This window comes from Python bivittatus, unplaced genomic scaffold (genome assembly GCF_059951505.1).
Source record: "Python bivittatus isolate LINGU-HERP-01145 unplaced genomic scaffold, Pbiv_v1 ctg000220_np1212, whole genome shotgun sequence".
NCBI lineage: Eukaryota > Metazoa > Chordata > Lepidosauria > Squamata > Pythonidae > Python > Python bivittatus.
In genome coordinates this window covers 16,573,301-16,861,658 of record NW_028277048.1, presented here as the reverse complement: position 1 = coordinate 16,861,658, position 288,358 = coordinate 16,573,301, and the positions used below count along the sequence as shown (strand labels likewise).

Sequence of the window (288,358 nt, the reverse complement as noted above, 5' to 3'; positions counted from 1 at the left end):
TTCCTGAGAAGTCTCAGGTAGTATAATCTCTGCTGGGCCCTCTTAACCAAGGCTGCAATATGAGCGCCCCACGTCAGGTCCTCCTTTATGGTAACACCCAGAAACTTAAAACTGGCCACCCGCTCCACTCGGTCTCCATTGATAACCAGGGGCTGGACATCTAATCTATTCTTCCTATAGTCCACTATAAGCTCCTTGGTCTTACTGATATTAAGAGCCAAATTATTGTCTCCGCACCATGAAAGCAACCGTTCCACCTCATCCCGGTAGGCAGACTCATCTCCTTTGGAGATAAGCCCCACCACTGTTGTATCATCTGCAAATTTAATGATAATATTGCTGAAGTGAGTGGAGGTATAGTCATACGTATAAAGAGTGTAAAGTAAGGGACTCAACACGCAGCCCTGTGGTGAACCAGTGTTGAGAGTAAGAGCTGAGGAGATATAATTGCCTAATCTAACCCTCTGGGAGCGGCCAGACAGGAAGTCCAAAATCCAAGAACGGATTGAATGTGGAAGCTCAAGATCCATAAGTTTAGACACCAGTCTATGTGGAAGGATTGTATTGAATGCAGAGCTAAAGTCTACAAAAAGCATCCTCACATAGGTCCCCCGCTGTTCCAGATGAGTCAGAGCAGTGTGGAGAGTGATGGCTATAGCGTCCTCTGTGGATCTATTAGTTCTATATGCAAATTGATGTTTATCAAATGTATGTGGAAGGCAGGAAATGATGGGCCTACAGACCAATTTTTCAAAGCACTTCATGATGATAGGCGTGAGTGCCACTGGTCTGTAGTCGCTGAGGTTGTTAATAGGGAACTTCTTTGGCAGCGGAACAATGATGGAAGCCTTCAGACAGGATGGAATAGTGGACTGGGATAAAGACCGATTAAAGATCTTGGTGAAAACCCCAGCCAACTGGTCAGCACAGTCTACCACAATATGGGGTAGGAGTACAGGAAGGAACCTAAAGAAGATGGATAATGAGACCTGGCATGTCTGCCACTGTCCTGTAATTGGTAGATTATTTTCCTGCTGACAGGTGACATAGAGAAGAGGGAAGAGGACAGCAAAGCTAGGGGATCAGCCAATCACTTTGCTTATTGCACACACAAAAACAGGACAGGGCCAGTCAGCAGTGAACCGGCACAGAGGCACGAGAGCCAGGATAGAGATCAGCAATGAGGGCAGCAACCAACAGTATCCGTGGTAGCCGCAGCAGCACAACAAAAGGCCCGCCCCTTTTTGCAAAGTACAAAAAGAGGTGGGGCTTCAATTGCGATGCTCTCTTGCTTGTTTTGACCCCTGTGGATGGTCTTGGCAGCAACTTCCCTGTTCAGAGACGGGTGGAGAGCATAACAGTCCAGCAGTGGGGAAAGGCTTTCAGTTTTCCTCTGTAAGTTAACAGAATTCCACGGCAGCTGCAAGCCGTGTCAAATCTGTTATGCTTCTTATGGCAGAGATGAAGTCAGGTGACCAGCAGAGGGTGGGCTCAGAGTGGCTCATTAGCCATTTCAGGTACCTGGCTAGCCTCAGTTGTTACATTCTGCTCTTAAACTCCTAAAGAGTGGGAAGGAGCACGTGTTAGTGCATTGCTCAATAGCACTAGACTCCTTAGTGCTTTTACCCTATGGCCTTTCTTGGTCTAGCCCAAGGCTGAAATAACAAAGCAGTGGAAAGATGGGGACCACCCCTGCCCCCAGTTGCCTCCCAAGCAGAGCATGGAGGAATCTGGAAGTCAGGGTTTGCAGTCTAGATAAAGAAAGGGAAGGAATGGGACAGAAGTTCTAAATAAAAGTGACTCAGCTCCCTTCCTGGCTCCAATTTGTTTTTGTTTATATTCAGTTTTATTCAGTTGGTTACATCAAAATGGAGGGTAACAGGAGGGGCAGAGGGAGGATCCTAGAGATGATGGAAGAGTCCTGCAGCTAGATCTGCTCCATTCCAGCTGCAGTGTTTTCCCTGCCGACATGCAAAAGAGGGAAGAGGGCAAAGCCAAAGGAATTAACCAGCTGCTTTGTTTATCACAAGCAATACATTCATTACATACTCATCAAGCTATTCTCTTTCAGCATTATGCAGAGCACAGAAAAAGAGTAAGAAATAATACAGGTAGTCCTCGTTTAGCAACTGCCTCGTTTAGAGACCATTTGTGGTTATCATGGTGATGAAAAAGTAATTTACAACCAATCCATGCATTTACAACCTTTGCACATCTGTAAAACAAAGGAAAACTGAAATAAGATTGTAAGCATGGTTGCAGTTTCACTTAGCAACTGCTTCCTTAACGACTGAGTTGCTGGTCCCAATTATGGTCGCTAAGCGAGGACTACCTATAAGCCAAATACATCATTAAGATTTATTTCTTTGTCGTGTGTATTTATTTCGACATATTCACAATCATAGTATCTCCCCTGCCAGGTAACTATATTTCAACATATTTGAAACTAAGAGTCATTTTCTAAACAGATATTCACCAGTCACCATTCTCATTCATTCTTGAGATTCTGAAAGGCCCAAACCCTTGTTCCACTCCTTCTCATCTCATTCCCACTCATCCGATCATGTGACCTAGTGGAACATTTTTTTCCCTGGGTCACATTGATTGAGAATGCTGCATAATGTTCCCCAGGACTCATCTCTAGCTCTTCCACAATCATCATTTACTGAAATTTCACATGCAGCAATCACCAATTTACGGGTTCTTATTTTCATACACCCCCACGCAACTTTGAAGACACCAATTCATACTTTCCAACGGCTTAGCCCGGACATAATTATACCTTTACTTCTCTACATATATTCATCAGCTGTACTCCACCTTCATTCAGATCTATTACATCCTTCCCCTTTCTCTTAGTTTTACAGACACACACAGCATCTACTCTTTCCCTTTTTAAAATTTCATTAATTAATGCTCTTTACCATTTACTCATCTTACATTCCAAGTCACAATCTTCCATATGCCACGATCATTGCCTTAGAACCAATAGATATTGCCCTAGTGCACTGCACAATCAAAACTTTAGCATCAATCAAAACTTTAGCATAATGCTTGTTAGTATTATAGAGAAGATGTAGATGAGGTTACTAGCCTTAGTAACTCCTGATAAGTTATCAAAAACGTATGCTGGTGTAACAAATGTTTGTTGGAAATGTTTGCAGGGTGAAGGAACCTTTTATCCTCTTTGGTGGACCTGTGAAAAGGCTAAAAAATTCTGGGATCAGATATGTATTGCTATTCAAAAGATTCTTAAAGTGAGCATTCAAAAAAACCCAGAACTGTTTTTATTGGATTTGATGGAGAAAGGATTGGAGAAACAACATGGAACTTTGCTTTTGTATATGATCACAGCTTCAAGACTGTTATATGCACAAAGATGGAAGGATCCACAAATACCTAGAGTGGAAGAATGGATCATTAAATTAATGGAATTGGCTCAAATGGCGAAGTTAACAGCGTTAATAAGAGATAATACTATTTCTAAATTTGTCTCCTTGTGGCAACCCTTCTTAGATGACGTGCTTGTGTGGGAAAAAAATGAGGCTTTGATTGTGGGTTTTAATGATTAGATGGTTTGTGTTGATAGAAATAATGTGAACTTGGATTAATTAGTAGTAAGAGATTTTTTTTTTAAATTTTATCTATATCTGTATTGGAGACAGACGGAAGTCATTTTGTGTTTCAATTTTCTATCTATCTCCACTGTTTTAGTTTCTGTCTTTTTTCTTTTAGCTCTGTCTTCTCTCTTTGCTGTATTTTGTTTTGTATTTTAATTGTATTTTGAAATATGATAAAGTTCTTATTAAAAAAAAAAAGGTTACTAGCCTTAGTTGTACCTGTGCCACATGCAACATTTCCTGCTAATGGTAAGGCCAGTTGTACCCCGAGCACGCTCATCCTGTTCTTTGCAAGCAAGCTAGGATCTTTAATCTAGCAATTACCTGGAAAACTAACATACAGTTGCCCACATCCCACCAACTAGGAGGTATATACAGTGTACTGACCTAGACTCTAGAGGCATTCAATCTATCAGCAGAGCATATGAGATGGTCAGCTCTTTAACGCAAGACAGTTTCTTTGGGGTCAGAGGGAGGTGGAACTCCCCTAACAGATGACTCCACCTTTCTCTTCCAGGCATTATCCCCCTGCCCCAAACTTCTGGTTAGACGGAGCAGCTGGGTTTTGTGGCAAGGAAGGAATGGGAAGACTGTCCTTTTTATGACAGCAGATTATAGCTGCCTGCTGGGTCCACTGCTGTATGCCTTCCAAACAACCATTGCTAATAGGATTACCTGGAAGATCCCAAGGGACACTGCCACCTGCAGAAGCTTCATCTATTTATATTTGGTAGTCAGGGTCATCAGACGGCCCTTGACACAATCAACATTTGATATATGGTGAGAAGGGCTTCATTTCATGGACCTGGCCTGAGGCCTTGGACTCCCTGCTTGCACCAGTGAGGGAATATTAGGGGCAGGGGATAATGATAAGAGAAAGATGAATTAGCCCAACAGCTCAAAGTGTATAAGCTACCCATTAAGGATAGTGAGTTATTATTGACTTGAGCCATTTGTAGCAGAACAGTATCTTCCTCTGAATTTGTGGATGAAGAGGAAGATGGCTTGTAAGAAAGTGTTTTCTCTGGTCGTTTGGAAGGATAGAAATGGAAGGGTAGCATTTCATATAACAGGATGGGAACTGTGGTGGAAAGGATTTTCAGCAAGGGCAAGGGCCTAACCAACCAACCAACTTTACATCATAAGAGGAATAGATTATTTTTTATATCTCAGACTTTTCCAGCCTGGTGTCCTCCAGATGCATTGTAACTTGCTGAATTTTCAGACTGCATGATTTCCATAATGAAGAACACATAGGCCCATTTAATTTTTTGCAACAATACTACTTCAAAAGAATTGATCAGAAATCATTCCTAGTAATTTTATTAAAAATTACAATTAAAAAGATAAAAACTAATACAAACTAAAAAAAGAATAAAAAGAAAAAATAAAAAGTGCAGAAAAGAAAAAAATAGAAAAATAGAAAACATTAATAAAGTATATTCTTTATTATATTAATAAAGTATTCTTAAAAAAAATAAGAATATAGTAAAGAAAAAGAAAAGGAATATGTAAAGAAATGACTTCCCCTTTCATCACAACAAGTATAAACAATTTTAGTAACTTATCACCTTCCCTTAAAATACAACAAATGATCTCTTCTTCCCATATCCCATTTCTTATCTATAAACAAATCCTTAAAACCTCCTCATTTCAGTCCTGATCAGCAAAAGTCCATTAAGGGTTACCAGAGATAACAACATATCTATATTAACCTGGTTCAAATAAACCAACTTTATATTCTTTCCTTTTACTTTTAACAATCTTGATATTTAGTCCCATCAAATAATGTCCTAGAACTTGATTTCCTTTCATTTTTTCTTTGTCCCTTCTTGCAAAATTCTTCAAAGCTTTAACAAGTCTCTTTTGTAAATTCAATATAGGAAAGTTATCCAGGTTACTCTTTCCATTTGTTATTTGTATGTCCTTTTTAATTATTAACACATCAGCTGGTTTCATTTGGATGTTCTAAATGCAGTCTATCTATAGAGGCAGACATGTTTACAATTAACTTCTGGGTCCATTGTTCAAAAATATACTTCAATATATCCATTGTTAAAATATTTTGCTCCATTTTGCATTAGTAAGTCAGATTCTCTTTTAATTGTAATCTTCTTAGTAATCTTAGTTCCTTCTGGTTTCCTCTAGTGTCCAACCTTCAAAGTCTCATCCTATCATTTTTTTTTAAAGAATTCAAAACAAAAGCATTTTCCCATGGGAAGGATTCTTATAACTAATTCCAAAATCTTACTTCAAATCCACCTGGACCCTTAGTTCATTTGTAACTTTTCAAAATCAAAGTTCTAATCACCCTTTTGCTGTTTATTCCAAAAAATTGTTTTTGTTTTTCAGACCTTAAACGTGTATTTAAAACTTCGTTCGCTAAGGATTGAAGGAAACTCACCCAGTGTTTTCAGACTTGTTGATCCAAAGGTTCCTAATAGCTGAAAAGCAGTTAACCAGCAATTTCCAAAAGTGATTAGAAAAGGAAGTATGCAAGTGTCCTTTTAAAGGCACCAACCATGGTTTGAGCAAGATAGCTATTCCCTCATCTCCTGCTGGAGAATGCTGCCTTGCAGTCTCCTGGCAAGAAACAACTATCTGGAGTACTTGTGGATGATCTCAATTCCTCTTCTTGTCCAGAGAGGAATTACAAAGAGCCAGTCTACTCGCTGGCTGTTCACTCCGCCATGGTCATCAGCTCTACTTTTAGTGGCACCGTCTTCAGTTCACCATTTCTTCCCTGGAAGTCCCTCAAATTTTATTTTTTGAAATTTCAAATATATTTACATTGTACTTATGGAAATTTATTTTCAGGGATCCTTAAAATGCCATTTTAACTCATACTGATTCATTGCTAATTGTGTTAGCAATGATCATGATGATCTCCATAATATATACCTTCTCCAATCTTAAGAATCCATCTATTAAGTTTATAAGGACCAAAAACTTGTTTCTTCTACTTAATTTTAAGCACAGAGAAGTGGTGCTTATAAATGTGAAAACATAAAAACACATAGAGAAGCTGAAATTATGGGAATGCTGACTTCTTTGCCCAATGTAATTATAGGTTATTATCACAGAACTCACCAGAACCTTGTCTTAGTTTAACCAGTGTCAGCCCTTCAAGGTAGACCAGGTCAGGAAACTGATACCACATGAACTACTGGAACTCCATTTTATTATTGTAGGGTGTAATAACAGTATCTTAAAAGCCTGAGAAGACCCAATTTGGTGTAGTGATGAAGGCACCAGGCTAGAAAGCAGGAGGCTGTGAGTTCCAGTCCCGCCTGAGGCACGAAGCCAGCTGGAGGACCTTGGGCCAGTCCCTCTCTCTCAGCCCTAGGAAGGAGGCAAGGGCAAGCCACTTCTGAAAAACCTTGCCAAGAAAACTGCAGGGACTTGTGCAGGCAGTCGTCAGGAGTCAAGGCTGACTCGACAAAAAGAAAAAAGAAAAAAAGAAGCCTGATGGAGATTATCTCTCTCCCCTGTTATACTAAAGAGAATCAAGGTGGTGCACTCTTGAGTTTTTTTCCTCACCCTTTCCCGTCTATCTGAGGTAGGTTGATTTTTACATAATAGTGGCTGAATTCCTTCTTCAAGGCCATCTTCATGGTCCTCTACAACCAGCAATAATGTTGATTGATTTGCAATCCCATGGTAAATGCTCACTGCAAGTCCCGAATGGGACATCTTACTTTCTTGCTTTGGGCTGTTCCATATGAACCCATAATGAGAGTATCAGGTAAATGAGTCCTGATTGCAAGAGACTTAAGGGGGCTTTGGGGCAGTTTATCAAAACTGCAGATGGATGAGGTTGACCGGATAGTGTCTGTTTAGTCCTACAAAGAAGAAACGAGAGTGTTCTTCTATCCTCCCCAAAAAAGTTGGAGTGAGATGCAAGTATAATGTCTCCCTTGAAGGTCAATCCCAGGGAAAACCTTACAGTCTTTTGCAGTGACCTGACCAGCTGCTCCAGGCTTTAAAAGTTGGCTTAAACCAAATAACACTTTCTACTTCCCCAGCCCAGCCCCATTCTTGATGTGTGATGGTGTGAGGATTTATATGTTAATCCATCATACAGAGCATAGAAGCCAAGAGTAGATTGTCCCCTATGTAATCTCTCTGCTGGGAGCCTGCCTTTATCGCTTGTTGGGCCGATATTGGACTATAGATCTTCATCAGGCCGACAGGCCTTTCCACCCTGTGGGCCGTGGGCCTAGCTAATGAAATCATGAGCTGGCCCAGTGGCTTCAAATGTGCCTGAAATAAATTCAATTTGGAAGAATGAAGCTAGTCTGAAGTGAGCTGTTTATAGAATGGGACTGAGCAAAATAGGTTGGCTTCTGGGAAGGATCTAATCCAGTTAGGGTTGTGAGGGTGGCTTTGATGTGTTGAAGAGGAGAATGGACTTCTTGGCAGCCAGCCACATCTGGGAGGTTGATGGTCAGGTAAATTCAGCCCATGGGCACAGACCTCGTTTCAGAATTATTACTGGCTTTTCTGCTTGGTCTAAAATTGGGCTGCCCCACAGTTCCTTCAAGACTGTCAACAGCAACTGTCTAATAATTGGGACTGAGCTAACATTGTTTTTCAAACATGGAAGATTGGAGCAACAAACAGTGCTAAAATCCCCAAATGTCATTTATAAACCAAGAGCACAGGAGGGATGGGGGAGCTGCAATTCTCTGGCACTTTGGCCTGTTCCCAGAATACTGGTTACCCAGGGCCATGAAGATCACAGCATTTCTTGAAATGTAATGCTGGATAGAATTTGCATGATGTGATAGCTAAATGCTACTTGGTTAGCAGTACAATCTAGGGCAGAGGACAGGTTCTAGAGATGGCCAAGTCCTTTTTGGCCTCTCTATGCATCTGTTTCTTTAGTAAGGGTTTCCCATGGCAGCCAAATATAAGCATCCTCAGTGCAGAGAAGAGGTGTTGCTTTAGTGGCCCTTGTTTGCTTTGAATATGTAGAGAGAATGAGAGAGAGAGATCTAGTGTGAAGGAATGCCTCCTCCTGGATCTGAAAAAGAAGCTTCAAAATTCTTACACGCTTGGGAGTGAAATCTGAAATGGATAATAGTAGAATTACCCCTCTCCCATGTTACTGATTTACATAATTTGTATTCCACTCAATTTCACAAACTCTGGGTAGGTCACATGAAATACTACTTTTCTGCTTCCAAGTCCATTGCTTGGACTCCAAGTGACTCTGGCTTAACAAAAGAGGTTATCAGGTTAACCTTATGTACAGTGTGCGTTTGGTATAGAATTCTTTGGGTCTCAGTCAAAGATAAAAACTGTTCCAGTGTTATTAGATAATTACTTCAGTTCATTGTTCTTTCTGAAGACATTCTTTTAAATACCCTCCCAAGCAACAGCACAACTCCTTTGTGCTCTAAGGTGAAAACAGAGGCACATCCAGAAGGCTGAAACCTCCAGTTTTTGAGTCTGCAGGAAAGGATGCTCCCATAAATTGTGCTGCCCTGACAACTGAACCTATTCTGCTTCAGGAAGAAGACCAGCCAGAAGGGGCTGTCCTTACAGGCTTAATGTGGAACAAGTTAAGGACAGTGATGGGTGGACTGCTCTGGCTTAGCCTCCCCTCCACTGAATGTAATGTGCTGGGGGGGGAAACCAACCATCCCTCACCCTCCTTAATGCACAGTGGGGTGGGGTGGGGTGGGGTGAGTGTATGTGGGTGTCTGGGACAGAGAAGTTAACCACCTTTCAAGTTGCCCAAGTAATTAGTCAATCCTGTGACTGATCAGTTGGGCTGTTCCTTAACACAAATCTAGTGCTAACCCTGTGTCCAAAAATAGCCTGGCGCAGAAGAAGGCTTGTGGGGAGGATTAGAGGCCCTCCCCTGCTTATGAAAAGGAGGAAAGAATTGATAATGAGCAAACCCTGTCCTTAACAGAGTGCTGCAAGGGAATGGCATGCCCAGTGCAAGTGGTTGTGTAAGTCAGCTCACGCAGGAAACAGAATGCTGCAAGAGTTAAAATGGCCCCACGCTCCCCTCCCAATAATTAAAATCGCAATAAGTATGTGAGCACAAAACTCCTTGTTGGAAGAATGAGGAAAAAACCAATAATGCCCTCATTGCTGAAGGAACAACACGCCCTTGGGGGGAGGGATATACACCTCATTTTAAATCAACCTTCTATGCAGCACAGAAGAGAGTGCTTTTGACACACGCCAAGCACTCTTTCAAAACACTGTTAACTCTGGGTATATGAGGAACCCACGTATGACCTGACACAGGCAGTTCAGAAAGCCCCAGTCAATATTATGTGGAAACCCAGTGTCTGGTTTCTCCTGCACCCAAGCCATAAGGTTCACGGTCAGCAGGGGCCAGCAATTGGACCTCCTGCAGCAGCCTACAGTGGCCAATAGAAGCTAGCAGATCCCAGTCCCTCATCACATCACCCACACCATCAGTGAAGCATCCTAGATCATGTCCATGGCAAAAATGGCCTCAGGAGAAGGGGACACCCTATTTTAAACCAGAAACAGCTAAAGACAATTTTCAGCTTCCTTCACTGTGGACTAGGGCTAACCCTGTGAGTTTATGCCATTTAAAACTGGTTAGCGTGGCATGTTTGTGCTGTGGTTAGAAATATATAAAGATGAGCCCTAAGGTATCATGAAAATGTGGATACATGACCTGGGAGCTAACAACACAGTAATAAAAACGTTTTTTCCCCAATAATTCTTTTTTTACAATGTGGAAGTAGTATTCAAAAACAGTTCTTTACTGATTGTATTCACAGAGACTCAAAGAAACTCAAGTGGTAAAGCAGATGAAAGGCTCTAGCACATGACTTTTTGGGATATGCATATCAGCCTCAAGATGTGTAGACTGAATTATCAAAAAATATAAGCTGGGATGAGAGATCTCATGTGGCAGCAAGAATGATGTGAACAGGAGGTTTTATGCATTATCCAGTGATATGTTTTGTTTCAGATTTTGTCTCCCGCTATTTCAAGAGGGCTAAAGTGTTGCACAAATTACATCATAGGCCTTGACCTTCCACTTGAGCCCCCAAGTTCACTGAAGAATAGATTTGCCTCTGAATCAACTGTATATAATCTCACTTAACTGTGTAGAAGTGTCTCTGCAATGAATTCCAGTTCCTTGCAGCCTAAATAGCATACCTTTTGTTTAAAACTTACTGCCCCCTCTCTCCCAGTTCAGCAAGTACTACACTCCAAAATCATAGATATAGGCATTGGAGACCTATTTGCAAAAGTTTCACAACTTTTAAAGGGATTTTCAGCACAGGAGGAATGATGGCTTGGTAGCCAGGCAACTTCATCCCAGTACAAATATTCAGATATTTTTTGCAAATGACCAGACGAACACACATAATGTGAATGGTAGTAGGATGGGAATGGGGTGGGGGTGGAGGTGCTAGCAATTTATTTCATTTTTTTCTGTGGAATGGAAAAGGGGAAGTTTGTTGCTCCAAGACAGGCAGTAGTCTGGGTGCAGCTTTAATTGAAAAATGTTTTCTACCAGCTTCTGTTGAAAGAAGGCAATATCATTGCCAAGAAAGCAACATGGATATATCAGTGTAGTCACCAGGAGTTGAACTTACTTTGAGGGAGGTTTTGCTAATTTGGGGCCATCACCTGAAGGGAGAGCTTCAACTGTGGTGTCAGCATGTTTTCAGTGTTCCAAGGATGGCAGGAGTGAAGACAGTAGACAGATCTTCAGGCAGCTTTGAAAGTAAAAAGACTGATTGGAAAATGGAAAGAAGGCTTTGTAGAAATGGCCAAACTGTCCTCAAGGACAGTTCTGCCTAAGATCATCCCTCAGGAAATATTTCTGATCAATTTTGGACTTCTGGGGAAGAAATGGTGAACTGAAGACAGCTCCACCGATGACCATGGCAGAATGAACAGCCGGTGAGTAGACTGGCTCTTCATAATTCCTCTCTGGACAAGAAGAGAACTTGGGGTCACCCACAAGTGCTCCAGACAGTTGCTCATCACACAAGGAGGCCACAGGACAGTGGTCTCCAGCAGGTTTAGAGCTGATAAGGGAATAGCCATCTTTTTGCTCAAACCATGGCTGATGCCTTGAGAAGGACACTGGGTTCACACAGTTCCTTTTCTAATCACTTTTGGAAATTGCTTGTTAACTGCTTTTCAGCTATTAGGAACTTTTGGGTCTACAGATTTTACAGCACCAGGTGAGATTCCTTAAATTCTTAGCAAAAGACGTTTTATATACAATTTTAAGGACCTAAAAAAATTTCTTCTGGAATAAACAGCAAAAGGGTGCTTAGAAGTTACAAATCGACTAAGGGTCCAGGTGGATTTGAAGTAAGATTTTGGAATTAATTATAAGAATCCTTCCCATGGGAAAATGCTTTTATTTTGAATTCTCTCTTTTTTTAAAAAAACATGATAGGATGATGCTTTGAAGGTTGGACACTAGAGGGAACTAGAAGGAACTAAAGATTACAATAAAGGAGAAGAACACTTAAATTTGACTTACTAATACAGAATGGAGAAAAGTATTTTAACATTGGACATATTGAAAGATATTTTTGAACAATGGACCCAGAAGTTAACTGTAAGCATGTCTGCCTCTATAGATAGACTGTGTTTAAAAGATGTTATAGAAGAGGAACTAGTTTTACCAGACAAGACCGAGACTGATCTGAAAGTGGATTTAAAAATGACAGGCTACAAGAATGATATGGAAAAAGATGCTACACTGAATATACAAATGAAACCAGCTGATGTCTTAATAATTAAAAGGGATATACAAATAACAAACAAAAAGAGTGACCTGGATAACTTTCCTACACTGAATTTACAAAAGAGACCTGTTAAAGCTTTGAAGAATTTTGTGAGAAAGGACAAAGAAAAAATTAATAGAAATCAAGTTCTAGGACATTATTTGAAGGGACTAAATATCAAGATTGTTACATGTAAAAAGTTTATATAAAGTTGGTTTATTTGATCAAGGTTAAAATAGATATGTTGTTATCTCTGGTATCCCTTAATGGACTTTTGCTGATCAGGACTGAAATGAGGAGGTTTTAAGGATTTGGTAATAGATAAGAGATGGGATATGGGAAGAAGAGATCATTTGTTGTATTTTAAGGGAAGGTGATAAGTTACTAAAATTGTTTATACTTGTTGTGATGAAGGGGGAAGTCATTTCTTTACATATTTCTTTTCTTTTTCTTTACTATAGCCTTATTTTTTCTTTCTTTTCAGTTTTTTCCCTTTCTGCACCTATTTTTTCTTTTTATCCTTTTATTTTTTATAGTTTGTATTAGTTTTTTATCATTGTAACTGTAACTTTTAATAAAATTACTATTAAAAAAGGAAATTTGAAAAATAAAATTTGAAATCTGACATTTGGCCAGATTTTAAATTTTCACAGGTTTGCTCTTTTGGAAGTTGAGCTGGTGCCATTCATGCAGCTCTGCTCTCTCTGTTGTCAGAAAAGAAGCTTTGTGGCCATATAAAGTGTTGGGGACATTCTTTTTAACGTTACCTTCCTACATGTGGATGCATTACATATGCTAGTGCAGGCAATTAAATTTAGTTTCACAACCCAATAATCCAACTAATATAAGAGTTGTAGCCCTCTGGCCCCACTACAGGACTTGCTCCCCCTAGTTTCCTATTAGCCTACATTGTCTACAAAGCGGAAAGGGAAGGTCAGTGCAGCAGACAAACCAGCCTGCAGAAATGGCCTTGTTTCACCCATCATGATAAGCCATGGCTTCTGTTAATCATGGTTTTTATTAAGCCATAGTTGGCCAGATTCACATTAACATGCTAAACCATGAACCACAGTTTTCAAATCACAATGACATCATGTGTTAAACCAAAATCAAAGAAACTGGTCATAATCTGGTGTAATAGTAAGCCATAAATTAAGGTTTATGAACCATAATTGCTAGATCACATATTTGCTCTGAACCACAACAAATGAAGAACATTTTAGCTTGTTGTGAGAAATGATTCTGCTTGATTCTAGCATTTAATGTTCTTACTTTTCAGAAGATTATTTTCTATGTTCCTAGTTCAGTACTGAAACAAAATCAGGAACTTAAGATACTCTTAATCATATATTCTGAAAATGCTTCTGAAGCTCTCTAATTGAATTTATGCTCAAATCTGAACAGTGGTAACATAGTATGATGTGTAGGGAAAAAAAATCAAATGCTTATTCTGTGTAAGTTAGACATTCAAATGATAGGCATGCCAAGTGTGGCTTGTGGAAACAGCTTTAAATACATTTGGCCTGGTGACAGGAACTGGTTTTAATCAAGCTGAAAGTGATTTGAAAGTTGTTTTACTTCTGACAGTGTGCACCCATTCATTTCTGTTTCTCTCTTTATTAGCAAACAGATTGGACAAAAGACATTTGAAACAAAACCCTGCCAAAGCTGGCTATTAGAGTTGAGAGTGTGCACGTAGTTTAAGCTAATGGCCTTCCCTCTCACAAACCCTTTTTTACACTTCTTGGAGAGAAGGGCAGGGAAAATTAACTATTGGTCTCTGATTCTGAGACTGAATTAAGAGAATCATGCTTTAACCTCTCCCTACCCAATGTTGTGAATGTAGCCTGCAGACTAGAAACTTTGATTCCACATCCTGATGAGGGAGAAGTGACTCGTCATATAAACCAAGCAGCTATTCTCTCTGCTGGACAAAGGTTTTATCTTTTTGAAACAGAGAGAGAAGTCCATGGAAGGAGGATGGGTAAGGAACAAGGTTTCCATCTCCCCAACAGCCTCTGATGAACAACAGAAGAACTTGGAGAGGCCCAGGAACCTTGAAGCAGAGGACCATTTGCTTCAGGACTGTAGAAATGGGTAAAACGTACAGCCAGGAATTTGTGCTAGGTGTTTATTTTCTGTATTGTGCTAAGTCTCAGATTCTTTATCACTCTGTACATGTTCTGGGACTGGGTCTTTCTTCATATTTCAGGCTGATTCCACAAAGCTATTTTTTTCTCTTTAGCATCTTTCTGTGACCTGTAATCATTTGAACATTCTCTGTAATATTTTGGGCAGAAAATTCTTCATTTGTAGCAGATTAGCACTATCTTGTAGTTTTCCAAAATATTATATTTTCTTTGGGATTCTTAAAACTAATTTGCAAGCTGCTGTGCTATCATCATCTGAGCATCTCTATCTCCTTTCACACTGAATGTCTGTATTTTAATACTGAATTTTAAATGGGGGCAGGTTACTTTTTTAATCATAACATTTGTTTTTGTTTATCTCCTGTGAGATTGATTCCTCTCTCAAGGAAGAAAGTATGAATCCTCTGGTCACCATTTCTCAATACTCCCTGGCCAAGAGGTAGCACTACTGAAATGTTTTCAACTTTTGCATTTTGATACTTTAATTGTCAGAAAGGCAACACAGGTTGCAAGAATCCTCTCTCTCATATACGGAAGTTAGGAAGTAGACAATAGATGAGGTGCCCCCTGGAAGATAGATGCTGGCGACAGTAACTACTAAAGCAGGGGGTGAGACCAGGGGGTGAAGATCCAGAGGGCTTGCAGGACCTCCAATCTTCCACTATGCAGGTCTCAGTGATTGTTACACCCAGTTTGGATACCTTCTGCATATCTGTGCTGCCAGAAATCAAACCACATGTGACAAGTGCTTAAGTATTAGAAAACAGAAAAGACATGAACTTGCTTATGTCAATCCAACTTAATCAGCTAGGCACTGAACACTGAAATCATAAGCCACTTTTCTCGCAACAGTCTAATTTTTTTTTAATGTTCTGGGTTCATCCACACATCAGGGAAGAAGGGTATAAGGAAGAAAAACCCGGCTCCAACTCACTATTTTACCATTCCTCTTTCAGCTTCAAACTTGCCAGTATGACTGGGAGGGACAATGGCTATGTCTGCAAATCTGTTTTCTCTTTGTTCACTAAACCACGCAATGGATCAAATTTATGCAGGGAGTAGGAATTACTCTTCCCAAATTCACAACTTACAACTGCAAAGTTATTTCATTTGGGATGGTTATGTACAAAAGCACACCCCACATCTTTCATGTTGCCTTCAGTTTTGTTTTCTGGAAAAGTAGTCCGGTCTTTCTAGGCTTTCCCCCCCCCCTCAGCAGTTTTGATAACTATGCATATCCATCCATATTTTCTTATTTATATTCATTCACACAGCCGTCCAAGGCTAGTTTTGCTTTGAACGTGACAACGTTGCAGAGAGATGAAAAAGAGCGGGCATCTTGTACTTCCTGCCCTGCAAATCTGTTTTGCTTGAAATAAAACCTGCTTCATTTCCCACCAAAGGAGGATAGATAGATAGATAGATAGATAGATAGATAGATAGATAGATAGATAGATAGATAGATAGATATAGATACACACACACATGCCCTATAAATGATTATAAATAATATCTATAAACTGCCTTTCCACAAGCATCACCAAAGCAGTGTATAATAAATTAGGTTCAAAAGAAACAGTAAAAACTATCCTTTTGTCATCCTTCTATTCCAGTGAATAATCTCAAGTCTATTTTTGAAAAGTAAGGAGGTAAGAATAATTTAAAATGTAAAGATACACACAGATAAATGCTATAACAATGGAAGCTTTAATCCTTATGCAATGGGAGGCTTCATTCATTAGTCAGGACTGGGAGAGGTATAAGTTTTTCCTGGGTCCCCAATGCAATTCCACTACTGCTGAGTTATCCTGCAGCTGCTATTCGCATTTCAAAATGCTGCATGTTAAGGTCATTTGTACGTTCGACATGTCTGGCTTGGTTTTTCAATGAGGCAGGTTATAAATTTATATATTCTAAATTATTCAGAAAAAAAAAATTTCATAAATTACATGACCACAGCACCTCCCTCTGCTACTTATTAAAGAAGCCCAACTTTTTTCAGGCTTCGCATGAGTCTAGGAAAAAAAAAAGATGGGGCTGCCTTAAGGAATCCACTCATTAAAGTTGAGACAACTTTTAAAGAAGCAACACCTTGACTTCAGGCTCACACAAAAGGCTGAGGGGAAAAAAGTCAGACCGTTTTAATACATAGCAAGGAGGTGCCAGAACTAATACCACAGTCTTTAAAAAAGCATCAGGCGCTCAACCACAACCCTGCTCCCTCCTCTCAACTCGCTGCTGACTTACCAATATTGCAGCTCCTGATTTCACAAAGGGCCCTGTTCCTGAAAGGCCTCCGGCTGGAGATGGCAGAGCAAGGCCTTGGGAGAAACAAGCCTTTTGGGGGGGGGGGGGGCAGAGCTAGCTTCCTCCACCAAGGCTTAATGACTACAGTAGTCAGAAGTGAACACTTGGGGATGTATCTGAAAGAACTCCAGATCAAATACAGATATCTAGGCCAGGATGAAAAGTAGCTTAGAAACAGAGAAAGCCCTGCTAAGTAGCCAAGCATGAAGCTGTCCTTCCTTTTTTCTATCTGGGCCTTTTCCCACTACTAAGTTCAAGCACTCTCCACCCCTCCTTGAGACAGAAGAAAAGTAACCCTGCAAACAATTTTCCTGTCCCCATTACCAAGCCCAATTGAGTCTGCTCTGGCTTGCGGCAAGGCGTTGGCATGTGGATTTCGCCTGTCTTGGACATACTAAGTCAGTGTTGTCCAAACTTGGCCACTTTAAGATGAGTGGACTTCAACTCCCAGAATTCCCCAGCCAGCCAATTCTGGGAGTTGAAGTCCACTCATCTTAAAGTGGCCAAGTTTGGACAACACTGTACTAAGTAAAGCGTTTGGTGGATTCCCCCAATATTGCTCTCCTTCTCACCTGGAGGGAAATCATCAACCAATCACAGCAGGGCTGCAGGAATGGAGGCGGGGGGGGGGGGAGTTTGAGGCCTGAGGACTCCAATTGGGAAGATTGCCTAAGCTCACAAAGCTTAAGGTCACCTGAGCAGACAAACTGTCGTGGATGCTGTTCCATGAAGGTTCAAAAGACAAATGGAATACAGGTAGTCCTTGTTTAGTGCCCACAATTGGGACCAGCAACTCAATGAAGCAGTCGCTAAGTGAAACTATGCCTGTGCTTATGATCATATTTCAGCTTTCCTTTGCTTTACAGACCTGCAAAGGTCATAAATGTGAGGATTGGACACAAAGTTGCTTTTTCATCACTGTCATAACTGCAAACAGTTGTTGTACAAGGCAGTCACTAAATGAGAACTACCTGTAGTTCTCTTTGGTTCCATGGCTATTTGCACGTTGTTGCAGCACTCTTGCACAATAGCTGTTTTGTGCAAACCCAGTTTTGCAGGCTGTACTTGTTTATCACTGGTGTAGCCCTAGGCTATAATCTACCACATAGCCAATCAGAGGCCGTTCTGGCCTTTTCTACCTTCCAAGTGGCTGGGTGATTGAGAGACTGGTATCCCCTACATGCTTCCTGCTTTTGTAATATTGCAGAGAGTATTCCAGGAAATTCCTGAGAGCATATCCTTTGTATGTTATGCCAACCTCCCTAGAAACAATGCCTGCGCCCCTGGGTGTTGCTTCTAGCATGGTTTATATAGCTAATGAGCCAAGAGCTCAGCCCCAGCTGAGGTCTCAAAGGATTTGGGGAGATGACCACGGTAGTTTTACTGGGTGCAGGCAAAGTTGCATTATCAAGCATAACCAAAAACTGGTGATATGTTTACCAAGCAGGTTATGGTAATATAAATAGAAGATAAGATGGCCCGGCAGTGCATAGCTTGGTTCATTTCCATAATTTATTTTAAGTAGTTGCTCGGTCATACAGCTATAATGGTATGTGAGAATGACCTTGTGAGAGAGGATAAAGAGCTGCTGACTAGGCAATGGTCAGATAAGTGGCAGCTGAGCCCACCGAAAGAATGGAAGTGTGACAAACATCTCAGAAGGGGCCCTCCCTAGTTTATTGGGTTGCAAAGGTGACGGGGGAGAAATGTAGTTTCAGACTTGTAATGTAACCTTACGATAAAGTATATTTAGTTCATCTGGGTGTGCTTCCTCCTGGACTGACAGTGTCTGTTTTGCTTATAGCAAGTGATTTGCTAAGAGATACAGAGGATGGGAAGTTCTAAGCTTTCAATTCAGACCACAGTGACTTCTAAGCTGACCCCTCTAACCACCTCATGGACTCAGATCTCAGTGTTCTCATCTGACCAATTGTGACTTATTCAGCTTACTGCAATCTGTAAACCCATCCCTTCTGTGATCCTACACCTATTTTAAGCCTTGCTGCTTGAGTTCAGCCTAAGTTCTCATGATTGGTTTGGCTCTGGCTTAGTGTAGCATAGAAGAACCCAGAAATTATGGTTTGTAAATCATGGTTTATGGTTTAGCACAAAGTAGGAACCCGTCCAGTTAGACACAGTGGTTAAAGCACAAGTAGCTTAGTGTGGTATGTGAATCCAATCACTTAGCTCACTCCAAATAAAGTGAGTATAGGCATGCTGCCTTAACAGATTACCAGCAGCAGCCCATCATCGAAGCTAGTTAACTTTAGTGGTGAAACCCAGTTGCTGAATCCACTTGTATTCTTATCTTTAGACACAGAATGCTGCCTTGTGCCATGTATGTTTATACTAACTGATAGACTTACCAGCTTCTTCCAGCTCTTGGATTTTGCACCTTATGTCTTGCAATGAGAAAAAAGTATTAATGCACACCCAGAATGGAGGTCACATAGGAACTTTTCACTTATTTATCCCATCCTTTTTCCAAGTGTTCAAGGGTTTGGGCTGGGGTCAGCACTTTGAGCAGACAGGTGTGATGTGTGTTTGATGGTGATTTCAAGGGGATCCTAATAAAACATCAAAAATATCCATGAAAATATATGCCTAGGGTCAGCGATTGCTAATACGTCACTCTGTGCAGAAAGATGTGAGTTGCAATGTTATGGTGATTTCAGATGGATCCTATATCAAACTCAGAAGGAACCATGTAGAGCTGGCTTTTATTCAGGTGTTCCCTTTGGAAGGATCTAGGAAAACAGGCTCCTCGTAGAAGGCTTTACTTTAGGCACAGGGCTGTTCTATCCTTCCCTACAGTGTGCAGTGAGGCCTAGAAGAGGGGAGAGAAGGTAAGCTCTGGTAACCGGATCACAAATCAGGGAAACTTTTCTCCCTCTCGTCTCCAACAGCCTCCAAAACTCTCAACAGTTCTGGCCTTGTCCAGACCTCTTGGCTACGTCTCAAGTCAAATAAAGTAGATGGCTGGTTACCGCAAGCTGAGGTGAGGCTGGGGGCTGCAGGACCAAGCTAGGCAGCCGAGGAACAAGGAGCCTATTGAGGGAAGAGGCTTCACATCCTCAGCTGGGCAAACATACAGCTTGTGTCTGGCCAGATTGGACTCCTGGGGTTTGATGGGCAATGAGTGTATGCAGAAATAGGAACCCAGGGCATACCTTGGAGGGTGTACTGTAGTAACAGAAGGAAGAACTTTTTCTTTTTCCTTTTAACTTGAAAAGGCATGGCACACTTTCCAGTATTTAGCCCTCCCTTTGCAAGGGTTCAAGGCAACCTGTCCCAACTTCATACGTTTTCATCTATTGCACATCACCCCAGTAATATGTCCAGTGAGGTTGGGAATTCTAGGCCAAAACATCTAAAAGAACAAAAGCAAAGCTAGTCCTAAGACAAAAGCAGATTAGGGATGGTGTAATGGCACCCACTAAATAAAGTGCTAGTCCTGTGCTGCTGCACAGAAAGTCAATTTAAACCAGGAAAGAAAACCGAGTTCTGTGTGTTTCTGGTCCTGTCCTAAACCTGAATTGCAGATTCTCTGCTGATTTTGCGTGGCTGTATTTTTTCCTTGTTCTTATTATTTTAGAGGGGACAGTACTGTTTGGCTACTCCACCACCATTTGGCTCCATGGGCCATTTCCAGAGGCTACCAGACACAGTCACTTGCTCCCTTATAGTCTTTCTTAATTTCTGATGTGTGGGAGTTGGAATGAAATGGATAAGGGCTTTGTCTGATTCTCCTTGTAGTTCAAGTGATAGTTCATAGGCACAGCAAAGAAACATAGGGTGAAGCAGGAGGATGAAGACTTGCTGCTCCTCATACCCCTCTACTGCCCAGTGACCTATCTCTTGGACTACTTCTTGAACCCACATATATGAAGAGCCCACATTTTTTTCTGGTCAGGCATGATGCAGGAGGCAGATGTCTGGGGAGGCAGATAATCCAACCTCTCCAGCAACCCAAGCCAAAATGGCCATGTAGGGCAGTGCCCAGTAATTGAAGGGGGTGCCCTTAGTACTTTGGCACCATCAGTAGTTGCTGGTGGATTCCAGCCTAACTTTGTCTTCACTAATCTCAGTGAGATATTGTAGAATATGTGCCTGGCAAAACTTGTGCTGGGAGAAGAGGGAAGATGTTGCTTTAAAACTGAACAGCTAAAGACAAATGTAAGTTGCCCGTGTTTGAGGCTGGGGATGAGATGAAATGGTCAGCAGAGCAACTTCATACTACAGTTGGTGGGACGTGAGGATGAGCCTTCAGTGTGTCATGAGAACACGTGCAGCAGGAGCAGAGGCACAGAGATAGCTAGCAATCAGCCAACAATAGGCAAGCCCCTGGTATCCACTGAAGTAGTTGTGAATTTATTCTGTGTGTGTACAGTATTTGCAAAAACCCTAAAAAAGAGAAAGTAATACTCTATTACTGTGGCCTTCACTGGTCTCTAGTGGTGAACATGGGCCACTACCATTGCAAAAAGGTGACTTCCAACCATAAAATATAAATTCCACTTCCATAAAATAAATGCAATATAAATCCCGCTTTGGGACATTTTTAGAAATGAAAAAGCAGGATTACAAAATGTAATAAATACACTATTTATATTATCTCAAAGAAATATGGGCAGATCTTCAGAGAAGCATAGAGAGATCAATGTTAATACTTCCATGTTAGGCAGTTACTTCTTTTTAACTCAGGAACACAGCAGGTATTGTGTGTTTAGAATGGCCAGGAATATTTATAACGCAAATCTTCTCAATATGTGATACAAATACATGTTCCAGAATGCTGGACAAAGGAACTGCTTTTCCTAAGAAAGACAAGTACTGGGTCTCAATCATTCCTTTTCCTTCATGCATCAGAACTTGTTTTCCTCTTATTGGGGTGGGGGGATTGATAGTAGCATCCAGGGACGCTTCAAAATCAGCAAGCTGGTGGTTTGAGTATTGCAAACTAAGGGCCTTTTGTACGTAGAAAAGGGGTGGGACTTGAATCACAGTGCCACACCCACTCTCTTGCAGAGTTAGATCCCCTCTACCCATGTACACTGCTGGGAATTAGTGTATGTGTTTGGGGGGGGGGTACAGGCCTACGCTTGTGTATCATTTGTCACCTTACCTCCTAACCGTTTTCAAACAGTTGCAAAACTGCTTCTAGAATTAGTATATATTGATAATATCACAGACACCAGACAGTACTCATTGTGCCTGCCTTTATTCATTTCAAACTGAAGACACACTAGAAAGTGGGCTGGGGGAGGAATCTTCTAAATATTTATTCAAAATATGGTCCCTGGGCAGAAAATTTTACCTAAAGAAATGCTACAAGTTCTAGCAAATTTACTATTTCTCTCCTAAAAACACCACACTTACTATCACTGGGTTGTTTTTTTAATCTTTTTCATTGAGAATTAGAGTTAGAAAAGAGTATCTACTTATACTTGAAAAAGCACGCATCCATGTGTCAGACTTTCACAACTGTTATCAGAATAGGGCCAATTCCAGCTCTCTCCAATTGTTTTTACACATTTGAAAAAGAATTTAATTTGGACCAGTTAATAACCAAAGGCCATGTGAGATCCTTAACCTAATTGAAAGCCTATCAGTTCAGACCACTGTCACTTCATCACCACCCTCCTTCTTGTTAAAAGTTGTCAAGAAAAATAAGCCCTGCTCTCTTTTTCCTTCAGCCCTCAACAGTTCATTTTGAGGGAATGCAACGCTTGACCCAGTGTAAGGGTGCTCTCGCACTCGGTCTAGAAAGAATTAACTCTTAAATGCATAAGCCAAAAATGGACAGGGCCAGAAGGAAAACACACCCTCAAACCTCAGGTCTGTGTAACCATTGTTGGTTCTAGATCAGATGGCACTGCTCTGGGGCTATTTAGATCATGGACCCCTGAAAAAATGATACTTTTTAAAAAAGACTGGAAACCTTGTATGGACTTTTTGTTGAAAGAAGACTAAATTGATTATTTATGATTTGGGGATTAAAAGGAGTTAAAGAGGGAGGAGAAAGAGATGCCAACTACATGATAGAAGGGCAGAAGTCATAATTCTAAATTTTCTTTTTTATATACTTTTATTGTATTCAGAAAAATAGATCATGGACCCTGGAATCAATCTGAAATTTTCCACTTTAGTGGCCCACATCTAGTATGTATAAAAGGAAATTAAAAAATTGATGGTGTCTTATCATGGATACAAGATGAAGCTTTATAGCGAGTTGGACCATGCCCCCCCCCAGTATTTTGACAGGCAGATGTTCATTAGATGAGACACAATCCTGGAAGACACACTTCTACTAATCATGAGGGCTGAATGCCAGAGATGGACAAGTCAGGTCAGCCAACACACATCTGGAAGATCTGCAGTAGTTCAGCAAGGATATCTAATTCTGAGTTAGTTTAATATTAGTAGCAACCAACCTCATGGGATGAATTATTTTGCTGACATCAGGAGTGTGTTCCTTTTATCCGTTCTAACGCTAAACCAGTATCTGGGCCCCAAATGTTTAAAGTCCAAGTGTTTCTCTTTTGAAATAAGCTCTGCTTGGCGGAGCTCAATGTTCTAGCATAAAACCAGATCTGTCCACCCTGCATTATGAAGCCTCCAGATGGAGTCAGTCTGTTTCCAAGTACCAGTTGTTGGGGAATAAGACAGAGGGTTACTGCTGTCCTGAATTGCTTGCATGATTCCCAAGAATCATCTGGTTGGCTGCTCTAGGTTTGGTACTTGGGCTGATCTTGAAACCGTGAACCTCGGAACCATTTTTGACATGGTCCTCACTCCTGACAACAAGACGGACAGAAGCGTGCTCTGTTAGCAAATATTTATTTTATTTCTCTTTTAATGTATTTATTGCACTTCAATTTTAGACAAAAAATAAATTCTCTCTCTCTCTGCCTTGTCAGCATCTTTTATGAGTCTTTTGGACTCCCAGCAGTAGTAGCAGCAGCAGCAGCAGCAGCAGCAAATAAACCCCTCTCCATTTTCCCATTGCAGCAAATATACTTCAATTTAGGGAGGGGACTCTTTGTTCCTACATACATTTCTAACAAAAGTGCAACGTTTGGTTTCACTTCAAAGCAGTGTTGAACAGCAGCAGCAAGTGTCCCTCCCACCCTGCAAAGAACACCAAATATTCCCCACATCATGCAACAGGAGGGTGACCCAAACATGCTATGAGAACTCCTGTAAATGGGATGGAAAACCTGTCATATATCAATGTAGAGAACCAGGCAGGGCTGACCACAACCAGACAGGGACACTGGGAGATCCTACTGGAGAGAAGAGGGAGCCCAGGATCCCCTTTCAGTCCTCTCCAAATCTTTAAAAAATATCCCAATGGATTGGCTTCTTTTTAATCTATAGTCTGATAAGGAGGAAAAATAGTTCCTAGGTTCTCAATATCTAGAGTGCTCAACTGTCTTAAATCCATGTGTCTGCAGTTCCATCTCATTTTGAGTATAGAATTTGGTATGTTACAAAAGTTAGCATTCTGCACATCTCAGCTTTCATTTTGTTTCTATTCGTAATAGAAAAATAGATTTTCTAATATTTCAAGGTTGGGCTTCAGCAAAATCCAAGCCCCAAATACACTTCAGAGCCATTTCGCCAATGCTGTGTCACAATCAGACAAAAACAAAAAAACAGAGTGCAATTTAATGTACACACCCATGTGACCCTTTGGTGCTCCAAACCATATACATATTGCTTGAGACATTGATGTGCCATTGTGATATACAGTCTCAGAAAACCAGAAAAACCACAACAGAATTTCTAGAGATCAGAAGGTGGAACTTCAGTATTCAGCATAACTTCCAGTGCCTCCTGCACCATCACTGTCCATGACTAGTGGAAGCAGAATAAATTATGCAAAATAAACAAATATGGCATCTGTTTAATTTGAATAATTTACTCAGGTCATAATTTACACATTTCTTGGCACAGAATCTGGTTGCTTAATATATATATATATATATAAAGTGCAGAGAACACATCACTCCCCAAGGAAGGCAGTCTACTGATTATTAGATCAATTAACCAAAATATTCTGGGAATATATGGGAAATCTGTAACAAAAGATGGGGCTGAATAAAATAATAAAGGCAGCCTGGAGACTGTTTGGGATTCTTGGCCCCATCCTTAAAAAGGAATGGGATTTGGAGGTCAGAGGGGTTAGAACTTTCTAGGATAAAATACCCCAAACTTCACCCTTTGGGGGGAATGGATAGAAAAGCACCAAAGCACAGAAATAATCAGAAAAACTGAGCAGAAAGATCTTCGGGGTGTTTGCTTTGCTTAGCCCTTTCTTCCTAATGGCTGAACCTTACCAGGGATGGAAGGAACACCGGCTAATCCCAATCTCCTTTCTCACTTCCGACAGCTCTCTCGAATCATCCAACTGCAATCAAGTTCCTTTCCTCTGACTTGCTGAGAAACTAGACTTCTGATCAATCGACAGCATCTCCACAGCTTTCCTCCACCTACGGCCTCTTTAGTTTGCTGCGGCCGCATCCGAGAATGGAGTGCAGCTCTGTCACGAATTGGTGGAAGCGCCTTTTATTTTTGAGATGTTTATGAAATATGTATTACCTAGACACCCACACCTGACAAGATGAAAGAGAATTGGGATTTCACTTAATCAGTTGCCAAGATGAGATGGGTGGAGGTGGAGGTGGAGGTGGAAAACTTGAGTAGTCCTATTTTCTATCTGATGATACCAGCTACTCAGTAAAATCTGAAAGAGGTTTTACTGAATAGCTGGTATCATCTGGTATGCACATGTGTGTGTGTATACATACAGACACACTTTTTAAGAACAGCAGCAAGGGAACAAAGGCTAACAAAGGAAAAGAAAAAAGCCTGAGAGTTGGGGCTCAGTAGCATGCAGATTAAGGAAACTAGATCTGGAGTAACTGCCTTACCAGGTGTCCTACATTTGCCCATCCTCAAGAGCTACCAATGATTACTGTTATGTACAATATACTTGGTGCTTTTATATACAGGGTAGAGCCTCAAAACAACATCATATGGAAATATATGTGTGAATATATGCATGCGTGTGTATACACACCCACACCCATTTAGAAACAACACATGTGTCCAGTTCATTTGCCTGATCTCTCTTGGCACATAAATGATCTTCAGTCTGCATTGTGCTGTGGAGAGCGCTATCTGGGAAATGCATCTTTCCTCCTGTATCCAATCTCCTCACTGGGGAGAGATCTACTCCAACAGATCCAAGCTGCAAGGGGCCGTGGGCTTCCTGCCTTCGTCGTATCCTTTCTACGCCTCTTCTTTCATCATTATGTTCATTTCCCAAAGAGCAACATTTAGTCCGCTGCAGTAAATTTACTTGATGGTGGATTTTTATTTCCTAAAGTCTTAGAGCTTATGAGATTGATGTGCTGGAATTAAGGGTTGATCCGGAAGGCAAGAAGTTTCTCTGAATGCTGGTTGTTGAGAGTTCTCAAGTCGGGAAGACGGAGAAGCAGCTTGGGGAAGAGTGTAGAGTCATCAGGATGCTTCTTGGTTACTAGAGTTCTCAAGGCCCGTATTAAAGTCTCCTGAAGAATTTCAACAGCATCCACGTCGGAGATCCCAGAGCGATCTGAAGACCAAAGCAAAGGTGTTAAAAATTAAGACAAATAAAGAAGACATGGTAAATGGGGTGGGTTTATCTGTCTTGGAAAAAAAAAATACAACATATTAGGGAGAATTAAAGCACCTACTGTTTCACTTTGTCAGTATCAAATGCAGTTACTGGAGACATCCTGCTATTATCAAACATATGAAGCACAAGTGGTCTGTATTCTACACCCAGACAATGTGCAATGCGAACTATATGCATGCATGGAAATTAACAAGAATTGCACAATTTATCTAATTTTGCATGGTTTAGTATATTGTTTTTGACTCTCCATAATCTGTTTCTTCTAGATGCGCAAAGAGGACAGAATAGACTCCTCTGAAAATCTTAGCACTTGCTGGGCTTCTGAAATTCCAATAGGTATTTCTCACACACTTTCTTGCACACTGGACAGAAGCATTTTTAGTGGCATTCTAAGAAATTTAATCTTGCACCCAATACCACAGCCTTAGCATAATCACAATTGCATCTACATTCGTAAATGGAGAATCCATTAGAACCTGTCTACAAGCTCCTATGCTGAGAAAACTTTTTTCCCCACTGAACTATTTACTTAAATGTCTCCCTTTTCATCCGAAAATGACAAAAAAGCTGCACAGCTGCCTGTCCCATAGGAATGCGCTGGGGGATTTCTTTTTTTCTCCATAGACTCCAGCTGGATCCATTTCCTAACTCACCCTTCCTTTTGCTGGCTTCTTCCACCATACCAAACTGGGTCCCATTCTGTTTTGGTTTCAGAGAACAAACTGTCTACTGGCAGACAGACTCCATCTATGAGATCCTCCACAAAAACTTCAAATGTTCAAGATTTGATTCCAAATTGCAATTTGCACAGAACCGGCGGTTTCTGTTCTTTGAATTTACAGAGAAGGAAGGCCTTGAACAAAAGCTACAAAAGCTCCCGCAGCAAGTCTGCCTCACTCCCCAAAGCCTTCGACTGGTCATCTCACTATGACAAAGCTCACACCCACCTGCTGAGACAAGGACCACAGCCATGAAGAGGGCCATCTCCTGTGCATCTAAGCCCAAGGAATTGAGCTTCTCACTGAACTCAAACATGGCATCCAGCAGAGAGCCCATGCCCATAGAACGCAGACTGCAGAGTGAATATGTCTCCCCACTCAGAAATGTCACTTTCTTCTCCTTGGGACTGAAGAGGGTGGAGAATCGCACCATCAGCACCTATGGAGGGAGGAATGGTGAGGCAGTGCCACTTTAAACAAAGACACATCTTTTTGACAAACACTCCACTGTATGAAGAAACAGCTAACAACTCATAGCTTTCCAGTGCATGCTTGTTATCATCTGCAGATGCTGGAGAACCACAAAGAAATTTTTGAAAGGGATGCATAGTCTGAGAAAGTGAGGCAGCTTCTGCATTCTCTTTACATCTTGGGAGCAAACCCATACAAGGGCTTAACCAGGGATCCAGTTCAAGCGTAAAAACGATAAGATTTGCAGGTACAACTCTCTTGTTCTTACTTGAATTTTCCACAGCTGGCCAACTGCTGGGACACAAGAATGCTCCTTGGAAAGAGTTTCAAATTCTGAGAAGAGAGTGTCTCAACTATAAGAAAAATTCCCTATTCCTATACTAAAAGTAATCAGACTGCAGTCTGCACAAAAGTTTCAGCTCCAGTGAAACCTTGCCAACAAGATTTATGCTCTCCAGATGATAGCAAAAATATTTGACAATTAAAAAGCAATTCCATAACCCTTGCGACTGTGCAAAACAAACCCACCCCAAACAGCCATATTTCTGCACTTCCTCATTCTTGCTATGTGCCATCATAGCTTCTCTCCAAGACTAAAGACCTTTTGGACAAAAAAAAAAAAAAAAAAAAAGAACCATGCTAAACACTGTTGCAATGCAGAAAAGAATATGAGGCTAATTCAATTTGCATCAATTATTCTTTGCACAGATTTGGGGCTGTCCACAAAAAGAATGCACCCAGTGCTGACCTGGAAAGTCCCTGCTTTGAGAAGCATGACTTGATCCTGCTGGCAGAGCGACTGGAAGCCTGGGATGTTCTTTGCAAACTCGACCACCTCCTTGACAGCTGGTGTGAAGCACTGTGAGAACTCTTCCCACACTTGCTGACTGCTCTTGCCATTACCACAATAGGGGGTGGCATTCAGAGGACAAGCCTGCATGCAACAGAGATTGAAAGAAAGAGGTACGTTTGGTCAAGCAAAGCTCTATGCAAAAGACCTATTTTGACACTCAAACAGTATTATTTAATACTTTAAAAAGATGCTTGTTCTCACAACACATAAACAAGGTGGCTTTGTTACCAGAATACATAGTAAAACTAGTTTAACACAAAGGCGCATCCAGATGTAATAAAAAGAGAGAATTGGTAAAGGGGCAGGGGGAGAGGGAGAGAGGAATGATAAAAGGATAATTTCCCCCACTGGCCATTCTTTTGAAGAAAAAAAAAAAGTACCCGTTTTTTTTCTTCCAGTCGAGATTATTTCCAAAACTGCCCCCCAGGGGGAGAAAAATAGTTTTTAAAAAGTATTTTGGATTACTGGAAAGCATTGCTGGAGGGTAAGAGGGATCAACCTGCCATTCTTCACTTGAAAGTCCCTCCATATCCCACCATTTCAAATAAAATTAGCAGTAGACTCAGTGGTTGGACAACATGGGTCTGCCATCACAACTAACTGTAATTTTTAATCTGTAACTGAGAAGTGGCCAAAACGATTTTACTAAAACAATGGATTGGTTCAAAGCAACGTTCAAACAAGAAAACATTAGAAATGTTCATGAACCAGTACATATCGTTTAAGAGAAAACTCCAGACCCGTGATTTTACTTTTCACTTTCCTTGGTAAAACTAAGTTGTTCAGTCATTAAGTCATGTCCGACTCTTCGTGACCCATGAACCATATCGTGCCAGGTAAAACTAAGAGCCACAAACAGTTGCTTGAAGTCATCAGGAGCTATTTTATCTTTGTGGTGGCGGCTGCCTTTATCTGCTTGTGGTGCACAAGGCTTTACCTTGTATCGTTTGATCTGTGCATAGTGTGTGGAGAGATGATGGTTCTACCTTAGTCTTTCCCAGTCTGGTGTCTTCTGGACAAGCTGAAATGGGATGGTGGCTACCAGCCCATTCCATTTGGAGGACACCACTTTTACTGTTTAGTCCTGTGGCTCATGGTTTTAAACATTATAGCAAGAGCCATTCCTCACTTAAAACAGGGGCACGACAGGGACTGGCAATGGGAACCACAAACTCCATGCCAGTATAATGTTCTGCCAATCCAAGGAATATATGGAGAGCAGTAAAGAAAGTCTGGTTTGCTTTCTTATTTTCGCTGCACTACCAACAATTTACAGCAGGGGGGTATCAAGGATTTGGAAATCAGTTTTCTACTGGCAATGCTGATGTTTTCATCAGAGATCCAAGGAAGCAGACCCAATTCTGTGACCTGCAGGCCTTGGCCTTCCTCAACTGTAACATCTAATATTTTAAACTTCCAGAAAGAGACACAATGGGGCTCAAGTGTAACCAGCAGTGATATCAGAGCTTCTTACTGCTAGAACTGCCTGTTGTCCTCTGCTATTTCCCCCAAATATTTGTAGGAAATAGTCCCAAAGGGTCCCTGCAGAGCGATAATACCAAAAAAGCTGCCTGTATGCTGGTGGTGATCTCCAGACCCCCAGCCACCACTCCCCAATATAAGACTAGCCTACTCACAATGCCCCTTCTGGTGGTTCCCCGCCACGGACAGCTCCTCTGGGCGTTTCCCTCAGGATAACCAAAATCAAAGGGTGGGTAGCATCCAGCATTTTGCAGATAGCTGGCCTGCTGGGCCTGGAAGATCTCATTGCCAAAGCACCGTGGACTGTTGTCAACGTAACTGGGAGGCTCTTGAGGGCTGTAGCTGGAGAGGCGAAGAGTGGCCGATTCGTATTGCCCATAACCCAAGGAATGAGTCAGCTGCTGCTGTTCATTGTAGTTGGTCAAAGGGGCAGCCTCGGCCCCTGGGGAGCTGCTACGCCTGCCCAGACGGTCCTGCCCGCTGACAAAGATGTCATGGTAAGCTCTGGAGATGGCGCTTATTGCCTCCTCTTCCTGGGTATTAGGGCTGGGTGGAGCATCCACCTCAGAGCTCAGGCCCACATCCATGGGGACCTCGTTCAGGCTGTTCATGTAGCTTTGCATCTCATCCAGCAGGCGCTGCTTCTCTCGCTTAGGGATGCGCCCAAAACGCACAGCTGTGGAAGGGAGGAAAGAGCACGGAAATCTGAGCATCGAGATGAAGTTAAGCTGTTACAAGCAGCAGTGGAGTAACTCGGTGCTTCCCAAACTTGGGTAAATTACCCAAAATTGGGTAAAAGTGATTCTTCTTTGGGTAAGGACACACAAACCCGTTACCCATCACAACAGGGACATTTAAATTGACTTAAGTAAAAAGGACTTTCTGATAAGCAGTTTGGGGTGAATGAAGGAAAAGGTTTGGGAAGCACTCGAGTAACTGAACAGACACAACTTTCTTCTCTGCCCTAACCCTACAGGAAGAGAAGCTACACCCATCAAGATTCCCCCTAACACGACTGCACTGAAGCTGGCCTGTCTTGCTGGGAAAATGAGGGAAACTGCACAATTCTTCAAAGTCATCTTAAAATTCACTTAATACGAACACAATGATGCTTAGAAAAGCCCATACAAACATATATTCTCAGACACACAAACCTACAATGCTGGCTTCTTTCTCCAACTTAGGAGGTCGTGGCAAGCAATTTATTTTTGTTCATTCTTCCCCAGCAAAGGGAGGGAGGGCCAGATCCAAACCCTTCCCAAACCAGCAGAGCCACTGCAAAGCCAGAATCGCAAGCAGATTCTCAGGCCTCTGGGTCATGTACTTGGGAGAGCCTCTGTGCCATTAATCAAAGGATGCTGTTTGCTCTCTGGATGCAAGTGGCTCTTCCCACATCCTTCCCTCCTGCTCTGCAAATTCTGACACAAAAGCATCAATCAGCCTAGGGTTTCATTTATCAACCAAGCATTTGCTGACACCATACCCTTGTGAGAGAGTGACTGCAGGGGCAGCACTGCTGGCCAACTGGTTGGGACTGAGGTTTTATCCTTCTGAATACATTAACATTGAAGCATGCCTTGGTAACAGACCAGCCTGTGCCCGGTTCCCCACACCCCTCTGCCATTTCCCAGTCATTTTAGCAATGGCAACCAGAGTTATCGTTCCTTAAAACAAGGGGGAACAAGCTTCCTAGAGCTGGGGACTGCTACTCATTCCCCCGACCAGCTGGGGTTTATAACACTGGGGAAAGGGAGGAGGAAGTATCTGGGAGGCAAACTTCTCATTTGCATCATTGAAAAGCTTCAAAACAAATCGTTCTGCCAAAATTCAGTAGCTAAATTTGGGCAGTGCAATTTGGGGACATGGGAGGGGGCTGAGTGTTTTTTCAAGGATGGAAATGGGAGCACATTGCCTTCCAGCGGCCTTCCTGCTTTATGTCTTCTGCCTTGGAGCTTTTCAGGAGAACAGAATCCACCTAAATGGCTTTCGGGGTTACCCAGTTAATTCTAATGTGTTTGAAAAAAAGCTAAAAGCCTGATCACGAATGCCTGTAGACTGTCATTCAAATTAATTCATCATAGTTTCCCTCAAGCCTTTAATCCCCCCAAAAAGAGGGACCAGCGCTACCCAGATGCTCACCATCCCTTGACATCCCTACTGCCAGGCACTTCTTGAAGCGGCAATGCTGGCAGCGGTTGCGATTCATGCGCATGATCATGCAGTTTTCATTCTTCACGCACATCTTGTAGCTGATGTTCTGCTGGATGCTCCGGCGAAAAAAACCCTGATGGCACCAGGAGAGAGGAGTCAGTGGCGGGCGGGGGGGTGTGTGTGAACCAACAAATGGACACGTAAAATGAGTCTACTGGCTTTCAACTTTCTACTCTGTGGGGTGTCAGCTTTGGAATATCATTCATGCCTTTTTTCTGAATGCTGGCTGAAGGTATCAGGAAAGACAAAAGCTAGCTTATTCTTCCTTGGATTCTGGGGAGCCAGCTGAACAACCAGCAAGTTGGTAGGCTCTAGCTACTTGGAAGACAATCATGGCTGAAGCATTCCTTGTTTTGCCAACTGAACTGCTGGAGGACTGGAGAATGCTGGACAGCACTACTGCTCAGGGTTAATACTGTAGTTCGTATTTTGGAGAAATCAAACAGTTAATGGAGAACCCAACTAAACTAGAATGATTTCTCTTTAGCTCAGGATCAAAACCAAAATTCAATTTTGAGTCAAGAGTTGCATGTGCCACCAACAGGCCCAGCAATGTAGGATTTGATATTAGGTATCCTAAACATTTTGGACTTTGAAAAAACAGGATAGACAGAGTATTGACCCTCCTGAACACTGGTGTTGGAAAGGCTCCTGAGAATACTACAGATAGCTAAGAAAACAAACCAACGGACAAATCAACCCAGAGTTTTCATTTGAGGCAGAAATGACCAGATTCAAATTATCATACTTTGGAAACTTTTATGCTGGGAAAGGTGGCAGGAAAGACAAGAAGAGGACGAGCAGCATCAAGGTGGATGGACTCAATTTTAGTGGTGATGGGTGCACCACTGGAAGACCTGAAGGACCAGGTCGGGGAGAGATCATCCTGGAGAAAATCCATCTATGTGGCCACTAAGAATTGACACCAACTTGGGGGCACATAACCAACTAATCAATCTTGAGCATTTCAACCTGAACTATTTTTAAACAAATATGTTTTTAAGTCTTCTACAGTCTTGACATAACAGAAATAAACAAAAGAGGAAGGAAGCAAGAGGATGAACCTACCTTGCATCCTTCACAAGCATGAACCCCATAGTGGAAGCCTGAAGCAATGTCACCACAAACCTTGCAAAGCAACACCATCCCACCAGTCTCTGCAAAGGAAGAGAGGAACAAATCTTAATTCTCTACCAGGCCCAGTCGTCTGATCCAGTCTCTCTCTCCCCTGTCTTCAGCCCATGGCAGTAACTTTCCCCAATTTGCTACCCTCCAAACCCAATAAACTTCACTTCCTATAATCCCAGCCAGCATGCCCTTACTACTGTGGGATTATTGGAATGGAAGTTCAGCACACTTGGAGGACAGCAATTGGGGAACACAATCCCAGAGTAGCTCCATCAGAATGGAATCCATCTCCTCTTTGCTTTAAATGGGAATAACACTGAGGGTCATACGCATACACATACAGAAAGCTTTTGCACGCTGGACTAAAACATATTTAAACATTTAGTGTTTTACTGACTGACTCACAACTAGCTAAGTTCACCTCTCACACTAAGCAGAAACCAAAATTCAAAAGCCACAATGCACTATTTTAACTGCCATCAGGGACCAAACCAAAATAAAACAAATCACAATATGGCTTAGTACCGCAAGGGAACCCTGTCAATATACCTGCAAAAAGCTACTGTGAGTGAAACAATACTACACCTTGGAATAAGGAGGGTTTCAAAATGCCAAGGGACCGGGCAGATCTATGCCCTCTTTAATGGCCCACGTTTTTGTCTGAAACTAAGCCCAAGATGTTGAGCAACGGGTGATTTTCAACATTTGATTAGGTAAGCAGATGGATACACCCAAAGATGCAGTAACAAGGGCAGGGTGGTTACCTTCAAGGAGAATAACAGTATGTTGGTTTTTCTATCAGTATCCCATGTCCGTGCAGACACAACAGGACAATTATTAAATATCTTGGATAGTAGTCTTCACAGAAACACACTCCATCCATACAAATGCTTTTCTAAGACAACTCCCTGTTATTATCCCCTTACTGCAGAAGGGACAGGGTTGGAGCAGAGGCAAAAGAATCTGTGGTTTCCTTAAGACCACCTAGCAAGTACATCCTGGCTCGTAGCTCACATCTTTAGCCCCAGCTCATAGTCATCACTTTCAGGATCACCTTGTAGCACAAAGTTTTCCTTTCTTCGCTCTTAAAGCAGAGAATGCAGGGAATTAAGAATGTGAGCTTCTGGCTTCCATCGGACACTTCTTCCATCTCCTCCCCCACACCACCCCTACTAAACTGAGAAGAGGAGGTGTAAGTGGAAGAGTCACTTACTTGTGAAAGTGCTGGTGGCTCCATTCTGCTTGGCAGCAGGCACCTTACTCGGTGTTGGGGGCAACTGGCCCTTGCTGGGGTAGCAGATCCCTTCAGGAAACTGGAAGGCTACCTTGGGTGAAGAGGGGGAACTGGCCTGCTGCGGCTTGATGGCTCCAATCTCAGTAAGGGTCAGCTCTTCCAACGAGGATGGCAGTGAGTGTTGGGGTGAAGACACCAGGTATCCACTGGGAGGGCTGCCTGGAGTGGGGCTGGAGCCAGCTGTTGAACCCACATACAGGATCACGCCACCTGGTGCACAAGAAGGGAGGGGAAAGTTGAACCCAGTGTAGACAGTAAGAAAGATGACCTTGATGGGAATATGTAGGAACCGTTACCTAGGCAAAAGGGGCTGAAACATTTTTAAAGTTCAGAACGAGGTAATATTTGGAAGTGGCTTGGGCAGAGGCCTCCCTAATTCACTGACGTATAAGAAGGGGGAGAAGGCACAGCACAATCAGACTTGCAAGCTTCTGTAATTATAGCCAATCTCCATCCTGTGGAGTTGATTCCCTGGTCTGGTCTAGGCTGACAACCAGGAACTATAGATGGCTCTGCAGAGGAAGTTAGAAGAATCTGCAAAAAATGGCTGCATTCCAATTCAGTCTTCTGGCTGGAATCTCTGCTAGGACACACATTTGGAGAAGCTAAAGAAGCAACGAATCCATATCCCGTCCGACGATGATGCTATCCATACCCCACAGATTAACTCACACAATTCCGACCATGACTGACCTCATGCATGCCACATAGTTCAAACAAAATAAAGGCAGTCTCTTTACAGAAAGACACCACCACCACCACCAATCTGATCATTCCACTGGGTGATGCCTGCACAATTTATGTCTGACTAAAGCAAATGCCCGTGAGGCACATACCCCAGCTGGCCTGCCAGATGCCTCACTGCCTTCATCACAATTCCAAGCAGGCAGGCAAGTTGTTTCTGAAACAAGACTGGTAGGTTGCATTTGGCCTGATGGGTTACAAGCTATGCAAGCTTCCAGCAGACTGCTGAAAGAAATATTACATGCATTTCTAGGTCACCCATTCAAGAAACACAAGATCCTACATATCATATGAAAGAGTAAAGGACATTTCCAAGCACCAACAAACAAACTACACCTGAGGAGTGTAGTTAACCTTCGTTTCCTAGCTTTGCATACTGCACATTCTTCTTCTCGGTAGCCACAGAAGAGGCAGGATCTGTGCACTCAGAAGCTCTCATTGTCTGTGGGTGAGCAGAGACAGAGGAAGGAAGCAGTTTCTACAAATGCAGGGTTGCATTTCCACAGGCCTCAATAGCCTGCCTACACCAATGACATTGCTAGTTGAAGCACCCAGAGGTCAAGAATCTGTATTCACATCCTCAGGGAGTGCTTCCAGACAAGGCCTTGACTGTGCAATTCCTGTGTGCTGCTCACAGCTCTTTGCCCGGGGGGAGTGGGGATGTAGCAGCCAAGCCACATCTTTTCACTTGTAACCTTCTTGCATCTCCCACCACTTTATTCTTCATTTAAAAAAAATAAGGACAAATGCAATAATAGCTGCATGAGACAGCCACAAAGCAAACAGATCTTTCTTATTTCCTCAGCTGCCATTTAGAAGTGGCAAACAAACAACCCCCACCTCAAGCCTGGCACTGCCACAGAGACAGGGAAATGCCGATGACTCCATTTCTCCCATTGCAGCTTGGAAAGGCCTCTACAAAGACTGCAGGCCACCAACAGAGCCCAGCCTTTATGCTGCTGACCTGCCACTCAATCCTAACAGGAACAAAAAGAGGGTTTTTTCTTTTTACCCAGATGGCAAGTTTTTCTGCCCAAGAGGGACCCTGACAAACACTGCCAGCAGTAGTAAAGGCTTTACATGCAGCTAAATTGCAGTGCAAACATTTATTCAATGCACATGATTTAAAGTTCTTGTTCTTGCCCCTGGTAGATGCAGTAAACAAGTGTCTCATTTTTCCAGTCGTCTTTGTGCCAATAGTTTGACCTGCCAAACTATATATGGGATGTCAGAGAGGAGGAAGTTGGGAAACTGGCCTTGAACTAGGTCACTGCCACCCAAAATCATCATTCTCCCCACCGCACCTTACCCTGAAAAACATCTCTTTGGCCACAGCTCTGATCTGCCCTAGGGTTGCCAACTGCGTCTGAAGGTGCAAAGCCAATGACCAGCTGAACGCACGTAGCCTCCATGTGACTCCTGGATGAGGCCAGAGAAACAGCAGGAAGTATGGCCCAAGAGGCCCGGCTGTAGAAAACTAGGGCAAACGAATGGCACACGCAGGCAGGCAACCAAACCCCAGGACTCTGCAGAAAGTCATTCCAGAAAGCAATCTCAAACCAGCATTGCCTCTGGCTCAGGGCAGAGCCTTTCACCCTTGTTCCCAGGGTATGTTTAAAAAACAGCAGGATTATTATTCGTTACTTTAGGTACCAATCTAAGGCTGTTAGATATCAAAGCAACAGCTGGTCCTCAAGTTGTAAACAGGACGATCAAGATGGAGATCCAGCTTTCACACACATCCAGCCAAAGCAAAGGATTAACTACAGAAGGCCAACTCACAACAAAAATGGGCCAGGCCAGGTGATCATCCGTGATGGTTATTAGGTTATTAGGTTAGATTTGCTGGCTAACCTGTGCTCCTAAGGCCTCTTCCTCATTTCCACCTAACTGTGGCATGAACGTGCTCCAGGAACCACTTCTGGGGACATATCCTCATGAGGTCGCTTTTATCTTCCCCCCCAGTCCATAGATGGAAGCACCTTAATCACCCTTAGCCGTTCGAGTTTTAAAGTAGCATCTTCCCTCTTCTCCCAACACAATGTTTTGGTTCACTGTTGATGTAGTTGTTGACATTGAAGGTAGGATCTGCCCGGCTTCAACTGGCCCCTCGAGGCTGCTGCAGGTCTGTCCTTTCCCCTCTGATCACTGGATATAGCTTGGGCTGCAAGAGAGACCTACCACCTGCCTTCTACCTGGGTAATGCTTGCCCAGTACTTTCCCTAGCACTTGTCAGATCTTCTGTGAATTCCTTGTAACTGCAGAATTTAGTCCTCTTCTGAGAGCGCGCTGGACTTGTGTTTAAAAAACAAAACTAATGCTCTCTTCAGGCCTAGCCCTGTGATGTACAGAAGCTCAATTTAAACCAGGAAAGAGACTTGGTTTCTGCTGTGTTGTCTGTTTTGTCAACACTGGATGTATTACAAGTTTTCCACTACTTTTGCCAATAGGCTTTGACGGTCATATTTTTAAAGGTTTTTGCTATTTTTGTTACTTCTGAGATGTTCACACAAGCACCAGAACTGTTGCGTTTAAGTTGTCCTAGGTGGGTAGGGGGAAGGCACTATTTTGCCTACTCCATTCTGGCTTGGCAGTGCTCAGTGCCATGGTGATGACTGTTATTTCATGGGGCCTTTCACAATCACATGTTCCACCAGTTCCTTCCAGACACTGCCAGCAATGAGGTCAGAATTGGCCTCCTTGGTCACTCACTGCCAGTGCTACCATTCCCTGGAAGAACAAGCCAAGGAGTCAGTTCATTTGTTGATTGTTCCCTCCCACTTCAGCTCCAACATGCCTCAGATCTATCAGCTAGACTATTTTTAAACATGAATTTAGCTCTCTCTGAGGTGTGCAGGAGGTGCTGCACCAAGCAGAAGTCCCAGGAGAGCATCCACCTGCCTCAGCCTGCACCTGCCACCTGCTTTTTGGGCAACGTGACAGGTGGTTAAACCTACCATTCCAAGTATCTGGCTACGTTGTCCTACCTGCCTACTCAAAGGAGTGGTTAACAGCATGTTAAAGCAAGTCTCTTGAAAAGCCCTAAGTTTTCAATCTGGTTGAATAGGAACAAATCCAACCATTTCTCCATCCAGCCCAATACTGCCTGCTCTAGGCATTTCTTCAGGGTCTGAGCCTGGTACAGTCTTCCATATCATCTGCAACTTGATCTTCCTTAACTAGGAAGATGCCAGGGAAGCAAAGCGTATGCCCTTTCCAACAAGGTCTGACCCTTCCCAACAGACTGCTCTTCTCCCAATTCAGGTCTCCCCTTTGCTTCTTGGACGCCCTCCCCTCAGCCCTCACATTATAATTTGCCATATTCTTTTGCTACCTCCAATTTTTCTCATCCCCCATGCGAGTACTTTGTAAAGTGGGCCGCAGAAGTTTAGCAGAAGCCACAGTCTCCTTCCTTGTATCTGTGCCCAAACTTATTTAACGCATCCAGAAGCAACCCACAGCAAAATGGGAAATGTACTTTCCATATGAACCTCTCCACACTCATGTTCCCTCCGTCTTTTGATGACAGAATGAGTTTAAGCTGCCTCCAGAACCAATCACCACCAGTCAACTCTGTCCGGCACAACCCCTGGCTTGAAAAACATGTGCCCAAAATAAACGGCCTTTCTTTTACATTTTCGCAGGCGTTGTGGAGCTTAAAAGGGCAGCAGCCGTTTGCTCAGGCCTCAAGCGCTGCCAACTTTAAAACCATTTGGGCCTCGGGAAAGGCTTTGTATCCAAGCAGAGCGTGCTCAGAGGGCTCTCTAGCTGTGAGGCGTCAGAGGAGTGCGTCTGCTTTGACCTCAAACTTAGATGAACTCCGCCTCCCTGAACCAGAAAAATGGCCCCAACCATCTTCAAATGCATAACAATAAACTCAAATAATAACAAAGCTCAGCAATAACAAAGTTCAAATACAGCTCTTGGCCTCAACTTTAATGAGGTATCCCTTGATTTTATTGTCAGGGCTGCAATGATCAAGGAAGCAAACTGTCCTCATCCCAGGAATGCCTAAGGACCACTTTGGATGTGCCAAAGATGCTGATGCAGGAGCAGAGATGTAACATTTTCATTAATTTTGAACCCATGGGGAGAAAACAAGGTTGGGGGCTTTTTTCCCCACCTGAAAAAAACCAGACATGGAACGTTTGGGGGAAAATGGAAATGTTCATTTTTATGCTACTCTTTACCGATTTGAATTCACTTTACTGTTTTAAGGACTGCAATACATATAATATTGCATATTTTCTCATGCAATTATGTTTGGTATATTTATTAAATACAAACATTTAATTTAACCAGACAGTAATTAGTATTTGAATTTACTTTAAAATGTTTTAATTTTTGTCTTAAATGAAACTGTAAATTGCGGAACTCTAGGAAACCTCAGATTTCTTAATTTTGTCAGTCTGACAAACCAGAAAACAGTAATAACGAAGACAGAAAAAACTACCTACGTGATCATAAAACAAAGTTATGTCCTCTGAGGCCTAATCAAGAGCAGATCCATCAACCTCCAAAATAAAACATCAGCAGCAGACAATCCCATAAGCAAACCGGGAACTGAATCCTCCGGGGGAGGGGGGGAGTGAAACGCATATCATGCTTCAGCCTGAGAATTGAACTGCCCTGCTTGTCTTCTGTGTACAGAAAATATAGCACTCTGGTATTTGAGATAAAAGTTTTCTTATTACAAATTAATAGAAAACATGTTGAGGGAACAAAGGATAGCAATCCATGAGCACCTTGTTGTACTGCATTCATTATTCCAAAAGATATTTCATTGGTGGCTATTTACTCTTTCCATCATTTTTTATTTTTCCTGAAAAATTTAAAAAAGGCCTGAGAAATTCCCTTTTCTCAGTTTTTTCCAGTTTTCTTCCACGTCTTTGCATCTCTATACTACAGAAGAAGCCCAAGGAAATTATTTCCCCTTCCCTGCTCTTCTGGGCATCCTACCATGTGTTTACCCCTTGAACTAGTGAAGCACACTGGTATTGCCCAGAGATGACCTCAACCCCCTTACTAAAATAACCTTTGAGAGGGTGTGGGCACGCAATTGGCATCTACTGCCTAGGATGTTGCATTCCAATGCAGAACAGCATTATGGGATCTGCTCCCTATAGTAAGGGGATACCGTAATGCCCTTCTGTGACGGAGTGCAACATTCTAGCCAACTGCATACCCACAGCCTCTCAAAGACGTGTGATCCCCTAAAGAAATCAAGGATAGGGTACCAAGTTTACAAAATATTGGAAACACTTCGTGGACCTTTTGCTGAAAATGGATAGAACTGAGTTAATGACTTTTGGATTTGCCAATTGAAAAGGGTTGGATATGGAAAGAAGTGATCTATGCAATGTAATTTCAAGGGGGAAGAGTGAGATTAAGTCTGTAACTGCTGCAGAGAAGATCAGAAGTCACTTCTTTAAATATATATTTCTCCTTTTTTTCTTTCTCCTTTTACTTTCTGCACTTTGTTTTTCCTTTATATTCTTTTCTCTTTTCCTTTTAATCTCATTTTGTATTATCTTTTATTATTGTTTAAAAAAATCAATAAAAATTACTTTAAAAAAAGATAGGGTACCAAAAAACCCACATAAAATCTAGCAAAGGTTGAACCCTTTTGAAGTTCCATCCATTCTAGTGGGGAAATGAAGCACATACTTAAGTCCTTACTATGGAATTAATGACACTTAACCTTCATCCTGCAGAGGAAATAATACTGCATGAAAAAAGCATTTTAAATCAAAGGAAAGCATACAAAATACAAAAAAAAAAAAATTGTGGAGAGAAGGGACAGATTAACACTGAGCTCAGAGAAATTGTGCATTTATTTGTGTGTGAGAGAGACAGAAAGAAGAATATTCCTTCAAACTGAGCTCTACTCCTGCTGACTATATATCCATGTAGCTTTCTTGGCAGCGTGACCAAGTGGTTTGACCCTGTCTTCTTTTGAGAAATTCTTTCCCCAACTTCCTAGTCTAGTCTACAGCTCTTCCCCATCAAAGGACTAACCCAGGCTGACAGTTTCTGAGAGCAGCCAAGGTCAGCTAAGTGTGGCCATCTGCTGAGGTGATGATTTGTAAAGGCTACCTCAAAGCAAAACCAGGCAACCTACAATGAGGAAATTCTAATTCTGCTTGCTCCTTTCATGCTAACTTTCTGCTTGCAGGGAGTTCTGTTTTAGATGTAAAGGTATTACATCTCACATCTCCAAAAGCAAAAAAGGCAGTTCATTATACCTTTGCAGATATCTGCTAGTTCATTCTGCTGTAGCAATCCAAACCTACTATTTAATGGAATTTACTTTGAAGCAGACATGCATAAGAGCCTTTGAGACCCAGCTTGGTGTAGTGGTGAAGGCACCAGGCCAGAAGCTGGGAGTTCTAGTCCCGCCTGAGGCACGAAGCCAGCTGGGTGACCTTGGGCCAGTTGCTCTCTCTCAGCGCTGGGAAGGAGGCAAGGGCAAGCCACTTCTAAAGAACCTTGCCAAAACTGCAGGGACTAATCCAGGCAGTTGCCAGGAATCAACACAGCCTTGAAGGCATTAAAAATAAAAATAAAACCATGCATAAGATTTGGTGACAAATTGAGTTAGGCACTGAACAAAACCATGCCACCTTGGGTTTCCAACCCCCAATTCCTAACTTGATGGTATCTCCCAGACAAATTTACACACAATTGCTATCTGTTTCCAAATCTTGCCAGCTACCCATGGTTTAATGAACTCTAATTACAGTAAACCAGTTACTTAGTACCTGCACAGTAGAGCACTAGCAAATATTAGGACTGGAGGAGAAGCTGAAAAAGCCCCAGAAGGCAAGGATGGAAAACTACTATGGCAAAGATGGCATCTTTATGTTCTTGAAAATGGAGGCTTCATCCAGGGCAACTAAAGAGTTTACCTGGGAATTCCAGGAGATGCTGTGCTCCCACATGCCTTTTGGAGTCCACCAAGTTGGGAAAATTACCTTAATGGTTTGCAGGCAGTTTTTTCTTTGGAGCAGGTTTTATCTGCAGCAACAGCTGCTTCAAAAGCATCTTGGTAGGGGAAATTCCTCTGATTTCTCTTTGTAACATCAACTGCCCAGGGCTCCTCAAAGGGGGATACACGTAAATGTGACTCATTTTCTATCTTCCAAACAGCACATATGGATTCCCCTATCTTCCCTGGGAGGGAAGGTTAATCTAAAGGCTGTGATGACCCAGCTGGGAATTTAGCAATTTAACTTGCGCCTCCCCAATTCAACTTAACCCCTAGCCTAGTGATTCTCTGCAATCAGAGTTGAAAAAAATCTTGTAAACAGATCCCACCCAGCATTTGCTGCTCTGATTTTCACCTCTTCAACAATTCTGACCTACCAAAAGCAGGTTTCCCCCAGCCGCTCTCCCCCCCTCCCCAAAACGCCTAGTGACCCGCTCCTACGCAACCGGGCCGGGGCGTGGGGTTACTCAAGGCTAACGGCACTCAAACTGTCCCGGTGTTTGCGGTGAGTCACTGCCAAGGGAGAAGCTTAAGTGCCGGTTATTTTTAGCGCCCGCCAATAGCTGGAGAAAAGTTTGGACTGCGGGCGAGGGAGCGGGTTGCGAAAAAAAGGAAAAAGAGCTCCGGTTCCCAGCAACTCCGAATTCGGGTCAGCGCCTCACGTGTCCGCCGCTCGCTCTCGTCGAACGAGTGTCAGAACAGGCAACGTGCTGGAGTCGAGCCAAAGCGGGGCGAGGAGACACCTGACTCGCGATTCACGTGGCTCGGAGGCGCAGGCCATTCCGACAGCAGGCGGAGGCTTTTTCGCCCGAACCGCCGGGGATGCGAAGCGCGGGGCGGGGACGGAGGAGGGGGAAACAGCCCCGGCGCGCCTTTGAGAGTTAAGCGTTCAGTTTCGGCTCGAAAGGAACCCAAAATGTCACGGGGGGTAAAATGCAATCCCAAAATGAAGGGGGGGGGTTATTCAGCAAAGGAGAGGCCCCTCTGCATTTACTGACAGCTTGATTACATCTTACGTAATCAATTCACTCGGCTGAAATAGGGTTGGCTCGTTTGTGGTTCAGCGTGTTGTGCAAACCCGGCCGCTTCTGCAGCTGCGGAGAACAACTGCACGATCACAAGAAAAGCAGCGGCTGCTTAACCACGCTGCAGACAGATGCAACGGTCCGCACACAAGCTATGAATCGCTGTTCTCTTGGCACCTTCACTGTTTCACAAAATGGGCTCCTTTAAAGCAGCAGGGCTTTCCCCGAAGCTGTCAGAGAAGCCTGAAGGAAGTTGGCCTGTTTTGACGACCAGCGGAGAGGCGGTGTGGTCGTGCCATGTCCAAAGCGAAGTAAATAGCCCCAGCAGACGTTAGAGATGTGTAACTTTTAAACTTTTGCTATCACCTCCCATTTACCCCACTGCTACTTTGCAATTCAGCAAAACTACCAGTAAGAAGCCAAAATAGTAGGTTGAGTTCACCTATCACACTAAGCTATGTGTTGTAGTATATTGTCTTTGAGGTTCAGAATGTTGTGAGCTAACTTTACAAACCATGGTTTAACATATGTAAATGAAGTGATTTGTTACTTGTATGGACAGTAAGTGGTAATTTCTAGCCAAGCCTACCTGATCCTTACTGAAAGTTAAATGGGATCAGTCCTACTTATAGGATACCACTAGGAAATTCCTGACTATAGACTACACTGGGAAGTTAGAAAAAAATATCCCAGAAGAATGTTTGAAAAGTAGAAAAGTCAACAGACCCAGTTCAATCAGGAAGGACATTTTAACTCAACAACCCTCAAAAAAACTTTAAGCCTTTTGTGTGGCGGCATGTGTATGAGTGAACCCCAATTATAAAATGGCCTGGCTTCATACAAACAAACATACCAACTGAGCTTATATGTTATACCAAGCCAGAACTAAATAAAACACATTATGGTTTAATGTGAGGTGTAAATCCCCTTTTCTTCTAACAGATGTATACTAACAGTTCAATACAAAGCAGGGCCTTTTCTGTCCTGTTAAACTACAGTATAGTAATAGAACACACTAGTGCAGTGTTTCTCAATCTTGGGAACTAAGATGTATGGACCAACTCCCAGAATTCCCCAGCTGGCTGGGGAATTCTGGGAGTTGAAGGCCACACATCTTAAAGTTCCCAAGGTTGAGAAACACTGCACTAATGGTATCCCTGGCTGGTAGTGTTGCCAGGGAAGGACCTGGACACAAAGCTCACCTTGAAGTTGAATTACCTCCTAATGAGAGCTCTCCATAAGACCATTATGTTCAGAGACTGAGAGTATGGAATTGGATGGCTGTTTGCAACTTATCCAAGTGAATTGCTATACACAAGGTCAGTACATCTGGTCAGTGTATCTTCACCACTGTCAGCAATTCTAATCTCCACTCTGACTCTTGCTAGGCTTTAAAATCTGACATTTTAAAAAATTTTTATAGCAGCTCTTTGTAGCAAATGGCCCCCTCTGCAGAAGCAATCCCCTTGCTGCATTGCCCTTCTCTCAGTGGCATGATTTTCAACGGTGTGGCATCTCCCTCATCCATCACCCCCATTACAGGATCTGTGCTGCTGACACTGCAGTTTGCTCGTCTGCAGCAGTGTGGCAGAAGGAAGCAGTGGCAGCCAACACGGATGATCTCTGAACCTCCAGCAAGGAAAGAACAGGTACGGCACCTTACATGTTTCAGCGACAAAAGGGACTGCTGTTGCAGGATACACACAGAGATCAATCCACAGCTTCCTCCAGAACTGTCATGCCAAAGACAGCTGCTGTGCTGCTTGTTCCTGGTGACCTGAATTTACCTGACAAAGGAGCTCTTGGGCATTGATAGGCACTGCCTTTAAAGCTAACGGCAGCTGGGGGAGTCCTGCTCTGTGTCAGAATGTAGGCCAAGAAGCTGCTTTTTCCCTCCACCCACCTTTATTTCTGAACAGCAAATCTGATTTTCCTCCTCTCTCTGCAGATATGAGCGATGGCCCTATTTTGAGCTCGCTTATATCAGAATCACTTTGAAGCTGACCTTCGCATATGTTATTTCCTTGCTCTAAAGACTGCGGTTCAACGGGAAAGAAAAATTACTCAAACTTTGCTTACTTCGCTGATTGATAGAAAAAGCAACCCCAGCCAATTTTTAATAGAGAAATTCCTGGTCCAAATTTGGAAGCCAAAGTGGAGGCTAACTTCCACCCAAAATAACAACAACAACAAAGATTAATTGAATGAATTGGATGCTTTTCGAGACTCAATACTCCTAGGAATGAAATGGTCATATATCATATCTCATAACAACTTCACCACAGGATTGTTCTGGTGGCAGACGAAATTAAAGAAAATCAAAAGGACCTGATATTAAGATGAGATTGAATGCTTACTAGAAGGTGGAGAAGATCCTCCTCCTTGTAACCTCTCAGAAAGCCTTTTCTAACTCTTGAGGCTAGCTAAAAAAGAATTGACATTGTTGTCACCCTAGTACCAAAGGTAAATGCATTCTTTTTCATCTTCCCTTAGTTTGGATGCTGGGATAAGAACCCCCCTAGAAAAAGAATAATTTCATTTTTTCTCCTAGTATATTCCATATTTCTTCCTATGCAGCAAAGAGCCTTTACCACAGATAGCTTTATCCTTCCCCATCCATCTCCTCTCATATGTGTTCAACCCAGTACCACGTGTTTTCTCTACACAAGAGAAATGCCTTGGCATCTAAAGAAGCATCACAAATCCTGCCTCTTATAGCAAAGACTACATGGGTGCTATCCACCCATGAAAAGTCCCATGTAAAGCAATGAATCAAGAATATTGGCTCTTCCACATAATTTAAGCAAGTAACAAGGAGTCTTGCCCTTATGAGAGAAAACTCTCCCAAGCATGCATCCAGGACTTTGCCATATGGAAGGCAAAACATCAGGGGAGAAATCAGCACATCAAGATTTGTCATCGATCAGTGGTAACCAACCGCCTGGAACTAAGTCAGCCAAGAAAAATTGGTATTTATCTGGCCCTGAGTCTTTCCCGTCCATCCCATCCCCCCGCCTTGGATCATACAGAAGGATGTGACAATTAGGGAGAAGGTGGCAATGTTCCCCCTTGTAAGATGGGACCAAGACTACACAGCAATGGTGCATGAGCCTAGAAATGTCTCAGCTGAAGTCTGCTAGGAGACATTAGCGATTCATACAGACTTTAAACGTCTGCACGCTCCTTCATCAGTGGAATAGAGATGGGAGGGAGCAGGAGCTCAGCTTTTTTGGCTTTAAGTAGGTTAAATAAATCAAAGTACATCCATGAGCTTGCTAAATCTTTAGCAACACTCCCAGAATGCCTGGGAAATAAGGATACCAAATGTGATCTTAAAGATACTTGTTTTCCTAATAGGGCCAGATACCCTTCCAGTGACATATTTTAGAAGAACCTAGGTTTCCAAGGATCCAGTATTTGCAGTATTGTTTGTGTATTTTACTCTAAAGGTCAGATTAAAGTTCCAAAAAAAAGAGCGAGAGAGCGCTATCCTTGTATCCAACCTATTCTACACAGTGCTGAGAAGTTGGAACACTTTAGAAATATGAGTTTTGTGGGAATTTATTCTATACTATGTTTGACCATCTAGCCTAGTTTGTACTGGCAGCCCTGACTAGCCATGGCTCTCCAGAATTGCAAGCATAAGGCTTTCCCAGGCCTACCTACAGATGCCAGAAGTTCCCAGAGTCTTATGCATGTGTAATGTGTGTGACCTGCTGCCACAATATGACATCGTGGGAAAATCCATTCTCTAGCTTACATATATTTGAGCTTGTTTTAAATCCGAAGACAGCAGAATCCAGCTTGCTCCCAGCACAAGCAGAGAGGTTCTTCAAGTTCACTGGTATAACTCAGCTAGGGAAAATCATCTAGGCAACAGGTTCACTGCAAGCACCTTTGAATCAGGTTTTTTTATTTGTTTTATTGCATTATAGAATACAAATAATCAAGTTGACTTTTGATGGTTAGCTTCCAAAATAGCTCAAAGGTGGGATCTGAGACCAGGGACATTGTGGCCGAAATCTCATCCTTGGACAAGACCCAGCATATTCTAATAGCGAACACTTTATTACCTATGATTATGCATAAATTGGTGTAACAAAATCCTGACAGATTATTCTAAGCCAGAAAGTAGGTTTTGTTGAACTACAAACCCCCAGCACTCTTAGCCAACCTGGCCCTTAGACAAAGATGCAGGCGATGGGTCAGCAACATCTGTAAAAGTACACATTCCCCACTGCTGTTCTAAGTGAAACAATCTTGTATCTGTAAATTAAATTTAGCCTTGCATTTCTAGTCCCTGCTGCTGCACTTCACAGACCTCACTGCTTCTACATTAAGTTTTGAAGGTCTCTCCTTTTCATACAACAGTGTTAATCATCTGTCAAATGCTGTGTTTTGCTCAAGAGTCCAAGCCAGAAAGAACAAAACAGCAAGAGTCTGCTTATCCTCTCCTTTCATCACCTCCCTTCAGCTGCTCTCACACTCCAGCAAAGCTTTTCTCTGATGCCTGAATACCACCAAAGCCCAAAACATTTCTTGCAAAGGTAAGTGACAAGCTACTCCACTGAATCAAAGAAGCTCAAAATGGGGTAGGCCTGTGCCCAGTCCAAGCTGGCTTGTGCTCCTAGGTTGGCATATCTTGCCTGCTGCAACACATTTTAGCTTTGATCTCAGTCTCTCTGGCACCTGTGAAAGTGCTGTTGACACCTGCAGTCAGAAAAGTAGGTCAAAGTCACCCACAACAAGAGAAAGGGCAGGATGAGGTGGCACGGCTCTACGCTGGGGAGGGAGGAGTATTTTTTATGCAAAACCAGCTATCTGTAAGAATCTGGTGAGGGGTCATCTCTTCCCTTCCAAACTTCCAATGGGAATAAGAAACTAAAGCAGGCTTATACATCGTTGTTCACTTGGGACAAGTAAACATTGAGCCCAAGCTGACAAGGCTGTGAAAGTTTTGTAAACCAAAAAATATTGTCTGATAAACAACTCTTCCAGTTTATAAAACTTTTTTTTTTTTGCCCAGAATTGATGCTAACTCACTCTAAGTGTATAACAAATCACAAGCCTGCCTTGGATTCATATTTATATTTAAGGCAGAGGTTCCTACCTTTCCCTCAAGGTTTCTCTTCCTCCCTTCTTCAGGCTCTCACCATGCCTCAAATATATAAACTTTGTGCAACAGGACTTTGCCAACTTACTCATAAAACTGAACTCAGCATGTTCCCCAGGTGATGCTATTAATCACAAGCAACCTGTATTTTGGGGGTGCCATTCTTGTGTAAGCACTGACCTCATTTTATATTTTGGGAAAATGTCAATCTGCTGATATGCCCATAGTATATTAAAATCCTCATTTCAATCCAGTGGAGCTGGGACAAAAGACTAGAGACCAACTTAACAGAATGAACAAGAGGATCTTCAAATGCAGTTAGGTTGGTTTCTCACATGTAAAAAAAGGGGCATGAATGTACACTGCCATCGAAAGAGGCATGACAATGCTGAGTGATCCATACAAGTTGATAGCACAGAAGTGCAAACCAAGTTGTTATAACCTTAACATCAACTAATTCCTGACCCATAAATGGCATGCCTGTTGCCATTACCTATTTCACCCATCACCCAACTTCTCATTATCTCTTGCGCTCTCCCCCTGATCAATTTGAGAGGGCATTTTTTGCATCCTTACAAGAAAATAGGCTGTGGGCTAATCAACATAGCACCCAGATATGTAATCAGCCCTGTGGTTTTCAAATTATTGGACAAATACTATGAAGCTTTAGCTTGCTCAGAGCACAAGGAAGTGTATAACTAAATTCTGGGGTCCCATGCTCTTTGTCTAAGGCCGAAAAGGTTCTTCCCAATGCTGTGGCACAATACAGCATTGGGTGAACAACTGGACCCCAATCCCAACCTAAGTGTCTGGAAAGCAATTGCCTTTTCAGCCCCTCTACTGCTATCCCTGTCCCGATCCCCACTCCCCAAGATCCTAAGGGCCAGGACTAGCCTTGAAAGGCAAGGGAGATGCTTAAGTAGGGAGATTTTTGCTCTCTGATAAGTATCTCGCTTAAAAGAGCCCAAGTCACCATCAACAAGGCAATGGCCTTGCTTAAGGAAGGCAAAAAGAAAAGGAGGAATTCTTCCTGGGAATGAGCCCTTTGTGTAGATTATAGGAAACATACAAAGCCCAGAATTGACTACCCTTATTTTCCAACATTTCCTTTTGAGTAAGAATCTGTTCGTACCCTACTACTAAGAGGAAGCTGGAGCTGCAATCGATAGTTTGCCTGGGAATAACAGAATATGTGTGTGTGTGTGTGTGCCTCATGTAGAAGGAATGAAGTGGCTTACAGCTATCAAGATTCCCTCTTCCATACAACTGTTAAATATGCTGGTACTCCATCTATTACTCCCTACCAACTGCAGTACCAGCTTCAGCTGTAAAATTAATTGCTAAGAAAAATTAACAGATGATTATTTTCATATGAAACCTGGAAAATAAGAGAGATCCATGCCCTTGACTGCCCAAACCCTGTAATTTACACAGAAGTCTAATAGTACATGCAAACAGAAGGAGAAAAAAAAAAATGGTATTTGTGGAAATATGTGTTGTGATGTGATTTGTGGAACCACGAACTGAATGCTTAGTGCATTTACTGCATTTTACTAGCTGAGACTATAGCTCTGAGAGAGCATGTTGTTTTGAGCATGCAGAGAGGTCAAGGATCTATGGGGAAAGGACAAAACACTAGCTAATTTCCTCCATAAGAGGAAAGCTGTCTATGAAAACCACTGATTATTAGAAACTGAATGGATTGTGGAAAGACAGCAGAAGATTCCTCGTTGTATACCCAAAATAAAAAAGCCTATGGAAGAAAACTTCAAACAATACCAAATGCAGAAAACAATGTTTTGAACACACGTAGGTTCTATGTACGGTTCCTACTGAAAACACAGAGAACTCTTTGAAATGAATGGGAATATCTTGGCACAATAGGGAGTTCTGTGCCAAAGCTTTGGTGCAAAAGATACTGGGGCCAGAAAGCTAGAAATATTTCTCTGGCACCTGGGAACAGTAATAATAGCATATGAATAATACAGTTTCTGTAATGTACAATTCAAATTGATCATTCTTTTTAAACAAAACGTCCTTGTTAAAAGGAAAAGACTACAGATAACAGTCTGGCAGTAGTGGTGGGTGGAAGGAATGGTTTAATGAAACATGTGTTTCCTTTAATAGTTGCAGTGCCTTCTGGTCAGCAAAGGGCAACATTTCACCATTAAATGGCTGAATATTGTTGGGAGCTATTATATTCTCCAGACTGTAGCCTGGAACCAAAAGCATATTTTGAAGCACAATTCAGATACCACCCTTCTCCAAATATTCACAGCCCAAGCTCCATCCACTGGGATGTTGTATCTAATACCCATGAAAGGATTAACATTAATGTTTTAAGAATCTATTTACACGATAGACCCTATATAAGACACTGTTCTGTATCTTAAATACCTGTTATTACAACAGAGTAGGGTCAGGATGAGGAACAGAAAAATGCTTTTAATTCCAGAATTTCCAGATTTTTATCAACCCGTGATAGGCAACTGCCAGCCCAGAGGAAGAAGCTGGTCCTAGATCTGACCATTACTGTGTGTGCAGTGCAAACAGACACATATAGGGATTCAAGAGGGAGGCAAAAATCCTAGAATACACAGGCAGATTCATTTCCATTTTCTGTTCCCGCTGTCTCTCCTTCCACGAAAAGCAGAATCAAGCTTTGAAAGTTTCATCTTCAGCGAGGAGCAAATGAGAAACAGAAGGGGAGAGAAAGATTTGCTTCTGTGCCTTTGAAATCCAACTTATATCAGTTTGCAGACCCATCTATTTGCTAACCACTGCCATCACAGTGTTTTTCTGTCTCTCACCCCCAGGTCTGTTTAACCTCTTAAGCACGAATTAATTTTCAGTACTTTTTCACAGGACAGGCCATTTTCCAGTGGTACTTATATACAGGATGTTACACTAAGCACAGCATCCCTTGACACTTTTGGCAGCTTTGAAAGCTCAGCTTTTGTCCACTCATATGGGAGAAAAAGCAGCCACAATTCCTTTTACAGTCCTGTCATACATTCTCCTCCTTCACTTGATGCATCAGGCAACTCTCCAGATTTGCCATATAGGTGCAGGAGGTAGGGGCAAACAAATAATCATTTACACAATGTTTCTAAAGACAAGTCTAAGCCTGACTCCTGCAGTTCAGATGGAGGTGCTGTACTGAGCAAAAGCCACCACAGCAAGAGATGACGCTTGAAGCCAAACTACCTGCCAGTCCCACCCAAAAGCCATTCCTAGTGCACTGAAAACAGCCTGCCTTCCTACACTTCTTCCTCCCCAACTGCAGAGGACAAACAGCTGCCAGAGTTCACCACCCCCAGTTAGTGAGGGTCAAGCACAAGCTGGGGCAGGGAGCCTGGCAGGCCATCAGTTTCTCCAACAAGAAAACAAAGCAAAGGAGAAGCCTGCTAGAACCCACATTCTACCTGATGGGGAGGCACATGAGAGAGTGAAAAGAATCGCTTCCCAAAGCTGCATTCAACCAGAGTTTTTTGTTCCCAGCAGTACCAGTGGTGCTTTGGAGCCAGGACTATGCCTGGGGCCTGTCTGATATCAAAGGTGGGGGGAAATTCTTGTACAGATGTATGTTTTTGTCCTTCAGTCAATTTGTGTGATTGTTCTTGTTCTACTTGAAGAAGTAAGTTGTACAGGCCCATGGTATCCAGAAATTAATAGGCAATGCCCATTTTCCAAATTGAATACGCAAGAGTTTTGCTTGCTGTTTCCTGTCTGTTATGTAGATTTTAAAGGCATGAACAGTTTCACTGTCAAAAATAAAGATGGAAGACTTATCTAAGTCTTATCCAAGACTTATCCAAGCTTGAAATTTTACCCAATTCAAAGTGTGTACCCAGTTCCCATTTCCAGCCAATTCTTAGCCTACAATAACAAACACTGCTGTCTTTGCTTGAATGTTTATCCCCACATTAACCTGATTTTCTGGGTTCACATATCATACTGAATTATAAATTATCCACATAGTGATTGCACTATCTAGTAGGCTAGCACATCGTTGGGTAGTTTGGATTCAGTGTGCTCTACCAACACAGCCACCATAAATGCCACAGGAACTACTATGTGTGAATAAGCTTCATTTGCCAAGCTGCCTGTGAAGGTTGGGCTCGTCCTAGGATCACTTGCTCCCAGCTGGAATCTCCACTGCAGATTCTTCTCTCACTACTTTCCAGATCCTCCCCCAGAATTCCATTAGCAACGATGGCTAGGAATTTCAGTCCCCACACAAGGTATCTGACAAAGGAATCCAGCCACCGGGGTCGGAATTCTTTATTTTACAGAATACAAGGAATTAGCTGCCATATCCCAATTCCAACTCTTTGCTAATTTAGCCTAAATCTGTCTCTGGGAACCGTACTCCTGGACGACCTGCAGAGAACTGCAGCCCTTCTACATGGTATATGGCCTAGCACTGAACTGTGGTCATTCCCCAGAATGGTCTGGAATGGAGGCAAAGTGGGAGTTCTGTTGACTGTATCCTTCCAAGAGTTCTATCTGACCATGAAGTATCTCCTACAACTTTCTTTTTTGGCTTAGCAGAAAGCTGTCTCATACCTAGGCCAGCCAGGGAGGAAAGGAATTCAAGGAGCAAACTCTGAACTTCCCCTGAGCTGCAGATGGATGTGGCTGCCTTGAATAACCTTAGTCCTTATAAATAGAATCCACCGAAGACTGTTTTGGTAGGACATTCCTGACCTGTTCTGCCAGCCTTCAAAAGACTACTCCTGGCCCCTGCAGGCAGATTTAACTATGTTTGGCCTCCTCCTTCTCAGTGAGTCACTTTGTGATTAACTGGAAGAATTTTTAGGCACGTGCAGATGCCAGGGTTGTAGTGTTGTCAGAGGATTCCACTCAGGATTAGTTGGTATAGAAACATACGTTTTCAGCCCCCAGCCATGCCCTGAAGAAGAAAATCCTTCAAATACAAAAGCTGACCCCCTCAAGGAGAGTCTGGCACCCATTCAATTTCTAGCGATGATCACTGCTCTTGCATAATTCCTATTTGGAGAGAACAGGGACATCCCCAAAGGAATCAATATTGAACAACAGCCCTCCAACAAAGAGCACACTAACACAGATCTACAAATGTGACCTGTCTGAGATGTCACTTACTATTGTAGGACTTGAGTGCCATGTCAATGTGTCACCAGAAATTATCACCAGTGAACCCCCTAGGATGACAAAGAGCTTAAAGAGGCATGATGTAGTAGCAGGGCAGAGCAGGCAATTGGAAAATCACAATTTCTGGATCATAGAAACAAATTATTGTGTCCCATTATTTACTGGGTTCAGACATCATGCCAAGCCATGGTTTGCTTAACCATGGTACTTAATCACCAAGTGGCTAGGTTCACACACTTAAGTCAAAACTAAATAAACCAAAATATGGCTTAGTGCAGTGTATGAACTGGGTCACTGAGTGAAATCACTCACAATATTGTCAGCTCAGTGCACAACTACTGTAGCAGGGAACTCCAAGACTTCAGACAACAGGGGTTTTTTTCCCAATCCTCCCTGGAGGTGGAAAGATTGACCCCTAAAACTTCCTCAGGTAAAACTGGTGCTCGACCAGCAAGCCCATGAACATCTCCATGAACACAGTTTTGTCCTTTGTAGTAGATCAGCTAAGATATAGGATAGAAGGCTGCAGATATCAAACCTCCTCTCAGAAGCACTCTGAGCCCTCACACTGGCAATTCCTGTTGCAAGCATCTGTCTCCCAGGAGTACCTCACCTTACATGTGAGAGAAACAAGGTTATCCCAATCAGTACCTTAACCAATATACACAATCAGGGTTGGGGAGGGAGGAGATGGGGGCACCAGGAAGTTGTTGCACTCTAGTGTTTTAAAGATCTCCCCACATGGCACTGTAAAAGCTCCTGAGGGATCATGTACCAGGAGAGAGAACATAAGGATTTGCATTGTACTCTGAAAAGACAGCAGAGCTGAGGACTTCTACCCCAGTTCTTCTTCACGTTTCCAAACTTTGCAGCAAATTTAAGAAACCCAGCAAGGAAGACACCCTTGCATGGAAGTTAATGCAGCCAATCCAGGTTTGCATGTAATCTATACTAAACAGACACACAAATGAGTAACAACATTGTGAAAGTAAAATAATATTTTATTCTTTGGAATAAATCTCCAGCAACAAAAGATAAATGTCACCTGTATGAAGCATGCAGGTATACTGAATCTGCATCTACCAACTTTTCTATCTGTTCTGCTTCTGGAAAGTTAGCAGCCAAGTAGCTTTGCAGATTAACGAAGCTATGGCTCCTTAGAGACTTGCTCAGACCACCCTCTTGCTGCAGAAATTTCATCAAAACCTATCTTCAATGCAGTAAAGACCAGAAACGTGCCTTTTTAAAACAGCAGAATGCTCAATTCTGCCCAGACACTCATTCCTCCCCTTCCATCTCTCCACTCAGAGGAATATAGCACTCGGGCAGTAACAGAATAGTAAGGCTTTCCATATAGGAAGTTGCACATTCTGTCCTTATTATCTCCCAGTTAAAAAAGAAAGAAAAGAAACAGGATTTCACCTGTGATTCTGTAAACAAGGGAAAGCAATCTAGTGTCCTCTGGATGGTTTGGACTACAATTCTCATGATCTCTGAGCTCAGCTTAGGGGAGTTACAATCCACACCTCCTGCAGAGCGTCGGATCATTTACCCCGATATATCAAAAGGTGTTTTTTTTCTGGACTGGCCCAGCAACCTAGTTTATGTGAAAACAGGGGCTTTCCTCGCCTCAACGCCGCCCCGTTTTTGACTATTAACTGCGAACTCTTCTCCTACATTCCGCAACAGCCCAATCTCACTGACCCCACCTAACCTCTCACGCACAATTACACAAGCCAGCTGTATACCAAACAGCGGGCTGCACGGAGCATTTTCTCCATTCTTCTAGCCGAGGATAACGCAAAAACGAGGAGCGGCTTTCCAGAACCATCCATCAAACATCGCTTGTGCACTGAGGGGTACAAACGCAGCGGCACCCCTGTGACCCCGTTTCATTGTACACAAGTTGAAGCAATTTTGAACAGCGACACCCCCCCCCCCCGGTCCCTCGCCCAGTCCCAGTGGCGAAAGATCCGCAGTCTCCAATAATTTGCATTGCACCAGTAAGTAGTCCCCTCTTTCTTTGTATCGATTGCACAAATCTCCAACTGGCTGTTTGTAGCTCCTTCGCCTCTTCAACAATCATTTCAGTATCAACAGAAACTGCTTTTCCGGCTCCTCTCCCTCCGCTTGCTGAGGTAGTGATGGGGGGGGGGGGTAATCAATAGCAAAAGCTCTTTTTTGAACCCATTTGCAAAGACGTTTACGATCGAAGAAAGGCGAACAATCTCATGCAAAAGAATGCATTTCTCGGCGGTTGCTTTTTTTTAAAGGAAAATGAATTAAACCCGAGACTTAAGCGCGCCTTCCGGTGTAGTGATCTACAGCATAGCTGAGGCGAAGATAGTGGGCAAGCCGAGCAAGAGGTGGAAAACGTGAAAAACGCCTGTGATGGCACGTAAATACAAAACACCCTTCAACATCGCAGCAAGCCTCTTGGCTAGCGCATTTCCTCTCTCGCCCTCCCTCTGGTCGTGCCCAGCAACCCACTTCCGAAGAACTGAGGAATCTCGTGAAGATAAATCCGGGGAGGGGGGAAACGTTTGCAGCAGATAAATCGGAGGCTTACCGGAATTGTTATCCATGCTGGCTCTCGCGCTCTCTCTCGCTTTTCGCCGTTCTCCCGTTGTTAGTGCAAACCTGGCTCTCGGGTTGCCCCCCCCACAAAAAAAGGGGGGAAAATCGCCTTGGGGAGGGCAACGAAGAGTTGCGCGCTGGGTTCGCTTGTTTGTTTTCGTGGGTAGGTCGGGGCTCTCCCAAACGAGCAAAAATAACTAGAAAGGGGGCGATCGGTAGCAAGCCGGCTGTGCGCAGTGAGGGAATCCTCTGCGCCGTTCCCCCTCTTCTCCCGCCGGGTGTGTGTGTGTGTGTGTGAGAGAGAGAGAACGCGAGAGCGAAAGAGAGACGGAGTGTGAGCGCGCGCGCGCGCTTGCCGATTCCTCAGCCACCGCGCTCTACAAAATGGATTGTGCTTCCCGGGGGCAGCGCTATGCTATCGACAGCGACTTCCACGTGCTTTTCGAAGCAAGGCTAGGTAAAAGGCTGAGGCCGAGGCCCCCCGACCCACTTCCCTTAATTCGAGGCTATGCGGGAGAGCGTTCCTGCTGCGGTGGGTTTTTTGCTGGTTCAACTCCAGGATTAGCTGCTCGCTCCTGTTTTCTAGCCAGGAAGGAGCGGGGGAGTTAGGATCTGGCGTACCTCAGCGGCTGGCTCATGTGTAGCCTGCATGTGACAGAATCAAAGGCTTGCCCCACTGACACACATTCCGGCAGCCCAAGCGATGACATCAGCTCCACGGCTGCACATGGGCAGGAGGCGGGGCGGGAGGAGGGACAGAAGCAGAAAGCGGAGCTCGCTGCGCGCCCCTGCCTGGGGTAGGGAAGGGATGGGGAAGAAGAAGGAGAAGAAGAAGGAGACGCGCGCACACACACACACACATACCGCGGCCTGGCACTGTCCCAGCTGGGACATCGTGGAGCAGCAGTGCCCCGGCTTTTGTCGACACAGAAAAGGGAATCGGGGGTTTCGCTGCCAAGCAGGCGCTCCAGCGAGGACAAGAAAACGGGCCAAGCGGAGGCGCACCAGATTGGGACTTCTGCTAAGTGTGGGTAGGGGCGCTGCAAAAAAAAGCAGAGATGCGCCTGTTTTATTATCTCCTGGCGGTTTTAGGTTTGCCCCTTTCTCCAGCCCCTTCGGGGGTGGGGGGAGGGGGCATAGCTTTCTGCAGCAACTTGTTGTGAGCCGCCCAGAGTCTTTGACAATTGGGCAGCATACAGGTTTAATCAATTATTATTATTAATGTGAAAGAAAGCTACACATGTTGAATTTGTCAAAATACAGCTGTCTGGTGTGCCTCTGTGCATATGTTAGGAAAAGAAGGATAACATCCTTCTTTATTCTGGAAGTCTTGCCCTAGGGGCATGATTCAGCAAAGTTAAGGACAAGAGATGTATGTGTCACCATCGCCAGTGTATGCAGCTGTGCCTTTCTCTGCTAAACATGACTTGTGATTATCTTCCAGAGAGGAGTTTAACTAGGCTATAATCTTATAAACACTTACGTGAGAGTAAGCTTCACTGCACCTAATTAGACTCACTTTTGAGAAGACACATGAAGAATTGTAATCTTAAGTATTGTCCCCTGTGCTGAGAATTCTGGGATGAAGAGAATTTCTCTAGTTTCTCTGGGATGAAGGATGGATATCAACAGCTTAACCATCACAGGAACATCTGTTAAAGGTGAACTAATGCACAAGAGAAATTAAAGTCACTCTACACATGCTCATTGCAGCCTGAGATGTTATTGAAAGGCCTCTGTGTGCCCTAGCTTTGTTAACACAAGGATGGGAAATCTGGAGCCCTCGTCTTAATTTCTAAATCCTGGACCACAAATCCCTGCAGTCTCTGGTAAAAAATCTGCCTACAATCTTTCCCTTCACGTTTGGAAAAAGAAAAGGGAAGTAAAAAAAAAAGGTTTATTTTTATCTCTGATCCCACTACAGTATTTCTTTGCTTCTCTTCTACCCACCATTCAGCTGTATAGTAATACATTACACTTGAGGAAAGGTGGCCTTCAACAACAACAAAAAATAAGTTCTTTCCTGTTCCAATGAAAGAGAGGCTGAAAATTGGGCCATTTTAAGTTATTCTGTTTAGAGCCCATTCCAAAGGAACTTGAGTAAGCATTTGCCCACATAATCACTAGGAATAGAATCTAACTAGCTTCCTGTTAGTGAAATAAAATTGCTTGATATAAAAAACAGCAGAAAAGACTTATAAATATATAAATAATAGGACAGACTAAATGTATTCCTCAGGAGTAGACAGATTACAGAAGGTTGGCTAGCTCCATTTTTTAGTCCCCCGAGCTCACCAAGATCATGCTGCTGAGGTTCAGGGGCCAATTACTGGTTTATTTTTTATATACATAATTTTTATTGAAGGCTTCAACAGCAATAATAAGAACTAATACAAACTAAGATAGAACGTAGAAAACAGAAATAAAAGAAAAAGCTAAAAGTGCAATAAGAAAAAAAAGTAGAAAGTAAAAAAAGAAGAGAGAGAAAGATACAAAGATATAAAGAAGTGGCTTCCAATATTCTTCACAGCAGTTTTAAGTACAAATATATTTTAACCTCTCTCTTATATCTTATCATGACTCTCTTCTTTCTATAAACGAACCTGTCTAATCATCAAAACCATAAATCACACGTTCATTTTTTTCATTTTTACACAAAACGTCCATAAGGGGTTTCCAGTCACCAATAAATGTAGATCTTGTCCTTTCTCTAATCAAAGAAGTCAGTTTGTCCATCTCAGCAAGTTCTGTCAATTTCACCAACCATTCCTCCATGGTGGTAATGCCAGATCTTTCCATCTTTTTGCACATAGTAATCTCGCTGCAGTAATCATATATTGAAATAATTTTCCATGGCTTTTTTCTAACTGTTTATCCATCAATCCTAAAAGGAAAAGTTCTGGCTTCAACTGAATATTAATATTTAAAATCCTCTGTATCAATGTATATATTTGAATCCAAAATGTTTTAGCTTTTTTACATGTCTACCAAACATGATAAAATGTCTCTTCATGTTGTTCACATTTCCAGCATATATTTGAAATGCCTTTATACATTCTAGATAATTTCTCTGGCATCATGTACCAACGATACATCATTTTATAAACATTCTGTTTAAGATGATAACATAATGCAAATTTCAACCCTTTTAGCCACATATTTTCCCATTGCTCCATCTGTATATTATAACTAAAATTCTTAGCCCACTTTATCATACATTCTTTAACCTGTTCTTCCTCTGTTTCAAATATCAACAAAAGTTTATACATTTTAGCAATTACATGTTCATCATCAGTTCACAATTGTACTTCAAATTCTGTCTTTCTTTGCTCTATACCATAAGTCTTTTTATCCATTTTGAATCTTTCTGATAACTGTGAATGGGAAAACCATTGACAACTGTATCCTTCTGCCATCAGTTGCTCTCTTGATTTAATTTTATATTCCCCTTGGTGATTTTCCAATAATTCCTGGTATGTTAACCATTTGTCTTTGCCTGCTGTTTCTCTTCTATGGAATGCTTCTTGTGCTGAGAGCCAGAGAGATGTTTTCAGGCACAGCCTGGGTTTATATCTATTCCATATTCTCAATATGGCACGTCTAATAAAATGATTTTTAAAATCCACATTAACTTTAACGTTATCGTACCATACATATCCATGCCATCTAAACCTTAGGTCATGGCATTCTAACTCTAAGAGTTTCTTGTTTCTCAGTAACACCCTTTCTTTCATCCAGACCAAACAACAGGCTGAAAAATGCAATTTCAAATCCAGTAAACCCAATCCTCCTCTTCTCTTTGCATCTTGTAACACTTTATATTTAACTCGTGGTTTTTTCCCTTGCCATACAAATTTAGATACATCTTTTTGCCATTGCTTGAATCAATTGTCAAAACAGGTATTGTCTGAAACAATAATATCATTCTAAGCAAAACATTCATTTTTATCACAGAAATTCTCCCTAACAGTGTCAATTTCTCCCATCTTAACATGTCCTTAATTTCATTCCATGTCTTAATATAGTTATTTGAAATAACATACAATTCATATTCATCATAATACCCAAGTATTTTACTTTTTTCTCAATCTTAAAACCAGTTTTCTCCATCAGTTCTATTTGATCTCCTAATTTCATATTTTTTAACATTTTCGCCTTCTGATTGTTAATCTTAAAACCTGCTAGCATACCAAAGTCCTTTAATTTTCCCATTAATGTTTCTACTCCCTCTAAAGGATCTTCCAAAACTAACACCAGATCATCCACAAATGCCCTTAATTTATAAGTTTCTTTTTTAATCTTAACTCCCACAATTCTCTCATCTTGTCTTATGTCTCTATTCAGTACCTCAAGAACTAAAATGAACAAGAGTGGAGACAGCGGGCATCCTTGTCCTGTCCCTTTTTGAATCTCACAAGGTTTTGTTAGTTCTCTATTAACAATTATTTGTGCTTTCTGTGAAGTATAAATCGTTCTTACTCATTTAACAAAATTATCTCCAAGATTCCTATGTTCCAGAACTCTAACAAGAAAATCCAATTCAAATTGACAAAGGCCTTCTCTGCATCTAAGAAGATCGGTGTAACTTGTTTTTCATTGTGTTGCTCCAAATACTCCAGAATATCCAAAACATTTCTAATATTATCTTGTAATTGTCTTTTAGGTAAAAATCCACATTGATCTCCATGAATAAAGTCCTGTAAAATTATCTTCAACCTTTCCGCCAGAATTGTGGTAAACAATTTATAATCATTGTTCAATAAAGATATTGGTTGATAATTTCTTGTTAAAGTCAGGTCTTGGGCCTCTTTAAGTATTAATGCTATATTTATTTATTTTATTTATTTATTAAACAAATTTATATAGCCACCCAACTCACACAGAGTGACTCTGGGCAGCTTACAAAATCAGACCCCAAATACAAAACCCACTACACCCCCCACCCCCCTGGCAACAACAACACATTCAAACTAGCCATTTGATGGGCTCCTTATCAACCTGGGATCCCCAGGCCCACTGGCAAAACCATGTCTTCAGGGCCTTTCAGAAGAGTATCAAGCTGGAGGCCAGTCTTATCTCCAGGGGTATGATGTTTCATAGGGAGGGAGCCATCACGGAGAAGGCCCTTTTTCTCAGTCCCACCAGATGAACCTCCTTAATGGGGGGAATCTGGTGGGTCGGGTAGATGTAACTGGGAAAAGGCGGTCCTTCAAATAACCTGGCCCCAAGCCATATAGGGGTTTAAAGGTGATAGCCAGCACCTTGAATTGAACCCAGAAGCAAATTGGCAACCAGTGCAGCTCCTACAAGAGAGGTGACACATGTGCAAATCTAGACTTGTGCAAAATCATGGGGGCCGCCGCATGTTGAACCAACTGAAACTTCCGGATACTCTTCAGGGGCAACCCATTTAGAGCGCATTACAGTAGTCAAGCCAGGAGGTGACTAGGGCATGGGTGACTATGAGCAGGGCCTGTATATTATATCAGCCTATATTAGCCTCTTTCCAGCTATCAGGAACCTTTCCATTCTGTAAAATATTCATTGATTGTTGTAAAGGTTGTAAAAGTTCATCCTCAAAACATTTAGTGTAAGAGGCCGGCAGCCCATCTGGACCAGGTACCTTTCCTGTTCTAGTCTTTTTAATAGCTTCACTCAGCTCCCTTATTGTTACAGCTCCATTCAAAATTTGATTCTCTTTGATCTTTGGTCAATTCTGTTTATGTAAATATTCATCCACTTTTTCTGAGGAAATTTCTTGATCTTTATACAGGTAGTCCCCAGTTTAAGAACGAGTTCCGTTCCCAAGGTCTGTCCTTAAGTTGAATTTGTATGTGAGCCGAACAGTATTATTGTATAATACTGTATAAGTAGTGTTGTGTAATGAACTCAAACCATTGTGTACTTAACTCAAATCACTGTGTATTTAACTTGAATTTTGCTATAATAGGCTCTGTTCTTAACTATGAGTCGTCCTTAAACCAGGTGTTCTTAACCCGGGGACTCCCTGCATAAAGTAGAATAATATTGATGAAACACTTTTTGCAATACTGTAATAACATTATTTGTTATTACAGTATTTCCTTCTTGGAACTTCAGTATTACTTCCTTTTTCTTTTCGCAACTTGTATGCCAACCATTTCCCCGGTTTATTTGCAAATTCAAACTTCCTTTGTTTTGCATAATTCATCTTTATTTCCATCTCTCTCGCTGTTAACATAGATAGTTGCCTCTGCAGAAGCTTAATTTGGTGGGTAATAGTTGTTGTCTCGGGGGATTTGGCTGATTACTGATTTTCAGCACCACAATTTTTCTTTTAACTAAATAAGGCCTTAGATGGGTTTGTAAAGCCTTTGTGAAGTTTAACACACTTATTTGGCCTCACTCTCCTCCCCAAAGGCTGAAAATGTCAGTCCGTTCACTCCAAGGACATTGTCACAACCTCCTGCGATCCTTGGGAGTCCTCCCCCCCATTTTTTTTTTTTTTAAAGGTGGCCTTGGACACAAGATTACTCATTCTATCTAGTCCAGTGTTTCTCAACTTTGGCAACTTTAAGATGGGTGGCAGGCTGGGGAATTCTGGGAGCTGAAGTCGACCCATCTTAAAGTTGCCAAGGTTGAGAAACGCTGACCTAGTCCAATGGGCTGTTCTACCAGTAAGCATCCAAATACTTATGGGAAACCCATGAATCAGGCACTAAACCAAGAGCAGCAGAAATTGAGCAGCACAAGCCAGCCTTCTAATCAGACATTTGTTTGTTTATCTATCTATTTATGTATTTATGCATACAATTTATATGGCCACCACTCTCACAGCAGTGAGTCCGGGCGACGAACAAAGGACTAAAACCAAGCAAAACAAAATAACATGATTAATAAAAATAAGCAGCTCAAAGCAATTAACAAGACACATGCCTGAGGTTAAAAAATAATCATTCTACAAGCAATAAAAAGCCAATAGAGCTTGTTTAGCATCCCAGTCCAAGTGCCTGAAAGAACAACCAGGTCTTTAACACTGCACAAAAGTACAACAGGATTGGGGCTGTCCAAATTCAGGGGGTTACTGTTCCAATGGGGCAGGTGTTGTGACAGACATGACTCCTGGGTCCTGCATCCTGCTTAACTGAAGGGATGTGGAGCATGTCCACCCTATTGGCTCTGGCGGGGCAAGCAGAAACAGTTGGAGACTAGTGGTTCCACAAATAACTTGACCCTGTGCCATGTAGGGCTTGACAACCAGCATCTCAAATTGCACCTGGAAGATCACTAGAAGCCAGTATGGCTTGTGGAGTAGTGGTGTGATATAAGTGTATCATGAAATGCCCCAAACTACTTACAATGCGGCATTCTGGATAAATTACAGCTTCTGAATGTTCTTCAAGGGCACCCTATGTAGAGTATATATTATGGTAATCCAAACAGGAGGTCAGAAATGTGAGTTACTGTGAGCAGGGCATCCTGTTCCAGAAATGGACACAACTGGTGCACAACATGAACCTGTGCAAAGGCTCTCCTAGCCACGGCTGCCACCTGCTCTTTGAATAGGAGCTGTGAATCCAAGGCACTACACTTCATCAGATCCTACAACCACTGACCACTGCAGCTTATTAAAAGATAAGGCCACCAAATTCCGTAGCTACACGGGGCATGTACAACAATAAAATTGTTACCAAAAATACAAATAAAACCCCAGGCATCTGGAGAAAGACTATTCATTCTATAAACAATGCAGCCCACAGCACCAACCACCCAGTTTAACCCAAACACTGGGGGAAGATCCAGATTTAAGGGCTCTTTTAATCATAGAATGGGGGGCAGATCAATCTCAGGAGGGAAGTTGTTCCAGAGAGCAAGCACTGCCACCAGAGAGAAAGCATATTTTCTAGGTTTCACCAGATGACACTGCTTAATGGATGGGACTTGAAGCACGCTGACTCTACCCAATCATTCAGGATGAGCAGAAACTATGGAAGATGGACCGTTTCTTAGATAACCAGTCCAATGCCATAAAGGCCTTTTTAGGTTATAACCAGCACCTTGAATTACACCTGGAAGCCTACTGGTAATCAGAGCAATTCATGAAGCAAATCTGTTACATGGACATCATGTGGCATGCACATAATTGCATGTGTCACTGTATTCTGCACCAGCTGCAGCTTCCAAGTGGTTTTCAGGGGCAACCCCATGTAGAATATATTGCAGTAGTCCATGCATGAGGTGGGCAAAGCATGAGTGACTGTCTGAAGGGCTCCTTGGTCCAGGTAGGAACACAACTGGCACACAAGATGGATTTTGCAAGGGCTCTCTTAGCCTCAGCTGCTACCTGCTCCTCAAGCAGAAGCAGTAAATCCAAAAAGACACCCACACTGTGCACCCACCCTGAAGAGGAATGCACAAACCCATCCGTGATTAAAATGGAAAGTCACCAGTCTCAGGGGTGCAAAAGCTCACAGTTACTCAGGGTTGACTTTGACTCTGTTCTTCCCTGTCCAGGCTCCCACAGCTCCGGATACTGAATAAGACCTTGGCATCATCACCTGGTCAGCCTGGGGTTGAGATGTACAATTTGGTATCATCATCATAACTGACCCCAAATTGATGGATGACCTCATCCAGTGGTTTCATGTAGAAGTTAGAAAGAGAGACTATAGAGCCCTGAAGCAACCCACTCATTAGGCGCCTCAGACTTGATTGCTTCCTGTCAATACCAACTGGACCCAACCACAAAGAAAGGAGGAGAACCATTGCAACACCATGCTGTCCTAATCCCCTCAGGCAGGTTAGAAGGACACCATTGTGGATGGTGTTGAAGGCCACTGAGAGATCACATAGAATCAGAGGTCATAACAAACTCAACCAATGTTGTCTCAGTACCATGTCTTGGCCTAAAACCTGACTGAAAGAGATCTAACTAATTTCCTCCAAAGGTCTGTTTCTGCAGCCCAACCACCTTCTCAATCACCTTCCATAAAATGGGAAGGCTGAAGACCTGAAAATTGTCCAATACAGTTGAGTCCAGTGAAGGCTTCTGGAAGAGGGATGTGCCTTCAAGACAATGGGGAACACCACCTCCCTCAACAAAGGTATTACCCTACTACATGTCACCTCCCAAGCAACCTTCACCAACCAGGAAGGACAAGGACCTAAAAAACAGGTAGCTGGCTTAGCAGACCTGAGGATCTTGTCCACCTTCTCAGGAGTTACTGTAACAATTATCCCCAAGCTGTTCCTTCTGAATTCCTCAGGGAATTCCCTTATGTTCAAGGGATAAGCATTGAATATCACTTGGTTGTTCCTGAAGTCTCAGAAACAAAATCATTTTTGGGTGTTTCCAGACAAGGTTAACAATTTTTGTGAATTTTCCCAAGAATTCCAGTCTTATTAAACAAAAGCCACTATGGAGAGAAAGAAAAATAGCTCTATGATATATTTTGATGGATAGTGCTTTTTGATAGATAGCCTTAGTCTAGAAGACCTCTGTTCTCCCCCAGCCACTATTAATGTTCTAGTATACCTAGAGGACCTGTTAGCTTTTCTAGGGGTAGAACTGTGTGAGCCAGGAGTAATATATATCTAGGGCATAGAGAAAGTCCTTGCTAAATATGAAACTAGGACAACAGCTATTAATAGGACTCCATTTCTACTTTGAAAAACTGGGACAGTGCAGTGCACTATTGACACATTGCCAGAACAAAAGATTACAGAGTAAGGCAATATGCATATCCAAATTTAGTGATTTGGAAGGTGACTTCTTGTCCCCAGCTAGGTGGCTGGACCTAGTTGACCTTAACTGATCTTGAAAAGCAAAATAGAGCCAGACCTGGCTAGTACTTGGGTGGGAAATCACCAGGAAAACCCAGGGCTATAGGCTAGATTGGAAAGGTTAAAAAAATCATGGACAGAATCAATGACAATCTACTTTCTTGATATTGTTGCAAAGAAAACAATACGGACATGTCCATGAAGTCACCAAGATTCAAGCTTGAAAGGTTTACTAATTCTTCTATGCTATTTGTTTTGGACTAGAAATCTTTGGATCAAAAGCTGCACCATAGAAGCACCAATAATTTGCATAGCTGAACAAGTGCTATTGGAAATATCTGTACCTTTCCCCAAAAAACACCATGAAGTCTGTCATAACTGCCACAGGAACAGCATAAGGCAGCTGTCTTAGCAAAAGCTTTTTCCATTCTGTGTACCCTTCAGATATGTGGACCAACTCCCAGAATTTCCCAGCCAGCATGGCTATTGTTGAGAATTCTGGGAAGTAAAGTCAACTCTACACCTATGTTGGAGACAGCTGTAGCAGACTGAGCGAAACAGATCTGACTTGGGTGCAGTTTCCTGGAAGCTTTTCAACACAAGCTGTATTGAAATGAGTAAAATCTGTACAGCAAAGAAACTCCCATTTGTTTCAAAAATTGGGGCCACAAGCTGCAGTAAAGGTTGCTAGTTTGATGGCTTTTAAAGGAGATTTGGCAAATTAATGAAGGATACATCTTATCTCTGCCAACTAGTCATGCAAGCCATGTGCCAAATTTCCAAAGAAATATAGATCCCTAAAGGAAACAGCCATCACCTTCCTTCCCTGCACGCAAGTTTCTTCCGGTGGCATCTGTCTGCTCACAGGGAAAACAAGTTGCTGAACAACTTGGACCTTTTAGTCTGATTTGGCAGGGCTTCTCTTACGTCCTAGCCTGTCTTCTACTGGATGTGATAGGAGCATTCAATTGCTTCTAATGCAATAATAGAATTACTCATCCCCAGAGAAGACTATTAGTTGTGCCTCTGCATAAGTCTCTCCTCTGGGTATACCTCCTTCCCATCAATAGCCATGGCTGCAGCAAAGAGGAAATGGGCTTGACCACCAAAAACCAGTTCAGTATTATCTTCAGAATTGGCAGTGACTCTCCATGGGCTCATGCTATTCAGTTCCAAAACAGTGACTCAGAAACATGAAGTCTGGATTCCTCTGACTGCAAGGACCTATCAGGTTCTGATAAACACCTGAACATATGTCTGATTTTAATTCTGGCTTGGAAAACATTATTCTAAACCAGCAGTTTCCCGTCTTTTCTGTTATGTGAACTACTACATTATAATTAAAGCTTGGGGGACTATCACATAAGCTTGGCCCAAGCAGTGGGGCACTTCTAGTATATGGGACACACCCAGATAATGTCTGCAGTCATAGAACAGAACTACTGTATTATTATTATTATTTTTTTTACAGAATTAATAGAAGTCTCACTCAAATCAAACTTGACTTCTGGTGAGTTCATGGACATAATTATGTAGTTTTTTTGACCATACAGAAGTGATTTGTCATTCATTGCCTCCTTCTGGATTTTTTTCACTGACCAAACTCTAATGCAGTACTGAATCTAATTAAATGATGTCCCCACCTGAAATCTTGCAAGAGTTCTAACATCTTGTGAGATTTGGAATGCTAACCCAAAATTCTTTCCAGATTTAGTGTCTGTGTTTAAGTGACTTCTGCATCAGGAATCACCTCCCATACTTTCACACATCCTAGTTCCAGACCATGGGATGGGAACCTTTGCTGTCTAGGAACTTGTATTACTTAAGGCCTTTTCAAAAAGCATTCTACATCGTCTTTCTTTGGCTTTGTGTGTGGCATTTGAAGCACCTCCCCACATGCTTTCCTAACATTCCCTACTGCAGCCAACATGCTCATTCATTCAGGAAGGAATTCTGCTTTCTGGAAAGAAACCTCAACACCACGAAAGGTCTCAGAGGAAAGAGGAAGAGGAGGGTCTGAAATGCTGCTAATGGCAATCCCTGAGTGAGCCCAGCCCGTGTTGGATGTTTGTGGCAGTTTGCAGAAACTGCACTCTACCCAAACATGGTCCAGAAATGCTGCCTTCCCACCCTCTTCAGGTGACCCAGATTCCAGCAGCGAAACTCTTCATTTTGTACTGAATAAAAGGAAGGCGGAGTTTTTCAGATATAAACAAAAGAGACTGTTAGGCAGCGAGAAGAGACTCTTCCTCGATGTTTCAACTGAACCCGTCGCCAGGACAAAAGACCCACTTGTCTTAGAGATGCCAAGAACATAATGACAAGGGGGAAGATCATTCAGGCCCTATTCCTCTTGCAGAGAGGGCACAGCTAGCTTCCCCAGCCTTTCCAGAAAGAACGCTCTGCTCCAGTTCCTGCTTTCCTCACTCCCTTCCCTTCATTTTTCCCTTTGCATGCTATCCAGTTCTAAGCCTGGACATGGGCTTTATGATTATTTATAAAGATATAGGCAATAGATATAGCACTCCCTCCTCCAATTTTTCCCACAACTCTCTGAGGTAGGTTGGTCTAAAAGAGTGAGTAGCCCAAAGTCACCCAGGGATCTTCCATGGGCTACTTCTAGGTACTGACGTTCCCATACAACACTGGTCAAGAACCAACCTCAGTAGTTATCAGTTGCTCCCTCCCACTTCACCCCACATCATTCCTCCATGCCTGCAATCTGTCAGCTGGACTATCTGTGGACACAGGTTTACTGCTCTAGTGTGAGCACTAGACCCACATGCAGAAATAGCCTGACAGAGAAGTCATAGATGCTGATCATGTCCGCATCTGCAACCTGTTGGTTGGGCAATTTGGCAAGTGACTAATTAGGCCACTCCAAGCATCCACCCACACTTGCCCAACCCTTCTCCACCCCACATTAGGGAAAGTGATTGCTGGTGGTTTTCTTGCCACAAGGCAAACTTCATGGGAGGGAAAACAAAGCTGGGGGAGTCCACCAATCATTTCCCTTAACTTGTTGCTGCATTAAAACAGTAACACAGCACCAGTCACCAGTTTCATTATGGTGGGAGAACAGGCTTCGGCAATCAGGGCAACAGATATTATGCCAGCATACTGTTCTTATGAGTCAAGGACCAGGGGACAGTATTTTAATGCAGCCCTTTGGCTGCGCCCTCAGTCTCCAAACTCCACCCTGAGAGCCAGAATACCTGGCTTAATTTCTGAACTTTCTGTTTCCCATAGTCCCTGTTTTTTGAGGTTTCCTCACCTGATGCACAGTTGTAGAGAACTAAACATTGCACATCCTTCTGTGGCATTTTGATGGGTCCTAATAAGATTTTGTTCAACTGTCTATTGTGTATTTTCATTTCGCAGGTCAACTTTTTAATAAAAATATATATTAGATATATTCAAAGTGCTAAATAATAATTGTCATGCTTTCATGCCAAAGTGGGCACATTTGAGAGTAAATGGCACTGAATACAGTGGGACTTGTTTCAAAGTACAGTGGTACCTCTAGTTACGAACTTAATCCGTTCCATGACTCTGGTTGCAACTTGAGTTGGTCTCAAGTCAAGGTAAAGTTTCCCATAAGGTTCAATGTAAATACGGTTAATCCATTCCGCCCTCCGAATTTGGTTGCACCACGAGGCAAATTTCCCCATAAGATTCAATGTAAATATGGCTAATCCGCCCTCCGAATTTGGTCGCACCCCGAGGTAAATTTCCCCCATAAGGTTCAATGTAAATATAGCTAAACAGTTCTGAAACATATGCATTTTATTTTTAAACCTCAAAAACCTTCCAAACGCTACAAAAACCTTCCAAACACCACAAAAAACACCACAAGCCTCACCGAACGTCTCCTTGCTACCGCGATCTCGCCCACAGGAAGCCGCAACCGCGTGGCAGCAGGGAAAATGGCCGCGGATCCGGTTCGTAAGTAGAGGTGGAGTTCGCAAGTAGAGGTAAATTTTTGGGGCCGGAGCTGGTCGTATCTTGAAAAATTCGTAAGGAGGGGTGTTCGTAACTAGAGGTACCACTGTATAGTTTCTACTTGGGAATAAAGCTAGTGGAAATCAATAAAGATGAAAGAGCTGGACTGCAAAAGCATTGTCTGTAGTTTCCCTCTAATGAAGATGCATGGCATATGGAAAACCATTGCTTTGTAAAGCAAGTAGTCTGTTTCCTAACTCATATTACATTCACATTCACATGATTCAAATGAGTGGTGAAAGAGAAACTGCCTCTGGGATCTCCTAAATGCAACAGGGTGGATCCTTAACAACAGCAGTTTTATAGGTATTCTTGGAAGTAGATAAGTCTTGTGCCATAGATCCAGCAGAAGAGCACAGCCTTCCCTTTTTAACAAAATGTATAGTTCCTCCTTCCATCCATCACTCCTTTGGAGTGAAGACAGGACTTATTTAGATGCAGATCTTGCCAGCAAGGCTCCATCAGAAAACTCATTTTCAAGGGCAGGCTGAAATCATGGAATCTAGTTCCCCACATCTACACTGAAGACTTCCCACCCAAATAGGAACAGTGGTGGTGTATTTTGCAGGGACTTAGGTTTGTGTGTGTTTGTTGCTCAGCTTCTGAATGCAGGAAAAACTACCATCAGCAGATATTTACCAGGCTCTGTTGTCAAGTCCACGCATGTTGATGGCTTGGTAAACTAGCCATCTATGGTTTCTAGTCAAGTGGGAAGAATTTTCTACACAACCAGGTGGAGATGGTCACCTGTATGTCTCCACTGTCTTAGCAGCTATGCTCACTCCTCAGAACGGGTAGGAGGATCCCACTGCTGATCTGCCAAGTGATGGGCCGTCAGCACGTAATCAAAATTGCTTCTGAGCATGTAGTGAGCCAAGTTCTCCTCCCTACTGAGTAACTATGAGCCAAACCAGTCTGTGCTCTGTAGGGGCATGTTATGATCAATACAATACCATCAACGCACACAGGAATAACATAGGGCTATATTAAGATATTTAAATTTATTTCATTAAATTTATTATAGTTGCTCACTCCAACAAATCCTGGATGGCTTGCAAAATCTAATATAAGTTAAAACAACTAAAAACAAAGAGAGTAGTCTAGTACTGTAGTAAATAAAGGATTCTAGAGTTTCTGAGCAAAACTGGGCCCATGTCATTAAGTTTTCAACCTACAGTATATGGAACAAGCCAGCTTTAGGATTTTCAACAGGCCAGGGGTCTAGTGTTCAGCAGGTTTAAAGCACAACATCCTTCTTTCTCTATTCCTTTCCTTTCCTCTCCTCTCCTCTCTCCCTCTCCCTCGGTTTCACATAACCTCTCCAAAGCCAGTGTTGAAGATAAAGATTCAGCCTTGCAAACGTGGGTTTGGGTGCTTTTAACTTCGGCCCGACGACCTCAAGGATGGAAGGGAGCAATTAACCAGAGAGATTTGATTACACTCAGGTCAATGTCTCCCCCCACCACCACCTTCTTCTTCTGATCCCATAAGCAAGAGACGCGGCCTCCCAAACCGGAATGAGCCCAGCGGCTGCGACCGCACATGCGGCAGCGCAAAGACCCCTATCCCTGACAGTCCGGGTCTAGTTCCTGCCTACCCAATGCAGGAAGGATGGACCGGCCAGGCAGGCCTAACTGTTGCAGCTGTTCCGGCCTTCTGGACCCACTTCAGGCAGAGCAGGGCGATTATGCTAATTCCCCGAGAAGCTGCTGGCCCCGATCCGCTGGGGCGCCGCAGGATTAACGAGCCGAGGCCATGTGCCGAAAGGGAAGGGGCGCGGCGTGACTTCTTTGCCGCACGTGGACAGAGGAGGGGGAAGGCCGCAAGTGGCACCCTGGATTTGAATGGCACACGTTTTTTCATTAAAGAGTTGTACGTTATGAAGGGGTGGTAGCATGGTGACCTAAATGTGCTTTTTGTCTCAGTGTGGTATACAAACAATCCTAAAGGCCGCTTCCTTATCCACACTAAGGTAAAGAAATATTTCAACTTTTCTGCCCCCCCCACCCCAACAAAAGAGGCATTACTGCAGTGCTGCTGATGTGCCAACAAGTCAGTCTCAACTCTTAGCAACCACACAGATAGACCATCTCCAGGAGGATCTGTCCCCAGCCTGGTCCTTCAGGTCTTCCACTGGCGCTCTCACCCCTCCTGTAATTGAGTCCCTCCATCTTGCTGCTGGTCATCCTCTTCAGTGCATATACATACAATATCTAGAGGTCCCCTACAAAATCTTTTCCCCCAGGCCACTGGCTAAATTGATCAGCTGACCTCTTGTCTTAGTTCACACATCACACTAAATCACTCTTTGTTTAACCACGGCTTACTGGATAAATCACATTTCAGTGTACATAACATGAAAACTAGGTTTTACAAACCACAGTGGCTGTATTCATACCACGTGCTGTACCAACACCAAACTAGCAGGGGTGCGATCTAAATAAGGCGACAACTGATTTCTGAGGATGTAAGGTGTGAGGAAAGGTGAGCGATGGGAAGCAAGCCTAGCAGGATTCATCTGTTCAGAGAGAGCTTTCCAAGGGGGGGGGGGTATTGTTCATCCTCCCTCTTGGCACTCCGGGTAACAAGTGGCAGTATTTTGCCTTGTGCTTAATTGCTGGACTTTTAGCTTCACTCTTCTAAAATCTAATGGCTGCCACATCCCAGAGTGGGGTCCTCTCCATGAGAGCCTGAAGGGAAGGGGCTGATTTTGGCTCACAGGCTATGAAAGATGTTTGACTGCAGCTGTCTTTTGCTTAGAACTTAGGGGAAAAAAAAATCAGTTTGTAGCAACCAGTCTGAATTGGCTATTTAAAACTCCTGGCTGCTGGGTTTACTCATTATGCTAAGCTATACTGTTGTGAGGTTTATTTGATTTTGGATTAGCATGTGATATAAATCCAGCCATTGTCATGAAACACATTAACAAAATCATTGTAGAGTATGATGCATGAAGGTAAGCCTTTACTAACTTCCACCACTCTTTATTTTATATTATTCAATAGAGTTATAAACAGCTTTTCCCCCAGGAGCCCAGGGGGTGTATATAATTTAATTTTTTTTTTAATTTACAGCCAAAAGGCTCAAAAGCAAGTTACAAATATAACCTAGAGTTGACATTAGATAGAACAGTTTAACAGATAAAATATTTAATAAATATTACACAATACACTTCAAAGCCCAACTCATTGATTTGTTGTTATAGCATTCCCTCCTCCAATTCTTTTTTCCCCCACAGCAGGATAGCAATTGTGATTGGCCAAAAGTCACCCTGTGGGCTTCTGCTTGCATCACTCTTCCACTCTTTGTTCTGGTATAAGTACAGCAGAATAGCATAGACCACTTTGTTGCCATCCAGATGTGTTGGCTATAACTCCCATCATGCCTCAGAAAGTCTAGAATCCCATTGGATTTAGGTAGCATATACATTTCATAAAGGTAGGAAGCCAGCTGGCTGGCTAGGCTGAGAATTAAACTCAGCCCATCAAGTTTCAAATGCTCCAAATATTTCATAAATAATCAGAGCAATTGATAATAATTAAAACGGTCTTCAAGGCAGGTCAGTGTTTTCATCTCCCTGAGTTGAAATGGAAGACTAAAAAAAGCGTAGCCTGCCTCAGGGCATTGAAAGAGAAAATGTGGAAGAAAGGATTTCCTGGCTTATATTTATTTCAAATATGTGCACATGGAGTATTAAATATTATAGTTTTACAATATAAACAAAATAAAACTAGTTTCCAAAGTACAGTATAAGCTTATCCTTCTCAGTTCCTAACACTAGAGTGAGAAACTGTTTCACCCAAAGGCATCTTACTATCCCCAGAGCTTTTCCAACTGAAAATAGATGATACCGTTTCTCAATACTTTCAGGAAGGAAACCTGTGAATCTTTCATATTTTTAGTGTAAACCATTGGTTCTCAACGGGGGCGGTACCGCCCCCCGGGGGGCGGTGGGAGGATGCTGAGGGGCGGTGAACTTGTTTTGGATGGTAGGGGGGCGGTGGGCATGTTTTGGGCGGTAGAGGGGCGATGAGGATGTTTTGGCATTCGAACTTAATTTTAAAATTCCCCCCAAAAATTATTAAATCGATTATCTGGTTTACACCATTTGTACCAGCAATAAAACCAACTTACACGACGGCTGCCCTCACGCACTTCTAAGAATGGTGAGACGAATTTGTATTCTAGGTAGGATGACCTTGAAGAACTCGACACTACGATTCTTCTCCGATCCCAACCAGCACAGCGCATGCGTCAGCTGTTTTCCCGCGCGATTAATCGCAGCGCGTGCGTCAGCTGTCTTCCCGCGCGATTAATCGCGGTGCGTGCGTTGAGTGTCCTTTGAGCGTGTGTTGCATTAGTCATTTTAATTTTAATAAAAGGAATGCAATTACCTTCCAGGGCAAAAGTATCGAGTTAAATCGAACAAATTTGGTGTGTAAATCTACTGAAAAAAATTACTTAAAATTTTTGCCTTTTATAATTCAGTAACACCCCCCCCCCCATACCCTAAATTACAGGATTTTTACAAAGGGTGGCGTTGAAAAATTTTCCGCTCCTTAGGGGGGCGGCAGCTTCAAAAAGGTTGAGAATCACTGGTGTAAACCCTAAAATATGTTAAACAAAACCCAATCTCCCATCTCAACTTCACTCACGTGTGTTACGTGGTCCCCATCTCTACTGTCACAACACCTTACCCAAGAAACACTGTGTGTCTCCCCAACCTTCAAAGCTTTGCCCACTCCTGCACTTCTGAAAGATCTATTTGGGGAGCCAACAGTAGATTCCCATGAATTATTTTATGGGAAGTTGAAAGTTGACATTCCTATGGCAAAACCAAACTGGAGATCAATATTAATATCAGTAACCCTATACCTGTATTGTTACATCTCCTTGGTTGTCTTGTAAAAGGTTGATTTGGCTGCAAATGCAGAACCCTTGGGAGATGCAAACATCCTATCTTAAGGGAGAGAGCTCTGGGGTTCTGGGATTAAGGACAAAATCCCTGGCTGCAGAGATGCATCCAATAGGATGTACATTTAAAAAGAAAAGAGCAGCTGCAGTTTTACAGTAGGAAACAATAGTGATTCTGCTGCTTTACGATTTGTTTTTTTAGACATTTTTCTGTCCCAACCTTGTGAGAAGTACACTCATATTACCTGGGCTATTTTGTAATTATAGCTCTTGCCCTGCCTTTAGCCATCCTCATGCTGTTCACAAACCATGCTTATCTCTGTTGTGCTAGTTTGCTCAAACTTTTTTGCTTCGGGCAAATCTCCTTTCCTGGACTTTGAATCTCACCCATAGATGCCATTTTGCAGATACTGCTTGAGGATTCAATAGGCTTCCTTACCGATCTGAATTCTTATATTTTTAAATGTATGTCTATGTCTATATATCTGGATCAACCTCTCTGAGTTTTGTTTTTTAATTGGAAAGCTGGTGTGTGGCAAAACACAGCACCACCCTCCAGTGTCCTGTTTATTTGTAGCAATGCTTTTGGGCCAGAAATGAACCCCAAAAGATTTCTTAGACAATAAAATGCACCCCGGTGCTTTGTGTGGAAGTGTGCCAATCTGCCCAGAAAAAGAACAGAGATAACCTGGCATTGTAGGAAGTGCCCTACCAGAGATCAAGGCTACAGTGAATAGCAAGAAGCATTTCAAAAAATCAGGGCTTTGTTTATGCTCCCAATGACAGTCATTTTATGAACAAACAAGCCTCCTTCCCTCAGAATGCTCAAAAAAGGGTTTTCAATATTTAAAATGTGCTTGCCGGCTCCCCAAAATTAAGGATCCCTGCTGTCCACAAAGCTTATCCCCCTGAAGCTTCCCATCTATGCCTGTGCAGTTGCCTGCCTCCCTACTGATAAAAATTGCCTAAGCAACAATTGTGTTCAGCCCTGCAACTCTATTTCTCAGCTCCCTCCAACTCACTGCCCTTTCTTGAGAGAGTGTTCTTCCAAAACAATCCATGTACTTGTGTGTAGGAGTCTCTGCTGGGCATTGTGGTTGGAAAGCTCACAGCCCTGTGCTCCAGATCTGTCAGTTAAAGAGTGCTCCCACTGAGCTGCAAAGGATTTGCAAATGGTGTTCTTCCTCCTCGTCCTCTGGAAATTAACTGGCGGGGGGGAGGGAATTGTTTTGTTTGATCGTACAAGGGCCGAGGTCCAGCAATGCTGGTTCTGCTCTTCATCTCAGGGTCATTGGAGCTACAGCAGGAGAGCTGGCCCTCTTAGCCCCTTTCTCCATAAACAAAAGCAATCTTTCCTCATCACGTCCTTCATGGCTGCCCTTCCCCTTCAAAACGCAGCAAAGGTAAAGGGAGTCCCCTCAGAGGGAGGGAAATGAGATTTGGGTTTAGGATCCACTTCTCACAGGGCAGAATAGTGTTGAGGGAATTGCTGAGAAAGGCTCTTACCATCTGGAGCTGAAGACTTAGGAGGGGTGGATAGAGACGGGTTTGCTAGCTATTTCTCACACACCACACTATAGATTCTACACTGCGATCTCCTACACAATTGTATCTCCACTCCAGTAGAGATCTTAGGGGATTATTGTTTGGTACGATAATTGTAAGGGTGATCTGGAAGAAGCAGAAACACCAGAACCAGACCTTCCCTCCACTCCCAAGTCCATCACCAGGCATTGGGAGCAACCAACCTGAACCCTTCAGAATTTGCTCCCTCGGCCTGATTACTATTACTGCATGCAGATTGTCTAAGTAGGCTGCCCTCCAAGCCAGCAGATTGGTGTCGCCTCCCCCCTCCAAAAAGGTTGGGTGGTACCTTGTGTGACTCTAAGCCAGCATGGCAGGTGGGTGGAAATGATGGGAGGTAGGGCCCAACATTTGGAAGGCAGCACCAGGAGTGAGTAGGTCACTAGACAGAGACAATGGGTACTTACTGGAGCGTGTGTGGTGTGTGGTAGCTGAGCTGCTTCTGTCACCCGGCCTGGGGGTCTCTTCCACATCAGAGGGAGAGCGGCATCCAGGGCAGCCGAACAGCTCATCTGGACCTGAAGCGGGTCCCTGACCTCCAACAGGCTGGGCAAGCAGGGGCGTAAGAGCGAGAGGGCAGGCAGCAGCCTGGACAGGGTAGAGGAGGGCAACAGCTGAAGCTGCCCCAGGATGGGCAAGGGTAGCAGCAAGGGACAGGAGGGCAGTAAGCGCTGGGGCAACAATTTGAGTGGCAACAGGCAGACGGGCAGTAGCAGCAGCAAGAAAGGCAGCAGCAGATGGGGCTGCAAGGACATGGGGAACAAGCAGGGCAGGAGAGCCAGAAGTAGCCCTGGCAGCACCTGGGGCAGGAGGAGGGACAGCAGCCAATGCTACACATGAGTGAGGCTGGCCTGGGAGGAGAGGTCCTCCAGATGCTGGTTACCTTAGCAGGGGAAGGAGTAGTTTGCAAGATCTTTGCTACTGGAACAACATAAATGCATCCAGCCAGGGAGCCTTGTGGCTCCTGAGAGCCTCCCTTCACTTCCAGAGCATTTGGGGCCATGCACAGGGCCAGCAGGTCCACAGTGTGCAGCTGCCTCGAGTGTATTTATAGCTCCCTAAGGCCAAGAGTGTTAACTTCTAAAGCCGGCTGAGCCAGCACATGGCCAAAGCTCACCAGGCTGCTTCACATGAGCAGTGGGAGGCAGAGAAAAATTCCTGCCTCTTTCTTCTTTTTCGAAGGATGGCTCATGCCGGAGGAGGAGGAGGAGGAGGAGGAGGAGGAAAGCTCCACACCTCAGAGACAGATGTTCCTAATTTCTACTTGCACTGGGATTGCAACTCCCGGAATTCCCGACCAGGATGAAGTTAGCTGACAAATTGGGATCTTGTAACATCAACACATTTTGAAGCCATCAGATTAGGGAAGGCTGATCAAAAATCCACATGAGAGGAATCCCCTAGTGGACTTTTCCCAGCATTGAGGTATAGTGAAAAGCCTCATGTCTTGGTTTCTCTCTATTATATACCTTTTATTGGCAGGTCAGATTGATGTACAGAGATGCCTCCAAGGTTGAGATCATTCCATCAAGCCTTCCTTATAAGGGTTCTATTTCTTGTGGCTCCTGAAATGTTTGTGACAGTTAATCTCAGATATGTTGTTCTTCACACCTGAGATCTGAAGACAGGCTTCAGATTTAAATGCTTTTGTTTCTGAGCAAAAAAAACAAAAAAAAAGTAGTAGGTTATTATTATTTCGTACCTCTGCAAAGGTTTCTGGTGATCAGCAAACAGATCCCCTTCAGCAGAACAGAATAACAATTATTCTTTGCAATGTCTGCCATATTTTTCCAACTTAATCTGAGCATATTTATACCCCAATTCCTAATTGCATTACTTTTTTGTTGTAGAGAATAAAATAACTGTCCATCACTGGATGTGGCAGATGTTATTCTAATGTTGTTCAAAAAGATATTAGAAAGGAAGATATAATGGCAGGAAGAACACTTCATCCAGTCATAGGACAGAGTACAATAATTTCTTTTAAAAAAGAAGAAAAAGGATACAAATATTTGGAACTGGAATATCCTATATTACATATAATATAATATAATGCCACCTGGCCTGGGGTGGGGTGGGAATACCTCAAGCATGGGGATGGCTAGCCCCATAGAGGCCTTCTGCCTTCAGCCTCAGATTTTTCATCCTCTTGGTCTCTCCTTCTTCTTTTTAGTAATGTTTTTAATTAAGGTTTTATGTATTTATATATTTTATGTTTTTAATGTTTGTTGTGAATCGCCCAGAGTTCCCCCATTGGGGGGAGATGGGCAGTTGAAAAATTTAATAAATAAATATAAATAAATAAAGGTGTCAAGTTTTAAGAAATGCTTCTTATGTTTTAAACACTCAGTTAGTAAAAGAATAATCTTTTTCAGATATTTTGGACTCCTCAATGGATATTTTTAAAAGGTGGTCTGTCAATTTGAAGAAACATTAGTACATATGCTTTGGGCATATCCACTGGTTGTTCCTTATTCATTAGTGTTTATTACTGTAGTGAACCAAGTTGTAGGAAGGAAGCTAAAATTTAAAGATACGAATGAGTTCTTACATTCTGTTCCTCAATTTGTATGAACATGTTTATGTATGAATAGCTCTGAATATATTGTGCCTGGACAGTAACAAAAAAGGTGATTTTGTATTCTTGGAAAAATAAGTGCATTAATAGATGGTTCAATGAAATTGCCAGCTCTCAACTTTTAAAAAGGCTTTGTATTGACAGAGAGGCAAGACTGGACAATATGTTTCTGTGTGGCCTACATTTAATTAATTATTTGTTAAAAATTGAGTAGTATAACCGTATTGTTAGAAAAGTATTATTAGAAAAGTATTTTTTTCTGCTTAGTTCTTTTCTTTTAGTTTTCATTGTTTAGTTTATCTAATTTTTTTTATAGCTTTGTGATACTGGTTTAAATGAAATGTAGTTGTTTTCTTTGCAATTTTATTATTTCTATTATATTTATTACCATTTGTATTGATTTAAAAATCCATACAATTATATTTAAAATATTCCTTTTCTTCAGTTTGGGGTGGGTTTTTTTTTTTGAAGGAACACTATGAAAAATCTGTGTATGATGGGAAGAGCAATTTTTTTTGTTTCTATGCTGCTGTTCCTGTTTTAGGCCTGAAGTTGTTTTCAGAGAGACATATGAATGCACAGATGACCATACAAGGAACCTTACTACACAAACCCAGCCTGTTTTTTTTTTTTCTTTTCCATTTTGGTCTGTGCATCACATGTGTGGTTGAGCAACAAGCAATGTTTATTGGTAGTCGAGTAAGAAGATCAGTCAAGCACTGATGACAGCCCAGCTTGTCCCAAAAGAACTTAAGATCTAGCCTGTGTATTTGTATGAGAGTGATGGATGAAAGCTGACACCGAGACCAGAAAGCAATGTGCTAAACACTAAGCAGCGAAATACCTTGGAGAGCTGCCACTGAAATGGTTGACGTCCTCCTTGAGAGGGTCTGTATCACTTATAATGGAGGAAGCACATTTCAAAAGCAGGTAAGCAAATATGGTGCTAGGCACCCAGCATACTGCTGTGTGAGAAAAGCATATTAGCAAAAGCTGCATCACTGAGGTGGCTGCATCCTGTTTAAATAAAAGGTTGCAGCGTGGTGGACATCCAAGAGTACCTAACGCAGCTGGTGGCACTGTATAATTGGTAACCAATTATCTTGGTTCAAATGGAAATAAACCTTGTTACAGAGAAACTGACATTAGGACAAAAAGAATACCTTCTTAGCGTGGAAAACTGTTTATGATCTGTTGGCTCATAGACCTGCCACTTCACCAGTTTAGGGAGCTAAACATCACCAAGAGAAAAGAAGAATTGTACAGCATCTTACTGGAGCATGGAAAGCCATGACAGCCAAACAACAGACTTTTAGGTATACAAATATCAGACTTCTAGAACATGAAATAAAAAGATGAAAAATCAACCCACTAAAAACAATGGAACAAGCCAGTTTAATGCAAAGGCAGGAATACTGCACAACTGCTGTTGCCACCACCATGCAGTCAAGCAAACTCAGGAGCCCTGAACAAATGGCAAAACCATCTAAATGATTTAGTGTCAGGCTCTTCCACAGCAAGCACAAACTTGGCTGAAGTCTCCTAGAGATGCAGCACAATGCAACATACCTAGGGGTTAATTTTTATTGTAGCTCAAGGAGATAGGTGTTACTAATTGTAGACAGTCACTAAACCATTTGATGGTGATTCCTGAGCTTATATCTTCTTTGAGTACAAATCCAGTGCCTTCTCTTCTCTTGTTTCCATCCTCTGCATTCCTGCTGTGGGAATCTCTTATCTACTAATGTAACACCAAGGATTCAAGGATGGTAACCCTGGTCTCCCATCTTTCAGAATCATAAAATAACAGGAATAGAAGCATTCATAACATCACCCACCCACAGCTGAAGTGACGCAAGTCTATCTTCGTTGTTGTTTTAGTGCAAGAGGGTTGGATGTCTAGAACTCGCTAGCAAGAAATTACCTTGGGGTTGCACAGGCATTCAGTCAAAAATGCCTTCTGCCCTAGTCTATACATCTGCTGTAATTCAATGAGGAATGTAGTTGCTCAGAAGGAAAATGGGAGAACCAAAATAAGGCTGATGCAGACATTGATTCTGCTGTTGCTCTCTGCTGAAATGGATGTGAGAGCTGTCAGTTTTGATGAAAAGGAATCTCATCTCTAAGGCTGGAATTTCAAATACTGTAGGCTGGGCATGACAGACCAAGGTTGATGTGATGAGCTATATTCCACAGCTTGTGGATATGATCCATAACAACATCCATCCTTATTGAGAACAGGCCATCCCTGTGAAAGGCAGCTCATTTGGAGGTGAAGCAGGTCCATGAGCTCCGCACAAGAGGGGGCATAATAGCGAGTAGGCAGGTGATGAACCTTCTTTATTAATCCTGAGGAATGAGGCAGGCATGACAGCATAAGGCCACAAACCCTGCCCTGATCCAAGAAGCACACTGCATGATGCTTCATAGTGTTAATTTGCTGGCACGCTAAAAGGGCAGCCTCCTCCTGCTCCAGAACTGGAACAAAGGGATGGAAAGAACAAAATTTCCAAAGCCCTTTTCATTGCTGGTGTTCATAATAGTTATTTTAAAATCATGTGGGTTCTTTTTTCTCTCCTTCAAGTCCTTAGATATTTTGATCGGGTTGATCCCATCCTGGTACCCCCTCCAAATAGGTAAGCGTGTAACTTGCATCAGCTCTAGTCAATCTCGGCATAGGCTATGCTGCTAGAAAGTGATGGGAATTGTAGTCCAACACATCTGCAGGTTAGGAAATGCTGAGAGACTATAAGCCTCTTGTAATATGAATTTCACAGAAAGGCAACACAACACTGAGTCTTATCATCTTAAAAAAATGAATTAAAAGTAAGGGTCCTGGGGCACCAGCTAAAACCCTTGGATTTCTCCAAGAATCACTCCTCACCCCACCCTGGTTTTAATCTGTATCCAAGCTATATAGGAATTTGTATCCATTGGCCATTGATGGAGGCATACAACCAGCACTCCTTGCTTTTCTGTTGCCTCTTTAGGACTGAGCAAACTCTGGCATTCAAAACAACACCTGGCTTTCATCAAACATTGAGTGGTAGAACTGCCATAGAAATTTAAAAAGCTGCTGAGTAGTGAGAGTCAGATCACTGGCCTATCCTAACTGCCCCTTTCCAGGGTTTCAGAGACAGAGATTTTCCCAGCCCTACCTGGAAATACAGTGGGGCAAAAAAGTATTTAGTCAGCCACCAATTGTGCAAGTTCTCCCACTTAAAAAGATGAGAGAGGCCTGTAATTTTCATCATAGGTATACCTCAACTATGAGAGACAAAATGGGGAAAAAAATCCAGAAAATCACATTGTCTGATTTTTAAAGAATTTATTTGCAAATCATGGTGGAAAATAAGTATTTGGTCAATATCAAAAGTTCATCTCAATACTTTGTTATATATCCTTTGTTGGCAATGACAGAGGTCAAATGTTTTCTGTAAGTCTTCACAAGGTTTTCACACACTGTTGCTGGTATTTTGGCCCATTTCTCCATGCAGATCTCCTCTAGAGCAGTGATGTTTTGGGGCTGTCGCTAGGCAACACGGACTTTCAACTCCCTCCAAAGATTTTCCATGGGGTTGAGATCTGGAGACTGGCTAGGCCACTCCAGGACCTTGAAATGCTTCTTACGAAGCCACTCCTTCATTGCCCGGGGTGTGTGTTTGGGATCATTGTCATGCTGAAAGACCCAGCCACGTTTCATCTTCAATGCCCTTGCTGATGGAAGGAGGTGTTCACTCAAAATCTCACAATACATGGCCCCATTCATTCTTTCCTTTACACGGATCAGTCGTCCTGGTCCCTTTGCAGAAAAACAGCCCCAAAGCATGATGTTTCCACCCCCATGCTTCACAGTAGGTATGGTGTTCTTTGGGTGCAACTCAGCATTCTCTCTCCTCCAAACACGACGAGTTGAGTTTAGACCAAAACATTCTACTTTGGTTTCATCTGACCATATGACATTCTCCCAATCCTCTTCTGGATCATCCAAATGCTCTCTAGCAAACTTCAGACAGGCCCGGACATGTACTGGCTTAAGCAGGGGGACACGTCTGGCACTACAGGATTTGAGTCCCTGGCGGCGTAGTGTGTTACTGATGGTAGCCTTTGTTACTTTGGTCCCAGCTCTCTGCAGGTCATTCACTAGGTCCCCCATGTGGTTCTGGGATTTTTGCTCACCGTTCTTGTGATCATTTTGACCCCACAGGGTGAGATCTTGCGTGGAGCCCCAGATCGAGGGAGATTATCAGTGGTCTTGTATGTCTTCCATTTTCTAATTATTGCTCCCACAGTTGATTTCTTCACACCAAGCTGCTTGCCTATTGCAGATTCAGTCTTCCCAGCCTGGTGCAGGTCTACAATTTTGTTTCTGGTGTCCTTCGACAGCTCTTTGGTCTTGGCCATAGTGGAGTTTGGAGTGTGACTGTTTGAGGTTGTGGACAGGTGTCTTTTATACTGATAAGAAGGTCAAACAGGTGCCATTACTACAGGTAACGAGTGGAGGACAGAGGAGCCTCTTAAAGAAGTAGTTACAGGTCTGTGAGAGCCAGACATCTTGCTTGTTTGTAGGTGACCAAATACTTATTTTCCACCATGATTTGCAAATAAATTCTTTAAAAATCAGACAATGTGATTTTCTGGATTTTTCCCCCCATTTTGTCTCTCATAGTTGAGGTATACCTATGATGAAAATTACAGGCCTCTCTCATCTTTTTAAGTGGGAGAACTTGCACAATTGGTGGCTGACTAAATACTTTTTTGCCCCACTGTATCCAGGAGTGATTTTGTCATGTAAAGCATGTGCCCTGCTCCTGAGCTAGGCTCTCTTCTTATCCCCACAGTTCCCTTGGACTTTTTTTTTTTTTATGCTGATGACAAATTTCCTTTGGAGTACAACAGAAAGCTGTGTTAGTGCTGCTGTAGTGACTGCATAACCCTCCTTCAAGTGTGAAACTGGTGTTAAAAAGGGGGTGGGGGATCATGGACACCACAGAATCCATGTTTGGGGGCCTGCTTGTCTTGTTGCACTCTACAGGAGGATTCTAAATATATCTGGCTGACAGTGAAAAAACTGGGTCAGACATGAATGCTAGAGGCTGCTGCTGTACAACCTTACCTAACCCTTCCTCCCTTTGCTCCAGTGGCTTTTATACAACCGTATGCACATTGTGGCGAGGGTTTCTGCAGCTTCCTCAACCTTCCCTGTTGCTTCTTTACGATTTATTCCTTTCCAGACAATATGGGATACATGGAATGGTGCAAGGAGACAGCCTCTGTTTAGGAGGTGCTATACCGGCAGTCTCCGGGTTAAGAATGAGATCCGTTCCTAGGTCTGTCTTTAACTTGAATTTGTGTGTAGGTCGGAACTTGTCCTTACGAATGGGCTGCCTATTACTAAAAATGGCAGACGGTGTTCTCCTTCCTCGAGCCGACGAACTGCTGAAGCCAAGCAATGTTTTCATGAACTGCTGAAAACAGGCTGTATATTAAAAACATGCGGCTTCAGCGGTTCGTGAAAACATTGTGCAGCTTCAGCAGTTCATCAGCTCAAGGAAGGAGAACACCATCCGCCATTTTTAGTAATAGGTGGCCCGTTCGTAAGTACAAATTGTCTGTAAGTCAGATGTTCTTAACCCAGGGACTGCCTGTACATTTGAGAGAGAGGAGGCATATGAATGGGGAGCAAAGCCTGAGTTCCCAAGAGAGTCGCAAGGAAAATGAAGGTGATGCTAAAAAAAAAAAGCACAAAGATGAATCATAACATTGTTACTAGAACTAAAGTTACCAGAACTAAACAGCCTCTACTGCTATTCCCCCCCAACCCCCACACGTTTGGGGAACTGCACTTAGTTTGTATCAATCAGTTCAACAGATGCAGTTTCTCTGTGTATGGGAACCAGAACATCCCTGTTGGACCAATTTCTGCAGTCTGTAAAAGACACAAGGTACTGATTGGGGAAAAAAGGATTATTAATTCTTTATGGGTCATAAAACATCAGAAGAAGTCTGGTAGCACCTTTTCTGACTTACCAATTTTATTAAAAGGCATAAGCTTTTGTGAGCTACAGCTCACCATCAGCTGCATACAGTAGAATAGCCAGACTGATGTAGGATTTAAATTGGGATGAGGTGGGTATCTTCATCCTAACTGATGGAACAAGAACTGAACTATTGGTCACGACTGTGCAGGATACATTTGAAGAATAAAGGGTAAAGCATTTGGAAAAAAACAAACACTCTGCAAAGTGTTAAGCAGGGGGCCAGTCCAATTATACTTTCAGGTTGTGTGGCAGGTTGTATGGCAGGAAATATTGTGCAGGGAAAAGGAAGAGTAAGTTCAAGTAATATCAACCTATTTTAGAAGCTAAAGTCCCACAGTCAGTGAAGAAACTGAAACTGAACAGAGGCTGAATATTTCAGCAAAACAACAGTCTACAACATGGCTTAAAATCAACCATGAATTACTTACAGGAAAGAAAAATAAAGGTTTTGGAATGGCCTCCACAGTCCCCTGACTTGAATAATTATTGAACATTTGTGCAGAAAACTCAGATACACAGTGCAGGCAAGCAATCCAATAAAATATTTCTGAGCTAGAAAAGTTCTGTAAGGAAGAATGGGAAAAAAACTCCATAAGCATGAATAGACTCTTAGCTGGCTGCATGTTTAGAAATGTCTGGAAACTTTTCTACTGACTGACAGGATGCCCAAACTTCTGTACCTGCCATATTTACTGTTTTCTTATTTTGAATCTCAACTACATATAAATTATTAGTGTTATGTAGTCAGTGTTCAGAAAATATATTATGATTAACTTTGTACCATGTAGAAGCTATGTCAGCTTCCATTCACTTAAGGATTTAGGGGTGCCTAAAGTTTTGCATGCAACTGTATAGAATAATCAAGATATCTAATTCACATGGTTTTTCTTAATATGGGTATTTTAGTGCAATTAAAAGGTGGGGAAATTAGATCAACACTATTCACACAAGTAATGAATTCCCAGATGGATTCATGAGAGACAGTACAAATTACGTATGTGCTGAAAGCACATCCAATCAGTATCAGTTCCCAAGTTTAGCATATATAATTATAGACAAGATAGCATAAATACTTTTTATCTCATCAGATCATCAAAACACATTGCAATCTCTCCAAATTAACCTAATCTTTTTGACCAGGTATTTTCTGCCACCTAGTGGGCAAGAGTAGAATGTAATCTGAAACCATGTTTAATTTAATTGACGTGAAAACCCAATTTGCAAATCATGCTGATAAACCAGGGTGGTTTATGTGGGGTCACCACTGAATGTTTGCAAACCTAGTCATTGCACTTGGATGCTATGATTTGTGAGGCTCCTATTTTCCCCACAACAACCACTCTGGGACCTGGGCTGGACTGAGAGAAACTGGCCCAAAGTCACCCAGCCGCCTTTCAAGGAAGGCCTAGAACTCACAGTGTCCTGGTTTCTAGGCTAGCACTTTAACCACTACACCAAACTACACCAAACTGGCTCTGATTATGTTGTATGTGTACAAACATCTGGGTTATCTGGTAACATCGGCCCAAGTAGATGCTGTTGACAAGGTTGCACTCCTCCTAAAGGAACTAGTCTGTGACTTCTGGGTTTTCCTAGACTCATGGCTCTTGTTCAAACAACAAGTGCGCCAGCTTCATCTGGTGTGCCAGTTGAGTCCTTTCTGAGATCAACTGAGGGGGGCCTTCAGACAGTCACTCACACCATGGTCTACATGAGGCCAGTTTGCTTCTGGGTGCGATTCAAGGTGCCAGTCACTATCTATAAAATCTTACATAGCACAGGGCCTTGTTACTTGAGGGACTGCCCATCTCCCATAGTACCTGCCCAGCTGATTCGATCTTGCAGAGTGCATGGCACACTCTGGGCTTCATCAATTAAACAATGCCATCTGTCTGGACCCCAGAATTGCATCTTCTCTGTAGCAGTGCCTGCCCTCTGGAATCAGGTTCCTGCTGTAATTCAAATGGCTCCCACCCTAATGGCATTTTGAAGGGCCCTAAAGACCTGGCTCTTCAGCCAGGCCTTTGGAGAGGATGACTGACGCCCCTTTCTTCCTTTCTGTCCCTTCCTGTGTTTTTTGTATTATTCTTTGTTTTAAAATGTTTTTGAAAACTGAAAAGGGATGACACAAGATGGATGAAAATACCAATGAGCTTGTGGGGGGAAATGTGATGAAAAGGAAGATTGCTTCAAGATTTATACATATTTTCAGGGAACTGTCAATGGGCTCACCCACAAACCGTACATGTCCCAGCTCCAGCTCTGAGGTGGTCCATGTGCTATTTGTTGGTCCATGTGCTATTTGTACCAGCCTCTATCACATTAGCAGCCCATGGCTGAGCCAGGCAGGGAAGTGGGAGTTTCCATGGGAAAATTCCATAACAAACTTCTATGCTAACATTCTGGTGTACCTGGTGAAGGTGAAGGAGGAGGTCGGCTACAGGACCATCTCTTCCCCTCCCATGGGGAAGCTCCACCTGGGGGAGCTATTGCAACTTAGATTACATTGCCCTTGGGGGTTGTTGCTGTATTTTTATCTGTTTGGTTATGTTTTGTTGTAGTGTTTATATTCACTGAGGGACCTCTGGGGTGGTTTGGTAATAATGGGGAGGCTCAAGAGGTGGGAATAGGAAGGCAGGGATGCTTGCCCTGAGACTAGAAGCGAGAACCCCAGCCCCAGGCAATCCACATGCTTCACAGCTAGCTGCTTGCTTGAGGGCCTGGGCTGAATCAACCTCCCCACTTTAAAACATACTTTCTAAATGTACTGTATACGAAACAGAAGGTATTCTGAGGGTGGTGAGGGAAACGTTCAGAAGAGAAAGAACATAGCCAAAGAACATAAAGAACATAAACATAAAGAACATAGCCAAAGAACTTACAAAAAAGCTTGGACATCTCACAGAGGGGAGCGAATATTCTATCAACTCCCCACTACAGTGCCTCCAGAAAATTAAAGACCTAAAAATAGAAGATGAAATTATGGTTTCATTTGATGTCACAGCACTATTTATGTCCATAGATCCAGAACTAGTGAAAAAATCCATGGCAGCAGTACTATACAACACACCCGACCCAACCAAATACACTAAGATCGAAGTACATGGAATCATGAACCTCATCAACCTCTGCCTCATTGCCTACTTTCAGTCTGATGGACAAATAACCAACAAATCAGAGGAAAACCCATGGGATCACTACTCTCAGGACTCATAGCAGAGACTGTAAAGCAGCATCTAGAAACTATTGAGGGCCTGATGTTGGAATTCTTTATTGGAAGTAGCCTATTTGCAGATGTTCCAGCTTTTACTTAGTTCATAGGTATAGCGCTTTAGGAAGCTGTTAGCCAAGAACTGTTATCAGATGTACGTATCTGTCTTGCTTCCTTCATCAGGAAATAAAGGACACTGTGGTTAAACTCTTTCTGTCTGGCACAAGAATTAAGTGGAAGATAGTTTCCCATCTGGCCCATCTAGTGTTTTTGCTTGCATATGTAGGCCAAGGACCCGTACGTAGGTTACAAAGAGCACCAAAGTTCATCATTAACATAGTAAAAAGCACACACAAAGGTGGGATGCATAGTTAATTAAGTGCACCTCCCAAGATGGAGAATAAGGAAGTTAGGTAGTTCAACATGACAACTGCAAGAGAGCCCACCTAGAAGGTGTGATATGATTATGTTTGCCAATGAGATTGTATGTAATGTTGTAGAGAATGCTATAAAATGTAGCCCACTGAACTGGTGTGTGTGTGCTTTTTGCGGGCATAGCCCCTTGTGCACCTCTCTTTGCCTCTGTATAGAAATAAAGAAATTGTCTTTCCCTTGACTCTGTGTGGACATTGGCTCTCTTACACCATGTGAACAAACTTAGCCAGCCTTCTGGCCAACATTATAGCACTCCCACGCATACAACCAAAAGTATGGATCTGGTATATAGACAACACCTTCATCACAATAAAAAAAGAACAACTAGAGAAGACACACGAAACAATCAACATCTTCAAGGAATAAAATTCACAAGGGAAGAAGAAAACAACAACACATTACCCTTCCTGGATATCCTAATCAGCAGAGGAAACAACAGTAAATTAGAAATGCAAGTCTATCAAAAAAGAGCCCACACTAACCAAGTGCTCCATTACCAAAGTAACAATCCAATATCTCACAAGCGGAGCTGTGTAAGAACATTATTCAGATGAATACAAATGCACTGCAGCAACCCAGAACACCAGAAAAAGGAAACAGACCGCCTACACAACATCTTCCAACAAAATGGATACCCACACAACTTTATCAAAAAGTGCCTGACCACTCAACCCACTATAGCACAACCAGTCCAAGCTATGAAAAGGATACACTGCCATACATCAAAAACATCTCAGAAACAACCAACAGACTGTTACAACCATACAACATCACCGTAGCACACAAACCAACTAAAGCCCTCCAAGACATCTTAAGCAAACCAGAAGACCCAATAGCCCAAGAAGAAAAAACAGGAGTCATCTACAAGATACGGTATAAGGACTGTAACAGCCACTATGTAGGACAGACAGGCAGAAGGCTAGCAGAGCGCATCCATGAACACCAACTAGCAGCCAGAAGACACGATGAAAACTCCTTAATCTCATAACACATGGACAGACTCAATCATAGTTTCAACTGGGAAACTCAGCATCCTAGACCAAGCTAAATCCAAAAATACTAGGGAATTCCGGGAAGCTCGACATTCAGACAAATCAGCCATCAATAGACACATAGAAATAAACCACATTTACACACCGTTCAAAAGAGGCAACAAAAAAGCTAAGAAGGAAACAAAAAGACCAGAACACACCCTCTCCAGCAACCTACATCCAGATAATCAGGGATTAACATCAGACAATCAAGCAGAAAATGATAACCTATTCAAGGAACTACCAAGGAGAAAACCATACCCCTACCAACGCTGGCAGAGCAAGCTATTGTACAGTATATAAACAGGGAGCAAACCCCACATTCACTAGCACTGATGAGGTTACCTAGTCGAGTAATGAAACTTCTGCAAGCAAACAACCAAGCTCAGAGAGCACCAAGGGCTCCACAAGAGAATACACGTAGCTCAGGGTTGAACTGTGGAGTCCCAGTTACCTAGTTGGGTAATGAAATGTCTGCAAGCAAACAACCAAGCTCAGAGAATATAAACATTAGTATTAGTCTGATGATGGGACATCCAAAGGAAAGAATATGATAATATCTGGGGATGAAGGGTGGGGAACAAACTAAATAGAAATTACAAAATAGCAGATTTGGGGCACAATAGAGCTCTTCTTTGGATAGATTTTTAAAAGAAAAGGCGGCCAGAGGAGGGAATAAATAGGTATTCTTATGCATATTTTAAAAAACAAATCTGTATTTTGTAAAGTCAAATGAAAGAATAGTTATGCAGACTAATTCTGTGATTTTATACCACATTCTTTAGAAATCAGTCCCATAGTTTTCAAAGGAATGTGGGTCAGTCTACTGTTTATGCAATAATGAATCATATTAGAGCTAGACAAGACTGCTGGAGGCAAAAGTTCTGCTGTTATGAATAGATATCTGGTTGCAAAAAGAATTGCATCAGTCTTTGTGCAAGCAGAGGACTGCCCAGCTGAAATGTGTGAGTTGCATTGTACAGCCAATTATTGTGAAATCTCACTGTTTCAAAAATATTGTGTAGCTTTAATATAACTACAGTAAAATATTAAGTTACATTATGCCAAATTTAAGTGTTCTCCCATTAGGTCTGATATACATGAAATGTAAATTAGAATAATAGATCTTGAGATATCACATTACCTATAATTATTGCACATAATTCAACTTTAATTTGAACATCATATCTAGTGTATGGTTGTATCACTACATGCATGCTTCTGATTCATACTGAAATGCAGTACCTGAATAACTCTGAAAATACAAAGCCAGTCCAGTAGAGAAAGACCAGCTCTGCAAATGATAGGAGTTGGTATCCTTATCCTGTACTTTAGTGGTAAAGACCATGTTTGACCACCTCTTTCTCATACAAAGAGAAATTCAGCTACTTGTGGCTAAAATTTATCTTGGTTTGTACAACACTCTGAACCACTAACTAGCCAACCACATTCTGGCCTAATGTATCATGTGAATCCAACCAGTGTGCTTAGTTCATGGTTCAGTTTGCTGTTCAAATCTGGAAACATGGGTTAATTTCATAAGCCACTGTTGAGTTAACCATGGGTGCAGATTATCAAAGACAGCCACCATTATTAGAGATTCAGAAACAAGGTTCTTTTTTTGTTAAGATAGCCACTCAGTTTCCTATACATGTACTGAGATCAGTTGTTCATGGTTTACACACTTTACTGTGCTCAGCACCATTCACTGAGGATGTAAACGGTGAATATTGCCTTGGGCTCCCAGAGCAGTGTTTTTCAAACTTGGCAGCTTTAAAGATGGGTGGACTTCAACACCCAGAATTCCCCAGCCTGCATGCTGGGGAGTTGAAGTCCACCCATCTTTAAAGCTGCCAAGTTTGAAAAACAGTGTCATAGAGAAACAAGCGAACACTTAAGTACTGTACAAGATAATTAAAGTACAATTCATCCTACCCCAAGAAGCGCTGAGGGATAATTCAAATCACCTCAGGATCAGCGGGATAACGGAACTCTGTGAAACATTATCTGGAGGGGGTTTCCCCCTTCAAGTTTTTCTTTCGAAAAGCGCATGCAACAAACGCATCAATGGGCGCTGCTCTTACCCCGCCGCAAACACCACCCCACCTCCCTAACGCACGAGCAGCGTCGACTGGCGGGCTTCTGTCACGTGACCCGTCAGGACGGCGGTTCCCGGCGTGGTTTTGTTGTACAGCCAACCACAGGCGGAACCGGAAGTGCAGCGTGCGCTCGGCTGGGCTGGGAAGACGGCGCTGAGCGGTGGGCGAAAGTCGGGCAGGTGGGTTTCGGGGGAAGGTGCGTGTTTTTAAGGCAGCGTGTCGAATGCAGGAAGAAGCTGCTGTGGAAGGTTCCGGGATGGTCCAGAGGGCCAGGGAAGAGGGGCGGGATGGTGGAAACTGAGCAGGGAGGTGAAGAGGCGCATTCGTTTGGGGCAGGACTAAGTAACTTAATGCTCTTCAGATGCATCGGGCTGCGGGTTTCCTAATTCCTGACTATTGGCCGTGCTGCCTGGGCCTCAGGAAAGTTGTAGTCCAAACATACCTGGAAGACCCCTGATTTGGAGCAGCGGGTGTGGGAAACTGAGAAGGCTTATAGTACAAGTAAGATGTAGAAATGAAAGGAACATGTCGATTTCTCACGATCTGTATTGGAAAGAATAGTGGTTTAAGTGGCGAGGATATTCCTCTTCTGGGGGATAGATTTAATGACAGAACAGTTGGGGAAGGTCCTTCCCTTCCTTCCTAACTATATGATCCCTTTGCAGATTCTGTATATATAGAAAGTATAAGAGACTTTGGGCGTAAGTGTATCAAATATTCCTTTTTTAAACCAGGTAAGCCTGCTATTTTGCTGTCCTTGTTAGGCAGTGCATATTTAACCCCTTCTTTCAAAATAGCTTGTATCCAGATTTTAGATTGTGATGTTGGAACTGTATGTTCTTTTGTTCCTCAACAGTGAGGATTTCTGTAAGCAATAATTTTCCTCTTTTTTAATACTAGAAAATTATTTTCCAGAAAGTAAAAACATTAAGCTATGAGATTGTAACTAGCCCCTCTTTTTAAAAACTCACTGTAAAACCTAAGGATGCCCTTCCAGGTGTTATTTAAGCCTAAACTGTTCTCTTGAGTTTAAATGACCATTTTTATTATTGATATTTGCATACGGTAAGGATATTGTTTGGAGTTTAGCATGACAGCTGAAAATGAACTCTGGTGTTAGAACAAGATTGATGCAGAAATTTTGTTTCAAGATTGCTGCAATAATGTTTCTTTGCTAGCCTAAGATTTTAACGGCTTCTCCCTCTACTTTAGTTATTGGAGGCATCCTAATCGTAGCATCAGTAAAGTTCTTAGGAGCCAGTATTTCAATGCAATAAAACACTTGTTACCTTCCCAAACTGGTGGGGGAAGAGAGGTGGCTTGTTCAGCTGGTAGATCTTGTTTTTCACTGCTCACGTAGGAAGCACTGAAACATGAGGAGTGTTTAGTTCTAACATCGGCTAGTAACCTCAATGTCATACAGCCTTCCTTTCCCATTGTAACTCTTGGCAGATGTGTGATGATTTCTCCACACTAGTTTTGTCATTATTTTTCTGCCCACCCAAACCTCCTTTTGGGGCTAATCTTTTGTCTGCCATAGTCATCTTCCTTTACATAGTAACTAAAATTCTCTATCAAGCTAAGAACGGGCTTGTACGTTGAGTTGTTGGAGGGATTTCCTTCCATTGCATAAAAGAAGGTAATTAGGGATCAGGCAAGAGTATTTTAGCAGGACTTGCTTTGTATATTGGTGATTGTATTGATCCAGAATGGTGTAGATTCTTTCAGTCATTCTTTGGAATGTATTCTGTAGAATGAAACCAGACAACTTGAAAAATAATCTTACTTTTTTTTTTTTTTTTGAGATTAGAATTGTAGCCATCATGGTTGTAGGCAGGAGCTAATATTCATAGAATTCAGCAGAGCAACATTTTGGTTAACTTGAATATCCTCCTGGCCCCCTTTTTGTTGCTTATCTCTAATGTTTATATGCTTCCATCTGTGTTTCACCTGCTTTTTAGCCCATGTTGGTACATTCAATTTCTTCTTGAAGCTTTTAAAAAATTAAAGATAACATTATACATGCCTTTCAAATAATATCATAGAAATTACTTAATTGAAAGTAGTAGGTTTTTATGACCAAAGTATGTGCCAGCTGCAGATGCCCATTACTTGTGAACCTAAAGATCAAATGACCATCTAATCTAGCAGCCTCTTTCCAAGAGCGACCATCCAATTCCTTTCCTTTCTAGAAGTTGCTTCTGGAAAGATGGTGACTACAATTATATATCCCCATTACAACTACTCTGCTCCGAACTCAAACTTCCATTTAGTTATAGCTATATTATAGTCCTTCTAGCCCTTCCCCCTGGGTGGAACATCAGTGGCATGCAAGAAAAAAGTAAGTTAGACTATTAGAAGTTTGTAGACAATTCCTATAATAGTTTCCAGGAGCTAGTTCTTGCTTGATGCAAGTGACCAGAAAAGAAAATATATATGAGTCTGTATAAACCACTTACTTGATATGCAGAACATTTAAAATGTGGATATCCTAAAAAAGCTAAGCAAAGGCTTGATTAGTAAGGAATCCTAGAGATGAAGACTATGCTGGGAAATGTTTTTTTTTTTTCATGTAATCCATGTAGTCATCGGAAGTGAACATTTGACTATAGTCTTTACATTTTATTTAGCTGATCTATGTATTTCTCTCCCATGGCTGGCCATTTGAACATAACTGTTACAAGTCACCAGGAGCTGAGTTTGACTCAAGGGAGATTTTACTTTTAAAAGTATACATACATAAATGTGTGCTCTAAATATGCAAACATTTGGAGGACAAACTTTTTAAAAACAGGAGTGGACCACAAGTCTCCTTCAAGAGTTCAGGAAAAGCTTCCTTTTCACCAAATCATGCAAGGTATAGAGAAAATGAACAGAAACAAAAAACTTTCCCCTCTCTCAAAATACTGAGATAAGGAGTCATCCAATGAAGCTGCCTGGAAGGAGATCTAGAATAAAATAAAGCACTTGGAATTAATTATCACAAGATGTGGTGACGGCCACTAATGTGGGTGACTTTAAAGGGGATTGGATAGCTTCATGGAAGATGGGTCTATCAAGGGCCATTAGTCTTGAAGTTTAAATATTATCTCTAGGTTAGGGGTAGCATGCTTCTAAATACTAGTTTCAGGGAAGGAATGCCGGGAGAAGAGTAAGTCTCTATCTCCAGCTTGTGAGTTTTGCAGAGGCATCTGGTTGACCATTGTGAAAAATAAAATGCTGGACTAAAATGGGCCTTGGCTTTATCCAGCAGGACAGTTTTTAATATTTACCTGTTTTAAGTGTCCTTTGAATATCTCTTTTTCTTTTTCTCTTTCAGCTGGGTTGGGAATCGATCTTCAGAGATGCACAGGATGATTTGAAGCACCATGCTGATTGCTGCCTATGTCGCTTTTGCTTTTCTCCTCCTGATATGTTTGGGCTTGGAGTTCTCTGCCTGCCGCTCCAGGCTCACCAGCAGGTCTTACTCCAACCCAGCCTTCTTGCGGTTCCAGCTAGATTATTATCAAGTCTACTTCCTGGCTCTCACAGCTGACTGGTTGCAAGGACCTTATCTTTACAAACTCTACCAGCACTATAACTTCTTGGAGGCCCAGATCACCATCATTTATGTTTGTGGCTTTGCCTCAAGTGTATTATTTGGATTGGTCTCCAATTCCTTGGTTGACCGCTTGGGCCGAAAAAAGTCTTGCATCCTTTTTTCTTTGACTTACTCTATCTGCTGCTTCACAAAGCTCTCCTGGGATTATTTTGTGCTAATTGTCGGAAGGATATTAGGTGGGCTCTCCACTGCTCTGCTGTTCTCTGCCTTTGAGGCATGGTATGTGCATGAGCATGTGGAACGCCATGATTTCCCAGCAGAGTGGATTCCTGCCACCTTCTCTAGGGCTGCCTTCTGGAATAGTATCATTGCTATTGGAGCTGGCGTAGTAGCCAATATCTTTGCTGAATGGCTGGGATTTGGCCCAGTAGCTCCCTTCATGGTTTCTATTCCCTTTCTTGTGCTGGCTGGTACCTTGGTTATGAAGAACTGGGATGAGAATTATGGAAAGAAGAGGGCACTGTCCAGGACTTGCACCGATGGCTTGAAATGCCTTCTCTCTGACCGTCGTGTCCTGCTTTTGGGGACCATTCAGGCCTTATTTGAAAGTGTCATCTACATCTTCATCTTCCTCTGGACTCCAGTCCTGGACCCCTACAACCCACCTCTAGGCATTGTCTTCTCCAGTTTCATGGCTGCCAGCATGGTTGGCTCCTCACTATACCGTGTGGCAACCTCCAAGAAATATCACCTCCAGCCCATGCACATCCTTTCCCTTTCAGTCCTAATGGTGTTTTTTTCACTCTTCATGCTGACTTTCTCAACCAATCCTGGGCAAGAGAACCCGTCGGAATCCTTCTTGGCCTTCCTGCTCATTGAACTATCCTGTGGGCTCTACTTCCCTTCCATGGGTTTTCTCAGGCAAAAAGTGATTCCTGAGAAGGATCAGGCAGGCGTGATGCATTGGTTCCGTGTTCCACTGAACCTGCTGGCTTGCCTCGGGCTGCTTATCCTCCATGATAGTGATTATAAGACAGGCACCAGGAATATGTTCACTATCTGCTCTGTGATGATGATAATGGCCCTTTTGGCTGTTGTAAGCCTCTTTACTGTTGTCCGAAACAATGCAGAGCTCAGGCTGCCCAGTTCATCTAGTCAGGCTGAGATATCTTCTCCTGAGCTCTGATCTAGCGCATGGTGAGGTGTTTGTAGGGAAGATGCTTTGGAACTAGCCAATTGTCCATAATGTATCACAGAGCCAGTATTGTATATACACAAGGAGTCTGCAAAGAGAACACTGACCCTCTGCCAAGTCCTTTGTGGACCTCTTCCACATACTGGAGGAATAAAGTGGATACATGTCTCATTTTCTTCTTTTCAACAAAGATGGGCCACATTACAAGCTTGGTTACATCTATGACAAGCATATCTCCCCCCCCCTTCTCTTTTTTTTCCCACTTGGAATTCTTAATTCCAGTGGCTTCTTGGCTTCTGCTAGCCAAATATGGAGGTTGCTGTCTGCTACTTCATACTGAATTGATGGTGGCAGATAATGGCTTACAAGGACAAAGCAGTTTTTTTAAAAAAAAGTCAGCAGTGAGGTTGATAGACTGATTGCCCAATATCAGTATTGAACTTGGTAGCAGGATCAGCCATATTCTATAATCAGCAGTATCAGCCATATTCTATGATCTTCTGCTTTTTAAAAAATAATAAACTTAAACATAAAGCTTATCTCGAGTCAGTTTTAATTTTGAAAGTATATAGCCAGGCTTGGACAAATATTTCAAAATGAAGAAGGTAGAATATTTTGAAATCCTAGGTGTCAGTATCACATACTCAAGGTTTTTATTGGGTTTATATTGGTTTCACGATTTCCAGTATGGCAGTGATAAAGGATTTTTCTTCCAGTTTCCTATTTTCCCCATTTTTTTTAGCTTCTAGTTCTGTTATGGTGAAGACTGTACAAATTAAGGATCTGCTCAGTATTGGGTTCATACTTGTGAATAGTAGAATTAAAAAAAAATACTGAGACTAAAAAAAATTGAGGAAGAGTGATGGTCTTAGCAACACTTTGCTTTGTAGCACATCTGGTTTTGTTTAATTGTCTATCTCAGCACTCCGCAACCAAAGATTTTGCTCCTGTTAGTCTCAGCTAGCATGATTCTTGGCAAAGGTCTGTGGGAATTGTAGTCATGTCTGGAGAAATTACCCAGAATTCATTCCACCAATAAATAGCAGCCATGAAAACATACACTTTATAATATTTGGATAATATCAACCATTTTCCTACATTACAATGCATCTAGTTTGTAGATTAGTAGCCAATTGGTTTTTAAATCCCTTTGGGTAATTATTATTTTTACCAAAAACCATAGGCCGCCTGAGAAAAGGCATTGCCCCTTTTCCACATCCCATAGAGAAAGCCTCTTCTGACAGCTGCATCTACAAGTGAAGCAAATGTGTTTGCTTTTCTCAGGATCATTACTTCTAATGCATATGCTAATATGAAAGTATGTGCTTATTTAACAGACTCTTGTACAATTAATTTCAATGGATGACAGCTGAGCCAGTTAATTATCATTCTTTTTTTTCTCTACTAAACTGCTATTAAAGGAGCTATAGTTTTGCCTAAGGTGATAAGCCTTTATCTTTTCAGCTTTGGTTTTTGCCCAGCGCACAATTAACAGTGCATTCAAGTGAAGAACAGAAGGCAAAAGAAAATATGTTTTTACTGTGATCTTGTCTAAATTTTAGGTCTCAGTCCTTCTCTTTTCTCTCTTTTCTATAGGTTGTCTCTCTTTTCCCGTTTTTTTTTTTTAACTTTATTTCAGGATAGCTTTTAAAACAACTGTTTATTTTGTAGCCAGGTGATGTGGTACATTTCTCAGCAGCCTCCTGTTCTTTTTTTAAAAAACACTTCCAGTGTTCCCTCAGTTTTTTTAGGACTTCTAATGATACAAGAAATGTTGCCACTTTTAATGTATATTTGTTGTTGCACACTAACTCTTCAAGTGTGTTTGCATTACATGCTTAGCCACATCTGATGCTAACACCAAGTAAGCTTTTTGCCCATTAGTCTGGCACCAGACAACAATAGCAATGTATCAATCATTCAAAATTTATTTATGGTCCAAGACCAAACACAGTAAAAGACCAGGACAGGTAGTCCTCGGGTTACAATGGCAAGTGGGACCGGACTTTCCATTGTAAAGCAATGTGGTTGTAAACGCAATGTCCTGCAACTGCATCGTTTAGCAATGGCAATCCCAGTGGCCCCAGTTGCCATTGTAACCCCAAGACTGCTGGTCATTAAGTGGGAATAAGTGGAAGTCCCAGGCAAGGAGCATGGAGGGGTGCTGTGGAGGGGGGGGGGTTGCCATGGGCAGGCACTACAGAGTGCAGGCAGGCTGGTGGGGGCTGCAGGCAGGCAGCCAGTGGGTGTTGCAGGCAGGTGCTACGGAGTTCAGGTTGGCTGGGGGCACTATGGGATACGAGATCCCTGGGATCTCATACTCTGTAGCAGGGCTGCTCAGGAGCAAAAGTGGTGGAAGTGATTTACGGGAGCAGCTTCCAACCTTCCCTGCCAGCTTCCCCATTGACTTTGCTTGTGGGAAGCTGGCAGGGAAGGTCACAGATGGTGATCACATGACCATGGCTCGCTGTGATGTAATCGCAAGTGTAACTGCAGAGATGCTACAATAGCTGCAACTCCGCAGACTGGTCCTAAGTCCCCCTCGTTCTGCACTGTCATAATTTTAAACGGTCACTGAACTCAAGGACTACCTGTAAACAATACAATAACTATAAAATGAAATTTTAAAATTGTGAGAAAACCTTAAAGCAGTTAGCAGCTAACAGTGAATAACATGAAGGTAGCTATTTATAAGAATTTTGCAAACGTAGAGGTTTCTGAGGAGTGGTCACCCAGGAATAGGGCAACAGCCTCCTGGTCACCATGGCAATTAGAATTATTAACAGTTGGAAGTATTAAACCTGATTGCCGTTGGTTGTACAATGGACATTTTAATAACACATTTGAGACAGACACTGCCTCTGAGTTTGAACAGAAACAAGTTCGGCTTTCACATGGATGCTTATATATCTGCTGGTTGTTGCCCAATTCAGGCCAAAGTAAATAATCTCCTACGTGGAGCATATATGATGTTATAGACATATCTAGGGGCAGACCAGGGAGGAGGAGCGATTGTGCTATAAAAGGGATGGGAGATTTTGGCTCTGTCATTTTGGATATCTAGATCCCAAATCCTCTGCTTTAGTCCAGCCAAGGTTTTATCAAGTCCCAAAGCAGATAATGCTGACAAGGCCAAATTGTCATTAATTTGCCTTCTTAGATTGGAAGAGAACCTATCCAGCAAGATGAGATGAACTAAGGAAGTTCCCCAGTAGACTTGCTTCAGCCAGAATCTAAGATGACAAAGACTTAATCAGGGCCCCAAGGGAAATGCAGCCTAATTCTAGTTGTGTTAGGGCATTGGAAGTTGAATAAGGAACTAGTAAGATTTTCAAGAATTTTGACTGATTGTGCCTAAACAAGGAGACTCCTTATAAATACACAGCTGAACATCATATAGCATCAAACCCAGAACTTTAGCTTTAAATAGTTTAATAGCTGCTGGGGCATAATTGTTACCAAAATGACCTGCAAATTTAGTAATTGCATGGGATGCTTTTACTAGAAGCTGTCTTGTTTGAGTAGACCAGCAGGTAGAAGATTGAAAATAGAGACCTAGATATTTAAAGAATTTTACCTGCTCAATGAATTTCCATTAATTGTCCATTTAACTGGGGTCTTAAAGCATTTCCTAGAAAATACCAGTACTTCGTTTTGGAGTAATTTATTTTGAGATGTTCACTAGAGCAATAAAGTGATAGAGCTTTAAGGTATCTTTGGAGGTCTACTTGGGTTACAGACAGTATGGCTGCATCAGCATAAAGGGGAATAGAGATGGGGTGGTGGGCAAGGGAGGGAGGGTGGAATTCTGGCTTAGCAAACATCTCAACAATATTGTTAATGTAAAAGTTAATGGTAGTGAGGTGAGGATACAGCCTTGCTTTATACCTTTGCTAGTAAAAATGGGTTCAGTTAAATCACCAAGGATAATACCTTTACTTGAGTGGTTGTGCCTTGGTTTTAATAGCATTATTAGCCTAAGAAGAAGGCAGTGTATCATTGCAGTGGCTAATTTTGCTCCAGAGTTGTTCTCACGGAATAGAAACAAAGGCTGCCTTGAAGCCTATAAAAGCTACATAGAGAGCTTCTTTGGGCTGACTAATATTTCTCAGCTAAGTGATGAAGTATGGTACATTGATGGCTGAATATGTTCAGACCCAAAGTCGGCTTGCTCTGGGGCCAAAATGTTTTCAGAATATATCCAGTCCAGAAGTTTATAATATAGAAATCTAATATATAATTTACTGATTATAAATCAAAGGCTAATTAGTTGATAATTTGCAGGATCATATTACCTTTCTTATAAATTGGAAGCCAATCTTTAGGGAGACATAAGGAATTGTTTATGGCTGTAAAGAGGGGAGCAAGCACAGATGCCCACCATGGAGGGTTTAATTTTAAGAATCAGAATCACAATTAAATATTTACCAGGAGCTTTACTGTTTTCCAATTGAGAAATTAGTTTTTGAACCTGTAGGGGTGAAACTGGGGGCCATTCAAGGAGAGGTTCATCAACTAGCTGGGTAGGAAGTCCACTGCTCTCCGTTGCAGTGTATAAATTATGGAAATATCCAGTCCTAGACTCAAGGAGAATTAGATTGTTGTTGCTATCAGCATTTATTTTGGGTGAAAATCGAGAGACAAGTCAGCAGAACAGGCAATTGTCTTTATTCATTACTTTGCTGGACTCTGGTTCAATTCTCAAGAGTGTACCTATGCTTTTAAAAGTTTCTTATAGTCTTTTTTTTAGGCAGTAAAAGTTTTCATATGAGGGGGAGTCATTATGGATACAGGCATTTCCTGTAAGCAAGAATTACCTGAACTTTGGCTGTGTTACACTCTGTCAAACCAGGGTTTGGGCCAGCGGTTAGATCAATGTAATGAAAGAGGCTGAGTGGACTGTGTGTGCTTTTGAGCAAGGGCATCACTGGTTGTACTTAAATCAACAGTCAAAGGGGCAACAAAAAATGAGATGAGTTCATAGCCGGTCTGTTCGTTCAGACAGGTCTAAAGTACCTGTCAGTAGGGGGTAAATAATAAGTGGTAATGAACAACTTGGACCATCTGAGTCAAAAACAAATGACCCTGCTATTGGTAGGCACTCACCCTCTGGATGAAAGTTCACACTAAAATCTTGGCAATGGAAAGCAAGGTTTGTAAGGTTGTACAAAGTTGATACCCCTCTAGGACCCCAAAAGATGAGTTCACCCTGGATTCCCCTGGCATAGATCCATTAAGAATCTTCAAGTCAAATTTTGTTGCCAGTAAGAAAAGCTCCCAACCCCCTGTGTTAATGCAGGAATCCTTAGATTTTCAGGAAGCCACCTCAACTGAGGAAGAACATGGGATATTGTGATGCTGCAAAACAGCCTTATTGTTATTCCTCAGTCTGGCATTGAAATTACCAGCTATTATTACTGTAGAATTTGTAAACTGAGAGGCTAAATTCAAGGACCAAGATCCAAAACTGTTGGAAAATACACACTTATGAGAAGCAAATTGGTTTGACCAACTTTTAGGGGAATAGTTATAGCAAGTTGTTCACAATACTGTAGAAAACAGGTAAAGCATAGGCATGGAGCATATTGGAAATAAGAATGCTGACTCCCCCTAATGGACCGCCGATCTTCTGGTTAAGTCTAGCCAAAAGGGAGTAAGAGATGTAACCTTTTAAATGTAAAGGATCTGTATCCCAGGTCTGTATCTCTTGTAGAAATAAAACTTCAAACTGTTTTCAATAATCTGTAAATTCTGGGCTTTGTCATTTGGAGCATGATGTTCCAGGACAGGAATTTTATGGTGGAAGAGGAAGATGATTGTCAATTAGAGGAAATGGTCCAAGTGGCAAGACCAGAGGTGTTTGCAGGTATTGAGGCTGGAGAGATGGAGTCTGAGCAGACAGGAGAGTGGAGCACATGTGATGGCTTTTGTCCTTAAACTTCCATTGCATTTTGGGGTGTGCTCCCAGAGAGGAATAAGCCTTGTCTTGTAAAATGTAGTATGAGTCTGAACAGGAGCATTCACAGGTTGGCCCACTATAGCAGACACTGAGGATATTGATAATGATTATTCTGTATGGGTGACTCTTTTCTTAGATAGGCAAGATGAAGTACTTACGTGCCCACTGGGAAGAGGTGTGTTGTGTCTGATAGGTCATTGACGGGAGTAGTGCAATTATCATCATAGTTGCTGCTTGTTTCAATTGCCTTTTCATATTTGCCTGAAGGTAGGCTTGAGTCTGCAGTCACAGTAGCCGTTCTCTCATTGGACAGCAGACTGGCAAGCCTTCTAATCTCTGAAGAACACAGCCTTGTTTGTTCCTAGGTAGCAGGACAAAAGAGTTTCTGATTTCTGTTTCTACCGCCTGGGTAGGACAGCATGGAGTTAATTCATCCAAGCTTGAAGCGTGGTTTTGCCTTCCCAAGGTCGGCGTCTCTGGGACAGAAGCCAGCTTAATGGTATCTTCACCACCAAGGCTATGCCTGGCACAGGCCCAGATTCAGAACACAGCAGCAGAGGCTGAATTGTCATATCTCCAAAATCTTGGTTAAGAGAGATCTGAAAGGTGGCCAAGTAGTTCCTCCTCTTAATCAGCACTGATGGAATTATGCAAGCGTTAAATGTAAGCAAGATCCTACTGGCACCCCTATCACTTGGAATGTGTTCCACTGACTCCAAGTCCACTTAGGAAATTGGGATAGGAAGCAGCAAACTCAGAGAGTGGTATTTTCTTAAAGGAATCCCATTTATGAGTATTCATGATGTTATTGCGAATGGCAAGCATAATCTGAATTTATTGTATAATGTGATGTTCTTGAGGTTGTTTCAACGTGAGTATGTCAAGACAAAGTTCTTTGGTCTGGTAGAGAACCTTTTAAGGAATATCTTAATATACATAGGTGGGAGTCCAATTTTTCAATAATGTTGTTTAATTTGAATATATCAGAGAAAGAGTACCTGCAATAATTAAACACTGATTTGCCATAAAATCAGTCTGAGAGGAGCCAGTTGGCACGGGAGAGGTTGCATTGTTACTTTTCAGTCTTTCTGTTTGCTGTTCTGACAAAGGAGATTCCAGTAGTAGGCAGGACACTGATATGTCTCCATTACTCACAACATCTGCCTCTGCCTCTGGAACTGTCTCAGCTCCTAAGACAGCCAAAGGATTGGACTGATTACTTATAATAAATAAATCAGTAACTCTTGCTGGCATGCAGTTGGGTTCAGGGACCAGATGATCATTTCTTAGCTGTTTCAAGGATTTTCTTGGGCTTATATGCCCAGAAATTGAGTGAGTCCCCTTCTTCTTCCTACCCATTATGATTAAAAAAAAGTACTTAGATAAAAGAAAACCAAACAAAGCCAGACACACACCAGTCAACAAGATAAAAGTTGGGAGTCAAAAAATGAAAGTTAAAGAAATGAGTTAAAAGTTAGAAAAGATTTTTTAAAAAGTATTTAAAAATGTTGGAGTCAGATATGAGAAGACTCGTGGCTGTGTCACACCATCTTGAGAAAAAACAAGAGCAAAAATGGTCAACCCAAGTTTGCTGGTTAGCACTGATTTTGCCCAGTAGCCCAGCCAATTCTACAGTAGGGTTTTTTTTTTTACAGTAAATCAAAACTACATCAGATGAGATAGAAAGGGGTAAACTGCCTCTCTCCCCTATATTGCATTTCAGCCCTTCCATGCATACATTAAAGTTGGGAAAAAAGGTAGTAAAGATACTGCAACTAATGCGGCTCTATTTTGTGGCTGTTTCAGGTTTTTGTGTCTGTCTAGAGATCAGAAGAGAGTGGTAATCCCAGATTAATTATCCATCTGGATCCAGACAATATGAATAGCTAAAGTTAAGATGAGGTTAGGAAACCAGTGACAATGCTTGGGTTGGTTAAAGTGCTCCTCAATCAGGTTCAGACACACTAAGCTTGTCAAAAAGTTAGCCCTTGGAATTATGCCAGGATGATGAGTATATGTATGAGGATATTACAACCCTATGAGGAACATCTGGAAGGCTTTGGTTCTTTTGTATGCATCCCAGCAATTAACAAGGCTCTAGAACATGTCTTTCAGGAAGTTACTGCTAGAATAGAAGCCATTCATCCAATGCTTTGTAAGGATTTGTGGATGGGGTAATCTTGTCAAGAGCTAGACAAAAGTTAATATACTATTGTTAGTTATCTGTGGCATATTGATAGCCAGAAAACATAGCAGTGACTACCTACCTGTCTGGTAGATAGTTTCCTATCCAGTTGCCTGGGGACAATTTTTAAGCATCGGCAAACAATCAGTAGTAGTTTATAAGCCTCAGACATAGTAATTATTATGCTATTAATGATGTAAAGAAGTTACTGAACAATCTTTGTAAAGCCACACGGAAGCTGGGTTTGCACAAAGTTTGATGAACTGTAACCTAGGTTAGGGTTTTTTTGAGGCTTAGCATATTGTATGAACCTAAACAATGGGCTTAGTTTTTGGCTGAGTGTGTCATATGAATAGAACATATGGGTAACTAAACCATGACTAAGTTAATCATGGATAAGAAGATTGCACAAACACTGCAATAGGAAAGCTGCTTTGATAAGAACCAGTGAGTGTGCTATAGCTACCACATGATTCTAGATTGACCCTTTGCTCCAGTTGTAGCTTGAGAAGGTCCTATAGTATATGGAGTTGGCCTCAACAGAATCTTAATAACTTACATTGTCTATCTTTCTAATATTCTAATAATTAGCATATCTGTATGTCAGTCAAGTTAGCATGAATATATGTATGAAGTTGGGAGAGAAATAATACATGATAAACCAGTCGGGCCACTCTCAGCCAAGAATTATCACTTGTGGTATTTGTTTTGCATGAGTATTAACACCCACAGATCACCAACCCATGTTAGAAATAGTGCTGGGCTTGCCCCAGTGCAGCATAATATAAGAGCTCCACATGTTAAGGCATGATGATACAATAGTGTGGGTTTAGAGTGTACAGTATATCAAAGTTGTCTGTGCACCTGCAGTTCTGTCATTTTATCAAAGTGTTCCAAGTGCTTTCATGAAGCAATATCCTCATGTTCTGGAAGGGCTCCTACTGTTACTTATTTATGACTGGTATTTCTATACTGCCGTACTCCAAAATGGCTCTGAGACTTATTTATTTATTCAATTTGTATAGCCGCCCATCTGAAGCAAGTGACTCTGGGTGGTGAACAATCATAAAATCAATTAAACCAATTAAAAACACAATACAAAAAGAAAAATTAAATACATATTCAAGTAGTCCTTGCTTAACGACTGTTCAGTTAACAACGGTTTGAAATTATGAAGGCCTCAGAAAGGTGCTTTACATCCTGTAAAGCACTTCTGGCCGTTATAAAATGTCGCGCTGCCCCCCCTGCGGTCACGTGGCTGCATTTCAGGCGCTTGGCAACCAGCTTGCATTTATTACCGGTTGCTAAGCACCCTGCAATCATGCGATTGCCATTTGCAATTTTCTCTGCTGGCTTCCCCATTGGAAGCCAGCAGGGAAGATTGCAAATGGAGGGGACGCGGTGGTATGAAGGAATGAAGATTTGAGGTCTGCAACTGCCCAGCACTGAAGGGGGAGGGGAAGTAGGTAGGCTCTAATTGCAGCTCTAGCTTGTGTTTGATCGTCTTCACTCTTCGTTGTTCGCCAGCAACACTCTAGGCATCTCTTAGCCCTCTTCAACTCCCTTAGCTTCTCCGTATACCATGGAGAGTTCTGGGATCCATGGACACGGAGAAGCCGCTCAGGCGCGATCCAGTCCAAAGCCACAGCCGCTCTCCTATTCCAGGCAGCCACCAGGGCTTCAGCCAGACTGTGTAGCAGACCTTCCAGAACAACCCCAAGCTCCCTCCGGAATCCAGTCAGGTCCATCAGTCATCTGGGACGGGCTGATCTAATAGACCCAGCCTCCATGCAGAGTGGGGTGGTGCCAGAGAACTGGAGGCTCACCAGGGAGTGATCTGACTATGATGGGAGAAACCAATATCTCCCCCAAATTCAGAACACCCTGCCACTGCTCTGACCGAAAAACCAAGTCAGGTGTATGACCACTATTATGTGTTGGGCCCTAGATGACTTGGGACAGGCCCATGGCTGTCATGGTGGCCATGAACTCTGCCCCCACCCCAGAGAAGGCAAGCTGAAGTCTCCCAAGACCATAATCCTGGGGAGCTCCACTGCCAACTTCGCCACGGAATCAAGAAGCTCAGGCAGGGAGATTGCTATGCAACAGGGAAGCTGGTACAATAGCAACAGTCCCAACTGATTCCTCTTAGAGCCCAACTTAACAAATAGGATCTCGCACCTGGCAATCTGAGGAGAAGCGCCCCTGGATGCCTCCCATGAATCTTGGATGACTACTACCCCACTGCCCCTACCCTGGGGTCTTGGCTGATGCCACACCTGGAACCCAGCTGGGCATATCTTGGAGAGAGGAACTCCCCTCTCCTCACCCAGCCAGGTCTTGGTATTACATGCCAGGTCAGCCTTTTCATTAACAATCAAGTCATGAATGAGGGTGGCCTTATTGCAGACTGACCTAGTGTTCAGCAGAAGCAGCAGCAGCTGACAACCCAGGGCCTTGAAGGTCTGCCATCCAGGCCTGGGAATGAGCTTGAGGGGCTGGAACATGCCACAGGAACAATATATTTCTGGCATGGTCCCCGTGAGCAGTCCCCCCCCCCGGTCTCCTGGTATATCTCCCCATACCTGTCACTATTGGGATGTTATAGCCTGCCCTCACCCCTCTAGAGCCTTCCCCCCTCCCCTATCCATAATGGTCCATGCCTAAGCCTATAGCTCCCCCCATACATATACAACCAGTCACAACCTCCTCCAGGACAGTCAACCCAGGGTGCTTCTGCATAGCACTCAGCACCTTCAGAAAAATGGCCCTACTCTACCCTATAATCTCATTCCCTGCCCCCCCCCCATCCATTCTCACTTAGACTGGCAGGGAGCTCATACAACCAACACCAGATAACCCTGAGAGTGAATCAATCAATCCCCTCCCCACCGCTGGCTCTCACCGATAGGAAGGGAAATAACTCCTAGTCAGGGGGAGAAACACTCTTTCCCATCACAAGCCTATTTCATCCGTCAATGGGGTCCATGAATTTGCAGAGTCCCTCTGTTCAGTCAGTTCTCCCACCTGGGAAGAAAGCAAAATGGCTGCACAGTTAATGTGGGGAGGGGAGCTACAGCCACAAGAACCAAGCCGGAAGCAACACCTTTCACATCTTTCTTAATATAACTCTGGAGAATCAGAAAACATGTACCAAGTGGAGCATTCTTCTTCTCCGAAGGATCTCTAATTCTCTCTCTCTCTCTCTCTCTCTCTCTCTCTCAGAAGGAAAGTTTTTGGATTGGGTTGTCTTTCAAATACAAAATGCCTCAAGCCCACCATTCTTGTTGCTGATTACTTAATTCCTTGCTCTTTACAGAAGCAACTGCTCTATTCAGCACTACTAAAGATATCCTCCCCAATCTTAGTCCTATTGGAAGTTAGACTACAACTTCCGAAAGGAACAGTTAGTATTTGAAGCCCAACATCACAGTTTCAAAATGTATGTACATGGGTGGACTTAAAAACACCTGTCCAAAAGTGAAAAAAAATGTAGGTAAGAATATCTGTCCTGGATGACTTGTAGCAGATAATTCCTTTGAACCCTTGTTTCCATTTTAAAATACTGAAATAACTTCTCTCTCCTTAGAACAGAAAACTCATTCAATTGAGAAAATCTACTCACATTATCACTGAATGACATCTGGATTTCTCATGCCATAAAACTACTATCATAAGAATACCTGAATCTCAAAGATCTTTAAAATGGTCATATATTAAAGAATGACAATATTGTTCTTAGAACATAGACATATATGAACAAGTTGGGATTTTAAAAATACCATAATGCTTTGATGTTATTAACTTGATTTTAATAAAATATTTATCTAAAGTTTTCTTTTAGTGAAGAACTTAAATGTTTACACATGCACTGACAGCATGGAACTTAGTAAATTAAAATACCTGCCTAAATTCTGTGTTCCTTACACATAAATACTTTCTATAGTTTTGAATCCTTTGCTTCTGTTCCATTTAATGCCTGTACTTACACTTGCTCTTGTTCTTTCTACCTTAATCTTCTTTCTCTGCAGGTTGTCAGTTTAGGTTACTATGGACAATCTAATTCTGAAGTCTCCAAAGTGGTCCCCAATGAGGCTACTGACATCTTCCTTTGCTTCTGTTGGGGGTCTATGTCCTACCTGGTTTTTAAAATGGATGGATCCTTTATTTTTTATTTTGTTTTAATGGTAGCTGCTATGCTGGAAAGTATCAGGATCACCTATATTTCAAAGAATATGTCTTGATTTCACAGGGTTTGCAGGCATTCCTAGAAAATTAAAATAGCTCAGAATTATGGATGGAATTGGGTTCACTACCCCAGAAAAAAAAAGGCAAAAGCAAGCTGGGGTGGCAGGAAGCATCTTCACCAGTTTGCCTTTTGGTAAACTGGTAGTATAGTGAGATAATGAATTTTAGACTCTCTAGCTCTCACTCTACCCCTTCTCTTTGATACCTGACTCTTAGGCTTTGTCTCAGCCAGGTAGCAATGAAAAATATTCAGCAGTGTATTTCTGGTACAGCAGTTGGTGGGTTCCCAACACTTGTTTTAGTAAGGTGAATAGTTTCCCTCCTGGGTAAAACAGGAAAATCCTATATGGCTTTACCCTTACATTTGGGATTATGATGGAAAAATTGATGGGCAGACCATGCATGAGACACAAGACTGAACCACAAATAATTTGGGGGGAAAATGACAATACAAATATCTAAACAGAAAAACTGAACATTCTAAACAATAGAACGAAAATAGCCTACTGCATCACTTCCTATGCTGTATCTGCCCTCTTCCACACTTTCCCCCATTTACCACCATTGTTCCAACAACCTTGAAGTTTCTCCCCTTCCCTCCCTGTAAAGATAAGAATTTTCACTCAGTAGCAATGGTCAGATTAATACATTACACTGCTCACCCTATTTTGTCACCCAGCTATTTTGTCAGTGAAGAAGACCTTTCAGTGGAGCAATTTTGCAATAGTGGCCATTTATTCCCAAAAATGTTCACTGGCCTACGTGCACTGATTCCTTTGTTACTTACTTTATATTACAGAATGTGGCATAGATCAGAAGGTTTCAGAAGTATGTAAGTCCAGCTGGATCAGGCCATAAGCTGGTATAGTCCAGCATTTGTATCACACAGAGGCCAACTCATTAGGTTTGGGAAGACCACAAACATATGCTGGAAGGTAATAGTCCACTATTGCATACTGTTGCGTGTTGGCAGCTGTTGGCATGAAGCCTCCTATGAATCAACCTTGATTCTTCATAACTTCATGGATGTATCCATGTAGCTTTCTTGGTGACTATGGAAATAGTTTCCCACTGTCTTTTTCTGAGATGTTTTCTCCACTTCCTTGTCTAGCCTACAGCCCTATTTCCAAAGGCTCTCCCACCTAAGTATGAAGCAGATACAACTTAGGGTTAAACCCATACTCAGCATGGAAGTTCACTAGGTAACTTTAGGCTAGTTATTATCTTTTAATACAACCAATTCACAAAGTTATTATAGAGATAAAACTGCAGTAGAGTGTATTGATTACAGTGCCCTGAACTTCTAGAAAACAGAATGTAAATAAAACATAAAATTAAAAAGAAGAATGTTAATAAATGGAAGATATAGACAGGAATACAAAGTGGGAGAGAGCAAGCAAGAGAGATGTGACATACAAGTCAGCAAAACAATGGCAAAAAACTGCACTTATGTGTATATATTCAGAGGCTGGTCTTGGTAATACTGTAGATTGGCTTTTTTACAACCACAATGCCTATGTTCAAAGAACAAGCCAAAATAAACAAAGGATGCACAAACTTACTCTTGCAGCTTAATAAATGTTCCATAGGAGATTAATTATTCAAATTACTATTTTAGAATGGTAACAGTGTAGCCTGGTTCACCTAAGACATTGTCACATTTTAATCTTATTGAATAAAACAAACTGCATTTTTCCCTAATATGCTGCATGAATGCAGCCAATGGGTTTGATTTTATTCTGGCGTATTGCTAACCTCAATTAGTCCCCCCCCCCCAATAAGCAGTAATATAAATCCTACATTGTTTAGGATTAAAGAATAGAAGGGAAAAATAACATTGCTGAAGCTATAAATTAGGTTATTTCTATGTAAGTTTGTATCAGTTCAGAAAGACTTTAGAAAGCACTAAACTTATTGCTCTCCACATGAGATGACCCTGATTAATACTTTAGATCATATTTAAAAAAAAAAAAACTAAATTGTAATGGAACATATGAGAAACTGAGTATGCCTGCATGATATACTAAATTACTTTGGTTGACTGATATATGCACCATAATTGTAATTTTTAATCATAACTAATTATTGCCCTGTGATTGTGTCACCCAAACATGGAGCATATTCCAATTCATTTCCACAAAGTGTTGGTTTGAAATTTCAGTTTGTTCTAACCAAAACTAGTTGAGATGGCACATGTAATTTTGTTATACTGTTTTTATTTTAAACAGTTAGCCACCTAGAAGTGTGTATTTGAAATGAGCAACTGTATAAATTCAATAAATAAATAAATAATTTTTCAACATTTAATTGGAAAGTAGATAGCAGGTTGTGTATATTCTCATTAATTAATCTACTTGGTTTAGCATGTTGCCTTAAGTTGGCTATTATGTGATTGTTTGAGGTTAACAACACGACCTGATTCACACATTGTTAGGTCATTATTTATTGAATAAACTACAACTAGCTAGGCTCACACAACATGCTGCTTTATAGTTTACAAACCCTATTGACTGGGTTCACACATGCTAACTAACATTATGGGTTAGAATAATGTGGTTTAATTTTGGCTTAGGGTACTGTGTAAATCCAGACAACTGTGACTTAATCAATACACTAGTTAACAAGTTATGGCTAATCATATTGGAATCAAATTAATGCGAGCAGTAAGTGAATGAACTGCATCTTGTTTGGGGAAAGAGGCATCAGTTGGAGACAAAATTTCAGCATTCCCCAGCTAGGAATCTGGTACCTTGCAGATGTTAAGACTTTAATTTCCATCATACACAGCCCGAGTAGCCAATGGCCATGCTAACCGGGAATTCTGGGAGTTGCAGTGGCACCTCTTTTTTGCTAATAAAATAGAGAATGCTACATTGAGTTGCATGCAAGGACCCTAAAAATTTGCTTATCTTGTATGGAGAACTGCTGAATAGTTACATGTGCTCCCATGCAAGGCATCAGTTTATCCCTTGGCAGGATACCTGTTAGCAAGTAGAATAGGCGTAACAAATACTGTACAGTACAGCTCATCTTTTTCCACCCAGCACTGGTGGATTTCAATAAGTGGATTAACCAGGAACAGAGCATGGTCTTATAGTACCACTTAGAAATCTTTGGAATGCTTTTAATACTGGAAGAACGTCCTCCGATCGGAAAACCTAAATCCGTAAGATCAACAGAGAGCGAGTGTCAATCGTACTTCGGCAAGCCAAATATTTCTGGCTTGAAATCATTCATGGATGGCAGGACGCGGGTGGCTTCTTTCGTCAGCTCTTTCGGCAGGCTGCCGTCGGGGACCATGACGACTTGCATGCCGGCCGCCAGGGCCGCTTTGACCCCGTTCGGCGCGTCTTCAAACACGAGGCACTTTGCCGGAGGTACCGGCGGCTCGAACCTCTTTGCAGCAACTAAATATATATCGGGCTGCGGCTTGCCCTCTTTTACTTCAGGGTCGTCTCCCATCACAATATGATGGAACAAACCGAAAAGGGGCCTCAGGTGGCCCGTTTTCATCTCGTACGCCTCGCGGATGGAGCTGGTGGCGATGGCGATGGGGATCTTGTGCCGGTGCAGGTGGCGCACCAGCTTGTCCACCCCCGGCATCAAGGCCGCGGTGGGGTACTGCTGCAGTTTCTTTTGTTTGGTTTCGCGCAGGATTTCCTCAGAGGTCAAGGGCAGATCGAGGAGCTTTCGGAGGATCTCCAGGGCTTCCACTTCTCTCCTGCCCATTATCTGGGACTGTTCCTTCCAAGTGTACGTCTTCCCGTAGCGGCCACAGAGTTCTTTGATGATGGCGGTAAAGATGTCCTCGGTATTCACGAGAGTGCCGTCCATGTCAAAGATGACATGCGTGACGGGCTGCAGGGGTTTGCCGCCACCGGAGGAAGCGGCCATCGCGCTCCCTGCCTCGGCGGCCCACTCCAGTGCTAAGCAACTGCCGAGGAAAACCGCGGGAAACGAGCCGCCCCGCGCAATGCCGTTCCCCCGCCCCCGCACGGCGTCCGTGATTTCAATGGACGCCTCAGACGCCCTGGCCGAGCGCTCGGGAAATGGAGGTTCCGCCGCCCGCCCGCCCGCGCCTTTGCGAGGACTGTTGCCGGACGAGCGCAGCGCCCGCCGCTTCCCCTCCTGCGAAGCCGTCGCAGGGAAGAAGCCTCAAGAGCCCGCTGTAGTGTCAAACAACTCCCGCAGTCCCAGAATTTGGTTAAAATGAAGGAGACGGGCATTCATCAGTTTACTGAGGATGGCAACTGTAAAACCTGTTATAGTCCGCAATGGAGAGCGGATGGAGCCACGGCTCTTTCCCAGCTCGTCGGAATGGATCCAGGGCTACACCTCAGGCTTCCCCAATGTGCTGCAGCAGAAACGGCAATTCCTGTGCTTGCTCGGGAGGTGGGATGTGGAGTCCAACATTTATTCAAAATGGAGGCCCCCGTATATGGAAGAATACCCATGTTACGGGATACAGATTTCCTTCTGCAGTGTAGGCTGGGCTTTTGGTAGTTACATGCAGGGCTGTGGAGTCAGCACATAAACCTCCGACTCCAACTCCTTTAATTATATATTGATATAGGAAATAAATTATAAATATACTAATTATGTATTTCCTATATCGACTGCATGCACGCACTGTACAAGGCATTTCATCACTGCCAACGTGAATCGAGGCAACTTTTTAGAACTCTAACCTGTTAAAGTTTGGGTCTAAAGACTATAGCTAAGACATTTTGGTTTTTAAAATTGTATTTCTTAAAGAAATTACAGACATTCAGTAACCTTACAGTTTAAACAAAGGATAAAAGCTAAAAAATAAACAATGAGGTTATATTTTTATCAAAATATATTTTTTGAAATTTGCAGAGAACTTGAAATTAAAATATATCCTGAAAAAAATAGGTTAATTAAATTGTTATCTATGAAATAGGAAATTTTAACATATTATATTATTTATATTATATACAATTCAAATTTATTAGGAGTTGGAGTCGGTCCATTTTTACTGACTCCAGCTCCAACTCCAGTAACCCAAGAATTGCTTCTGATTCTGACTCTACAGCCCTGGTTACATGACCACACTTACCAAGGAGGATGACTCACTAAAATTGCTGGTTTATCTGACAATATACAACAGCCCTAGAGCAAAGGCCAAAATCAATTAACCCTACTGCGCACCCACATTTCCAGTTAAATGTATTTTATGGTCATTTTAAATCACAAAAAATATATTGAGCTCTAGCTTGAAGTGTCTTGTGACACCCTGAAGGTTCATGGAATGAGACCCTGTTTCAGCAACTGAGAAAACAGCTTCAGTTTATCGGACAAAACTGAGTATATGCTGCTCTAGTTCAAGATACAGTAAGTGGTATACCACACCCAATGTCCCGTTGCATTTAGTGGGACGTCTCAAGAAAGTGTGTGTGTGTATATTTATTAAATCAGTGCTTTTCAACCTTGGCAACTTGAAGATATGTGGCTGGGGAATTCTGGGAGTTGAAGTCCACATATCTTGCCAAGGTTGAGAAGCACTGTATTAAATATTAGGGTAAGTTTGAAATAGCTTGTACTAAACATATTTGGAATAAAATTATTAGCTATTTGCCAGGGAAACTCAAATAAGTTAAAACCATGACAGACTACAGGTGTATTGCGGGCGTATTTAAAAGTTGCAATCAGACCTAAGACCTGCTAGCATTCAAATATACCGTCCCACGGACCGAAGTCAATTGAAGGACTGACGCGGCGACTACCGTGCGAATTCCCAGCAGGCAATGGGCGGGGAAAAAAGGTGGAGCTACGCTGCCGCTTTCGTGATTGGTCACCGTCGTCGATTTGAACGGGGCGCGGGGCTGAGTCCGTGTTTCAGCTGTCGTGGCTGCGTTAGAGAGCGTGCGGCGGGCTGCGAGGGAAGACCTGGTGGCGGGTAGGCTGAGTTTGGGGGAAAGTAGAGAGGGCCGGTTGGAAATCGTGCGGGAGATCCCTGGAACAGCGACCGCGTACTGTATGCATCGTTCAGGTTTTCCAAATGGGAGAGCTTCCACCCGTCTTGGACCACAACTCCCATACTTCCTATCCGGCGCTTGGTTGCGGAGTGCTAACGTTGAACTATGCCCACTCTTCTAAAGGAAACTCCAGACCAGTAGTTCGAGATAGCGCGGCAGATATTTCTATGTCCCGACGCCTTTTTGGTAGAGGGGTGGGAGGGACTCCCACATAAGGCTTCGGCCGCGTATGGGTTTGCTACACGCTCTAAATGCAAACTGCAACGCGCTGGAGTTGGTGAAGTCTATTTAGTCTAGCAGGGGGGGTTTAAAGGAGCCAACGGATGCCTTTAAACTGTTCTTTAGAGAGTGGGTTGGGATAGATTCATTGGGTTTGGGACAAGTTTTGTATATAGAGAGAAAAGGTTGCCTTTAAGCAAACTTTCTGAGGGTGTGTTAATAAAAAGGGGTGTTCTACAGATTAAATCTTTCACACTTGTGGTGTTGGTTCCCGCTGGATGTGTTAGGCTACATGTGTTGTCTGTTCCCCATTCATCATGTGTAATGGCCGTATTGGCAGGAGGTATGCAGAGTATGGAAGATGACCTTGATGGAGATATGCAGGCTTCTTTGTCAAGACAAAGAGGCTGAAGCATTTTTTAAATCCACCACAAGATAACACTTGGAAGTGGAGTGGGGAGACACCTCCCTAATTCACTGAATTAGGATGAGGAGGAGGAAGTACAGCATAATCAGATTTGCAAAGAACCTGTTGTTATATCCAGTCTCAATAAAAGTAGTTCTAGCCTTCCTGTGAATTGATTTTCTGGTCTGGTCTACCTAGTAGGGCTAACAGGAGAGGGTGGCCCACTTGTACATTTGGAGATAGCTGATTGCGTGATGTTTCACTAAAATGCCTCACATGGCTTGCAATCTAGAAAAAAGCCCAGGGTGACAATGGAAGAAAATCCAATATTGACAGATTCCATATGGAATGAGACAAGTCTGAATCACTTTGTGAGTTCTACTGAATGCAGCTGTTTTTAGTCACAGAATATTGAATGAAATGGGACAAAACAAAATGTATCTTCAGTGTGAGATGAGCTTAAACTCTGATAAGTTTGCAGCTGTTTACAGAAGCATGGCATGACAATTGAATGTGACAAGGATAGTTTTACTACATCTCCATAATTTAACATTTTCCAGAGTGTTCAAATTGTATAATGCTTGCACTTTAAACTGTCCCTCTTTCCAGGTCATCTCCTGCAGGCTCAGGTGAGAAAGCTGGTTATTTGTGTTGAGAATAAGAGGTGAGAATCAGTAGGAAATCTACTGGAAAGCAGACCAGATATGGCAGTGTGTCAGATTTTTTATTCTTTTGACTTGCATAAGTTTTCAGACTTATGAATTTACTACCATTCTACTTTTTTTCTGGGAGATGAAAGTGGAATACATGAGGGGGAGATCCTTTCTTTTTGTACTCCCTCCTCAATATCCCAGACAGGTAGGTTGGGCTGAAAAAGATTGACGGGCCTAAAGTCACCCAGTGAATTCCATGGTAAAATAGAAAGCTCAACCTGAACTTTTAATACAGTTGTGAGTATTAAAGTTGATTGTAAAGATTGCTGCTGTAGCCTGATGAGAAGAGATGTAACACAGTGGCTCTAGCCACTCTAAATTGTGGTAAGATACAGATGCTTTAAAAAAAAAAGGGATACTTTAGTAATCAGTGACATGCTGAGGTAGCTCACTAGCATAATTTAGATGTCCATTAATTAACCTGGTAGGACTACCACATTTACTTTTAATATTTATATCTATTTCTAGTATAAATGAATAATTCAGCTAATTTGGAAAATATAAACAGCATGTACTTGATCATGTACGAAAAAGAAAAGCGCTGAGCAGGCCCAACAAGGGTGGTTGTATCTATAAGCTAAATGTATATATGTATTTTCTTCCTTTCTCAGGCATGCAAAATGAAGTTCCTTAAAAATGTGGATTTTGTGGCACAGACTAGTACTCTGGAAGAAACTCTGACTTTGTCGTCACTGCTGAAGGTAAGAAATCTGCATGGGTGTTGATAGCCAGTGACTTGAAAAGGAAATTAAATAAATTCAAGGAGGGCAGGTCTATAATGCCTATTGGTAATAATAGCTAAATATGTTGTATTGGATCCAGATTTAATTATGCTTAGAATACACTTAACACATTTTAGATCTAAATGTTCCCTGTGAACCCAAAGATACTGTCTCCTGGCCTCTGGAATTGACTGTTCCTTCAATTACAACTGGAGATTGCTTGAAATTTTAGAAGGCCTTAAAATGCTTATTTCCTAAAGGTCTTTTGAAAATAACATTATTTGTCCTTTATATAGATTTCTATTATGGTATTATGTTTTATATTGATTACTATATTTTATTGCTTTATTAGCATTGTACTGTATTTTATTGCTTCCCTGTAATAAAAATTGTTACTACTATCTCTGAGTACCAGTTACTACTTTTCTTGCAGGCTTCTTAGAAACTTCTTGCTCAACACTGCTGGAAATAGACTTCTGAGTAAATTTTGTAGGGCAGGAGTAAGAAATTGTACTGTGGGATGTTCAACTTTCCTTCAACAAGGGTGTATGGTTGTTGGCATTTCCCAGAGTTTCCAGTCAGCATAAGCATTGTATGGGAATGGTGGTGGTATAACTGGAGTTCGGTAGGCTCACCATTCCTACCTCACAGGCTATGGGTTTTGCTGTCTAATAGGTGTAGTTCAGGACATCTGGAGGGCACCAAGGTAGGAAAGATTGCTTTTTTTTTTTTTTAAAAGAAGGCTGCCTTGTTGAATATAAAGTATTTTAATTACAGGAATACCTCATATGTGGAGCTAAAAATGCAGACTGTCCAAATGAAGCTTCCAAGCAAACCACAGCATGTGATCGGATCCTTCGGGCTTGCATCTACAGGTTTGGAGAAGGCTTGGACTGCCCTGCTCACTTAAAAAGCCTCCAGGCCCTAGCCGATATGGCTTATCATGGCTACGTGTCTGCAAGACTTCAATACGTTCCTCTCTATTTGGAAAGGCTACTCTACCACTTGCTGCGGGGAGTGGCTGCTAAAGGCCGATCTGATATCTGCCTGAGGTTTGCTGACCTCCTCTATGCTGATCTGTCGAAACACCAGCCTCCCCAGGTGCCTGCTGATGACTATACCTCTATCGCTAAAAGTGCGTTTAGTGTGCTGTGGAAGAGCACAGATGCCATTGCCAAAATGGAAAAAACGCCTGCTGAATTTAAGCTTGCACTCTCCACCCAGCTACAAGCAGCGCGGTTTTTAGTGCTCCTGGAGCATAATGCCCCTATCCTCTTGCTCCACGAGCCTCCATTCTTTACCTCCTTAGTGGCCCGGCATGCTTCGGCTGCTGCTGTTTCTTTTGAGGCCCAGTGCAGCCCTCTGAGTAAGGAAGAAGCCTGTTTTCTCAGTGAGCAGCTTTTTAACCACTTGGTAGCAGCCGTTTTGGAAAAGAATGGTGTACCTTTGCCCTTCCAGGACTGCCTCTGCATCTTTGAGCTTATGGTGGTAAGGGTGCGCTACCTCTGCAAAACTGGCTGCTTCAGACAGAGTAAAGAAGTTCTTCAGCAGTCTAAGGGCTTCTTGAGAAAGTCCACCAATGAGTCCCATGGCTTAAGACTCACTTTAGACATTCTCTCTGCTAGTGTTGAAGTGAATAAAGTACTGTTAGTTGCCGAGAGTCCTGTAGGTCCTTTCTTCAACCAAGCAGCAGAAGCTCTAAACTCTTATGCAGGAGCTCAAGAACCCCTCCTTAAAGTGTTAGCTGAAAGTGGTCAGTTGCTTGTAACCCCTTTGTATGAGCATGCAAGGAAGGATAAACAGAAGTTCTTTGATTTGGAAGATATTCTGGAGGTTTCTACGTTCATGGAAAGCTATTTCAGACTGCTCTGCAAGCTGCTGGATATGGTAAGTAAAGCTGTTTTCTATTCTTTTGGCTGAAATTCATGCTGCATCTCTCTGCAAATCCAAATCCTGATAACAGCAAGTGTGACTCAGATTTTAAAAAAGCCAGCTTTTCAAAATGGCCTTGTTCTGGAATGGATGGATCTGGAATGCTAGTAGGCCACAGATGTAGTGATGATGGAGAGGAGGAAGAGTTGATGCCTTATTACTCTCCTGCTAGAAAGTTAGTTTTAAAAACAGAGCCTATCAGAGTTCGTGCATACATCTGAGATTTACTCATAACTGCACTCTGCACATTTAAGCTGTTTACCACAAAGACATATTTTCCCAATTGTCATCTAAATGTCATACTATGCAAAAATAGGGAAGAACAGGAGATAAATCAGTAAACAATTCTCTTTCTGGATTAAAAGGTCAGGAAGTCCAGTAATTAGAGTACCAATTCTATTTCATATAATATTTCTAGATGGGGATTCTGCTAATTAAAATGTGAATTGTGAGCCCTTTTCATTTCCTTTTACTTCCACAGGTTCCATCAGACAACGTGAAACAGCAACAAGTTCTGATGAAGCTACTATATCATTACTTCCAGTTATACACAACTGTGGTATATGATTCTTTTCAGATGCTGCCGGTAAGGGAAATTCAGGAGTTGCCTCCGTCTAGTGAAATCTTCGACAACAAATTTCTAGCCTGGGAAAGCAAGACTGGATTTTTCATCTTTGAGCAAAATGCCTTTTAAATCTTGCTTTGTTGTTCAAAATTAGCTGAGCATTCTGTATTCATAACTGGCAAGACTCAGTCTCTGTAAACTCTTGTCAAAGGATTAAATTAAATGGATTACATTAAATGGATCCAAGTTTAATGAAAGGTTGTAGCACCCTATTATTCACCTGGTTCCTTTATAGGCCAGTATTTATTAGGTTATATCCCATCTTAATTTTGTATAACTCATAGTGATGTATGTAATGATTCCTCCTCCTAATTCCCCCCTCCCCAGCAGGAGCAGTGTGAGCTGAGAGAGAGTGAGTAGTTCAAAGTCCTCCAGCTGGCTTTCATGCCCAAGGAAGAACTAAAACTCATGGTCTCCCAGTTTCTAGTCTAGCACCTTAACCTCTGTATCAAGTTAGCTCTCAATCTTCCCTAATACACATAAAAACATTTGGAAGGGGTCATAAGTTCCATCAACTCTAGTTAGTAAGGTTAATGGTTGGCATTAGTATAGGACACCCAGTGATTTCTGTTGGGAGAAGTTGCCTAGGCAAGATCTCCATTTAATGTTGCACAATGCCTTCTTGGTTGAAAGTTTAAGAACACAGATTTGTCTATACCCAGTTATTCAGGTTTTGGCATGCTGTTATCAAGTGTTGACAAAATATCTATAGTTTAAAAAGTGGGAACAAATGATTTGGATTTGAGTTGTGAAGAATAGCAGTAGTTTCCTTCATACATGGTTTTGGATATCACATGTTTATTTTTAAAAACCTCACAGTGTATCATACTATGTAAAATTTAGTATGCACAGAAAAAATAGAGGCATGAGTCTACAAAGCCACCAAGTGAGTTAATATAGTGCAAAAAACCAGTGTGTGTTTACTTCTTTTCATGCAAGCTCAGAGTAGAGACAAAGGTAGCACCTGTCTTGCCTTTTTTATCCTCTACCTTTGTCTGATTGGGTGGCAAAGTTTTCTGCTGTGATCACAGCAGATCCTGGGAAAACATGATTTTTGATTGCAAATAGAATATAAGTGTATCCTAATTAACACTTGTTGAGATATTCTTCAGATTTTTTTGCACATTACACCAAAGTTGTGGATTTGAAAGAACATCTAGTATAGGGATAGGTTTGCTGGCAGGATCCTGCTCTTTGTACAGTAGTGTTCACTTAACAGTATGTGTTCTTGGGTTATATCTTCGGTTCCTGTTTTTGATGTGACAAATACAGTTCTGTGTTTCCAAGTTAAAATTAATGACAACTGTGTAAATATTGCAACCATTGGTTCCCCCTTTTAAAAATGGTTTTCTTGCTATCCTGATATGCCTTATCCAGCTCTTTTCAAATGGTATTGTTATATTATCAAGGTTCTGAAAAGAACAGTTTCTCTACCTATTTACTTACTTTATCACAATTGTTGATTACATTCTCCTTGGTGAGAAGCTAGAAATCATAATCATTAATATATCCATGTTTATATTTGAGCGAATCTAACATCACAACATCCTGTTGCAGTTTTGCTTATGGTCTGTTTGGAATGAGAATAAATCAGTTTTAAATAGGGCTAGCTCAATCACAGAATAAAAACAGAATGGAATTGGCCTAAGAGTGGAAGAAGGCAAGTCTGAATCTACTATATACTCATAGTTCCCTAATCATAGTATATGTAAGAAGTTGCAGGGTGTTCTAATGTGTAATTTTGTTTTTCTTCCCTTTTCCTCCCCTTTTCCCTTTCTATTTTCTAATAATAGTAGAGTCCAGGTTAAAACTTACATTTGATTCTATGCTAACTGGCCTTGGGTTGGTGGTGTTCAGTCATTAAGTCATGTCTGACTCTTTGTGACCCATGAACCATATTGTGCCAGGCCTTCCTGTCCTTCACTGCCTCCCAGAGTTTGCTCGGCTTCATGTTCGTTGCTTCGGTGATGCTATCTAACCATCTCATCCTCTGCCGTCCCCTTCTCCTTTTACCTTCAATCTTTCCCAGCTTCAGGGTCTTTTCCAAAGAGTCCTCACTTCGCATTAGGTGGCCAAAGTATCTGAGCTTGAGCTTCAGTATCAATCCTTCCAATGAGCAATTAGGGTTGATTTCCTTTAGGATTGACTGGTTTGACCTTCTGGCAGTTCAAGGGACTCCTAAGGGTCTTCTCCGGCACCACAATTCAAAGGCATCAATTCTTCAGAGCTCAGCCTTCCTTATGGTCCAGCTCTTATAGCCATACATACGGCCTTGGGTTACTGATTGCAAAGATGATTGAGAGGGCAGTCCATGATCTGTCATAAATGTTCTATTGCGTTAGTTTTGGACGTTCTCACTCCTGTTTTAATTCCTAAAACTTCTAATTTTCCTCACAGGGGTTGGATTTTTGTGGGCTGCCACAATTACTGGCATCTTTTCAAAGGATTGTTACCTGGATGCTGGAAATGCTGGAAGATCTCCCTAAGAATGAACAGGCTGAATATCTGGATCTCTCAGGTTGGTATTCAGGGTAGGTAGCTTATATTCCCAGTTGTTGTCATCAGTAAACAGACAGACAAGTGGGGCACTGTACTGATCTTTTGGGAGCCATAATGAAGAAAAAAAAATTAAGTGTTCTCAATTAGGTTTTCCTCTTCAATCAGATGATGCCTTGATTATTGCATCACTTGGAAGAAATAGATGTTGTTCCTAATAATTACAAGAATTATTACAAGAAGTACAAGTTAGGTAACTAGGAAACATTTAGTTCTTATTCTCTCCCCCTACCTTACAATATTTTATGCCTTATAAGATACAAGCCCTTAACTCCCTACCAACTAACCTATCTTGGTACCTTAATTTTATGCCCTTGTTCCCTTGCAGGCAAATAATAGTAAGCAATCTAGATCCTTAGAGAACTGTATAAATTACTGTTGAAGATGAACAGCATCTTGAGTTGGTCAGTCAGTGACTTAGTTCATGCACAGGCTATGATTTAACAGTTAAAGGATAACCATATTCATTATACAAACAAACTGTTGTGAGAGCCAGTTCTTTGATAGTTGCAAGTAACAGTTTAATACCAGTTCAGTCTATTATCAAAACAAATGACACTTGAAAATCATCCTTCCCACCAAAAGAAAATGGCTTCGAGCCTGGTATGTCATGTGGGGGGGGTGGGGGGGAAAGAAGCACAATAATTTGAATTTGAGTTTTACTATATATAGGTCTTGGATTTAATACACAACTGTCACATCCATGATGGTTTCTTTAGCTTTTCTGCAATAAAAATACATTTTAGAAGTTCTTGTATCCCTGAATGTTTATCTGTTTCCAGTCCAGCTTGTTGGGAGAAGTCTGGTAGTGATTTATTTGTCTAGAAACTCTTTGAAAACATCTAGCTATGGCTTAGCATGATGTATGAACCTAGCCAGAAAGAACAAATGTTGTTGGTTTTCTTGCCTTGCTTCAATCAATATATTGCTTTCATGCAAACTTTATTTTCACCCAGGGATTTGGAAACAACTTCTTGTTTACTTAAAGGAGGCTTATTACAACATGCAAGTAGTTTTCTTGAGGAAATAGTTTAGCAGATCTCTAGCAAAAGTAGATTTAATATTCCTTATGGATGGCTTAAGAATGCTTTTGTTCTTCTTACAGCATATTGCGTATCCCGGTTGGCCTACAGATTTTACTCTCATAAGATGTATGTAGAATCTAACTCCATAATGGGGCAATTCTGTGGATGGCTAGTCAAAAAGGCCAAATGTACAGACTTGCCCACAGAAAAGGTAACTAAGTTTCATTAAAGCGTAATAAAGAGGCATGAAATGAGAGTGGTGGGTGGGGCACAGGAGCTGTTAAATAGGAAGACTAACTGTGTTTGAGGTAATTTTAATATGACAAAGGTCTAATTTTGTATGACAAAGGTCTCAAGCCTACTGCTTTACTAATGGAACCAGGCCCAGGTTTTTAACTTAGTGAAGGGCTTTGACAAATCACTCTTTTCTACAAAGAACCTGTAGATGTTTACTTAAAATGTAAATCACCCTCCCCACCCCCATATTCCGAACAACGTCAAATTTATTTATTTATTTATTTAGAGAATGTATGTGGCCGCCCATCTTAAATATATAACTCTGGGTGGCTAACAATTTACAAAAAATGATACAGAAAGAGCCCCATAACCATACAAAGTCAAAATAATCCACTGCAAAGGAGCAATCCGAGGCACCATATAATAAATTCACAAAGAGACGTGCACATGTTGGGCTCCCCTAACATCCCAGCCCTAATGCTTGGGGGAAAACCCAGGTTTTTACAACTTTCTGAAAGGCCAAAAGGGTTAGGGCCTTCCAAATCTCAAGGGGGAGGCTGTTTGGGAGGGCATTCACTGAATTTGTATCGTATAGACTTGTATTTGTAGTCTAAAGGTAATTCTGGGAATTTGTATTGCATCCTCTCTCTGGGGTGCTGAGATAAAATGCTTCGAGGAGGCCTCCCGATTATTTGCCAGTCATAATCAGTTTGGTTAACCATAAGCCTCTTCAATATGCTGTCAATTGCTTTCCTGGGGAATTTCTTGATCTCATTTCTCTGGACCATGCAATTTTACAAAACGACTTTCAGGGGTCTGCCATTACCTGTACCTCCCTTCACTCTTATATTTGGATTCCTCTGCCTGCCTGGATTTCAGTAATTTTACTAATGGTATCCAAAGGTCTTTTGGTCATGACCTGAATTCTCTGACATGGTTGCTTAAAGTTTAATCACTGTAAAGAGCCTGAAGCTCCTTAGGGTTCCTTAATTTTTTTTTATAGTTTTTATTGTTTTTAAATTATTTTTGTTACAATTTTGGTTATTTTATTGTATTGCTTTTGTGTTTTTAACTTTGTACGCTGCTCAGAATCATGTATGTGAGATGGGCGGCTATATAAATTGACCAAATAAATAAATAAAAATTGGGGTAACTACCTCTGCCTGACATCCCATGATTTTCATTGAGGTTTGACCCCCTAGAAGAGTTTAGTAATTTAACCAAGGCTATAATTCACAGTTGTTTGACATGTATTGCTGTATTGAAAACTGGAAGGAGCTTCTAATCTTCTGGGGGTTGAATGAGTCTCTCTTTGCCACCCTGAATGCTTATCTTTCCCTTTCCAGCTACACAACTGTTTTAAGCTGCAAGTAGAAAACTACAGGAAGCTCGGCTTACTAGAGGAGGGTCTTCAGACTGTAGTCCTCTGGCTGGCTTCTCATCACAGCAAGATCCCAGAACAGATGGTGGAGCCTGTCTGCTCCTGGGTCAAAGTCAAGATGGATGCCAATAAAAATGGGGCTGATGATTTGAGATTGAAGTAAGAAAGGAACTAAAGATTGGGTCTGCAGCTCAAAACGGGCAATACTGGAATAGTTTCTGTATTTTATTAGGAATTATTTATTTTTTGCTGTATTATTCTGTATTTGTATTAGGAATTATTTATTTTTTGCTTCCTGCCATCCTACTACTGAGGAAACTAGAGTTCATGAGGCTGGTGTTCCCCTTTCTTGCCATTTAAAGTTTTCTACTGCAGGAAGAGTCTGGGTTTTTTTAGATTGTTTATCCTGCCTTTATTATTATTATTATTATTATTATTATTTATTATTATTATTATTATTATTTTTACAAATAACTCAAGGTGGAAAACATAGCTAATATTCCTTCCTCTTCCTATTTTTCCCACAACAACAACCTTGTGAGGTGAGTTGGGCTGAGAGAGAGGGACTGGCCTAAAGTCACCCAGCCAGCTTTCATGCCTAAGGCAGGGCTAGAACTCACAGTCTGCTGCTTTCTAGCCTGGTGCCTTAACCACTAGACCACACTGGCTCAAAAAAATACTTTGTTCCAATTATGGAAGTTGAATATCAGTCTCCCCAGAACAAAGGCAGCCTTTCTTAATTATTATCCATAAAGAACGAGAGAGTGCTCAGTCTGCTATTTTTATTCTTAGTGGTTTTCTGAACTAAATGATTCCACTGACTGCCTGGAATCCTTCAAACTTGTTTTTTTCTTGCTATTCAGCCTTATGAGTATCAAGGGTTATCACTGTCCCCTTTCTCTACTTTCAGGTACTACTTTATCTAGCTGCCAATTATTGGCAACAAATGTAGGTCTGATATGCGGAGGTTACCTTTCAAAATTGGAATGCATTGGCCATGAGCTGTGCGCAAAATGGAAAATATGTTTTCTTTTCAAATCCAGAATAAACTACAGTACTGTGTTCTGAAAGTTCAGCAGACCATTTCAGGTCGGTCAGGTTTTGGCAAAATAAACAGGAATGTTTGGTAGTTCTAGATTTCAGCCTTAAGAAAATTTAGAAGGATCCTGGAGTGATTTTACAGGTCAAGTAGGGCAAGGCTGATATGTGTTGCCCTTTCTCCCTTCAGCAGCTCCCAGTTTCCACTGGCTCAACTGCCTCCTAACCTTCCCAGCACCTTCCCTCCCTTGTTTCTCCCTCAGCTGCTGATGTTCCAGCATGGCATACCCCAGCCTTCCCAGCCCCCGGTCTTCCCAGTATCTATTCTTCCCTCCTCCCCTTTAGCTCATGCTGCCACTCTCAATGTCCCAGCACAGCATGGCCGACTGGCCTGTCCCCACAACTTTCTCAGTGCCTCCCCTGCCTCCCTTCAACTGAAAATGAAATCCCCTCCCCTTTTTTCCCACCCCAAAAGTACTTCTGCCATGAATTACAGCTTTTTGGTTCAGACTGGCAACAAAACATCCTTGTTTTGTTCTGTGTATGAACTCAAAGCATTCAATATACACATGCACAGACCACATGAAACCAATGTTCCATGTATGGAATGTTTTGTACTTGCAGAATGGGTCATCCTCCCATTTAGTCTCAGCATATCCAGTAGTATCCAGAGAATAAGAAGCCTTCTATTCATGGAAATGCTATAGGAGTGAGGAACTGGTAGCTGTGACACTTGGAGGGTCCCAGATTCCAATGTCCTTCAGTATTGGCCATGTCAGTTGAAGCAAATGTGAGCTGGCAAGATAATTTGGAAAAAATGCTATTTGCTGCCTCATCTAGCCAGATAGTTTGTTAGTGGATTGCTCTTTGATAAGGCTTTTCAAAAGTGGGCTATTCTTTCTACTTGCTGTGGGTAGAGAGCCATGGAAATGAATTCATGATTGGTCTATTTGGTGGGAGAAGAGTCCCTCCCTCTATTTTTTAGCAATAGAACATATAGAACTGATAGCCTTTTGCATCAAGAGTGCAAGGAATGGAAACATGGGCACATGTGGTCTGATACAGTGTCATATGCCTCCCTGTCACTAGATCCCCTTATTTTTCCCCCACTTTACCCATTGTTGTATTTCCAACTGAATGCTTCCTAAGATTTTCACCACTGTTTTCTTGCCTTCCCATTTCCTTTCCAGACCCTTCTTTCTTGCCGCTTTCTCCTATTGCATTCACATCCTCTCTATTTCCTTCCTTCTCCAACACTTTCCCCAAATCATCTCTATCCATTTACTTCCTTAACTTCTCTCATCTAGTCTTCCCATGTTTTCTTCTTCCTATGATTTCTTATAAGTACTGTTTTTCTTTGTATCTATAGCCACCCAGAATCATGAATGAGTCAGGCAGCCTCAACATTGGATAAATAAATGTTGCCTTTCCAATCCACACATGCTTAATCACCTGGTCATAGGCTGAAGCTTTTTTTTCTCTTCAAAAATGAATATAAGAAAGATTTGCACCATTAATAGCAGAAAGAGGTGTGACATTAGGATTATTTTCCATGTCATACCTTCTTTTGTGTCTGAATCTGTCCTTTTGAGTTTGAGTCAAACTCAATCTCTGGTGACTTCATGGACCTCTTGGCAACAGTTTAAGAGTGGTTTACAATTGTGTTCTTCAACATTTTTTCAACTTTCCAGTCTAGCCTATAACCCTATGTTTTTCTGATGGTCTCCCATCCAAATACTAATCAGGTCCAACTGTGGCTTTTCTAAGGTCCACCAAGGTTGGCTAGACACTGTCATCTGCTGTGACTATAGGGTCATTAATTTGGGGGGGAACCCTAAACCTCAAAGGTTTTATCAGTAGAAAAAGCTGATACTGAAAAGTATCAGTATTAAAGCACTCTCTTGATGAAGAAAAGTTGCATCTTAAAAATAGTCATTAAAAAAAACATCAAACAAATCAAACAAAAATAGTTTTAGAGTAAAAAGAGTGTCCCTGCCCATCTATGAAGTGAGCTCCTTAAAATGCTGCACAAAGCACAGTGTGGCTGTCTAGTTGACAGAAGCTGCATGTCTTTGCTTTACATCTTTCCTAATTTCTATTCCTGTTTGGCTTCTATATTCATTATAGGACTCTGAAAGAAGGTCTTGAAGAGTATAACTTAGAGGAGAAGGTCCTTGTGAAAGTGCTGTTGGAGGAACTGAAGGCATACAAAGCTGTGCGAGTTGACACTGGCCAAGAGCGCTTCAATGTGATCTGTGACCTCCTAGACATATGTTCAGAAGGCAGCCATTGGGTCCATGAAAGAGCTTTTATCCTGGTGGAATTGGCGCAGGTGCTATGTTATCATGATTATAGCGAGCAGACAGAATGGTGAGTGGATAATATGATTTGATGCCAGCTTTATGGTTTTCCTCAAGCATCCTACTTTGAATACCTCTCTATTGAAATGATGCCAAGTTTTAAAAAATGAACTTGAACTGGAAACTGCCAGAGCCCCATTATCCTAATTCTAGTATCCTGTTCTTGTTGTCTTCCATATCTGGTTTTGTCTTTTCACTAGTTTGAGTGTGGACTTCTAAGTGTAGAACTGGAGATGAGTTGGGAGAGTTTCAGCCTTGCTTGATAACAAGGCTCACTGGCTGATGCTACAAAACTGATGCATGTAAGGATCAGTTGCCTCTTCAAAAATGCTGATGCTAGTGCTAATAGGGTGCTGGATGCTTGCATATTTTGTTTAAGTGCTGCTGTTGCTATACTTTTTCTGACCAAAGTATTTGTTTCTCTTGTGCAAAAAAGAGAAGGATCTCGTGGATTGTTTAAACAAGGACTGGATGCACTTAGATGTAATAAACCAGAACTGATGAGCATTCTGGTTAAGCTAACTAGAAACTAACAAGCAATCTTCTGACTACATCAGTTATGAGTATATGAGAATCCAGTGCAAAAAATATTCTCAGCAATTGTGGCTAATCATGTCTGAAATTATTGTTAGTTAAATTTAAGTCTTCTCTCTTGTAGTTCTGCTCTGGACTCTATAAACGAAGCCCTGCAGTTGTTAGAATATGTGCCAAAGACTCCACAGAATGAGGAACAGCTACAGGATGATAAGGCCCAGGCTTTACTCTGGCTTTATATCTGCACAGTTGAGGACAAAATGCATGAGGTATATGACTCAAAGCAAAATAGCACAGAACTCAATCAGCTAAATTCTGGTTTGTGTGTATTCGATACTCCAGAGAGCAAGGGGACTAAAAAGCTACAGATGTCCACTGGAAGGAACGTAATCGGTCTTTTCTCAGCTTATTTTAATTAAAAATGAGAAAAGAATGCAGAAATATTTACTTTGCTATATCGCTAGTATTAAATGACAGTATAATTTAAGGTTATCCAAAAAATGTACAAATCCAGTATACAATATATAAAAGGAAACAAGGGAGAATCTTCTGGAAAATAAGTAATTATAAGAAATTATAAAGCAAACAGTTCAGTGAGATTAAACCAGATCACTTCAAAACCTGGTAACTTGGGTTGGCTGACTAGCTTTCAGACTAGTACAGTTCTCCAAGGACTTCAGCAAAGGTGTTTTACATCCATTGCTTAACCTTTCCTGACTGGAAATGCTGATTGCTATAACAAGTACATTCTGCATGCAAGGGCTATACACTGTCCCAGAGTTATTTTCCATCTCCTTTAAACACTGAACTGTTCCTATGGACTGATCAATGTAAGGACTTGTTTCCATGGCAACGGAGTCACATACAATTGTTATCTATGTGTTTGTTATAGGATGAGACGAAGCAGTTTGGTGTAGTGGTTCAGGTGCTGGCCTAGAAACCAGGAGACTGAGTTCTAGTCCTGCCTTAGGCATGATAGCTGGCTGGGTGACTTTGGGCCAGTTGCGCCCTCTCAGTCCAGCCCACCTCACACAGTTGTTGTGGGGAAAATAGGAGGCAGGACTATTAGGTATGTTTGCTGCCTTGAGTTGACCAGATATAAAGGCTGGATAAAAATATAATAATGATAACAATCACCATCACCACCAAAGGGAGACTAACTGCCGTATTGTTATTTTGTACGAATTGAAAATAGGAATTGATATACCTCAAGAGCTCATTCACAGATGGTGGAGTTTAAAACAAGATCCTTTTAGCACATAATGTAATATATCTTGCAGAATGGGCTCAGTGAAATCTCTCTCTGGTAGCTCTGAAGTTCCCTTATCCTAGTTGCTGCACAAGGGACATAGACAAATGGAGCAAAGAGACAGCAAGAACACTGTCTGGCTTATATACTAAGTATGTTATTTGACAGTAGTTGGTGGGTTTAACATTAGCTCTCCTCTTTCAAACAGAGTATCAAGCAAGAGCAGAGGACCAGAAACACCCAAGGACAAAAAGACGCAGAAGTTCTTGAGGGCTTTGAAACCAATGATCTCAGTTATGAGGATAAATCCCATGATGACAAGTTCCTGTATCTTGGCATCGCATTTAATCTATCTGCAGATTCTGGTGAGGAACTGTATGTTGCTATTGGACTGTGGACAACTGCTAAATTCAAATGATGAGATTAAAGCAAAAAGAGTAGCTAATAATTATCAAGACTGGTAGGGTTCTTCTAATTCTGTTTCCTGCTAGGAATAAGCAGTAGACATGGGTCTTATTAGTGGTGTTTTGCAGAAATAGGAGACGGACATCTTTAGAAGTTGTTATGTGCTGATAGAAATGAGGATATTCCTTTATTGCTGTTTTTAAGACATTCTTTTAAGACATTGTGTTATATTGAACTGTTTCAACATTTTAATTAGTTTAAGCTTCAACGTACAGTTTTTCATTTTAGTCTGAAAACAATCTCATAAAGGACTTAAAAACTTTGCAGTGTTTGACTTCTGGGGGAGGTATGGCAAACTGAAGATGGCTCTGCGAAAGCCAATCAGATGTTGATCTAAGGAAGTTATAAGCAGATTAAGGGTCAAGATAAATTTGGAATATTGACTTTTACTATAAGATTTTGGAATTAACTATAAAAATAAACAACTTCTCGTGGGAAACAGAGTTATTTTGGTTATCCTGGCAACTGCAATCATAACAAAAGATAAGCGATGATTTTAGAAACTAGACACAAGAGGGGACTAAAGATATTAAGCAGAAGAAAAAAAAATACAAAGCCTAATGTTGTTTAATACTGGGTCTTACAAAATGATATACAACGTTATAACATCGGAAATATTAAAGATCTTTGAAGAATGGAGCCAGAAGTTAGTAACTACAATATCAACACTGTCGGTAATGATGTCAGCTTTTATGGATAGAGTATGCCTAAAAGATGTTAAGGAAGGAATGATAGATGTGGAACAAATTTTATCTGATAAGGTAAATTATAGAATGTGGAACTACAAATGATAGGCCAAGATAATGAGTAGGAAAAGAATGCTTTACTGGATATATAAAAGAAACTAGCTGAAGTTTTAAAAATTAAAAGGAAAATACAAATGATAAACCAAGAGAATGACCTGGAAAATATTTTCTAAATGGATCTACAAAAGAGGCATGTTGAAGCCTTGAAGAAATCTGTGTGATGGGACAAAGAAGAATTGAAGAGAAATCAAATCTATTGTCGAAGGCTTTCACGGCCGGCATACGATGGCTGGTGTGGGTCTTCCGGGCTGTGTGGCCGTGTTCTGGAGGTTTTGTTTCCTAACGTTTCGCCAGCATCTGTGACCGACATCTTCAGAGTGGATGACACCTTCGCAATTTGGAGTCAGGATGAAGAAGACCTAGAGAAGTTCCTGAACCACCTAAACAGCATCCACCCCAATATACAATCACCATGGAAAAAGAAGTGGACGGCCAACTTCCATTTCTAGACACGTTGGTCATACGCAAACCAGACCTCAAATTAGGACACAAAGTCTACAGAAAACCCACCCACACAGACCGGTACCTACACAAAAACTCCAACCACCACCCACGTCAGAAAAGAGGCATTATCAAAACCCTCATGGATCGTGCCAGTCAGATCTGTGAAACCCAATTCCTAAACTCTGAACTTAACCACCTTAATTGGGTCCTACAAGCGAATGGCTACTCCAAGAATAAAATAAAAAAAAGCCATCAAACCAAGAAAACAACAAGCGACAAGAAGAAAAACAGCCACCCACCAACAAAGTATTTCTGCCCTACATCAAAGGGGTCACAGACCGCATGGGAAAACTGATGGAAAAACACAATTTCCAAACAATCTTCACACCCACCAGAAAATTACAAGAAGTGCTAAAATCAGCAAAAGACAAAAGGGATCCCCTCACCGCTGCAGGAGTATACTGTATACCATGCAGTTGCGGGCAAGTATACATCGGGACCACAAAACGCAGCATCCATACCAGGATAAAAGAACACGAAAGGCACTGCAGACTACAACAACCAGAAAAATCTGCAGTAGCTGAACATGCCCTCAAGCACACTGGACACAAAATCCTATTTGAAAACACAGATACTGGACAACACCAACAGCCACTATACCAGGCTATACCAGGAAGCCATTGAGATTCACAAACACCAGCACAGTTTCAGTAAAAAAGAAGAGAGTCTAAAAATCAACAAAACCTGGCTACCAATCCTAAAAATACAGCCTGCAAAAGGTCAACAAACTCAGCTCAACCACCAGGACGTGTGAACAGTTCACACAATTTGCTAATCACCCCCAGCAGCCCCTCGTTAACAATTCAATGGAAGAAAAAACCCTGCCTAATCCCCAGGAAGATACACACAGATGCTGACACCAAAACAAGCAGCCACTCAGTAACCCCCCCCCCTCAGATCTCTATAAATACCCACAAAAGGGTCACATCACCCTGGGCACAGAGAGAACTGCTCCTGTCTGTTCTCCTGCACTCTGAAGATGCCGGTCACAGATGCTGGCGAAATGTTAGGAAACAAAACCTCCAGAACACGGCCACACAGCCTGGAAGACCCACACCAGCCACAGAAATCAAATCCTACAACAACATTTTAATTAAGTATTAAGACTGTTAGAAGTAAAAGGAAGGAATATAAAGTTTATTTGATCAAGGTTAAAATAAGACTTTTTTTGCAATGTTCTGGCGAACCCTTTATGGACTTTTTGCTGACACCATAATTGAAAACTTGATGTTTTATGGATTTGCTTATAGATAAGGGATGGGATACAGGATGAAGAGATATCTATTTAGTCTTATAGGGGGTGAAGAGTTATTAAATGTGTTTATACTTAATGTGATGAAGGTTAGATATCACTTCTTTATATTTTTTTTCTTTATTCTTTTTTCTTTTTTTTTCTTTTTTTCTTTTCTTATACTTTTTATTCTTTTTTTCCATTCTCTTTTAGTTGGTATTAGTTTTTACTATTGTAATTAAAATTCTTAATAAAAGTTAAATTAAAAAAAAAAACTTTGCAGTGTTCTTCCATATCCAGTCAGGGTTGAAATCAATGATGCTTTTTAGATCAGCTCAATCTAATATCATTTTCAACCTGTATAGTCTAAGCAAAATAGGTTAATCTTGCTTGGGAAATTTCTACTGGAAACACTTGAATGAAAAACAGGAAGCATAAATCTAGGCTCCATAACCGAGTTCTACCAGTTTACACAATATTTCAAATATTTCATTTCTTAATTTCAATTTTTTCTCTTTATAGGTGTTCTTTTGTTGGAAAGAATTAAACAAATGAGAAACATGCAAATAATAGTAACAACAAGAAACACAGCTGTTAACAACAGTTTTGTTTTTTTTTAAGTTGCCTGATACTGCAGTTTCATAGTGTTTGCTAAGGAAAAGAATTCCATGCCATAATTAACAAGCACATTGCTTCAGGTGTCAACCATGTTGCCTTAGGCAAGGGTAGTGAAGGAGAGTTTGTGGCTGCCCCAGTGTCCACATTGCATTTGGAAGGTGCCAGGCTGGAGAAAGCTGAAGAAATTGAATTTCAAACCAGATTTGATTCAGCTACTGAACGTATATATTGTTTGCCTGTGACTTGCAGCTGAGAACATCAGACAAACATCTTCAGCAGCTCTGTGCTGCTTAGCGAATGATCTTACCTGTTCTCACTCAGGTAGCTTAGGATGCAGCAGATGAACTCCCCAGGAGAGACGAAATAGGGTTGGGTTTGACTACTAGTAGAATGCACGCATTCTGGTTCTTTATTCAGTATTGCTTGATTAGTAAAAAGCAAATGTAGTTTTATAATTGTTCCAAGCAATCTCTCTTCTGCTCAGATAGGGCCACATCTTACTAATAGCAATAGCATGACACTGTCTGATGGCGGGCTGGGTCCTGGGTATTTCAGCTGTAGCTGCTGAAGGCAGAATTGAGCTAAGATAATCCCATTAAAGCTGCAATCTGTCTTTGCCTGACACTTTGCCTTTCTTCCAGTGCAATCCAGATGTTTGGATGATGCCTTTGCCTTGTGGAAACAGCTCCTGTCAAAAGGCAGGATCCCGGCTCTGCGGAGCATAGAGCAGACAGCAGCTTCCCTGCATATCATGGCAGCTTTATACAGAATGATGGGAAAGGTATTAAGTGCTGGGCATTCTGTCAGGGCATTTTGTATAGCTTGGCTTGGCCCCTTCAGCTTCCTTGAGGCTCACTCTGATCCTCTGAAAGATGGATCATCTCTTGTCTGTTGTGTGTTGTTCACAAGCATGCAGTTTAAATTGCACACTTTGTATTGCTAGGCTAGTGAAGGAAGGAGTGGAGAATCTTTGGCCTTCCAGCATGGCCAGTGAGGAGGGAGGCTGGGAATTATAGCACAAGAGCTGTTGCAGCTCTGCAGGTTTCCCAGACGGGGTGGAAATGTTAATGCTGGTTGCAAGAACTAAGTCAAAATGTACAAAGGAGTTGAGGGAGGTATATTAGCCATAGAGCAATCTTGAAGTACAGGTAATCCTCATTTAGCAACCCCAACTGGTTCCAGTGAAATGGTCACTAAGCAAGCCACATGACAGAGAGGGCTGCAAAGATCGCTGGTTGCTGCTGTTGCATTTAGATAAAGTTCTCTCATGCAGCAACACCAGTGTTACTCTCACTCCTACGTGTGGTGTTGTCAGGCACAGAAATTTGGGCGCAAGTGCGGGCATTGGTTGGAAAATTTATTATTTTACTACCGTTTATTACTGTTGTATTTGCAAACAGTTGCTATCCAAGGCAGTTGCTAAATGAGGACTACCTATAGTTCCATCTGTAGCATTAATCTATACTTGTTCACCCACTGGCTATAATAAAAGGATGTGGCACATAATATAATCATGTGGCATCTCTAGATAGCTCCTCTTGACCTCCAGATTTTTTTAAATAAAAATATCTAGAATCTCTGTAGCATTCCATGACATTTTGTGAGTTTGTAGCTTTCCACAATATTCATGCTTTTAAAATACTTTGATGCCACAACATCACGCAGTGGGAACACCAGTCAAAAAGGTTTTAAAGCCTTATCAAAGGAGGTGGCCGATGCTTAGAATTGCTATCTTGGAAATTACTGGCTTTCCAGTTTCTTGCTGTTGTCCCTTTTCCTTGCACTTCTTTAATTTTCAGTGTAGGAACAGTATCAAAAGTGGGTGGCGCAGCTTTCCCAAAGCAAGTACATGCAAGCTTTCCAAAATGTTGAGTCAGCTTTTTGAATGAATTCTTGCAGGGGAGTGAAATGTGATATATGTATGCTAATTCTCTTCTGGTTTCTGTTCTGTCCAGATTTATGTCTGAAATCAGTGTAAAAGTTTTTTCCCCATCACAAAGGAAGCAGAGTAGATGGCTAGCCGGTGACCAATGGCTATGGCAGCTTTATTGGGAAGATAATGGCCATAAAATTGTTAATAAGGTGCTAACAGCACACTCTTTGTTCAGTTTCAGTGAAAGGAGAAAGGGTTTCCCTCAGTACGCTGTATACATTTGCTTGCTTTGTAAGCTTATGCACTGGCTGGATGATCAGACTTGCAACTTCAGTTTGTTTCTTGTCCAGGGAGAATTGGGAAGAATAGATTATTCAGCTCCAATAATAATTTCCAAACTGCATATCATTTGAGCTTATGCACTTTGAATCTAGGACGATCTTTCTGTTTAAGCCAGTGTTGTCCAAACGTGGCCACTTTAAGATGAGTGGACTTCAACTCCCAGAATTCCCCAGCCAGCCATGGGAGAGTTGAAGTCCACTCTGGACTTCTGGGAGTTGAAGTCCACTCATCTTAAAGTGGCCACGTTTGGACAACACTGGTTTAAGCAATGGCAACTTTTACTATAATACCTGAGTTCCGCAGGAACAAGTCTGGGCCACCAGATTTTCCAGAATGTTATAGCTGATCATCTCTTTTCCACTGTATTGTATTACCATCCTCTACATCTCCTACTACACCCCCCTCCCCGAAAATTATGTATCTAAATATTTTATTCTCTTTTTGTTCTGCAGCCGCTAAAGGCTATAGAGAGCTTCTTCCTAATCACAGCTCTTTCTGGTGCACTTAAAGATTCTCTTGGGAAAACCAGTGCCTTGTGCCAAATTGCTAAGCTCCTTCTCCAGCTGGAGTGTCCCAGTTATGCTGAGGTGAGTCTGAAGAATTTTATTTTTAGATGTTTTATCCACCCTTTATTATTTTTATAAATAACTCAAGGCGGCGAACATACCTAACACTTCTTCCTCCTCCTATTTTCCCCACAACAACCGCCCTGTGAGGTGAGTTGGGCTGAGATAGAGTGATTGGCCCAAAGTCACCCAGCCGGCTTTCATGCCTAAGGCAGGACTAGAACTCACTGTCTCCTGCTTTCTAGCCTGTAGCGTTCACCACTAGACCAAACTGGCTCTAAAGAATAGTGTGCTAACAGCACAAATATTCCAACAGACCACTCATCATATGCCCACATCTTTGTTTATAGCTGATTGTTATGCTGTGGGTCCATTTAGCCCAGCACAGTTTGCCTGGCAACCACTGTTGAAGATCTCTCTTTCTCTCTCTGCCCACGCCTACAACTAAAATTCTGCAGCTGGATATGTCTGGAATTGGATCTTGAACTTTATGCACTCAAAATACATAGTTTGCTAAAATGGGCCCCAGAAAGTTGTAAGAAAGTTGGAATTTAGTGGATTTCTCCTGATTGTTATCAAATGTTGATTTACTATCTTTAAATTTCTTTAAAATACTGTAAAAATAACATTGAAAATGGAAAAAAAATCATAGTACAGCAAAAATCCAGATTCAGATGTCACAAAGGAATATCTCCTGTCTATCACGAAGGGAGGAATAAGAGGGAAGAAAGTAGACTATACATAAATATTTTGTTTGTTCATAGTAAACTAGGATGACCCATGGAAGCAGGCTTGTCATTATGTGCAAATAATAATAATATAATTTATTAAACTTGTATGCTCCCTGACTCCCAATGACTCTGGGTAGCACACAACAATTAATAAAGAAATTAAAATAAAATCAATAAAACATAAAAGATAAAGATAAAAGATGGCAAGCGCAACAGACCAGATGGAATGAAGCAAAGGGTCTCATTCTCCCTTGCCAAACACCTGGGTAAAGAGCCAGGTCTTCACGGCTCTTTTAAATAACAGCAGAGTGGGGGCTATCTGGATTTCACAGGGAACCTCATTCCAGAGGGCAGGCGCTGCTACAGAGAAGGTGCACGTCCTGGTCCTGAGAGATGACATTGTTTAATTGAAGGAACCTAGAGTGCACTAACCCTGCCAGATTGGATCAGCTGGGCAAATGTTATGGGAAACAGGTGGTCCTTAAGTAACCAGGCCCTATGCCATATAGGGGTTTATAGGTGACACTTTTAATCACACCCAGAAGCAAACTGGTAACTAATGCAGCTTGCGAAGCAGAGGTGTTACATGGGCATACCAAGGCATGCCCATTACTGCTCATGCCATTGCATTCTGGACCTGTTGAAGCTTCTCGGTGGTATTCAAGGGCAGCCCATGTAGAGTGTATTGCACTATTACCAGGCTTCTATTATATAAGTTGCTCAAGAGGGGAAGTTCTATCCCACATTCTAGAGGGGGAGGTGTATGGGGGACAACCTCCTCCTTGAAGGATTTCTTACAACTTAGAGTCTTTAGGCTGCTGAGATGAATTGCTGGTGGTCAAATATTAGCTAAATTCTCTCATTAAATGCTAATGGGCTACCCATTCTGAAAATGTCCTTTTTTCCCTTTTCTTTTAGACTGTTTTAAGGGAAGCTGAATTATGCCTGAAAAATGTGGATGAAAATAATAGCTCCTACTTGCTGATGAATCAAACATTGGCTGTGCTCCATAGCAAGCTATATTTAGCAAATTGCAAGGTATTTGTGGTAGAATGCCTTCATGTATGCATTGCAGAACACCAAGACTGGCAAGCTGATATGCTGAAAAATCTGTAGTTAAACTATATTAGCCTTCATCCAATCTAGTGCCCTCTAGATTGTCCGGGTTAAGTTCTATTCACCTGTGAGCCAGGATGTCTATTGATTCTAGTGGTATCTAGTATGACAGACTAGAAAGCAACATGGTTATCATGCTTCTCTAGAGTCACAAAGGGAGGCTGTCATTGTTGTAGTTAATATTTGGTTCTGCTATTGAAAGTTAGTTAACCTTCTTGTCTAGATACTACTTCTTATGCTGTGCTTATTTGTTGACCTGGCAAGGAGGCTCATTGTGGCTAGACCACCATCTTGTTGTCTTCAAGATATGCAATTGGGTACCTTTTTGAATTATAGCTAGAGGCCAACATCATTACAATAAATAGCAGTGGCATCCTTCCACCCCTAGATTGGCCATAAATCTAGAGCAAATGGTGTACCCTATCCCTCAAAATGCTGCTGAACTACCTTCCAACAGCTCAACCAATGGTTAGGGATGCTTGGAGTTCTAATTCAGCAACAACTGGAGGTTATCAAAAAAAATTTTAATTGTTATTGAGGACTTGTAATCATTGCCACCTGTATTAGTAAATTTTATCTTTTGATCATTCCTGGTAAATCTTGTTATAGCATTTTCACTATCACATTTCTCTATATTTTAACATTTTTTTTCTTAAGAAACATTGTTGGCATACTTTTGTGAAAAGATTATTAAATGTATTTTCAAGTAGAAAATTATTTATAAAGTCTTCCTCCTGAATAACAAGAACTATAGCTGATAGAAGTAGTGCAGCAGAGATCCATATGGCTTAGTAGAAAAATAAGGAACCAAGATTTCTGGCACCATTGGCTTGGCACTTCAAAGTCCCCGAGTGATTCTGGGAAGCAAACTACTGCAGAAAGCAAGAAATTGACCCAGCCACCCTTTCTTAGTTTATTCAATCTACAAAGAAACAAAGAAATACAAGGTATTTCTATATCTTATAGAAACAAAGAAATATAGGGTATAATCTACAGCTACTTTGTAATTCTCAAGAAATATCTCTGGAGTTGTCAAATTATTAAAACATGCATCAAAAGTTGGCTGGCTGACTTTGCAGAATGGAGAACGGTCTTCTTAGCAATTGATCTTTCTTCCCCTTTTCTCTTTATGAAAAGACTGAAGAAGGCCTCAACCTGTTGGTAGAAATCCTTCAAAATCCAGCTCTGCAAAGGTCCTCTAAGGTCTGGTATCTGCTGCGAGCCAGTGCTCTCCAGCTAACTGCTGCTTATCTTGTCCTGCCTTCCTCCACTCTCCCACTGGCACTCAGGCAAAAGCTCTCTGCTCGAGGTGAGTGTGAAAATCTGTGTTCCCCTCTTCCTTTCAAGTGTAATATGTTTCATACTTTTAAGCATCTGTCCATGTATAGGTAGAGAGCTTGGAGCACTTTGTGTAAAATGGCAGTGCAATCCATTCTGAAAGGAGATTTCACCCTACAGTTTTTAAGATCCCCAACTGGTCCTGAAGCTGGCTTTCAAACCTAGAGCACTAAGCAGTATGGAGCAAAAAGCAGAAAAGGAAATGACTGCTCTACATTCTCAGGGCAGCTGTATTGGTGGTGGTTGTAGCTATTTGGAAATTCCATCCATCTTGCAGGGGAGGATGGATGGTTAAAAGTGGGAATTAGTGTTTGCCTCCTAGAAGCTCTCAGTTCCAATTCTCATCCATAAAATGTCAAAAATGGGCCATTTGGGAAGGTGTTTACAAATCATTCCATTCTTACCCTTAAAATTCCAAAAAATATGCCATGCTTCTGGAATACTTCACCATTTCATTGAATGGTCTCTTTGGCCCTTAGAAGGTTGGGAAACTAGGTAGTGGTAGATTTGCCACGAAGAAAACCAGCTTATCACTTAGATGTGCAATCTTAGGAAAGTATTCTAGGCTGCATTCTTGTGGCTAAGGTCCAGTGTGTGGATTTTCTATGTGCCTGCTAACAGTGTTGTGTGGACCACTACTTTGTCATCTAAAGGCAGCTACTAGTCCCCCAACTAAAATATAAATTAAATTAATTTTAAAAAAGAAAAACAGTCTTGTGGGATTTTTCTTATTTAAGTTATGTTCTTAGTTTTGGTATATGCAGAAATTAAGGACCATCTGCAGCTATGGTCCCAGGCCACAGGTTGGGAGGAATGGTTCTCAATAATACCTATAACACTCCCCAGAAATATCAACAACAGAGAGATCCCATTGCATGGATTTCTTGGAGAAATAATTTCTCAAAGCCAAGCTGTTTGAAGAATATAATGTTTTTCTCTTTCACTATGCAGGATGGAAGACACCTGAAATGGCTCTAAGTGATGCACACCGATTGTACCGTAGCATCCTCTTGAACTTCTCACTCATTTCCAGTGATGCATCGACAAAAGAGTCTCTTGAGAATCAATTTATAGATCATGGTAAATGATTACTGCTTTTTTATGTGTGTAAGAGCTCTCGCTGTGTCTAAAAGCCTGTGATCTTGAAGCTGTCAGCTCTCTATGTCTTTTCAATTAAATTTACATAATATAAAGACTGAAAATATCTTTTTGTACACTATCTGAAAGCTTGGCAACCCCTTAACGTTGGAATTCCTTTTTCTAAGAATTTAGAGAAAAGGCCAACTATCACATTGTTTGCTTCTTTGTTCTCTTGGTCCATTTACTAAGTTTGCATATTTAAAAGAGTGGGCTTAAGAACATGTGGGTCGTGCTCACCTAATTTTTAGAAATGTGAAAAGCCTGAAGAAAACTTTCAGGATATATACTGGCAGCAGTTCTCCATGAACATAGATGGTTAGGGTCTGCTACCTGATACTGTCTTAATTGGAGACCCAAGAGATTTGAACCTAAGGTTGCTAAGCATCTACTCTATCATGGAGCTATTAACCTAAAGTACTTACTGTGCCAAGACATAATATAGTTTGTTGGATTTAATGTGGGTTTTTTTTCAATTCAGCCATTATGACCATTATGTGTGATAAGTGAATCCAGCCAGTTGTGTTAGATCCAATAAAACCTGAGTTAATGTAATATTTGTGTCTAGTCATGGGCTTTCCCTTTCAGCAGAGCTCTGCACTGCCCTTGGTTTTTATTTGCTCTTCCTTACCCCCAAAACACACATTTCAGTTTGGACACGGATCACCCATGCAGAACTTTACCATGCAGAGAACGTTTTGCACATTTTTTCTAAGAGGTTAAAAAGAAAAGTAAGGAACTTTTACTTCCTAGACAATGCATCAGTGGATCTGCATTGCGTATCATGTTAGGCCACATGACCACATCAACATGCATTCCTCCTGGCTTTACGTTAGCAGAAAAGTACACAGACATAAATTACTCTGTAATTACTCTGAGGCTAGAGAGTGCTGCTGTCCTTGCTGTTTTAATGCAGGTAAGTTCAGGAAAGTGATTGATGGAGTGCCCTGGCTTCCCTCCCACCAATATCATCTGCTGGTGGGAAAAAACACCACTAACTGCTTTCCTTAAAATGTGTTGGGGAGTTCTTGAGTGAATATAGATGGCTGCCTAGGAAGGAAGACTTTCACAAATGAAAGAACAGCAGACATGTCCAAAAATGTGACTGATAGTGAAGAGGAGCACTTGCAAGGAGAATCAGGGATGCTCCCTTCAGCTTCACCCAGTGCCCATCTGCCATTTTGTAGCCTGTCAGCTGGGCTATGTCTATTGCCTGCCAAGAATTTGTACAAGTGCTTGAACTTCTCTACATATAGTTTGCTGCAAGTGAGTGACCAAGGAGTCCAGTTCTGAACTTATGGCCAACAGCTCTTAGGGGTAACCCATAGAGTCTATAAAATGGCATAAGAGGAAAAGGAAAATGGGGCACCCCATAACAAAAACAATTAGAAGCCTGATCTTTAAACCTTCATTTGAAACAGAACCAACAAAATATGCCTAGCTAAATCCTGCTCTCTTTCCTAATGTAAATCAATCTATGCAGCACAGGACTATCACCAGTCCTTTTTAACACAGGACTGATGCTCTTTCAAAAAAGTATATAAGAATACTATGTGATGGCTGACCTGACCAACATTTTCTAAAAATCTAGACAGATATCACATGGGCATTTGCTTCTGTGAAAGCCAGGTGTCCACTTTGTCTTGGAACACAAGCCAAAATTGTCACAGAGGGCAGTGCCCAGCTCCTGGAAAGGAGAATGTGCCCACAGCAGGGTGAGGTGGACAGTAGGAGCTGGACAGACCTCAACCCCTGTCCCCTACCAGTAACCAGGTCATCCATTAAGGAAGCTGGATCATATGCATGGGCTAAACTGTCAGGAGAAGGGGGGAAATGCTACTTTAAAACTGGAATAGTTAAAAACAACTTTAAGCTGCCTTCACTTAGTTTGGAAGTTGAGAGGAAGGCAACACTGAGAGCAAGTGCAATTTAAAAACAATTTGTCGGGAAACTTTGTATCCTGGTTAGAAGAACATGAGGATGAGCCCATTGCCTCCCAGTCATTGTGAAAAATCCAGGTACCGCTACATTCCAGAGGGAGCCTGCCTTGTTCTCCATTTAGTTATGATTACTTTACATTCAGTGATTGCCTTGTATGTCTCTGTTTTGGTTAAACCAATAATTTAACAATTTTTGGGTAAACTTAACATTTGGGGAAAACAAGTGTCAGAGTAAGTGTGGCGATGATGCAAATGGGAAAGACTGCACATACCCAGCCAACTATTTTCTCTCTCTTTTTTTCCTAGGCTTTGGGGAAAGTTTTAGGGGTTTTGGTGTTTCATTATCTATATTAACCCAATTGTAAAGTATGTACTATAATATATGTTTGGCTTCCAAATGTCATGAAGAGCATTGATTTTTGATGGTGATAATGATGGTGATGATAATAACGATTGGAAGAGACTTTAGGGAATCTCAAAATGGGTATTATGGGGGCCAACTGTGATCTAAGTGGAATTTTGCTCATGTTCCACCATGCTTTATATTTTTCACTGTCAGAACCACTTAGTACCTCAGCTTATGTTCATCTTTCCCACCTCCGCATAAAGTTTTCCCTTTCCCTTTTCTCTTTTTTCCTTCTCTTCCTTATCAGGTGACAACCTGGTGCAGAAGTGGCAGGTGCTGGCTGACATGTTTGTTTGTTCGGAGCATTTTGTGTCACTCCTTAGCAAGATTGAGACTGTAAGTGAAGCCAAAGCTTTCTGCCTGGAAACGCTCAAAATTTCCATGAAGGTGCAATCAATTCGATGGTAAGAAATATAAATAAAACAAAAGGAGCAGAATTATGGGAGATTACAGACTTTGAATTAAACTGAATTTCTAACCCTTCACAAAAACATAGACTATTTCTGGGTTCCCAGTTTGCCTTGATATAGAGCTAATCATTTGAAATACATGGGGATTAATAAAATATTATAGTTATTGTTGCTGTTTCTATTATTACTGGAGGTTATCTAGCAAGAGTAATGATAACAATAGGACTACAGATGGTTTAAAAAGAATTGCGGGTAATGTATATAAGGTTGGGGGCATCTGTTAGTGAATGCCAGCTGCAAATCAAACATGTGAAATGTTGACTAACAGGACAGCTGAGCCTACCAAAACAATGAAGGCTGCCATCTTGTTCCAGAGGCTAACGTGTAGCTTCTGGCCTTTCTCCTCAGGTGTGCTCGCTTTCTGGTTCTGAAGAGTGAACTGGAGCTACAGCGCAGCAATCTGGATCTGTATGGCTCAGATCTTGAACAGGTTCTCTTTCTTCTTGAATCAGGCACAGGTGAGGAATCTAAGCAGGGTTGAATGGCAAAGCTCATAGCTTTTTGTTGCAAGAAGTAGTATGTTAGCCTGAGTGGGTTGATCAACCATTCTATTAAAAATCAAAAAAAACAACTAGAGTTCCAGGTTGATAGACTGTGTTTCATTTCAGGCTGCATTTATTTAAGCTGTGTTTCAGGAGTAACAGAGGGTAAAAAAAAGAGGAATTGTTTCAGGGGAAAAAGACTGCTCTACATAAAAATAGAGCACCAACCTGTTGCCCTCCTGATGACTAGTGCCATCTCTCACCACCACATATTGTACAATGAAGCCATAATTTGCAGAGGATTCATTCTCAAATTATGAAACAATAATTTGAGTACAGATTTGTACTCAGATTCAAGTAAACTTCACAATAGAGGTAGATATCGGGAAGCAAGACATCAGAGGATGCTGTCCTGGGGGCTTCAACATAATGCCCCTGGCAAAACAGAGCTGTTTGATCAAAATGACATATTTTTTTTCTTCATTTATATTAGGGATAAAGAAATATACTTTAAAATCTTGCTTCCACTGGCCCAAAATAATAAACTTAAAGAGTTCTTATATTGAGGTTATCTCCTTTTATTGTAATACAAGTGCAATATCTTAAACTTGGGTTGATGGGTATTATGTTCTGTATCATCAACTCAGGACCAGTTGATTATGAACCATTAGAAATGTATTTAACAATATTATAGTTTGTAGGTTTTTCATTTGGCTAAGTTCATTGCAAGGGGAAGAAATTGCCAAATGAGCCTCTCTCTCTTGTTGCTAGTGTTTGAAACCAAAGAAGGAAAAGGAGAAGTGAGAATCAAGCCCAAGAAAGGAGGCCCTAAGGGCAAGAAGTCCCAAAGCCTGTGCTTGGAGCCTTCTGAGGAAGAGCAGTCTTTCTTGAGAGAAGCCTGCCTTGAATTCATTGACACAGTCCCTGGACAGAAGACTCTAACTACTTCACCAGTACTGAGGCCAAAGTTGAAGAAACAGCCCAGCTTCTTGAGCCACTCAGATATGTGCTGCTGTTTGCTGTGTTCTGATGTGGTCCTCTCCACCATCTGCCTCCGCTGGCTGGTCATCTCTGCAGATGGAGAGCTGACATTTGGGAACAGAGTGGAAGGGTTGCATCTCCTTGAGGCCATTCTGCAACGGTGCACCACTGTGGCTCAGCGCATCTCCCACATGGTAGCATGTGTATCTCAGTGGGAAAACAAGAAAGTTATTGCTCCATGTCAGTCAACAGTTGGGCTCCTTGATGGCCTGATGGCCCATATCTACGTGCTTCTGACAAAACAAAGCATGAATAGCAGTAGGCCAGGAAAGAAACTCTGGCAGCTTCTGGAGAAGGGTTTGACCTTTCTTTCCTCCAAGGGGCCTCAACTGCTTGAACTTGAATACCGCAGGGCCCAGCTACTACTTGCCAGAGCTGTGGCTGTGATTTCTGTTCTCACCTCCAGACAAGACAATTGCACAGAAAATATGCTGTCTAGTACCTGGTCCTGGAAATCCCCATTGCCTCTCATTGGAGACCAAGAAATCAAGCCAGGAACAACAGTAGAAGAGACCTTCAATACAGTTCATGCACTGTCCCTGACAAGCAAAACAAAGAAGCAGCCAGGACCTGCCTCAAAACTGAAGTCTAAGAGACTAAGGACCAAACCACACCCTGCAATCAACCCAAATGACCCCTTTGCCCTGGCTGACTCAGATTCGGACACTCCTCCCATTGTTCTTAGGCCCCCTGTTGAATCCTTCTGTACCCCAGCACAAAAATCCCTTCCAGTCTCCAAGACAAGCCTGTTCTTAACTGCCAAGTCCACCATCACCCACAAGGCTCCATTTGTGGTTTTTGAGGAATCCTCTCCGAAACTGAACACTGAACTTCCAAAGGCTCCCAAAGTAACCAGGAGAATGAAATCCCGGATTAAGGTAACTTGATTAACTTAAGGGGTGGGGTACCATGCAATTAAAAAAGGTTTGACATTGCAAATGAATAAACAGGTAGTTCTAATAAAACGAAGGATATTTTGCTTAGATGCTGCATATATATGTATTGATTGAAGCTTGTTTTAGAAGCATTTTTTCCCATATGAAGATGAAAAAGGAATTTCTACCTCATGCAAGTACAGATCATATAAGTTCCTCTTGCAGGTTGGCTTCATGAAATATATTTACTAATTGCAAATGCATTAGATCTGTAATCAATATGTTCCTTGTGAGTTACCTATGGCCATTGATATATTGGTGGTCTCAAGCCCCCCAAGAGTCTTAGCCAATGGTTGGGCAGGATGAGAGTTACATTATTATTATTAGATTTTTATCCCAACATTCATTTATTTATTTATTTTTATTTTTTATGTATGTATGTATGTCAACTCAAGGCTGCAAACATACTGTCTAATACTCCTGCCTCCTGTTTTCCCAACAACCATCACCCTATAAGGTGGTTTGGATTGAGAGAGAGTGACTGGACCAAAGTCCCTCAGCCGGCTTTCATGCTTAAGGTAGGCCTAGAACTCACAGTCTTGTAGTTTCTAGGCCGGCACCTAAACCATTATGCAAAACTGGTTCTCTATTCCAAAACAAAAACTAAAACAGGTTCCCTTACCTGGATTAGGAAACATGATTATTATATGGTAGATCTATAGCCTCAAAAAAAAAAAAGCCCACAATTGAAGAAGTTTACATCAGCATTCTTTACTTCTGCATGTTCGTTGTAATTGGTTACTTCCACCATTTGATGGTATATAACTTGAAATGCGTACAAACCTTTCTTTACTTGGTTTCTAAACTTTTAAAATACAGGTAGCCTTGCTTAATCCTAAGTGAGACCAGAATTTCCATTGCTAAGCGATGCGGTCATTTGGTGAAACATCATGTGACCACACTGCTTAGTGATGGCAGTTTTGGTAGTTCTGGTTGCAGTTGTTAGGCCACATGCTTCTGCCCTGCAGTGCTCATCTCCGCTTCAACTGCCCCCAGCTGACCTTCGCCGTCTTCTTCCACCTGCTGCTGGCGAGGCATACCTGGCCTGGCCTGGCCCTTCACAAAGCCTTCCCAAAGCCTTGCCTCAAGAAGGGCACGCACAGCTTTGGGAAGGCCTCATGCCACCAGCAGCTGCCTCATGAAGGGCCAGGCCAGGCACACCTTGCCAGCAGTAGGCGGAAGAAGACGGCAAAGGTCAGCTGGGGGTGGCAGCAGAGTGTAGGGCAGCCCAAAGGGGAGAGATGGTGGGGAGATAGGTGGGGGTGAGTTGAAGCACATGCTGCGGTCATAAATGCAGGTGGGCTGCCAAGGGCCCAAATTTTGATCACGTGATCATGGGGGGGCTGCAACAGCTGTAACTTTGAGGACCAGTCATAAATACCTTTCATTCAGTGCTACTGTAACTTCGAACAGTCCCTGAATGAATGGTCATTAAGCAAAGACTACCTGTATTGCCTTACAGAGGATGCCTTTTTAGTTTGATGAAAAACCATTTTTTTATATATAAATGCACGTGTGCACACACACATACTACATTCATAACACTTCCATGAATAAATACTGCAGTCCAGGTATTTAGTGAATGTAACAATTGCTTTACTTAATGAGACTATATTCTGTTTATCATCTGGCTTCTTGCCCTCAGTAGCAGTCATTCTCTTGCCTTTTCAAGTTGACAAGGAAGGTTACAGCTGGCTTTTGAGCAGGTGATAGTGAGACTACTGCTTCTGCACATGGGGGTTTCATTGAGATGTCATAGCTAAAAGCTTTTTAAAAAGGAAAAGAGGCTTAAGCACACATTCATAGAAAGATCCATGACTATTTTTCTGTTAATGTGCTGTACTCCAGCTTACATGAGATAATTATGTATTGTGTAGGTACTTTTTTCTTGAATTTACTGTACTGAGAATTAATTTCCATAGGGTCATGATCTGAATACCAGTATTATAAGGGAAATTAATGTATCTGTTCTTCCAACACTTTTTAATACCATTGTTTGCAATTTTTCTCCAGATTGGTGACATGGACTGACCATGTTACTTTGGGGTAATAGTTGTAGTCTGACACATCTGGAGGAAATAAAATAAGGCATTTCCCCCCCAACTTCTTTAATTATCCCTTATCAAAACTAAAATAACCACAAGATTTTATAGTGAAGATAACACAACACCTTAGATACATCAATTTTCATCTTTTAACTCTATGATAGTATAGCTTTTTTCCTGCTTGAGCAGTATCAACCATGCTGATATAATAATCTAAGAGCAGCCTTATTGGATTAGAACCATGGCCTAGCCCAGCGTGGTAACAGGGTTTTTCAAAGTAGTCAGTCAGACATCTCTAAGAAGCAGACACAGAACTTGAAAGCAAGACCTTTCTCCTGGTTGGATATTCTGCCTATTGTTACTCTGAACTACATTGCCTTTAGATTTGAAGGCAATTTAATAATGTTGTAGCTTGATCCTCAATTGTCTGGCCTCCTTACAAATGTCCAGTCTCCCAACACCAGTTCTTGTGTTAGCCAGTTCTCTTCCCAAAAGACTATTGTAAAGGATGAAGTGAGGAGAAATCCCATGTCTTTGTCATCCCCAGATTCCCTTCAGCGATGACAGTGACATTGAAGGACTTCCAGAAACAATGCCAGAATCCCAGTTCTGTGTTGATAAAGAACCAATGACTGCTACTCGCAGGACAGGGCAGAGGACAGCAACTAGTAAAAAACCATCTAAGCTGAGCCTTGCTAAAATGGAGAGGTGCAGTGCTAGCTCTTCACAGGAGTGCTCCAAAATGGCAAAGCCCCAGCTTGGGAGGCCAAGCACTAGGAGAGGCGCTAGACAAGGAAAACAAGACATCCAGAAAGTTTCTAACAAGAAGAGAATTCAGAGAGCCCAAGAAGATCAAGGAGAAGGAGAAGAAGAGAAAGAGATTCTAAGGACAAACGAGAGTTCAGAAGACAATATTGAAGTCTTGAGAGGTTCTGATGAGGAAAAAGCTATTAAAGGTAGGCTTGGTCACTTGGAGAGCAATGTTGTGAAAATAGCAAGCAAAAACTAAGGGCTGAGCAGACTGACTTTTGCTATTCATATTAGCGAAAGTGCAAAATGTTGAGGCAGAAATGCAGCTAGCTGAGAAATGGAGCTGAGATTGTGGGTACATAAATAAGCACCGTTTGAACTGAGGAACTGGAGGATACAAGGTTTCTGTCAGTCTCTTCTTCTCCCCATCTGCTTTGTTCCTTCCTTCCTTCCCTCCCTTTCTTTGTCCCATGCTTTGAAGCACAGCACACCCTGGACTCCAATGGATGTGGAGGTCTGTTAAATGCAAACTCTTAAGGTACTTGGAAAAACTTCAGGGCAAAGAGGAAGGAAAGGAGTCAATAGAAAAATCTGTTGAAGTGGAATTATAATGTACATCCAAAATTTATCTTTGGAAGGCTGATTTCTGATCCCAACTCCCTGCTTACCTCAGATAAACCTCTTGCCTTCCCGGTACAACAGTTATGGTAGCCAAGTGAGAAAGGAAATATTCAGGCCTTGCTTCTCTAAAGCTTTATATTTCTACCTGGCATTTTTAAAACTGATATTTTATGAGGCTCGGCATTGTCATCTCTGTCTACTGGGATTACATCATGAGGGTAGCTGAATATTTCAACTTACCTGAACAGAAGCCTCCTTACTTTCAAGTATATGACTGGATTTGCAGCTGTAACAAGTCAGTTTTAGTCCACATAGATGATACACAGTAAATTGCTAAATCAACCTTTTCTAGATGGTTGCTGTCCAGATATGCTAGACTTCAGCATCCCTGCCTTAATACTTGAAGGCATCAAAAGGTTGAGTTTTCAGGTTTTGTGGAATTGCAGCTAAGGCACAGATTATCATCATAGCCCTCAAAGGCAATATTTGACATCTGGCTTAGACAAGCTGGAGGTGTTTTGCTGTTTTGTTTCTTTATTCTCTGCAGGAAGTCGAAGGCAACCGAGCACAGAAGAAGATCAAGAGGTCCTCCGGAGAGATGTTAGCACTGTCTTACAAGGAGCATTTTCAGCTACAGAGAAGAAAGCTTTGGAGGATCCCTTCAACCTGCATGCACTTGCCTCCTCACTGGATGCACCTGCTGGTAAAGAGCCATTCAAATCTGTTTTCTCTCAACTCTTCCTTTAAAAATTATAGGATTGTTGGAAAGGTTTACTTAAACCAAGGCTTCCACAATATAGTATGACAACCTTTTCAGCTCTTCTTTTAGCAGAGAAGTTTGAATTCTGATATATTTGTGGATCATTTATTTTTAAATTTCGATCCTGGCTTTCACTGCTACAGTTGATCAAATTTAGTCTATTGCCTGTGTTTCTTTTCTAGTCTAGTGCCCTTACATGTACTCTTCTGATGACCCCCTAACCATTGGTTGTTCTGGTTATGGCTGATAAGATGAGGAACTGAGAGCATCATTGGAGGGCACTGGGCTGGGGAAGGCTGAGTTAGAGTATCAGCAATACTGTGTGCAATTCTCCCACCGTTACTTGCTTCACCCAGAAGTTTCCCCAAGCATTAATCCACAGATTTCACCCTATGCTTGCAAAGCTAATGACTCAGAATTCTTAGATTACTAACAAATTATCTGACTTCTTGGTACTAGTAATATTGAGTCATAATAAGCATTTTTATAGTATTTTCTGGGTGTCAAAAGTATTTATCTATAGTTTATAGGTCTGTAAGATTTCAGTATTGTTCCTTACATTATAGATAGGAGAATTGAAGCAAAAAGAGATGACTTATTTAAGTCTACCCAGTTCAGCCTTACATTTAACAACTTGCCTGGTTAGCAAAGGGCATTAGAAATTTAATGAAAGCCACATGGCTAGGGAAGTTCCCATGATAGCAGTAGGCAAACCAGCTGAGGAGTGATTAATCATTCCACATGGTTTTCATGCTAGCGGGAGAAAAAGTAAAATTTGTTTCCCCGTGACAAACACAGGAATCAGGTAGGCTACTTGAAAGAAAGTAGGTGTTTAAAATTTGCTGAAAAGCTAGTTGCTTGGCTGCAGAGAAAGTGCTTTGTGAATTTAAAACTGGGAGATGAAAAATCATATCAATACTGTCTTGAGCGTCTAGAAGGATGCGTAGACATGAGTGTAGACATAACATGAAACTTTGTGTAATAAGAACTTATTTCTGAATACATTCTGGTTGGTGTAGTCCAGATGTGTTGGCCTTCAGCTCCTACCATGCTAACATCGAATTATGACAGTTGAATTCCCATACATTTGGAGAGGGAACCATGTTACAGAAGTTGGGTAAATAGAATAGTACTGCAAATTCAAAAGGGGAATTAACTAACACTGTTAGGATATAAAATAAACTGACTAATCTGAACATAACTGCATTCTGCTTTTCACTGAATTTCAAGGTTTTTTTTCTTCCGTAATTTGCAACGTTACAGACATCTTGTCCATGGACTCAGTCTATGACTCCCTGCAAGCTGCTTTCCAGTCAATTGCCCATTATCCTCTGGGTGCCCTCTACAGCCATCTCTGTCAACTCATGGCACTGTGTATTGGGAACCGGGACCCCATTGCTACTGCCTATCTGGTTTCTGAGTCAGTCTCTATCACTCTTCGTCATCAGAAGATGACCATGATTCACAAGAAACTCAAGTAAGCTCATAGTGGTGAAGGGGAAAATGGGGACATGCTATCTATCAATTTGACGAGTATGGCAAGTGCAAGAATGTAAAAAACAACACCAAACAACCTTGTCCTTATGCACTGGCATGGTGAATATGGATCTGAACAAGGCTCCTGATTGGAAGGAGATAGTCCCAGAGTAGGAGCTCACGAAGATGCTTATCAGACAGCCTCTTTCAAAGGCAGGATTTTGCTATGATTTTACACCAAATGGAAAAGTGATTGCATCAGATGCAGCAGAACTGCCTATTCCTGTGAAGCTCATGAAAAGTAGGCCAGGTCAGATCTGTAAATCATGCAGAGATACAGTTGGCAGCCTTTCTTTGGGTATATACTTGAAGCTCCTATGAAGCTTGAATACCACTTGTTTCGCATCTCTGCTTTAGATGAACATTTAATGAACTGGCAGCTTGCAAAATTTCATGGTCTACTATTCAGAACAAAACTTCCACAGTTGAAACTGTGGACGAAATATTTAATACCTCATTAAATAAGCCCATTGGAGCTGGATGGTTAATAAATTCAAATAAATAAAAAAAATACCAACCAGGTTCATCAAAGTATACTTATTTTTAGGACTAACATGAAATCTTAGAACTGACTTTAAGATTTTTGTCTTTATCAGTAGGTCAGATCTACAGAAGGGAGTACATCTAAAAGCATATTCCTGCAATTAAAGCAGACGTGTATTTTAAGAATGTCTTAATAACCTTACTGTTATACTTCCTCCTTAGCAAAATGAAAAAAACATCAGTGGCCAGTACTTCCAAGCAATTGGAGGCACTTACCCTGCAAGAAGGAAAAACAGATTCTCGGCTTCAGCACCTCTTTGAACTTCAGAACCTCTTTGAATTCAGTTGCCCCAACTCAACAGGGTTGGAAACTAAGACATTCAGAGAAGCACTGCAACAAATCCCCCCTGGTATGTGATTGATTCTGATATGTAAGATGGAGTCATATTTTGATTGTAGTTGGCAAGTATCACCATTCTGAAAAGGAAAACAGTTCTCAGACATTAAAGAAGGCTTCTCAGGGATGTGCACTAGTATTGTGTGCGTGTGCGTGTGCACGCGTGCCTTCCAGTCAGCCTTGACTCGTGGCAACTGCCTGGTCAGGTCCCTGCAGTTTTCTTGGCAAGGTTTTTCAGAAGTGGCTTGCCCTTGCCTCCTCCCTAGGGCTGAGAGAGGGACTGGCCCAAGGTCACCTAACTGGCTTCCATCCCTAAGGCAGAATTAGAACTCACGGCCCCCCAGTTTCTAGCCTGGTGCCTTCATCACTACACCAAACTGGCTTTTGTGCATTAGTACTACCATGGCACAACAAATGTTCAGTTTTGTTGGTGTGGTACAGGGATGGGACGCTGAGATATTGCATATATTGTCTAAAGACACCTCTCATTATCTGTCATCGTTGGCAGTGCTGATTGGAGCTACTGAGATTTGCAGTTCAGCAACAACGACTGCACCACTTGTTAGGAATTGGAAAAGGACTAGGTGATATAGAGTTAGGTGAGCCAAGTTCTGTCCTGCCCATTTTTTCTCAACCGTTTATGGACATTTTCTTATTGCTCTAGCTTTTTGGGACTAAAAAATACAGGGTTTAAGGAGGAGAGTGATGAGCGGAGATGATGGCTAGAAGGCCTAGTTCAAGATATTGGGCTACAGTTTTGCCTGTGTTATGCTTTGGCAAAGAAAGACTTGTTTTAACCATAATATGGTTTCCTCATTACATTTTCTCCCTTAAATAAGTAAACTGGAATCTTTTGCTGTCTCCTTCCTAGGGGTCACAGTGTGCATAATGACTCTGGTGAGCATCCAGCCAGGGGCTGTTGGAGACATCCTCTTGTTGACAAGGTTAGAGAAAGGCGCCACCCCTGTGAACATCCAGATACAGACCCTGCATGCCAAAGTAAGAACAGTGAGAAGGAGGACTTCAAATGGTAACTTTCTGGACATGGGACATGTTCTGCCTCATAATGCCCGTTTTTTTCAGGTATCCTTAAGTGCAGTTCTAAGTGAACTCGAAGCCATCCTGCAAAAACAAAAAGAGATCTCAAATTTCACAGAGAAGGAAGACTGGTGGACTGGTCGGATTGCACTGGACAAAAGAATGATGGTGAGGTCTGCTATCCCGCAGCACGTAGTTCTTTTTAGACGAAGGGCCTTTAAGTGTTGCACTGGAGGCCATGCTACAAAAGTAGGCTAAAACAGAAGCTACATTTGATTTAAGGTCTATTTAACTAAAATTAATTCAATTTAGTATACTTGTTCTGCATATACTAAACTATTTTCCTCCTTCAGTCAAATTAAAATTTGCTGTTCGGTGTCATATTGGTGGCTTCATCTCTGCTCTGTAGTTTGCAAGGAATATAATGCTAACCTTTATGTTCGTGATCCTCTGGACATAGGTTGTGCTGACTGGTGATGATGAGATTGATAATCTAAGCACATGTAAAGGGAGCTACATTGGACATAGTTGGGCTACTTACAAGCTTCAACCTTTCTGAGTTGGCATCAACAATAAGTATGAGAAGAGGAGGTCAGGAGTGTCAGGATTTCTTGCTGTCTTGACTGTGCGATCACATCTGATTCCTTCATGCTGTGTTCTTCCCTGTTCTTCCCCCTCCCCTATGCTACCTATACACATGTAGTGCACCCCTACAGCTTTCTGCCTTTGGGGGGAGTCAGAATCAGGTCAAAGGGCAGCTCTTCCAAATTATACTGCTGTTGTGCTGCTTGCCCTCCCATGTTGGAAGGACTCTTCTGCTTCACTCCACAGGCTTTGGTGGATTCTCTGGAGACACATGTGCTGAGCTGCTGGAAGAGCGCACTACTACCAGCCTGTGTGAATGACAGCTTGGTGGAGGAAGCCTCCCATCTTCTAATACATCTCAGGGAATGTGGTTGTGAAGAGGTAGATCTAGCATTGCTCAAGGTGAGGAGTTGGGCAGACTTTGGCCATGGAAGGTGTAGCTAGCCAGGTACATACTGGCTTCATGGGGTGATCCCTTTTTTCAAATATGTACCAATAAAATGATTTTACAAATGAATATGAGTGTGTGTGTGTGTGTGTATTCTGTCTGCACACCTTCAGAATTTTAATAAGCCTGCAGTATTTTCTGTCTCAACTGAGAAATCAGCAGTGTTTTTAATTCCAATTGCCTTTTTGTTTTCTACTGCTGTTTTCTGTTCATCATATCAGACAGCCCTGGACATGGGAATTTCTTTTTTTTTTTTTTTTTCAGGTCATACTGACTGGATCCCATCTATTAACTCCACAACATGTGGAGCACTTGGTACGGGGGCTTCATCCAGCAAAACCTGAGAGAGCCCTGAGCCTTCTACAGGAGACAGTGGACAAACTGAAATCATATACTGCCCAGGCATCAAGTGGCCACCTGGTCCTTGTGCTGGATAAAGTGAGTAGAAGATGGTGCCATACTATTTTACAGCAGGGATGAGCAAAGGGCAACCTCAGGGCTGCATCCTTGTATTGTGCAAGAGGCTGCTACCTGGATAGTCTTCCCATGGAAACATGTAAAAAGGTTCATCATGAAATATTCTGATCTCCTAAGTGTGCCAGGACTGGCCCAACAACATACCATATTGTTGACTTGCTTCATCCAAGGGATGGATGGATGGATGGATGGATGGATGGATGGATGGATGGATGGATGAATGATTAAATTTGTATGCTGCCCATCTCCCCCAGTGGGAGGAGATGTTTCATGGAGGGGGAACTGAACTCTTGATCCTTCTTTGCAGCACCTCCAGAAGCTTCCCTGGGAAAACATACCATGCTTAAGAAATCAGTCAGTAACCCGGTTACCATCTCTGCACTTTCTGCTTAGCTACTCACTTACAAAAAAGGTGAGGTATCTGTACCTTTCTAGGAGGAAAGAGAGCTTGATTCAGACGTTCTTTTGCATCACCCTTTCTTGATGCACTTAATAGTGACTTTAAACTGTAATAACTAAATAACAGTTCTTTTGCATCTCTGATTTCTGCCTTGTTATTGAAGTCCAGAAGGAAAAGGAGTGCTTAACAAATGCTAGGATACACTATTTCACAAGACTCTGTGGACCTTTTTAGGAGATAGTATTCATTTCCTTGCTTCCTCTGTGGCATGAAGATTGACTCACTTAAACTGGACAGTGCGATTAGCATCAAAGCCTCCGTCTCTGATTTGTATGGATTAGGGATTAGTTCCGATGGATGAACAAAAATTGATTGAGAGTCACCTAGTTCTGATTCTGTCTTGAGCTAAGAGAGCTAGCATAATTTCTGCAACTCAATTTGTTGACTTGAGTAAGTCAGTTTGCAGACTGAAATGGATTAATGTAGGCTGCTGTTAGTCACAAAAAGGAACAATAAACTTTCCATGAAAGTGATATATTGCTAACAAGAAGCCACAAGTTTTTTTTAAAGAATTTATATGCAACGTTTCCCCAAAACAGTTACAATAACAATTAAACAGACTTTTAAAAGACTGAACAATATTAAGGGAAACTAAGGAAGACCAAGTAAAGTTATCTAAAATATAGCAGTATTAGGCTTGGTGTACGGCAGATAAGAGGTCATTCCAAAGCAGAGGTATACTTTGGGGAAGACCTGCCTCCATGTCATCACCAAGAAGCAATTTGCTAGCCAGAGTATGAAGAACACAGTGGCCTTCCCTGAAGTTCATTAGTGCTTTTAGGGCTGATAATAGAAGACACACACAAAGTCACACACTTGCTTCTCAAGGACCTTGGATACATCGAGAGAGAGTCCTCACATGCTAAAATCAGTGTCTGATTTCATGGTGCTTTCTCCCCCATCTAATGAAGCAACTATTCTGATCTCCCTCAAACAGTATCAGGAAGAGACTATCCTCAACCATGGTGTCAATAACAGCAGCACCTTCTATGTTCTGAACCCACACAAAAACCTTCCTGGCACAGAGAAGATGTTCAAAGAATGGTTTCAAAGGTAGGTATCTGTACTTGTGTACATCACACAGATTTTGGATCCTTCAGGGAAGGCAGAGCATCACATAATCTGTCACCAGGCTTCCCTTTGAATAAAGGGGGCTTGCCAGGTTGACACAACTAAACTCACTCCAACTGATACTTTCTTTTTTCTCTGCTTACTACTTGATAGTGAGCCTGGATGGACAGGAGTGGTGGGACAGGTTCCCAGTACAGACCAAGTACCATTGGCCCTTGAAGAACGTGATCTCTATATGTGAGTACATGACTGAGCTTCATATTCTACATAGTGCTAGCAAAAAGTTTGAATGCTTGGATGAATTGCAAATAGACAACTTGCATACTGGAAGCTATTGAAGCAGAAAGGAAGTGGATTCTGAGTCTGACTTATCAGCTGCTCTGGGAGAATATATTTTTCTTGGTTATGCTCTTAATTGCAGATGTTCTTGATTTTAAAAAAATAGATACAGTACATCTCAGTAGCTACAGAGGATCATTAGAGAAGCACTAGTCATAGTCTGAAGTATGTGACCAGAGGAACAGAGAAAGCAGAAAAACAGAAAAGTAAAAAGCGCTCAGGAATAAAACATTTTTCTCTGAATGTATTAAACACTGTTTTCTGTTCCTTAAGTCTTGACATATTTAAAATCCAGAAAATAATTATGCAAAATCAAAATATCCCAAAGAAGTAGTAACTTCAGCCTTATGGGGAAGGAAAAGAGCTCCCCTGCCATAACTATATTTTGGGCTACTTACAGTGCTGGAAATTCCTTGATTTCCTCCCCCCACACTTCCCTCCACCATTCTGGAAAGCCAAGAACATTTATTAGTGTCTTTTATGCCCCTGTGTTAAATAACAAGATAACCCACAAGCTTATCCTGAAGCGTATAGTCCAAACCTAGCCTTTCACAAAAATCACACTACCTGGGAGTCTAGATTAATCTTCAAGGAAAAGGGAACTGTGGGCACAGGCAGAGAATAGCAGGTCAGTTCCTCCTGCAAGAACACATTTAAGTGATGTGTTCAATTCAGCTGGGAGGTTTAGGCTTATTGTAGCCAATTTCTGAATGAAGGGAGAAGTTCTCTTAGCAGACCTAGTTCTTTTGCCAGTGGCAAGGCGAGAATGCCAGAGGGAAAGAGGAGTCTCCTTGGGTGGTTAGCGAAGCAGGTGGTAACCCTGCTGCTTCTTTAAAGCACACACACACACATACACACACACACTCTCTCACCCTTAGTGAAATATAACCACCAGAAGATATGAAGTACCGTCAAAAATATAACAGTGCTAATAAAATCAGAAGAGAATATACAGAGTAGTGATTAAATGCGTGACATGTGAAGAAATTAAAAATATATCCATGAAATGCTAATACTGTATAGAAGTAGCTCAAACATTTAACCTATTACTAAATCTAGTCATATAGACCATCTATTGTTCATCTTCCCAGTTTTGATACAATATCTTATTTCAGTGCAAATATATTTATATAATATACTTAGATTCTTAGTATTCTATTATTTAGGTACCTAGAGTATTGACTATAGATAAGAGAAAGAAAAAGTCGATATTCTATCAGTATTAATTACAGTTTTGAATATTAATATTACAAGCGTGATTATTTGACTTTTTCTTCAGAATTAAATATAGCATTGGAAATGAAATGAGAAAATGAAGAAAGAACACACATCAAAGTATTTATTTTATAATAGAGGTTTCGGTCTTAAGCTAAATTACTTGATATCAGAGTTTCCATGTGTAGAGTATGAGTGTATATATGTGTGTTTATACATATTAATAAAGGAAAATGAATGAACCAACCCCGCTGTTTTGATTTGCTGGAACCTAGCCTCTTGCTCCCTTTTGCCATGGTCAACTTGAGCAAAAGAGGGAATACAGGTAGTCCCCGGGTTAAGAATGCCTGGTTTACAGATGACCCATAATTAAGAACGGAGCCTATTGTAGCAAAATTTGAGTTAAATACACAATGATTCGAGTTAATTACACAACCTTACTTATACAGTATTATACAATAACACTGTCCCAGCTTACATACAAATTCAACTTAAGGACAAACCTTGGGAACGGAACTCATTCTTAAACTGGGGACTGCCTGTACAGCCTTCTGATGATGTGATTGAGTGGGCCAGCATTTTAGAGGACTTCCTGTTTTCAGTTTCTAGTAAAGGTGCATTATTTAGCGTTCAGATCTGCAACTGAATAGGAAACGGAGGCTGTTGAGAAGTTGCCTAATGGGAATCTGCCTTCGTTTTTGAGGTGTCTATTTTTTCTTCTTTTAGCTATGCTGGTCACGGTGCAGGTGCACGCTTTGTGGATTCCATCTTAAAAATGGATTGCAAGGCTGTGGCTCTTCTTTTTGGCTGCAGCAGTGCTGCTCTAGCAGTACAGGGCAACCTGGAGGGAACTGGTGCTATCCTCAAGTTCATCATGGCAGGATGGTAAGTTGCTAAAACCTTTGCTAGCTCAGCTTGGTATTTGGCCTGAATCATAGGCCCTAAATCCTGAGATACTGGCTTCCAAACTATGATGGGGAGAAAACAGAGTATATACATGAAGCCACTACTTGGGAAATCTTTGTTATCCCAAGGCTGCAGGAGCAAGGAGACATCATTCAACATTGTTCACCAGGGCCAAAACATATTGCAATTATGATTGTGAGTGAGGATCTGGTAAAGATCTCCCACTTATTTTTCACTCTAGATGACAAATACATGGGCATCCCCACAGCAGAATTCTCTCCCTGGATCCTGTGGTACCTCAAAGGAGGAGATGGGAGGTGCAGAGCTATGCTGAGACTATCCTTTGCCTTCTTCCCCAAATAGCTGCCTGAGTTTGAATATAATTCCAAATTTAACCCTGAAAATTTTCACACCATTGGCAAAGGATATTTTGGGTTTGTTTGTTCCTGGAATGCCTTATTTTATTCCTTATCTGTGGCTGAACAGGAATTTCTCTTAGTCAAATGAGCATCGCAATCCCTGAAAGTATGCCTGTAGGTATGTGTGTAAGAAAGACTCGGTGTCTGGTGCAAACGTTCTTGTGGTTTCTCCAGCAAGCATTTTTTGCAAGGCAAATAGTGTTTATACTGTCATTCTGTATGCACAATTGGACTCTTGCATGGATTGTACCTTTTCAAAAAAAAAAAGCATAAGCTTGAGGGTCTTTTGATACCATTTGGGTCTATATTCTTTTTCTTCAATCTTTGCAACTCCCAAAGTACAGGGTTTTTATCCCTATTATTAGAAACAAATCCACAAATAGGATTTGAGGACAGTATAACATATTTTAAAAATCCCAGTGCCATGATGAGACAAGTTAGGGTTCAGTTGCTGCAAATGAGAACAGTGTCATCAAATGACAGCTTATGAAATGCTTGATGCAGGCCTAGGTATTACTCAAGCAAACATTTTGCTCTGTTTTGCCTACCAGTTGACATATCCAGGATTCTGTTATAAACATGACTTGTGGTCACCTGCTTCTTTCCCCTCCCTTGTTTTCCAGTCCCCTAGTGCTGGGTAATCTCTGGGATGTGACAGATCGAGATATTGATCGCTACATGCAGGCGCTTCTGAACAACTGGCTCAAGGCAGGGTCTGGAGCCCCTTTGCTGCAGTATGTCATTGAATCCCGTCAGGCTCCCAGGCTCAGATACATGATTGGAGCTGCTCCCATTGCATATGGCTTACCAGTATTCCTGAAGTAGAAAACTTAACAAAAGCATGGGATCTGGCTTACCACGGGAAAAAATTGAAGGGGGTTGAATGAATGTATTCTTAAGTTTTGAACTGCCTTAAGTATAAACTGCCTTTAACTGCATTTAAGGGGAAAGGATAAACATTTGACCTATGCATGTATGTTTGGTCACCGTCTGCCATGCCTTTTTATTGTAGAAGGCCTACATCGCCCTTATAGAGGAATCTACGTAAGCTGCTATCTTTTGGGATATGTATCACATTTGTACAGAGTAAATTTACAACAATTATTGTAAGTTATTCTTAAATCTATTTGTATTTTAATGTTTCAAAACCTCAATAAAGGTTAAAAGCAAATAAATTCTGTATATGGATGCAGCCAATCCTGAACATGGGATATGGGGTATGTTCTAGTCTTGACTGAGGAGCTGACTTGACTAGGCTTAGGTGACTGAGCTCTGAAGTTAGTGTGGGAATAGGTAACAGTCCTGCCAGACTTTGTATTACAACTCTCAGCAGCCCCAGCCAGTATAGCCATTCATTAGGGATGCTTGGGAAGCCATGTAATTTATTTGTATTCTACTAGACAGCTTATACACCCTTCCTTGGAGTTTTATTTATAGTTCTACCCTTTATTATAGCCTTTTTTACATTATCAGTTATATCAGATAAGAGTTTGGGGGGGCATATACTTGAAAGTGGCTGCTAATAAATGAGTTGGTAAAAAGGTGCACAGCTGCATTAATATGTACAGATTCTATGTTTTCTTTTGGTATTTCTTTTGGCACAGAAATTTCCTTTTTAAGTGCTGACTAAGCAAGGTCTTGAGTGTATGAGCAGCAGACCAGAGCTGGAGAAATTATTTCGTGTAATATGGGAAATTAACTCCTACCTGTTTGTTCTCCAGATCCCTGACTCCATGTCAGAGCCTCTGAAGTAAGTTTCCAGAGGCTCTGACATGGAGTATGGTTTATTTCAAGTTTCATAATTTGCTTAAAAATTGAGCAACCTTGATCGGTATGAAGTCCTCAGTTTTTGCACTGGGATCCTCTTGCTTTTGATCTTATGTAACCTTCATGTCCAGGGATGTCAGTAGATGTAATCTCTGTGCATAGGCAGGTAGAGAGAGACAAGCCCTCCCAACCATCAGAAGTTCAAATCCAAATAAATTGCTTTCCTGAATGATTATTTCTTCTACAGCTCCTCAGATCTAAGAAGGGGATATTCAGTCAGGATGTCAGATGGCGCTGCATTCATTTTTAGTAAAAAACTAAATATTTTGTTGATCAGTACTTGAAAGGCACAGGTTACTTTCTGAAGCAATCTTGACCTTTATTACCCGGTCTGGTGTGCCCCAGTAAGCTACACTGGATCAGATAAGTTACTTGGTTGACCAGGAGAACAGGAGTTGCCAGTACAGCACATCTGGAGGAGACTACAGGGGACAGCTATATTACAAGCACCTGCTTTACAGACTTCAGTTACCAAACTTGACTATTCACAGCCTTTTGCATGCAATCTGCTACACAACATTACAAAAGATATGCAAATTGTTTTAGTACAATTTCAAAGCTGACTTTTAACACTTGAAGAACCACCTAAGTCACTCTGTTAGAGAAAAAGTAGAAGTGGGTCAATTAATAAAAAGTTTGTTTTCCCCCTTTGGTTTATGGTTGAATTTTAATACATATCATGCACATGTTCACAGAATAGGACACTATAAAACGTTCTTCACAACTTTTATCGCTAAATGAACATGGCATTATTTCCAAAACCCGTGTGGAATGCCAACTTCTTAGCCGCCTGCTTTCTCTCTCATCGGTCTGGTAGCACATTTTTCAACTAACGAATGCTATTAAAATGCTTTTTGATAAATAAATGCATTTTAATAACATTTGAGTCAAAACAGGCTGGCAGGCTCCTCTCCATTGGTTGCCGCTAGAGTCCAACACGGCTGTCCTATAGTGTGCTGTAGTCAGTTCCCGGGAGCCCGAAGACACTGGGCACAAGAGGCTCTAAGCAGTAAACGAGCGAGCAGACTGAGGCTGCGGTTAGACGCTGCAATGCAACGAAGACCTCAGCTGCCCTCCAGATGCGTTGGGCCGCCCCTCGCACCACCCCCAACCAATGGAGATGGTGTCTGAGAACTTGTGGGAGCTGCGAGAGCCTCGGGAAGTGGCGGCAGCGGGCTCATCTTTCCTAATGGGGGACGTTCAGAGATACAAGCGAAATTGGGAGGCCGAAGAAACCGGACTCAAATCGTTTTCATAGCCCGTCCAAAGAAACTAAACGGAGCTCCGATTTTTATTTATACGCTCCGACACAGCCCCCAGCTGAATGCACGTTGAGCGCTTTTTTCATACCTCGAGAACAGCGCTTCCACCCTCTAAGGAGAATGGGGGCGTGGCGTTCTGAGCCGTAAGGGTCTTTCTATTGGCTGGGCAGGGCGGGCCTTTCGGTCGGCCGTGAGTCACAATGGGAGCCTTGATCATAGACTCCGGCAGCTAGAGCGAACGTCACTGCCCGCCCGAGGTGGCGCGCGGAGGAATCTCGCCGCCTCCTAAGATGGCGCAGCAGGTGAACATCTCGGAGCTCTCCCTGCCGCAGCTGGAAGTGTTGAAAAACCAGCTGGATCAGGTGAGGAAGCGGGGGGTGGGTGTAGTGTAGCTCGTCAGGACAGCTGCCTGGACAGGAGGAGACTCTTGATCAGCTCCGTGTGAAATAATGTGGCCTTTTCGAGACGTAGAACGGAGGTCCCCCACTTGGCGGCCTCCAGAAGCTCCCATCTCCCCCAGGGATCGGGGAAGAAGGTGAGAGTTGGGAGCCAGAGGGCCTAGAGGGCTCCCGGTTGGGGTAGATGTTCAGGGCTGGGCCCGCTTGTTCGAAAGAAAGACCCATTGGACTTAGTATTATCCCCAGGCGAGTTTGGGTAAGACTGCAGCCGTCACGACCTTCTCTGAATCTCCAGTGAAGAACAGAGAGGGAGAAGGAAGGGAAGAAGAATGGGGAGGCGACCTTTTAGCCGGGTAAGAGGTTTTTCTCTGTGTCCATCACGGGCCGTCGTCTGGCCCCAGCGGTCTTTGTCTTCTAACGTTCACTGTTAAGTTCTGCGCGATGGCACAACCTCCTGTGGCCGCCTGGAACCTCTGAGCCTCCAGGCTCTGCCCGTTGTATCTTGAGGTCTGAACCTCAGGAGCTGGGCAACTCATAACTTCGCCTCAAATCTGGATGGTTTCTGCGTGGAATTGTGTATGAGTATATAGGAGTGTACATGAGAAGGGGACTTACATGCTCTCCAGCTTTGGGTTTTACATAGCATGCTATGTAGCACCTCACTCCATCACTCCTTTGAAAAGTCAGCATTTTCCCTTGGAAATACCTTGCTTAATTCAGCTGTTTGGAGCCACTATGCTTTTCCTTCCCCTCTTTCCCCAAAAAACATACATGAAACTGGTTTTTGGGGGGGAGGGGTTGTCACTTAATTTCAGATGTGGTAGGAAGATCAGGTAGAAATCATCATGTCCCACTTCTTCTCAAATTGAAGACACTGAATAATTTCCCCCCTCCATAAATAATAATTTTATATAATACTTCTTTAATCTTCAGAGTGCTTCACATATATTTTCTCCATCATTCCTACAACATTCTGGTGGGGGTGTGGCGATTGTCATCTGGGAGTCTTTTACGGCTTTCAGGGGTGCCGCACCACAGGTCACCAGTTGTGAGACCCTGTTCATTAAGTTGGGCTTAGTTATATATCTCTGTCCCTGGTGAATTAAACGATGCTGTGAACGTTTTATCCCGGTGCCTGGAGGCTGTGAGGGTCTGGATTGGGAACAACAGGCTTCAGCTGAACAAGACAAGACTGAGTGGCTCTGGGTTTTGGGGCCAACTGGTTCCAGGACTATATCATCTTTAGTACTGGATGCGGTAGCACTGCCCCAGACAGACCGAGTGCGCAATCTGGGGGTCCACCTAGACTCTTGACTCCTCAAAGAGCAGGTGGCAGTCATGGCTAGGAGGGCCTTTGCACAGCTTCGTGTTGTGTGCCAGTTGCACCCATTCCTGGATTGGCAGGCTCTGCTCACAATCACTCATGCCCTAGTCACCTCCAGATTGGACTACTGTAATGCACTGTACATGGGACTGCCCTTCAAGACTATCTGGAAGGTTCAGCTGGTACAGAATGCAGCAGCGCAGGCAGTTATGTGTGCTCCTAGAACAACACATGTTACACCTCTGCTCTGTGAGCTGCATTGGTTGCCAGTCTGCTTCCAGGTCCAATTTAAGATTTAACCTTTAACAGTTTTAACCTTTAAAGCCCTTCATGGCATGGGACCGGGTTATCTGAGGGACCGCCTCTCCCCAATTACATCAGCCCACCCAATTAGATCTGGCAGAGAGGACATGCTATGGATACCATTGGCCAAAGACTTACATTTAGTGGGTCCCCAGTGGCGGGCTTTCTCTGCCTCGGCATCCACCTTATTTATTATTAATCAAATTTATATGGCTGCCCATCTCACAAAAAGTGTCTCTGGGCAGGATACAACAAGCCAATAAAACAAATATATAAAACATACATTGCCTAAAACATTATATCATAATTATTAAAAAGCATTAAAAACTGTAAAAGCGGAACTAAAACAGAAAAAAAAAAATAGAGGGATGTTAATAATACAGGAATGCTGAATTCCTGATTTGCTGAAATATATTTATAAGGAATTCTATTCTATTCTAATGGAGTTCCAGTGAGTTCAAAGCCCAAATAATCTTCCCAGAGTTTTTTAAAAATTAGGTATTTTTTCTTCCATGAACAGAAGGAATCCTCCATGTGGCAAGAATTACCTACATTAAGAAATTCTTCCCCAAAGCCCATATGATATCCCTTTTCTGAGGAGACCAAACAAGTGCGTAAAGCAACCTGAACATTTTTACATGATAATGTTTAAAGCAGTTTTCTATGCACAATTCTTTCATTCATTAATTTGCCCGAGCTGACTTCACGAACTTATTAAAGTTTTCATTGAACGTAACAGTTTCTTTCATTGATATAAAGTAGAGGAATGCCAATATAATGATGGGTGATCTTTTTGCATTGTTATAAAACAGGAAAATACTGCAAAACTGCACTAAATATTTATACATAAATACTTATGGAACATTCTCCACTCTCCCCGCCCCAACATTAGGTTAGCTCCATCCTGCCTGACATTCTGAAAGCCCCTCAAGACCTGGCTACGTCACCAGGTCTGGGGGTCCTAGGGAAACAGAGATATATTTAGATGGCTCCACTATTGAGGTGGACATACTCATTTTCTCTCTGCCCAGGGTTTGTATATTTTATTCTTAATAATATTTAACTTTTAAATACTGATTTTACATTTTATATGATTGTTTATATATGCATGGTTTTTTATCTGATTGTTGTAAACTGCCCAGAGTCGTTTTTTGTGAGATGGGCAGCCATATAACATTGATAGATAGATAGATAGATAGATAGATAGATAGATAGATAGATAGATAGATAGATAGATAAGATTATCTCCTCCTGTTACTGTATAGATTGAGAGAGGAAGGCCAGTGTTTAGAATTACAGAAGCTGTGAGATTGCTTTGTTAGTAGCTTTTTAACTGAAGGTAGATCTGAATTCAGGAGGTTAGGAAATAGATGTAATTCCTAAACAGTCTCCTGTTTGACTGTCCACCCTTGCCTTTTGAATCCATTTGTCACATTAACATTTTTAACTTTGAGCCTGAAGGCAGGGATGGTGTATTATTTGTGACTGCCACTGACTTTAATGACGGAGCATATACGATGGGAAACTGGAAGTCTCACACCTCCTCTCTCAGAAGACTTCTTGTTTTTTATATCCTGATTCTGTCTTCTTTCGGTGAACAGTTTGACAGTTTCTGTCACCTTCATTCTTTTCAAGGGGGAGAGGGAAGTGGCTCGCTTAGTATCCTTCCTTCAACCCTTTGTTTGTGTGAGAGAGAAAGGGGGGAGGGGTTCTGTGCTGCCTTTCTGACTATTAAAAGGTTAAAAAAATTAAGGGGAATTAAGTTTTATAATCCAGTATTCAGGGTATGTAGCTTAGAGGCTTATGACTAGAGTTTCGGCACTACCTCCCATCCTTGGGGGATAGACCAATCTCATGAGACAGACCAATCTCACCAAAATAAAACTTTATTAAAGAGGAAAGGGAAGGGCAAAGGGAATGGGGAGACTATCATAATTCTTTTTAACTTGAGATACTATATTAAAATGCAAACCTTCCCTACTGAAGGGGTAAGTATGGAGTTCCCTTGATCAGGATCAGCAACTAAACAGAAAATCCACAAGCTAAACAAAATGAAGAAGCTCTAGGCAGACCACAGGATGGTGCTGGCCTACTACAAATGGAGAGAAAAAAAGACCTCTTTAAAAGAGATTGGAGTGAAATTCAACATTACTTCAGACTTCGTTTTATAGTAATATAACTTCATGGATACAGAATTCCAGACCATATACTAGAGTAACAAAAGACTAGCACAGCATACTAAAACAGAGATTTAACTTAACACAGTATTCCTAGCTAAAAGTTTATACCTGTCAGTCAGTTTATGTAAAACAGTCTACAGTCTATAACAAAATATAGTATGTTTCAGGGTGCAATTCAAGGTGCTGGTTGTCACCTTTAAAGCCCTTCATGGCTTGGGACTGGATTACCTTAGGGACCGTCTTTTCCCAGTTGTTTCTACCCATCCAGTCCAGTCTGGCAGGATGGGCATGCTCTGGGTCCCATCAGCCAAGGAATGTTGGCTGGCAGGGACCAGGAGACATGCCTTTTCCACTGTAGCACCTGCCCTCTGGAGCATCCTCCCTCCTGAGATTAGGGTGGCCCTGACCCTTTTGGCTTTTTAGAAGGCCTTGAAGACCTGGCTTTATGCCCAGGCCTGGGGCCCCAAGCATGCAAAGGGCCCTGTTTCATGGTTGTGCTGATACCAACGGTTTTTTAAGATCTCTTGGCTGTATTTATATTTTTTTGTACTGTTTTAAGTGTTGACTGTTTTTATTGTTGTTAGCCACCCAGAGCCACTGGTCTGAGATGGGCGGCTATATAAATTGAATGAATGAATGAATGAATGAATGAATGAATGAATGAATGAATGAATAAAAAGATTATTTTGAAGTACCCAACATTATATAAACTTCCTTAATCATAACCCTCAATATCTCTATATTACTTAAAATCAAATTGCTTCCTTATCCTAATAACCCTAGTTAAAAACTTTGCCACAGCAATTAAGAATTTGATCACAAAGAAGTTATTTAATATAAAATTAATTAGAATGTCCAGGAAAGGATCTTAAAATGGGACTAACCAAATCATTGCACAAGATAACACAAAAGCTACAATAGAGGACTATGTTCCATTAACTCTATGTTATGGTTATTTCAGATAGTCCTCAAGTTATGACGGCAATTGGGCCCAGAATTTTTCTGACGGTCGTAAAATGCGACATCATGTGACCTCATTGCTTAGCAACAGGAATCCTTGCAGTCCCCGTTGCTGTTGTTAAGTAAGGATCGTGGAGAAAAAAGCCACAGGAGCAAGAGCGACTTGTGACCTTACCTGCCGGCTTCCCCATTGACTTTGCTTGTGGGAAGCCAACAGGGAAGGGCGCAAATGGTGAGCATGTGACCACAGGACACTGCAACTGTCATAAGTGCAAGCTGGTTGCCAAGCGCCCAAATCCCGATGACGTGACTGCAGGGGTACTGCGACAGCCGAAACTTTGAGGACCGGCCGTAAGTACCACTCATTCAGCACCATTGTAACTTTGAACAGTCGCTGAATGAGTGGTCATTAACCAAGGACTGTCTGTAGACCAGACCAAAAAATCAGCTGCGCAGGAAGGCTAAAACTACTTTGATTGAGACTGGCTGTAATAACAGAATCTTGCAAGACTGATTGTGCTGTCCCTCCTCCTCCTCCTTGTACTTCAATTAGGGAAGTGTCTGTCTGAGCTGCTTCTGAATGTTACCTCATTGTTCTGGACCTAAAATAAGTTTCAGATCCTTTTGCCTAGGTAACAGTTCCTGCATATTTCTGTCAAGGTCATGTTCCTAACTCTTTACACAATGTCCCTGTCTGGCAGGTATACTAACCTACTATGAATGTCACCTGTTGCTTTCATTCACAATGGGCACCTTTCAATATTAGGTATTTGGGGAGGTGGTTGGGGGGAGGATATTGTTATTCCTTAACTTAAAGCCAACTATGTGGAATATGGAGTAGGGCAGGGAAGAGAAATCCATGCCAAGATTAAAGTGAGTGAGGCTTTTAGTAGAGTTATTATGTTGTTAGGCCATTCTAAGTACATTCAAACCCATACATTGCAGATCTAGCTGAAAGTTATATTTTAAGTGAACATGTTAATATTTGTGAATAAATTAAGTTAATTCTTGTGATTAAGACTCCTGTTCTAACTTTTCTTCTCTAAGAACCCCAGGACTGTAGTTTTGATGTTTAAAGTCTATGTTCTCGTGCTTTAAGAAATAATACTTGCTTTATGTGATAATCTTACGTAGTTTATTGATCACCTATATAGTTTATTGTCCACTAGACTAGTTCTAGAAGATTATATGACAAGGATATCAAGCAATTAGAATTTGAGCCAACTCTTGTCACTCATTCCCTATGCATCCTGTTATTCTTTAAATTACAGGTTTCAGTTCACTAATGGAGTCCTTAAGGAACCAGATGCTCTGATTTCCATGGCTTGATGTTGAGACAAGCTTAGGATAAACATAAGATGTTCTTGTATGCCCTTTCAGATGTTGCTGAACATCTGAACACAACATTCTTCAACATAAACAATGTGGTTGGAAATTTCAGCAACTTCACAAAAGCCACAGATTTTCCACCCTGAGTTTAGATACTATGCTGCCACATGTGGAAATGCTTGTAGTCCAGTTCTTCCCACATGCTTGTCTGTTGAAAAAGCCAAAATACATGATTGATAAGAAGAGGAAATTGTGGCTAATGGCCATATTTGTGAACTATGTAGCCACAATATCTCCATCATTTTCTTGCTGTGTATCTGATGTGTGGTGTGTCTCTGTCATAAAAAGCATGAGAAAACTTTTTGATGAGAACAGAACAGACATGTTTAAATAAAATAATTAGCACATCTCTCAAACCACTAAATAGCAGAGTGACAAAATTTTCTGATGTTGTTTTAGACTGTCTCATCTAACAAATGTTTGAAAGCTGAAAGTATGGTCTTCACTGCTGAGCTCTGAGTTTTGTATGTTTTTCTCCAGGAAGTGGAATTCCTTTCTACATCCATTGCTCAACTTAAGGTGGTACAGACAAAATACGTGGAAGCAAAGGACTGTCTGAATGTATTAAATAAAAGCAATGAAGGCAAGTAGCAACTCCTTTTTAATCTCTCCTCTTGTAGCCCCAGCTCAGCCTTGAAAATGTGCCAGATATTTCAATGGGAAACCTCTGGTTTTGCTGAACTGTACCTCCTAGCACCCCTCATCATTGGCTACACTAGCTAATGCTGGGGCGAATTCTACAACTGCTGGGCCAGGGGTTTCCCATCTGTCTTACGACCGAATGAGATTTTAAACCTGAAAGAGGATAAACTTACAATGCAGCCCTACATATCTCTTCTTCTGAGAAGGTGTACTCACTTGAGTTTTTGGATAAGTGGGTGTAGGATTGCACCCTTGTGAGTCTGGGAATAGAAGTAGTACTGGTCCTCAGCTGCTCTTGTCTAGAAGATTCTTCTCTGTTTTAATTAAAATAAGTCTTTATTACTGTGGTTGGCTGCAGTTTCATTGGTACATTTTAGTGGCCTGCTGAAATCATCAAGATTTTATGGGCTGTTACGCTTATTCTGGTCATCCAGTGTGAGATTATTCATCTCTGGTTTAAAGAACTGAGGACTGGAAAAATGTTATCAAACCTTCTGAATTTGATCCCTGCTACTGACCTATATATCAACTTTAGACCAAGTATTTTCACTCCTTAATTTTGCTCCATGAAGAGCAAAGAAGAGAGAACACAGGGAATTGGAGACTGGTATGCTTGACACCCTAAAGCAGGGTTTCTTAAACTTTTTTCTCTCAGGACCCCTTCCCACTTTTCAAAATTATGAAGGACCCCAAAAGAGCTTTTCTTTGTATTGAAAAGAAATACAGTATTGACCATATTAAAAGTTAAAATTGACGCATTTGCTGCCACTACCGCTTTTCATAATTGTTGGATGGGATTTTAATATTGTATTATTTTTCAGCATAGGCTGGGAAATCATTTTGATTTCGTGGACCCCTGAGAGCAGGGTTCCTCAACCTTGGCAACTTTAAGACGGGTGGACTTCAACTCCCAGAATTCCCCAGCCATTGCTTGCTGGCTGGGAAATTCTGGGAGTTGAAGTCCACCCGTCTTAAAGTTGTCAAGATTGAGGAACCCTGCCTGAGAGGGACTTGGGGGACCCCAGGGGTCCTAGGACCACACCTTAGGAAACACTGCTCAGAAGGAACTCAGCAATAGTTCCTGTGTGTCAGATTCATTGACTAAAAATTGCCCTGAATTGAACTCTGTTTCTGAATTACTATTAAATATCAGTTCTGCTGAGTGGGAGAATAGTTCTGGGCATTTGCCCCCTTATTATTTATTTTGTTTTGGTTCTATATTATAGTTTCACAGTGCAATTTCTAAAATAGCAGGTGCAATGTAAAACAAACAACATGAATAAAGGGGAGGATCTGCATTTAACACAGCCCAAGGATTCTCCCAGATATTCAGATATGTGTCAAAATGACACTAACATCAGTGTCAGCTAAACTTCTGAGGGCATTCTTTATGCAGGGGGCCATAGCTGAGATGGCATTCCCGTGCATCTTCACAGGATGGACAGCTGCCAATGGTCTCAGCAACAGAAGCTGAGGGAAAGCCCCCTTAGCAGACCTTAATATCTATATTAATAAATCCTGGAACCTATTTTTCCCCCTTTGCTTAGGTAAAGAGCTACTGGTTCCACTCTCCAGCTCTGTATCCTTTCTGCAAAGTAATAGGATTGTGGAAGATCTTCAACTTGCCCTTTTTAACTTTTCTTCTTCATAAGTCCTTTTCTTTTCTAGTAATTTGGCAGTGGGGTTAATCTACAATCAGTTTACCGAGTTACTGTTATTTTGGTGAGCCCAAATTCATTTTGCCACTTCTAAAGGAGAAAGGTTTAAATGATGTTTGCACAGGCCAACTATTCTGCTGCCATCTTTTCTGAAGGGAACAAATCCAGAGCCATGTTACCTTGCAAGCTATAGATTTCTGTATGTTGGGTTCAGTAAATAAGAGGCTTTGTGAGGGCTTGCAAAGAATCTAGAAAAGAAGGAAGAAAAATCTAATCAAAGTTAACTAAGAAATCAGAGTCACCTTCAGGATAATGCTATACATTTCAGCAGAAAGCAATTGGCATGTTTGTATGACACATTGATTGCAGTTTAGGATGAAGCATAATGTGTGAACCAGCGCTGGATGGCTCTGTAGTGTACTTTCTGTTGTGACTTCCACCAGTTGCTCATCTGAGAAACAGAAAAGGTGCTACCCATGGCAGGTGAAGTGTAGCCAGATGACACACTAATCACACTTTCAGGAAAGTCTCAGAACCTTGTTAGTTCCATTTTAAGTATTTGTAAAGTGTGTTTTTGTACAAGAAATTGCAGCACTTTAAAGCAATCATATGTTAACAGTTAATAAAAAGCTGTACCAAGAAAAGAGCAGGAGAAGGATAAGCATCTTTGGGGTGCACTGTTTGTAGTTCAGTCTCTAATTCCTGCATTAGATCAAGCTTTCTACTGAGAAAATAAAAAATTGCTGAGAACTCTCTCTTATTTCTGTGTTTCTAATTCAAGCTCTCTGAGAGAAAGGTCATTTGTTAAAGGGGGAGGGGTATCTTTTCATTTAGCTCATTTTGTATTTGTGTATATGCATTTCTTCCTGTAGCCTTCTGTCAAATGAAATTTTTCCAGGTAAGTGCTGTCTCTATGGTTAGATGGGACTTCTGTAATTTACCTTGATTGTAGCATTTGGGATTTTTAAGATACTAGAAAAGGCAAAAGAAAACTTATAAGTTAATATGGAGCCACATTGATTAATCAAATATTAATGCTCAAGAATCTCCTGTTTTCTAATGGAGACTACTAGTGTCCTTTACTTAGGGAGCTATAAAGATGTGCTTTGTTTTAGGTTTTCTCAGTGCATAGCACATGTGGGAAAATGTGTTTGGTTGTATGTTTTTAGATACAGGTGGCAACCTCTGGCTCACTTAAAAAAAAAAACCAAGTGAGCTTAGATCTGCTGAGTATTTGGATGGGAGACCACCAGGAAATCCCAGGCTAGTCTAAAGTGGTCTCAAGGAATCATTAATGTAAATCAGCCAAACTTAGAGCTATTTTTATGGCACAATATGGCTTGGCTATTTTGTAAAGCTGGGCAGAGGCTGAGAGTCAGTTTCCAAAAGGTGTTTTAGAGCACAATGGTTGTACCTTCTGTGACTCTTTGGACTGCCTTAAGGTGCTATACTTCATCCCACAAGCTCCAAACAATTCCAAAAGCACTCATAGCTCTACTATTTTGCAATTTTTATTTATTTATTGAAGAGCTACTGATGCTGTGTTTTATAATGCTACCTCAGTTATAACTATTCTAATATTGTTTCTTCATCAGCATAAGGGTTATGACCCAGCAATGCATGGGACTTTTTTACTTTCTCCAATGGGGGATTTTCCTTTTGGACTAGAAATTTAATTATTTTTTCCTCTTGATTGTGCTAGATTCTCCCCAGCTCTTGTGTTTTTCCTTAACCTCTTTTTACAGATGTATGTTCCTGGGAAGCTTTCCGATGTGAGCCATGTATTGTTAGATGTAGGGACAGGTTACTATGTAGAAAAGGTAAGTCATTTATGTGAGGCTGAGGTTAAAGTAGCTGCACAATTGTAAGGAAGCAGCAATATACAATCTATCATTATAAAAAATGCAGAGGTCTGGTCCTCTGCCATACAGGCACAGTTGTATTTCTGAAGACACTCAGCCTGGAGAAAAATCTTGTGGACTCTTTTGTAGCTTATTTTATCTGCCAGATTGAGCAGATTTTAGCATTAATTATTCTGAGTAAAAGGAGGTTATGATTCAGGCATTCCTAATCTGATGTCTGATAAGACAGATAATTAAGAACAAGCACCACCACATCTACTCTTAGGTCAGTCTTCCACAGCTTGACACCTTCCAGAGGGAGGAGATTGCAGTGAGGACCATCTCTAACCCACACTGGCCCTGAATTGATTTGTAGTTGAACTTATCTGGAGGAGAGTGCTGTTTTCTGTCCTTTTTGTAAATTGTACTGTGCTGATTACTCTGTGGTAAAGATCACCTCATGAATCTCCTCTGATCTGCTTTTATGTGGAAGTATGAGTTTGACCTCGCCCCCCCCCCCCCCCCAGGGCTTGCCATTGTAAGGAATTAAAGCCAGAGACTTTAAAAGCATGGGCTCCTACTTCTGTGGGCCCATGAACAAGAGGCTCTTTGGGGGACTTCCTGGTCTGATTTTTATGCCAGGTTGGGGGGGGGGGAGACACATTTCTTGAGAATGTATAAAGTACTGTATCTTACCATTATGCAACCATGGCCATCTTCAAAAGATGTAAAATTAGAGAAATCTAATCTTGGCAAAGATAACCAAATTGAAATAACTCTTTTATTTCATTCATTTTTATATGCCTTTATATGGCACTAAAGTGTCCTGCTGCTGCTCTCCCAGCTGATCACAGCCCACTCCCATCATATACAGGGCAGATGGTAAAAGGGGTCAAAGATGGGCCGTTTAGCATTCTCTGAACCTTCCAGCCAACACCCACAGTTCTGCCTTGATTGAAAAATGTAAGCCAAAATTGGATTGGGAAAACCATCCAAATTAATTTAGGCAATTTGGATTTGCCATGTTTGCAGCTGCAAGGTGGTAGCTGGGCATCTTTTGTTGATAAAGCCAGTTTGATTGTACACAGTAGAGTAACAGTGCCTTTGATCTTGGCAGTCGGTGGATGATGCCAGAGATTTCTTCAAGAGGAAGATTGATTTCCTGACAAAGCAAATGGAGAAAATCCAGCCAGCACTGCAGGAGAAGCATGCAATGAAGCAAGGTAGGCCTTTGCAGCAGGCAAAGACTGAGAAATGGAGATGCTACTCCATCTGATTCTGATTATACCAATTACTGCTAAAATATTTTCCTGACTTGGTTTGGTTTCTTTTCACAGCTGTAATAGAGATGATGAGCCAAAAGATTCAGCAACTGACAGCAGCAGGTGCATCACAAGCGGTGCCAACAAAGGCCTAGCAAAGATGACTCCCTTGCCCACCTTTTGGGTTTATTATTTCGTGATGGTCAAAACATCTGGAGGGAAGCAGCATTCCCGCTGCCATGCAGCTGAAGAGGGAGGGTGGGAGGGTAAGGGGATGATCATTTTCGGTTCTGTTTAAATGAATGTGGGAGTTTAATGTTTTTGGGAACGATAACATCTTGAGGATCACATCTGCTCAACCTGTTGAGCTTTCAGATATGTGGTGAAGAAGATTGGATTGCTAGCTATTGCACCTGGGGTTTGTCTTTCATATGATGCCCCAGTGAAAATGCAGTGGCTTGTAAATGGAATTGTACAAAATAAATGGGTAGGACGACAAAACAAGTAACAATTGCATATTGACAAATGCATTGCTGCCCATAAAACAGATGTGCCCGTGGACAACCTCCCTGCTGCCCAGCAGGCTCCAAGCCCCACCTGATTTTGTTGTGTTAAGGTTCTTTTGATTTAAAAAAGGGAAGTAATCAATTTGAGTTACATTTAGTTTGAAGAATACTTCTGGGCCTTGTATGTACCCTGAAGGTACTCTTGGAAAAATAAAAATTAGAGAAAGCTGCAGACCACTCCATTGTTTAGAAGCATTCCACCTGCCAAGAAAAAAGGGAAAGGTAGGCTGTCATGGTAGAAGGCTAGATGTCTGTGGAGGGCAAGGCTGACCAGCCACCCACTCTCATTTCTCCTAAAATCTCAAAGGTGTCTTACTGGCCCAGAAAGCCTGAGGATCCCATGGTTAAGGCAGCTGGATAAGAACAAGGAATGCAATGAACTGGACAGCTGTTAGCCTCTTTCAGTTGAACAGAGGGAACATTTTGAAAGTGTTCTCTCTGCATGTACAAACACAAACAAAGAAACTTCATTTTACCGTTATTCAGGAATATTGTTTGAATCAGAGGAGGACATCACAGGGCCTTAGGCCATCTGTATCCCTTTGCATGATGGTATCATGATACAAATCACATTGTATGCATAATGGACTCATTATGCAAATAGCATATATTGATATAAAGGATATCATTTGTATGCATAGTGTAAATCACAGCAGAAATTTAGACCATATTATGTTTAGATGCCTGTTGCACCAAGAGCTAGTAAAATGAGATTTTGCTGTATTTACACGTGCACACATACTTGAAATATGAAGGAGCCTAGATCTAGGTGCCAGGGCTGAGTAGTCCTTAACACTAGGATGCCCAGCAGGATTGAACTGGCCCAGTATGGTGGAATCACTTAAGCATACTTTAAGTGAACCATAATGTGCGAACTCTGTATCTCTGTGTATTGCTTCCCCTTTATTTTCACATGCAGATAAAAGGTATAGTGCCTCCTAATGGTCAGTAGTGATAACTACTATATGATGAAGATCTATTGAGCAATGGTACCTCCCTTCTGTGTGTGACTCCCTTGAGGCTGCAATTAATGCAGGCAGTGGGCATGATCACATGATACTAAGCCAGGCCATCTCAAGTCCTAGAATGTCAGTCAAACCCAGATTTGGGGATAAAATGTAGCTAAGGCAGCACATCTTAATCCTACTGTGGCCTGTTTCATCTAAATCAAAAGAGGAGGGTTACTTTGAGTTAACAATCTCTTCCAAACTCTGGCTACGGAAATGGAAGGAAAGAGCAGTTCCCAGGGGCAACTTCATCTAGTCCTGTTTTTCTTTTTTTTGCACCCTGTGGGATGCAGGAGGAGGCGGAACAGGACCATAACCTACAATGACTCTGCTCTGACTGCAGGTCCTCCCAACCCCACCCCAAACTGTTTTTAGAAAGGCAGGAGATTATGGCTGCAAAGTACAACTGGAGAAACCTTTCGTTTGAGTTTCTGGTGCCAAATCACTGAATAACGACTTGGCCCATAGGGATGTCATGCAGCACTAAAGGAATCTGAAACGGTCCCTTTGTTGAAGTATTATCATAAGGTGATTCCTAAAGTGTTTTAAATTTTTGTAATGACACTCTAATGTCATTTTGCAAATACTTAAGAGTATCTTAAAACCAGAGAGCAAGTATTTGCAATTTTACAAATACGCATTTTTAGTTTCTTCTGGAGACAAAACATTACTATCTGACTGTCTGTCTGTCTGTCTGTCTCAAGCGTCTGTGACTCTTTCACAGGCTTGTTAATTCTGCTGCCTAAAGAAGATACTCTTGCCTTTCCTTCTTTCAAATATAGGTCAATTTTAGTGCTGTCCTTGGGCTATTAAGAGTTAATTTCTCACAACAAACATGGATCTTCTGTTTCTGGCTGAGGTAGGTAATTGCCACTGGTAGACCAAGCCAGTCTGGTTCTTTTTTTAGAATTATAATTCCATACTCAAAGACAGAATGGCTCAAACTAGCAGATGCCTGTCAAAAATGGGACACCATGTCATACTTACAAGCTTTCTTGGAATCTCTCGATTGGCCACTGTTACAGTGCATTCGGAAAGTATTCAGATCCCCTTCACTTTTTTCAATTTTACGTTGCAGCCTGATACTACAATCATTCAAATTCATTTTTTTCTCATTAATCTACACTCAGTACCCCATAATGACAAGGTAAAAACAGAATTTTAAAAATGTCTGTACATTTATTAAAAAGGAAAAACTGAATGATCACATTGGCATAAGTATTCAGACCCTTTGCAACAACACGTGAAATTTAGCTCAGGTGCCTCTTGATCATTGCTGAGCTGCTTGACTACACCTTGACTGGAGTCCACCTGTGGTAAATTAAATTGATTGGACATGATTTGGAAAGGCTCACACCTCTCTATAGTTTTTCCTTTTTAATAAATTTACAGACATTTCTAAAATTCTGTTTTCACTTTGTCATTATGGGGTATTGAGTGTAGATTAATGAGAAAAAAAGTGAATTTGAACAATTGTAGTATCAGGCTGCAACATAACAAAATTGAAAAAAGTGAAGGGGGTCTGAATACTTTCCGAATGCACTGTAAAACTGGAGTTAAAGCCAGATACAGTTTTGATCCCTAAGAGGCCAATCCAGTCCAACTTTCTATTCCACAGAGGTCTGGTGGATGTTTACAAAAACCCCACAAGCAGAAAATGAATGCAACATCAACTCCATGAGCGGACTGTGGACCTGGCTGTTATTTACAGTCTAGCTCACATGAGTTCTTGCTAATAATTCCCCAGTCCTTTTCACGTTCATGTTTTTTTCAACACATTTCCCCCACTTTCTCTCTGGCTCTATTTTCAAGACAAATGAAAACAGGCAACAGTGCTCTGCCACATACTTACCCAAGCCTGTATGAGGTGAGCCAATCTGCTGAAAGTATTTCCTTCCTCAGAATTAAGCTGGAGTTCATTCTCTGGTTATCTTCTGCCTTACTACCAGACTATTTCACCCTGCCTTTTTTTTTTTTTTTTAAACATTCCACTTTTGTCCAGAATACTACTGTCTGAGGCACTTCACTGCCTCTCAAATCCTGACATGGGTTTCACTAAAGGTATGCAAAACGTTTAGAACACAAAGAGTTTGAGCTCAAAATGGGTTTTTTTCACTTTGGTGGAAGCATTCCAAGCAGGAACATGGGGTTTGAATACCAAATTTTGGACATTCCGTTTTAAGGAACACCGGTTTTGATATTCCATCATGTCAAAAAAGGAAATCATAGCTCAATTTGACAATTTGTAATGGATTTCAGCAACATGGGTTCTAAAGTTTCCAAGATTGCAAAAATTTGTTTCAGGGATGACAAGCAGGGAACGGGTTGTTGTTTCTTTAGAACATCCATTCTAAACTTTTTTTTTTTTTTAATCTGCGCTCAGTCGTTACCGACTCTGCAGTGACTGCTTGGACGAGTCCTTGCAGTTTTCAAGGCAAGGTGTTTTGGAAGTGGTTTGCCAGAGCCTCCTTCCTAGAGCAGAGCCCAGCTGGCGAGTGCGGGAGGTGGAGTTTCCGTTGCTTTGCGCCCTTTTTGGGTGAGCGCGGTTTCGTGCTTACCGGCAACTGCTCCTGACTCCTTTTGCAAGGTGCCGCCAGCATTTTTCCTCCCACCGGAGTGAGAGTCCCCATTTATCTACTCATGTGAGTTTTCGAACTGTTGGGTTGACAGGAACTGGGGAGGAAACAGGAGCTCACCCTGCTAACGTGAAGGCTGGACTCGAACCGCTGAAGCGTCGACCATTTCTGGCCGGCAACTTTCAGCGTCATTAAGCCGCTACTCTCTCTTAACTTCATAAACTCACATCTAGTTGAGCACCTTTGATTTAATATCTTAATGCTGACAATTTCCACCAAAGCTTAAATATATATATTATTGCAATTGCCCAGATTATCTGGTTATAGTTTCCTCTCACTAAATTTTGACATTTAGATTGGATCTTTGCCTGTATTACTTTGTAAGGAAAGCAACTTGCAATGCACATGTGGCCGCTGTGCTCCTTTTGGGCAGCCCCACCACTCATACCATCAAAGCTCAGTAGCAAACTGCCAAACTCTAGAGACATGATTTCCTGTGGGAAACAAAAACACAAAGGTATATTAAGCTTTAAGTTGGTTTAAGTCACTTAAAACTGGGAAAGTAGTGGGGGGGGGGGAAAAGAAAGCCCAGCACCACCTAATTACAGTACATCAAAATATCCCCCTCCTTGCCTATAACACCACCACCACCACACCATTACTGGTCACTAGAAAGCTACTCTCCCTAAAATAACATCCCAAATATTTTGTAGTCCATGTCTGCTTAATATAGTAGCTTCCACAATCATAAATTACTCATTTATGTGGGGCAGGGACCTTTTCATCAATACAGATCTATTGTCTATTCATTGTTTGATCCATATTCCATTTCTGACACAGTTTGCCCTGTTTTCTACTGAAAAGACAATCACAAACAGGAAACAAAGTAAGAGTGAAAGCAACTGATATTAGGGGATACAAAACACTTTATTGCACAAAATGGGTTTCAATCCTCTGATTCCTCCACTCTTCACTGTCCTCACTTTTTTGCCACTTCACATCCATACCTTTCCAGAGTAAAATAACTCAAAGGTACTTCCTTATCCATTTTTTCTCCTTTGAAGTCCCAACAAACCTTATTTTGACTGAAGACCTGATCTCTTCTTCCACCTCTTCCTCAAAAATTCCTATGGCTTCTAACTAAAAAAATACCCCCACTTTATTTACAGTAGCAGAGCTTGCTAGTTCTCAGATGGTCAGTGAGAACTATTTTCTGATCCTGCCTCACAAGGCAGATCAAGATCTGGGCACTAAGCAGTTTTTCTTCCAACAAATGACCAGAGTCCCAAGCTCTGAGCTGAATTTCCTGCCTCCTCACCTTCTCACTGCTCCTTCCTGGCTCACTCAGGGCCTTTAGTCTGGCCAAGCGATATCCAGGTTGCAGAGTCACGGTGGACCCCAAACTACCATCAGTCTCCAGGCTGCTAACCTGGACATCATTTAGAATTCACATCCCACCAGGGGGAGAAACCCTCAACGCACAAATATTGGCTTGTGCACTCGCTTGTGGCGAATAAGGGTGGTGCTCTTGGTGAAACATTCTCCACATTCCACGCAGATGAAGGGCTCTGATGGGGTGACCCCATGATGGGCAATGCGGTGGCGTTCCACCTCTGAAGGAGCACGGAAGCGTTGTCCACATTCTGGACACGGGTGGCCGATGGGGGAATCCGTATCATGGCGCAAACGCTGGTGCTTGATCAGGCCAGCACTATGTGCAAAGCCTCGGCCGCATTCGGGGCAACGGAACGGTCGGGCCCCTGTATGTGTCCGCCGGTGCTTGGCCAGGTTCTTGCTTTGTGTGAAACTGCGACCACAGTCCCCACACGTGTAAGGGCGCTCACCAGTGTGGATGCGCTGGTGCTGGATCAGGTTGGAACTCCAGCTGAAGCTCTTGCCACAGTCACGGCAGACATAAGGCTTCTCGCCGGTGTGGGTGCGCCGGTGCTGCACTAGGTGTGAGTTCTGCGAGAAGCTCTTGCCACAGTCAGTGCAAGTGCTGGGACGTTCGCCGGTGTGCGTGCGCTGATGCCGTAGCAGTTTCGACCAGTGGCTGAAACTCTTGCCACACTCGTTACAAATAAAGGGGCGCTGCTTGCTGGAGCGGGAGATAACATTGGTCGCTACAGCCATGTCACCCTCACCATAATTGCCTGGGGCTAACAGATTCCCTTGCCGTTCTATGGTAGAGCCTTCCTGCTGTGAACTTGCCTTCCAGGCGGGTTGTCTGTGCTGGATAGTGGGCTGGATGGCCTCATGCTTCAGATCATCTTCACTCTTGTGCACCACACCTCTGTTGGCTATTAGAGAAGAGAAGCACTTTGTTCAGCACAAAGGATCAAGAACCCAAGGTTCAGATTTAAATGCCAGAAAAATGTACATCTGGGGCTTATCAAAAGAACAACCTATTGCAGTGTTGTCCAAACTTGGCCACTTTAAGATGAGTGGACTTCAACTCCCAGAATTCCCCAGCCAGCATGGCTGGCTGGGGAATTCTGGGAGTTAAAGTCCACTCATCTTAAAGTGGCCAAGTTTGGACAACACTGACCTATTGCCTCTTGTGCACAGAGTTGGGTATTAGGAGTAGGGAATCTCTGGCCCTTCACATACTGTTGGACAATCACTTCTATCATTTCTAGCCATTGTCCACACTGCCTGGGCTTGACTGAAATTAAAGAGCAACAACTGGAAAACTGAAGGATCCCTATCTCTGCTATACACACCATCTTAAAAGTCTTAAAAAGATCACCTTAAAAAGGTCAGGACAAAAACTCATTATATAACTGAAATTTTCATTTAACTGAATTTAAAGGTCATTCATTAAGGTCATATGATTATTCCCTATACATGTAGTAATTTCCTCCTCTCAGTATTACAGTTAACAGACTTCTGTCAATGGCAGCTTTTGGAAGGACTCTGTGCTGCTGCTGAGAGGCGAGACGCAGATTGCACCCTCTACCCCCATCTAAAAATTTAAACTAGGATTAGTGAACTCTGGATTCAAGTCTTTATTCAAGTCATGGAACTTGCTCTATTACCACACCCCCTTCATGATCTCTTATTTATCTTTTAGGGTTGCTCTTAAAGGAAAAATAGAGGAGAACTCTGTATGCCACCTAGAAACTTCTTGGAAGAAGAGTAGAATAAAGTATTTACAATTCAACAAGGCTATACGCCTGTCAGACCCACTAGGTAGACCTGAAATCAACTCCACAGGAAGGCTAAGACTGACTATTTTTATTGAGATTGGCTGTAATAACAGAATCTTGCAAGACTGATTGTGCTGTCCCTCCTCCTCCTTATAGTTCAGTGAATTAGGGGGCGTCTGCCTGAGCTGTTTCTGAATATTATCTGGATGTTCTGGACTTAAAAAATGCTTTAGCCCCCTTGCTGCCTTGGCAATGCATATCTCTGTTAAGGTCATCTACTTTATTCTCTACAATGCCCCAGTTTCTCACCTATGTAGACTCTCCTTATGGTCCCACCATTATCTGAGTCATGGATCTCCGCAATGCCGGGATCTTCATGCTCCATCTCAAAATGAGGATTTTCAAGCCAGAATGTATCTGTTATGAGAAAGAGAGAGCTAAAGTCAGAGAAGCCACCCTGTGTTTGTGGGTAAAGTAAACATTTGACTCTTGGTGGCTTCGTGGACATGTCCAGTATGTTTTCTCAGCGGCAGCATGGAAGTGGTTGACCACTGCCTTCTTCCAAGATGATTTTTTCAATTCTCAGTCTAAACCTACAATCCTGGGATTTTCTAATAATCTGCCATCCAAGTACTAACCAGGTCTGACCTTGCTTTGCATTCTGAGATCATCCAAGGTCACCTAGGTGTTGCTGGTCTTGGTACTAAATTATACAAACAAGCAATGTTAGTTTAAAGAAAAGGAAACATGATTAGCCACTGTCTGGAGTAAACACTTTTTTTTTTTTACTATTTCTCCTCTGATGGGCTTCATGCTAACCCACAAAGACCTCCCTAGCTCTTTGCTATTCCCTAATCACCTGTTCTGAAGGCTTCTCTCTCTCTCTCTCTCTCTCCCTCTCCCTCTCCCTCTCTCTCTCTCTCTACCCCTGCAAAACTGCCAAGGCTTACATTTACTTGGGAACCATCTCCTTCACTCTTGAGAATATTCCCTTTAATGCAATTTGTGTAAAATCTACTCAGTATTGATCAAATTCATTCTGTACATGAAGGAATCCTCTTTTGTGCTACCTCCTTTCTGGGGTTCAGATCCAAACTGGCAACATAGTCCTGAGAAAATCCAAGCCAAAGTACATCCTTGACACTCTGCAGAGAATAGCCATTCTAGCTTCTAGCATTTTAAAACGGGTCTTCTTGATGGCAAATGAGGTTCTTCCTATATCATATGATGGGCCAGTGAATCAACCAGCCAGCTCCTGCCTTACTGGGATGCTATAAAATTGGCTAAATTTTAATAGTTTGCTTGTCCCTTTTTTCGCCTTAGAAAATTGTGGGAGCCAATTTAGCTTAATGTTATATGCATACCAGGCATTGATTTGAAAATCCTGGCAAGGTATCATGAGCGGATTCAGAACTTATTTACCAATATGCTGGACTCTAAAGCAAGTACAGGCTCTCTCCAGCATCCTGCCTTTAGCTGCCAGTTACTGGTGCCCCAAGGACCAGGGACATCAGAAGAATCAGGACCCCAGTAGCGATCTTTTCTCCAACTCAAGGGTACTTGGTCATATGGAGCCACCTTGGCCCACTGCCCAGAGCAGTAAGGAATTAGTTATCATATCAAATGCCTTGTCAGAAGCTAGGCTTGAGCAATGCAAGAATCTCAAAAGTATCACAGAAACAACTAGGTCCACTTACCTCCTAGGATGGAGACCTATATATCTGCACCAGGAGATAATGTTGCATGTTCTCCAGCAGCAACTATACTGGTGCTTTCAGCAGCATTTCAACGTATAGACATTAGGAGATGCTGACCTGGTTCACATATGTTAATAAGTTGTAATTGTTTCATTAGTATTTTTAGTATGCTTTGTGAGCTACAGTGATGTGTAAATCATAGTCTGAATGTATTTTACAAATCAAGCCAATTCTGGCTTATTTAATAAACTATGACTAAATAAGCTCTAATTTAGAGTAAGGAAAAATAATTTTTGCGACCTGTCCCTTTTTTAGTTATTTTTTTCAATCTCCAAATCAGGATAACACTGGTGGCAGTTGAATTTTTGCCCTTCTTTTCTCTGCTTTCCACCATTTTTTTTCCAGTTAAAAAAGGTATGTTAGGTTTTCCACTGGCTTAACCTACTTTACTGCTTATTTCAGGAGTGAAAAAACAAACATTTATAGTGTTATTCAACAGTGCAATTTTGGATCGTTCCAAGGGTCACCAAAAGCACTTGAATTCACGTATCAACCCTTTCACTTGTCACAATATCTCAAGTATCCTTGTACATCAGAAGTACAAAGTATTCTGAGTCTCAATACTATAATGAGATTACAAAGCTGAGTCTTGGTACTAAAAAAAAAAAAATTCTGCCTCTTTTTATGACCTAACCCACAGAGACTGTAGGTCGCAAATCAGTAAGACTGAGGAGTGTTCTCATTTCAACTTCCATGTATGTGTAGACAGGCTTTCATTGTAAAACTATCTCAGCTTCTCAACATACAACTGATCATGTGCAACCACCACCAGGCATTAATAGCAACTTTCAGCATGCCAACAAGGGACTTGACCAAAGTCTAATAATGGCCCAATCTTATATTTATTGCCCAAAAGACTGATTTCCCCATCCCACAACAACTTAGCTGTTTATATTATTAAAAATAACAAGTCAAACCCTAACCTGGCAAACAGTCTGGCTCCCATCTTCTACAGTATCTCTGAACTAGGAAAACATTTATTTCCAATTTATTTTTTAAACATGCAGAAGCTGTGCTAGAAAAGGATGAGAGGGGAGACAAGACAATCTGGATTTTGCCGGAAATCCTTTTCTTTCTAAAGTGCAAGAACGCTTGGCCTGGTTCATGAGTTGCAATAAGCCTGGGTTTGCTTAATTATTATTCATAACTAAGCCACCGTTAGCTGGGTTTACACAGTGTTATGTCATAAACCTTAATTTTGCAACCACAATGGCTGTGTTCACACAAGACATTAAACCAAATGAAATTAATTTCATTATAGCTCAGGATATTACACAAGCCGAGTCTCTTTTTCTCTTGAGTTTTACCTACTTACCTACCTACCTACCCCCACTACCAAGTTTCCTCCACTGCTCAAGGACTGCCCTGGAGAATAATCATTCATTCTAGTCTTTGTTCCTCTACCTTAGAAACCCCTAACTTGGTGGACGCGGGCTGTGGGCCCTCCTCAACTGCAACTTTTAAATGACAGCTTTCTCTGTAGCTTGGGGTGGCCATCTTGCGAGCAAGCCATGTCGTTCGGGGCAGCGAGCAAAACGCCCGCAGGTAGTGCAAGGGGAGCGACCGGAGCGGTGCCGGGACCGAGTGCGAAGGATGGCTTCATCGCTGGAAAATAACCAGTAAGAGTTTTTACCGAGGTCGAGAGAGAGCAGGGGGGGGGGGGAGGAAACTCTTCTTCCAGGCTAGCCGGCAGAACCACCCGATCCCAACCAAGAATGCGGTCTTTTGCTACGCGACGGGCTCCTGCGCTTGATCGGGCAAAGCCACGTTGCGGACTTGTCCGGAGCAGAGGAGGACGTCATTTCAGAACGTGCAGCCCTGCTCCAAAGGCTTCCTACGGACTGCGCTTCCACCCCCGCGTTTATCGGCCCCCTCGGTTAAAACTCACTTGCCCGGGATGAGGGAGCCCGAGTCGCGTCCCCGGGGCGCCGAGGCACCGCGGGAGGATCCGGCCACCGCAGCGATTCCACCGCAGCTCAACCCTCAGCTCAGGGGGCTGCTGGGAACAGGAAGGTCCCCGATTAATTTAACCCCCTATTCCTCCTCCTCCTCCTCCTCCCTGCTGTATTTCCTGGTGATCGCTAGGAACAGAGAGGAACTAGGAGCTCTATGGTTCAGGGTAGGGGTGTTGGTTGCGCGCTCTTGGAGACGAGGGTGGAAATGAGGCGGTGGTCCGTCTCCCGGAGCTGGACTTAAAGGCTCAGGCCGACCGGGAGGGGTTGGGTGAGTTCCCGCTCCCCTCAGGCCGGCTGCAAACTGCGGGGCTCTCTGTGCATCCAGATTAGATTTAGGAGTATCTCAGACTCCCGGGTTGTCAGTAGCAGGTTTGGGGCGTTGGTAGCAAACGGTATCGATTGCAGTGGGACTTTCTGCAGAGGGGAAAACGGAGGGGCGTGCTGCGTTAATTGGTCCGGGAGGATTCATACGTATAAAGTTGCTCTGGGCATCGCTGGGATGAGCGGTGGTGAATGCAAGGAGAGGCAGGCAGCTAGAAATCATGCACAGTGGATCTCCCTTCTCTGCATGCAACAGTCGCATAGGTAAGTAGAAGGCAGAGAGAAAGGCCAAATAAAAAGTAGCCTGTCGTACCTGCGTTTTGTCTGGGTGTTGCTCGGGTATGGCTAACTGGATTTATCGTTTCATAGAACTTCCTGCAAATCAGCCCTGGATTAACCATTAAGCAAAAGAAGCCTGTGTTTAGGGCACCAAGGGAAGGGGGGCAGACACAGCTTTTTCCCCTAGCTGTCATGCCCTTAACTCTTTCACCACCACGCTTGACTTTAGTTTTCCATACATTTTTGTATTTGCATTTTTCCCCTTATAACAATGTTATTAAAAATGCATTAAAAGTTGAAAACTTGCGTTTTTTCTGTTCTCCTAGTTATAAGTAAATAATTAGCTTTAATCGCTTGCTGCTATTTAATGTTAAATGAATTTTTTTTTAAAAAAAAGTTTATATTTAATATAGTTCTGGGGTCCAGCTTGGGGAATGGTCTGGAAGAATACTGAATTTTTAATTTCACCTTCAGCACTTATTGAGACTTAATGTTTTGTCAGTTAAGCTGTGGAAGGGCAAGGGGCCCTGTTGTTGGACTGTGCTTCAGGCATCAGTTGACCTTAATCTGGCCCTGCCCCAGATGAGTAGAATTCAGTTCCTGCAATTGCCCAGCTAGCCTGGCCATGGGAGTAGAAGTGTGACACAATTTTCCAAGGCAATGGAAAATTTGAACCTTCAAAGTTTTGCATACATCATGATCCTTTTATGCTTAATTGGCAGATTGGCAGATTTGTAGTTTATTTGTTGTTGGGGGGTTTTTTGTTTTGTTTTTTTACAAGAATTCTGTGACCAACCAACCCAAACCTGATTTAAAAACAAGCAAACATATCTACAGTACTTTCTGCCTCCCCATGTTCTAGTTGATTAATAATGTAGCTGACCAATTAGATCTGGCCCTTGATTTTGCAGTTGCTACCCTCCCTCCCTAATGTATTACATTTGTAATATAAATACATTTCCTGAATGGGGTACAGGTAGTCCTCAAGTTCCGACTGCAGTTGGGACCAGGACTGCTGTCACTAAGCAATGCAGTCATAAAGCATGACATCACATGACCACATTGCTTAGCAATGGCAATCCAGGCAGTCCCAGTTGTTGTAGTAACCCAAGATGAGCGGGTTGTTAATTAGGAAGTGGAGGGAGTCCAGGTAAGGAACGTGGGGTGCCACAGCAGGGTGGGGGAGGCCTGGTGCAGACCATGCACAAGTTGGGGGAGGGATGCTCCGGCGCAAGCTCAGAAAGGCTGGGGAATGAGGGCATGGGGTGCATGCAATCACAGGGAGGCTGGGGAAAGAGGGCACAGGGTATGTGCATGTGTGTGTGCACAATCGCAGGGAGGCTGTGGAAAAAGGGAGTGGGGCACATGTGTGTGAGCGCAGGGAGGCTTGGGAAAGGGTGTGGGATGCATGCACACGTGTGTGCAAGTGCAGGGAGGCTAGGGAAAGAGGGTGCAGGGTGTGTGCGAGGAAATGATAATACTCTTCCCTCAGAGGTGAGACAGGCCCCAACTCTCTTGTCCTTCCGGAAAGCAATCAAGACCTGGCTCTGCCAACTGGCATGGGCGAAAAAAGGGGCAACCAACTCTGGGGGTGGCTACCACCTTAAAGATGCTCCCATATGTTAACATCTTACTGGAAGGTATTATTATTTGCGTATGTGTTTGGTTTTATTCTATTTTTACTGAATATTGTTTTATTGTATTTTAATTAATATTTATTGTTGTTTTATTGTGAATCGCCCAGAGTCACTTTTTTGTGAGATGGGCGGTATCTAAATTTGAAATATAAAATAAATAAATAAATAAAAGGGGGAAGGAGGGCACGATGCATGTGAGTTAAGAAAGGCCGGAGGGGGGAGACTTACCCCAGTGAGTTGTGACCTTCCTTGCTGGCTTCCCATTGACTTTGCATGGGGAAAGCTGGCAGGGAAGGGCGCAAATGGTGATCATGTGACTCCGGGACACTGCAACTGGTCGTAAGTGCAAGTTGGTTGCCAGGCGCTTGAATTTGTTCACATGACCACAAGGGCACTGTAACAGCCAGAACTTTGAGGACCGGTCATAAGTCCCTTCATTCAGCACCATTGTAACTTCAGTCACTGAACAAATGGTTGTAACTCGAGGATTACCTGTACCTGTAATCCCATTAAGGCAATTGCTGAGTGGATCATACCAGGACTGTAACTGCAGTCCTAGTTTCCATTAGATCAGTTTTAAGCCACATTGGCTATGCTCATTAGGGATGATAGGTGTTGTAGTCTAACACCTGGAGGATACTTTCATAAGATTAGGGGAGGCTGCTTCAGTCAGATATAAATAATGTGTAAGCTGCTGTTCTGACTTGCAGATTTGGAGGATGTAATGTTTCTGTCTCATAGTGGTTTATTTGGTTTGAACTGCTCTCTCCTACTTGCCATCCCATTCTTCCATTTTATTTGTTTTAATTAATTCTCATGAAGACTAAGCTGCTAGTGTTCTTATGACATAAACATTGCTTGCAGGTTAGAGTTCTAAGGCACTGATGATGTTGGGTAACAAAATGCCTGCAAGCAAACAACCAAGCTCAGACAGCACCAAGGACTCCACAGTTCTAAAAGTTGCTAACTGTTGAAAGAGGAATGAAAAGATGGCATTTCTTGCTCCCCAAGGGTTGGTTATCTGAATGCAAATGCATGGCATCAGAAGTTAAAAAGAAAAAAGCAACTGAGGTAGTCCTCTTTTAATCCATTGTAAAATTCTGATCTACAGGAATCAGCAACTCTTTATGGAGCATCAATAAATCTTGCCACTTTCTGATCTCTCCTTTTCTGTTTCCTGTTACCACACATACACACAAACTTTCTCTAGACAACTCTCTCTACGTCTAATGAAATGGGCTGAAGTTCATGAAATCTAACATTATAATAAATTGGCCAGTTTTTAAGATGCCTCAGGACTTTTTCAACCTATGAAGATGGATGAATCACACTGCCTGTAAGTAAAAGGAAAAAACAAAGTTGACAGCACTATTCCTTCCCCCATTAATCTTATATGGCAGTTTTATCTTGCTTTAAGATTTTCCATCAATTTTTCATTTTGCATCTGTTCTATCAGATATGAACTGAAAGAAGGGAAGTAGAGCAATTATACAATGCTAAGCTAGGATTTTTTTTTCACAATAGTTTATTGAGCAAGCCAGAGTGGCATAGTTTACATAAAGACTAAACCTTTAGTTCCCACTCTTTCTTTATGGTGACCATTACATCATCACTGAATACCTTGTGTGAACCAAGAAAGTTTGGGGGCCTCTGCATTTCACTAATTCTTAGGTTCCCCCCAAAAGTAACAGTGCATAGGTGTAGTTGATAGAACACATCCGTGCCCTCAATCTAGAGCGCTACTGTCCCTATGGATATTTTTCTTGGTGGGTGCCAGGATCTCCATCTCCCTTGATTTTTGGTGTTGAAAAGAATAGTAAATTAAGAAACTGGCACTTTGCAAAACAGCTAGAATCCAGTATTGTCTTGATTTTGAAGAATACTGAAATAAGCCCCATAACATTTATCGAATAAAATGGGGCATATCTGAAGTCAAGTGGTTTAGTACAGAGTATCCACCTTCCCCTCTCAAAACAGTTGTAAGATGGGGGAATATGGGTGACCTGTTGGAGGGATGTAAGCGATGGTGGCAGGCTCCATTCTGATGAACCAGGCATGTCACAATGGCAACTATTTCCGAATGGGTAACCTCTACCTTAGTTGTTTTGTGAGACTGCCCACATGTTCTCAAAATCCCAGTATCTCCACCCATACAAACAGTTGGGGGCTCTGCTCTAAAATATGGTGTTTCACTACTGCTTATTGAAGAATCATGGAGTTGGAAGGATATTAGAGGTCATCTTAACAATTGGCTAAAAGTTGCAACTTGGCCGAGTTCACTACTTGCTACGCCATAAATTATAGTTTACAAACTGAATGGCTGGGTTAACACAATTCTCCTTAAACTAAAAAAAACGGGCTGCTTGGTTTAAGCTTAGCAAGTTCTGTGAGTCGGGCCTTAATTTGCTTGCTCAGCTTATTAACCTGACTGAAAAAGCTAAGCCAGAAGTCAGTCCCACTGAATCCAATGCCGCTTTCTTCTAAGCCAGTGTTTCTTAAAGTGTGGTCCTAGGACCTCTGAGGGGTCCTTGATATCAAAATTATTTGCCAGCCTGTACTGAAAAATAATGCAATATTAAAATCCCATCAAACAATTGTGAGAAGCAGTAGCGGCAGCGAATGCATCCATTTTAATTTTTAATACGGTAAATATCAATGAATACACTGTAACCCATACAAACAAAAGCCCTTTTGGGGTCCTCCATGATTTTTAAAAGTGGGAAGAGAAAAAAGTTTTAAGAAATCCTGTTCCAGGCAAACCGCCTCACACTCCAGCGTTGGGTCAGCCGCAAGAGCGGCGAAAACCCTCTCGAGGTTCTCCTCGAACCTCTTAAGAAGCTTCGCCGTAGAACTTCCTAAGGATTGGAAGGCAGAGGGGTGAGGGGCGGGACTTAATTACCATTCGCTGAGGTCATTGGAGGGTATTTGTGGAAAGGGCCGGCTTTAAGGGAGATGACGGGAGGGGGGAAAGGAGGGAATTGATCGGCGCGACAACTTGTTGGCGGGTGTCGGGGTTCCGGGAAGTCGGTTGCTCTAGCTGTCATTGTCCGTGGTTTCCGGTCGCTGAGGGTCGAACTTCCGAGCAGCGGAGGGCGCGCGGTCAAGTCGGCGCCAAGTCGGTGAGTGCGGAGGGGAGTGACGCCGCGCCCAGGCTCTTGTTGCGCCCTCCGGGCCCTTTGCTCGACGGAAGGCAGCCTCCCGGGCGATAGGTGAGGCGGCCCCGCCGAGGGGCGAAGGGAGAGCGGGATCCGTCCCTTCGCGGCGACCTCGGCTTGCGGGGCAACTCCCGGCGGCGCTCCTGAGGCAGCCGCCCTCCCCGCATCAGGCGCCCTCCGCATGTGCTGGATTACAGTTCTTATCATCTCCAGCCAGTCTGGCAGGGAGTAATGGAAGACGTCGCGTCTGCGCCTGGAGGGCGTCGGGTTGGGAGGATCCCTGTGGATCAGGATTTTTCCCGACGCGTATCTTGTTTCTTGTCGAAGCGTTGATCCAAATGCGGGCATAAAAACATACGTTCCTACAGTTACAGTAGCTGTTCTTGGATGCCTATCGTCTGTGTCAGTCAGCCTTCAGAAATACACGATTAGGTGGCTGGCAGCTGTTCGAGTGGCAGGAGAGAGTCCTGTCCTCGTGCAGAACGACCCCTGTTCCCGATAAGTGTTGTGTGTGCAAGGGAGGAGTTAATTCCCTCTGGAAAACGTAAAGGCTGCGATCTGTTGTTTTCTTTGGCAATAATGCTGTAGGCGGAGAGCCCTGTTAGTCTATGGTAGCCAAAAATCAGGAGTCTGATAGCACCTTTTCAGACTAATGCATTTTGTTAGTCCAAAAAGATGCTGTGGTGGTACCAGGCTCCTGATCTTTGGCTACCATAGACTAACACCACTCTCCTGCAGTGTCTACAATGAGAAGCACCAATTTGGAAGTGGAAATCCATAAAACTTAGCAAGGAATTAACATAGAAAGAAACAGACATCCTTTTTCTAACCAAATGCCAACACCATGACATTCTTAAAAGACTGAAAGTGAAGAACCCTCTACTCTACAGCCTACATACCACACAGACTACAGCCAAAGATTATGCTATATCCTCTCCAAGAAATTCCTAAACCATCTTATCAGCATTCTTTAGACAAGCAAAAGTTAATCACCACTACTTTAAAATTGTTAGTCTGAAAAGGTGCTCCCAGACTTCTGATTGGTTTGCTATTGTTGCCTTCTGGGATATTTTTTTTCACTTTTTAATTTAGCCTATAGCCCTGAGATTTCCTCTTGGTCTCCCATCCAAGTAATAACCAGGTCTGACCCTGTGTATTTGCTAGGTGCTGCTAGCTTGCTTCATTTTCATACTAGACTCTCTGGAAAGAACTGCCATCCCACCTCTTCTATCAATTTGTTTGTAACCCAGGGCTACTAAGGTAGTGCTTAAATACTGCTTAAATGAGTATGTGTTATAAAACAAAATGATGGTGTTAAAGCAAACTGCTTCTGGAAAATTAAGTAACGCTTGGAGGTAAGATAAAACATGTTCCTAAGCTTCTGCAGAAAAGCTTAAGTTGGAAGTTAACTCAAATTCTTGCTCGCTGGCCATGTGGCTGGGGTTGTCAGTTGTATTCAACACGCTGAAGGCTACCATCTTGTAGAAAGTTGTTCTTGGCTTTTAAAAATTTCTCTGCTTTAATTTTTTTTGGAGGGGATTGGATTCTGATGGACCAACAGAACCACTAATCATCTTTGTCAGGTTGTAGTAAGGTTACTCAGCTAATATTAAAACTGCAAAACGCTAGCAGTTTAAGTACAGCACTTTTAGTAGAGGTGCAGCTTGTTATGTAACAGCTTGTGATTGGCATGGCTGCGTGACAGAAAAGAGAAGCCTTGTATATCGAGACTGAAGAGTTACTTTCCCTTAGAATACGTTGGAGCCATTTTGTTGATGCATGTAGGAACTCTCAGCTATCTTGGAGACGGTCCAGATTGCTGCTTGTTTATTAATTTCTCATGGCTTGCTAATGGTTGTCTTGCAGCATAGCAAGTTCTGTTTCAGCTCATTTCTAATTGGAGGCGATGGCAATCTCTCGACAATATTTTTACAAGGCATATGCATTCTCTTTCCCTCCTCCTATCTCATTTATCATATTGTACAATCTTTGTTGTACTGTTCTTTGTATGGTTTGGTGCAACATAAAAAATAAATGTTCCTTTCAGACACTATTGTAATGACCTGGGTTGCAGCATCAATCTGAATTTAAGACTTGTCTGGTACTACCGAATGTTTCACCTTGCTTGCAGCATAAAAAAAAAATGAGGTGATGGCTGCACTACAATTATAATTATAATTTCATAGCCTCAAGGATTGTTTATAAACTGTCAACTTGTGAACATAATTTGTTGCTCAAGTCTCCAAATAGAAGAATTAAACTTGTTCAATTGCATGTTCTTTAATAAGGAGTTTTTCTTTAGAATTTTGAACTTAAAAAGAATGGAATCAGAAGCACAACACGCTTAAAAATTTGATGGTCAGAATAATAACTCTGCAACTAGGGGCACACTTGCATTTTAAGTGATGTGCTTGAGTCAAAAGAAATTTGAAATGTAAATGTTCATGAAACCAATGTTAATTATAGAATATAAATACTTTCTAGCCAAGTATCATTGGGGGAACAAATAAAGTCTAAATCACCCTTTTCCAACCTAGTATCTTCCAGATGTGTTGATCATGCTGGCTAGAAATTCTAGACTTTCTAATCCAATACATTTATTGTAACATTTTGTTTAAAAAAGCTAAAGGTACCAATCGATTCCTGGTGATTGTATGAACACAACCATGCAGTATTTTTGGCACAGTATAGTCATGATTTGTCAGTGCTTCCTTCTGGAATGTTTTGCAACCTCCCTGGCTAGTTTACAACCCTGATATTCTATAATGGTCTCCCATCCTACTACCCTTCAAAGCAGAGTTCTTCCAGAGAGATTTACAACAGTAAAAAAAAAAAAATTACATTTTAACCTAAAGTAGTAATTAAAATGCAATATATAAGCAATAAAAGCATAGACAGTAAACATGCATTTAAAATATTGCAGTACATAATAAACAATAAACTATATCAAAAGGCTTGGGGAAGTATGATGGTTTTGCCTGGTGCAAGGAAGATTCTAAAGTAAGAACCAGGCATGCTTCACTGTGATATGGAAGGTATTCCTACTATTGAGAACATCAGACAAACAGGTGTCGCATTTTAGCCTAAGAAGGCGATTGGAGCAGGGCCTTCGAAAACGACTGTTAGGAATATATGTGAAAAGGTTCAGATTGTGGTCCCAAACTTGGGAAGACCTTTATAGGTTAATTTGAGGACCTTGAATTGAGACTGGAAATGAACTGGCAGCCTGTGAAGTTCATGCCAAACTGGTGTAGTACAAACAGTTATACTCCCGTGGCTGTATTTTGTACTAATTGATGTTTCAGAACTGTCTCCAAGGACAATCCCAATTCAGTAATCTAAGCAAGTCTCCCTTGAGTTGAGCTGATCTCCTGGTGACTTTATAGAGACCTCACTGTAACTTTCTTAGCAACATTTTGGAAGTAGTTTGCCATTGTCATCTACTGGGATTTATTTATTTTCCCAATCTATATCTGTGAGGTTCCTTGGCAGTCTTCTATCAAAGTAGTAACTAAGTCTGATCCTACTTAGCTTTCTCCAGTTCAGCTAGGTAGGTTTCTAAAGTGAGGGCATCATCATCTACTTAAGAGTTAAAGCTGTCATACCAATCTAAGCTGGTAAGAGGAGCACTTGTATGTTTGATGGTAGAGACATAGAAGCACCCTCAAGCTGCAGACTGGATCCATTGTGGGAATGCCCCAGCAAAAGATACTGGAAATGTGGTTGGAGATCATTGTTTTCCTGGTATCCTAGAAAAATTATTGATAATAAAAATAACATTGGGTTACTCAGACTAAAGATCTTATTTTCATAAGATTTCAGATTTTATTCTTAAGATAAATATTTTACATCACTTTGCTGTCTTTATTTCTTGATTTTAATACAGTCAAATCAATTTTGCATGAAGTTTAGAGCATGTTTACCATCTCTTAATCTCCAATTAATGTCTACCAATACCAGCTGACTATGTGAATGAATTCATTTAAAAGATATTATGTCTTGGATAATAGTTGTACATGTAGTGTACAGCCAAGTGTGAGCCACCTCTTAAACCTCAGATTATTCTCGTTGACTAATTTCTCATCATTCCATGTCAATGAACATAACAATTTGACAATATTTTATTATTTATTGCTATTGCTGTATAGCTTGCTGGGATTTCTAAATATTTGTTTTTAAAGAAACTGTATTTTAAAAAAAGTTCTTCTTTTATGTGTGCTTCTTCAGGCAACTTGGAGCATGTAAAGTAACCAAGGAAACTGAATTCCAGTATGTGGTATATTATGCAGAGCATCCAGAGTAAATATTCTTTGTCGGAGCGCTTGATCCGGACTATAGCAGCCATCCGATCCTTCCCGCATGACAATGTTGAAGACCTAATAAGGAGGGTATGTGAAAAAAGCTGAGATAAGTTTTTAGGGTTTTTTTTCTGGGAATGTTTATAAAGTCTAGGAGACTGAATCTGACTTTACTTGTGTCTGTTGCAGTCTTAAGCAATGATTCCTTTGAGCCCCTGTTCCTTCCTCCTAAATTAACTCTGCAAGATTTGACAGGAAGAGGGAATGGAGACCACTCTTCTTCAAGTGCAGTTATGGCCCACTTTCTTGTGTGTCTTCAAGTAGGAGAGGGAGAACCCTGTTTCTTGGGCTCTTCGGTATTGCATCTCTTGTCCTCTGTACGTACTTCTCTTTCGCCCATGGGAAGGAATTAGTGCCATTTACTTACTTACTTGGGCAAACGAAAGGGATGCAATTGGACATAAGTAGGATGCACTCGGAACTGCTTACTGTGAGTCCAGCTGTTAATACTGAAGCCTGTCACCCATCCTGGATTCTTTCTGTTGATCATATTTGAACAGGAAAGAATGATGGAAACCATATTCTGTGTTTCAGAGATTGCCCGTACAGATATTTTTTTCCATATAGTGTTAGCTGAATACCTAGGGTCAGATAATTTCTATTGAGACTGAGATCATAATAACATGACTCTTTTAGCATTATTTAACTCATATCCCTGAATTGTTTTCCCCTTCTTAAAATCTTAGGAACTTTGGGAAAGTTAAGGAGTAAGAAAAAATTCTTAAACTTATGTGGCATTCGTAACAATCAGCTATTATAAGTCTTACACTGTCCTTCTCCATATTGGTATTTTCTAATGGTATTAGATTTCTGGAAGACACTAAGCTGAGATCAGCTGATTTTTCAACAGCAGTAGATTTCAGGACAGTGTGAGAAGAATACTTTAAATAGCCTTCATCAACCTGGTCACATCAAATAGTCATGCTGATGGGAATTTCTGGGAATTGTGCTCCCAGTACCTGGAAGACATCAAGTTGTGGAAATCCAGGTTAAGCAAATGATGGCCTTGGCCCTCTTGTGAGAAAAAGATGTAACACTGGATGTGAAGAATGGCATTCTAGGGAAGAAGTGTGAATAAACTGAGAAATGAGAAATGAGAGTCACAGCAGCAGATGTGACAATGTAATGACCCTAACATTTAATAGCTAGTGTCTAATAGCATGCCTTAAGTTTGCTAGATCTTTAAGAAGTTGCTGGGTTTTTAGCACTGTCATATGCCCCAGAAAAGTCAGGAAATGGTAGGAAAACAATGTAAAAATAATACCACTTTTATATAAATAGTTTTATGAATAGTTTTGCATGGTGCCTAATGTGTAAGCTTTGGATTTTAACATTCACCTGGGGGAAAAACTTGAAGATTGTGTAGTTTCTGTGAACAGAATTGGCATGGAAACAGCTTCCCTCTGTATCATGATCCCAGCTCTGCTCTTATTTCCTACTGTTGTCACTGCAGAATAATACAACTCAGCAGTAGGAAATAGTCCTCATTACTCTTCCTTCCTCTGCTCCTATGGAAGAGGAAAGAGGAGATCTTGCCTCACAAAAGGCAGCAGTTATGTAACTGAAACATTACATGATATTTTTCAAGCAGGTAGAAATGTGATCTTCTGAGTATATAAAGATTTTTGAAAAGAAGGTACATTTAGACATTTTTACCATGCTATGATCTGTACAACACATACAAATCCCAGAACTATATATTTTTTAGGGTTTTTTTTATTCTGTATGTATTGACAGATGTTCCAAGAATTGTTCCAATTGTGGAGATCAAATTGGCTGTTTTTGTTTCTGCTGGTCTACATCTATTGCTTTTTAGTCATAAATTCAGCTGTAATAGTATTTCTAAGCTACCTTTCAACCTACCCCCAAAAGGAACTACAATTTAATTCAACAATATGAAAAAAGAAAAAGGCAATGCAAAGCATGCTTTAAAATTATCCAGAATGAAATTAAAATTTTGTCAGAAGCCTGGCAAAACTGTGTGTTTCTAGTCACTCACCTAAAATGCATTGATGAACTTACTCAGAAATTTTGCATTTGAAGAGCTACCACAGAAAAGGTACAGTTTTGTATTCTCACTAATGTTCTATAGTTGAGTTCTTCCAGAACAGCCTCCACTAATTTGCTGTCTTCCATCTACAAAAGGACTGTTCCCTGTCTGCATTGCCTTTCCAAGTTGCAGTCCTCACATGCTTGGAGGGCATCAAGTTGGGGAAGGATGCTTTTTCAGTGAAGAATGAGCAAGTTGAGGAGGGTTTTTAAAGAAAGTCCATGCTACTTCTTGCCATAAATCTGTGGCTTTGGCTCTATAAAACAGGGAGTTCAAGGAAGGTGACTTATTCCAGTTACAAAACAGACAGCTTGTAGTTTTTTAACCAGTGTTTCTTAAACTAGTTTAAGCCTGATATTTTTTTTTTCTTCAGAAGGTTTGAATACTCCTCAGTGTCAAATTGCAATAGACAAGCAGTTTCCAATTATTCAGCTCTTGGAGAGGCTGAGATGCATATTGAGCTTGATTGATGCTGTCAGCTGCTTTGCCATATAAGTTGTTTAGGAGCTAGTCTGCAGTCAGGAAGTCTCCAGGAGTCAAGACTGACTCAAAGGTACCAAAAAAGAAAAGACAAGATCTTTCCTGTCCTGGTGCTATCTAAAATTACTAGACTACTGTAATTTCCAGAAAATGTGCTGGTTAGCTTGGGAATCACTGTGCTCATTGCCCAGTTCATCTAGAGAAAAATTGGAAAAGGCTGGTTTAATAAGTTAGAGCAATTTTCCCCAATTTGCATGCCCTCCAGACATATGGATGTCAGCTTTTAGAATTCTTAGCAGTGGCAGAGGAATCTGGAAGTTAGAAGTCTGCACATCTGTAGAAACAATCAGTTTGGGAGAAGGCTGTTTACAAAAATCAAGGGAAGGAAAAGCATTAGAGGAGGAAGGTCAACTTCATAGTACCTGAGAGAAGTGAACTTTTCCCTAAAAAGTAGTAGTAAGTTCTGGCCAAAGGCTGTAGTCAAATAGCTTCAGTTTTCCAAAATATGTAAATATAGATAAAGCTCTTAAGACTTAAAGCAGATATTGATGTTATTATTTTATTGAGATGGCACCATGAATAATCTGAGATTTGAACATCAGAAAATCATGATCTTGCTCTAAGAACTACATTGCTGTGTATTTCTCTACTAGTTCCTGTTTCTTTTACATGTAGAATAAAAATAAAAACTTTAGTTTTACAATTCCTGCAGACCTATATACAAAACTTTCTGCATTTTCCTAAAAAGTTTAATGTTCTTGAAAATTCTGCCTCTGCCCTGTCTTGCACCATATTCTTCTCACTGAATGGAAGATGGCAACAGCAGTAATCTGAATTTCTTTTGCTTCTCTTACTCCATTTGGTACCTGCCTTCCTCATTCTCTTTGGGTATCCACTTCTGTGGATTCCTTATTCCACTCTTAAACCCACAGTCTGACTTCTCCCTTGCTCAACACTAGAAAGAGATAAATAGTTTTCTACCAACTCTCTTCTTTTTCCCAGGGACTGATCTAACACTTGCAGAGAGCTGCTTAAGAAAGGCAACATGTGGAATACATTTCATCAGGAAGGAAAACATTTTGGTCATGTGTGCAGTCTTTTATGAATAGAAAGTCTTTTTAAAGCCAACCCAGAGAAAAGAGAATATTTAGCTTCAGGGACCTGCTGAATTGGAATTAGAAAAAGTAGGATTAGATTGGTAGGAGAGGGAGTTTATGGTTCTCTAATTCTCTAGAGATGAATAGTCTCAGATTTATGGGGGATAAGGTATATATGAATTGGTATCTTTTTAATTTGTGGGGGGATCATGCAACACTTTCTGATGGAAGAGCTAGACTTAAGTTTGACTTTTTTCTATATTGTTGTATAGTAGAAATAAGTTATAATTACCAAGCTAAGATGCAACTTTTAAACCATGTCCACATCTATTGATAGTGTGCCCTGTAAGAATTTAAAGACAATTCCCAAGGCTGTTTTTTTTTTTACTTTCCTAGCTTTCTTAAACAGAAGGACCAGGCCTTGCTGAATATGTCATAGTTACCACTACTGTTTTTAAAATGTTAAGGCAATAAATAATTAGCAATAAATATGAGGAGCCTGATGATAAACTAGCTTTTTAATTTCAGTCTGGGTATTTCAGTTTATGAATTAAAGATGCCCTGATCTCTCTTGCTTTTAAATGGCAAGTTCATCATGTAAAGGTTATATAATGGTTATGCTGATGGAAATAGATGTACATGATGAGTGTCCTTCACTTTTTCTCCTCTGTTCTTCCAGGGAGCAGATGTCAACTGTATGCATGGTACCCTGAAACCATTGCACTGTGCTTGCATGGTTGCTGATGCAGATTGCATTGAGCTGCTGTTGGAGAAAGGAGCTCAGGTAAGAAGAACACAAGCCTCTTGAAAAACAAATCCAGAAAACCAATCGAGTGGATTATAACCAGATTTATCAAACACTTTAATGAGATGCAAGGGCAGTGTAAGGTTGGATAGTATTGTATTGTATTGTATTGTGCTGTTGCAGGTTCTGAGGTTGAAAAATATGACATTCCAAATGCTGTTGAGTGAGTTCATAGAAGACATGAGATCTAAACTATGGTAGTTTACCAACACAATGGTGGTAGCTCTTTGGCTAAGCCTAAAACCTCTTGCATTGTGAAGGGTTTAAAAACGTTTTTAGTTCTCAGGTTATCTAGTTTACTTGTACAGTGATACCTCGGGATACGAACTTAATGCATTCCGTGACTCTGGGCGTATCCCGAGTTGGTCGTAACCCGATGCAAATTTCCCCATAGGGTTCAATGTAAATCCAGTTAATCTGTTCCACCGTCCGAATTTGGTCGCAGGTTCAATGTAATTACCGTTAATCCGTTCTGGTGTCCGCGGACCACGCGTCGGGGCGGGAGAACGGCCGGGCGCCGCGCGGCGGGAGAACGGCCGGGCGCCGCGCGGCGGGAGAACGGCCGGGCGCCGCGCGGCGGGAGAACGGCCGGGCGCCGCGCGGCGGGAGAACGGCCGGGCGCCGCGCGGCGGGAGAACGGCCAAGTGCCGCGTTGCGGGAGAATGGCCAGGCACCGCGCGGCGCAGCAGGAGAACGGCCGCAGACAACATGTCAGGGGCGGAAAAATGGCCGCGGACCACGTGTCAGGGCGGAAAAATGACCATACCCCGAGGCGGAGTTCGCACATTGAGGTAAATTTTTGCGGCCGGAGCTGGTCGTAACCCGAAAAGTTCGTTAGTAGAGGCGTTTGTATCCCGAGGTACCACTGTATAAGTGTATCAGAGTTACTGTGTGATAAGTATCAAGCATCTTGTGTTTTATATGTCTTTTCCTTCTCTGCTGGAACAAGTTTATCTGGGTTGGTGGAAATGAGAACTCACAAGATAGGAAAGTCATTGAAATCAAAGCTTCTGACTCCAAACACAATGTCACATGATCTTAGGCACAGTTCTGTATAAGAACAAGAATCTAAGTTACCATTTGGATGTGCCAAAAACTTTGTTACTTCCCAGAGAGGAAGGAATTGTTAGGCATTAGACCTCATTTTGGATTAAAATAAAATGCTTCTATATCATAAAGAATATGTACAGCTGAAGAAAGAAGTCTGATTGCAAATTTCCTTCTCCTACTCATACTGAATAGCAAAATTTACTGCTCACTACTAATCGCCATTTGCAAGGAAAGAGAAATGAAATAAAAACATCAGAAATAAGGCAGATGAGACTAGATGTGTCCATGGCAACTTGATCATTTCTTTTGGGGGCAGCAGCCCTTATATAAGTGTTTAAAAATAATAAATGAATAGCTTTAAAGTTTCTTGCATAACAAACTTAAATTGAACAAAACTAGAATTTATAATCAGCCTAATACCCAACGAGTCCTACAGTAATACGTATCATCATATTATAAACTGCATTATATATTCTCAAAGACAGAAAAAACCAGGAGAAAAGTGTTCTAATGTGAAAAATCCTTCTGAATAATAAAAATAGTTTGCCCTGTTGTACCTAGGGAGGAGGTATGATATTCCAGGAGTCTCAAATTCTCTTAAGATTTGTATTGTTTGTACTGTATCCCAGCCATTTTATTATTTTTTTTCCTATCGCTTGATTCTGCATTGTTGACAGAGTTTGGTTGTTAGTTTTATATATGAATTATAATGATTTTTCTTTCATAAATAAAGAACAAGAAAAAGCTTAATTCAGCATTGGTTATTAGATCTAGAAAATCCCTTCATAGAAAGGGAAAACATATACATACATACACCAATTTGAATGTGCAAAAAAATCAAGGTTGGTTTCAAAAATATGTTATAAAAATCCCATAATGAGGCATCTCATACCTTCTAGCCTCTTAAGGGATTTATCATGTCACACAAATCACCACCGCCTGTGGAGACAGGGGCAGAGAATTTAAGAACTGCCTACGATGGATTAAGGCAAGGATTAATCCACCCTAGCATTAATAGCTAGTCAGGTGCCCCCCGGTAGAGCAATAGAGAGAGACCACCATTCTCCATTATTTGCCCCTATCAGAAAGATCCGATTTCTAAACATGTAGACAGGATAGCACAGAAATTTCTTTGAAGATTGTTGAGGTTTGATCCAGATTAAATTGTCAAACAAGAAGGTCTGTATTTTGAGAAGGAGGATTGCTATACTCTACCAAGTGCTTTGCCTGATGGAGTGCTCAGTTCTCATGGAGGCTTGGACTGAGTGAAGGATTCCTCTGTCCCGTCCTGTAAGCTTATAGGTCATTTTTTCTGTGGCTAATTCTCTTAATTACACCAAAAGCACCTCCCCCCCCTTCTGTTTTTCCAGGTTAATGCCCTTGATGGCTATAATCGAACAGCCCTTCATTATGCAGCTGAGAAGGATGAGACCTGTGTGGAGATCCTTTTGGAATATGGGGCAAACCCCAATGCACTGGATGGCAATAAGGACACCCCGCTGCACTGGGCTGCCTTTAAAAACAATGCTGAATGTGTCCGAACGCTTTTGGAAAGTGGTGCCTTTGTCAATGCTCTGGATTACAACGACGACACCCCTCTGAGCTGGGCAGCAATGAAGGGCAACCTGGAGAGCGTCAGCATCCTCCTGGAGTATGGGGCTGAGGTCCGGATAGTCAATATGAAGGGGCAGACCCCAATTTCAAGGTTGGTTGCCCTGCTGGTCAGAGGACTTGGCACTGAGAGGGAAGATTCCTGCTTTGATCTCCTTCACAGAGCCGTTGGACACTTTGAATTGCGGAAGGATGGTGCTATGCCACGTGAGGTCATGCGAGATCAGCAGCTTTGTGAAAAGCTTACCACATTATGCTCTGTCCCAGGCACATTAAAGACGCTGTCGCGCTATGCTGTGCGCCACAGCTTGGGTATGCAGTTCCTACCAGAGGCGGTGAAGGAACTACCTCTGCCAGAATCTCTGAAAGAATATGTCTTGCTTAAATGATGGCTTTCCCTTTTTTTTGTAGGATTGTGTTAACTGGGCATATTGGTGGGCCACCGTGGCGTTTCTCTCCTGGCATTTCATCCTTACAGTAGCAGCAGCAGCAGCACAGAATAGGGTTCACAGATGGGCCAATCTATAGCCGCAGGAGTCGGCTGGCGACGTCTGTGGTTTTGTCCAGTCCTTTCCCTTAGCTTCTCTATTTGCTGTAGTAACCTTCTGACCTTTTTTCAGTGGAGGCTAGGAAATTACTTCTCTGGCCTTTTATGGCTAGGAGGCCAAGTGAAGCAGGCCTGTGTTCCAGCTCCTGAAGAAGACCTCTTCCTAAATCCAGGATTTGACTTCTGTTCTCTGTGAAACAATCACAGAGCCAGTTGTCTCCTGGTACTGCAAAACAAGCTGGGGTGGATGAAGAATGGCAACGTTTGCTTTATTTAAACTCATTACATGCATCAAAGCATTTGAGTAATCCAGTCTTCCTCTTCATTTTGCTCTCTTAAGTCAGCCTGTCCATACATTTCATTTTTTGTCTATTGGTAAATGATTACCTTTCAGGAATGTAACGGCTTAATGAATTTGAATAAAGAAATCTGGTGAGCTGATCAGCTCCTGTAGAGAGATTAAGGGCTGTTCTCTTTTACATTAGCTCCTTTGAATCTCTCACATCCAGCTGCAGAGGTGCTCAGCAAGTGGAAAGGGAAGAGTTCTCTTAGAAGACCAAGAACAGAGAATTGCAGCAATTTGGGAACTGAAGCCAAAAAGGTTCTTCAGAGTGGGTGTGGGCATGCAGTTGGCCTTTTTGCGTCTCCTTAAAATAGCCACGTGATTCCAGAAAATACCTTTTTGCATTAAGGAGATGCCTGTCAGGTGCTTTGGTTTAAGTGCACAGTTGGTGCCTCCTTCACTCAGATGCGTAATTCTTACAGTTGTTTGGATCACTTGGCTGCTGTGAGCCCAGGAAAAGACACTGCTTCTTTAAGGAGGCACTACCAGGAGTGATGTGCATGCCCACCCCTGCTCCAGGGCATCATTTTGGTTTAGGATCTCGAGTGCTGCACTTTGTTAATCTGGGTCATCTTTTGCTGTTGCTCTGGACCAGCTCTGTGTATCACAGAACAAAGTGACAGAAATCTGAGGAGGAGACGATGGAGTGTGTTGCCTCAGCCTGGGTGAGGCATCTGTGGCAGATGAGGTGGGGCTGGGGAGGAAGGAACAAGTTCCCTAACTCAGTCTTTCTTTGCAGTGCTAGTTTGTATGTAGAACCATAGAAAGTAACATTCAGGAGCAGGCTGTCAGAAACCTGTAGCCTGACTGGCTCGCCATACTCTCACCCCATCAAGACCATTTGTAGAGATTGTTGTTCCCTGAGTGACTGAAAGAAGCAAGTCAGCAGTGCTTGTTCTGAAGGCATACTAATGACAATGGCGGCTTTATATCTTGCATCATGATAAGGAAATTTTTCCTGCCCACAGTGTATGCGTTTACATATTTTATTCACAGCTTTAAAACTTTCCAGAATAATATTTCGCTTACTTTGCAGCTCCAGACAATGCTGCTAGGCTCATATTGAGCCTAGCAACAATGGAACTATCTAGTATAGTCAATTTCTGGCTTGCCTGTAGATTCTTTATGATTGTACAGTTCTAGTTTGCACAAGTGAAGAAATGGCAAATAAGTATTCATTTTTGAAGAAATTAAGGCTTCCAACTGTTTGAAGGTGTCCCCCTATCTGGCACAAATCCCACAGTATTTTAAAATACATTTCTTTTCTTGCCATACAATTATGATTGTAATTCTCTATTTTGTGGCAGGCTTCTGTTGCTTCCATGCCTTGATCTGTCTTAATCAAAGTGGAAAATTGGGGATGGCAAGGCTAATTTATTAAGTCCTGTATCTGTAATTTCTTAAAATGTTGATCACTGTAAAGTTGTAGATGTGTAAAATTGTAGACGTGTTTCTTTCAAAAATAATTCTCTTTGCCCAGACAAATGAAGCAGCATCCTTATGAATGCAGGGGCTTTAAGTGCCAAGAGCCCCACTGAGCAAGTCATTGGCCAGAGTTTGCGGGCATCATAGTTACAACCACTGTTTTACCTGCTATTTGGCTTGGAAATGGAATTTCCAATTACAATTACAATTTCAGAAGTGGAATTGTAATTTCTGAAAATAAGCCTGTTTCTTGGATATTCCCTCAAGATTGTAGTACTGGCTGTCACATTGATTCCTGGAGTGTCTCCTCCCCTGCTTAGGATAATATCCTTGCTTCTATTTAGAAGAAGGGGAGATGAGAATTAGAAACCCAAACACCTGTCTTGAAAATTAGGCAATGTGAGAATAACTGTATCAACTGGTGAAATAATCAGTGTTGTATGCTATGACTCTGGACTTTGGAATCTACTTAATGTGAACAGAGCCATCATTCTGTTCAGATGTATTTCCTTTCTTACTGCTCAGGCAAACTGACAATAGAATGGCACAGTCTACACCTTTCATGCAGGATAGGGATATGAAAAAGCAGTCTGTACATAAAACATCTGCATTTGGATAATCGGTCACCACAGCTGAAGCATGCATTTTTAGTGTTTAGGTCCATATACAGAACAAAATGGGTCTGTTCTGTTCAATATAGGAGTTGGCTCACAGCCATTTGGAGGAGGAGGGGAGAGAGAAAGCAAAGTGTAGCTACCTTGCCGCCTTTGCCCCAGGAAATCACTCTAGGATTCAGATTTTGTTTTAGCCAAAACCCAACAACCACAACTTTGCAGATTTTATTTCTGCTGAACTGCAGCTGAACCAAGATGATTGGGAAAATTTTCAAAATACATTTTTTTCCTGTTTCATGCATACCCCGCCCCAAGGAATAATTAAGTATGATACGGTCCTCTTTCCCTCTGCTATCTCTTCTGTTCTGTAGAGCTGGATTTGCTTACAAAAAAAAATCATGCTGTAAGCTCAAAGTACTCTTTTTGAAGTGCTTGGTTGTGGAGGAAAGTTTGTTTAGTGAGGAGATGACTTGGATATTAAAAGCTTGTTGATTAAATTTACATTGTACTGGATGGTATTTATATTGTTTATGTCTTCATTAAGAATGCTTCATATGGCTGTTCTTCCTCCTCTTGACTATCTGCAGCAGAAAGTTGGCTGATTTCTTCCTGCTTAAGTCCTTATTTTTATATTCGTAAGATAGATTAAGTAGATCAGCTCACATTCTCCAGATGTGTGGGTACATAGATTTCTCAGTAATGGTCATTCTGGTTATGGAATTTTTAGAATTGAAGTCTCTGGTTCTGGAGGGGCACCAGGTTGGGGATAGATGAACTAGAAGAACTAATGGTGATGATTATGTGGATTTCACCAAAGCAAAAACATTGTATGAGTGGGCCATTGTGGGTGGAGCAGCTTTAGTGAAAGGGGTTGAATTCATAAAGTAATGGTAGGGAAAACAGAAAGAGTACTAACTAACAGCTAGATTATGTTTGTAAATTTATTTATCCTTAAAGTACTTTGTGGGCATGCATTCGGTATTAACAAAATTAAGTAGATGACCCACCTGGAGAAGTCCACAAAGACTTTCAATTTAGTCATAAGGGCAAACACTAAATTCCCTTCTTACAGCTATTCCTTTCCATTCATTTTGATTACACACTAAAGCCTATATACTGATAGTTCTCCTTTGTTTCCAGCCACTGTTCAGATGTTGGCTTTCTGTCCTGTTTCCTCCCTTGAGCCTGCCTCCAGGGTTAACCAGCCCAGGTTCCTGCTCTGCTCTAGGTTTTCAAAGTGTTCTTCCATATTGGTAGTTCTGTGAACACCATGGAAGTTGTGAACATTGAACTTAGCCATGCTAAAATGGTCTGGCCCTTCCTAAATTTCTTATAGATACTAGGATGTCAGGAAACATCACAAATGGATTGGTTTGTGCAACTGTGAATGGACCAGGAAAATTAACAGTGGATTAAATGCAGAGAAGAATATCCATCCAACACAACCTAGCCATCCAAGGAGGTTATTCTCTTATGATAAAAAAATTAGGCTTGGAGGTCCTCCTGCCCATCCTTCCACTTGACAAGTCATGATTTCAGAAAGGGCTTTTCCTAAGGAGGTTTCCCCATCACTACATTGGATCTTTTGAACTTTTTAACTGAGCCTTTATTTTTAAATGCACTTGTTATTTTTAGATCATGATGATATTGATTATTCTGTTTACACTTTAATTTTATGGTAGTTGCTTTGGTAGGTCGCTGCTGCCTAGAGAACAGTGAAAATTTTCTAAAGCTAGCCAATTTACTCACTAGCCTAATGAGCATCCACAGAAATTTTATTCCTACTTCCATGTACAAAAAAGAGCAAGTGTGCCATTCTGCTAGTATTTTGAAGGCTGTTTCTAAAACTACAAGTTTACTAGTCACCAATTCACAAGAGCTGCCCTATGTAGACTTCATCAATTTAATGTCTATATAAGCATGTACCCAAAGAGCAAAACATACACCTCTGTATGCATCAAAGTAGCTGCTGCTTCTACATGGATATGCTTCCCTGTCATATGTAAAAAATGCTGAGGGTGATTTTATACAGCCTGTGCAGTCTTCCCTTTAAGTCAATCTGAGTGGAACTTACTCTGGATAAAGAAAGAAAATGTGATTGGGAATGGGAGAGACCCAGCAATGACTAGATATTCCACAGGCTTAGTGGAACAATTTGTATCCAGTCTATTCAATGCAGGCATCTATGATTTTTTATTTTTGTAATATACTTGCAGCACAGAGGTTGGTGACACAATTAAAGAAAATGAAATAGGGAGCAAAGATATTACAACCTCTAGTCAAATAGTTCCTGTTTTTTTTATTTTGAGCACTTGAATGAGTTGAATCTATTTTGGGGTTGTTACCATTCAGATGAAAAACGTCCTAATAACAGTCATTCTGTCCAGTTCAAATTATAACAGGATGAAGAAAATTCTATGAAAGTACATTCCTGGGTGTAGCAAACAGCCTTGGCTAGTCTTTCCCAAACTGGCTAGGAAAATCTGGCAGCAGTAGTCCATTCCACTCTGGAGAAAAATGGCCTAGAAGCATATGGTTATATAATACTGATAAACCTAAGAGAATAATCTCTCTTAATATTTCTTATTATTAAGGCTTAATATCTGGATGGAAAGACTAGCAGGGAGCCTATTTAAGTTGCCTTGAGCTTTCCAAGAGAATTAACAACAATAGAAGGTTTTGCCAAGTGTTAGGTATGGTGTGATGTAATGGTATGCCATTTACGATAGTCATGTGCCCCCAATTACAGTACATAACACTAGATGGAAAGCTGCATGCTAAACCAGGGAAGGAGCTGATAAATTGTGATTTATTTAGAGGTCTCCTTACATGCCATGATTGAAAGGGGAGGGGTAGCTGCACCTGGCTTGCTAACTGTTCACAGAGCACCTTCGCCAGATACTCTCTTGCGAGTGATATGCTCCAAGTGGGCTTTCTCTGAGATGTCAAGCTCAATCTTGTACTTGGCTAGAATCTTCAAGATGGGACGAAGCTTCAGCCACCACTGCGATTTGGGGATGCGATGTCTGTCAAAGAAGGATAAAGATAAGGTAAGGGTCTCCATGGCAGGGTTATCCGTTCCATTGCAATGTATTTTGGTTGCTACAGCTCCTGTGTCTTTGAGAGAGATTTACCTGAGCCTTGGGAAGCTTGCAGCAAGCTATATGTTAAACCATATACCCGTGTTTTGCATATACAAGCAGAAATGAGCCCATGCAAAGCATGAGGCTCAAGCACTTTCTACCACATGACCAAAGAAAGTACAAAGAATTCCACTTCACTCCAGGAGATGTCTGGTTTGTTACACGTGAACTAGAAATTATTTAACACTTGAGTAGTTTTTAAAAACACAAACATTCCTAAAACACTGGACTCTTTGTGCTTGCTTAACAAATTAGAATTTTATTTTAAACCACAATTCATAACAAGCCAGGAATCTGCTAAACTGAAACTAAGTTCTGAAGGTTTAGTCTTTCTCGCAGAATTTGGGAGGAGAGAACCCTGTCCAAAAGTTCTGCTTTGGTATATAACTGTAATGTATGGCTTGGCGTTACATGTGAAATGAGTCAAGTTCAATGAATTACCAACAAGTTATTTAAGTCATTCAGCTATAAGCTTAACTGATTATTATTAGACTTATACCCTGACTTTTCTCAAGGAATTCAAGGCAGATCTTCCCCACAATACCAGCTCTGGAAGTATGTTGGGCTGAAGATATGTTTGAAGTTGGATTAGAACCTGGATTTTCCTAGTCCTACTCTACCATCTTATCCACTACAGTGCCTCACTGCAGATTAAGTCTGCAATATTTGTTCCATTGTCAGAAAAATCTCCAATTTTAGGCTTCCTGCCCTCTGCCATTTTTTAGACTTTTGAACTTTTGAACCACAAAAAGACCAGATGATTAGCTGACACAGTAAATACTATGGCAGTAGCATGTAAGTCATGTTTTAGTCAAAGTATTTTGTTCTAACAATAAGGGATAGAAACTATTTTTAAAAGATTGTTTGGCTCCCAACTAACATTGTGGATTAACTTAACCTTTCATGGTACACTTTCTTTGTTCTGATTATTCCTACAGAGAAGATAAGACAGACTTACTCAAAATCTGTTTCTTCTTTGAGTTCCGTGAGGGGCTGGAATACCAGGGCCCGTCTGCGCATACCCAGCAGACAAGCCGAATCAGCAGTGTTGGCAAAGATACGACCTGCAAAAAAAGCACTATAAAATGTTTCAAGTTTTTATGAAAACGTTGAGTTTTTATTCTTCTATTGAAAGCTCCCTTGGAAAACATTTATGTTGAAACACTAGGTACAAAGTAATAAATCATAGTTTAGCAGAAAAGTCTTCCGTTAAAAAAAATCTGGAATTAAGTATCAGGCTTTGAATATAATGAAAAGATCTTAAGGAACAATCCAAGATCAGTTTAATGGTTTCCATTCTCAGACTGACTTTGAACTGTAGCCCCAAGATTCAAGACCATCATAGACAGTATCAAACCTCTGGTGTAGAGATTCTTTTGCCTACTGTAACTAATTTCTCTTCTACCCAGTTTATTCCCAACAGAGGTGTGGTTGCCCCCCAGTCCAAGAGGCAATCCAAAAGAAAACTCCTACATACCATGTCTGGAACACTCTTTGATCTTGCCAGACATCCACGCCACTGCTTTGGCACCCATTTTTGTTCCAAAGTTTCGGTCAAATGGAGTTGGTGACCCACCCTGTGAGGGTAGAAGGAGAGTCGTGTTGAATTATGTATTAAGCCACGTAGTTATGGAAAGGTGATAAGGAAGGTAGCTTGAAGCTTGAAGATCTCTGGGGTGGAGAGAACTACAGTGATGCTGTTGAGACTGATAAGGAAACAGGATTTAGTGGACTAATGGGAGTTTACTGCCCCATTACACTAATTAAAATAGGTGGGTTCTCACATAGTACCAAGTCATGTTTTATTTTAACAGTGGTTCGTTGAACAAATTTCACATACCGTACTGTTAGGGTTGGCAACACAGAGCTCATGACATGCTAGATAACACCCCCTGATCCATGAAACAGAATAATATTTAGAAAGATTAAACATGGTCAAAATCTCATGAGATAGTTAAATATTGGAAGAGCTCTATTTTCACATTTGTTGATATTTTCGCTATTTTCATTATCTAATTTAAAATGAAATTGAATGAAACTCTGATGGTACTCACTACCTGAAAACATTGTTGAACCCTGCACTAAGCCAAACCAAACAAACCCTTTTATGGCTGAATGTGACACATAAACCCCAGGATAATGTTATAGTCTTCTCAACCAGTTCTACTGAAGAAGAATTTATCCTCAGGATAAGCACAGACAAAGATGCTTTATTTTTCTAAAGGCACCCTATTAAGACAATCCTCGGTTATTTACATCTCTTATATAGAAAAGCTTTATATATTGCACCAATATGAAAATTATCTAGAAGAAAAACATAAGGATCTTTGAAGCCCATGTTACTGCGGCTTTTCTGAGAACAAGCAGGTTTACTTCTGGGTAGGAAACAGCCTGAGAATTCCACACAATCTTTAAAATAATAGTGTATAAAGTAATGCCGTTATTTTGCACATAACAGGCTGACACTGAAAAATGGAAGTTGCCTACGTTGGTAGAGGAGAGAACAAACAGACCTGAAAGCCCTGTTTGATACTGGTCCATTGTCACTAGTCATGGTGTTTCAAATTTGGCTATCTCCTTCCGTATGTACCTACCTGGACCTTAAGATCTTCCAATGATGCTCTCCTCCAGGTCCTCCCTTAAAGCTTCTTCCATGGTGGCACCCCATTTATGGAATTCCCTCCCCAGCAAGGCACCCACTTTAACATAATTTCCATGCCAGACAAAGATCTGTTTTTCCCATTTTTTAAATTGGCTTTTAATTCTATTTTAATCCATATTGTTTTAGGTTTTGAATGACTGCCTTGCTACTGCCTAGTCTGTATGGTGCATTTTGCATTTCATTTGATTTTATTGTATATGCTTTTATTCAAATTGTATTTTTTTAATGTGCTTTATTGTAAATCACCCAGAGAGTTTTGGCTATTGGGCAATTTACATGTTTTAATAAATAAATAAATGAGGAAACCAAACCATCTCCCTCTTTTTGGGGGGGGCTAGTGGGGGGGAAGGGAAAAGTAAACTTCAAAACAGAAAATCAGAGCTTCCTCTTGAATGACAGTCACCTAGTTGCTCAATCAATGAAGTATCAACAATACTCAGGGCAGTATATGACCTACTGGAAATCTATAGAAGGGGAATCAATCTACCTATCTGTGTGTTTTCTGTCATAGTTCCATTCCTTCCATCCCTTCCTTGTTCGTGAAATTATTAACATTTGATTAGCGGTCTTTTGGTCCCAGCAAGGTAACGAAACTCTCAGGTTTCAGACATACCTGCTGCATGTGTCCCAAAACGTTCTTTCTGGTATCAAAGATACCTTTTCCTTCCTCCGAATACAAATTATATATGAAATCTGTGGTATAATTTTCATTGCATTTTTCATTCCTGGAAAGGGGAAAAAGAGGCATATAAAATTGACTAAATAAATAGCTCCTAAATGAAAAATGTTTTGCTATAATTCTGTAAAACGGGCATTTTATTTCAAAATGTTATTGACAACTCTTGCACATACTTTGACTTCCTATCTGTAGTTTGACCCAGTCTTCTTGCTTTGCTGATTAAAATCTTGTTCTTGTTCTATAGCCTATAATTTGTAGTAATTAATGCTGGGGGTAGATGATGCGTCCTGACATTCAACCCACCTGGAAGGCACCTTGTTCAGGAAGGTGGGTTTCAAAGAGCAGCCACAAGCAGTTCTTCAACCTTTGAGAAGAATCTGGCTCTTTTGAGCATCCAAAACTTATCTTCATCAAATGCAAACTCGGCCTCCAACCCTTCACACAGAAATCAGGTGAACTGAAAAGCTGCTGCACTTAATTTAATGTGTGCCTCAAAGTGGGGGAAAAAGTGTGTGTGCATATGTGCATACAGGTATTAAAACGCTTGTGCTGTCTTCCATGTGATACCTCCATTGAATGGGAAACTTGTGACCTTCCTGAGCTACATTTTCTACAGCCCCAGCTAGTTGTGAAGGATGTTGAGACCTGTAGATCCGTAACTTCTAGAGATATGCCTGTGTGATAGTCTTTAAGTAACAACATCTGCCCAGGAGAGCCAACACTTTTTTCTGTTTCATTTCTCATGGTGCCTTTTGGCTAGAGAAAGTGAAAAAGCGAGTTACCATGTAGGATGCCTGTTTCTCAATTGGTACATGAGATTGTGGTGAGGAAAGGACCTCATTTCTCTAATGGGAGGTGGGGTGGGCTGCCTGAAACACCTTGAGGTTCATTTTATTTTGCTGATTTTGCTAGTTGGAGATGGGCACAATACTCATTCCCTATTTACCAATATAAACAGTTGAATGGACTGCTAAGTAGTGAACGGGCACTTCTGGCTATATGCTGGTTTGAAAGTACTTCTATGTCTCCTAATCCCACAGTATCAGCAGTGTTGGACAGCTGAACAGGGTTTTTTTTTTCCTTACCACAGCTAAACTGTAGTCAAAACTGTGACAAAACTAGCATTTTCTAGGGCACTGCACACTTAAAAAAACAACTCATACAAGTAAGCATCTTTCTACAATTCATAGATGCCTGAAAAAAAGTATAGCTGCTTTAAGAGACATACTAGCTTTAAGATTAGATTCCTCATAGGAGCAGCATTTTTTTTTTCAGGCTTATAAAGAAACACTGCACTTGCACTTAATTTGAAGCATTTCTGAATTATTTTCAAAGCATGCACCACCCTAGTAATTTCTTTTGCAGTGCTCTGAATTGCCATGACTTTATGGAGCTCATGGGCAGTCCATTTCCTGCTTCCCCTAACCTCCTGGAGCTCAGCCTTTCTAGCAGGTCCTTTAAAGAGAATGGTGGCTTTACAGCTTCGTAGCTCAATAATAATAATAATAATTATTATTATTATTATGAGATCAAACACACACTGACAGGCATGCAAAATGAAGCAAGTGTGTGTGCAACTTATTTTATTTCCTCTCTAGTGGAGTGAGCATTTTTTCCACTCCAAGATTTGGTCCAGCTGGGTGGAATTTGTTTGATGTTCTTTGGAAGAAACCCTTCTTCCTAGTGTTTCAAGATTGGCAGCATTGAAGACAACTACAAGTTGGTTTCTTGAGGGTGTAGGAAGTAAACAATGGCAAGTGGAATGGACCAACCTTAGATGGTAATGAATTATAGTGAAGTTATTAAATTGTTCTATGAAGTGCTTCCAAGCCCAAGTTATTTTGGGAAAATATTGATAAAGATGCACACTACAATTATGGCAACATATGCTTAAAAATACCCTTGCTTCTGCCTTTCTTGCAAAGTGTCAGCAATTCAAAGTAATCCAGACCCAGAAACCAAAATCATGAATACTAATGCTACCTTTATTGTAAGGTTACAGTAACAGAATCTTGCCAGTCTGAAAGCACTTCCCCCCTCCCTTGCCTTTACGTTCCAGAGAACTAGGGAGGGTCCCTTCTGAGACATTTTCTCAAATTACATTCCTGCTTTGGACTCAGATTTCTCTTATCAGACTATTGTCTAGGCTGCAGCTCTTCCTCCCATCTCTCTGTTATCCTCACAGCTCATTACACAAAGGAATATCTTTTATCACCTTACAGAGAACTGAATTACTTCTAAACGTTTAATCGCCTCTAATAAGTTTAGTCCGGTACCTCAATATTAGGCCTCTTTTCACTGTGGTTTTCATTTTTTCAGTCAGATGTTCCACGTTCATCTGTAAACCAAAGAAAGAATGGCACCATTTGTTCTTAACCCTCAAATTGTGTATTAACACATTTCAAATACAGTACTGTAGATTTTGTTACATCGGTCAAGCCAGTAGCTTTACCACATTCTTATGACAGAATCAAAATGCACTACCCATGTGGGAACACTTCTCCACATCAAGTTTATTAGGTGGTGGGTTGTATGTATTAAAGCCAATGATACTGTGTTTGGATTTGTGGATATGAGCACACTAAATTATTCTCTCTGTAAAAACCAAACTGCATTATGTCCACATCTATTTGCATTAGTGAGGACAGAGCCAGGACCCACAGGGACAAATGTCCTAAAGTTCTGAATTGGTTTTGTTCTCCCTTCCCAGATGTCTGATGGCTTCTGACCAAAGACAAACCCAGAAAAATAAGTAATGAAGAGATGTAACCGGCATTCTCTTTTGGAGGGAGGCAGGGGATTATATTGCACCTTTCTGAATGAAAGGCAAGCCAAATAAGCAGTTATAATTTTATTCTACCTTTCTCTTAGGAGCAATCAATACCACAATTGCACCCAGTGCAGAGATTAAGCAATGTTGGCTGGTTGGCTGGAAGAACAAATCACATAGTGAAGCAGCTGATAACTTCTTCCGTCCCATTCATTTCTCTGATAAAAAAGTGGTGTTGCCCCAGCTTAATTACAGTTAGAGATTTAATATCCAAACCAAAATCTGTTGATAAGCATATGTGAGTGTTGGCGGGGAGGGGGATTGAGAAAATGGAAAAGCATCTTATAGTACATCAAAACAGAACTGGAGAGGTGGTTGAGGTTCTGTTTTGATGCCCTGGAGACTGTGAGGGGTGGGATAGGAAAGAACAGGCTGAGACCACTCCCAACTTGACTAAATGGCTTTGGATGCAAAAGCCCTCCAATTCCAGAGATACTCTATTTTGGCTCTGGACAGGGCTGTGCTTCCCCATGCTGAGCTGGTTTGTAATCTGGGGGTTCTCGTGGACTGCTTCAAGAGCAGCGGTAGCTGGAACTAGGAGGACCTTTGTATAGATCCCATTGGTGTACCCTTCCTGGATCAATCACTTGCACAATGGTCACCTCCCGTCTGGATTACTGCAATCTACTCTACAAGACCTGTACATGGGGCTGCCTTTGAAGATCAATCAGAAACTGCAACAGAATGCCAACAGCTGTAGGTACAAAGTGATTTGCTCGTGTAACACCGCCACTCCAAGAGCAGCACTTGGTTACCAGTTTGTTTCCAGGTGCAAGTCAAGGTGCTGGTTATCACCTTTAAAGCCCTTCATGGTTCAAGACTTGGATACCTGTTGACCACTACGGTCTCTGCCCATCCTTTAAGAATTTGGAACAGAAGGCTCCCTCCAGATCTGACCTGAAGGGTCTTCAGAGACCGTTGGGTCCAGCCTTCTCAATCATTGCCCCCCGCCCCCCTGCAACAGCATTCACCTGATATCAGATGAGCCCCAGCCCTGTTACCTTTTCATAAAACTATTAAGATCTGACTGTCTCAGCATGCCTTAAGGTTCATGCCTCTCCTGGGGGGTGACTGTATATGAGCATGGTTGTTTATTTGCAGTAGGAAATTACTGCCATGTTTAGTTTTTAATCCTATCACTGTTCTGAAAGTGTGTAAGCCACTTAGAGTCAGACATGACTGGAGTGCCATATAAACTTAGTAAAATAATCATAGTGACAAAAAAGAAATAAATAATCAATCCTTCTCATGCAATAGTGTGTTTCTGATAGCATGGATTCCCTCTAGCTTCTAACGGGTATTTTCCCCTGCTCTACCAAGAGATTCAGGGCTCTTCTAAGACACAACAGAGCACAGTTGTTCAGATCCTGAGCCCAACTCTTCCCCTGTTCGTGGTATGACCCCCCTAGATTGACACACACTGTTCTCCTCAGGCCAGGTATGCGGTTATAGAGCAAACATTTGCCTCTGCAAAAGATGTTCACCTCCAAGTCATGGATGGTGAAAGGGTCTTCATAAATGTAGGCTGCATCTGCTCCAGCTGCTAAGCCTGCCATAGTAGCCAGGTAGCCGCAATAGCCTCCCATGGTTTCAATGATGAAGACCCGCCGCTTGGTGCCGGCTGCAGACTGTTTGATGCGGTCACAAGTCTAGGAAGGAAACAAATCAGGCAAAGAAGAAAAGCTTTGAATGGGAGCTGGGAAAGGTCCTTTTGGAACCATTTGGGGTGTCTTAGCTTTGATTTCTTAAGACATATTCATTTAAATGTGCAATGATCAACCAAATATAGGAGGGAGGGAATATAAAAAGAGAGTGGTTTATCTAGACCAGTGCGAGGTAGAAATATATAACATACAAATTTTTTCTTATATTGAGACAGACACCAAGGCCTGCATTCTCTTCTCTGACTGGGAGCAACTTTCCAAGTGACCCAAGTGGGGTTCTGCACGCAAAGCTAGCACTTTGCCACTGAGCAACCCCCCCTTTCATTACTTTCAAAAGCACAAAATTGCCTAAGACAAATTGTTCATTGGCCATTTAGCTTAGCCTAGGGTTAGTACTCAGGATTTAGGAACAGCCTTCTTTCAAAAGTATTTTCAAAATAGACAGGCCCTGTGGGGACAATGGTGGCTTAGTCATCTCTGCGAGAGGGGAGATGGCACTGCAGCTGGACCGGTGGCTGACAGCGAGTGCTGGCCACCCAACTTGCTCCAGATTAAGGGGGAAGCAAGAAATCAACCCATTTGGTTTCCGGGATGGCCATTCCTTGTAAACTGATCGCAGAAACAGAAGCTTCTGCAAACAGCTTGCTAGCGAGCAGCTGGGAGGCTGGGAATCCATCTTTGTTCACAGCTGTGGTGCAGCCTAAATATGGTCACTAGAGCCGGCTGAACCCCATTTCTAAATCACTTTGGAATATAATTATTTTTTAACTTAAGAGAGACCTTCCTTTGCAACAGATGAGAAAACACCAAGAGAATTACTTATTATTTCTGGGACTATAACTTTAAAAGAATTAGAATTTTATTGTAATTTGATTAATTTGCAAAAAGCTGGAAGATAAGGAGAATACAAAAAAGATATAAAATTACTTATGGTGAAAGGGGAAGATTTATTCATTAAAAGTTCAATTTTATGAAACTCCATCTGTATTAATTGGACTTGATTTTTTTATGGGATTATACAATACCTACGGTTGCTTGATTTGGGGGGAAGGAAAAAAAATGGCTAGAAGAGGCCCCTTGGAGCAGCCGTTAGAAAATAAAACAACTTCTTTAAGTTTACTCCAATGTTTGATGAACTAGAGCTAAATTCAAGTCCCTTGAAAAAAAAAATAGAGGAAAGATGGGATAAGATGGTTAATTTTGAAATGGAGGTGGAGACTGACTTGAAAGTGGATCTGAGCTTAAAAAAATACTGGTTTATGAAGGTGGTATGAACAAAGATGCTGTGGATTTGAAAATGGATTTTAAAATGCCTAAGGAGAAGAGTGATATGGAAAAGGATGCCAGAATGGATCTACAAGTGAAACCAACTGATGTCATAATGATCAAAGGGACATAAAAATAATGGAAAAGAAGAGTGACTTGGAAAGACTCTTTATCTTGGATTTGCAAAAGGAATGTGTTAAATCGGTGAGGCTGTTTCTGGGAAGAGACAAAGAGAAATTAATGGGGCTGTTTCTGGGAGAAGACAATGCAAATGTAAGCACTGGTGAGATTCTGGCCTTGATTAATTTTCTTGAACTGAAACTGGGATGCTAGCAAGGCACTTACCGCTGTTATGGTATTGAGGGCCGTGTCTGCACCAATGCTGAAGTCGGAGCCTGGCACATTGTTAGACACAGTAGCAGGAATCACACAGATCGGGATGCAGAGCTCTTCATATTTGCACCGGCCTTCAATCATCTCCAGGCTGCCAGTGAAAGCCTACCAAAAGGGGAAAAAATAAGGGGGATTCCACTTCCATAATCTGACCAGGAAGGGTAACATCAACTTCCCAAACTGGTTCAGATGCTGCACCCAAACTTCAGGGATTACATGACATGACATGACATGACATGACATGACATGACATGACATGACATGACATTTTGGATTTATCTCCACCCATCTCCCCCAATGGGGAACTCTGGGGGGCTCATAAAGTACATCTTAACCATTACAATTACAATTACACCTACTCTAATACAACTACAGTGCAACCCTATTCTATTGTGGCCAGCAGCAGTTGCAAGGGAGTCAACTCATCCAGATGATCTTGCAACCCTCCGTCTCCTGCAGCTTCCAGCTCCTCCCTTTCCCTCTCTACTGATAACACAGATGCTTCATTCCCATTATCATTTTTCCCTAGAATCAGACTTGCACCAGAATCAACTATGAACACATTTTCCTTTGTTCAGTTGGCTTAAGATGCAGATGTCAGACAGACAGACAGACAGACAGGCATTTTTTTTTTAACCATCAGTGAATCACATTTTGCCTGGGGAAAGAGATCTGTGGAATACGAATAGTTCCACACGTAGATATGTCTTCCTATTGATCCTATACAGGGAGTGCCCGGGTTAAGAATGCCCCATTTACAGATGACCCATAGTTAAGAACAGAGCCTATTGTAACAAAATTTGAGTTACTTGAGTTAAATACACAATGGTTTGAGTTCATTACACAATACTACTTATACAGTATTATACAATAATACTGTTCCGGCTTATATACAAATTCGATTTAAGGACAGACCTTGGAAATGGAACTTGTTCTTAATCTGGGGACACCCTGTATCCATGATGAGTGGATCTAATAGCCTAGGGTCTCCACAGACCTACCTCAAAACCACCAATGATAATCAGCCCATGGATATTAAAACTGGCAATGTTGTTGCTGATTTCCTCAAAGTATTTCTTGGGTAGAATCCTACGATCAAACAGGCAGAAGCAATAAAAAATACCAATGATCCTCCTATACATCGTCCCTTTAATTTACTCACAGAAAGTACCAGGGTCTCCATTATCCCCAAAGCTCCCAGTTCTTAGTCACCCTCAGCTGGGAACTGAACAATGTGACTCAGCACAGGACGTGTTTGGAGCATTTCAGTTATTTCCAGTGCTGAAATTACATAGCCTCAACGGAGTCTACATGATGTCTCTGCATGAATTATTGCCCTAGGCAGTGTTTCTCGATCTCAGCAGCTTTAAGATGGGTGTACTTCAACTTCCAGAATCCTGGGAGTTGAAGTCCACACATCTTAAAGTTGCTGAGGTTGAGAAACACTGCTCCAGGGTTCTTTTAATTAGCCTCCACTGGGGGAAAAATAACACTGCTGTACCTCTACAGTGGATATGGGTGACCTCCAGTCACTCCTGATATAAAGAGACAGAACTTCCTGCCCTTGGAGGAGGCTGTTGGATGCTTATCTGCATAAGCCACAGGTTTTGACTTTAAATGTGAACCTTTTAGCAATGTGTGTTTCAATTTATATCAGAAGAAAGCTATTTCAAAGCGTTAATTTATTTTTAACCACGGCAATTTATTCTGAAGCCTCTCCCCCTTCATAATACCTTTTGGTTCCAAGGTTTGATCCACCTTTTCCCGTCCAACCACCAACTCCTGACCACCCTATTTCTTCAATCTGAAAAGAGAAAGCAGGACGGGGAAGAATTTCTTAGTTCAGCAAGCTTTTTAGCACGGCAACACAATTATGATGATGTTCTGCTCAATAATCACACAGTGGGATATAGAAGAAGGAATGCTTTAAGATGCATGATGGACTTGTGAAAAAAACAAAAAGATACTGAACATAAATACACATGGTGATGCAGAGTTTTTAAAAATTAATATTCAGATGACACTGGAATTTTTCTTATTAGGACTTATGGACAGTCAACTAGAAAAGGCTCATGGACGATTGGTTTTATACATGGCAACTGCAGCGAGGCTATTATATATACAAAGATGGAAAAATACAGAAATACCCATAATGGCAGAATGGATTGTGAAGATGGCTGAGCTTGCAGAAATGGCGAAATTGACTTGTTTGATTAAGGAGGGAACAACAATTTACAAAAGACTGGAAACCCTTTAAAGACTTTTTGGCGAAAATGGACAAAAACGAATTGGTGATTTCGGAATTTATTGATTAAAAAGGTTAGTTTATGGGAAAAAGGGAACCATGATATGTAATTTGGGAAGGTGGAAATGGTAATTACTATGTTTGTAATTGCTGCAAAGAAGATCAGGAGTCGCTTCTTTAGGTATCTTTCTCTCTTTTTTTTGGTTATCTTCCACTTTTTCTTATATCCTTTCATATTCCTTTCTTTTTTCTACTTTTCCTTTTATGTTTCTATAGTTTTTTAATCTTGTGTAAATTTTTTTTAAATAAAAATTATATTCTAAAACAAGGAATGCTTTAAGAAAGGAACAAACTTCCTTGGCTTTTTGGTGGAAAGTGTTTTTTATCTGATTTTTAGCTTATTTGAGTCTAAGGGGAAATGTCCCATTTTTGTCCCTTTGGAAGGGGCTGGGGCATTTTAGGAGTGTAAATATGTGTTTTTCTACTCTTATTTTTGAGAAAAATAATTAAAAACGGCGCTGCTGAAAATTGGCCATTCTGCTACAGACTTCAGAATACCCATCAGGTGCTGGTTTAGGCTGCAAAGTGAAGGCCTAAGGACCACACCTGGCTCAGAGGTTGTCCACCCTGTTGTAAGAGAAATGGATGGACAGATTAAATTAATTACCCTCCCTTCAGCAAGGCCCTCAAACCCATCATGCACAGCCAGCATCTTATGTCCATGGATCAAGCCAATCCTGACGGTGGATCTCACAGCTGCGTTCATGCCTGCGGCTGGTGCACCTACATTCATCACCGCCAAATTGTAGCCACTCTGGAAGAAAGAAAAGGATCAGGCTAAAGTCAGAAATGGCTTCAAGTATATATGGTACACACACTTCCCCCCTTCAAAGTACTGTTTGTTTTGGGATCCTGAATTCCTCTGGAGGAACCAACCCCCAGGTACATAAACTGAGCAGGCTGCTCAGTTTAGGATCAAGTTTTAGTATCATCGGTTTGGAATGGCTGCAGTTCTCCAGGCTCTCAGATTGAGCTATCCACTAAGAGAGCAGGAGACACCTCTGTTTCCTCCTAGATGAAGAAAAGACTAGCATGATACACCACTCCGCTTGTCAAACTGGAAGAATACTTAGTAGAGCGAATGGAGGGGGTGGAGGGGGAGAGGGGGTCTATCCCTCCATTTCTACCCTCCTCCATCCAAAGCACCATGTAAATGGGCATGTATTCAGACATTCAAAGTTCTAAAGAGGACACTTCATCCTTCAACAGGAAATATGGAAAATCTTGTCTTAGAACCATAGTTTTATTCTAGATCATATTATTTGTCTCTCTCACTAGGAGCAGTTCTCCAAGGTTCTCAGACAGAGAAAGGACATCCATCATCCTTCTAGCTGGCATTTCTGGCATGCCAATTTTGGGTTCTGCCATTGACTGATAGGTTTCTCCCTGCTACACGTTCTCCTCCCATCCCAACCATTACCTTGGCTGAGGGTGGACGCACGTGGGCCAAAACCTTGTATACATTCCAGTTATTCAAAAAACTCCTGTGGGCAACAAGATAATTATGATGGATGTTTTCTCAGCCACAAGCTTTGCAGCTGAAAGAAGAATTCTGAATATTTGAAAGCATGATAAAAAACACTTATTGTTGTTTCCCATTTTCAATCCCCTTGCATAGCTGTGCCTAACTTCAAGAGAGTAGCAGCAAATATTGAAGAAAGGATTGAAAACAGTATGTAGCCCAACTTAGCTGATCTCAAAAAGCAAAGCAGGGTGGTCCTGCATCAGTCCTGGTCAGGGGACCCCCAAGATTGTAGGGCTAGACTGAAAGGTTGAAAAATTTCCCTGAAAAGGCAACAGCAAATCCTGGTGTCTGCACAGACACAAATGAAACTACAGGGACATGTCCACGTAGCCACTAGGAACTGAGTGGGGGTTGAGACTTTACAGTTAATCTGAAATTCAAATATAGCCCTGTGCATAAAGAAAGTGCTTCAGATATCTTATGATGGTACCATTGTCTTAGGACAGTCTTTCTGACATCATGTGCTGAGGAAGGGCAGGACCAAAGCTAAAGTAAATTGAGCCACCTCTCCTCTTTCTTCCACCTTGCTGTCCCCTTTCTCTTTACCATCTTTTGGTCTCTCCTCCTTCCTTCCTTTCTGTTCAAGCTAAGCCTCACCTTCCTCTGAGTTTGAGAGCATCATCGAACCGTCCTTCACCCATTGCCGTTGTGACATCTTTGGTCTGTTGAAAGAAGTGGAAATGGTTATTACCCGATTCTTACACTATTCCATCATTCACTAAAACAGTGGGGGGGATAGCAGAATATTTTTCTTTATATTTTTAGAGGAAGACGAGCCTCTTAACGATGGTAATGGGGCCAGAATTTCCATCACTAAGCAATATGGTCATAAAGCACATCACGGGACTGCATCATGAGGAAGGAAGGAAGGAAGGAAGGAAGGAAGGAAGGAAGGAAGGGAGGGAGGGAGGGAGGGAGGGAGGGAGGGAGGGAGGGAGGGAGGGAGGGAGGGAGGGAGGGAATGGGGAAGCTGGCAAGAAGTCACAAGTCCCAGGTGGCTTGCAAGCAGGCCAGTGGGCAGATAAATGGCTGCTGCCAGGCAGGGGAGGGTGTGTGGGTGAGTGGTGAGGTGCAGCACAGCTGGGGGAGGATGCAAGCAACTGACTGGAGCGATTTGTGACCTTCCCTGCTGGCTTCCCCATTGACTTTGCTTGTGCGAAGCCGGTAGGGAAGTCTCAAATGGCGATCACGTGACCATGGGACGCTGCAGCCACTGTAAGTGTGAGCCTGTTGCCAAGCACCTGGATCTCGATCACATGACTGGAATAACTGGAAATTCGAGAACCAGTCATAAGTACCACTCATTCAGCACCTTCATAACTTCAATGGTTGCTGAACGAGTAGTCGTTAACCAAGGACTACCTGTAATAAAATTACACATAGTCAAAGTGCTTTTCTAGCTGCACATTTCTTCAGAAACAGATACTATTAAATAATAATAAATAAAATAAATAAATAAATAAAATAAATCTATGAAAAGAAGAAAAACTCCAGGTTCTACTGAATGCTATAACAAATATATTGGGTTTGTTGCTCTTCCATTGCTAGATAATAATATTGATGATGCTTTTCTGAATAAAGTTTTTTCTAGCTTTCTTTAATCAGGCTTTTTATAACTGTGATTTTGAAGGCTGGTAAAGATTCTGCTAATAATGCAAATTGTTCAGCAGTTTACTGTTTAATGGCCTAGGTAATCCTTCCAAGCACATTAGAAGGTACACTTTTGGGGGAAACTGCCATTGCTCAAAAAGAGAAAGGGACTGTTGAAACAGTAGAACCCACACATTATCACACATTACCACACAGATGTGAATGAAGGTAAGCTAATCTCCCACAGATTAGTGAGATGGGAGAGAGCAGGCAGAAGAAATGCTCACCACTTGAACACACTCCATGAGAGGAAGGCGGATGGCTTGATTACCAGACAGACTGACGACACACGCTGGGGTATCTGGAGTGCCTTCCAGCAAGGCCATAACAGCTTCCACACCCATCCTGCTTCCCTGTGAGATTAAAAAAAGGGGGTCCTTTAAAAAATATGAGGAAAATTGGGACTTCTCCCAGAATTTCATCCCACAATTGTCTGCAGCCACGTCTAGATGATGGAGCAGGCTCAGGAGAGGCCTCTCCCTGCTTACTCCAGCACCTTCCATTGCTTAGCTAAGTCACTTTGGTTCTTCAAGAAGTCCATCCAGCCTGTCACATTTCAAGGGACTCAAATTGCTGCTGCTCTGCTTATTGCCTAATTTGTTACATGATTTAAGGTGTGGGGTTGTTGTTGTTGTTGTTTTGGTAGAATACCCCTTGAGCACTGCAATTTCAGTGGTAGTTATGGGATATATGATTACTTAAGAATCATATATATTTATATCCTATAGCCCCACATTTTCCAAACCGAGATTGCTTTCACACCATAGAAAAGGAGGAAAGGAGAAGAAATCAACCTCGCAGCTCTTTGCCCCAGGAATCTGAAGTGTTTTTTGTTGATTAATTCATTACATTTTAGGAAGATGGGAAGATAAACAGGCTGAACTCATGTTCAGTGCCAGAATTCAGGTATGAAATACAAGGTTATAAAAAAGACTGAGCCTCTGAGCATACACAGTGAGTTTTTTCAATAACTATGATGAACTGCTGCCTATACCGAACCATCAAGAATTAATCAGAAGGTAGGGGTTTCCTTCATTTTAACAATTTTTTTTTAATGGGGGGGTACCAAAGCATGCAGTCACCTCCTTGTCTTTTGTCTAAGTACAGGTAGTCCTTGACTTACAACCACAATTGGGACAGGAACTTCTGTCCCTAAGTGATGCAGTCGTTAAGTGAATCATGCCCAATTTTACAACCTTTTTTTGCCACAATTGTTAAGCAAATCACCGCAGTCATTAAGTGAATCTGGCTCTTCCCACTGACTTTGCTTCTTGGAAGCCCCCTGGGAAGGTTTCAAATGGGAGTCACATGACCCCTGGACACTGCAACTGTTGTATATACATGGCAGTTGCCAAGGGCCCGAATTCTGATCATATGCTGCAATGGTTGTAAATATGAGGACTGGTCATAAGTCACTTTTTTTAGCACGCATCATAACCTTGAACGAATGGTTGTAAGTCGAGGACTACCTGTAGCTGTACTTTTTCTCCAATCCTGTTGGAGAAACACTTCTATTACTAGAAGGCAATATGGTGATTAGAACCATCTTCATCAGGTTGAACAAGTCTTAACAATTGCTGAAAGAAACCAACACATCTTAGCTTTTCCTAGAGAGATCATAGACTCTTTTGGTCCTACTGTTTACAGTCTGATGAAGCAGATTCTAGCCCATTAAAAGTAATGCCTGAATGAGATGCAGCAAGAATCTTTTCCATTTTTGAAAATGCTCATTTGCTCACCACCTGGAAATTCATGCTAGAAACGTAGCAGCCTATGAGTGCAAGAGTCAGTAGAAATCTAATTGCCTGCTTTGTGTTCCAACAACTAATGAAGTTATAAGCACATCATCAGGAAAACACATCTGGAACAGAAGGGTACTGTTTTTTTACCAGAACACGATCAAAGGCAGAGGGGGTCCCACCACGCTGCACATGTCCTAAGATGGTGACTCTTGTATCAAAACCCAGGCGTTTCACAACCAGCTGGAAAAGGAAGAGAATGCAACAATGTGTTTGACAAAATTCCACAATTACATCCATCAAAAATAGAATGCAGCATTCAGAATCATGAGAATCTCAATGTTCTTCCCCTCAAATCAAGTTTCTAGCTCTCAAGATTTTAAAGGCTTTTGGATAGGCTGCTTGCAGTTGCAAGTGTTCAGGAGGGTTGCTTGAGGTGGACTGTTGGGCTTTGGGGGAGCATCTGCATTGGGGGAGGAATAAGGAGATACTGCCTGATTTGCATGTGAATGCACATGCAGCTATGGCAAGGTGGAATGCTACCTGGAAGTTGTGTGTGTTTGCTTCTTAAACATCACTCTTTTTTTTTTCTTCTGCAAATGTTATTTTATGCCCAGACTTGTACTTACTGGGAGGGGGGGAAGGGGGCAATTGGCTTGTTTTCTGTGACTAGCAAGGCTTCCATTGGAACCATTTTGTAGCAGAGCCCATGAAATGTGTCCACAGGTCCTTAACCCCAATGACTTAGTCAATGGGTATCTGGCTATATTTCACCTGCAATAAATTCTCCAGCTGGGAAACATGGAGGAAGGGGAGAAAAAAGCAAGAAATGGCAGGCATAGAGATAGAATTTCTCCTGATTTGCTAACAATTTTGGAATTGAGGAGGAAGCATTCAAATATTAGATCTCACACCCTCTAAATGCATCTTATAATTGCAGAAACTAGTTAAAACTTCACTTCTTAATTTGTCCATTGATCTGAACTGGATCTTTTAACTGCCCAGAAGCATAAGATTTCAGACACTTGACTTCCCACACAGTCTTATCTTGGCTCCACCTCGGTGTTAAGCCAAAGATGATTCAACCACAAACAACCCTGAGTCACCCACATTTTTAATGTCTTCAGAAGTGATAGGTTTGCCATGTCTATCAATTGCTCCTTCAGCCACAATAATGATGTTCAGCCTCGAGCCTCGAGTTCTTGTCTGCAAGAAACGGAAGGAAAACAGATTGATTTTAAAACAGGATTCAGTCCTGGGTTTGGAACAGAAATAGCACCCATCAGCCTGCATGTTGAGAGAAAGGCAGGGCAGAGCCATCCTGTAAATTCCCTCGGATACCCTAGCGGTTTTGATAGAACTGATCATTACATCCTTCTGACTACTAGGGGAATGGGTTACTTTTACACATACCATTAAACCAGTATTGCTTTTTATAATAAAATTTATAAAAAATCATAGTGGCTTACTTTGAAGAGAATCTATTTAGGGAGTTCTTGCTTAAAGAAGGCCAAATGAAATTTGTGAAGCCAGCAAGGGTTTGATTGCGAGATTCAGTTTCCATATCTTCAAGCTTATCCTGGCCAGGACTGACCTTAGATTGAGCTAGACTGTCTTTCCTATTGTTACTTAGCAACAGGCTTCTGTCAATACAGATTTCTTTCAACCCCAGTTGAATGGATCTTATATCTTTTTGGTTAGAGATAACTGCCTTGATCATTCATCTTGGTTGGGTGGAAAGGTAAAACATAAACCAATCAAATATATAAAACAAGAATTGTGTAAGACAGCCTTCCTCTACTTGATGCCTCCAAGATATATTGAACGACAACTGCCAAAACGCCAAGACTGTGTATTGCAATAGAGTTGCTGTTCAACTTATAGAGAGACCCACAAGTTCAGGTGTTATTCTCAAAACAGAGCTGGAGAGCTACCAGCTGGAGAGTTACTGGCTCAGCACATCTGGAATACTAGCTCAGGAAAATACAGTCTAACAATCTTGAGGGCATAGAGCCTACCACAGAGACAAATAATGGCTTTCTTATTATGGGGCCATTAAGGCCAAGTTCATTTATCTGAAGTATATGCTACTGGAGGGCAAGTGGGTTCATGATGATATGATTCATTCATCCTAACTGAATAATCTGCACTAAGAATTCTGGATGTAACAGCCACTGTTGGGCCACTAACTGTACTGTATATTATGTGATAGAAACAGGAAGACTTAAGAGGGAAACACTGATGGTGGTGGGGAATCGAACTGCTTTCTGAAAAATGGGGAAAATATCTATGAAATGCATTTGTTTTAAAAGCAACTGATCAGTTTTAAAAAAAATATTAATAGCACAAAACCAGTATGTGAAAGGGTAGGGAACCTCACCTTAAATTTAACCTCATTACATTTTCAAAACTCCAGGAAAACAATAAAAATAATCAGAAGAAACATATTGATATTCTGATTCAGAAAAAGGGGCTGATTAGATATTACATATGGGTAATTGTGTATTCTGAAACTTTTTTTTCCACTCTTACTCTCAGCTTTTTTTTTTTCCCCTGAAAATTAATTCTTTCTATATCTGCGACACAGGAAAGCAGTGTTTCTCAACCTCAGCAATTTTAAGATGTGTGGACTTCAAGATGTGTGGACTCCACACATCTTAAAGTTGCTGAGGTTGAGAAACAATGTAGTTGAGAATGAAATCCAGAATACACAACTCTGTTTTACCACAACATTGAAATTTCTTCTGTTTTCAACATCAGCTTTTTGTCTGCTGATTCTCTTAAGCAGGTATAAGTTCAGAGAAGAAACGTTAAGTTCAGCAATTTTTACTCCCACTTGTAACAAGAGTGAAAAACATTTCAAATTAACATCAATCGATAATTTTATAATTATTTTATAAACAGACTATACATTCCAATTTTATATATCAAACATACTTTTAGAAGCAAACCAAATTACACATAATTCATTTCCTCAAGTAACAAAATTACTTTATCACTGCAATTAAGGGTATGTTTGTTGAGTTCTAGTCACCATTTTCCTAACAGATTACTATGACGAAGTTAAACATAAAATCTCCTAGTAAAGTCTCTGCTATTAAAATCTGAGCTTCTGGTGACTTCCTAAAAATGTTCATGTTGTTTTTTCAGCAACAGCATGGAAATGCTGTTTCTCTGCTTTCTTCCAGGACTTCTGTTTTAGTTCCTAATCTATTTTACAGCCCTGGGATCTCCTGGTGGTCTCCCATCCAAGGGCTTACCATGCCTGAACTGCTTAGCTTTTGGAATTACTGCCATGTGAATAAAAAATGGAACATGGATGCGTGTGTACACACACACACACACAGAGCCACCTGTATTTGTATGCACATACCCTCATTCTCTTTTTACCAAGTTTCTCGTTCCCTTTTCACTTTTGCTCATCTTCTTTTTTTAATTCTGTATTTATTTTTAGTTTTTGCCTTCTTACTTTGTAAAAACACACCAGGAACAGTTCAGAAAATGCCTGTGCTATGGGAATGCTATGGGAGCAGTGGGAACTTTTTTTAAAGAAATAGTATGAGCTGTAATAGGTGCACGGGTGGCATATAAACTGACTTTGCAATAATTCGCATATTTACGAAGAAGCAAATTCTACTGCTATTTCCAAGGAAGCTTTGGAGATTGGTCATCAGTCTTCAAATCTGGATACTTAATATTTTGGTTACCTCTGTTAGCCTTCTGCACAAGTGATCCTCCCAGTCATCTTCTGGTGGAGATTCGGGAATGAAAACCCAGTCTGCACCAGACGCCAAGGCTGTAATAAGGGCTAGATAACTAGAAGAAGAACAAAAAAATGAAAGGTGACCAGTTATTACCCTGGTGCAAGACATTAACTAGCAGAGTGCCTGAAAAATCCAAGGAGGGAAGGTGCGATCTCAAAAAATGGTTGGTCTTGCTAGACTAGAGCCTGTGGTCTCCCAGATATTGTTGGGGTGCAGTTCCCAGCAGATGGAGTTAGAAAGACCAGTGTTAAGGATGCCCCGATTTACTGTAGTAATAACTGCAAGACAACAGGTTCTCTGCTCTTGAACTGCACACTTGGTGACGTCCAAAAAATATAGTACTTCTTATCTTCTCTAGAGAAAACTGACCGCTCTCTGCTTTCAGTACACAAATATTGGGCTGGCCTCTTCCTCTTTCAGCATTCTTCTTCACAAGCAACAAGCTTTCAATTCCATTTTTGATAAACTAAACTGTTCAGGTTGCCGGAATCCAGAAAAACTGTGACTCACTTTAACTATAATTAGTGGAAAGAAATGGATTTCAAAATCATGGTTTACAAAACTGGCTTGATTCTAATAACTGTAGTTAAGCTTAACCACATTTATACTTTGGCCACCCACTAATCTGAAACCAAAGGCAGATGTTCCAATTTCCTTCTCATGCCAAGCTGGAGGAATTAACACTAGAACCCTGGGAAGTAGGAGCAAGAGGATTGGCCCATTCTCACAACCATAATTCAAAGGTTAGTAATCGTGATTTCATAATTTTAGGGCAATCTTGTCCACATTAAGCCAATCTCTATATAACAAAATGATTTCCTACCCACAGTGACGTCCCATCACCTCCAGCACAAATGTCCTCTGATGGCTGTAAAAGAAAACCAAAGTGAAAATAATGACAGTGTCCATAAAACAGTTATTTATTTACAGTATTCATACATCATAATGCTCAAAACAGGAACTGAACCAGGTGATTTCTGCAGGAAACAAAAAAAGTAGTATTTCTGCTTCTGTGATCTGCAAGTCCTTGGCTGATTCTTGACCCAATGTTCTGTTTCTTACTTTGAAAGTTTTATTTGCTTTAACACATTGGAATACAGCTATTTATAGAAGGCTTCATAGCAGTTTGCAGAATGAGAACATTGACCAAAAAAGATAAATCAAATAATAAAAGGGTTAGAAAATCATGCCACATAAGAAAAAATAATAAGATAGCAACACAGAAGGAATGCCAAGTACAAGGAATGGCAAACTTTGAGTGAGATAGGCTTCAGTTGTCCATTGTTGTTGTTTTGTCTCTTCTTCTTTCTTCTTTCTTCTCCTTCTTCTTGCCTTATTTTGACACCATCCACTGGTAACGTCAAGGTGTATAACATCTGTTAGACATTGTCATCCATTGCCCTGCAGGAAAACCCAGTGACTTGCCATGACTGGGAACTGAGGCAGGCTATTGGGAGGTGGGAGGATGTGTGTGGAGTAGAAAATAAAATCTGAGAATATTTTGACACAGGACCCAATTATTATTTAAATGCATATTTCATATAATGGAGATTTATTTGTGTCACTCTCACACTTCTCTTTCATCCTGATCTACTCCAACTGCTGTGTATATCCAACTTGAAATTTCATCCAGACACAACTTTTTCAAAATGTTCTGTGATTCAATACAGTGTTTGCTCTTTTAATAACTGATAAATTCACATCCAGAAGTAGGTATACATGTGACAGATGGAAGATAATGGGTGTGATGAGCCTGTTCTCCACCACAGTATCTCACTGGCTCTTCATGTATCCATCCGTGTATCCATGTATCCATCCCGCCCTCCCTCCTTCATATATTTATATTTACATTTATGTATTTCTGGACAAGCCCACTCTCTCCTTTTTTTGTGACTGCTTGCTACTCTCAAGTAAACTATTTGTCAATCAAGTTGGCATGTGCACGTTTAGCCTATAACAGGACCATCAGATATTAGTATCATCATTTTTTTGCATGTCTTTTCTTACCTGGTCTTTATTTTTCTCTTGCAAGGGAAAGGGCAAAAAGTTTCTGTGATGTTCTCTGTCATTTTCAACACATTAAGGGGCATCACCTTGAAAGCTAAGCAGGGTCAGGCCTGGTTAGTACTGAAGGATCACTGGGGAACACCAGGCCTAGAAGTTAAACTGAGAAGTCAAAATGTATTTTGGTGGAAGTCAATGGGAATCATGGAGTCCTTAGGGTTCTCTGAGCTTGGTTCTTTTCCTGCAAACGTTTCGTTACCCAGCTAGGTAACATCTTCAGTGCTAGAATGGAATGGGGTTTGCATAAGGATGTTACCTAGTTGGGTAACGAAACGTTTGCAGGAAAAGAACCAAGCTCAGAGAACCTCAAGGACTCCACAGTTCAACCCTGACCTATACATATTCGCTTCCATTGGCAACGGGAATCACTTCCATACTGGTGCCTAGAAAACAGCATGGTATGTCCAAGAATTCAGCAGGAGTCAAGCTTGACTTGACTGATCAAACCTAATCTTAAGGGCTAGGAACTTGTTGTTGGTTTGATTCTGTTTCCCCCCCCCCGACCCTTTTCATATACCTGAATTCTTGCCCAAATACTATACTGCCAAGTTTCTTGAGGGACATTACAAAATGGTGAAATACAGAATCTACAAGCTTTACCTTTGGGCAGTGGTGGTGATGGCATCCACTATCTCCATTATCCTGTGGAGAGCAGAGTCTGTACCGATGGTCATGTCAGTGCCGCAAAAGTCATTGTCAATGGAGCCAACCATGCCAACAATGTTCAGGAAGCTGGACTTCCTTGCTTCTTCTACGGTGATGTTCCCTTAAAGAGAACGGGGCAAAGGACTGATTAATTTCAGCAAAGATGATAATAATGTCACTGTTGCAATTCATTCTTCGTCTGAGGAAAAAGAAAGTGAAAAACCTCTGTAGGCCAGGGCTTAGAAAGACAGCATTTCAGCCTGGTTCCTTTACACGAAGAGTCGCCACACGGGAGAAACATCTGGCTCAGAAACTGAATTACAAAGGGACAAGCACAGGTATAAAGGTATGGAAAGCCCTTTCTTGGCTTTCTCAGAATTGCAGTAAAGCAAGTATTTTTGGAATATAACATAGCACACATACTGTGGCTCTAATGTGAACCCTTTACAGATGCAGAAATGTCCAGAAATATGGATTTGTAGGCCAAAACGTGATTCAGAGTGCACAGGGCTACAAGCAGAACTTGTCGGGAACACTGGCAATTGTGTTTTTCCTGGGCTCACAGCAAGACTCCAGGAAGAGAGACATTTGGCTTAAATTGTCTCCAAGAGGGTGCTATATGAGCTCTTTTGCATTTTGCACTCTGCTAAGCTTTAACATTCATAACCAGGGCATGGAAAATTGGGGGACATTCCTAATCTGCCTTACTGAGATTCTGGTTCTAGCCACTGCCCTCCTCTTGACCCATCCCATCAGATTGGGTAAGTAACCTTATTTCTTCCACTTGTCCTGACAGTGGAAGGGAGAGTGTCATCACAATTTAAAGAGGACTTGTGAATCAGAGAGGCAAAGGTGATGATGTTCAATTCTGCAAGTAAGTGGATCAAGCAAGAGAAAATTTGATCCAACTGCAGCAGGTGGGTCACAGCTCTGAATCTGGTCTGTATTTGCTTTTGACCGCAGTCCTTAACTTGCCTTTGCACAACTGTGGTACCTGTCTTAACCAGCTCCTGTAGCAAACTGGTCCATTCTGATCGGAAAGTGTCTGCTCCAGTCAAACTACCATCACCACCAATCACACATAGGTTGGTTATTCCTCTCTTTACCAGGTTGCAAGCAGCTTTCAGGCGTCCTTCCCGTTTGCGGAAGTCCAGGCACCTGGCACTTCCGATTACTGTGCCCCCCTGAATGGAGACAAAAAGGAGTGTGAACTGGGAGTCAGCATGGTTGTTGCGATGATCAAGAGGAAGTCCCTCATGTTCACTGGAAAACATTCCATGTATATATTTTAATTCATTTTCTTGAGATCATTGGTTCTATGAAACACAGAGCACTACTGGATGTCTCTCCAGAAAGCTAATGGAGATGCAGTACAAGGAACTCATTTTTCATGAGGTGGCTCCCTGAATCACTTTTGAATGATAGCTTGTAACAGTATTCTGGCTTAAAAACATTTCAGCCCTTTTTGCCTAGGAAATGGTTCCTGATATCTCCACCAAGGTCATTCCCCTTACTCTCTACAATATCCCACAACTTTATCTTGGTAAAAGTCCTATCTCATCCTATCAAAATAGAATTCCAGAGTTCTCCAAGAACAGGGAGAATGTTTAGCTATAGTTCATACATATCCAGCCAGTTTTTTTTTTCAACCATAGCTTGTTAAACAATCCACAGTGGCCTGATTCAAATACAATGCCAATCCTTAACACCTCACTAAAGCACAAATAATAATTACAATAATATGACTTGGTGTTAGGTATAAACCAAGCCAATGTCTTGCAAAATTTGTAATGAAATGATCTCACTAAAGCAATAATGATATGATAACCACCTCACCCCGGTCATTTCAGCCCGCCCCACTCGGTCCAGCAGAAGGGGCAGGTTGCAGACCCCACCAGTCAAGGAATTCCGATTGGTGGGATCTAGGCAGAGGGCCTTTTCTGCTACAGCTCCCGCCCTATGGAACATCTTGCCTCTTGAGATCCGGTGTGCCCCCTCCCTCATGGCCTTCAGGAAAGGGATTAAATCCTGGCTCTGCCAGAAGGCCTGGGGGCCGAAGGGGGGCCTGCACCTGTGGAGATGGCTGGTGGGGTGATGGGTTTGTCCCCCCCCCCAGCATCTTGCAGGTTTTTAGGGCTAAAAATTATAGGAGATTTTAGGGCATTTTTAATATATGTTTTTTAATTATTTACAGATTTTATCCATGGTTGGAGGGACTTGTGTTTTTTCTTTTTTATTATTGTGAGCCGCCCAGAGTCACCCGTTGGGGGAGATGGGCAGCATACAAGTTTGATAATAAATAAATAAATAAATAAATAAAAATAACGATGATGACGATGATGCAAATGGTAATGATAATGAAGATGATGATGATGGCTTGGTGTTAGGTGTAAACCAAGCCAATATCTTACAACATTCATAATAAGATTACCTTAATTTGTAATTCATTCTTTAAGGAAATGAAAAATAAGGCTTATCTTCACTCTGTATAAATGCTACACTTCTCTTCTTTGCAAATCTGTTATATTGACCCAATTAAAGCATCTTCATGAGCACCAAAATCCATACACTGCAAATGGAGGAGCAGTGTACAAGAGTGCTTGCAAATATCATTGGCCAAACAATCTGTGGACAAATTTATCCTCTGCTTCTCCGGCCACAGTACAGGGCCTGGATAGCAACAAAGACACTTCACTGGAACAGAATCCTCTGCAATTCTTGTTTACTAAATCTAAACAACCTTCCCTCCCCACCAATGCAAATATGGCTGCGGGCAAAGGTTGTCTCCAATTTCAAGTTATTTTGGGCCTCAAGACATTCATTGTGACCCCAGCTGAGATGGTATCATTACATTTAAGACACATGACCTTGCCAGTGATCCCAACCAAAGCAAAGGTCACGATGTTCTAGTGATCTCAAGGCACCGAGCCCTTTAGAAAAGGAAGATATAATCCTCCTCTGTTCCACTAAATTTATTGAATATGAGTGGAATTATAAGATTAGAGTACAGAATTTTATCAAGAGGTAATGTAGAAAGGCACAGGTTAGAACTTGGTTTCCTGAAAATCACATGGGCATAATTGCTCCAAAATGGGGATGTCACTGTACTTTCCCTTTAATACTGTTAGGGGCAGAACATTAAAACAAGCTGGAAGAAAGATCTACAGTGGCTTAAGCATGTAAGGTCAAACAGGTATTTGCCTGCGTGATCAGCTTTCCACTAATCCTCAACGCAGAGTTTGACAGAGACTCCCTTATCTACATGTAGAGCATGTTTTCTTATTTCAGCTTCAGCCCTATCAACCCCCCGTGTTAGCAACAATTGGCTTGAAAAACTACACTGCCACATATCCTTTAGGAGCTGGATCTTCCAGTCTGTGCTGAAATCATTATAAAGAATTATAGTAGCTAAAGAATCCTAGTAAAATAATTTGAGCCACTAATTTGGCCAATATAGGCTCCCACCACAAGGCGGTCACACAGACAAGTCTTGCAGGTAAATTAGAGACTCAAAAGAAGTAAGGGATTTGAAATAGATGAACATTTCAAAGTGTGAATTGGATGGTTTCCACTGGCACCTTTTTGCAGATGCACACCTGCAAACCATATAGCATCTGGGAAGTTATCTATGCTTTGAATATCTTAATAGTTGCTGGTAATTCTCTGTGTATATCCACATGTCCCTTTATAATTAATAGGTGGTTATTTATTTTCTAGTTTAATTGTTGTATTTTGCAGTGGTTTATTCTGACAATCAAATTATTTAGCTATATACTAAAATCTCTACAGCTTCCAAGCTTGTAGTCAGACTGGTTGGGATTATCAGAGTTGAAGCAATACCTATGAAGAACCCTCAGACAGGGAAATCTGGACTGTGGCATTTAGCTGAAAGGTCATCATTTGGCTTTCTTGTTGAGTAAGAATAGCCAAAATGTCTCCCTCCAAGGCCTAGAGGAAGTTGGTCTTACAATATACTTGGATGTCCATATTAATTATTATTATTATTTAAAATTAATAATATTAATTATTGCACAAAGGGAGGGTTTATGAGCATAATTTCATGTGGAATATTCTGTTCCTCATTTTATTGGGCCTCTGAGACTAGGAATGCCATCTCAGAAACTCTAATTCCCTATTAAAGGGTGCTATCTTTCTCACAACATTACTTGTAGTCTCTTTGATACGCCCTGTAATAAATGAATCTGGGTCTCAAATTCACTTGGGAATAGACTCCCTAGTTGACTGTACTAAACAGCAAGTGTGTAAGTCCATTAACATTGGTGTCTCTTGCCCCTCCTTGTTCCTTCTGATGCTGATAACTCACTAAAAGCAGCACAAACACTAAGAAGGAATAAGTAGAAATTGCAAGGACAGATTAAAAGTAAAATTAGGACAAGGAATGGAGTAGAACCAAGGAAGTATATTTTGTACTTTTGAGAGACTGTGCCCTCCAGATCTCCTGGGGCTACAACTTCCAAATATCCCAGTGAGCATAGCCAAGGGGTATTTTGGGAGTTATAGTCCTAAATATCTGGAAGACATCAGGTTAGGAAAGACTATTTTATAGTTTCATCCCATCTGAGCTTCAAAGGCCTTTCTGGAAATCTTAACTTGAGCACCATTTATGGTGGGGATGACAGCTCTTTGCCTTTTGAAACATGAGACTGGAGGAGGGAAACTGACTCACCAGTTGCAGCATCATAGATACACTTTCCCATGTTGCTTCCTTAATGTTATCACCACCATCCACAAGCCCTTGGTAACCCTGGAACAAAAGGCAGAAGAGATGATTGAAAAAGTGGCTTGTGCGGTCTTTTCTATTCAACAGCTAGATAAGGTGAGAGGAACGCAGAGCTGACCTTAAGGATAGGGAAGGAATGAGCAAGCCATTAAGGAGGACCCTACAAAGGAGATTACTCAGAAGAGCGCATGAGAAAGAAACTGAACATAACCTCGCCTTGATTTTGTTTAGCATAAGATGGGACAGAGAGAAACTTTCAAGATTTTGTTATTTTACCCTATCACAATAAAGAGCATCCCTGGAATTCCTGCCATGCCTTCTCTTGACCTTGCCTACCTCATAGGGCTGAGAGATACATGTGTGTTGTAGTTGCTACTACCACTTAATTACATAAAGGGCAATGCTCAAAATAAAATGTCTTTTAAATACAGTAGAACACAGGGCCAGGTTTGGCCAAGATGTGGAATTCCTGGAATGCTTCCAGGTTCTTCAGCAACTGAGAACATTGAAGAGGAGGTAACAGAACAAGAGGCATTCTAAATCTGAGTTCTTGGCATCATTGTAGCTGTTTGGCATCACCAACACTAGGCTATTCATGCTGTCCCTTTCTATTCTGTTTTCCAGTAGCCATTAGTGCATGAAGTAGGACAACGTGAACTAAAACATCATGTCAGCAATGTGGACATGGCAATTTGACATGGTGTCCAAATATGCTCAATGCTAAGCCAAAGACAGGAAAGGCACACATTCAACAGTGTCCCTAAAAGACACTCGGGGGAGGGGGGAGTTCTCCTGAGTGCAACACATTTAAGCCATCCATAGCCCCCGCAACTATGGCCTCCAGAAAATGCAAAAGTAAGGTGTACAATCAAATTACATCTGGCCCATTCCCATGTCAAAATGCTGAAATTCTGCAATTACAAATCTACAGGTAGAAATAAGGAGGCAGAAGAGAGTATTTTCAATGTGCAAAATAGTTTGGATTTAGAATTATAAGGCTTGGCCTATACATGTACTGTATGAGGAAGAAGAAAGGTGGGGTGTTGTTTCAAAATGAAAACCACCCTTTTAATTACTGCCTTATAAGAACTTCTTGCAGGTGTAAAAAACACATATCCTTTAGAAGAGAAGAGAGAGGTTGCAATCTTTTCCCCTCGGTGCGTGTGTTTGTTTGCGTGAACATACTCCTGGCACACAAACAGACAGATTTGAAAAATTTTGAGAAAAGACACAGTTCAGCTATTGTGCCTTTTTGTCCTTAAACAAAATGTATGTAGATAGAAAAAAGATGGGAGAAAATGGCTTGGCATGTTAGGGAACATTCAAAAGTGTCATTCCTATCCCTCTTGGCAGACTAAAATGGTATGGCCCACCTCAGAGTTCCACCACTATTCTCTACTGTTTGAGTAGGCTAGGCCATAATTTAGGGGCGAGGGCCGTGGATGCCATATTCCCTTACACAGGTCAGACCGTCAGGAATTGTAAATGGCAAGGAGTCAAAGCCAACAATTCCCCTTCCTTGCTAGAGCTACAGCGCTTAACAAAACTAACACAGACATCATCTTGGGAGGAAGCCATCCCATCTACTCACCTCATGAACAAAATACACTTTGGCACCAGTATATATCCCCACTCGGACCACAGCTCGCACAGCAGCATTCATACCTATTCAGAAAGGGAAAAATGGAATAGAGCTGACATTTATACCTGCAATCACACATGGAGTATGCTTCTGTATAAACATCAATACGTTATCTTTCTGGGATCTGCAAGGCTTCCTCATACTTCTCCCAAAACTGAGCTGCAGAAATGAAAGATTTGGGGGGGGAGGGGGGGAAGGCATTGATTTCTTAAGGGTTATGCTTTGATCTCCATAAGATCTTCATTTCATATTAAATCAAAGAAGAAGCCAAAAGCAGAATTAACCAGCTTTCTGGAGAGCACTGATTTATAGAATCATAGATGTGGAGAGATTCTTGTATTCCACTAGTAGACTGACTGACTGATTGACTGACTGACTTCTGGCATCTATTTTGTTTTTGACTAGAACACAGACAATTGTGAGAGTTGCTGGGAGTTGCAGTTCAGCAACATCTGGTGTGCTGCAGGTTATAATCTCAGTCCACCAAAGTCAGATGGAATAGATTCCAGTCTGGGAGAGGTGTTGCATCCCAGGATCCCCACAATGTCATGTCTTGGGGAGATCTTGAACAGCTGCACTATGTAACATCTGAAGATGTTATTGCAAGAATCTCACTGGAGCTGCAGGGCAAATGGGGGGGGGGGGACCCATCAGCTCATTCCATGCCTTTCTCCTCAAATCTCCCCTTCCATCTTAAAGACAAAGTAACACTTAGCCTAACTACCTTCCCTGCCTTTCCTAATGGATACAAAAGAAGATTTGTTACTCCAGCATACAATGGCATTTATGGCAGACAACAAGAAAGTTTCAGGAAAGATTTAGAACAAAAGTATATGGCTCAGAGCAAGAATTTGCTTTTAGAATGAGAACTTCACTGCTAGTCTTTTTACTTAAAAATCCAGGCTTTGTTTCCTGAAATGTGATGTTTGGCTGGATCCATGCAATAGGATCTGCTTCACAGAGAGAAAGGTTAGTACTACCTCCTCAAGAAGACTTTGCTGGAGTCAACAGTCCTGGACAATTTTCACCCAATTTTCAACCTTCCCTTTTTAGGTTGTTGAGAGGCAGCCTATGGGTTCAGAAAGGCCTGGAGGAAACGGATTATCTAGATTCCTTCCAGTCAGGTTTCATAATGGGACAAAGAACTGAGCTGGCATTGGTTGTCCTTACTGATGACCTCTGGCAGAACTGGGATGGGGGTAGTGCAAGCTCAACCCTGATAAAATCAAGTGGGTGTGGGTATTTGCTCTGAAGATGTTTTCTACCTTTAGCGCTGAATGGGGTTGCACTTCCCTCTTCGGCACTAGTACACAGTTTGGGGATCTTCTTGGACTTACACTTCCTGCTCAAGGAGCAGATGGCAGCTGTGGCCAGGAATGCCTTCACAGAAATTCATCTAGTGTGCCAGCTGCATCCATACTTGCACGTACTTCCTCACAATCATTCATGCATTGGTCAACTTGCATGTAGAGTATTGCAATGTGCTGCATATGGGGCTGTCATTCAAGACCACTTGGAAGCTAGAGCTTGTCCACACACAGCAGCACAGGCAGGAGACCCAAGTAACACTCCTGCTTTGCGAGCTGCACTGGTTCCCAGTAGGCTTCCAGAGCAATTCAAGGTGCTAAGTTATCTGAGGGGTATCTGTATTATGTAGTTTCCAGCTGTGCTATATAACTGGACAGAGTTGGCATGCTTTGATCCCATCAATTAAATAGTATCATCTGATGGGATCCAGGAAATGGCATTCTCTGTTGCAGTGCCTGCTTTCCGGAAAATGATGTCCCCCCAAGGGATTCATATGGCCCCCATCCCAACCTTATTTAAACAAACCCTAAAACCTAACTCTTCTTTCAGGCCTTCGACTAGAGTGGGTTGTGGACTCCTTCTGGGACGATTGGTCAGGTTGAGTTTGCATTGTTTCCAGATGTGTGTTTTTTCTTGTTTTTGGTTTTATATTATTTTGTATTACATTGTTTTATGTTTAAGCTGCCCAAAGTCATGACAGAGTTGAGTGGCATTTATTTATTTGTTTGTTTGTTTGGTACAGAACCCCCGATATAAAAATGGTACAATCTGAATGCTTTGCTTTCCAAGAAGATTGTCTGAGATGGATCTGCTGGGGCTCGCTAAAGGGATCACAACTCAGGGGAAAGGGGAAGGTAAGCAAAATTAGCACAGTAACTGAGAGAATTGATGGTTTGTGCATATAGTTCCGATCTGGATGCCCCTGAAAATGTACAATGAATTATGCAAGAGCAAATACGAGTGAGAAGCAGAAAGATGGAACGGTGCTTTTTTCCTTGGTGGGCAAAAACTCTCTACGACATTTACTTATGAATATACATGCGCTTACATCAAATACTTCCCAGTTTGTGATACAAAGCAGACAGAACAGTGTAAACCCGCCAGCACGAGGCGTGTAGCTTACAAGTAGTCACAAAGTAATAGCCTGATCTTTTACTACTCTTCTGAGAGTCTACTAGCCTACAACCCCTTCTTCAGAAGCCACTTAAAGGCAGGCCGGTAGTTCATTCATGGGCTTCTATTCTTTTAGATGTCTATTTAAAAAAAAAAAATGCCTTCTATCAGCGTGACTATTAGAGGAGAATGGAAGCTTCATGAAACAGATTTTAAGCTAAGAAATAGCAGCAGCAGAAGCCTCAGGACAAGGAGAATGGGCTTGCATGGGGCTATGTTTTTTCCCCATCAATTTAGGAAAGTAGATTCTGCCTGAAATAGGTGAGACAGGTAAGCTCAACATCTCATAGCTGGAGTGGAAGCTTAGTTAGGAGAAGGGGTGGGTTTTCTCAGCTTCTACTTGTATGCCTCAGCTACAAACCATACAGTTATTTCTGGATATGACCACTCCCAGATAAAGGTATTATGGATAAAATCTGATCCAAGGGGAAAAGGAAAAGAATTTTCTCAAACTTGCTCTTATAAAAACTTAAGGAAGCCAACATCATGCAGTTGCAAACTGAAAATGTTGACGTTCTCAAAAAGGCATGAAGACGAGGGGATACTATGACAACAGTTTCAAGGAACTGCTTCACATATACCTGAAGATCTGCCTCTTAAATTCTTTTGCCCACATTTCCTTTGGAAAATGAGATGCTTTCCCATTCATGGCTGCTTCATTCCAGCCAATAACTTGTCTGGACTACCTTTAAGAATAAATGCACCAAGCATTCCAAATTAGCACAGATTCCATCACCCCCAACTTTGTCCCAATCATTATTCCATTTTAATGTACCAAATGAACATACACGGAATGTTTTGGATCCTAAGTATAAATACTAATTATTGTTATAGTCTGAGTTTCTGATGAATTCTTAATAAGGACTGATGACATGCAAGATCAGTGTGTCAAATGGGGTCTCTCTAGAGTGCACCCTTATTCTCTAGATTGGATTCTCACTCTTAAAGCCCCTCTGCTATGTTTGCTTCCTTCGCAAGCTTTCTGGAGTGGCTGTAGTTTCTTGCTGCTCTGGTTCATTATGCTCACAAGTTTCTCATGTACCTAGATCTACCCTGGGAAGGTTTGCACATTTTATTTTTGAAATGCTGACATTTAATGTCAAGTAGCTGTAGAACTTTCTACCACGCCAACTTTCTGCTGGCTCCAAATATACCACACCAGGAGAGGGGATGTAATCCAACGCCAGCCACTATATACCCCCAAACTGTCTCCAGTCAGGTGACTGAAACAGAGAGAACCTCTCCATATTCAAAGCAATAGGTGGTGGTGACAGCTACTGCCTTGAAAAACGCTTGCTTTTGAGAGTGGGGAAGATGCAAAAGGCCTCCACACTCAATCAGTCTTACAGAATTGATAAGAAGACACAAACCCAACATTACTAGTGAATCTTTTCGCAGCCAAGAAGGAAAATGAAGCCCAGAGCCTGTTCCCCATCTCCAAGGATTACTTCTCACTGCAAAATTTGAGCAGAGAAATGGCTTGCCAAAGGTTATTGAATCATTAAACACCTCCTCTCTGAATCAATAACAGAACAGACAACTCTCCATGTCTGAAAAAGTGCTACATGGCATTTCTGATTTTGAAATGGCCACAATTAATCAACAGGCACAGGGGCTTGGGAATTTCAGGAGCTGTAGTCCCAAAACACCAGGTTAGTGTATTTTCTCCAACCCTCCAGATGGGTATCAGTGCCCTGAAATCCCTAGACAGCCTGATTATGGTTGGTAATTATGGGAGTTAGTCCACACATCTGGAGGGCCTGTAGGTTATGGAAGGCTAGTTTAGTATTCAGACCTAATAAGGTATGTTTTTCAAACAATGAATTGGAACTGAACAATGAAAGATTTCAAATGTCTACACAAGTAAAAAGGATTTAACCTGTTGCTGGAAAAAATAAAGGCTGGGCTTCCAAACTGGGAAGCCTTCCCAAAGAAGACCTTCTTTCTAGTAGCAGATAAATTACCTGCTGATTTCAGTGTACAAGCAGCTAATATGGAAGAGGTGCTCATTTAGATATTGGGGCAGGGCAAAGAAAGTACATGGAGCAGTCTCTTTTCCTTGAGTTTGGTGGTAATTTAAGAGGGTTTCTTTGGTGTTGCTGCCTACTTTATGGCATCCATGATGGATTTTGTATATTTTGCATTTCCAAAGTTCCTACAGCCTGAGCTTACCAGCTCCTGATTTACTCTATGATGCCATTTTCTCCCACAAATTTGGGGAGTCTTGGAGAACCCAAACCCAACCCAATTCTGGCCCAGGACAGAACTCTTGAATGACATATGCCAAGAGAAAACTGATCTGAGGTCAAAACAGTCATAGGAGTAATGTGAAGGAGTCCCCAAGAAACATTGGTATACATGCACTTTTCACCAACCTGGTGCCTTCTACATTGGTGGGAGTGCAAATGCCAGTAAACAGCCATTGGCCATGTTGATCATTCTGAGAGTTGTCCCAATATATCCTAAAAGTGACAAGCTGAACCAGGCTGGCAAATATGTCATTAGCTGCTCAGTTTGTGAATGCAAGCAGGACCAGTGTGAGATATCCTTCTTTAATATCCCTCCCTTGGAACTCCCCTACAATCCATTGGCTCCTTCTCATAGCCAATTCTTGTGGCAATAATTTTAAAGAGAAAAGAATGAAGGGGGAATAAACAAATTAACTATATTGAATGCATTTAATCGAAGCCTAATAACATCAAGAGTTCTAGTTTTTGTCTCAGCCCCACCTACTTTTTAAGACTACAACCTCTGACATGCCATATAAAGACCAAAAGAATTTCCAGCCTGAAAAAATTGCGTAACTACTTTAAACCAATCACTAGGATTTGACCCAGATACGATGGATCTGCCCCCATGAGTTGCTATGGTTTCCCAGTCTATTCTTCGGGTTTCTATCCATCAAGCAGGGATGCCCCAGCCACAAAATGAATGAGCCATTTCTAACAGCTGAAAAATTTGGCCTTGTACAGTAAATTTTGTCTTAAATTTTTTTAGTTAAAAAGGTATTTTTTCCTTGAAAAGGTATTTTTTTGAAGAAGCATCACATTTATTTTTTTGTATCTGTCCAAAATAATAATAATTACGATGAACATGGTAACTCTGCAGAATTTCCCAAGGCAAACTAGTAGCACAATTGTGTGTCCATGGGGGATATTTCTGCTAAGGAACCAATGGGCTGGGTTTTCTCTCCACCTTCCTTTACACAACTGATAATAAGGCAAAGATCTCATAGAGTTATGGTGCAAGCTTCTAAAATAATTATACCAAGAGTTTTCATGCTGGAGGAAAGCAAGCCATTAAAATTGAAGCAGATCAGAATCAGGAAGGGATCTGCAGGCCATCTATTCCAGCCCCTAGACTCAACTGCAGAAACTTCAGCATGCTGACAGATGGTCACCTACCCTCTACTCATTCTTTTTAATTCATAAATCTCTGCAAAGATATGTATTAATTAATGATGCAATAAGGATACTGAGAACAAACACACATTTTCAAAAAGGCTTTTGACACTAAAACAATGCAGACACTAATACATTTCAATATGAGATGGTATGGGTTTTAGAATATTAAGTGCTTACATTATAGAGGGATGGAGTTTTTTTATATAGTGTCTTTCTGCTATTTATAGTCCGTTACACTGGTTTATTATTTCAATTACTTTCTAATCCATCTAAACAACTAACACAAGGAGGTGGACTAAAAATAAACAGAGCTGAAGTTTGGGAGGGGAAAGCTAAGGAAAGGGAGAAATCATTTGATAAAAGTCTAGAAATATATTTTACCATATTTGTTGTAAAGTTCCCCATTGATCAGTAGACAGGAGGTCAGTAAACAAATTGATCCTGTAAGCTATTGACTTGAGAGGGAAAATGGAGAATAAAATAACCAACCTGAGTATGTAAAGAAGGAGTAACGAAGAAATTATTGTTCAATGTACGTAAGAGATAAAGGTTGTATACTTTGACTGTTCACTCATTCTGAGAAGTTTTTGCCAATGAGATAGGAACTATGGGCAAAGTCTGGCTGATGAGCCCCACCTGATTTTTAAGCAATAGAAAGAAGATTAAGGAGGGGGTGCTGCAGCTGAGCACAAGATTTCCAATAAGAACTGCCTTGCTAAATAAGATCAACCCCAGTATTCAAGTTTCCAACAGCTATATCCTCCTTTGAAATTCACAGCGGAGGGTGATGGAGAAAAAGCTTCTGCTGTTGAGAAAACCTCAGGGCGCTGGGAGAACAACTGCAGGGACAGAGAAACACTGAAGGGAGGAAAAAGGGGGCTTCACGTCCAATAATTGCAGGTTTTCATTCAAAGAGCTTTGCATACACCTTTACTTTAGATAAGTCTGCAGCACATCTATTAACCACAGTTTACAAATTAGCCTAGAGACGTTCTGAGAGCCAAAACAGGAAGAAACAAAATACTGGAATATTCAAGCCCTTTGATCCTGATTCCACTGGGATTGAGAACACTACAGTTTTTGCCACTTGTACGGCAAAAGCCATGACAATTCAGAGAATAGCAAGTAGTCCACTTACCCTGGGCATCGCCTCCAGATGTCAACACAGCAATGGCCTTGCCGATCCCCATGGTGTCACAATGCTCATGTTTTTCTGGTGTCTGCGCCATTCTCTGGGCTGGAAAATCAACGGAAAGTTCTTAAGGAGGCTGATGGAGAAAGGGCCCTTTGTCTTCCCTGCCTCCTTGTTCCTCCTCCCCCTAGGAAGGGCCACGCTGCCTGTGAGGTCCAGAGTGCCCCTCATAGACCTCTGCTGTTGCTTTTCAAAGTCTCTGTCCTGCCTACACTCTGGTCAATGGTAAGTGAGACTGTCACATGTAAGTGATCCTTGATGCTGCGTCAGCCACACCTAATCCTAAAGGGTACATGGCCAGCTGTCCTGAGTACCAATGAACAGTGGCTCTGAAATGATGTTACATTATTAGCTGTGTTTTGTTTAGGTACTTGTAGGGGTTTAGGGAGGACTAGAGCTGGATCAGAGTTGGTGAGAATGTAGGAAAGGAGGAGGCTAAAGCAGCAGTCCCATGTCCCTCTTATCTTCAAGTGCCATTAAATTCAACAGGACTTACTTCTGAGTAAACACGTGTAAGACAGCACTGTTAAAACTACAAATACCTTGCTTTAAGGACAGAACAAGGTGCTTTGGAAATGCCAGTTTTTAGACTGTAGTAAAAGCACAACTTTAAAAATCAAGGAATGCTTTGCCGACGATCATAGGGTGTGAACAGAAGGACAGGTCCTTAAATATATTCAGTCTTAATTATGTCTCACGGTTAGTCAAGCTACCTATTACTTTAGCAGAGATGTTTTTGCTTGATCTAAAAGGTGATGCCTATTAACTGACCAGTGGTTTTTAAAGAGCACACATCAGCCAGTTTAGGATTAACAACAAAAAATAGAGACTAAAGTACAGCAGGGATGGGCAACCAGAAGACTCTCCACCCCAATTTTGGGGCTGTCAGAGCAAACCCCAACTGTGCAGCTAAATTTAGCAAGAGATGGCCCATTTTGGGCATTACACTTTCTTTTCTGGGGAGAAGGGTACAGGTGGTCTGTTAAGCTTCTACAAAGCATTACTGCAATATATTATTATTTATTTGCTGTATTTAAAGTCCACCTTTTCTCTAAGGGCTCAAAATGGCATTAAAAAAACTTTAACCAACAAAGAACTGGGCAGAGAAATCCAATCTTTCTCTGTCGTGACACAAACACTTCTCTAGCCACAGTTCTATGGCCTTTGGAGGCCAATAAGAAAAAGTTTGCTCACCCTGCTATAGATTACAGATTCCAAATCATAATGGCTGATTTCATATAACATGCTAAGCCAAACAGTCCACCATGTGCCTCAGCCTACCTATTCTGCATTTGACACCAAAGGTAATATAGCCAGCAGTGGTAGCCTTTATCTTTTAAGAATTTATCTAATTTTCTTTTAAAGCCATCAGAATTGTGGACATTACTATCTCATGGAATAATACTGCAGTGTGAAAACATACTTCCTTCTTTCTGTCCAGAATCTCTTCCCATTTAGTTTCATTGCAAGAGAGAGGAAGAAAATATTTCTCCACTGTATGCATAACAGTATTCATCTTGAACATCTTTTTTTCCTGTGTTTCCTTTCGTATTCTAAGTGAAGAGCAAGCCACACTGTATATAGTATTCTAAACATGGTCACACAGAGATATGTATAAAAACATTAGCACATGCACTTTTCCATTTTCAAAAAATCTGTTTCCAGTGATTCCCAAAACAAACATTTTGTGCCTTTTTGACAGCTGCCGTTCACTGGATTATAATCATCAGCCTCCAAATCTTTTTCCTGATAAATTTTCACCAGTCTATCAGCATATAGGTAAGGTAAGGTAAGGTAAGGTAAGGTAAACTTTTTGATTTTTTCCCTCCATTTGTTTTTTTTAATGTCCCTTCTTCAATGTGGAGAAATCTTTATGAAACTCATCATTCCTTTTAGTCCTAATGTTATGAGCTGTTATGCATCTCAAAATTAATGCTTTGTGCATATATCGAGGAAAAATTCTGTATATGAAGCTACACATAATGATTATAACGGGGCAGGCAAGGTACGCTTCAAATATTTTGCATTACAGTTCTTATAATCTTTTACTGTATACCTTGATGATTAGGGGTAATGGGAGAAGTCCAACAGGATCCTTTCTATAGATAATACAGTTAGTTTGTCTTTGCAAGTGTTAAACACTGCCAAGTGATGTAGAGGTTTGGCACAAGCTACTGCATTTACTGCACGGCTGATATTTCTTTCCCAGCCATACAGTAATTTATAACCCTGACAGGAGTCATGCCTTCAGAGGCAGCTGTACGCATGCAACAACAGGATCTAGACAAGCTCAGCCACTGCAAAAAAGAAAGAAAGGAAAGGGAAAAAAACGCAGGCGTAAATGCATTAAGTGTATTGGTGGCTTCAAACCTGTCACCCTCTAGATGCATTAGGGCAATAATCCATGTTTACTTGGAATTCTGGGAGCTGTAGTCTCAACCTATCCAAGATGTCATTGCCCTTTCCATATTCAGAGTACCTCTAGTGCTGTTCTCATTACCTAGCACAGCCCATCGTGCTTCCCACAAGCCCGGCTTAGCTTCGTCCAGATAAAGGAAGTCCGTCTCGGAAGCCAATTCCATGATGGCAGCTGAACACCTCCACTACCTCTCTTAACTCTGGAGGTACCTGGTGTAAGCATGCAGCCTGACGTTGCTAGGAAACCAAGGCAGCCTATTCTCATTTCCGAGGTCACAACCATCTGCCGATGAGCCCCTGTGACAGCTTCCCAGATCCAGGAACTGAAAACCTCCCTCTGGTCCTTGAGCTTCAGTGCAGCAGACACTTGCACCAGGCAGATGGCGCCTCATCCAGAAAGGCCATCAATATAAAGATCCTGGCTGGGCATGGTCTGTTTTTGTTATCACTTGGCTAACGGGGTAACATTTTGGCTTCTGGTGGGTGAGGCAAACTCCTACCTTTCCTGTTTTCAAAGCTAAATTAGGGCAGGCTTCTAACACTCACATTTGCAGCATGAAACAGAAAGGGGGAATGCCTGCTATAAAGATCTGGAGATTTTTAAAAGTTCTTATTTTTCCATTCCCATCCTACCCCAAACTACAGTCCCTCTCCTTCCATCTGCTGACATGAAATCCCATTCTTCTTTTCTTGCTACAGTTTTTAATATATTCTGTATTTGATAATATACCGAGGTAAGGGAGGGGGCATTCTCTCCAATAAACCATGATACATACAACTTCCGTTCCATGATGTTGGTTTCTAACAAATCAAACGGAACTGGCTTGTGAGATCAAATAACGTTTACATGATACAGCTAGGTCTTGATCAGTGCGGATAATGAATCCCATGAAGTGGTCCCATTAGTCGAATTTGCGCTATTCAAAGTTATAATTATATGTAAAATATGGTAAGTGGTTCCAGCTTGATGGAAATAGGCAATGAAAAATGTAATCATGAGCCTCTTCTTTTTTGCACTCGTGTTTTTCTCTGAAGGAATCTTCCTTTTGTCCATTTTGTTAAGGGTTTTTCTTAAAATGATCAAAACAAATCAGCAGACAGCAGCACATGCACACGGAAAGATAAACAAGCGCAGACTGAAATAGCAGCGTCTTCAACCCTAACGGTAACCAGGTAACCTCCACTGAGCATGCACTAGCCTCACGTTCACTGCATTTTGGTTTGCATTAAACGTGACTTTTGTATCGTTGTACAATTCGCACTAAATTGAATATTGCATTATTTGAACTTGCATTAATCACAACCTAGTTTTGTCTCACAAGTGGGACAAAATATGCCTTAAAGAGCTGTTTTAATATAGTCCTGGTTCACATACGTTGAGTGATATGATTTTTTTATCATTATCATGTTACATTTATCTTCTGCTTTTCCTCAAGGAACTCAAGGTGGCAAACATAGCACGCCGTTCTCCCATTTTTCCCCACAGAACGAGCTTGTGAGACAGAGAGGGCTTGGGGAGAATGATTGGCCCAATGTTACCAAGTAAGCCCAGAGTGGATTTGAACCTACAATTTGAACTACAACCACAGCGACTTTTGGTCTAGGATGATATGTGAACCAGGATGCTATGACTGGCAATAAACCATCATTAAAAATCCTAGCTTAGCATTATGTGTAAAGAAGCCCTGTGTCAAAACAGTTCCAATGCACAACGATCTGTCCATAACTCTGCCAAGGTATGGACAGCACCATTATACGAAGGGAGGGAATACTGTACAGAATCCTTGACGTTCCATGATGCAGCTACAAGCTGTTAAGGACAGAGAAATTCCACAGCATCGTAATTTCTAAGAAAACTCAGTGCCTTCAACCACCAACTTTTAACTTTGAAATTACCACTTACTTGCTGCCTAATGCAAGTGAGATTCCTCTGAAAGTGACATACTTCCATAAACTGGATGACAGTTTCCTTCTCTGTCTGTCCCTAAATATTCAGTGTGCTATAAATAATTAGTAATAAGTCACAGGGAGACCCCAAAGCTTTGAGGGCATCTCCTTATGCCCCTTCAAAAGTTGCAGGCAAACTGTAATTTTTAACATGACAGAAGGAAAAAAACATAGACAGGGAATGATATTAACTATATTTAATTGCATTTAAATTGAATTGTTTAAATTCAAGATCCTCTGCACTTTGCCCAATGTTTGGTGTTATCACCATCTACTTTATTGAGCGTGGCTGCTGGCATACCAACTCAAAAGCCACTAGAGGCCCTTAGCATAGAAAAAGTTGGTCATCCTGATTTAAACTATGTTGATCATCCATATTCCTTACAAAGATACCATTTTCTCCAACATCAAGAAAAAAACCTATCCCAATTTACCAGTTTAGCTAACCTTAACATGACCTCATTTCTGAAATATGACCTAATCCCTGCAAAATTGACCTAGAAATCAGTACTTTGTTATATATTTTATGATGTAGAACTCTATCATTCTAAATGACAAAAGGCTCTGATTATCCAAAAACTCTTTGCTGCACACTCTTGTCCCAAAGATAAGGATTTCTGGGGGTTGCAAAACAAGGGGAGAATAGGCAACAGAAGGCATAGTGGAGGAGAAGCTAAATGCAAAGTGGGATTATGAGTTTTTGTTACATTTTGTGAACTCTTCTTTTTGGTCCTCTTCAAACAGGCAAGAGGCTTCATCTTGTCATATCTGCTGGTTCCCCTTTATCCTCTCCTTATTCAGCGTTATTTTATTAACCCCATCCTGAAGAAATAAGGGAGCCTGCTCTAGATCAGTGTTTTGTAGGACACCCCTTTAAAAATACTGATTGACCGGATTGATATAAATTTGACAGCAGGCATAATGCAAGCACTGATGCTGAATCAATCAATCAATCATGGATGCATCATGCTGAATATGAAACCTGGGAATTCTATTCAATCACTTTTTCATAATTCTGTTACAATGGAAAGCTAGAAAACTTGTCTAGAGCAGTGTAATCCCAGTATGAAGTATAAATTTGATTAATAGATAAATACAGAATGTGCCTTAGATTGGACATTAACAATGCAATTGTCTGTTTACCATTTTCTGTTACAGCCAAAAACTGGAAGGGGTAACTTTATTAAATGTGAACCAATTAATCTACCTGATATTATTCACCTATGCTTATCCCTTTATCCAGTCTTATCCAACCTGGTATCCTCCAATTATATTGGACTATAACCCCCATCATCTCCAAACAATGGCCATGCTTGCTTAAGCTGATGCGAAATTCAATCCAACATATCTGGAGAGCATCAGGTTGTAAGAAGCTGGAGCCTTCAGTGAAAGAATGGCAAGCTCTTCCACAACTTAGCCTGTTGCTGTAAATACAGTGGAGAAAGAGCAAAGAAGAGCTGTAGCTGAGAGTTGAAGTACATGCTTTGCACACTCTCAAGTTGAGTCTTTGTGTAGAAAATAAGGAAGATGACTTTGATGGAGATATGCAGGTGCTGCTGACGCCTAGGTAACAGGACTAATGCATTTTTTTAAGTCCAGAAAATTTTTGGAAGCAGCTCAGACACTTCCCTAATTCACTGAACTATAAGGAGAAGTACAACGTAGTCAGCCTTGCAACGTTATAGCCAATCCCAATAAAAATAGTTTCAGTCATCCTGTGGAGTTGATTTCATGGTCTGGTCTACCTAGTGGGGCTGACACCTTGGGAGATTCTTTTCTTTGCTGTTTAGAACCCCTGTCAGAGAGGAGGAGCCTTGGGTGAGAATGATGAGCCAAGTAATTCCACTCAACCCATTTTGCATTTTCAAGATGTTTTGAGGTTCTGGGAGCTGGAGTCCCAATAAACGTAGTAGGCACAAAGTAGAGGATAGGGCAGACAAGAGATAGTGGAGCTGCCCATATTGTATTTTCAGTGAAAGAAGAAGCCAATGCACATAGAAATAATTAATGCAATTTAAGCAGGTTTCTCAGAATGACTGAAGGTGGAACGAATAATATGGTGCACTGTCTCCTTTGGTAGTAATATGGTGTCATCTCTGTGCAGAGCTCACATAACTCAGCAAGTAACATTCACATAAGCTGGACTGAACCTCTTCACATTCTTCTATAAAGACTAGAGAAGACTACCTTCACCATGGATGAAGGTATGTTGGTGGAACTATTTGAGGAAGCTAGAAGAGATTGCAGTTGTGGACCAAAGGACAAGATGAAAACATATGCAACCTCTCCAGTTCAAACAAGACACAGTATTAATGCTTACATCACTTTTTATTTACTAACTAAATATAAAATTGTCTCACCTGACTATGTCCATCAGCACTTCACTTATTTTGAAGTTTTCTTCTCAAGAGGTTCTGGCTGTTAGCACCAACCTAGTATTATACACCAGCCTTAATTAGCTCATACAGCTAAGACGTTTCACTGACTCAGCCTAGAGATCCATATGTGAACTCTGCAGACAGACGATAAGTATAAAGCAGAGTTGCCAAAACAAGCCGCTCTGAGAATTTTGGGTACCAACAGGTGTCAGACTGAATTTGTAATTGTTAATGTGACAGAAGGGGAAACTTACTGAGTATGTGGAGAGAAATCCACAACTGGTCTTAATTCATTTAATTCAACTTAACAAATTTAGTTTTTGATGTGATGCCACCCACTGTTTGGACCGTGCCCACTGGTACGCTATACTAGGATTAAATGGGGCCCTCAGCCCTATACGAAGTGCACATCAGGGTGATAAAGTAATAGACAAGGAAGTATTCTGCTTGCTACTACATTTTATCTTCTCCCTTCACCTCAACAGATTTGCAACACAGCATTCTCATATAAAGTACCAAGTTTGTATCAGTTTTCTTTCAAAGCATTAATTAAGCCGCAGACTGTGGTATATTTATCCAGCCTGGGGAGATTACTATCTTTTTGTCAAAGTAAACATGACCTCATGTTTTTTTTCCTGTATATTTTTTTCCTCCTCCCAGCCTGCTAGAGCAGACAAAACAGCCCTGGGGGAAGTTGCAAAGGGGAGGGAGAATTGCCCACATCCCCAGTGGAAACACTTCCAGGGAAAGGAAAGGAAAGTAATTTGCAACCCCTTTGTTGAGTAGAGATATGAACCAAAGTGATCTCTTCTCTTGAATGAGCAAATGCTAGTCAATGCCTGAACACCCTATGATGCTTCAGCAGGAAAATCCAACACAGTTAAAACAGGAATCCTTACTAACCTGATTGTTCTTCTTCTTCTTCGGAGAACATGTAGGTTAAAAAGATAACAGCTGCAAATGTGAGAGAGACTGAAATGAAAAGACTGGACCCTATTACTGAGAGGTCCAGTGAAAGCCACATAACCAGGACATGAGTGCTTTTCTGTATGATATTTATAGATACTATGTTAGGCTCCAGACAGCTGCCTCTGTTACACTCCTCTCTTATTGGTGGATATAAAAGTCATGTCCTTACGCTGAAATTGTCTTTGTTATGCCGGCTTGCAAGTGCATTCAACCTGAAAGGTCTACATTCAACTTTACAAGTAGATGTCTTTTCCAATAGGAGGATCTATTTTACAGGGTTGCAGCCAAATAAGATAACCCCAATCTATGAGTTGTATCAGAGAAAGAAAAAAAACAGAAAACATATGTAGTATCATCCAGCCATCCCAGCACCCTCCCTATGTGGAGACTACAATTTCTAGATTTTCCTATGCTGGCAAAGAATCTGGAATCTCTTGAATTATCTTGAAATCTGGGAGCCTGGATGATTCATGGCATACACATTTATTTATTTATTTATTTATTTATTTTTCCAATCCATCTGGATGATGACCAATTCAGGATGGTAGATGTAGCACTGTATCTCCATGCATGCAGAAATAAAACCAGACTGTAACCATCTTGCAGCAACATGAATTGTGTGTTGAACTAGAGTTGTTTCATCTTAAAGAGCAACCCAAGTTATATAAGAGAGTCGCATAATAAAACATCAGCCATAGATGAGCAAAGTGTCATAAAAAAGATCAAATGTAGATCTTAAAAGATGACAATACATCCCTCAACTAATGTACATTGTCACTTTTGCTATTAAAAAAAGCATTTACTTACCATGCTCAGCTTTTCACTCAGCAATGGCCCAGAAGAGACAGTGTTACTTATTGCTCACCACATAGTGATGAACGCAAGCATGCAATTCAAACCTATATACGCTTACTCAGAAAGAAGTTTCATCATGGTCACCACACCTTGTTTCGGAATGCAACATCCATTCTGTGGATGGTTTTCACAGAGGTTCATGAATATCAGAAAAGAATTACATTAAAAACATCTGAGACGAAGCACACGATCGAAAGACAGCTTCAATCCCTATCATGGCCAGATAGGATCGGGGAAATCCTATCTCACGTGTTCTGCTCTGTAAGCTAAGGGCAGCAATTTCTTGCCTACTTCCAGATGTCCTGAGCTGCAATTTCCGAAATCCCTCACCGCTGGCCACGCTGGCTGAGACTGACTGGGGCCGACCGCCAACTCATCTGAAACACACTGGGTGGCTACCCTTGAAACAAACTTTGCTGAGCTTGGTGAACCCACTGCCTGACATGAGTTATAGTAGCACCATAGGATTCCACGCACATCTCGGAAAAATTATGGCTGTCGCCACTTGGACTCCAGAACCTGTTTTCTAACTAGACTGGGAAGGCCCACTAGCATTCAACGGTTCACTCCATGCATAGAATTCCATCCTTCCGCAATCTCAGAAAAGCCTCCGTTATTATGGGACAAAACGAAGCACCGGCCTTCTTCCAAAACACGTGGACTCCAAACAAGCGGACAGGGCACGCGCTTAAACTACAACGCCTCCAGCAGCGCTCGCGCGCGTGCGCAGTCCGTCCGCCTACCAACTCCGTCCAAGATTCTTTGGCGACGGGTTTTTTTTCCTCCTTCCTCCCCCTCTGCCCCCGCCCCTTTCGAAGTCTCCGCCGTCTCCGCCACCTTCTAAGCGGCTGCTTCTTTCCCGGAAGAGGGGACGAGGGGGCGGGACAAGATCACCGGAAAGGTAGTTTCACTTCCGGCTGCGTCGAGGTTCCCGCCTCTTCGAATCCGGTTGGAAAGAAAGAAAGAGCCGCGGACAGCCTTTCCGAGAGGGGAGAGGAAGTGGGGGAAGGACGCAGGATAGAGCGGGAGCGGCCGGTTGTGCGTTTCTCCGTCCTGGTCGTTGCTTTAGCTTCCGGCATGAGGGTGAGGGTCTGGGGTGGTCGCTATGGCAACAGTGCGCCCTGCCACTAATCCTCCAGGCCCGACGCGCGTCCCTCGAGAGCCCCTTTCTCTGCTCCCGCTCTGCTTTCCTTCCGTCCCCTTTTAAGGCTTGGCCTCGTAGCGGAGTGACTGAAAGAGAAAGGAACGGGCAGGGGCTGGCCGAGTGAGCGGCGAGCCGGGGAGTCTCAGTTCTAACCTCTCCTGCCCTGGGACAGGCGCTCCGGCCTGACAGAACTTAAAGGTTGGTTGTGTTTTCTTGTAAACGCTTGATCTTTCGAGCAGGGTTATTCTGAATTCAGCCTTGGTCCAAAGGTACGTAACCTGGTGTTCTCTGCGTGCTTGGAACTAAGCTCCCACAAACCCGTATCGTGTTTGTGCTGCCTGGGACGTGGAATATCCCCATAGCCCTTACATTGCTGGCTGGAGAGGATGGAAGTTCAGGGCCAAAACAGGTTTTAGCCCCACTCCACCTCCCGGTGTCAACATTCAGACTAGTGTTTGTTACCAAATAAGCCTGAACAGTGGGATAAACCGAGAGTCTCTGAACAGAAATGGACTCTTAGTTCAATTTCCGAACTTCCTTGAGTGCACTTGGGTACCTGTAATGGGGGGAGGGGGTGTAAAACAAGAGCTGGAGAAGGCCCAACCTGATGCAATTTCTCATTCTGAAACTTTTCTTTTTGATACTCCTTTTTTTTCTGACACCCTGTCTTCTTCATTCAGCAGGCTGTTGGAGAAAAAATTGCCCGAAGTTTGAATTGATTGGTTGCAAATGTGCTTTTCCTGTGAAATTGAGCCAAGAGGTGCAGGTTGCCTGTCTCTGGAATAAAATTGGAGAGCAGCTAGAATCAAGAGTTGGGGAAAAGGATTGATTTGATGCTAGTTTTTATTGTCTACATTCTCATACTTTCACATTTATAATTTATAATGAGCAGCTAGACATGGCTGGACTTGTCCTTTGACTTTCTAGATCATACTGTACCATGTTATAAATTAACAAACTGCTTAAAACTCTCAAAATTCCTGCCTCATCAACATATGTGATGACCCCTATCCAAGAGTTGTCCACCCCATTTCTGGGTGTTCATAAATTTCATCCTAATCTTGTCAGATTCTTATCCGCCTTTCAGTTGCATTCTTCCATCTGAAAATATGAATCACAGATTCAGCAGATAGTCCCAGAAATATGTTGTTTCTCTGCTTTGACTCCTGTCTGCAAACAGGATATTACAATAGTGATTACTATTAACTTGCTATTGTTGTTGTAAGTTAAATATGATTAACATTTTGAACCTGTCAAAAGCACCATGTAAACTCTGAGGAGGAAAGGAATGTTTCTTAAACTGCAAATGTTTATATTGGCTTTCACCCATGACTGATGCTTCTTTCCAACATTGTCTTCTTTTTCCTTTTGGTGTCTCTTTGTACAAAGTAGATTTGGCTAATGCTCCTGTGCTGTAGTGAGGATTTGGAGAAATGTAGTTTTTGTTTCAGCTGAATTTTGTTGTGATGTGTCATCTTTTTTTATAGTAATTTTATTAAAAATTACAATTACAATGATAAAAAAACTAATACAAACTAAAAAAAAATAGAAAAATAGAAGGTACAGAAAAGAAAAAGAAAAAATAAAAATATGGTAAAGAAAAAGATATAAAGAAATGACTTCTCCCTTCATCACAACACGTATAACTTATCACCTTCTCTTAAAATACAACAAATGATCTCTTCTTCCCATATCCCATCGCTTATCTATAGACAGATCCTTAAAACCTCCTCATTTCAGTCCTGATCAGCAAAAATCCATTAAGGGTTACCAGCGATAACAATATATCTGTTTTAACCTTGATTAAATAAACCAACTTTATATTCCTTCCTTTACCTTTTAACAATCTTGGTCTTCAGTCCTGGAACTTGATTTCTTTTCATTTTTTCTTTGTCCCTTCTTACAAAATTCTTCAAAGCTTTAACAAGCCTCTTTTGTAAATCCAATATAGGGAAACTATCCAGGTCAGTCTCTTGGTTTGTTACTTGTATATTCCTTTTAATTATTAAGACATCAGCCAGTTTCTTTTGTATGTCAAGTGTAGCCTGTCATTTTTAAATTCACTTTCAGATCAGTCTCAGTCTCGTCCAATGAAATATTTTCCTCTTCCATAACATAGCAGCAGACACTCTTAAAATTAACTTCTGGGTTCATTGTTCAAAAATATCCTTCAGTATGTCCAGTGTTAAAATATTTTGCTTCATTCTGTACTAGTAAGTTAAACTTAAGTGTTCTCCTTTAATTGTAATCTTTAGTTCCTTCTAGTTCCCTCTAGTGAAGGAAACTCACCTGGTGTTCTCAGATTTGTCAATCCAAAGTTCCTAATAGCTGAAAAGCAGTTAACAAGCAATTTCCAAAAGTGATTAGAAAAGAAAGTATGCGAACCCGGTGTCCTTTTAAAGGCGCCAACTGTGATTTGAGCAAGATGGCTGTTCACTCATCTCCCAGAGCTCTATACCCATTGGAGACCACTGTCTTGCCGTCTCCTCGCAACTGTCTGGAGCATTTATGGATGATCTCAGGTCCTCTCTGTCCGGAGAGGGATTATGAAGAGCTGGTCTACTCTCCAGCTTTTCATTCCGCTGAGTGGAGCCATCTTCAGTTTGCCATTTCTTCCCCAGAAGTCTGTCATGAAATCATCTTATGTTTAGTTATTACTGATATAGGAGCTCTGGCTTATATCACATCTGGTTATTCTGAAATAAGTCCTCCCCATGTGCATACCAGAATATAATGTTTGAGAAGCTGTAACAGGACTACTTTTCATGGAGAAAATCTGTGTACTTAAGTGATCGCTAAGAGTGGACACCAACTTAATGACACATAATCAACAGGCAAACAGGACTACTTTAACTGCAGGGTGTTCCCCCCCTCCCCACTGGCAGTAATCTCATCCAAGTTCATTCCCCCAGTCCCCTACTTTTGTAGTCTTTGGTGAGAGGAGAGAGTTAGAGAATGGTGTTCTTAATCTGGAATTAGCAGAGCTGGAATCAAAAGATTCTTATAAAGTATATATGTGAAAATGGTAGCATTGTCATAGAATTGTATGGTGTTGTACAGCAACTTCTTGCTCAATGCAGGATCCAGTAGAACATCTCTGACAGGTAACTATCTACCCTGTTTTAAGACCTCTAGTGAATGAGACCACAGCCTGTCCTATTTTACCATAGTTTGCCGTTGTGAAAATAGAATGCGAAAATCTGAATGTGAGAGGGAAATAACACACCTAGGCATGTGACTTCTACAGTTTGCCTTCACTTCTTTGCAAATTCATCATTATGAATTGCAGACCAATGTAAAAGGATAATCACATCCTGAATAACTAGTTCCACTATTAATTTTTAGTTACATCAAGAAACACATGAAGAGTATGAGATAGATACTTGTCTCCTTTTTGTAAAGACAACATCAGTATAAACAAATTGTGTTTTGGAGGCATCATATCAAAAAGCTTTGTGACACTGATTTATCATTTAGACCGACATGCTTAGAATTAGAAGGATCGTGATTGTATGATGCAGGCTGGTATGCTAGGCTTCCTTGTCTATTTGCAAAGGAGGAGAGGAAACAGTCAAAAACATTTTGCTTGTAGCCAATAATAAATTGAAATCTGAAAACATATCTTCCCAAGGTTTGCAACTTACTAATATATAAAATCACATGAATTTTTTTTTGAAGAGAGAGCATTTTCATTTTTTCCAGAAAATTTTAAACAATAATTTTTAAAGCTAAACTGTACTGGTTAAGTTACAGGTCTATCTTAGCTATTTTTTCCACCAAAATGGCAGATCAACAACCCCTTTCAAATCCTACTGGCCATATCAGGAAATATTGTGGAGTGAGAAATGTATTGGGTTTTTTTTCTTCCACTAGAACTTTTTTTAAATGTGACATCTGGTTCACCCCTTTTTTTAATGTAAAACATTTGCAATATCTTCTGCTCTTTTCTCAGGTTCTTGAAGATTGGATTATCTGAGTCAGTTATGTAAGGAGCATAATGATGGGTGAGTGTATGCTAAATTAATCCACTTCATTAGCCATTCATTTTAAGTTATTGTTTTAGAAGCTACAATGTCAAGAAACTTCTCACTAGAGCAATCTGCAATTTTTAGTTATTCAAATTTATTTTGTTTATAGGTAGTCCTCAACTTACGACGGCAATTGGGACCGGAATTTCCATCACTAAGCGATGAAGTTGTAAAGTGCAACCCCATAGCTTACCAGTAACAACCCTTGTGGTCCCAGTTGCCATTGTTAACTGAATCACATGGTTGTTAGATGAGGCAACTTCTGTTGGCTTCCCACAACCAAAGTCAGTGGGGAAGCCAGCAGGAAGTTACAAGTCTCAGGCTCGCAGGCATGTAAGTGGCTGCTGCTGGGTGGGGGAGGAAGTGAGGTGGTGGGTGGGAGCATGGGGGACAGTTGGGGAGGATGCACGAGAGGCGTGGTATGGGTCAAGAGTGCATAAGAGGTGCCATGTGGTTTGGATGCATGAGAGGGTCAGGGAGGGTCGAGAAGGGTGCATGAGAAGTGTTGTGTGGGTTGAGGAGGACGTGCAAGAGGTGCTGTGAAGGTTGGGGAGGTTGAAGGAGGGTGTATGAGACATGCCATGCGAGTCGGAGGGTGCGCAGGAGTGGGGTGGGGTTGCGTGAGTGGCTGGCACAGCGCGAGTGCAGAGGGGCTGGGAGAGGGTTGCAGGTAGGGGAGACTTACCCCAGTGACTTGTGATCTTCCCTTCTGGCTTCCCCTTTGACTTTCTGAGGAAGCCAGCATGGAAGGTTGCAAATGGTGAACATGTGATCGCAGGGTGCATGGCAACCGGTCGTAAGTGCGGTTGCCAAGCACCCAGATCACAATTGTGGGGGTGTTGGGATGGCCGGAACTACAAGGACCGGTCATAACCACCATTCATTCAATGCCGTTGTAACTTTGAATGGTCGCTGAATGAACGGTCCTAAGTTGAGGAGTACCTGTATATTTAAGAACTAATGCCATCTCTGTTCTGTTTATACTGCTGTGTCTATTTAAACTAATCAGATTGTGAGGGGAGGACAGATGTTTTATCTTTCTTACTCAGTTTCACACTCTTTCCGCCTATTGGGTTCACATATTCTGTTAGGTTATAACATGACTTTCTGGGAGGGGAGGGATTGTTTTGTGTGAACTTAGCCATTGAGATTTGTAAACTGCAGTTTGTGCCTTAGTGTTATAAGTGAAACCAGTCAATTTGGTTTATTCAGCAAAACCTGGTTAAAATATGTCATGGCCTAATGCAATGTGAACTAGTTATAGACCTGAAAAGGTCCTTATCTGCTCTATTATGCTTACCCTTTAAAAATATTTTAAAATATATATTGTCTCTTTTTAGAAGCAACAAGCACTCACTGAAAGCATACTGAGTGTTACCTTTTTTAAGTTGCTGACGTTAGTAATGCTTGATTGATGTTTACTTTCTCTTATATGTATAATTTTTTTGTACTTCTTTTTTGTCTCCTGTTTATTCACTTTTTTCATAAGCCCAAAATGCAAACATTTAATCTTTTGCTCTCATTGTTATGGTTACCTTTCACTGTGTTAAAATTGTGGAGAAATATTACCACAATGCCTGTGTTCTGGTGCTACTTTTTTTTTTTTTCTACTGAAGTCTCAGATGTACTGTTTAATACTTTCTGGTTTGTTAAATAAATCCTGTAGCACCAAAAAAATCTTAAATTGCATATATTTTTTCTTCAAATAATAAACTTTTTTTTTAATTAAAGATGAAACTATTGACTGTATGAAGATGGATGCTGGGGACTATATCCAAGCTAATCATACTTCTGGGTTCAAGACTTTTCCTGAGCAACAGAATGTTATTTCAGGAGACCAGCATCCATTGTCTGGCAACAAGGTTTGGGAATCAGCTACTTCTGCTTTCTTACCTGTATAATCAATATTTATATGTCTGATCAGAAATTGATTTTGAAATTAAATTTGATAAAGAAGCTGGAAACCTATCTGTGTCACTCTGGCTATTCAAATCAAGATTTATAGGGTTTTAGTCCCCTGCTTCTAGATGTTCAAGGCCTCTGACAGTAAAAATGCTGCAAAATTTATTGCAGAATATTTGGTACAGGTAGTTCTTGCTTAATGACCCTAATTGGGGCCGGAATTTCTATCACTGAGCAATGTGGTCATTAGGCGAAACATCATGTGACCACACCACTTAGTGACAGCAGTTTCGGTAGTCCTGGTTGCGGTTGTTAGGCCAGGACCACATCATCATTAGGCAAGGACCTAACTCTTCTCCTGTCCTGCCGTGCTAGCTTCTACAGTAGTACTCGCTATCTGACCACAATAGGGACTGGAATTTAGGTCACTAAGCAATGTGGTCATTAAGCAAATCGGAGCTGATTTTACAACATTGTTTACGATGGTCATTTAGCGAATCCAGCTTCCCTAATGGACGTTTTTTTGCTGGAATTCGCTTAATGACTACGTGATTTGCTTAACAACCACCATAAAAAAGGTCACAAATTGTGATCACGTGAGTGCAGGGGTCGTAAAGCACTTCTCCCATGGCTGTCGTAACTCCAGACCATCGTTAAACGAACAGTTGTTAAGTGAGGACTACCTGTACTTCAACTCCCCCCCATTTACCCCCCCATCTCTGCTCTTTTGGCCACTCTGTCCTCCACCACCCCTGCTGCCCCCAGCTGATGTTCACTGTCTTCTTGCTCCCACTGCTGATGAGGTGTACCTGGCCTGGCCCTTTGCAAGGCAGCTGCTGACTTCAAGCGGCAGGGGCAACAGAGGGCAGGGTAGCCAAAAAGGCAGAGACAGGGGAGATAGGCAGGTGGGGGAAGTTGAAGCACACCTTGAGGTCATAAATGGGTGGGCTGCCAAGTGCCTAATTTTTGATCACATGGTTGCAGGGGTACTGCAACAGCTATAACTTCAAGGACCGGTCATAAATACATTTGTTAGTGCCATTGTAACTTTGAACAATTGCTGTATGAATGGTAGTTAAGTGAGGACTGTACCTATTTATTTGACCCATGATTTGTTTTCTGGCTTACAATCAAGAGTAGTAATAATATTTTGTTTATCAGTTTTTACTGTTTCCACCTAATAAGTTTTCTCTTATTGACTTTTGCTCTTCCAACCTTGTTAACAATTCTTATGTACTGAAATTCTAGATGATATTATGAAATAATAACCATGTCTAGATTGTTATGTACGTTACTATTTTGTATGTATCCTTTTGCATTTGTGTAATTGGTTTTGTATTTTTTTGTATATATTTTGTAATTGCAGAATTTTAAAGAGGCTAGGAATTGCAATTTTCTTTACTTATGCAGTTGTAACTAATGGACTTACTGAAAACATTTTTAATACGATTCTTTCTTTGAATATTTTTGTTTTCTTCTCTGTTTAGTTTTTATCAAACAAGTTTAACAGCTTGGAGGGACCTTCCACTTGTCTAACAGGAAATACTTCTTGTAGTTTCAATTACTATCCGGGTAAGTCTGGCTGTATTGGTTTTATCTGAGAAACTCATTAAGATTCTACAAAATTCTTGAAGGTTCTAACAGTTTAGTAGCAAGTCATGTGTGGTCCGTTTTTTCAATTTTACTATAATTTATAGTTGAATCTAAAGGTTCTGCTAAACAGAGGGATGCTCTTCACTTGAGTTAAGGCCTTATTCCTATAGGGAGCTAATATAATTTGAAATGTTCTTCATGGTTTATGGAGACATCATTGCTGATTGGCTGACTTTGTAATTAGAAATATCTTGTAAAGCATGCCAATTGTTAGCAGGAATTTCCATTTACTGTATTCTTGAGACCTATTCTGTTTTCAGAATCGGGCTTAAAATTAGATGTATGTTCTGCAATTTGGTCTGAACTTAAACGCTTTAAGAAAAGTGTTGATAATTTAGCAGGTGTAGATTCACACTTGTAAAATATATGCATTTGGATGGAATATTCTAATGTGTTCAAATGCATATTGTACTTTTTTTGTTTGCATTTTTACAATATTGAATATCTGCTTCTGATAAAGTAGATAGGACCGAGTAAAATTTTAGTATGGCTTAAAGTTTGGTAGGATCTGATTATGGACAGTCAAGTGACTATCCTCATCACACTGTGAGTTTCTTAAAAGTGCTTCTGTAAATTGGGATTAAATTGTAATAAATGCTACAAATAAATGAAAAAGCAAAGAGTTTGTAATTAGCATAAGCCAGTTTGTTTAAACATAAAACAAGCTAGTTGATTTTCTCTTCAAAATGTATTTTGGAAAATTTGTTTAAAATCTCTGTAATTTCTTCTAAAAGTTGGGGAAGATAGAAAAGATATTCTTTATGTAGTAGGTAATATACGAAGGTATTGCATCCCATTGACCATTCAGTGCTGCTTCTCTGGCAGAATCCCCATGCTTTGAGAGCTGCCAAGCAACAGGAATAAAAAGAACATTTGGAACAAGTGCCAATGGTCAGTGGAAGAGTTGTAGCTCCGCTCTTGGCTCTGTTTCACAGAAGCCCAGAGTAAGTCGCAGTGTATATTTTGAAACGCGCAAAAATCCAAGGTACATAAAATGTTCTCTCTTTTTTTGTTATAACACCTTAATCAGTTGTATTTGTTACAGGTTTTGTATAATCTTTTAAGAATTTCATTTACAATATGAAACATTCTGCAATATAACAATGAAAACTTAGATGCGATTGCTTAGGAAATAATAAATGCAGGTAGTCCTCACCTATGGTAATTGGGACCAGGAACTCTGTCGCTAAACGAAATGGTCGTAAGACGCGATGTCATGTTACCAACTTATGACAACAGTTCTGGCAATCCCTGTTTCCATTGTTAGGTGAAGTCTGTGCAGTTGCAGCATCCTGTGGTCACGTGATCACCATTTGGGACCTCCTGCTGGCTTCCCTATTGACTTTGCTTGTCAGAAGTCAGCAATGAAGGTCACAAATGGTGATCACGTGCTGTGGGACACTGTGACATCGAAATTGCAACCCAGTTGCCAAGCACCCAAATCATGATCACGTGACTGCAGGAACACTGCAATGGTTGCAACTATGAGGACCATTGTAATTACCTCTCATTCAGTGCTGTCGTAACTTTGAACAGTCACTGAACAAGTGGACATTAAACAAAGACTACCTGTAATACGGTTTTAATGGACTAATTGAGGGAAGGGAGTGTTCATTATTCATAGATGTCTGCTAAATAGAGAGTACATCACTGTGATTCTTTGAGTCATTTGCATAACTTTGATACAATGGACTTCACATGAAACAGACCCATTTGTTGTTGTTGTTGTTGTTGTTCAGTCGTTAAGTTGTGTCCAACTCTTCATGACCCCATGAACCATATCGCGCCAGGCCTTCCTGTCCTTCACTGCCTCCCTGAGTTTGCTCAGTTTCATGCTCATTGCTTCAGTGATCCTATCTAACCATCTCATCCTCTGCCATCCTCTTCTCCTTTTGCCTTCAATCTTTCCCAGCATCAGGGTCTTTTCCAGAGAGTCCTCTCTTTGCATTAGGTGACCAAAGTATCTGAGCTTGAGCTTCATTATCAGTCCTTCCAATGAGCAATCAGGGTTGATTTCCTTTAGGATTGACTGGTTTGACCTCCTAGCAGTCCAGGGGACTCTTAAGAGTCTTCTCCAGCACCACAGTTCAAAGGCATCAATTCTTTGGCGCTCAGCCTTCTTTATGGTCCAGCTCTCATAGCCATACATTACTACTGGAAAAACCATAGCTTTGATTATCCGGATCTTTGTTGGCAAGGTGATGTCTCTGCTTTTTAATATGCTATCTAGGTTTGCCATAGCTTTCCTCCCAAGGAGCAGGCGTCTTTTAATTTCATAGCTGCAGTCTCCGTCTGCAGTGATCTTGGAGCCCAAATAAATGAAGTCTGTTATTGCTTCCAATTCTACCCCTTCTATTTGCCAGGAATTGATGGGTCCAGATGCCATGATCTTAGTTTTTTTAATGTTGAGTTTCAAGCCAGCTTTTGCACTCTCCTCTTTCACCTTCATCAAGAGGCTCTTTAGTTCTTCTTCACTTTCTGCCATTAGGGTGGCATCATCTGCATATCTGAGGTTGTTGACGTTTATCCCTGCAATCTTAATTCTGGCTTGTGATTCTTCCAGCCTGGCATTTCTCGTGATGTACTCTGCATATAGGTTAAATAAGCAGGGTGACAGTATACAGCCTTGTTGTACTCCTTTCCCTATTTTGAACCAATCGGTTGTTCCATGACTGGTTCTAACTGTTAGCTCACGGCTTCACTGAGTTACGCAAGCCTCTTTGCCACGACAAGGCAGTGTTCCATGAAGGGGTATATTCTTTAATTGAAGGTAGAATATTCCCATATTCTACACCAATTAAAGTCATTGGTATCATAGACTTTAACTGGCATAGGATATTGGTCTGTTTCATGTGAAGTCCATTGTATCCAAGTCCAGTAATTTGAGGCTTAGCTGTATAGTTATAAAAGTAGCTGGCAATATCCTAAATAAACTGCATGTTGATGATTTAAAGGGGATTTTTATTTAACTTTAAAAAAAATGTTTGATTTGGTTTATTTTTTGCAAGATTGGCCTATCTCCCAAGGAAAGGCTGAATCCTGAAAGTACATGCTTTTAAATTACATGATTGGAAGGTTGCATTATAGAAATTATTTCCATTTTTTCCTTTGTAGAAAGGCAGGACAGGTTGTGAGAACTTTATCTCACACATTCAAGTTATGGGCTGGATGCCAGGTGAGGGATTCCCTGGAAGACGAGTGGTTTCTTGGGAACTACCAAACCACTACACGAAAGCAGGAGGTGGGCCAGGTGTTGAAGTCCAAGAAAGCTTCTGGAAGAGGAGGCTTCAGACTTCCAGCCTTCCACTATGCAGTCAACAGAATAGATGAAGAATGTCAAATTCAGTAGTGGAATGGCCAAGTCAGAGTTCAGATATAAACCTCATACAAATGTTATAGAAGGACTTGAAATGAGCACTTCATGCTTGAAAACTCCCAAATGTCCTTGAGTTGAAGCAGTTCACCATGGAGGAATGGGTCAGGATTCTGAGCTCAATTACAGGAATATTTGGTTGCAAATTATTGCAGCTAAAGAAGTGATTATTTTTTCATGCTAGCATTTCGTATTTTGGGTGTGAAGTAACACCAAAGTCTGGTGCTTGAATCTTGTATCATGTCAGTAGAACCCACATGAAACTCAGATCAGTGTTAACCTCCAAGATAACATTGTTAAACTGATAAAGTGTGAAACACAGTATCACATGATTTGTTACTGCACATTATTCTAGGTTCATTTATGAAATTCTTCCACCTTGCCATGTTTGTAGTTGTCTTTTTTAAGAGAATAATCATAGTTTGCTCTGGTTTCTGAGTTTTTCTAGAATGAAGAATACTCAAAACTTGAATGTCTTTATAATCTTAGCTAAATAGACTAATCTCTTTTTTCTGCAGTGTGACTGCAAATTCCTTTGTAGGAAAATCAAACCACCATTGTCACATTTCGGCCTATGAAAAATCCTTTCCAATTAAGTCTGTTACTAGTCCATCATGGAGTGCTTCATGTCGTCGGAGCTTACTAAGTCCCAAGAAGTCTCAAAGAAGGTTCATCACCACTGCAGAAGAGGTAGGTGAAAAAGGAAAACAGAAATAAATTGAAGCTGCTTTGGTGGAGGAAGACATAGTTGAGTTTTATTGGATTGAGAAGCTTCTATATATTTTCCAGATTTATCTTTGTGTTATAGTATAGAAACCCTTTCTCCAAGGTGATGTTGAAATATCTCACAATAATTGGCTGTTATCTTAATTTTAGAGAAGAGTGGCATTGACATAGATATCTGGCTGCATTTAGTTCAACTGCCCTGATTTTAGGCCCAGAGAGGAAGCAGTACCAGAAGAATAGAACAATGAGTTAAAAAGTGAATAAACCAAAGGGATTATTGGGATGAGGAAATCCTAGGAAAGGAAAAAGATGATGAATAAGGAAAAAAACCCATAGTTCAGAGATGCCCATAAATAAGTACTACAGATGTGTGAAATATAGGTGTTCATAGAACAACCAACTACCCATAAGCCAAATTCTTCTTTTCTGTGGGATCATTCTTATTTTTGCACATGACCATTTGTCTGTACTCTCATGTATTTTCATCCTTGGTGATGGGGCTTATGGATGCTCGCCTTAGTATCTTAATTCATTCTGCATATTAGGTAAACATACTCTGTCAATTTTCGCATCCTTTAAAACAACAACTATAACACAATCCTGTAAAATATTGTGCTTCTATGTAGACATTCCATTATTAAATTATGTACTTGCGAGTAATACATGGGATTTTTTTTTTCTCCCCAGACAGTTCGGGAAGAAGAGAAAGAAATATACAGGCGGCTGATTCAAATGGTTACAGGGAAAAATTTGTCAGCTTCCAAGGCCTCTTCATTATTGTCTCTTCACCTGTGAGTCTCTGAAATGTATTGATTAAGCTGGTTGTCTACTAGTTTATTTCCAAAATTTCTGTCCTTTCGTTTTTATTTTCAGGCCCAGGTGTGCAGGTTCCAGTAAAATAACTGTGAAAGAAACTGAAAACAAATGTATGAAACCTTTTGATGTTTGTGGCCCTTCTCTGGTCAACCAGTCATCCAGTCTTCTCAGGATACAGGAACAGCATTCTGACAAACCACTGCCACAACCAGTTTGTAGTTTCACTTCCCCTGTTAACTTTGATCCCAAGAAGACTAGTATACCCATACAGCAAACAAATCTACCAGCATTGGATGTGCAGACCGAAGGTAAAAGCAACTGATATAAATTGAAATATTGCGGATTCGTTTCGTAACCCCAAACTCCTGAATTACTATTTTCTCCAGGCCATCTGCACTGTTGATTCTTAGATGCAGGTTTATTATCTCTCTCAGCCTGGTACCTAAGTTTTAAGACCGCAGTCTAAGACACTGAATAAATCTGAATTCTGTCTTGTGATATGGACATTTCTTTTGGAGAAGACTGTTGATACAGAGTAATGTTTAATCTTGCACCCTGTTTTGTTTGATTTAGGATCTGATTCAGTAATAATGCTAAATGGCAAAGACTTCAGATCTCCAGCTCCAAGGCAAGTGTGTTTTCTGACTTGTAGAAACTACAATTTATTGTTCCCAGGGTAATAGAATAGAAAGAATGGTGAAGTAAATTTGTTGAGCTTAAGCCACCAGAATCATTAGAGCAAATTAGTTAATGCCCCTTCAATTTCAGAGGAACTTTAGCACTATTTATTTCTGATGTTGGGCTAGTCTATTTAGCCTTGGTTTTGTCTTGTCTCTTTGGTCAAGAATTTTGAATAAAACATTTTTACTGTTTTTTTTTTTAATCTGCATCAATAATTAGTGCAAATTTTCTAGTTTTGTTTATTGAACTTCAAATTTTAGAGTTATTTTTTTTCTACACCGTGAATGTTAGGAAGTGTCTTGTTCTCAGACTTTTCTCTGAATTTTCACTGCTTTTCAACTCTGCTGCTGTTTCAGAGTTTTTCTATAGTCCATTTGTAGTGTCATTTACTGAGGCACTATGTTCCTGTTGGCTTTTTTGGATATACAATATCATCTAAGCAGAAAGTGTGGCCCTTTCCCATTCTCTGGCTCTGATGAACTCCAGAAATTGCTAGTGTAATTTTTTTGGTAGAAATTTCTATTTGGTTGCTGACTGTGCAATTGGATTTAATTATTTACTCCTCTTGATATTTTCTTCCTGCCTTAGCACTACAACTGAAACTTAGCTTTAATACTTGCTTGTTTCTTTCTTCCTGGAAGAAACATTAATACTTTCTCCCTTCCGTTTCCCTTCTAGTACACCTTTCTTTGAGGCTGAACTGTGGATAAAAGAATTGTAAGTATATTCCATTTTTGAATCCTTATTACAGTTGTCCTTCATAGACTCATTATATAACCAGATATTTAGTTCCTGTGTCTTTAAGAAAGGTTAAAGCTAAATCTACCTTTCCTCTTGATTTGACTAGCCAAAAAAAAAAAAAGTTTGGTCTCCTTTTCCATTATTGTAAAGAAGCTAGGCAGTCTGGATTTCTATTGCTAATGAGGGCAGGAAGTTATGTTAGGTTCACATATCTTTCTTATATCCTACATAGGATCGCAGATGGGAAGGTAGGATGTTATGTGATGTGTAAGTATATATCAAAGACCAAAGAGTATGGGACTTTAACTTACCAATCTGTGGTCTCAGAGGCTGAAGATATTTTATAGAAATTGCTGTGATGCTTTATATGGTACCTGTGAAATCACTGTTCTGGTTAGATACCAGTATTAAAAAAAGGTTGGAGAGCTTTTAAGGGTAAATACAAACCTTTTAAAGTTTTAAAACAGAAAAATGAGCATTCAAATCCCAGCACCAAATCTTACTCTGTGCTATTAGATCCATTCTCATGGATCTTTTCAGTTAAATGTGGGCAACATTTGGAATGTTGTTGCCACAATTCACCCTTCTGACTTTCTGAAGCGCCTGAGTGATTCTGTGACATCATTAGAGTGGATGCATTGATTTTTTTTCCTGCTTGGTTCTTTTCAGGGGTGTGGGATAGTTTGAGTACTTGCATTCCTGCCCTTCAAACTGCCCCCAAATGGCCTGAATTTGACTGTTTTGCTACTGAATTTTATTGGTTTGATCTAGGAATTACTAGTGAAACGCAAATGGAATCCTGGTGTGCAATATTTAAGCTGCAAGTTGCCTGTCTTGAATTAAAGAGATGTATGTGGGTGTCCAATAGGACTGGTCAACTAGATCAGCAGACATGACACCCTCGCCCATCATTCCCCATCTATCTCAAAGCAGCCTTCCTGTAAGAAAGGATCAGGGGCTGAAAGAAATATTAGACTGGCATAACTGGAAGTGTGCAAATAGGAATTTTCATGGCTGGTGATGTTGAATATTAAATTTGTTGTATACAAACATCCATCTAGAACCAGTGTATATGACTCCCGAGCCCGTGAGAGATTGCGACATATAGAGGAGCAGAAAGCCTTGGCATTGCAATTACAGAATCAGGTGAGAAAACTCAACATGGTTAATGTTTTAAAAGGATTGTCATTGTAATTGTTTCTGAGCTGAGAAGGCTGCCTGATTCTCCAGGTGCCTGCTTGCCTTTGCTATGAATAATAATCGTTGATGCAACTAGAACCTCTGAGGATAACATAATTTCTCTTAATATTGCTATGTGACTCCCTTGCTTTACCTTTAATACATACTGAATTGGAGGCTATAAGCTAGAGATCAAAGTGAGCTTGAACACATTTATGATCAGTCAATAGATTTCACTGTGGTTGATATGGGCTCTAACTTCATATAACCCTAAATCTGTATAAGTTTGATGACCGCATCCTTCTGTATATCAACTAAAGTGAGAAATCCAGACTCTAAGTATAGGAGTGGGCAACTTGGTGGCTCTTTAAATATTGCTGAACTACAACTCCCTGTATTCCTGTCCACAGACTTAGCAACATCTGGGATTGCCACCTTGGTTTAATGTTATGTCTTACTATTTTAATGATGTTCCTTTTAGAGACTGCAGAAACAGGAGACCTCAGTACCTGAGTCAATAAACTTACATCTTCGAGTTCCTCTTGAAAAGGAAATTCCTGTCACAATTGTCCCAGAAGACGGTAAGATAGTGGATGGTGAAGATGAATTTCCTGAAATTACAGAGGTTAGTTTTTAGATTAATACTAAAAACCTTGATGTCTTGGTAAAATAAGTATCTGGAAAGGTAGTTTATAGAAATGTGCAATTATTGTGGTAGAATTGTTCCTGGGGTGTGCCTCTTCATAACACATCTCTGTGATAGAATGCTCTGTCCTGTTTTGAAACTCTATTTCATAAAAAGCTAGATTTTGGGGGATAGTATTCTATCCTAACTTGATGTTGCTAGTGGTTTTGTTTCTTGTGTTACCTGCATTTCTCCAGTACAAAAAAAAAATTCAAACCCTTTCTTTTTCAAGGACAACATAAGAAAAATATATGGGAGATAGTCAAAAATTTTCCAAGCTTTTCCCAGAGAAACTTATTTGTAGAACATAATTATGTGGAATATTTTTCAATACCTTATAGTCTTGATCCGCAGCCTGCCCTGCAAACGTTGAGTATGTCTGACCTGCATCTCTCCTTTGTGCTTTCGCTGTGCTTATACCCCCATCACATTTAACTCTCTCATTTAGTAATGCAAGTGAGATTATTTTGGGAAATTGAGCACCAATAGCAAATCATATTTCCTTGGGAAAATTAATAATCCTTCACCCACAACCCCCACCCCTAAACCATGGGGACTTGTTTGTGCAGCCACCTTTTACTTCCTCTCCACACTTTGTTGTGTTGTCATTATTGTCAAACCTCCAGATTGGACTACTGTAATGCACTGTACATGGGGCTGCCTTTGAAGAGTATCCAGAAGCTTCAACTGGTGCAGAAGGCAGCGGTGCAGGCAGTTATGTGTGTTCCCAGAACAGCACATGCCACACCTCTGCTCAGCAAGTTGCATTGGCTGCCAGTTTGCTTCCAGGTCTGATTCAAGGTGCTGGATTTAACCTTTAAAGCCCTTCATGGCATGGGACCAGGTTATCTGAAGGACTGCCTCTTCCCAATTACATCAGCCTGTCCCATTAGATCTGGTAGAGAAGGCACGCTGTGGGTACCATCTGCTAGTGACTTATATTTGATGGGTCCCAGGAGGTGGGCCTTCTCTGCCATGGCGCCCTCCTTATGGAACATTCTCCCCCCCACACACCAAAGTCAGGTTACCTTCATCCCTGTTAATGTTCCAGAAGTCCCTGAAGACCTGGTTATGTCACCAGGCCTGGGGGTCCCAGCTAACCAGAGGCATTCTAAGATGGCTCCACCATTGTGGTTGATATATTCACTCTCTCCATGTTTTGTGGTTTATATATTTTTAATTTTTCATAATATTTTAATTTTTAATCATGGTTGCTTTATATTTTTATAATGATTGTTTTTTATGTATTTGTTATATTTGTTGTATGCTGCCCAGAGTCACTTTATAAAATAAATAAATAAATAGATAAAATTGGGCCTTTTCACAATAAACGTAATGCTGAATTGAAACAATTTCAGACTCAGTACCATTTGTTTTCATTCTGGGCCTATGAATTTTTAATTAGTCTGATCTTGAGCATTTGAGATTTTAAAATATTCAGCAGCGAAAGCCAAAGCTCTTTCCTCTTAACAATTTGTAGGAAATGGAGAAAGAAATAAAAAATGTATTACGAAGTGGAAACCAGGATGAAGTGTTGAGTGAAGCCTTCCGATTAACCATCACTCGGAAAGACATTCAGACTCTTAAGCATCTCAACTGGCTCAATGATGAGGTGAATTTCAGTCTTTGTTTCAAACATAATTTTTAAACTCACGAATCTGAGTTGTAAAGGTTCATTGAGTCCAACCTCTACAAGTATCCAGAAGGTGGCTGTCTAGCCACCTTTTGAATATATCCACATGTCATGCTTCACAACTGCATCGCTTGGTGATGGAAATTCCAGTCCCAATTGCCATTGTAACTTGAGGACTACCTGTACAAAATGTCTAGATGATGCAATAAATGCCAGTCAAGGAACTTTTCTGCTCAGATCTCAATCCCATTTTCTACATCCAGCTGCATATAATGGAAGAACACAAACGGGATATTAGTGAAGCAGGCAACCTGCTATTATTTCTTAGCTGCTAGTAATTTGGAGGTAAAATAGAGCCATAGTGACTCAGAGCCCTAGATAGGTTATCTTTTACAAGTTGCATGATCCCTTGTTAGAGCAGTTGAAACCCATGGCTGTCCATCCTGTGGCAATGCTTTTTTTAAAGTTTTATATAGCAAGGCCCTTATGAGTTTCACCTTCCAGCTATGGTAGCTGATTGTGGGACGTCCTGAATTAAATAGTTCTGAAATGCTGTAGTTCATATTGCAAACACAACACATGTAGGTAACTAAATATGCCTCATGCTGAGAATTCTGGGCATGAAAGTATGTAAAATATAATCTTCCTTGAGTCACCTGGAGCCCTGGTGACAACATAGACACATCCATGCAGTTTTCTAGGTAACAATACAGAAGTGGCTTGCCCTTGTTTTCTTCCAAGAGCTTTTTTGGGTGACTTTTTAGTCTAGTTTACAGACCCTGGTCTCCCACTCAAATATTGCCATTTTTTTAAGATCAGTCAAGATCTTAGCTTGAGTGCTTAGCTGGAGTGCTACTGCTGCTGTGATGGAAAAGTGTTTGCTACTTTGCATATCTATTTTTTATTAATAAATATCTCTAAGGCTGCTTGCTGATTGATGAGATAAATCACCATTTATGTAATGAATGCTCTTCTAGGAATAGAGAAAAAGAACTGTTTTGAATAACAAGCAAACCCTAACATGTATTTCTCCCCCTCACAGATAATTAACTTCTACATGAATATGCTGATGGAAAGAAGTAAACAGAAAGGCTTTCCAACTGTTCATGCATTTAACACATTTTTCTTCACCAAGTTAAAAACTGCTGGGTATCCAGCCGTGAAACGTTGGACTAAAAAAGTAGATATATTTTCTGTGGACATTCTGTTGGTTCCTATTCACCTTGGTGTACATTGGTGCCTAGCAGTGAGTATAGAATGCATGTGTGCATAAGTGTTCAAATGAATTCACATCAGCTCCTTCAAACGCTCCTTGCTTGTTCTGATTCCTTCTTTATGATGGCTTCTCATTTTGTCATCTTTACTTTCCCAAATGCCTGCTTTTGAAACACTTTTCTGTTTTTTTCTGCACTACCCAAACATGTCAAAAGTATCCTAGAAAGTACATACTTCTGGGTAAGACTATGCCAATGTCTCAATGCAAAATTTTTGCTTTGTTTAGGTTACTGACTTCAGGAAAAAAACCATCACCTACTTTGATTCAATGGGTGGAGCCAACAGTGAAGCTTGCAAGACGCTCTTGTGAGTATCTCTGTTACATTAAATATTTCACGTTTTCCTTATGATCTTAGGATTGATAGAAGCAATCTTCATGCCAAGCAGTTGTTGCTGTTATAACATCTGGAAATAGCTGAACTTTCAGGATATTTTCCAAAGAGACAGCTAAAAACATGTGTGCTCCTGTATCATGAAAGGCAGATAGTACAACTCATAAAACCAATTCAAACACATTTGATAAATTCCATCTTTCTAGGAGGCCATGTTGAACTTCAGCCTCTGGGCCCTTTATTATAAGAAGGGTTTAGGGCATGAATCTCCAAGTGCTGAAAATTCTGTATCCTCCCTTATCTTGCTGAAGTTGCAGTCTTAAATGCACTATGTTTATTTTTATCCTGACTTTTCATTAAAATGTTCAGAAGGTTATATGAGTGTTATTTCAGAGTAGAAAAATAAAAATAAAACAATAAGAATGTAACATATAACTCAATTATAAAAAGAGATTAATCATATTTGATAATAAACTCTTTAAGACTTGTGGGGGAGGCTCCTGTATCTGAATACAATGGCAGATTTGAACTCTGAGAGCAACATTCAGGTTAATTCACTCTTAAATGGCTTTTCCATCTGGAAAGTGTACTGTTCGCTTTACAGATTTGGGCAGAGGCGTTATAATATAGAATTAAAAACTGTATGCATCCATTGAGGTTGTCTGAGCATTAAGTTTTTCTAAAATGAGTCACAAAAGATGCATCAGACCTGACCCATTGTCCCTTCTTTGGTATTAGGAAATTAGCAACAAGTTCTGATTTTAAAGACGTCAAAAGCTATTATTGATTTGTTGTATATTTTGTTTGATCTTTAATTTGTTGTAAATTATCCTGAAAATTATATTACAAAGAATCGTTTATTAATAGATCAAATAATAATTTATTGTTTAAATTATTTATTTATTGTTTCAGTGAAGCATTTCAAAGTCCTCTGTGTTGGACTAACTCATTAGAATTTATTCCCCTAAATGTGTCCTATTTTCTGTTATGATCCTTCTTTGATGCTAGACCATTCTGTTTAGTTTAATAAATTACACGGCCATTTCCAAAAAACTAGCTAAATATAAGTTGGTCTATATACTTTTTTTATCTTTAACGTTATTAAACATTTTTTATTTTTAACATTAAATAACATTAAGTAAATGTCTAAAGGCTCCAAAAATCTATTAAGGGCATTGTTCACATTAGAGAATTATTGACATTTTTATGGCCTCATCTTAACAATATTTATATCCACAGAAAATGTGTGTGTCCATGAAGGGGGAAGGATGGGTATCATTGATGAACCAGCATGTCACAACACATTTTAAGCAGGCATTTCAGGATGTTTGGGATGTTTGCTTATAAGTAGATAGATTTCCATACATTCCTATATGTTTTCAGTCTCATTTTACTATCAGTGCTGTCTAAAATACTTGCCATCATTTACAGATTAAGTCTTTTGAAAGGTGGGCTATGATACATGATTTAGAAACATTCAAAAGTAAATTATTTTAAAAATGTTATTAACAATATATCAATAAAACATATTCATGAAATTCATCTTAACACTCACAATGAGTAGAATACACAGAAATAGTTCACATTGGTAAATAAACTAAGAAACTAAAATTGGATTAATAATAAAGAATTCTCTTTTTCTAGAAGCTTATCTAGCAACATAGTAATGTTAAATTAATGCTCGTCCGTGGGTTGTCCTTCATCTGCAGGAACCTGTGTAATTACTGTAGCTTAATTTGTGTCAGTGCAGACCAAAGTATCCTTGATGTCCAAAGGAACTTAATATGGCAATTGTAACTTTTCCTGACAGGAATACCTTTCTGCCATATTCAAGCACTGGCAGATTGGACATTACTGTAATGTGTTTTCTGTGAGGCTCCTCTTGAGAGGAGATTTCAGCCCGCAGCTAGTGCAGAATGCCAGAACTAGATTTCTCACAAAACCCAGGCTATTAAGACATTTCCCAGGTAGCATTGATAGATCAGTTTGCGACCAAGTTGTTTGAGGAACTGTTTGCTTTCTTACATACCTATGCGATCATGATGTTCTGCTGAGGATGCCTTGCTCAATATATCATGACTATCTGATATTCATCTGACTATGAAGCTGCGACTGGCATTCTCTGTAAGAGTATCCACCAGATGAACGTTCTTCTGATGGTAATTAGGCTAGCTTTCCCTGTGGAAGCTTTCCACCAAAAATTAAGAGCTGACTGGTTTGCTCTAGTCTTCTCTTGATTTTGTTTTGTCTTTTAAATTAATTATCTTGATTATATAGTCTATTAATGTTAGTTTAATGAATTTACCATTTCTACAATTAGTGTATTTAAAAACATGAAAAGGGTATACATAAGAAAGTATTAATGCTACAGGAATACTGTAAAATAAAATTAGTTAAAATGAAAGAAACAGTTTTAGCAATTAACATAAATGTGCTGGTTGCATAAATCAAAATGACATAAGAAAAGCTTTGCTAGGGTTGATGCCACAGGGAATATAACTTGTTGGAATTTAAGCAAATATTTTTAATCTTTCTAAGTACAGTGAATGTAATGAGAGTTATTCTTGACTACACTTGTATACCAATGCATTCTTAGAAAATCTAATTTGCATTTAATATTCAGGAAAAAATGTTTTCTGAACCTTGGATTGATCTACAGTATAGAAGAAAATTTGGAGACCATACACATTTATTCATTTAAAGCATTTCTACTCTTCCAACAGTGTGAAGGAGCTTAAAAAGGCAATCATAGTGTAAACATATGAACATGTCCTACCACCTTCAAAACACTGGGAGGCTGCAGGCAGATATTTTTTACAGGTGACCAGGGTGGGCTGGAGATGAGGCCTTCCTGCTTCAGCAGTAGCAGCAAGCTCTACCATAATTGCTGCACCCATGGAACCAATATGGGTATCTCAGGCAATGTGTCAGGGCAGGCAGTAGATCTGCAAGATACTATGGTCTATTGTTCCTGACAAAATTAAAGCAAAGTCAGAAACTACTCATGGAGCTTAGTGCAACTCTCATTGGTGTTGGTGGTAGGAAAATACTCAATAGGGAGGTAGGGAAAAAAAAGGACTTAAAAATTGGTGATTCTTCTTCTCCCTTACACCATAGGATTGCTCTACCAGTAGATTACAGGTAGTCCTTGTTTAGCGACCCCAATTGGGACCAGCAACTTGGTTGCTAAGTGGAAAATCACATGCCTGTGACTCTGCTTACAATTTTACTTCAGCTTTCTTTTTCTTTACAGCATCAGAAGGATACAGCCCCAAACAGCTGGGTGAGCCCAAATGGTAGGAAAGGTTTCCAGAACTCAACTTACGAGGAAGCCGGGTAAAGGGGCAAATCTTATAGCCCTTTTTTCCCACTCCCCTACCCTTTGGAATGCTCACCCCAGTGCTGGGAAAATGAGCAAGAAGAGAATTAATATTTGGATTTACATTCATTGGAGAGGAATGATTACAAGATAATAAGCAGGCACACAGTGGAGAATACACTTTGAAAGGAATGTGCTAGAGCCAGCTCTTTGCCTGTCCCACTCCCAGACAAGAGCCACTTAGGAGGCAAGCAAAAGTGGAAGATGTGAAACTTATTAAAATCTTGTTAGTTAAAGGCAGCAGCTGCCAGCTGGCTAATTAAGGTCACAGAGCTGAGCTTAACAACTTGCAGTTAGCACTTTTTAGGGACGTGCTGCACTTTGGAGAAAAGCAGCTCAGGAAGAGATAGCTTATTTAGGTAATCTCTCCACTCTGCTGGGGAGAGAATAAAAAAACAGGTCAGGCACAGGACAATATGCATTAACTGGCTGTAATGGCAAACATGTCTAAATTTGAAATATAAATAAATAAATAAATAAATAAATGTGACAGACTGCGAATTTTGTAAGTGAGGGTGTTGGTCGCAAGGTTTCTTTTTCATCACGTAACTGAATGGTCACTGCCTGAGGCAGTCACTAAGTGAGTTCTACCTGTATTCTAAACATATTTTGACAATGCTTTATGACTGAGTAACTATGACTGCAGTAATATAAAACTTGACTTTAAAAATGTTCACAAAGTTGCAAGTTAAAAATAACATATTACTGCACATGTTTTCTTAGAAAAATATATTTTTCACGGGAGATAATTGAGTATGTCTCATCTGAAAGCTCATTGTAAAGCAGTGTTACTCAATCTTGGCAGTTTCTGGATGTGCAGACTTCAACTTACAGAATTCTCAACAGTGGCAATAAGTTTATGGTCTGCACCTTTCCAATTGGAAAGATGGCATTAGTTGATTTGTTTGTTTTAGAACAGTGGCTTTGTATAAAGGAGAAAATGTATACATTGAACATTTTACCTATGCTTTATACCATATTTATCATAGTAAGCTCACTCACTGTAAGAAATCTCCAATATAAGTATTGCCATGGCAAACTACATTGCCAGTTCTTGTCTGGAATTGGAAGCAGACAATAGTCCAAAGTTACGGTTAAGCAACAGAGACAATTGGCTCAATAATGTATTTAGAAATATACATTGGATTAAGCTTTTTGTTCGTTAGATAATTTGATGGTTGCCCTGAGATTAATGTGGTTACAGCTTTTCTGCCAGTTTAATCTTACTGGTAGTAAGAATGGGAAATCTTCGGTTTTGTCCAGATGACTAGTGGCACAGCTAGAATCATGCAAGGGGGACTCAGCTTTTAGCTGATTGTTGCCCTTTCCATAACTGTTTTTCCCTTTCTATTTCCTTTCAGGAGGCTTTAATTGGTTGAATGCAGTGGGAGGATCACACCGGGAACAGGGGACAGAGGTCCTATTCATGGTTAGTGACCCTTTCATGCTTTCAATCTTTAGAGCTTCCTGATTTTTGGTGAGTTTTGAATGATTTGTTTGCCCCTTTTTAGAAAAGGAAAAGATTTATGGGGTCATAAATCTGTGGTTTAATTCTATAAATTGCATATATTCTGTTTGAAAAATCAGTTAAGACAAATGCATTAATCCAATTCAGTATAAGCGTCAGATTATGATTATTTAAGGATTATTAGATAGCTGGGGTAGCTTGGCCGTCTTCCACTGAAGGCCCTACAGAGTTGATGTGAGAATAGCTGGTGATATGATAGAAGGATTACGATCTTAGCTGATTCATATATTTTCACATTTGCTAGTTGTGTCACTTGGGTCTTACATGGGTAGCCTTCTGAATGTATTTTAGATTGGGGGAGTGGGGATGGCAACTCTGATGAAGGAAGAGGTTTGCCTTAAAGTACCAACACATACCACTTCAGAAGTAGTGAAAATGAAGCATTCAAAAGGTACTATTCCTTTTTCGTGATCCTTTCTAACTTATGTGAGAGAGTTACATTTAAGATGTAAGGTTGAAGAAAGTACCTGAAATGCTTTGGCACATGCACAGTACCTTCCTTATCGCCTGTATAGTGGTCATGTCCTTCGCACCCATCAGAGAATGCTCTCTTTTTTTGTAAGCAGCAGGTAATTCTCAGCTGGTTCTAAGTTTAAAGTTTGTTTTGACTAGAGTGACTATAGTTCAGTACAAATTAAGGTATTCTTGTGTAGACATTGTTTACTGGCAGAAAGCAGCATCCTGGTCCATCTTGTTTGGGTTTGGAAGCTAAGCAGGTTTAAACCTACTTAATACTTGGATAGCAGACCACTAACAAATTCCCAGACTGTATGTTAGGCTGAGTCAGTGAAAAAAAGTCTCAGGAGAAGCAGTGGCAAACTTTTGCATTATTGCTAAGAAAACTACATGGATGAAGTCAGCAGTAGCTGAGCTCAACTTGATTTTACTACCATTTCACTACACAAGCCATTTATTTTTGTTTTTGTTTCTTTTTTTTTAAAAAAGGTCTAATAAGATTGTTGACATCCAATTGGAGAACTAGGCACTGGAATTTAATATCAGGTTAAAATCAAATAATATCAAAACATTTATTTGAATCCATTCTTCCATTTTTTTCTAAATTATTTTCTTGAATATGGTCTTATTTCATTGAAAAATTGCCCTTCACTTTTATTACACCTGTCTATTTAGAAATATAAGCAGTTGGGAGCTTCACTTTTTTATTTATTTTTTTAATCTTTCCATCCTGAAAAGCTGCAGGAAGTAGTAATGTTAGTAAGTACTGGCAATTTTTTTCAGCTTTCTTTTCTGTATTTTTGGGTGAAATGGGAATATTTAAACCTGGAATGCTTTTTGCTTTCTTGTGCCTTGTGTTTAAAAATGATCAGAGGTTGTTTTAAGAACTACAAAAATGAGTTTAGGGGCTGTAGATAGCCCATCTCTGTTTAAGAGGATAAGCTGACACAATGACTCGGTAACATATATTTGAAAAAGCAAGTGTTTTGCTTTTGCTGTGTAAGATTGATCGACAATTTTTTTAATAATTTGACTATTAAAGGATGACAAATGGGAAGAAGAGGTGGGTTTTTTTGTAATAATAGAGAAGGTGTTAAGTTACTGTAAAAGTTTATACTTGTTTGGAGGGAGGGGGAAGTCACCTTTTATATATCTTTTATCTTTTTCTTTTTCTCTTTTTTGTTTCTTTTTTAGTTCTCAATTAAGTAGCTTTTGTCTATGCCAAATTTTAATAAAAATATATATATAAAAAAAGAAAAATGTTTGAATGAAAATATAGCAACAAGCAGACCTTTCATCCAACAAGAGAAAGCATAATAAAATTGTATAAGTAAGATTGGACTTATGTACCTAGCCAAGAAGAAGTAGTACGTATACATACTTGGGGGAAAAAAATATATTGGATCACTACTCTTAGCGTCATTCTTTATAGCTATCTCGGTAACCGTATGCTGGGCAGTTGGGGTATTTCCTTCTGTGGCAGTTAGTGTGGAATCATTACAGTGATAGGAGCCCATAGCAAGCTGCCTGGAAAGTTCAGTCTGTTTTGTTTTAACAGGATACTTAGGATATCTGCATCTGCTGGGCTGTGATATTTATGCCATTAGCTGTTGTTTAATTCAAATCTATGTCAGGCAGAGAATGAAATTGAATCTTACAAGTCACAGTTTGAAATAAAAAAAGTTGCAGCTACCTTAAGGCAGGTGCAATCAATAATACTTGGTGCAAAGACAAAACACAACTTTTGTGAACAAGCCCCAAGCGTACTAGATAATTGAAACAAATAGTAAATTGTTTGCCCTTTCCCAAGACAAGAGAATCCTTAAATGTGTGTATATACTAGTGCAAGCATATTAGGGCTCTGGGTGGTTTGGCAATGATTTGAAAGATACACATCAGACCTTGCTTGAAAGAGCACTGTGGTTTCTGCTGTTCATTAAAGGGAGCTTGAAAACAGGTGCCATGGATTGCCTTAACTTTAATGAAAGGATTGATTAAAACAGTGCCATCGTGGGATAGGGGTGGTTTTACTGAATAATTGATGCTGAACTTGCACAAAGCACTTCTTCTGAGTCAGAGTGTGCATGATCTTAAAGGATATCGGCTGACTGGATAAAAACAGGCAATAGAGCTGTTTCGCATGTTTAGAAAATGAATCTCATATTGTGCTTTTCTGTATTTTCCTCAACTAAAGGTTTTAGTCTGTCTTGAAGCTTCACCACATGTGTAGTAACAGTTCTCACTTGACTTGGGATTCAAAGCTGGACAGAGAATCAAAATTATTTGGGAACCACAATATGCATGCAGTTATAGGACAAAGACTTAAACTTCCTGGTAAAATTCAATTGGCAAGGGGCTTTCTGTCTGGGGATAGAAGAGCAGGGGAGCTCTCTCTGCTTAGGAAAGCAAGAGGTCAAAAACTCTCTTGTCATTCATCCTCTAATAAAAGGGATTTGTTGACAGGTTAACAGCTCTGACCATCTTGATATAACTGAATATTTTTGCTAAGTTATAATTCTTAAAATGCAACATTAATTTAAAACATGTCATATGTTTTGTTATGTGCTAAAATATTTGTGTTTTTTTCTGATCTCTACAGGCAGTACTTAAAGCAGGAAAGTCTAGATAAAAAGCGCAAGGAATTTGATACCAATGGCTGGATGCTCCTGTGTAAAAGAAGCCAGGTATGTTGGTTTTATATGGCTGAGGGTATAAGACTCTGAACTGTTTGTATTATCAATCATAACTTATATGCACTTCCCTAGTTTAAGAAGTCACTTATAGATGGAAGACAGTTCCCTTATCTTTCAATCCTGACTGTAGCAGATGCAGATAGTTAACAATAATATATGCACCTGAAGAAAATGAGAATAATATTGACAGACATATAGATATTGTCAGCCCATTGAGGTAGACCAAGTCAGGAAACAAAACTCCACAAGTCTGACTGGAACTATACTTTATCGATACAGGTTATAGTAACAGAATCTTGCATGTCTCAATGAGTTTTCCCTCCCTCTTAATACTCTAGTGAATTAGGGAGGAGTTAATCTGAGCTCCTTTCTCACGTCATCACTGTTTCCTAGGCTTGACGTATGCTTTGGGTTATATAACCGTCATGGTCTCTGCTTAGTTTCCCCAAGGTGAGCCAGGAAATCTGACTGGCTGTGCCCACTGGGGCAGCCATTTTGTGAGAGTACCATTTCATGCGCTCACAATTCCAAATTTGGAGCCAATTTTGAAGGCTTCTGATCAACTGAAATCTGGATGCTTGTAGCAACTCTCTTTTTTGACGCTTACTGCAGAATACAGCTGATGCAAAACTCTAACACATTCCTTGCTCTGCTATCGAAGGGAAGAGTTGTTTTCAGTATTTCCATTTGCTTTCCAGCAGCACTTTACTTCCCATGGGGCTTCTTGTTTTCTCTTTCTGGCCCTTGTTGCTCTCTCCTGTAACTGGAAAAGCCAGGCAGAATGGCAAATAATCAAACAAAGAAGGGAAATTAGAATGAAGAAGTAGATATGGCAAGTGGGAGCAAGACACAGCTATGGATACCAGTAGTAGCTTCTGCAGCCAACTGTAATTACTTGAGCTGGAACTCAGTTGTGATTGGAGCTAATTGTGGAGCCTGTTGTACATCTACCTTATCCTTTGCCTTATTTGCCAAGTTGAAACTTTGCTGCTTTTGATCCCTTTGCCTCTGTCTTGGTTAAAATAGTAAGTCCTTTAACAGCAGTTCTTTGAATTATACCGTGCTCTTCCATTGAGAGCTTAAAACTTCCACTCATTGTATGGAGTTCTCGTCCAGAAAAAATAAAGGGGGATGGGTTTGTTTGTCTTTTAAAGGAGATCCCCCAACAAATGAATGGCAGTGATTGTGGGATGTTTGCCTGTAAATATGCTGACTGCATTACCAAAGACAAACCAATCAACTTCACTCAAGTAAGTTGGTCCTGAATGCTAACTTATATGATCTGAATGATGCAGCTTGGTCTTAATTAGGATTATTTTTTTTTTAACTTTAAAACGAAAAAAACAGACAAGAAACACTGCAGTAAAAGCTTGACAATGGATTATTTGTTGGGTGGGAATAACTGTTAAATTAGAATTTCCTTTAGATCCTTATTTGTGTAATTACATAAGTGATGTAAGTGATATCTGTTGCAACCCCCCCCCCAACATACATTCTCCATTTAAATGACTTTAGTTCATTAAACTGAGGTTTCACTATGGGTATAAAAATATTCAGACTAGTTATTAAACTTTGACCAAATGAAATAATTGTAAGTCTAAAATAACTGTATTTCCAATGTTAATTTTCCATGAACAATCTGTAATTTTCATATAATGATAAATTTCAGATTTTAGTATATAATTCAAGATCACATTCACATCATTAAATATAATAATCATTATAATATCATAATAAGAATTTTGTGAATGTCTAACCAAAATGTAGTATTAATTGAACAAGCACATATCTTATGGATTTGGTTCTCTCATCCCTAATACAATTCCTACATAAGGAATCGGTAAACAGTCCTTTTTTAATGTTCTGTGATTAGTCCAGTACACATGGAGAAAATGTAGTTTAATTTTTTTAAGGTTATAAAATTAATCTTTTAAAAATCCTTTATACTGATTTGCTAGTTTAGGATATTATAGCTCCTTACACTAGAGTTCTTGAAGGTAACTAATATCCTTCTTGGTTTATAAAAGTTGATGAAGATTTAGGTGAAACACATTCTGATAGTAATAATAATTCAGGACTTTTAGAGGCAGCCAATGCCTCTGGACCAGCTGTGAATTCAAGAGATGTTTTCATTGACTATATTGTTAACTTAAATTCCCGTTGAATCTGGGTAGAGGTATGGCACTAAAGAATACAGGCTGAGTTTCATATAGGTAGCTATATGAACAACATGACTTGTACAGGAAATCCAGGAACTGATTTTTAGGGCAGAGAGTACTTCCATCCATTTTAAATATGTCCTGCACCCCTTTGTTTTCATTGGGAGCATAGGTTATGGGAATTTGAGGCTTGAGTTTGTAAATACAACTTCAAAAATAACTAGTTTTTTAATGAAGTAATCTTGGTTTTGTGTTTAAGCAAGGGGGAGGGACAGGAATATTTTGTCAGCATGCTTTAAAAAAGAATGCCCTGGTAATGTTACAAAAATATTGATATTTCTGATTTCTTATTGTTAAAGCAACATATGCCTTACTTCCGGAAACGAATGGTCTGGGAGATCCTCCATCGTAAGCTGCTGTGATTTTATGCCAAGTAAGACTCTTCAGAGACTGATGACCCCAGCTGTACTCTTCTTGGCCATCTCCAAGTGGACTGCATGGGTTTCCTCCACTGACAAGACTCTGTACATTACATTTGGTGTCTTTAAAAAGAAAATAAATCTATTTCTTGGACCAGTGTGCCATGCAGCCTTTTAGAAGCACACACTTTTTTTTAATATTTTGAAACCTTATTTTTTACAAGGGACATTTGGAGACTCAGAGGAGTGCAGCTTTTTATCTTCGAGATTTCTGCCTTTTTCAAAATGGCCAGCTTCTGCAAAGAACTTGAGACCTGCCAGTGTTCAGCTGCTAGGGCCTTGGGTGCAAGGGAAGCACTTGCAACCTTTTCTTGGATCTGTCAAGACCTAGAGAAGAACTGATGTCATAGCACTAAGTAAATATGGGTTTTCCACATTGCAATTGCTGCAGCTAGTTATTTGATGCAAAACATGCAGGAATTTGTGTCTTGGGAAACCTGTTTGGCCCAGGCTTTCCAGACATATGCGTGTTCATGTGTTTCCTGCTTCTTATAACCTGCTGTTAATAACATGGACAATTCTCACAGCAGCTGTAACAACTCAGACTCCCTTTTGTTCTTAATCTATTAGAGAGAAATGAAATTCCTTGAGAATGGAAAGAGAATAGACACCAGCACATGAAAAATAACCACTTGCTCTACCTTCCACCATGGCAATGACCTCTTCGATTCTGTAGTAGGGCTGCCCAGTGGAAAACGAACAATCCTTTATTGATGCTTTTATTTTGGCATTCAGTGTTTACTTTGTCACAGTAAATGAGTTATTAACCGTCCTCTGACTACATATTCAGGACTTACCATTGATCCTAAAGAAAAAGAAGCATTTGTGGGCAGAGGCATTCTGCACTGAGAGCCCTTATTCTTCACTGCCTCCCCTAAACCTGAGCCCTTCTTGAATCTGAAAAAGAAAAGTCAGATACCTTTGTGGCCTAGATCACTGCGTTCAGATGACTGGGATTATCCCCATTGAAAGCCAGCATTTTTTCCTTAACCATATTCTTGCTATGTGATCAGAAACTGAGTTTCATGAAAAACTAAAATTTTGAAGAGTTGGTGCATTACATTCTCAATAAAAATAGGATTTATAGCAAACTAAACAGCTGTAATGTCAGTGGGATGTTCATTTGACAGAGGATGGAATAGTTGTTGATCTTTCAGCTCTTTGTAGAATTAAGGTACAATATAATTTGTTTTAAAACATTAATTATTGGTAAACAGTTTTTATACTATAAATATATAAATATATATATTTATATGCCTTTCCCAGTGATCACCAATGAACAAATATATATATAAGTTTTGCAGCTTTTTTTTCCTGTAAGTTTGTTTTAAAAAAGCTGAATTGAAAAGTTGTTTTTTCACTCATATGCCCCTCCTTCCTCTGATTCTGTTCTTAACAGCAGTTAATGATGAAGAATGCTCTAAAGAGAGTTTTCTTCCTCAGCCCTATTTTTATGCAGCTGCCTGGCAGATGCTTTGGACTACAACTTCCATCATTCCCATCTGATCTAGTGATTGGAAGCTGTAGTCAAATATACATGGGCACTAGATTGAGGAAAGCTGATACTGAATCTGTCTGGTTTTTATATGAATCCAGTAAGAGATCCTGCTGGCAAAGGCTCTACCTATCGAGAGGCAGATTTTTCACAGAGCCCGTGACACCCTGTGTATCACTGATGGAATCAGAGTTTCTTTTGCCAGTGTGAGAGGATGCTACCTTCTCAGGTTATACTGAAGACTATCTTCAGTCCACCACAAACCATTTTTGTATAGCCAACCTTGCATTTGTTTCAGTGGGATCCATATTTAAATGGAAGTTGTATAGCAGCTGGATTGGACTCTGTATCTGCTGTCAGCAAACAGAAGTGGAATACAGTCAGGATTCAGGCCCAAAAGCTTGGACTTAAGTTCGCATGTCACACATACCTCTTGATGTAGCTTTTTTTTTTTTTTTAATTCTAAAGGATTAAAGTAAATGCCCTCTTGTGTTTTTGCCATTAAACAGGGAACATTTTATATATTCTATATGTGTAAACATAGTTTTGTACAAATTTCCCATTACCTTTCCCTAATTTGTGCTCTTCCTAGACAAGTTTGTACCTTTTTTGATGTCTCTTTGTGTTTTTTATACCAGCCTCCGGTCACCTTTTTTCTATGTTTTTCTGCAAGTAATTTTCTTTTGTAATGTGTTATTCTTAAATAAACCCAGCCATTTAAAAATGTCAAAGAATCAAAGTCTGTTCTGTTCTCTGTTACCTGCAATGCAATTTACCTTGTACTCTGATTTAATAGAATATTTTCATAGCCCTGCCATATAGAAATGCTTCGCTGGTTGGAAGGGGGTATCTTTTAGCAGAATAAGATCAAGAATCTTTACCAAGTTTTACTAAGCACTAACTACTGTATAACCAGAATTAAGCTTACCCACAATTACCCATTGTCATACTGATAATATCCTGCTCAGCCTTTACAAATGTTTTTTTCTAAAAGAGCCCAAATCCTTGGTTAGATCATGCTGAGATCTGTTAATCCAACTAAGTGGTTGGAAATCTGCTTTATATGATTCACTGAATAAGTATTCCCTCTCAGTTCCAAATATTTCTTTGGAGGCTAAGGAGCTGTAAGAGTTGATGTATAGTTTGGACACTAGGAGGTATAAGAACCTTGCAGTGACAACTAGTTTCTTGCCATGGTATGGCAGGTTGAAATTGGACCATAAAGGAGCTAAGTAACAGCATAGTGAACAGAAAAGCTTGCTAAGCAATTAAAGCCTTGATTACAAATTATGTCTGCAGTAAAATTTGAAAGTAGATACCAGCAAATACCCTTGGGGGCATTTTCTGATTGAGAATGTATCACATTACCCTTTATGTTGTCCATTAGATTTATCTCTCAGCTCTGTTCAGGTGAAAAGAAAAACACGATCTATCCAATTTTAACAATGCTGTATCACAGAATGTAGTTTTACTTGTATTTGTACAAAAGCTACATCAAAAGTTTTTAAAATTATTTTTATTTTACATTTAAGTGCATAGTAGAATTAGCTTAATTTTGTTGTACAATCAAATTTCCTAATATTTAAATCTAGTAATAACAGTACAGAATAATACAATGTTCTGTGGTCATTTTTTAATTAATCAGTATCTGACCATAGACTACTGTGGCTATTAGGAGTATGTAAATTGGCACCACCTTGCACATACTCAATAAAGCTACACCAAGCTGCTCATTTAAATAATTTTCTCTCATCTTCAGCCATATTAAGCCTTTCCTTTTTTTTTTCCCCCCCCTATCAGTTTCTCCCTTAGGACTATTTGCCAACTGTTGAATTTGTTGAATGCAGACTGACACTGAAAAATTACTCCTTATCTTCCATACCTGATTTATAAATTGTCTATAAATTTATAAATTGTTGGCTTAAAAAATCCAAAGGTTTGGCACAAAGTTTCACAATAGTGAAAATAACTAACCAAGATGTTGCACTAAATCTTAGGTTAGCCTTATTGTCAACGTTTGGGGAAGCAAATGAAAAATTGCTACATAAAAATATAATAATATGGTTAAGATTTGACTAAATTATGTAAAAAAAGTAGAAGGTATGGGGCTATTTTTTTTTTAAATGTTAATGGATGTAATGGCTTATCCCACATTCGGTAAACTTGAAACTATTAACTGTTGCTGAAAAGAGGAAGGAGCTTGATTTATGGTGAACTTCAGTAACA

General features: G+C 41.1%; 8 protein-coding genes and 2 pseudogenes across 19 annotated transcripts; 5 read left to right on the top strand and 5 right to left on the bottom strand.

The window, feature by feature from the left end:
* Positions 1-22,910: 22,910 nt before the first annotated feature.
* Positions 22,911-56,918, bottom strand: LOC103049665 (nuclear receptor subfamily 1 group D member 1-like). The gene is made up of 8 exons (XM_007434121.3): positions 56,252-56,918; positions 34,596-34,886; positions 33,323-33,411; positions 32,183-32,327; positions 30,199-30,719; positions 28,457-28,642; positions 27,466-27,676; positions 22,911-26,455 (listed from the first exon to the last, which is right to left on the bottom strand). The coding sequence occupies exons 1-8, from the start codon at positions 56,265-56,267 to the stop codon at positions 26,259-26,261; spliced, it is 1,656 nt and encodes a 551-aa protein (XP_007434183.1). The 5' UTR covers positions 56,268-56,918; the 3' UTR covers positions 22,911-26,258.
* A 35,090-nt stretch (positions 56,919-92,008) lies between these two features.
* SLC61A1 (solute carrier family 61 member 1) lies at positions 92,009-97,334 on the top strand. Of its 2 annotated transcripts, none has more exons than XM_007424790.3 (2): positions 92,009-92,095; positions 95,236-97,331. In XM_007424790.3, exon 2 carries the CDS (start codon positions 95,285-95,287, stop codon positions 96,641-96,643), a length of 1,359 nt encoding a protein of 452 aa, XP_007424852.1. In that variant the 5' UTR covers positions 92,009-92,095; positions 95,236-95,284; the 3' UTR covers positions 96,644-97,331. The 2 variants fall into 2 exon arrangements, with proteins under 2 accessions (XP_007424852.1, XP_007424849.1); XM_007424787.3 differs by having other exon boundaries at positions 92,039-92,112; positions 95,236-97,334.
* A 1,515-nt stretch (positions 97,335-98,849) lies between these two features.
* On the bottom strand, positions 98,850-107,330 carry LOC148216285 (uncharacterized; annotated as a pseudogene).
* A 4,903-nt stretch (positions 107,331-112,233) lies between these two features.
* Positions 112,234-112,953, bottom strand: LOC103062196 (pseudouridine-5'-phosphatase pseudogene; annotated as a pseudogene).
* Positions 112,954-114,882: 1,929 nt separating this feature from the next.
* On the top strand, positions 114,883-160,737 carry ESPL1 (extra spindle pole bodies like 1, separase). Of its 2 annotated transcripts, XM_025164507.2 has the most exons (31): positions 114,883-114,964; positions 116,993-117,082; positions 117,881-118,990; positions 119,517-119,621; positions 122,058-122,178; positions 123,322-123,452; positions 124,825-125,018; positions 128,025-128,267; positions 128,916-129,060; positions 130,249-130,405; positions 134,306-134,445; positions 136,332-136,466; positions 138,095-138,214; positions 139,430-139,601; positions 140,582-140,710; positions 143,361-143,517; positions 143,932-144,041; positions 144,837-145,984; positions 148,634-149,042; positions 150,005-150,160; positions 151,481-151,694; positions 152,459-152,646; positions 153,505-153,632; positions 153,717-153,839; positions 154,503-154,658; positions 154,969-155,142; positions 155,489-155,593; positions 156,579-156,694; positions 156,866-156,949; positions 158,993-159,151; positions 160,215-160,737. In XM_025164507.2, the coding sequence occupies exons 2-31, from the start codon at positions 117,002-117,004 to the stop codon at positions 160,414-160,416; spliced, it is 6,612 nt and encodes a 2,203-aa protein (XP_025020275.2). In that variant the 5' UTR covers positions 114,883-114,964; positions 116,993-117,001; the 3' UTR covers positions 160,417-160,737. The 2 variants fall into 2 exon arrangements, with proteins under 2 accessions (XP_025020275.2, XP_087994115.1); XM_088137989.1 differs by lacking the exon at positions 114,883-114,964 and having other exon boundaries at positions 116,930-117,082.
* Positions 160,738-162,885: 2,148 nt separating this feature from the next.
* On the top strand, positions 162,886-175,375 carry PFDN5 (prefoldin subunit 5). The gene is made up of 6 exons (XM_007424785.4): positions 162,886-163,042; positions 169,715-169,817; positions 171,424-171,455; positions 173,280-173,354; positions 174,493-174,598; positions 174,713-175,375. Exons 1-6 carry the CDS (start codon positions 162,971-162,973, stop codon positions 174,790-174,792), a joined length of 468 nt encoding a protein of 155 aa, XP_007424847.1. The 5' UTR covers positions 162,886-162,970; the 3' UTR covers positions 174,793-175,375.
* Positions 175,376-177,330: 1,955 nt separating this feature from the next.
* On the bottom strand, positions 177,331-185,658 carry LOC103061730 (uncharacterized). Of its 3 annotated transcripts, none has more exons than XR_003084327.2 (3): positions 182,245-185,555; positions 180,105-181,086; positions 177,331-179,280 (listed from the first exon to the last, which is right to left on the bottom strand). XR_003084327.2 is itself a non-coding variant. In XM_007424784.4 (3 exons), exons 2-3 carry the CDS (start codon positions 182,318-182,320, stop codon positions 180,260-180,262), a joined length of 903 nt encoding a protein of 300 aa, XP_007424846.2. In that variant the 5' UTR covers positions 182,321-182,352; positions 185,581-185,658; the 3' UTR covers positions 179,393-180,259. The 3 variants fall into 3 exon arrangements, 2 of the variants coding, with proteins under 2 accessions (XP_087994114.1, XP_007424846.2); XM_007424784.4 differs by lacking the exon at positions 177,331-179,280 and adding an exon at positions 185,581-185,658 and having other exon boundaries at positions 179,393-181,086; positions 182,245-182,352; XM_088137988.1 differs by lacking the exon at positions 177,331-179,280 and having other exon boundaries at positions 179,391-181,086.
* Positions 185,659-190,838: 5,180 nt separating this feature from the next.
* ASB8 (ankyrin repeat and SOCS box containing 8) lies at positions 190,839-205,920 on the top strand. 3 transcript variants are annotated; one of them, XM_007424783.4, is made up of 4 exons: positions 190,839-191,093; positions 195,267-195,427; positions 199,704-199,808; positions 202,250-205,920. In XM_007424783.4, the coding sequence occupies exons 2-4, from the start codon at positions 195,311-195,313 to the stop codon at positions 202,877-202,879; spliced, it is 852 nt and encodes a 283-aa protein (XP_007424845.1). In that variant the 5' UTR covers positions 190,839-191,093; positions 195,267-195,310; the 3' UTR covers positions 202,880-205,920. The 3 variants fall into 3 exon arrangements, with proteins under 3 accessions (XP_007424845.1, XP_007424844.1, XP_087994113.1); XM_007424782.4 differs by having other exon boundaries at positions 190,841-191,003; XM_088137987.1 differs by lacking the exon at positions 190,839-191,093 and adding an exon at positions 191,123-192,394.
* Positions 205,921-207,703: 1,783 nt separating this feature from the next.
* PFKM (phosphofructokinase, muscle) lies at positions 207,704-254,648 on the bottom strand. Of its 4 annotated transcripts, none has more exons than XM_088137985.1 (23): positions 254,519-254,648; positions 245,155-245,253; positions 238,081-238,154; positions 236,436-236,513; positions 232,743-232,932; positions 231,704-231,869; positions 229,863-229,907; positions 228,983-229,091; positions 226,386-226,481; positions 225,426-225,518; positions 223,764-223,889; positions 222,484-222,548; positions 221,782-221,845; positions 220,969-221,115; positions 219,790-219,860; positions 219,058-219,145; positions 218,009-218,161; positions 216,218-216,382; positions 214,180-214,241; positions 211,838-211,949; positions 210,040-210,139; positions 209,521-209,626; positions 207,704-208,445 (listed from the first exon to the last, which is right to left on the bottom strand). In XM_088137985.1, exons 2-23 carry the CDS (start codon positions 245,243-245,245, stop codon positions 208,298-208,300), a joined length of 2,349 nt encoding a protein of 782 aa, XP_087994111.1. In that variant the 5' UTR covers positions 245,246-245,253; positions 254,519-254,648; the 3' UTR covers positions 207,704-208,297. The 4 variants fall into 4 exon arrangements, with proteins under 4 accessions (XP_087994111.1, XP_087994112.1, XP_087994109.1 ...); XM_088137986.1 differs by lacking the exon at positions 254,519-254,648 and adding an exon at positions 254,253-254,469; XM_088137983.1 differs by lacking the exon at positions 254,519-254,648 and adding an exon at positions 252,855-253,315.
* Positions 254,649-254,722: 74 nt separating this feature from the next.
* Positions 254,723-286,858, top strand: SENP1 (SUMO specific peptidase 1). 3 transcript variants are annotated; one of them, XR_003084326.2, is made up of 18 exons: positions 254,723-255,117; positions 258,872-258,923; positions 260,679-260,809; positions 262,337-262,421; positions 263,328-263,487; positions 266,394-266,565; positions 267,289-267,392; positions 267,475-267,725; positions 267,991-268,045; positions 268,777-268,815; positions 269,901-269,985; positions 270,500-270,643; positions 272,184-272,315; positions 273,379-273,582; positions 273,838-273,917; positions 278,684-278,751; positions 281,906-281,990; positions 283,154-283,206. XR_003084326.2 is itself a non-coding variant. In XM_007424777.4 (18 exons), the coding sequence occupies exons 2-18, from the start codon at positions 258,917-258,919 to the stop codon at positions 284,578-284,580; spliced, it is 1,893 nt and encodes a 630-aa protein (XP_007424839.1). In that variant the 5' UTR covers positions 254,724-255,117; positions 258,872-258,916; the 3' UTR covers positions 284,581-286,858. The 3 variants fall into 3 exon arrangements, 2 of the variants coding, with proteins under 2 accessions (XP_007424839.1, XP_025020268.1); XM_007424777.4 differs by lacking the exon at positions 278,684-278,751 and adding an exon at positions 284,518-286,858 and having other exon boundaries at positions 254,724-255,117; positions 283,154-283,249; XM_025164500.2 differs by lacking the exon at positions 278,684-278,751 and adding an exon at positions 284,518-286,858 and having other exon boundaries at positions 254,728-254,858; positions 283,154-283,249.
* The last annotated feature ends 1,500 nt before the right edge of the window (positions 286,859-288,358 follow it).

What these genes read in the sequence shown, in the direction of transcription:
- LOC103061730 (XM_088137988.1), bottom strand. Translation starts at nt 182,443, where the DNA reads ATGTCCACGAAGCCACCAAGAGTCAAATGTTTACTTTACCCACAAACA. An exon ending in CATAAGGAGAGTCTACATAG is followed by an intron (nt 181,087 to 182,244) that starts GTGAGAAACTGG and finishes CTTCTCTAATAG; the next exon opens with CCAACAGAGGTGTGGTGCAC.
- ESPL1 (XM_088137989.1), top strand. Translation starts at nt 116,963, where the DNA reads ATGTATATATGTATTTTCTTCCTTTCTCAGGCATGCAAAATGAAGTTC. An exon ending in AGTGTCCCAGTTATGCTGAG is followed by an intron (nt 136,467 to 138,094) that starts GTGAGTCTGAAG and finishes CTTTTCTTTTAG; the next exon opens with ACTGTTTTAAGGGAAGCTGA. An exon ending in ACTGCAACAAATCCCCCCTG is followed by an intron (nt 152,647 to 153,504) that starts GTATGTGATTGA and finishes TCTCCTTCCTAG; the next exon opens with GGGTCACAGTGTGCATAATG.
- SLC61A1 (XM_007424787.3), top strand. Translation starts at nt 95,285, where the DNA reads ATGCTGATTGCTGCCTATGTCGCTTTTGCTTTTCTCCTCCTGATATGT.
- ASB8 (XM_007424783.4), top strand. Translation starts at nt 195,311, where the DNA reads ATGTGGTATATTATGCAGAGCATCCAGAGTAAATATTCTTTGTCGGAG. An exon ending in TTGAAGACCTAATAAGGAGG is followed by an intron (nt 195,428 to 199,703) that starts GTATGTGAAAAA and finishes CTGTTCTTCCAG; the next exon opens with GGAGCAGATGTCAACTGTAT. An exon ending in TGTTGGAGAAAGGAGCTCAG is followed by an intron (nt 199,809 to 202,249) that starts GTAAGAAGAACA and finishes CTGTTTTTCCAG; the next exon opens with GTTAATGCCCTTGATGGCTA.
- SENP1 (XM_007424777.4), top strand. An exon ending in ATCCATTGTCTGGCAACAAG is followed by an intron (nt 260,810 to 262,336) that starts GTTTGGGAATCA and finishes TTCTCTGTTTAG; the next exon opens with TTTTTATCAAACAAGTTTAA. An exon ending in GTGTACATTGGTGCCTAGCA is followed by an intron (nt 273,583 to 273,837) that starts GTGAGTATAGAA and finishes TGCTTTGTTTAG; the next exon opens with GTTACTGACTTCAGGAAAAA.
- PFKM (XM_088137983.1), bottom strand. Translation starts at nt 252,975, where the DNA reads ATGTGGCTTTCACTGGACCTCTCAGTAATAGGGTCCAGTCTTTTCATT. An exon ending in TGCGTCCACCCTCAGCCAAG is followed by an intron (nt 221,116 to 221,781) that starts GTAATGGTTGGG and finishes TCTTTCTTCCAG; the next exon opens with AGTGGCTACAATTTGGCGGT. An exon ending in TCAAACCTTGGAACCAAAAG is followed by an intron (nt 219,146 to 219,789) that starts GTATTATGAAGG and finishes GTTTGATCGTAG; the next exon opens with GATTCTACCCAAGAAATACT.
- PFDN5 (XM_007424785.4), top strand. Translation starts at nt 162,971, where the DNA reads ATGGCGCAGCAGGTGAACATCTCGGAGCTCTCCCTGCCGCAGCTGGAA. An exon ending in TGAAAAACCAGCTGGATCAG is followed by an intron (nt 163,043 to 169,714) that starts GTGAGGAAGCGG and finishes GTTTTTCTCCAG; the next exon opens with GAAGTGGAATTCCTTTCTAC. An exon ending in ATTAAATAAAAGCAATGAAG is followed by an intron (nt 169,818 to 171,423) that starts GCAAGTAGCAAC and finishes CCCTTTGCTTAG; the next exon opens with GTAAAGAGCTACTGGTTCCA.
- LOC103049665 (XM_007434121.3), bottom strand. An exon ending in AGCCACCAGCACTTTCACAA is followed by an intron (nt 33,412 to 34,595) that starts GTAAGTGACTCT and finishes CTTCCTTTGCAG; the next exon opens with AGACTGGTGGGATGGTGTTG. An exon ending in TGTGGTCCTTGTCTCAGCAG is followed by an intron (nt 26,456 to 27,465) that starts GTGGGTGTGAGC and finishes TTTGGTCTTCAG; the next exon opens with ATCGCTCTGGGATCTCCGAC.